The following is a 255,342-nucleotide window of genomic DNA, read 5'->3' as shown; positions in this document are numbered from 1 at the left end:
GAAAATCAACATCACTAGTGTGAGAGAAACTCAGTATAAATAAAAAGTAACAGTTATGGTTTTCAATAAAAAAAAAACTACAAGATCTAGATTTCATAAATTAACGCCGAACATTTCTTATCAAGTTTGATAATAAATAAATTGTGCAAATATACGAATACTTTTGTTATGCACAAATTATTTATATTTATATTATTCGAAAGCTTAATATTATCTACAACTTTTAATTAATTATATTAACAAGTAACATGTTTTCTTGAAAACCTCTTGAATAAATAATACTATTATATATTTTTAATGAACAAATGGGGCTCATGCCGAAATAAATAGAACTAGTATAGTAGCATATATTAATGAATTAGCATGCATATAGTCTACTATAAGAGGGACAAAAATAAATTTAAAAAAGTGGGAAAAGAAAAAGAAAAAAAGAAAAAAGAAAAAGGACAAAACTTTGTTTTTATATTTAATTTAATTTTATTTTATTTTAATAAATTTGGTCGTTTACAAGAAAATCGGTAGTGAATAAATTGCTTTGCTTGTTGTCTGTGTTTGCTATCTGATCTGATCGTGAGGAAAGAAAGTGCAGCAATGGGAAGAAGAAGAAGCACGTTGGCTTTGGTTCTCGCGATTCTGATCTCTCTTCACGGAACCCACGTCAGATCCGATGCCTCCGATCACCGTTACAAAGAAGGAGACCCCGTTCCGTTCTACGCCAACAAAGTTGGCCCCTTTCACAACCCCAGGTTCGCACCCCACCCGATCCCGATTCCCAACCACCCCCATCATTCTCTAACGCCTTCTTTTAACCGTTTTAGATTCTGGGTTCTCGTCAAAATCTGATCTTGTTTTCATTTTCATCAATTATTATGTCGGATTGCAGCGTTAGTGTTGTACGAGGTGGTTGTTGTTGTTGTTATTGTTGTCCTTTGGATTTCTCGTTTATTTAATTAATTATTTGTTTGTTTGTTTGTGTGATTGTTGGTTCCAGTGAAACGTACCGGTTCTTTGACCTCCCATTCTGTGTAACAGGTAACTATCTCAATTTATTTATGTTTCAGCTTTTGTTATGTATGACTTCCTTATTTAAAACTTTGTTATTTGTTTTTGTCTAAATTGTTTGTCTCTCTTTTATTATTGATACAAAGTGTGATGACTCATGGGGGTATAGCATAGGAAAGAGATATTTGAGTTCAGTTTTAGTCTATTGTGTTTTTGTTTTAATGGAATCTCTAGTTGTTGAATTGAACCATCTGGGCTAACAAAATGTCAATTTGTAGCTTTGTTTAGTACATTTTCCAATTTGCTATGCTTTTATGGGTTCTTAATGTGTGTCATTGTAAAATGAGTACATCTAAATGCCAGGTCATGAGAGAGAAAAGACTGAAGCCCTTGGTGAGGTGTTGAATGGCGATCGCCTTGTTAGTGCTCCTTATGAGCTTAATTTCAGGACGGAGAAAGACTCTAATCTTGTATGTAAGAGGAAGCTCACAAAGGAGCAAGTTGCTCAGTTCCGAGAAGCTGTTAAGAAGGACTATTATTTCCAAATGTATTATGATGACTTGCCAATCTGGGGATTTATTGGGACTGTTGACAAGGAGGGCAAAACTGACCCTAGTGAGTACAAGTATTTTCTTTACAAGCACATTCAGTTCGATATTCTGTACAACAAAGATCGAGTGATTGAAATCAGTGCGCGGATGGATCCTCATTCTGTGGTGGACCTGACTGAGGATAAAGATGTTGATGTTGAGTTTTTGTACACTGCAAAATGGAAGGAAACAGATACTCCTTTTGAGAAGAGAATGGAGAAGTACTCTCAGTCTTCTTCTTTGCCACATCATTTGGAGATTCACTGGTTCTCAATCATAAACTCCTGTGTAACAGTTCTTCTTTTGACTGGTTTCCTGGCAACCATTCTCATGCGTGTATTGAAGAATGACTTTATGAAGTATGACTTGCTTGCTCATCTATCATCAGATTGTCATATTATTGTCTATAATATTGTTTTGTTAATCTTTTATCTCCCCTTGTTTCTTGTTTTTATATGCTGTAATGTTCTCCAGATATGCTCAAGATGAGGAAGCTGCTGATGATCAAGAGGAGACAGGATGGAAGTACATTCATGGTGATGTTTTCCGGTTTCCAAAATACAAGTCTTTGTTTGCAGCATCCCTTGGTTCTGGTACTCAGTTATTCACTCTGTAAGAATCTTCTGATGGCTCTTTTCATCATCCGTGTTGATTTTATTTTTTCATTTTCCATATTATATACTTCAATAAATGACATTCTCAATTCCCATATGCTTTTGCAGTACAATCTTCATTTTTATGCTTGCGCTGGTTGGTGTATTTTATCCATACAACCGAGGAGCTTTATTTACTGCACTGGTGGTCATATATGCTCTCACATCTGGCATCGCTGGCTACACTGCTACTTCCTTCTATATTCAACTTGAAGGGTCTAATTGGGTACACACGGATTCCTTGCGTTGGTTGTTGTTCATGGTTTGACTATTAATTTATATAATTCTTGTGAAATGAAATTAAATGATTTATACATTTATTTTCTTGTTGACAGGTTAGAAACTTACTACTGACAGGATGCCTCTTTTGTGGTCCTCTTTTCCTTATGTTTTGCTTCCTTAACACAGTTGCAATTGTTTATAGTGCAACTGCTGCTCTGCCATTTGGCACAATTTTGGTGATACTCCTAATATGGACATTGGTAACTTCACCATTGCTTGTGTTGGGCGGTATTGCAGGTAAAAATAGCAAAGCTGAGTTCCAAGCACCTGTCCGCACTACAAAATATCCACGAGAGATTCCACCTCTACCCTGGTACAGGAGTACCATTCCCCAGATGGCAATGGCAGGATTTCTCCCATTTAGTGCCATCTACATAGAGCTGTACTACATTTTTGCTAGTGTATGGGGTCACAGAATTTATACTATCTACAGCATACTCTTCATTGTCTTTATTATTCTGTTGATTGTCACTGCTTTCATCACTGTGGCTTTGACATACTTTCAACTTGCTGCGGAGGATCATGAATGGTGGTGGAGGTATGTAACTTATCTTATTACCACCTATAATTGTTCGACCTTTGATATCAAAGCAAGATACATTCCCACTTTTCTCTCCCTTAATGCTACAATGAAGTGGTGGTAGACCATGGCAGCAGATGAGTGATTGTCGAGATTGTGGGAGTGGTTAGTAGAAAACTCACGAAGTGAGAAAGGGTGATTGGTATTTATTCACATTGGTGAGAAGAAAAAGAATAATGGAGATGATGAAATTGTTGCAATGAAGTTCTAGATTTTAGAAACTCGACAGGAGAGTAGTGACAAGATAGGTCATGGTGGATGGTACCATGGTAGTAAGTATCGGATGTATCGCTATTCGTATCGTACGATACGATACGATTCCGAGCTTCCGCGATACGAATCGCAAGTTGTCTCGTTTTTGATTAAGAATCGCATGTGAATCGTGCGTATCGTTGCGTGAATCGGAAAAATCGCGATTCTGGACGAAATCGCACGATTTCGAAACAGCGGGTCACGCCTCGAAACTGGATCGAGTCACGCGCGACCTGATTCTGGAAACCCTAAAAAAAATGCAGAAAAGAGAGGGAAAGTGCCGATCCTCCACCGATCTGTCTTCTTCTCCGACGAATCTCCGTCGATCTATCTTCTCTGACAGCGACTGTGTCTCCTCCGGCGGTGACTCTGTCATCTCCGGCATATGCAACCTGTCTTCTTCAAAGAAAAGTTGGGCCAAATGGGCCCAAATTTTATTTTATCTTTTGATTTGGCCTTCACTATTTTTTTTTTAAGAAGGTAACTTCTCTTTATTATTAATTATTATTATAATTCAGATAATATTTTAAGTAATAAAAAATTTAATATAAAACCTTAAATATTTTGTTTTCTTAATTTTTTTATTATTTTGTTTAACTACTATAAATTTTAATTATTGAAATTATTTAATGTATAAATTAAGTTATGTTTCTATTTTTATATGTATATCATTAATTATATGTATTATAAATTATTTAATATTTATATATATATGTAAAAATAAATAAATTAGAATATATTTATATATTATTAACTATATATTAATGTATGATTTTATTTTTTTATATTTGTTTATATATATATATATATATATATATATATATATATGTTTTTATTGATCATGAATCTTACGATTCACGATACGATTCGATTCACGATTCAAAATATAAGCTTTCCGATACACTATTTGTATCCCGATTCAACTACCATGGATGGTACCTATCTAATATGTTGAAATTACTGGGTTTTAGCCTTTTCGGCATTGATATAGGAAAAAGAGTTAATAGAGACTGAATACTCTGAAATTGACATAGACTTGATATGATATGTTACGAAATATAAAGCAACAATTCCCCCTTTCCATTATCCATTCTGAATCAGTAGGTAAGTTAAGGAACTTGCTACAATTTACTGTGTTTGAGATTTTCACAATAGATAGTTATGTAAAATTATGAATTGTGTATACTAACTTGGTTAACTAAAACCCTGGCTTTTGTTGGATTGCACCAAAAGCTGCAATTTTTCTTTCATTACCTTTGGTGCACTTTACACATCTAGAGGAGCTGGAGTTGGATTGATTTAGGGTTTGCTTGTTTGATTGAATAGGAAGAGAAGTACTAGTGTATCTAGAGTTTATTATACTCAAACAAGCTGACCCTTTGTATAGGCAATCATAGTAATCTTAGTTTTTTACAATTAGTCAAGGACTAGTGGATGCCGTTGTTGAGATTTCTGTTGATGGTGTAGGGTAAGGGAATGTTCCTTAGAATATTTAGTTTTACTAGCACTAATTCATAAAGAAGAATGTTTTTCTGTAGTTGCCGGAATATCAGTCTCACCATATTCAGATGCAACTATAAAAATTATTTTTCTTTTGGATGACATTCTTGATTCTTGAGTATCTGTTGCATTCATTAGCCAATAGTAATTATTACTTTCTAAACAAAGATGTCATGAATCTTTTGATGGTAGAGGCAATTTAAAGTTTATATACTCGGCATTTTGCTTTGCACTTGATGACTATGATGTTGGTCTGTGTTTCCCTAGGTCTTTTCTCTGTGGTGGATCAACTGGTTTGTTCATCTATGGCTACTGCTTGTATTACTACTACGCACGATCAGATATGTCTGGTTTCATGCAAACTTCGTTCTTCTTTGGTTACATGTTATGCATCTGCTATGGCTTCTTTCTCATGCTTGGTAGCGTAGGTTTCCGTGCCTCCCTGCTCTTTGTTCGTCACATATACAGGTCCATCAAGTGTGAGTAGAAGGTGGCTGAACGTGTTGGTAAAGTTTATATTATTTCTGTTAGGTGAAGAGAAAAGGGTCTACTATTTTTTTTTTCTTCTTTTTCTGTCATAAGGTAGGTTATATAGTGTACCTGGGAACTAGAGAAGCTTAGACTCCTTTCATGAATTGGTGTCATGCTATCTCTTTAACTGCACAGGCTTGCACTTGAGGGAGTTTTTTGGAACCATGGGATTTAATCTTTGATTACTGTAGTCACTGAAATTTATTTGATGTAGCTTGTATTAAATTTAATTTGTCTGCTCTGAAAATGACCATTTAATATGATTATACTGACCTCGCCAATGGTTTATAATGGTGTGGGAATTTATTCTAATCGCCAAATACATGTCTAGCTATGCCAGATGAAAGATGGTTTGAACAAGAACATGGTTTTCAACACTTTACAAATATAAAATTAAAAGTGGCATAAACTACATAAATGTTTTTTTTTTTTTTAATTTGAATTCAATTCTATTTTAAGTTGTGATATCACAAACACGAGTGTCACAAGACATCGACGCCACATGGTTCCCTCAATTAGGTCGAGAGCCAAATAAAATAGAGAAATAACATCAAATATAAACAATTCACTTTGGGAAAGATTTTTGCGTTTATAAAAATTTGTGGTACAAAAGTTATTTCTGCATTTCTTTTATTACACTTTTTTCTTTTAAAAAAGAAAACTCTACTCATCTTTCTGTTTCTATTTTCTGAAGTAAAGAAAACAGGTAACCATTTATGGGCCTCAGCAGAACATTTTTATTTTTTAGTTTATGGACATGGTTCATACAATATGTTACACAGTTAACAATTAAAGATTGATATGCATATGTGACTTTTACTAATTAAATATTATTTTAACATTGAGAATTGATTTTAGTAGCATCATTTTGACTCTTTATGTTTCAAGACTGATTTTACAGCGTCAATACTTGCATTCTAAAACCACACCAAAAAAATTAACGACGAAAAAAACTTATCTTTTTAGTTTTAATGCTGCATAATAAATATAAGCTTTGAATGCCCTAACAGAATCCAAATTAGCAAATGGTTAATTTTGGGTTCAAATCATTACTTTTCTGAGAAACAAACCACATGCAACTTTTTACTCTTGTTTCTTTACAACGTGTCTCAAATTAGGGGTATAAATAAATATTACCAGAGTTTGAAATCCCCTTCACATTGCATAAGTTCCCTTCAATAGCAAAGAGAAAAAAACTGAACACAAATGTTTATGAATTTCTTTTGAATAAGTTCCTACTCTAGGAATTTGTAGCAGGAAGTCAATGTGTAATCAAGTTTGACTTAACGATCACAATCATCATTATCATTATTTTTTTAATTATGATATTAATATAAAATATTAACGATCACAAATAATAATTAATCTCCACATATTTAGAATCAAAATAATAACTAATCTTCACTAAAATTCGTCAGTGTATCTGGACTTTTCACAAGTATTTTATATATGTTCATGTTTCTGAACGGCATATCCACCAATTGCCTCTTTTATGATACCTGACTAAAGTATTATTTATTTAAAGCATGTTGAAGGAAAATATGATATGACAAAAGTATGAGCTTTAAGCTAGGTAAAGCAAATTAATGATTCTTCTTCGTCACTTAGTAACGGAGTGGGGTATCACATCACATATATGAAAAGCCCATCATATTGCCTTCTCAATGAACCAACTTTGATATTACAATTGTTGCAAGACAAAAAAAAAAAAGTTGTCTATTTTTATTTTATTTTATTCTTGGTTAAACTACACTTTTGACTTTTCTATTTTTATTAATTCATAATTATGATCCTCTATTTTAAAATAAAGACCTTTAGTTTTTTTAATTTTTAAAATATAAAATTTTGATCTTTTTGACAAATTGACATACATTAATTAGCAAATTATGCGGTATAGACTATAGAGCTCCTTAACTTTTATTATAAGATAGAATCCCGTTTGGGATTTGAAGTATTCTCTGGATTCCCCTGTGAACTAATTAGCAAAATGTTAATAAACTATTGTAATACTCTCTTTGGGTTTTGGCCAATAGTCACAAACTACATATACATCACTTACAATAGTTAATATGAGCTCTATCAGAGGAAAATAGGAGGATCTCTCTGAACGAAAGAAATTAATCTTTTATACAAATATAAAGTTAAATAGTTTTAATACGACCACAGTTTTGTGCTCAAATAATACATTTTTGACTGCGAACGTGAATCCAATTTTGTTGGCAGTTAGTAGATTTTCAGTTATTAGACAAGATGCTTTAAAATGATCAATGTGATTAAATATTTAGAAAAGTGATCAATCTTGTCTATTTAAATAGAGTTCTTTACATGTTACAATTTTATTTTAGGTAGAAAGTTAGAATTATATTTGTGAGGCACTAAATAATAATTGGACTCAACTTTAATAATTCGGACTATTCACCGTCTCTTCACATGTTTAGACTGACAAAAGGATATATTTATTTCACCTTAGTAATATACCAAGAAAAAAAAAAAGAAAAAAAGAAAAGGGATAGCTATTACCTTTCTCTTTTGTCGTCAAGATCTTTGTGACCTTTTCGTAACAAGAGAAGGTTACCAATTGAAAAGCATGAGACTTTAGGTCTAGTATATTCCTAATAATAATGATATGTAGAACATTGATAACATAGCCTGGAAGTTATAACACATGCTCACAAACCCACAATTCATAAATATTAAAGAATATAAATCCAAAATTCAAGCTTATGGTCGTAGGATTTCCTTTGCAAGTTTTTTTAAAACTATTTGTCAATTCTGTAATTGACAATTTTACACTAGTTTACATTTTAGTTTGGAATGAGTTGTTTTGTACCTCAGTTTATTTTGATTTTTTTAGCCTTTTAGCTTGATCAGTTATAATTATTTTTATTAATTAATTCGGTTTTCAATGATTCTAATTACACGACTGTTTTGGAATTCGTTGTTGTGACGAGTTAAGTGTAAAAATGGTGCTAAAAACTTCTGATAAAAGAGATTACTGTGTGGTTTGAACTTATTATGTATATATATATGAACCATCTTTTATACCGTCCATTAGGATAATTCTAGTAGTAGGGTAATATGAACAAACTCCTGATTGAAATTATTAATTCAACTAAATTAATAATTTACAAAAATATTTTATAAAATACAGCTACGTATTATGTAAATATTGGTTGAAATTATTATAATGAGGTGGTTCCAAATCATACAATAATTTCTTAGGATAAAAGGTATGTTTGCCAAAATAGTTAGTTGTAAACATTGTTAATTTATATCAATATATTTTCTTTAGTGAATAATTGAAGAAGATAATTAAAACAACGTAAAAGCAAGTATACGTGAAGGGATATTTATAATTAATGTCCAAAGTGAAAGATATTATAGCATGAATGAGTATGACACACATATAATGTGATAAGTATGGAAAAGCCATAAAGAGTGGAAACACTATCCAACAAGGGACTACTAAGTCTTACACGCCAAGGGAATTATCTTTTTATGATTTGAAAAGGCCATCCAATGTTACATTTTGTTTGCAAAGATTCAGAAATGACATTAATTGAGAGAAAATATTGGGATTGGAGAGGCAAAGGAGGATATGGTTTATGGGTCCCAATCAATGATTTGGTTTGTTTGAGAAAAAATCCCATTAGTGGGAAGTGATATGAATATGTGAGTCGGTCCCCGGCGTGCCATGAACGACAACTTGGTCTTACTCTTACTCTTAACATCAAAAGCCCCACCCCTTTGGGACCCTCTCAAGTACCACTACCCTCTCAATCACAAACTATAAATACACATTTCAATTATATCATATATATGCATTCAATTGAACTTCTTCATTTTTATTTTTTTTCTGAGAGAGCGTTGAATTGAACTTCATTACCATATATACTTGTCACCGTGTGTATATATATGTACAGTTCCAAAAGGTTAATCAAGCTTGTAAACCTTTGTGGCACACTCGCACCAACTTATAGCGTGTTTGAGTTGGAGTTTGGACGTGAAAAATCACGTTTCATCAGAAGTAAATAATTTCAGCTTCTCGGTAAATGAATATATGGACGTGGAGAGAGAGAATAAAATTACGTTTGAAAATGAAAATCAAACACGTACTTAATCATCAAGCTTCTCCAATTTCCATGACAAATTTACTGTGTGAGTTCTGAAATAAGTATATATTGACTTTTTTTTTTCTTTTTTTTCTTTTTTTTTTCCTTTCTCATACAGTTCTCTTATTTGTTTATTCATGAAATCCTTCACTTTTCATCGCCCTATATTCCTACAATTTGTTTCTTTTAAGGTATTGTCTTTTAGGCTAATCATCCATGTACGGTTGACCATACATCTCATGAACAATTGAAGAGTTAATTTGGTTATCTTCAATGTTTTGGTGAAAACATGTATATGAACTATGTTATTTTATTTATTACTTATGTCTTAGTTTATAAATATATATAAAACATGAGAATAATTAATAATAATTCTTAAATTAAAATAAATAATTTAAATCGAAAAATGGTATTACATATATCATCACTATTATATATTATTATTATTATTATTATCTTCATTCTTATTATTGCAACCATCACATTAATTGTATTATTGTTATATTATTATTGTTGTTGTCACCACGATCACTATAGTCATTGTTATTATTACTTTCATCGTCACTACCATGATTACTATCACTATTATCTTTATGGCTTCGATAATCATTATTGTCACCATCACTATTATTATTGTCATTATTGTCATTATTACTGTTATTATTATTACCCATTTATTGATGATATAATAAAACTTTTAATGCTACTATTTTTCAATTTAAAATAATTTCATAAATTTTATTATATGATCATTATAATTTAATTACCATGTTAATTACCTATGTTTCATCATTTCATTGATGTGTTTTAATGATTTTTATTGTGCAGCTTGATGTGTATATATATACCAAATTAAAAAAAAATATCCATCTTCTCTCTTCTCTTTGCTCTTGAATTCTTAGGCTAAGTGTGGACAATTTTGTTTCCACATTCTTATTGTATCTTAAGAGATTTATATAGGTACTGTGATAAGCTCTTTAAGGGTTTTTTTTTTCTTCTAGTTGTTATATATGTTCCAAGTAAGATGAAATGGAGTTAAAAGTTCCATAATGTCTCCTAGGTGCTCTTATAAGAGGGTAGTGTCACTTGCAAAGATTTCAAATATTCAATTCTAACACTACAAGAAAATTGTCATATAGTGACACACCTATAGTAACACTATACATGTCACTAAAAAATTACTTTTACTCACATAATAATTACAATATATGTTGGTAAATTATTAAAAAGTGTGAATATAGGCTATAGTGACACACAAAATATGTTGTTAAATCTCATTCAAAATCAACACTAAAATTGTGTGTAACTATATGTCAAATATACATATACCTACATATATTATACTTATAGTGATACTTTTTGTATGTCACTATATGTAACATTTTTTGTACTGTAAGGTTACGAATGAATGATTCAATAATAAAGTAATAATTAGTGGGGGAATAAAACGTACTTAGAGGAGAGGCTTGGGGTCGTATATATAGACGTTGAGAGGCAGTGTATTAATTTGATGATCAAATAACATTACCTTGGTGTATGTTGCTTAGGCATGGCAACAAGGCGGGACGGAGGTGGGTTTTACGTTCCCCGCCCTCGCCCCCGCAAATTTAAATTGTCCCCGCCCCCACCCCCGATATTCGTTGGAGATAAAATTTGGGTCCCCATCCCCGCCCCCGGCGAGGTTCGGGTTTCCCCGCCCCCGTTCCTATTTTTTTTCTTTTTTTTCTTTTAAATAAATATGAATAATTTTAAAAAAAATAAAATAAAAGTAAAATAATATAAATTTTTACATATAAATATTTCTAATTTTAGTTTATATATATATAAAAATAATTTTTTAATTATATTATTAAGCAGGACGGGGCGGGGGCGGGGTGGGTATTAACATCTTCGCCCCCGCCCCGCCCCCGATTTTATCAATCGGGGAAAACTCGAACCCGAACCCGATAAACACGAGTTTTCCCCATCCAAATTGGGACGGGTTCGGGCAGGTACCCACGAGAGCGAGTTAGATTGTCATGCCTAATGTTACTAAAGGAATGAATAGGAAAACTCAGGTTAGCCAAATAGTTTGGTGCATCAAGCCAATGCGCAGTCATGCCCAATAAGTTATAGCTAAACACAAGCTGTATCTTTTTAAAAAAAAAATAAATTTTATTCATCTAATTACTGAATCTAAAATTCTTGTATAAAAGAAATTATGTGAATATGTTTTAGTTATAACACTTCATTAACATTTCCTTTTATGAAAATAATTAGAGAGGTGTATTGGATTGAGATGTCATTAAAAAAAAAAAAAAAAAACCTTAGTACAAAAAAATATCGCAAATTTTATAAGATTTTTTAAGAATTTAATGATTTTAAAGATTTTTTTTATAAGATTTTTTAAGAATGTAATATTTTAAAGATTTTTTCTAAAAGAGTTTTTTAATCAAGATTTTATAATATAAATTTTGATAGATTTGTATCTTAAGAATTTATAAAATTTAAGAGAATTTTATTAAATTTCAAAGGACAATGAAATTTTAAAAAAAATAATATAATTTCTCTACAAACAAAAAGGACAAGGTTTAATTGAGTAAAGAAAATAAAATCAATATTTTTTTAATATGTTAATAAAAAATATTATCTTTTTTGTGTCCTTTTAAGTAATATTTATCTACATAACCCTTAAAATGTTTATATTTTATCATTTATACTATTGAATTTGAACAATATATTCAAATTCATAATATTCATTAACCAATAAAATTGTTAAAATATATTTTTAATATAGGTTTAAAATTTTGATATTTTAATATTATATTTTATTGGAAATAAATATTTGTTAAATTTTAATAATTTAAAATTTTAATTATATAATATTTAATAAATAAAAAATAATTTGAAATATTTAATAATTAAAAAATAAATATTAATAAAGTTTACATCAATATTGATAATAAAATGTAACAAAAAATATTGATAGATAAAAAAGATAGGAGAAAAAATAGAAAAGGTAAAGAAAAAGAAATAAATAAAAGAGATAAACAAAAAAAATGAGATAGAGAAGATATGAGAAGAGAGAGAGGGAGAGGAGCGGGGAGAAAAGATGAGATATACAGGAGGGGGAGAGAGAGAAAAGAAGATGAGAGAGAGAGAAAGAGAAAGTGAGAGAAGAAAAAGATGAGGGACAAAAAAATGTGTGAGAAAAAAAAAGAGAGAAATATACGAGAAAAAAAATCATGTAAAATTTTAATAATTTTTGTAAAATTATTAAAAAAGTTAATTTTATGTAAATTCTACTAAAAAAGTCATAAAATAATCTTTATGTTTTTAATATCCAACTTTTTTTAAGTGAAAAATATCTTAGTTAAATATCATCATATTTTGACATATTTTTTTTTAAAAAAAAATATTAATTATCTTAATTGAATATTATCTTATTTTAATATACTCTAAAAAAATTTAATTATCTTAATTAAATATCACATAACTATTTTATATTAAAATAAAGTCTTAATTAAATATTACAAGATTTTTTATAATAAAAAAATTAAAAAATTTTGAGATCTTAATTCAATACATTGCTAATAGTTAACTTTTATATTTTGTTTTTGTTCTCATAAAATAGGAAAGAAATAACCATACTTCAATCATACGTAGGTTTTAAAAAAATATTTTAAGGTTTACTACAAGAAACTAATGTATTAGTGATAGAAATCATATTTTAGTATTTTGGTGAAAGCCGAAAGGTTTTTAAACAAAAATAAGTGATATATATTATAATATTATTAAAGTACTGAAAGTAGTGTACATTTTATAAATGTTACTCAGGTAGGTAGGGTGAGTTGCATTTTTTTTGGTATAAATTTGGTTTTGTGGAATAAATTTTTGTAGCAATTTTTAATTATCGGCATAAAAAAATGTAAACTAACTTGCACCATGAGAGTTTAAAAAAACTACACTACTCTGATAATTTATTGTAAAAAAAAAAAAAAACTTGCCAAAAGATTTAAATTTTAAAGATGACAGATGTGGCTTTTTTTTTTAATCAGTAAACAAATGTGGTTATTATTATTATTATTGACAGATGTGTGGTTAATAATAATGAATTATAGTTTTTTTGCTTTCATTTTTTTCTTTTCTAAATTGCTATAGCATTCTTTAATGTGGTAGCTACCTTCATTCTTAGGGCCTCAGTAAGTATATACATTTAATGTTTTTCTTTAACTCAGTATAAATATTTAATCTTATACAATAAGATGAATAAAGAATAAGTTACACGCACATATTGAATGTACGTGTCATTAATTATTACTCAAAGGTGAGCAATGAGGAATTTTGTACGTGGATCTGTTGAAGGACCTGCGAATTGAAGTGTCAAAGAATTGAGTTAACCACCTATATACTACTAGTGTAAAAATTTTATACATTAATAATTAATTATATTTTTTAATTATATCATATCATTATAAATATATTTACTTTTAATAATAATATAATACAATTAAAAGATATAATTAATTGTCAGTATAAAATTTGAGGCTATACATTTGCAAGTTTATGGAAGTGCCCCGAATAATTCACTTCTACGTACCAAATAGTCCTTCGAAATGATTAAGAATGGGTCACCATATTGAAAACTAATAATAGTAAGTATAATTATCACACAGTTTTCCCGTAACATCAAATTCTCTTGGTCAAAATGCAATCCTATCTTCAACATCGATATCACGCAATATGAAAGTGACCTCTCTCTATTCCTTTGTCGTAGTAATGACCAGATATTTATGTTACATTGTTGAACGATATTTATGTTACACTATATTGTTACTTTACAATATTTATTTTTGCTGTGCAAAACTGTTTAAAAGAGGGGAAAAGAAAAAAGTGAAAGACAACCCTTATTGAAGGTACACTTGTGATCATCTAGAACACTGTTTTTCTCCTCTCGCGTGGCGGTGCGTTTCCTCTAATAATAACGCCAGACAAAAGTGATATCATTAGTTTTTCATATAATTGATTATGCAAATACTGCTGTATAAACTTTTATCAAATATTCTAATTCTAAGAGGATATGCTTCTCTTGTGCCAAAATCATTAATTATTTTTAGACTTGGAAAGATAATTAATTAGGGTAGAGATCTCGAGTTAGGGTTTGTATTATATAAGAAGAGTGTAGGCAAAATGTTCCATACTTTACTCTTGTATTTACAACGGTTATTTATATACCCTAGAGGGAGAATAGTTTCTCTTGTAGATGCTGAAAATTATAATTATTAACGACGAATCAAATTAATATGCAATATCAAATCTTAATTGCATATAAAGTAAACTATTATAGCTAGTAAATAGACCCTATCTTTTGCTCAATTACGAGTGATTACTTTATTTATAAGACTTATATATAAATGACTCAAAGATTAATTAAAAGATCACGTGAATTTGATACCTATTATAATTTGGTCATAGTCCCAAGCCAGATTCTAGAATTATATATATATAATATATATAACTAGTTTGAATAGAATTAAACTTGAATTCTTCAAGTAAAATTTTAGATTTTAATCTTATTGATAAATAATTAAAAATAATACTTTATTAATTATGGACAAAGAGCAGATAAATATTTTGTATAAATTACATTGAGGGCAGAAGAAAATGAAATCACAAGAGGCTGATATAAACTTTAGACAAACACAAATATTCATTGAGAGAGAAGACTGATCACAGGACCTGAACCCTTAGCCAAAAAATATGAAGATCTAAAGTACAATTAGTTTTCAAACTAACAAATCAGAGGATGAACATGAACTGGACCTGCAGACACTTGTCACTTCCCACCAACATCATGCCAATGATGAAAGCCTGTGTGTAATCTGCATCACTACTGTCACGACTCAGAGTCAACAATTAATGTTTCCTGATCAGTGTCTCTCAGTATAAAACAAACCTGAATCAAAAGTCCTATATATATCAACGAGAGCATGTAAATGAGTTTATAAATAAACTATAATTTTATTGAGAAGAGTCTTTTTAGTAATCATCAAAATAAAATTATAAAAGTTTATATTATATCAATTGAAAAGATGTCTATGAATACTCTCGATATAAACAATGTTATTTGTTTTTCAAATATAAAGACTCACTCAAGCATGCTCATCAGATACTATACTCAACTACTGTAAATGCGATTAGCCAACCGTATGGCTCTTCAATGTGTGACCAAAACCACAGCGAATTCGAAATACGCTATACAGTAGTGATAAAGTTAGATATATTGGCTATCATAATATAAATGAGCAAACATTTATCCTTATGAAGAAGGCTAGTAATTAACTGATCATAAGTATGTATGTTCGTGAATTGGTTTACGAGTTTGGAAACTAATTAAACCGGTTTCACCACACACTTATGTATAGTAAAAGTCTAAAATGCATAATTCTAGCTCAAATTCATGCAGATTTGACTTACTCTCACACCAATCTTCATTTGAGGAGTGTTTATTCTTTGTTCTGTCTCGATATAAGCATAATTAACTGATAAGTTTTTAGTAGTTCAGATCTCTATGTACAAAAAGAATTTGTTGGAAGAAGTTAACTTCTTTATTTATTTATTTTAAAAGTTAGCTCTTTAAATATATTTCAATTCTTTGATAGATTAATCCTGAAGTTACATGTATAGGAAATGATATATTGATTCACAAAAAAAATGTTTATATGATATTTATATTTTAGATTTCACTATTACTTAATAGCTGCAAAACATAATATATTTTATTTTTTAAAATTATTTTTATTTTATTTTTAATAATTTCTCATTTTATTTGATTTTTTTAAGCTTTCTCTTTGTAAGATTTTAATATTTTCATATTTAAATTTGTAAACTTATAATATGTTAACCTACTAGGCCACTACAATGCAAATGCAAACCTTCAATAATATAAATTAATTCATTTAGGATGTGTTATATATACACTAAAATATAATATAAAAATAATAAAATAAATACTAATAATACACTTTTAGTTACAATCTTTTAAATACACTTTTTTATTAATTAAAATTTATTAAAAAAACACAATTTGGTAGATTGTATATCTTATTTAATATTTTTTTCTTATGGTAATTTAAGATAAATAATTTATATTATAACACAATTATTTTTATCTATTGATAATTTATTTTAAAAATATTAAAATTTAATTAAAAAACAAAGATGAAATTAAATTAGATAAAAGGTTAAGAAAAATGATAAAATTGTTTCTCAAAAAACAATTTTTAAAAACATTCTTATGTAAAATAGTAATTCAGATTTAATAAATAGAAGTTAATTAAAATGGAAAATTAATATATGAAAAAGAAAACGTTAGATTTAGATGTTAAGTTGTTATCACTCACTCCTTTTTCCTTATGAAGATCCTCGAATGTCGGTTACCAAATTTTGTGATAATCCAAACGAGCACTACTTTATAATTTGTCTTTCTTTCATACTTTTGACTGTAAATTTATTTCATATGACAATGATATTGAGTTGAATACGGCTACAAGATTTGCGGAAATGCGCGTGCACCATCTGAATATTTGAAAGGAGAAAATAAAATATAAATAATAATGTAGTATTTGAATATATTGTATTTTATTTTTTTTCATTTATTTTTTTTCTTCAATTATAGAGAATATCTCTTTATTTTTTTAATTTAAAAATAGAACATAGTCAAAAACGTCAACACAACATACTAGAATTGGCTATCTTAATTTTTTTTTCAATGAATGAATTTGTTTTAGAGAATTCAAATATACATTTCTTGTGAATATTTCTTTAATTTTCTGTCATTGTGTCATTACATTTCATCATATTAGTCTATTCTTACATGCATGTTTAAACATAATATGTTAGTATTGTAAATAGAGGTGTCAAAATTGACTTAACCCATTGAATTGATGGGATAGTCTACTGAGTTGCACTAACTAAAGCTCTTTAATTTTAGACCCAAAAAAAGATCAAAATAAATTAACTCAGTTTGATGGGTCAAACATACTTCGAGTAAAAAAAAAATAAGTTTAACAAATATTAGATTTATTTATTTGTTTCCCTGTAATTGATTTTAAAATAGTTTTTTGCATTAGTGGGGTATCATTTTTATTATATATGTGAGAGAAACAAGAAAGGAAATCATCTTATTGTAAAAGTAATTACTAGGCATTTACCCTATTGTATTATTTTTAATAAAATGTGAAAAAAAAAATTGTTTATTAAATATAGTTGTTATTATCTCAATGTTCATGTATATTATTATTTTTTAAAAATAAATTAAATATGCTTAATTGTACTTTTAATTTTCTATAATATTAAATTTATAATTTTGATCCTCTATTTTTAATTATGTAATTTTAGTGTCTTAATTTTATAAAATCTACAATTTTGATATGTCAATTAAGTGTTCATTTATTCATCGTTAAAGTTGTAACATTAGTCATGACCTATTATTAAGTAAAGTAGGTGACACGATAATTAATATTTAATAATATTTTGGTTAATTTTCACTTTAGTACTCATTTTTGTTACAATTTCATATTATTTTGCCATATTTATGAGATAAAATGAGAATCATTAGTGAAATTTAATCTAATATTATTAAATATTAATTGCTATTTTATTTATTTAATAATAGATCACAACTAATGTAATAATTTTAATGATAAACTAATAAATATTCAATGAGTTAGATGACCAAAATTATTTATTTTATAAAATTGGGAGATTAAAATTACGAAATTAAAAATAAAATAACCAAAACTTAATATTATAAAAAGTTCAAAAATACAAAATATTCATAAGTATATAAATTTATGGTTAACTTATATATATATTTTTAAAAGTATATTATATATCAAAGAAATTAAAATGACAATGTATAATATAGTTTTTAATTATATAAAAACTTACGTCTTTAATAAAATATATTAATATATACTAATAAGTCATTGGTTTGAGTGATACATAATAAGTTTTCTTAAATAACATCTCGGGTTCAGTTTTTGTATATGAAAAAAAACTTAGTTAAGTAGAGAGATTTCACTAAAAATGATCACTCAGGTTCAAATGTTGTAAATGAAAAAAATATATATAATTGAAATGGAAGACTTTACTATAGATGACTAATCAAATTTTTCAACAAAAATTAATAATCGACAATAATTAAAAAAATACTAATATAAATTATATTTCCTTATATACCATTAATAATTTTATAGAGTGTAATTTTTATTGATCTAACTTATTAAATTATAGTTGTATACTATTTTCTCATTTTTTTAATGTAAAAATTAATAATATTTTCAATTGATATGCCTCATCTCTATTATGTTGGTGATGATGAGAAATAAGAACAATGATTATTGTTCATTAAAGAATAAAGGCACACGGTATTTTAAAATAAACATGTGACTTCTAATTGCCTTTTAATCTTTCTCTAAAAGAAAGATTTTTAATCATAGTTATACATTCATATTATGCGGTTTATGGTTAAAATTATTCTTCTCCATATTTTTACGACTAAAAATTATATATATGTATAGACATATATAATTGAATAATTAAAATTTAATTTTCTCATCTGTTAAAAAACAAAAAAAAAATCATATACATATAGTAAGAGGTTCACTTTTAATGTAATGAGAGAAATACATTTAGCTCATACGACTATATATACAGATATACACACATTTTTAAAAATTCACATGATTATGTATCTTACTTAATGAGAATTTATATATTATCGTGAAAATAAAAATTATAAATATAAATTATTAGACCTTTTTTAAATAGTTAAAATTAAAAATCAACACATAATTTTTTTAAGCACTCATTGATATGCGCACACACACACATATATATATATATATATATATATATATATATATATATATATATATATATATATATATATATATATATATATATCAAACGAGAACTTTCGGTTATTTTAAAAATAAAATAAAATATTAAATTACAATACCATTAAATTAAAATTTGTCTGTTCAAAGACATGAACTTTCTTCTGTTTTAACCGTGAATTAATTGATAATTCGAGCTTAAAAAATTTGACTCATTTTTCTTACATACACGACTTAATTCTAGTCATAAACTCAATTCATCAAGACTTGGTTAACCATTATTTTACAAACAGTGACAGATCTAGAACCAATTTTATAAATTAAATAATAATAATAATAATATAAGCATGGTATATAAAATAAAATAAAATATTAATGTTAAAAAAGTCATTGATAGATTTAATATATAAATTTAGAGAATATAAAATACAGAATTGTTAGTCATATACTAATAACTTAATTAAATTAAGAGATGCATTGGTTGAGCCTCAAACTAACGGGTCACTGATGACAAACCACAGAATATATGGAAAGGGTGGATTTAGTTCCATCTTGTACATTGAAAATGTATTTTGGGAAATCCATTTCATATGAGAATATCTACTTAAAATTGGTTAAATCTTTTAAAAAAGTTGCCGTAAAAGTACTTCATAATTAAACGTCTTTTCTTACACATACTAGTTTGCGCCCCTCACAGAATAAACATTAAATAAAGTGATTATTCAATTATATTCTCTCCTATGAAAAAGAAAAATCACCACTTGCAGACACAATCTCAATTTGGTGTGTGCAGAACAACTCAACAGGGATTCACTAAGCAGAATCTGCTAATTAGGGTGTGTAGCAAAGTAGGAGATGGTCCCAAACCCAGCTAAAAAGTTAAAACTTTAAAGATTAGGGTTGATTGAACCAAGTCACTGTTGAAGAGTGAATAGTGATATATATGTGCAAAGGCCTGTGCTTGCAAAGCAAGAATGAGAAAGGCACAAAAGGGGACATCATCACCTCCCATGCCATTAACACACATCTAATTGATGTTGCTTCATGGTGGGGGCCTCCAATTCTTTACTCTACCTACAAATTTTTTTTATCTCCCAGGAAACATTCAACCATAACACACTATCATCATTTTTCCTTCACATTTCAACACGTGGGGCCCCCACTAAAACATTTTCAAACCTGTATTCTAAATTAAACAATAAAGCCAATGAAAAGCTCATCTGTGTAGGTTTCGATTACAAATACAGTCCAGCAGATAGTTTAAGTGCAACTGGAAACAGGTAAAGATGAATACAGTACCAACATCAACAACAATCAAAATTATAATAATGGAAGTTTGTTTATGTTTAGCTTTTGTTTGCTTATTTTGCTAATCTTGCTTGCTATGTCTGTCAAAGATTAAAGATAGTTTAACTGTATCTTTTATCCTTATATTATTTAAATTTTGTATACTTTTAGTCTTTTAAGGATTTCTTTTATAGAAAAAAGATTTTGTATTAATGGTATAAAATAGTTTTACATCGTTATTCAATCACAAATTATTATATGTATGATAATTTGTTAACTTTTATTATAAGTATTTTAAGAGTCATTAATAGTAACTTTTAATTAATTGATTATGTAAAATCATCTTACATCGGTATTGAATAACAATTAAATATTTTTTTTAATCACACATAAATCTCTTTATTTTTTAAATCAGACAGATTTAGTCTTTCCATAATTTTTTTTCATTCTATTTAATCTCCAAATCTTATTTTCTATCCAAATATGTGGGGGACATTATAATGGATCTGGAATATAAAATAAATTTGAATTTTGGAGGATGTGAGATTAGAGTTTAAAAAATGCAAAATTTGAAGGGGTCTCTATTTTTTTTGGTTAAATTTGATGTTTTAGTTAATAGGTTTTAAGTGAAAAAATGGTTAAAGTAGTTTGTTATAATTTGAGTTAAAATAAAGGAGAATTTAATAGTTTTACATAAAAGAAAATAAATAATTAACTAAATTTTTAGGGTTTATTTTGATAAATTCCTCTAGAAATGTTTTTAATTAAATTCACGTATAAGTTAATTTTAACTTATAAAGAAATTTATTTAATTTTTTAAGTATTTATGAATAAATATATCTAAAAGGCTCTTACTTGATTTTAAAAATAACATAATATAATTTGTTAGAAAAAGCTTGAAAAGTAAAAGCAAACATATATAATCTAATTCAACCTCAACATGTTATAGTATTATTTAGCAAAACCTTAAGCAGCTTTATACGTGATTTGAGTGTCTCGAAGACAATGGTGCACATAAGAGGGAGAAACAAGGAATGCCTCAAATCAGAAAACAACCAGATACGTTGCACATGGTGGCGATACAGGTTTCACTAGTACTACGTGTTTGCCATATTCATATGGGGAAACATTCTCACGCTCACTGACAGACAGTGACTCTTGGATCAAGCACAGGCCAAGCTCTCAGGTTTTTCTTTTTCTTTCTATAGCGCCGATCTTTGTCTGTGGGTCCCAAATCCATTGACCAAAAGTCAAATCAATCCATAAACTAAATTCTCCACTCTACACTGTTTATTATACCAACAACTTACGACTACATAGTACATACCCACCACCCACAACACAACCTTATTCTCTCTCACGTTCCCTCCTTTCAATTTTATAAAACACATAAAGCAACTCCTTTTTCCCAAAGGTTTGCCACAACAAATTCCCATCATACTCACCACTCTCACTGTGTCTTTCCTCTCTCCTCTTCACACATTAATCTATATCTCCCTGCAGCATCTTTGCAGGCCTCTCTCTCTTCCCAGTTCTGGCTTTGAACAAGGCTTGTTTTCTCAATGGAGAATAACCCGGTTCAGCTTTTGCCTCATCTCACTGTGACACTTCTTCTTGTGATCACAGTTTTGTTTCCTGTGGCTGAAGCTGCAGCAGTTTCCTCCATCAAGACAGATGCACAGGCTCTTCTCATGTTTAAAAGGATGATTCAGAAGGATCCAAATAATGGAGTTTTGTCAGGGTGGAAGCTGAGCAAGAATCCATGCACCTGGGATGGAGTCACTTGCACCCTTGGAAGAGTTACTCAGCTTGATATTAGTGGGAATAATAACCTTGCTGAGACTATTTCTCTTGACCCTTTGTCTTCTTTAGATATGTTGTCTGTTTTGAAATTGTCTTTGAATTCATTTTCTGTAAATTCTACTTCTTTGCTTCAGCTGCCATATAGTTTGACACAGCTTGATCTATCCTTTGGTAGAGTCATAGGTCCTGTCCCTGAGAACCTTTTCTCCAAGTGTCCAAATCTTGTTGATGTAAATCTTTCTTACAACAACTTGACAGGCCCTATTCCTGAAAATTTCTTCCAAAATTCTGATAAACTGCAGGCCCTTGACATCTCTTTCAACAACCTGTCAGGGTCTATTTTTGGCCTGAAAATGGAATGCATTTCCTTGTTGCAACTTGATCTATCTGGAAATCATTTGTCAGACTCAATTCCACTCTCTTTGTCAAACTGCACCAGCCTTAAAAGTTTGAATTTAGCTTACAATATGATTTCTGGGGGAATCCCCAAAGCTTTGGGTCAGCTAAACAAACTACAGACTTTGGATCTTTCCCACAACCAACTCACTGGTTGGATCCCTTCTGAATTGGGAAATGCATGTGCTTCCCTTTTGGAACTTAAGCTTTCTTTCAACAACATCTCAGGCTCAATCCCATCTGGTTTCTCTTCTTGCACTTGGCTGCAGCTTCTTGACATATCTAACAACAATATGTCAGGGCAGTTACCAGATTCAATCTTTCAGAACCTTGGATCATTACAGGAACTGATGCTGGGAAATAATGCTATCACTGGTCAATTTCCTTCTTCAATATCTTCCTGCAAAAAGTTGAAGATTGTGGATTTCAGCTCAAATAAAATTTATGGATCTATCCCAAGAGATTTATGTCCAGGTGCAGCCTCACTTGAGGAGCTGAGAATGCCAGATAATCTCATTACAGGAGAAATCCCGGCTGAACTGTCAAAGTGCTCACAGCTGAAGACACTTGATTTTAGTCTTAACTATCTCAACGGCACAATCCCTGATGAGCTTGGAGAACTAGAAAATCTTGAGCAGCTAATAGCATGGTTCAATGGCTTGGAAGGAAGAATTCCACCAAAGTTGGGCCAGTGCAAGAATCTTAAGGATCTCATACTGAATAATAATCACCTCACAGGTGGAATTCCCATTGAGTTGTTCAATTGCAGCAATCTTGAATGGATATCACTGACAAGCAATGAACTCAGTGGCGAAATACCGCGCGAGTTTGGCCTCTTGACAAGGTTAGCAGTTCTGCAGCTTGGAAACAATAGCTTGACTGGGGAGATACCAGCAGAGCTAGCAAATTGCAGCAGTTTGGTGTGGTTGGACTTGAACAGCAACAAGCTCACTGGAGAGATCCCTCCAAGACTTGGCAGGCAGCTAGGAGCAAAATCCTTGTATGGCATCCTTTCGGAGAACACTCTGGTGTTTGTAAGAAATGTTGGAAACTCATGCAAAGGAGTTGGAGGTTTGCTAGAATTCTTTGGTATTCGACCTGAAAGGCTCTTACAGGTCCCAACATTGAGGACTTGTGATTTCACAAGACTCTATTCGGGTCCTGTCCTCAGCATGTTCACCAAGTACCAGACTCTGGAGTATCTTGATCTTTCCTATAACCAGCTTCGTGGAAAAATCCCTGATGAATTTGGAGATATGGTGGCCTTACAGGTTCTTGAATTATCTCACAATCAGCTATCTGGAGAAATCCCTTCATCACTTGGCCAGCTAAAAAACTTGGGTGTGTTTGACGCATCACACAATAGGCTGCAGGGTCATATCCCAGACTCATTCTCAAACCTGTCATTCTTAGTGCAAATTGATCTATCTAACAATGAGTTAACAGGGCAAATTCCATCTAGGGGACAACTAAGTACACTTCCAGCTTCCCAGTATGCAAATAATCCAGGTCTTTGTGGTGTACCATTGCCTGATTGCAAGAATGACAACAGCCAAACCACAACAAATCCAAGTGATGATGTTAGCAAAGGGGGCCATAAAACAGCAACTGCAACATGGGCAAACAGCATTGTCATGGGAATCCTCATCTCTGTTGCTTCTGTATGTATTTTAATTGTGTGGGCAATTGCAATGCGAGCAAGGAGGAAGGAGGCTGAGGAAGTCAAGATGCTTAATAGCTTGCAAGCATGCCATGCTGCTACAACATGGAAAATTGACAAAGAGAAAGAGCCTCTAAGCATTAATGTGGCAACATTTCAGAGGCAGCTGAGGAAGCTAAAGTTTTCTCAGCTGATTGAAGCAACTAATGGCTTCTCAGCAGCAAGCCTTATTGGGTGTGGTGGTTTTGGGGAAGTGTTCAAGGCCACACTCAAAGACGGCTCAAGTGTTGCCATAAAGAAGCTCATTCGACTAAGCTGCCAGGGTGATCGAGAATTCATGGCAGAGATGGAAACCTTAGGGAAGATCAAGCACAGAAACCTTGTCCCTTTGTTGGGGTACTGCAAAGTGGGGGAAGAGAGGCTCCTCGTTTATGAGTACATGGAGTATGGAAGCCTAGAAGAGATGCTTCATGGGAGAATCAAGACGCGTGATCGACGCATTTTAACGTGGGAAGAAAGGAAAAAGATCGCAAGAGGAGCTGCTAAAGGGCTTTGCTTCCTGCACCACAATTGCATCCCACACATCATACACAGAGACATGAAATCAAGCAATGTGCTACTTGACCATGAAATGGAGTCCAGGGTCTCAGATTTTGGAATGGCAAGACTAATAAGTGCCCTTGACACACATCTTAGTGTGAGCACACTAGCAGGAACACCAGGATATGTTCCCCCAGAGTACTACCAAAGTTTCAGGTGCACTGCCAAGGGAGATGTTTACTCATTTGGAGTTGTGATGTTGGAACTGCTTAGTGGGAAACGCCCTACTGATAAGGAAGACTTTGGTGACACCAACTTGGTAGGGTGGTCCAAGATGAAGGTCCGTGAAGGGAAGCAAATGGAAGTAATTGACTCTGACTTGCTTTTGGCCACTCAAGGAACAGATGAAGCAGAAGCCAAAGAAGTGAAGGAGATGATAAGATATTTAGAGATTACTTTGCAGTGTGTTGATGACTTGCCTTCAAGAAGGCCAAACATGTTGCAGGTAGTGGCCATGCTGAGAGAGCTTATGCCTGGATCAACTGATGGAAGCAGCAACAGTGCTTGAACCATGTTATTGTCCATAATTATGACAGGAGTATGAAAAGAGGCCTGTAAGATTTTCTCTACAGCTGCTACAGAGTTTATTGTGCCTAGTTTCTCAATTTCTTTCTTCTTTTGTTGTGTTTATTTAGTATCTATTGTCAGTGATACTGTGTAACTCCAACCAATATTAACATTGCAGTAATTGCAAATGAAATCAGAACCAAGAGACGCGTTAAACTAAGCTGATCTAATACAATCAATTGAGGCAATTCGTCAAACACAAAGGTGACATGCAAAAGAATTATGAATTTCTAACTCACCATGCTTTGGGAAACTCAGTTTAAGAACAATTAAATTAAACGACTAAAATGTGTTTTAGTTCCTTAAAAGTTTTTATCAAAATTGATTTTATTTATGTTTTAAAAAAGATGATCTTGATCTTTATATTTTCTGAGATGCGGTGGATTTGATCCCCTGTCAGGTTAAAATGAAGTATAAGATTAAAAATAAAATTCACCACATTTCATAAACACGAGAACCAAAACTTCCATTTTAAAATATAAGAAATAAAACTAATTTTGATAAAATGTTAAGAGACAAAAAACACATTTTATCCTTAATATTAAACTCTGAATCCTCCATATGTAAAGATAGAGTAACAAATTTAAGAGATAAATCGACTCATTCTTATGAAACTGTGGCTGAACCCTTACCTTTGGAACGCGGGCTAGCGAGCCAAATATTAATGCAATAGGACATATCAAGATATTATATGTCTTTTATATTTATTTAAAAATTATTAATATTTGTTGAATTAATAAATATTATGTCTAATTTTCAAATTTCAAGATTATAAATTTGAATTTTAAGTTTATAAAAATAGTTAATTTTTAATATTATTTTTTATTATTTAAAAATTTAAAAGTAAAACAATCCAAAAATAACTAAATGTATGTTTAACTTGAGCCTTTAGGAATGGTAAATTGTTTTAATGCAGCATTGGACCGGGTGGGATGAAGAATGGATCTTAAGATATAGGTTTGGCAGATGATAAACACACCTCCACTCTCGTATAGACACACCTCTTTTTTAAAAAAATATATATATAATGTCTAAATTATCCTTAAAAAAAATTAAACTCCTAAATTTATACCTCCTTCTCCGCACCCCCCTTCTTCCTTCTTCTTAAAGCCTTTTTCCGTTCAATGTCATTAAATAACTTTAAAGATAGTAAGGGGTTCTCCGGCGCCGCCTCGTCCCGGGATGCCCGCTCCGCCACTGCCTCGCCCCGGCATGCCACCACCACCTGGAGGTGGTGTTCCGGTGTATGGTCCTCCTCGACCTGGGATGCCTCGTCCAAGCCCAGCCCAGCCTTGCCAGCCCCGTCTGCGGCGTCGGTGGCCCCGCTCCCGGCATGGTGCAGCCTTAGATCTCGCGCCCATAGAGCCACTTTAGTGAAATCTTTTCTTGTTACTTTAGCAATATTGTTTCTCATTCTGTCCCTCTTCATACTTGCAGCTTCAACATCGTTCTCCAATGAGGCCAAAGCAAAGAGTAATAATATTAGCTGCCAATTCAAAGAAGCCCCCGAATTCTACAACTCCCCGAAGTGCGCCTGGATGAGCGAGAGTTTGATATGTTCGGAGGAGGCAGTACAGGTCAATGACTCTGGACACGACATACATCCGAGGATCGATGGCGGCGATCCTTTCGGTCCTCCAACACTCGTCATGCCCGCAAAACATATTCTTCCACTTCGTGTGAGCAGAAAGAGGCTTTAGCAAGAAGGAAGAAGGAAGAAGGGGGGTGTGGGGGTGCGGGGAAAGGAGGGTGCGAGAAAGGGGATATGGAGAAGGAGGTGTAAATTTAGGAGTTTCATTTTTTTAAGGATAATTTAGATATTTTATATATTTTTTTTAAAAAAGGAGGTGTGTCTATACCAAAGTGGAGGTGTGTTTATCATCTGCCTATAGGTTTTCCTGGATCACCTGAGCTGAAAACGGAAAAAGGCTAAATGGGCCGAAGACGTGATCCAAACATTATTCCCACATTCCAGTCGACGAACAAACAAAACACGCGTTGATGTCTCCATTTCGAAGCAGCAGACAATAGGGAATTATATTCTTAATTCTCTCTCTCAATCTCAAAATAATAAGATATACTGCTCCAACAAGATTACCTCAAACTAGAAAACCAACTTTATCTCTAGATACATAGCTTTCTGCAATCTACATGTTTAACTTCAGCGTCAGACTTAGGTTTATTTAAATTTTTTTTTAAAAAGCAGAGAAAAAAATATGGAAGAAAATTAAAATAAGTTTTTCCATAAACTAAAATTAATTTATACATGAATTAAAAATAAGATTTTGAAAAAAATTTTAAGAAATAATTTTTATAAAATAACATAAAAAAATTATTTTAACTTATAAAAAAATTTATTTCATTTCTTTTCCTATTTTACTCTCCAAGAAGTGTTTTTAAACCCGTAATACAATTTTTCCAATTCCAAATCAAGTCAAAAATCTCATGTAATGATAAAAAAAACACATATTCGAAAATATCTGTGAATAAAATTTACTTCAAATAATAAATGAGTGGTCTAAATAGATATATATAAATAATGGATACAAATATATTTTTTCTGTTTATAAATGAAATTGGTGATATAATAGTATTCATATCCATAATACTTACTAAATAAAATTATTTAAAATATAATTTAAGTAATTTTAAATAAGAGCATTACGGTTATAAGATTATAAGATTATAAGCCAAACATTAATATTAAAATCGAAAACTTGGATTAATAAGCCAAAATATATATGACTAGAAAACCCAACTCCATCCCTATATACAAGGATTTGTAGATGTTTTCAAGACTTGATCTAAATATTCCAATCTCAAATCAAGCCAATCAACATCTCAAGAGTGATCAAACAAAAAAAAAATACATTAAGATTATAAGCTAAACATTAAGATAAAAACATAAACTTATTAATAGATACATAAAGTTCATTTTAGTTGCATTTAACTCCTCCTTTTCCCTCCCCTCTCTCAAAATTTTTTTTGGAGTTTAGCTACTCATTCACACACACATATATATATATATATATATATATATATATATATATATATATATATATATATATATATATATATATATATATATATATATATATATAATGAGCTAAAGCAAGAAAGAAAAAGATAGGTTGAGACTCCATGGAAGGTTCTCAACCAGCACCCCAAAGGTCTTGTCACACGGGAAGGAAAAGAATAAAATGATTGATACAAATTCCTATGTCTAAAATTTCTCTTTTTCGAAGTATCATTCATTAAACTCGTGTTAATTAAGTGTGAAACTAGCGAAAATAAAGTTGCTCTCAAGTATGGTTAAGCTAAGCATGAGATGCGAGGCGCTAAGTGCGAACCATATAGAAACGTGTTCTTCCACAGTTTTTATCTTTAGGACATGCCACGCTGAACACTAAAATCTTCTTGCTAAGAGCTAACACACGTTACCTCCATTTAGGCTAAAAATTACATTTGCTTCTATTCCTCAAATCCTGCAAAAACAAGATAATTGTATTAAAAATATAGAAGACTAGAGAAAGCATAACTACATCTGTATAAATGTAATAATAATAATAATAAATAAATAAATAAATAAAGACTAAAAAATAACATCTTAAACTTGAGAAACTAAAATAAGTTTCTCAAAATTTAACTAATTAATGACCAGATAAAATTGACATTTATTATTTTTCATAATGCTGAGATATCCTTTAAGTTTGAAATGAGATAACTCTTTGGATTTTTAGGACAATGTATCCTTGATGGACTAGGATTGTTTAAGGTGAGGTGTTCATAATTGTAATGATCCAAATTGTTATAAGACTTTGACAATTACAATGATAGAAAATATCAAATTATGCTTGAAGACTAGATGCAAGTCATGAATTGTTAATTATCAAAACAAGATAAAATCTCAATGGACTCCTCCTCTTAAATTCCCTCATTTTGATTGGTACACACATACATACACATACATTGTCATATTTGTTAAAATCAACAAATAGGCCAAATAATGGTTATTTTTATTATTGAGTAAATTATTTAACCGGTTCAATAATTATATTTATTAGAAATAAGAATGTTAAAAACAATAGTGTTGTGATAAAGTCACTACTCTAATAGTAAACTCTTGTGAATCTTTGGTGTAACCCAATATCTTATTTGTTCTCCAAGATTTATACAATGACATGTTTAAACTCATGCACTTGAGGTCAAAATATGTTCAATCCTCATGAGCAACACCCAAAAGAAAACATAATAGAAGAATTTTATAAAAAAAAAAATATATACACATGTAACACATATCCTTAAGACTTACTTTATCACTTCTTATATAGTGTACATACAATCATTCTACTATTGCCAAAGGTTTAAGAAAAAGTTTTAAAAATAACTATAGCAACACAATTAAGTCAACACAAGAAAATAATTAGCAATTGTATGACATTATTTCTATAATCTCCCATATAAGTGACAAAAAAAAAGCAATGAAGGAATTTTGTACTTAAGTGTTAATGTTTAGATGATAGAATTAACACATAGTGAAATGAGACAACACCTTATGTCTAAAAAGTGAAATACTCTTGAACTATATAGATTTAAGATAAATTTTGCACAACACACTTTTACCTTTAAAATTGTGATAACTTTGCTATTAAAATTTTATTTAATAATTTAGGCTTGTGTATATAAGCACCTTGGGTTGCTCATAAGTGCCATAGAAAGATAGCCTAGTCTTTTGTAGAAGGTGACATGCCTTTACACTCACATAGGTAGATATATCAAATGTGTTTCTCTAACACCACTCATATCAAAGACTATGTATTTATTAAGAGTTTGTGACTCAACCTCACATGAAGCAAAACTCATCTTTTGTATTCATATAGTTTCATATCATGGGCTATGTATTCATATGACTTTGTTTGACCACTAATTACATGTCCACCAAACTTTCCTCCACAATTTTCTTGCTTAATCCTTTTTTTAAAGGAATTTTGCAATTTTGTTCATTTTTTACATTATTTTAAAATCATCAATTTTAATTAGAGTTTGCAATTTTTAATTTTGTTACACAAGTTTCAACATATTGCACATGTTTGACAACAAAGAGATAAAAAAAATTGGCATATGATTAAAGGCATGTCAACCTAATCATTTACTGTGTTTTTCAAATTTGGTTGTGGTTTACACTAACTCATTGCTTCCCACAAAAGGAATTATTGGTGCATGTTCAAAACCTAGTCAACTACGAGTTGATCAAAAAAGATGAACAACCTTTGTAACTATTCCCTACAATTAATTAGCTCTATCGAAAGGTTTAAGTTTCAATACATTTGACAAGACAATTTTATTAAGTAACAAATCCATTAGAGCAACACATATTGAGCATCAAAGTCGTTTGATTAACACAATCAAAAGACAATTTTGCTTTTAGATTGTTAAAAATATTATTGAAAAAATATATATTATGTCATTACAATAGTCATTATCTGTCATCATGAGTTGACATAAATGATTTAAGATTTGACTTAAGTTTGTGTTCCCCATGACATGGGTTTGAGATTCCATGCGACCATTAAAATCTTATTTCAATGGGCATACATATTCAATGAAATCTTTAGGCACCAGAGATGAAATTCCCTTGATGACTCTCTACTGGCTTTCAATTCGACAAGTAAAGTTGCAAGTCAAAATGGAAATCACTAATCTTTAACTAATCATCAAGTGAACAATAATGTTTAGTCTAAAGATTCCCAACATGTCATTAATTTCTTATCCGATAATCTTGGGAATGTTATCTCTTATCTACTATATTAAGTATAAAAAAAAAATAGTCATTACTTTAAAAACAAATTCAAGTGGACCTCCAATACAACTAATGTTTTATTTGCTTCCTAAAATTTACACTTTACACCATGGTAAATTTAGATATGTGCACTCAAGTCCAAAACATATTAGGGTATCTTATTAACAATTCCTATAAATAAATAAAAACTTAGTACAATAGAAGAAAAAAAAATACAAAAATAAAGACATAGAAGAATCACTTTATCACTCCTTATATAATATATATGCAATTTCAGTGACATAAGTTTAAGAATTTTTTTTTAATACTAACGAAAATATTCTATTGGTAACAAAACAATTAATATAAATACGGTAACAAAGAAATAAATATTATATGTTATTAATTTCCAAGATATTATCTACATGCTTAATAAAAATCTTGTGAAAAATAAAAATAAAATAAAAACCTCTTTATGTAACATAATTTCCTCTCTCTCTTTATTTGTCCTAAAAGGAAGCCAATTGAAGAGATTAGCATTAGATAAACGATGGGAGCAAGACGACAAAACCGACATTGGCCTAATTAAATTCAATAATGTAGGCCATCACTAAAGACGTTTGCTATAATTTGAACAACAACACCTCGTGGTTCTAAAATCTAAAAGGTTCAAAACAAAAATCATAGGAAACTCTCCAAATTAGTAGATATAGTTGATTGGCCTTGCACGTACGTCAATTAGGGTAGATAGTGAATCGAGGAGACATGGATCGGGTCACGGTGATATTGAAAGAAATGTTCAATTTGAAAAGGACAACCTAACACATTACACATTATTCAGAGACCAAAAGAATTTCAAGCTTTGGTAATTTGAGATGGAGAATAAAGTTAGTTGCTCAAGGAATATTTAACTGACGTGGAGGTGTCAAAGATGGTGAAGAGGGAAGGTTGGTAAAGGAAGAAATTATTCAAACTCAGAGACAAAAACAAGAAAATTAAATATTTGAAGGACTAATATAATTATAAATATATGAATGAATGTTATTTAAAAAAAATGATATTTTGAAGAATTATCTAGATATTATTTATCTTTTTTTATTTTAATTTTTTTTAAAATTTGAATATATGAAAAAAAAATTAAATTCGTATATTAAAAATTCATAAAATTTTGTAAAGTCGGCAAAGTCTCACAAAATTCATTAAAATTCTAATTTAAAATTTTTATAGAATCTATTAAAATCTCAATTTAAAATTTTATAAAATTATACAAAATCTTAAAAATCGTAAAAATGTTACAAAATGTTTTAAAATTGGCAAAACTTTTTTCAACTAAAAATATCTTTTAAAATTTATATAACAGTAAATTCATTAAAATCATACAAATCTTAAAAGTCTTTCTGCATGATGTCTTACAATACACCATGCTTATATCTAATAGTCATACGCTTCAACTAGGGATGGTAACGGGACCAGGTGAGTATGGGTTTCATGATACCCGTTCCCGTCCTCGCGAATTAAACTCATCTTCGTCCCCGTCCCCATACCCGTCGGGTATAGATTTTTATCCTTATCCCCGTCTCCGTTGAGTATCGGGTATACTCGTACTCGTCAACTTTTTTTATTTTTTATTTTTTATAAAAAAATAATATTTTTAAATTATTTTTTTTATTATATTATAATTATAATTAAGTTATTTCTTTATCTTATATTATAATAAATAATCATACATAAAAAAATATTAAATTTTTGTAATATAATTAAATTGAAAGTGATTAATATATTAAAAATAAGAACGGGACGGATGCGGGTACGGAGCGGGTAAGTACATACCCGTACCCGTACCCGTTTTAATATATCGGGTTTTACTCATACCCGTATCCATACCTGATCAAACCAGGTATTCCCATCAAAGTCGAGACGGGTTCAAATATTAACCGCATCCTTAGCTTCAACCCTGCTAACAAAACATCAACATAGCTAATAGTACGTAGTAGAGTAATTGAAACAATTAATATGTAACAGCAGCAAAATAGGACTGAAAGAACAACTTGGAGAAGAGGAAAGACACAGAAATTTATGAACACAATAAGAAAATGATCTTGCATTATATTTCTCGTTGACTAATACCATCATCATACAATTTCCCAAAAACATAAAAACCAAAGAATCATTTATGCCATCTTTTTTATTTATATAAGAAAGATTATAAAAATATTATGAATATCAAATTTAAATATTTTCCTTTTTTCTCTAACTACTTGACTAACAGTAGTGATCCAATTATACCACTTTAAAATGTAAAAGTGTTTTTAGCTAAATTATATGATGTAATAACTACTTCATATATAATAAGTTTACTTTTACCATTTTTATAAGAATTTACCAAAAATAATTAAAAATTAACTTCATATTATAATATAAATTATTTATCATAAATTTAAAATATAATTTATATGTTCAAAATATTTATTTATCATCTATTTTAATTAATATAATTTATATATTTAATAATATTTATCTATTATAAATTTTATTTATTTAAAAATAAATATTTAATTATCATGTACGTTAAACTATTAATAAAAATCATTTAATTCGGAAGTCTTTTAATGGGTTATAATTAACTTGGAGAGTTAACTTTATAGTTAGTATAATTTATTATATTATAAGTTCATTTTTTTGTTTTTATTTGTATGTAAATTAAGAAAAAATATTGTATATAAATAATAATATTAAACAAGTATTGTAATCAAATAAAGAAGAAAAATTATATTTATTTTTTAATTAAAAAATGTGCTAATATGTGCTCTGAATTCTAAATTTTCAATATGTACACCCTTGTTATGCATATAGTTGGCCCTCTACCATGAGGATACTTTCTAAAATCAAATTTTATATGAACCAAGTAATATATGAGGAAGGTTCAAATGATATTAGTGTAACTTTTACTAAGTATTACACCGCTCAATAATTTTATATTAAATGTGAATTTTGTAAATTTAACCGTTAGATTGAAAGTTTATATCACTTTATATGTTTATATCAAATTTTGTTAAAATTAAACAACAACTTGAAGGTGATCACAATGTTCATATTTTAGTGTATTTTGAAATGAATATATTACGTCAATTTTGTTTTATAAAAATAAAGTATCAAATCATCTTGAATTAATATAAAATTTTGTAGATATAGTTGATTGGCCTTGCACATACGTCAATTAGGGTAGATAGTGAATTGAGGAGGCATGGATGAGGAGGTTAAAATAACACTGATGTAACTTTTACTAAGTATTACACCGCTCAATAATTTTATATTAAATGCGAATTTTGTAAATTCAATCGTTAAATTGAAAGTTCATATCTCATAGATCATATATACAAAATTTTATATTAATCAAAGATGATTTGATACTTCATTTTTATAAAACAAAATTGACGTAATATATTCATTTCAAAATACACTAAAATATGAACACTGTGATCACCTTCAAGTTGTTGTTTAATTTTAACAAAATTTGATATACACGGATAAAGTGATATGAACTTTCAATCTAACAGTTGAATTTACAAAATCCCCATTTAATATAAAGTTATTGAACGGTGTAACACTTGATAAAAGTTACACCGATGTAATTATAACCTATATATATATAAGTTGTAATAAGTAATAAGTTGAGTTCAGTAAAAAAAAAAAAAGTAATTAGTTGTGATGATCCAAGAACTTGAAATTGAAAGCTGAATACATAGTATTAATTCTTTACGGGTATGTACAATCATTGAGTAGAGTTATGAAGTCCCAGTTATAATTGCTTCCTTTGTATAGAGAGAGGTTGGGATATGGAAAATAAATACTACTATTGGTACCAGTGTTTTGATGGCTGTCACGTGTTTGTGAATCAGAATTTTTTTTTCTATCATTGATGAAAATTTGATAATATATGCAGTAATTTTTTTCTTCTTACAAGTATCAAATTTAAATATAATGCATAATGAAAAATTGATTAGAAGAACTTGAAAGTAATTATAAAAGAAAGTGATACATATTTATAATTATTTTTATATTTATATTTAATTAATATTGGTTATAATATTTCAATAAAAAAAAAAGTTAAATAAGATATTTTTTCACAGTCCCACAATTTTATTATTTTTGTATTATTTTAGTCTATTTAATTTAAAAACATACAACTTTTGATGCTTAAATGATTTAGATAATACTTATAAATAGTTAAAAATTATTGTTTAAATTACTATGAAGAGAAAAAATAATGCCTTTTTTAATTAGACAATCAAAAATAAGAAAAATTTTAAATTAGACAACAATGGTGACAATGATAATGGTGATTGTAATAATTATGTTACTATTGTCAATATTGTCACTACCACGTAACAACTGTAGCAACCTCGGTCGCGACGGGACGGCGAAAAATAAATTGAAAAAGAGGAGTCGCCACCAATGTTATTTTTACAGAAAAACATTGGAAAAACCATAAAATAGAATATAGTCTACGAAAACCAAATTTTTGAGTTCGGGAGTCGATCACGTGTGAGGAAGGTATTAGCACCTCACAATGTTCGTCCTAAGACGATTACCTTTAATTAATTAAACTAATTATTTATAATTTATAAAATATTTATCTCACTAAAATGATTAAATATACTTTATTAAACTAATTTAACTAATGCATAAAAAAGGTTAAAATTATTATAGTTATATAAAAAGAAAAATAATATATTTTTTATTTTTTGGCTCGACAAGATTTAGTTCTTGCTCCTACGTATCTTCATGTGTAATGAAGAATCAGAGTCACGTAGTTCTTTGTAGAAAATGTTTGTGTTGATATTTTTTAATTAAATTTTATTTTTTTGTTAAATATAAGATTTTTGAACTGTCTCAGCTCATTCACCCTAAAAATATAAAATTGACTAAGGTGTACACCAAAGTCAATTCAATAAAATTTTAATTATAATTATTGCTAGAGATGTTATGATATTAAAAAATTTATTAATTGGACATTTTCGTTTTTGAAGAAAAAATTTAAAGATAAGCTGTCACAACTTGTACTTTAAATTCAAAGGTTAAAAAGATGTCACATCTAGTTAACCATTCCTCCAATAAAATTTTTAATACAATAATTTCAGATATTTAAATATTGTAACATTATATTTTGATATTTAATCACATTTTGGATTTAAATAAAGACTAACGACAGATATTATTAATATAAAAAATAATAATAAAAAAAAGAAGTGAGTTCGATGTACTCACTATTCTTCGCCCAAGAAGTGGTAACTCGCTGGTCCCTTCCTCCGGGTTCCCTCTGGTCCAAGGTGGAGATGTGTGTGTGTGGGTGTGTGTAGGTGTTTGTAGGTGTGTCTTTGGGAAGGCAAGGGCCACTATTTATAGACTTTCAGGAGGGACCGGAACGGCCCGTTCTGAATCCGGAACGGCCCGTTCCGGGGTTACAATTTTACTCACAACGACCAACTTCGGAACGGGCTGTTCCAATTTCGGAACGGCCCGTTCTGGGCTAGAATTTAGAGGTGTTTTTGGAGTTTGGAAACAGCCCGTTCCGGGCTAGAAATTATAATTCTTTTTAATAGGTTGGAACGGCCCGTTCCAGTTTAGGAACGGGCTGTTCCAATTTTTGGGGACAGCCCGTTCTGGGCTAGAATTTATAAGTCTTTTTGGAAGGTTGGAACGGCCCGTTCCAGTTTGGGAACGGCCCGTTCCAGTTTAGGAATGGCCCGTTCCAGGCTAAAATTTTTAGGTCTTTTTGGAAGGTTGGAACGGCCCGTTCCGGTTTTGGAACGGCCCGTTCCGGACTAGAAATTATAGTTATTTTTGGAAGGTTGGAACGACCCGTTCTAATTTTGGAACAGCCCGTTCCGGACTAGAAATTATAGTTGTTTTTGGAAGGTTGGAACGACCCGTTCCAATTTTGGAACAGCTCGTTCCGGACTACTAAAATCATATAAGATTACTAAATTACCCTCCATAAAAATATAAAAAATGAGGTGTTACATTTGGCTTCCATATTTTGTCTTTTTTATTCTTTCTTGTATATACCTTTTTTGCTTTTTTTTAAACAAAAATTGACATTTCTCGGACGAAATTGGGTTACTACAGTTGCCCCTCTTTACTTAATTTTACTAGATAATATAAACAACTCTTGTTTCCATATTATCGTAGTAAAATATAAGTAAAGAAAATACCAATTTCGTCTAAGACAAAAGTTGCATGTATTCACCACTTAGAGAAAAGATAAACACGAGATTTTAGCATAAATTAGAGAATATAAGATCTAAAAGCAATAAGAATAGTAGACACAGGGTTCCAAACTGTTGAGAGTTGAGAGCACGAGGCTCAAAATGTGAAAATAGTGAACTCGGAGATCCAAAGAGTTAAAGAGTTATGAGCACGAGGACTCAAAATATGAAAATAGTGGACTCGGGAATCCAAAATATTGAGGGATATGAGCGCAGAGACTCAAAATATGAAAATGGTGGACTCGATGATCCAAAATATTGGGAGCTATGAGCGCAGGGACTCAAAATATGAAAATGGTTGAGTCGATGATCCAAAATATTGGGAGTTATGAGCGCGGGGACTCAAAATATGAAAATAGTGGACTGAGAGATCCAAAATATTGAGAGTTATGAGCGCGAGGGCTCAAAATGTAGAAAAAGAGAATGAGTGTGGGGGTTTGGAACATTAACAGAATTAGCAAAGAGGCTAGAAACAGTAAAAGAGTGAGTGCGGAGGTGACTAATGGAGTGAGCACAGAAGCTCAAAACATTAAAACATAAGCGTGGGACTTATTATGACATGAGCACGGGGGCTTAATCATTAAGACATGAGCACGGGGCTCGAAACATTAAGATATGAGCGCGGGAGCTTGAAACATTAAGACATGAGCGTTGGGGCTCAAAACATTAAGATATGAGCGCGGGGGCTTGATCATTAAGAGAGTGAGCACAAGGGCTCGAAACATTAAAAGAGTGAGCATAGAGGCTCAAGATATAACATGAAATAGGCATAGAGACCTAAAATGTAAGAAGAGTGAGCACGGGGACTCAAGATATAAGATGTTTTAGGCGTGGGGGCACGATTGTAAGATGGGTGAGCTTCGAGACTCAAGATATAAGATGTTTAAGGCGTGGGGGTCCAAGATGTAAGACGGGTGAGCTTAGAGACTCAAGATATAAGATGTTTTAGACGTGGGGGCACGAGTTGTAAGATGTTAGAAGAGTGAGCGCGAGAACTCAAGATATAAGATGTTTTAGGTGTAGGGGCCCAAGTTTTAAGATGGGTGAGCTCGGAGACTCACGATATGAGATGTTTAAGACGTGGGGGCACGAGTTGTAAGATGTTAGAAGAGTGAGCGCGAGAACTCAAGATATAAGATGTTTTAGGTGTAGGGGCCCAAGTTGTAAGATGGGTGAGCTCGGAGACTCACGATATGATATGTTTAAGGCGCGGGGGCCCAAGATGTAAGATGGGTGAGCTCGGAGACTCAAGATATGAGATGTTTAAGGCGCGGCAGCCCAAGATGTAAGATGGGTGAGCTCGGAGACTCAAGATATAAGATGTAATGGGCATAGGGGCCCAATATGTAAAAAGGGTGAGCACAAGGACTCAAGATATAACATGCAATGGATCTAGAGATTTGAGATGTGAGAAGAGTGAGCGCAGGACTTGGAATATAAGATGTAGTGGGTGCAGGGACCCAATATGTAAAAAGGGTGAGCACAAGGACTCGAGATATAACATTTAATGGGTCCAAAATTTTGAGATGTGAGAAGAGTGAGCATAGGGACTCAAGATATAACATGTAATGGGCGTAGAGACCTGAGATATAAGAAGAGTGAGCACGGGAACTCAAGATATAAGATGTTTTAGGCGCGGGGCCCAAGATGTAAGAAAAGTAAGCACGGGAACTCAAGATATAAGATGTTTTAGGCGCAGGGGCCCAAGATGTAAGAAGAATGAGTGCAAGGACTCAAGATTTTAGAAAACAGTGGGCATGAGGACCTGATATGAAAAATAAGTAAGTACAAGTGAGGAGTGTGAAAATGTATGAGAAAAAAGTCTTGAAAGAAAAAGAGCACAAGGCTTGTAAACAAATAGACATTAAACTTGAAAAGTGTGGGCAGGATGCCTTGAAAGGAGATAAAGATGGAACTCAAAATCTAACAAGCATGGAGCCTAAAAAGTTGTGGTCATAAGGCCTTAAAGAAGAACAAGTATGGACCTCAAAATCGAGAAGCTTAGAGCTTGAAAAAACATCGATAAGGAGCCCTAAAACATTAAGTACAAGAGTAAAAAGACGAATATGAAGATATATACACTCAAAAATGGTGCCTACATGTAGACATTGGGTAAATTTTGCATTTGACTGTAAGTATCAAAAAATGTCAGGCAAGTATTGAATTTGAATGCGACTACAGGATAAGAACTGAACTATGATACAAATCATGTGGATGCCAATCAAGTATGGGATTTAAATGAACACAAAGTGAGAATTTTGATGAAAACAATGTTGATGCCAAGTAGATATTAATCTCCAATGAATGTGTTAAACAAGTACATTACTTGATTACATGTGCATGGTAGGTATTGAACTTTGGTACAAATGTTGTGGATGCTAAGCATGTATTGAACTTGAATGCATGAGTCAGAGATGGACCAAACTTTTGATGATGCAAATCACAAGTGTGCATTGGGCTTGAATGAATGTGTTGAACAGAGTATTCGACATTAATGTGAATAACGTGAGTGTTGGGCAAGTATTGGATTTGAATGGATGTACCAAACTATGATGTGATGAATGTCAAACATGTGCCAAATTCAAACATAGATGATATAGATGTCAGACAAGTGCGAGACTTTATATGCAAGTGATGAATTTGAATGCATGTATTAGGAAAGTACCAAACCTTGATGCAAATAAAGTGGATGCCAAGTGAGCATTGAACATGAACGAACACTTCAGACATTTTAATACAAATGATTCAGTGTTGGGATTCTCATGAAGTATTATTAACAAGTTTCATTTTGTTTCTTTTTCTTTTCAAATAAAATCATAAAATGATTATTTTCTTTAGAGAAAACAAATTCATGCAAAGCCCTTTTTGTGCCTCAATTATTCACTTTTTTATCCTTCTTCAAATCCATGAAATCCTGTTCTTTTCTTCTTTGTCAATCGTTGAAAAATGATTTCACAATTTATCCTTTCAAACTTATCCCACCTAGAATCAAGTGAGACTCATTTGGCCTAACTTATCAATTGAACGATTACCATCTTGTCATTACTTTTGAAACATCATTTAACCAACATGCATAACAATGATACATGATTTTTTTTTGGAAGACTATTCAAAAAGGATATTTGAACGTGACTTTATTTTGATGTAGAGAAAATAGAGCAAACTACACCAAGATATGACAAGAATTGAGAACCTGATGGAAACAAGAGATTGAGCAATTGCCCCAGTTTGATGTCAAATTAATGGAGTGAAAAGTGGAAGAATTTAGACTAACTTGGACTTTGAACAAGTGAGACAAATGATTTACATCACTTTAGACTCGAGTGGATAGAATCAAACAGTGACACATATGGGAAGGATAACCCGTATTTAGAATGGTGGAATATGGATGATACAGGCATTGCCTTGATTAAACTTGAGACACATGGATTATATGATTGGAATGAGAATGTGATTATAGTTGAGAACTTGTCCCAGTATAAAAAGAGTACTTTGAGTTGCCCCAATTTATGAAGAAATAGGGAACAAAGTTGGATTAGACAATTATTCCAATCAAAGGCTAAGGTGATGAAATGACAATGAGATCCTTTGCCCCAGTGTGAAGTGGTTGTCCCAATTTAGTCTTGAAAGGCAGGGGTAGAGTAGGAGACAATGATGAATATGATTGCCTTGTTTTCTAATTCAAGGAAATAACATTGATGTATGAATTGATGGAGGAATGAGACATAAAACGAATGCCTCATTTAATTGGGTAAGGGGGAATCAAAGGAAGGCATGACTTGTGATTTGTTCCCAATCTATCCTTTTGAATGATTCTCATAATTATCAATGAACATTGATGAATGAAAGATTTTGCATTGGATGTTTGTTTCTCTCCATGATGTAATGGATGTGCAAGTCTTACGAGCATTTATATTTTTTTTGGAGCAATCGTGTTAACAATGATAGAGGAGTTCAATTGTTTTGTCTTAAGGTTAAACTTTAAAAAAAGCAACCAATTTTTGATTTGTATGGACTTTATCGGGTTGTAACACTGGTCAGTGAGATGGATATGAAAGAAAGGATACAAAGGCTCAAATATGTGTTTCAAGGTTATTTGAAACCAGGATCTTTAGGCTTCAATGCTTTATTCGCTTTCTTTTCTTCGCCCCTTTTTTTTTCACCCCAGCTTTTGCCTAGGTTTTTCTTTTGGAGTTTGCAGCCTACCAAGTTGCTCTAACTTTTGCCTAGGCCACCTTTTTGAGGTTTTCATCCTAGCGAGCTCTTGTTTCTTTTATTTGTTTTCATTTTTTTTAGACCTTAACTTTTGCCTAAACTGCTCTTTTCGAGTTTTTAGCCTAGCAGGTCACTCTAAATTTTGCCTAAGCTGCCTTTTCAGGTTTTTAGCCTAGCGAGCTTTTTATATTTGTTATTATTTTGCATAGAATTTCTTGACTGCATCAGAATTTATTGGGTTCAATAGATCTTCCCATCCACTTCCCTCTATAATCTTTTTGAGGTGGTAAGATCTTCTTCAATACCACATCTCTTTCTAGAAACTCTTGCGGGCAAACCTTTTTGGCAAAAGCTCTCTTGATCCTTTTTTGATATCATTGACCATGATACAAGACATTCAATCTCTTCTCTTCAATTAGGTTCAACTGATCATAACGAGCCTGAACCCATTATGCTTCCTCGAGTTTGCTTTCGGCCAATACTAGAAGGTATCTCGACCTCAATAGAAAGGACTGCTTCCATACCATAAACCAGAGAATACGGAGTTGCCCCAGTAGAGGTGCGAACAAAAATGTGATATCCATGCAGAGCAAAAAAGAGCATTTCATGCTAAATCCTGTAAGCAACCACCATCTTCTGAATAATCTTCTTTATATTCTTATTTGCCACTTCTACTGCTCCATTCATCTTAGGACAATATGGTGAAGGATTGTGATGTTGAATTTTGAACTCTTCACCCAACTCTTTCATCATCTTGTTACTCAGATTGGTCTTATTATCGATAACGATATGAATTGATAGACCATCATAATAACAAATTAAATCTCTTTTGATGAACTTAACTACCACATTACTTGTCACACTAGCATAAGAAGCTACCTTAACCAATGACATCAAGGATAAAACAATTCCTTCTTTATGCCTTTGGTTCATTTCTCTTCTTTTCATTTTCCATTGTTTAGATGGTATCATGAACAAATTGAATGAAATGGGAACATTATGTTGCCCCGATTTTCAGGGTGAGCCTTGTTTGAGGTAATTTTTTAGGAAAATTTTCACTTTTAAGCTCAAATTTGGGTGACAAGTGATGGTCATACATCATTTCAAATCTTGACTAATTATTTTTTAAAGGTTAATCCTAAGACAAAACTTAATGAACTCCATGTTACTCTTTTTTCTTTTTTCTTTTTTATTTTTTTGTTTGTCCAAACTTTTACTTAGACTGCCCTTTTGGATTTTCAGTCTAACGGACTTTACATTTTTCACTCTTTTTTTTGCTCATAAGACTTGTCTCCATTAAATGTGGTAGTTGGTGGGCCAAATACTCATAAAAATGATAAATTTGCCCCGATAAGAAATCTTCAAATTTTTGCCAAACTTGCTAATTGAGAATCATCCAATAGACTTGACTTTTTATGAGGACAAATTCTTTATTTTTGAAAGAATAATGAGGAAACTATGAGATGTAATGGGACAAAGACAATTTATGACAATGAAGATAACAATACAACTCGTTATGCAAGTTAATGAAATAAATACTTCAAAAGGTTAACAATGGTTTTAAAATATGTCAATTGACAAGTTAAATTGTCAAAGAGCTCATCTTCTCGGTTGAGAATTAAATGTAAGTGAGAACAATAATTTCATGTTATTCCTCATTTTTCTTTGTTTCTCTTTTTGAGACATTGCATAAATTTGTTGCTTGACATCCTCTTTAGAAGAAAATAATCAAATTAGATAGTTTTTTTTTTTAAAAAAAAAGACATGAGTGAACAATCACTTAGACCTAGGCATGGCAATCTAACCCACCCCCGTGGGTACCCGCCCGAACCCGCCCCGATTTGGATGGGGAAAACCCGTGTTTATCGGGTTCGGGTTTTCCCCGATTGATAAAATCGGGGGCGGGGGCGGGGGCGGGGATGTTAATACCCACCCCGCCCCCGTCCCCATACCCGCCCCCCGCCCCCGCCCCGCTTAATAATATAATTAAAAAATTATTTTTATATATATAAACCAAAATTATAAATATTTATATGTAAAAATTTATATTATTTTATTTTTCTTTTATTTTTTTTAAATTGTTCATATTTATTTAAAAGAAAAAAAGAAGAAAAAAAAATAAAAGCGGGGGCGGGGGGCGGGGCGGGGAAACCCGAACCCCGCCGGGGGTGGGGATGGGGACCTAGATTTTATCCCCGGCGGGTATCGGGGGCGGTTTAAATTTGCGGGGGCGGGAGCGGGGAACGTAAAATCCGCCCCCGCCCCGCCCCGTTGCCATGCCTAGTTAGACCTTTATTTTACTATGAAATGCATGTATAAAAGAAAAATGTTGGAATGAAGAATTTGAAATAATTTTTTTTATTTTTTTTTAGAGAAACAAATGCATTTGATTCGCGATGATAAAGTGAGAATGAATGCAACTATGGAGAATGACAAGAAAAGACGATGATATGCCTAATGAATATACCTGACATGATTACTTAATCTAAATAATGCTTATGCGTGAATGTCATGAAAAATTATGAAAATATTGAATGTTATGAGATACATTTTAGACTAAATGCTCAAATGGAATAATGATCTTACTTTGAATTATGCAAGAGAGAACTTTATTCATTTTTTTTAAGAAACAAGTGTCAATGATGATAACAATTGCAATCTTTTAAAGTTGTATGAATGATTTTATAGAATATTATTTTTATGCAAAGATGTAAAATGCATATCATGAATGAATTATGAAATGTAGATGAATGCATGCATGCATGAATAGTTTTTTTTGTGATGAGTGGTATATTGAAGGAGCGTGAGATATGATAAAAGTTAAAAGATAAATGTATGATGTGTATTATGAAATGGAATAAAATTTTCTTCTTTTTTTTTTGCGTCATTCGAACGTAGAGTAGAATTTGCTCGTGTGATACTAAATAAGGGCATCCCTAAGTTAAAAACTCTATGGACTACTAATATGTGTTCCTCTCAAAAGGGCGAGACTATAGTTCTAAAACAGGTTCCTAGAGCCAATAACCCTTTTTAGGATATTAGTCACAATAATAGGTAAACTATTAGAGGTGATAATATCCTTGAAAGGATCAAACTCTAGGTGAGGCCTTCATAATAACCAAACAAGATGTTCATCAAGAAGGTTACTACTACTCAACCTCTTACTTATCATAAGTTGCACTCAAGTCCGGGCATAGGACCCCACTCATAAACGTGTGTGAAATTGTGCAAGTGAAGTGTGTGAAGGGAGCAATCCTACACTATCCAATCTACAAAACACAGCACATATGATATAGAAAATAAAATTCTTCTACCCTAAAGTTCAAATTACACAACCCATATTTATATAATGCATGCATATAAGACAAACAACAAATAAGGAACATAAACAAAAAATAAAATAGAATAAAAGTGAGATAAACATTTTAAAAAATTATTAATGATTAGTTTAACTAATTATTATAGGTTTGACTCTCAAAAAAAATTTCCCAGTGGAGTCGCCACCAATGTTATTTTTACAGAAAAACATTGGAAAAACCATAAAATAGAAAATAGTCTACGAAAACCAAATTTTTGAGTTCGGGAGTCGATTACGTGTGAGGAAGGTATTAGCACCTCACAACGTTCGTCCTAAGACAATTACCTTTAATTAATTAAACTAATTATTTATAATTTATAAAATATTTATCTCACTAAAATGATTAAATATACTTTATTAAACTAATTTAACTAATGCATAAAAAAGGTTAAAATTATTATAGTTATATAAAAAGAAAAATAATATATTTTTTATTTTTTGGCTCGACAAGATTTAGTTCTTGCTCCTACGTATCTTCATGTGTAATGAAGAATCAGAGTCACGTAGTTCTTTGTAGAAAATGTTTGTGTGTTGATATTTTTTAATTAAATTTTATTTTTTGTTAAATATAAGATTCTTGAACTGTCTCAGCTCATTAACCCTAAAAATATAAAATTGACTAAGGTGTACACAAAAGTCAATTCAATAAAATTTTAATTATAATTATTGCTAGAGATGTTATGATATTAAAAAAATTATTAATTGGACATTTTCGTTTTTGGAGAAAAAATTTAAAGATAAGCTGTCACAACTTGTACTTTAAATTCAAAGGTTAAAAAGATGTCACATCTAGTTAACCATTCCTCCAATAAAATTTTTAATACAATAATTTCAAATATTTAAATATTGTAACATTATATTTTGATATTTAATCACATTTTGGATTTAAATAAAGACTAACGACAGATATTATTAATATACAAAATAATAATAATAAAAAGAAGTGAGTTCGATGTACTCACTATTCTTCGCCCAAGAAGTGGTAACTCGCTGGTCTCTTCCCCAACTTCGGAACGGGCTGTTCCAATTTCGGAACGGCCCATTATGGGCTAGAATTTAGAGGTGTTTTTGGAGTTTGGAAACGGCCCGTTCCGGGCTAGAAATTATAATTCTTTTTAATAGGTTGGAACGGCCCGTTCCAGTTTGGGAACGGACTGTTCCAATTTTTGGGGACAGCCCGTTCTGAGCTAGAATTTATAAGTCTTTTTGGAAGGTTGGAACGTCCCGTTCCAGTTTGGGAACGGCCCGTTCCGGTTTTGGAACGGCCCGTTCCGGACTAGAAATTATAGTTGTTTTTGGAAGGTTGAAACGGCCCGTTCCAATTTTGGAACAGCCCGTTCCGGTCTACTAAAATCATATAAAATTACTAAATTACCCTCCATAAAAATATAAAAAATGAGGTGTTACATTTGGCTTCCATATTTTGTCTTTTTTATTCTTTCTTATATATACCTTTTTTGCTTTTTTTTAAACAAAAATTAACATTTCTCGAACGAAATTGGGTTACTACAACAACCATGATAATAGTGACAACAACCGTGATATTGGTGACAACAATAATTATAACAGTGACAATGATAGTGGTAATGGCAACTGTGGGTGATGATGATATTAATTGTTGTACAAGGGATAATAATAATAATCTTGTAAAGAAATATCTATAATTGAGTTTTAATATTAACCATTAATTATTTTTATCTATAATTTAAAGACTATGATTTACTCTTTTCATCTATCATAAAAAGACATGCTCCCATTAGATACACTCCATGTGTTTATATTTGTGTGTGAACGTGCGCGCGTGCATATGTGTGTCCAAGAATTACTATTTAGACTAAATAGTTTTAAAAAATTTTAAAATTTTGCAAACTTAATCTATACATTAAAAAAATTTAATTTACCGATTGAATCTTTAAAATTTTATGTACAGCATCAATTAAGTAAATAAACCCCTTTTAGGTGAAGCAATAAAATTGTTGGTCAACCTAGGTGGTCAAAAAAAAATTAGAACTTAACCGGAACAATGTCTAAATAAATTAAGTTGTTATCCAATAAGAAAAAGGGAAATTTTAAAAGATATAGAATTATGACAAGTTAAATAAAAAATCAAATAACACTAAACATGATAAACATTTTCAACAGAAACAATTTAATGAAATAAGTAAAAATTAAGATAATACGAACATGTATTTCGTTAGCAAAATTCAAATCGTTAGACTTTGATACCATTTATGCAAAGCGAAAAGTGGATGTAATATAAAGCGAAATTGCAAAATAAAAGATATTAAATATAAAGTATGCATAAAAATATAAGATATTAAATATAAAGCGAAAAGTGGATGTAATAAAAAAAAATTTATTTATTTACAAAATATTTTCAAAGTGTAAGATGACAATTATAGAAGGAAATTGCAAAATGGTATTTTAGAATGTTTGAGGAAAGGGTAGAGAAAGTCTTTGATCAAAGGTAACGTGCTTGATCCATGCCTTCTTCTAATAAGAGAGTGTATTTATAAGTACAAGGATTGTGGACTTTAGCCACAAAATTTCAGCTAATTCATAAACGATAACTATATTTTTAAAAGATAAGATATTCCTTTTGAGGATAAGCTTTTGCTGTTAGTTATAACTAACCAACAAATACTATAAGAAATGTTACATATAGTGACATATAAAAAATATTACTATAAGTACAATATATGTAAGTATACATTTATTTAACATATAGTTACTGTACTATCTGTACCACCATGCCGAGCTTTAGCTCGGCATCACAGCGCAAGTCAACCTCGGACACGCGCTGGCAACGTCGATCAAGACAAGGACCGCTATCCAAACAAGTCACAACTAACCTCGAGCCCAAGGCCCAATGAAACCCTAATTCACACAAAGGTACGTGCATTACTTATACGAGACTCATACACCTACAAACACTAACTTTAGCATCGAAGTCTCTTTTGCAGGTACCATCCCTGCCTTGGAACAGCAAGCGTACCCAGTGAAGGAGGCTCACCGATCTTACCCAGCAGATCGTCCCCTACGACCGATCTCTGGTAAGAACATTTGGCGCCCACCGTGGGGTCGATCAAGACAGCTCTTATCGGCCACGCTTGTAACACCACAGTTTTTATTTCATTTTTTTTATTTTATTTATTTATTTTAATTGAGGGTATTTTGGTAATTTTATAAAGCTGATAGGGGTGATTTAGTAGCTTGGAACGGGATGTTCCAGAACTGGAACGGGCCGTTCCAAACTACCAAAAGGTATGTGATTTAGTAGCTTGGAACGGGCTATTCCGGAATTGGAACCGGCCGTTCCAAACTACCAAATTGTATGTGAGTTAACAGCCCAGAATGGGCCATTCTCAAGATGGAACGAGCCGTTCCGGACTATTAAATATGCCATTAACCCTAAATGGGAACGGGCTTGGAACGAGGCGTTCCCAAAATTATGGTCGTTGGGTGTAATTAACGCACACCAGAACGGGCCGTTCTGGTTTTGAAACGGGTCGTTCTGGATGTGATTTTTAGCCATGGTTTAAGGGTCCGGAACGGGCCATTCCCGATTTGGAACGGGCCATTCCGGCGCAGAATGCCTATATATAGAGTTGTTTGCCACTCCCAAAAAGCACACCTCTCATTTCTGATTTCTTTTCTTTTGCTCTCTCTCTTCTTTCCTCTACTTTCTGCTTCAGACCGAGGGGAACCCAGCGAGGGAGATCAACCAGATCTAGTGTAGATTCAGCTTCTACATATCTAGATTCAACTTCTTCATATCCAGGTACGGGGGAAAAGGGGACTATTTATATGTAGAGTTACACGAGAAAATTGGGTAGAGGAAGAACCCTAATTTTATAATTATTTCTGTTTAGAGAATTCTTTGTTTTGTGTGATTCTGTATGAATTTAGGATTATGAATATATATTTTATTTGTAAAAATCATGCTCTGGGAGAGAGAACGAAATTATAGAAAAGTGCCTGTAAGTTAAGTTTTGGGAAAATTTGGACTATTTCTGTTTGAGAAATTGAGGATCCCATTAGATTTTGTATGTGTTGAGGACTAGAAATATATATTTAATTTGTAAGAATGATGATCTGAGAGGGAGAACGAAACTGTAGAAAAGTGCCTGTGGGCTAGATTTTGGAACAATTGGGGGTTTTACCGTTATGTTGAAATTATATTAAATTGGTAATTTTGTTGAGTATTATATTAATTTATGAATGTTATTGTTATATTATTTAATAAGAATTGATAATCTAGATGTGAATTGCTTGAGGAATGTGTAAACCCTTATTTTGTTAGACGTATCTGTTGAGTATGTGATATGGAATTGTGTATGTGATACGAAATCGTGATATTGGATGAGATATGGACATGATTATGAATGTGATTGCGATGTGTTTCCTCACACTAATGCTCAGGGACGAGCGTACTCCTAGATGATCAGGGATGATACGAACCCTGGGTAGGTGATGCTTCAAGGACGAGCGTACTCCTGGATGATCACGGATGATACGAACCTTGGGTAGGTGATGCTTCAGGGACGAGCGTACTCCTAGATGATTTGGGATGATACGAACCCTGGGTAGGTGATATATCAAAGACGAGTGTACCCTTGGCATAGGGTGGGATGTGTGAGACAATTAATACTTATGTCAGGGGTGGCACGACCTTGGGCAAGAGATGTTATAGGCGTGACCTTGGCATAGGGTTGATTGCAAGATTTGTGATGATTATTGTGATTGCGAATTGTGACGTGATACTGGATTGATAAATTATGATACATTGAAATGGTTATGAATATTTTGTTAAGTATCGAGTTATAATGAGATGATATGTTGTGTGTTTGTATGTACTTTACATATAGATGTTTTCTTTTCTCACCGTACAATTTTGTGGATGTTTTAGGTGAGGAAGATCCGGCTGTGAGTGGCATCTAGAATGCCAACAGTTAAATTAGGGGTATGCTCTGATATTGTGACATCGGGGCAGAGGACTTTTAGGACAGAATTTTTATATGGATTTGAAATTGTAAATATCATTTTGAAAATAATTTGTAATCTTTAATATTGTGATTATTGGAGAACGATTTTTAAAGTTTAATTCTCATGTGAACCCTTTTACCAACTTTGAAAATGTATTCTTCTTAATTTAATTACATTATTATAATGTATGTGTTGGGGTAGTAAGGGTGTCACAACGCTTATGGTTTTCACCCGAAGCCATAGTAGACGAGCAACAGACGACGTAGATCGCACGACAGGCATGGACAACGAAGCAGCATTGAGAAGGCTGATCGAGCAGGTCAAACAAATGCGGCAGCAACACACCACCGATCTGCAAAACATTCGTGTCAAGAATGAAACTGACCTAGCGACGCTGCGTACCGCGAATGAGGCTAAACTAGCGACGCTGCAGGCCGAGAATGAGCGTATTCGCGCCCAGCTTCCTCGGCGCCTCTCTGATCAGCCCCCTCCACCGAGTAGTCAACATGAAGAAGAGGGGCACTTGGTCTCTCAACCCTCAACTGCACCTAGGGCACCGACTCCCCGGCCTGTCACACATCGGTCGCATGCACCAACGAATAGGTCGGCCCATGAAGTCAACAATGCTCATGCCTAGGCCCCTGGAAATCGGGCGAGCATTCGTCGTCATCCCTTTGTGGACGGCATCATGGAGACGCTACCTTTTGGCTGGAAGCCTGTTAGGTGTTTCTTCCTTAGTTGATGGCTAAGGGAACCCCTGAGAGTGGATAGTAGAAAGGAAGGAGATATTTGATTTTAAGCCTACCTTTTCATTCATTCGAAAGGCCATATATAGCCATTACAAAACATGCAAAACAAAATTGGTTACAATCAGAGGGTCCTCCTGATTTGTAGGCAAGGAATCTTACGAAACGAAAACAAGAAAACATGGTGACTATGCACTTCTAGAAACATGAAACGAAAATAACAGGCAAATATGGTGACTAGGCAATTCTAGAAACATGCTGACATAGTGAGCTTTATGGGATGTAATCCTTCAGATGGGCTGGTGTGGTAGTAGTCCGTTTGGGCCTTGCATTAGCCAAATGGGCTGTGGTCTGATTGCTAACAAAGCCCCTCCACCTCGACCGCTACGACGGCACGAAGGATCCAGACGAGCACATCGACCTATACGTCACGTAGATAAACCTTTACACTAATGAAGATGTTGTTCTGTGTAGGGTTTTTCCCACCTCCCTCAAGGGTGCAGCGCTCGCCTGGTATACCCAACTGCTGGCGGGATCAATTGACAGCTTTGACACCCTGGTCAGACAGTTTGCGGCATAGTATGCAACGACCCGACCTCATCACATTACGTTAGCCGCTCTGGCCAGTCTCAGACAAAGCGATGACGAACCACTGAGGACATTCATGGAGCGCTTTACCAGCATCTCGGTTAAGATTCGAAATTTGAATCCCGAGGTCTCCTGTTAAGTCTCAATTATACTTCTTTTTGGACAAGACTTAATGAGCAATTCCACTCATTCTTTGAACCACTACAATATAATTGTTCTCTTTTTGATCCATTTTGTGTGTAGATATAGCTAACCCATAATTTATCTAACAATACCCTAATACACCTCATTTTTTGTGCAGGTATTGAGCTAGAGAATTGAGGATTGAAGACCTTAGAATTGGAAACCTAAGGAGCTAAGGAGCAGAGAAGAGTGACTGCGCCAGGCGCAAGATGACCCGCGCCGGGCTTGAGCAGAACAGAGTGCCTTATCTCTACAAGTCATATATGCGCCGGGCGCAAGACTACCCGCGCCGGGCATGATCGCGACAGAGAGTAACTCAAACTATCTGGAAGACATTGCACCGGGCGTAAAAGGAAATTGCGCCGGGCGTGTCCTGAGGCAGATAGTGCTCAACTTCTCTGGAAGGCCCTACGCCGGGCGCGAAGACTTATGCGCTGGGCACGTAACCCTAATTTGACTCCCCAAGCTCGTATTTGAAGACATTTTCGAGGGCTTCTTCCTCATTCACACATTGGGTGCGTTTTAGGAGCTGTGGAAGGGATTCCCGGAGCTTGGAGCCGTTCGTGTGTGGGTCTTTCCTTTGGTTTTTCATTCTCCCTTTCATCTCTATTTTTGTTTACCCTCATTGTTTTGAGTGGTTCTACCCATTGTTTGTGGGGTTAGATGTAACCAACGTACACTATTGTAATCCTTACGTTTTAATGATATATATACATGTTGTTTTATTCATTGTTGTGTATGTTTCTATTCTTAATGCTTGCTTTGGATTGATTCTCATTGCATGATATAGGTTCCATTGGGTATTGGAAAATAACCTTTGAAACTAGCTCTGAAACAAATGCCTAGTGGGAAATGTATCTAGGAATGGAGCTTGGCCCATTAGTAGTCTTAAACCCTAGCCCGTAATGCAGGTGTAGGTATTGGGTACTTAAGGAATTGATATTCATTATCCGCACCTAGGCTCTTGCTCTAAGGGATTAGGTTTGAGTAAATTATTGGGTTGACTAAGCAATGGATTTAACAAGAGATTAAGGATTCATTAGTGTGACGTTCGGTGAAATCTGATCCCACAATCTCACAAAAACCATAATACCATTTCTACCATTTTCCACTCACAAACAAATATTTTTATAGTTTTAATTCCAATAGTCATAACTTTTGATTCAACTTGCATGACAAACTATGAATTTGGAATTATTCTTTAGTCACGAATAGTCAATAAATGCTTATGTTACCTTCTAATCCCTGTGGATACGATAATTTTACTACTTGAACGGCCGGTATACTTTCCGTGTTTGAGACCATTGACAGAACAAAAGTGATTTTAAGTAATAAAAAAAGTAGTTTTAATGGGAATCTCAACATCGCCCTACACGCCATGCTCATGGCACTCAAGCCAGGACCGTTTATCAACAGCCTGTGTCGGCGGCGGACATGGACGAACTCCGTGCCCGAGTTGCAGGCTACATCTAGATGGAAGAGCACTCTACTTTTCGTGACCAAGTTCGTGGAAAGTCGCAGGCGAAGTCAGACCAAGGCCACAAGGATAAAGTGAAGGTTACCAACGACAGTCAGTTCAAGAAGGCTGCTCGAGCAGGCAAGGGGGGAGGTACAACTTCTACACTCCCCTAAATGCACCCTGAGTACGCATACTGGAAAAGGCCAGCAACAGTAACCTGCTCACCTTGCCACCGCCGGGACACAACCCCAACAGCGCGGACAAATCCAAACATTGTGGGTACCATAGAAATCACGGTCACACAACCGAGGAATACCGTACACTCCGAGATCATATAGAGGAGCTCGTCCAGGCAGGACACCTCGGACAATAAGTCCAGCGGTAGCAAGGTCACCGAGGGGGCTATAAAGGACGAGGGCAGGGGCGAGGTCACGGTTCAGGCACTCGCACATACCAACCCTCCGGATCGCAACAAAATGCGGGTGGCGCGGTGCAGGCCAAGGTAAGCCAAGAAACAGGGTCAGCCCCCTTGCGGGGAGTTAACAACACAATTGCAGGTGGCTTCGCAGGGGGAGGCTCTAGCAGCTCGGCGCAAAAATGACACTTGCGCAGTATCAACAATGTTCACTCTGCTACCTCGGCCTCGCACCAAAGCACACCACCGATAACCTTCACCGACGACGACTATACTGGCGTCTGCCCCAACCAGGATGATCCAATGGTCATCATCGTGGAGGTCGCCAATTGGGAGGTCCACAAGACGTTGATCGACCAAGGGAGCTCGGCTGACGTCCTATACTGGCCGACGTTCCTTAGGTTAGACATCCCTCACTCCCTTATCCAACCTCACACAGAACCGCTAGTTGGTTTTGCAGGAGAACGAGTTCACACTCGAGGGTACGTCGATCTTTTGACAACCTTCGGAACTTCTCCCAATTCAAGGAGGATCATGGTCTGATACCTCCTCGTCGAGGCCAATACGTCGTATAACATCATCATCGGTAGGCCTACCCTCAATCAGCTAGGAGCAGTGGTGTCTACCTCGCACCTCATCATGAAATTCCCAGGGAATGGTGGCAAGATTATCTCCGTCCGACCAAACTAGAAGACAGCTCGGCAGTGCTACGCCGAAAGTCTAAAAGTCTCGCCATCTGAAGAGCGCCGCAAAAGTGACCCTCCCACAATGGTTTATATCACCCACGTGGACATCATTGACCTAGATCCGAGGTCGGACTCCCATGATGAACGGCCGAGTCCCATCGACAAGCTCGATGACCTCCAAATCAGAAAGCTTCATGGGCAATACACCAAAATAAGCAGACAGCTAAACCCGGAGTTGCAGCGGCAAATCGAGGCCAAAATTTCTAAGAACGCTGACCTCTTTTCTTGGTCCAGTGCCGACATGCCAGGTATCGACGCTAACTTTATCTGTCATAGGCTGGCAATCCACAAGGAGGCAAAACCAGTGGCCTAGAGAAAAAGGAAGGTCGGTGGCGAAAGACGAGAAGCTATCATCACTGCTGAACGCGGGCTTCATCCGCGAAGTCAGGTACACCATGTGGTTGAAAAACGTGGTACTGGTGAAAAACAGCTCGGGGAAGTGGCGTATGTGCGTCGACTACACCGACTTGAACAAAGCATGCCCCAAGGACTCGTACCCCTTACCGAGCATCGACAGGCTGGTCGATGGAGCATCCCGGAACGCCCTCCTCAGCTTCCTAGATGCCTACTCCGAGTACAACCAGATCATGATGTACCCACCAGACAAAGTGCACACGTCATTCATCACTAACCACGCCAATTTTTGCTACCGAGTAATGCCATTCGGTCTAAAAAACGCAGGGGCCACTTACCAACGACTGATGGACAAGGTTTTCCACCAACAGATTGGGCAGAATATGGAGGTCTTCATTGACGACATGGTGGTCAAAAACACCTCTTTGGAAGGTTATGCTGCCGACTTAGTCGAGGTGTTCAGTCTGATCAGGAAGCACAACATGCGTCTCAACCCTGAGAAGTGTGTCTTCGGTGTCCAGGGAGGTAAATTCCTTGGTTTCATGATCACCAGCAGGGGCATTGAGGCCAACCCGGAGAAATGCAAAGCCATCATCCAGATGCAGAATCCCCAGACCGTGAAAGATGTCCAACGCCTGGCAGGAAGGTTGGTCTCTCTTTCACGTTTCATCCCCAGGTTGGCGGAGAAAGTAGGGCCCATTTTCACCCTGCTGCGGAAGCCAAAGAATTTCGAGTGGACGGACCAGTGCGAAGAGGCTTTCAAGAGCTTCAAAGCCTTCCTCACGACTCCGCCAATCCTCTTGAGGCTAGATCACCACGCCGACCTCCTCCTCTACTTGGCCGTGGCAGAAGGCGCAATCAGCGCAATTATAGTACAAGAGCACTAGAAAGTGCAGACGCCGATCTACTTTATCAGCCGAGTTCTCCAAGACACGGAGAAACGATATCAGATGATTGAGAAACTCGCACTAACGCTGGTCACCGTAGCTCGGCGTCTCCGACCTTACTTTCAAAGCCACCAGGTGATCATCAAAATCGACTACCTAGTCAAACAAATCTTGAGAAAGCTAGAGCAGGCCGGACGGATGATATCATGGTCGGTAGAACTGTCTGAGTTCGGCATCAAGTATGAAAGCCGCGGCCCCCTAGAAGCACAATGCCTAGCAGACTTTGTGGCTAAATTAACTCCAACCTCGACTGACGAACAACAGGTATGGATTTTACATGTTGACAGATCCTCCAACTCTAAGGGTGGTGGTGTAGGTATTATTTTGGAAGGGCCAAATCAGGTCACCTTGGAGCAATCTCTCAAGTTCGGCTTCAAAGTGACAAACAACCAAGCAGAATACGAAGCACTTCTCGCAGGGCTAAGGTTAGCTCACGACCTCGGAGCACAGAGGGTGAGTTGCAACAGCGACTTGAAGCTCATGGTAGAGTAGCTCAGCGGGGCATACTAGACCATGGACACCTTGGTCTGGTATGCTCCGCTGAGTTGCTCCACCATGAGATTTGAGTCGCTGTTGCAACTTACTCTCCGCGCTCCGAGGTCGTGAGCCAACCTTAGCCCTGCTAGAAGCACTTCGTATTCTGCTTGGTTGTTGGTCACTTTGAAGCCAAACTTGAGAGATTGCTCCAAGGTGACCTTATTTGGTCCTTCTAGAATAATACATGCACCACCACCCTTAGAATTGGAGGACCCATCAACATGTAAAGTCCATACTTGTTGTTCGTCAGCCGAAGCGGGAGTTAGTTCAGCCACAAAATCTGCCAGGCAGTGGGCTTTCAGGGGACCGCGACTCTCATATTTGATGCTGAACTCGGATAACTCTACTGACCATGCTATCATTCGTCCAGCGAGCTCTGGCTTTCTCAGGATTTGCTTGATCGGGTAGTCAATTTTGACGACCACCTGATGGCTTTGAAAGTAAGGTCGGAGGCGCCGAGCTGCGGTGACGAGGGCTAGTGCAAGTTTCTCGATTGTCTGGTACCATTTTTCCGTGTCTTGAAGGACTCGACTGATAAAGTAGACCGGCGTTTGCACTTTTTGGTGCTCTTGTACTATGATTGCGCTGATCGCGCCTTCCGCCACGGCCAGGTAGAGGAGGAGGTCGGCATGATGATCCAGCCTCTAGAGAATTGGTGGAGTCGTGAGGAAGACTTTAAAGCTCTTGAAAGCCTCCTCGCATTAGTCGGTCCATTCGAAGTTCTTTGGCTTTCGTAGCAGGGTGAAGATGGGGCATGCTTTCTCCGCCAACCTGGGGATGAAGCGGGAAAGAGAAACCAATCTTCCTGTCAGGCGTTGGACGTCCTTCACAGTCTGAGGGCTCTACGTCTGGATAATGGCTTTGCATTTCTCCGGGTTAGCTTCGATGCCCCTGTTGGTGATCATGAAACCAAGAAATTTACCTCCCTGGACGCCAAAGACACATTTCTCTGGGTTGAGGCGCATGTTATGTTTTCTAATCTAGCTGAACACCTCGGCCAGGTCGGCAGCATGACCTTCGGCTGAAGTGGTTTTGACCACCATGTCATCGACATAGACCTCCATGTTTCAGCCGATCTGCTGGTGAAAGACTTTGTCCATTAGCCTTTGGTAAGTGGCTCCCGCGTTTTTGAGGCCGAACGATATCACGCGGTAGCAAAAGTTGGCGTGGTCAGTGATGAACGACGTGTGCACCTCGTCCGGTGGGTACATCATGATCTGGTTGTACCCGGAGTAAGCATCTAGGAAGTTGAGTAGGGCGTGCTCGGATGCTCTGTCAACCAGCCTGTCAATGCTTGGCAGGGGGTATGAGTCCTTGGGACATGCTTTGTTCAGGTCGGTGTAGTTGACGCACATACACCACTTCCCCAAGCTCTTCTTTACCAGTACCACGGTTGCCAGCCACGTGGTGTATCTGACTTCGCGGATGAAGCTCGCATTCAGTAGCTTTTGTGTCTCGGTGATGATGGCTTCTCGTCTCTCACCACCGACCTTCCGCTTCCTCTAGGCCATTGGTTTTGCCTCCTTGTAGATTGCCAACTTGTGACAGATAAAGTTAGCATTTATACTTGGCATGTCAGCGCTGGACCATGCAAAGAGGTCTGCGTTCTTGGAGATTTCGGCTTCAAGTTGTCGCCGTAATTCCAGGTTTAGCTGTCTGCTTATCTTTATACATTGTCTGGGGAGTTTACCGACTTGGAACTCGTCAAGCTCGTCAATGGGACTTGGTCGTTTGTCATGGGATTCTGACCTCGGATCCAGGTTAGTGATGTCAACCTGGATGATGTGAGCTACTGTAGGAGGGTCACTTTTGTGGCGCTCCTCGGTTGGTGAGACTTTCAAGCTCTCGGCGTAGCACTGCTGAGCTGTCTTCTAATTTGCCCTGACAGAGATGATCTTGCCACCATTCCCTGGGAATTTCATCGTGAGGTGCGGGGTAGACACCACTGCTCCGAGTTGGTTCAACGTCGGCCTTCGAATGATTATGTTGTAGGACGTGTTGGCCTCCACGAGGAGGTATCGGACCATGATCTTCCTTGAGTCAGGAGAGGTTCCGAAGGTTATCAGCAGGTCCACGTACCCTCAAGTGTGAACTCGCTCTCCTACAAAACCGACTAGGGGTTCTGTATGAGGTTAGATGAGGAAATGAGGGATGTCTAACCTGAGGAACGTCGGCCAGTATAGGACGTCAGCCGAGCTTCCTTGGTCGATGAGCGTCTTGTGGACCTCCCAATTGACTTCATCTTCTCTTTGTGACTGTGGTCTGGCTTTACCTGTGATTTTCTGCGAACTTGGTCACGAAAGGCAGAATGCTCTTCCATCTAGATGTACTCTGTAGCTCGGGCACAGAGTTCGTCCATGTCAATAGGGGATCGCCGTCACAGGCTGTCGACGAAGGGTCCTGGCTTGAGTGCCATGAGCATGGCATGTAGGGCAACCTCGGGTTCAAGTTTCAAATCTTGACTGAGACATTGGCAAAGTGCTCCATGAATGCCCTCAGCATTTTGTCGTCGCCCTGTCTGACATTGGCCAAGGCGGCCGATGTAACATGGTGAGGCCGACTCGTGGCATACTGCGCCGTGAATTGCCTTACCAGAGTGTCGAAATTGTCGACCGACTCCACCGGCAGTTGAGTGTACCAGTTGAGCACAGCTCCCTTGAGCGAGGTCGAAAAAACCCTACACAAGATAGCATCTTCATTAGTGTATAGGTTTACCTATGTTATGTACAGATTGATGTGCTCGTCTAGGTCTGTCGTGCCATCGTAATGATCGATGTTGAGAGACTTCCATCCAAAAGGGAGGGGCATCTCCATAATGCCGTCAACGAAGGGGTGGCAGCGGATGCTCGCCCTATGTCCTGGATCTTGGGCGGGCGCGTTGCTGACTTCATGGGCCGACCTGTTCGTTGGTGCGTGTGACCGATGTATGGCATGCCTGTGGATCGGTGCCCTAGGTGCAGTCGGTGGTTGAGAGACCGAATGCCCCTCTTCCTCGTGTGGATTACTCGGTTGAGGAGGTTGATCTGAAGGGCGACGAGGAAGCTGGGCGCGAATACCCTCATTCTTGGCGCGCAGCGCCACTAGGTCAATTTTATTCGCGGCACGCAGCGCTGCTATGTCGGTTTCGTGCTTGGCACGAATGCTTTGCAGGTCGACGGCGTGTTGTTGCCGCATTTGTTCGACCTATTTGATCAGTCTTCTCAGTGCTGCTTCACTGTCCATTCTTGTTGTGCGATTTAAGTCGTCTGTTGCTCGTCTACTATGGGTTCGGGTAAAAACCATAAGCGTGGCCGATAAGAGCTGTCTTGATCGGTCCCACGGTGGGCGCCAAATGTTCTTACCGGAGATCGGTCGTAGGGACGATCTGCTGGGCAAGATGGGTGAGCCTCCTTCACTGGGTACGGTTACTGTTCCAAGTGGGGGTGGTACCTACAAAAGAGACTCCGATGTTAAAATTAGTGTTTGTGGATGTATATGTCTGGTATAAATAATGTACGTACCTTTGTGTGAATTAGAGTTTCATTAGATCTTAGGCCCGAGATTAGTTATGACTTATTTGGATAGCAGGCCTTGTCTTGGCCGACGTCGCCTAACACATATCCGAAGTTGTTTTGCGCTATGAAGCCGAGCTAGAGCTCGACTTCTCGGTACGGATAGTGGTACGGATAGTACAGTTACAGTTGGGTTATTTATTCCGATATCCATAAAACATGGAATTTGCATCTGGTAAAAGTCGAATTGAATGATGAGTGCATGAGTCAGATTTGTATTGAGATTGACCCCACTTATATTGCAACAACTCATGATTCTATAATGCATCCAAATAGACATAAATCATATTCTTCGCTGAAGCTGCTCGTACATTTACTGATCTACCATTCAATTCATTAAAATGGATAGATATGAGAAAATATGCTATTTCCGAATACAGATTAAAACTGTATAATTCCCTTTCATAAACCGTCCGGATTTTACTGCAACATGCAGTTGGACTTGACCCAATACACTCGATGAGGTTTTGACCTTTTTTTTTATTTATTCAAACGTGGAGATTAAGTTTATAATAATCCGTGAGATCACGACATTTTATATTTTTATATTTTAATAATATGTTAAAAGGTTATCAATATTTATTATATTAATTAATATTGTATTCGATTCTTAAATCTTAAGATCTCAAGTATAAATCTTATAAAAATAAGAGTAATTAATTTTTAATATTATTTTTATTATTTAAAAATTTAAGAATAAAATTATCTAAAAAAATATGTACACCAAATCAAATTAATTGTCTTTATATATGTTATAGATTTATAAAAATAATTAATTTTTAATATTATATTATTTAAAGATTTAAAGATATAATTATTTAAAAAGAAATATATACACCAAATCAGACAATTATTTTTATATATGTTATAGATAATTATTAATTATAAAATTAATTATTGAAATTGTCATTATGTATAATTATATCACAATTCTTTATAATATTATAATTGATTTATACCTTACTTTTTATCATATATCTTTGATTGGACATTTATCCTTCACCTTTAAGAAGTGAAATTAATTTTTATGTTAATTTTTTTAAAATATAATTAAATTCTCACATTGTTAAAATAAAAGAATGAACATGAGTTTATAAAATATACAAAATATCTTTATTAGTAAGGGATTATTTGGATAATGACCAAAAAGTAAAATTATAAAGACATAGATATAAAATAGACAATATCATACTAATATAGAGATATTTGTGAAAAATCTCAATGCACAACAAGTGATATTAGAGTTGATGGTTCGACTAAGTGGACAACTTAGACAAGTACGATGAAATTGACAATGGATCCTATATTGTGAGATAAGTAGTGGTGCAAGTATTGTCGATGATTCAAGTACATATAATATAAGTAAGATTTATGGGTCACTATTAGAATTCTCATGGATTAAAAAGGATGACTTCCATTATAGGGGGAGATTAAATCATACATGGTATTGTTAGAATACAATCAAAGTCTCAAATAAGAAGATAAACATGAATTTATAATCACACAAATATTTCTATTGGTAAAGACCTTTTTGATAATGACCAAAAAATAAAATTATGATAACTTAGATCTAATGTGGACAATATCAAATTAATGTGAAGATATATGTATGTGAAATCTTTTGTACACAACACTTTATTTTACCAATGTTACACACTTACCTCTCGATCTGATTTTACTGGCATTCATTTATATATCTTAAGTGAAGTGTTTACCTTTATATCTCATATACCATGATATCCAATAAAATGCAAATATAAGATTAAATGAATAAAAATAATAATAAAATAGTAATAAAAGAAAAAGAAGAATGATAATGAGAGGTAGCAATTTTGAAAATAAAATAAAAGAAAGCATAGACAATATCAGAAAGATATGATTAACATGGTGGAATATAGTTGACAAATAATTATATTTTTAAACATGTGATCAAGGCCGATCCTCTAATATGCATGTACGGAAGGACGAGAAAAGTTTACCTCTAAAATAACTATTTTTAATGTTTAATTAAAAACTAATATACTTTTAAACTTCTATTGATGTTTCTTCTTATGACGTGTTTGACAAATCATTTTATAAGAAACAACGTGATTGAATGTCTATTAATGAGTCATTGTATTAATTAAGAGGCCGGAAGAGGATTTACACAGGGATCAAGAAACAAATTAAAGTTCCAATAGAATATGTAGCTATTGTGGAAGGTTTGTCCAGAGTTTTGAAACATGTTATAGGAAACATGGTTTTCCAGCACATTTCCGAAGAAGTTCAACACCGAATCGTAGGAAATGTAATTGTTGACAATTTAGAAAACGAGGAAGATATGACGATGAATCAAGTTATGTTTAGTATTCACGACAAAATGAAAAAGTTGAAAACAAACAACATGATATGTTTTGAATGTTGGAAGAACACTTTTGTTCCAATTTAAATTACCAAAATAGTTTTTGTCCTATGTTATCATGTCACTTTTACATCAATCTAGTCCAAGTTATTTGTAGAAGGATGAGTGTTATCTCCTTGATAAGTGTATTAATTTGTATAAATAATTTATTAACGGTGAATATAAATATTATTTTTTAAGGGGCTTATGCAATATTTGGTACAAATCATTAATTATACTAAATTAAATTATCAAGAATAAAAATTTTGATTGATTATGAAAATAATTAAAGTGTTTAAATAAAGATAAATGTGATAACAAACTTTTTTAGTATATTTTTATAAACACTCGAATGAAAAAACTAGTTTTAACACAACAATGAAATATGTTAGGATTTAACTTTACTAAATCATTTTCTCATGCTTACAAACAAGTTTTAATAAATTCAAAAATTAACATTCAACTCACAAAAATACTTAAACTTTAATTTCTTATAAGTAAGAGTTTAAGCTTTTTGACTAAGTTAACAATTCCTTGTATAACAACCAAAAAATAACTTTAAAAAAAAGTTTATGAATGATTAATAGTACTTGCTTTATTTCTAGAAGTAAATACTATTAGTTGCTCTACTTTGGTTCAAATGTTTACAAGCATTTTTTAATCACTTTAAACCCACAAAATCGAGATAATTAAAGGAGATCAAATCATAACAAGACATTAAGCAAAGAATAGAGCAATAATAATGGATAAAAACTAAAATTAATAACTTATAATTAATGTTAACATGAGAATAGGTATGATTACATCAAACGCCAACAAAAGTAAACATAACTACACATAGTCATGAAGCACAAGAAAAATGATGAATAAATTAAGAAATTTGATCTTGAAGTTATAAGAGTTCTTCCAACTATCACACACTCTAATAAAAATTCATCAGTGATGTATCTTTGAATCTCCTTAAATTCAGGTCATAAATATTTTTGTCATTTCTCATTAATAATATAGGTCAACATTTTGCGTTAAGTGTGAAATTTCATGCTTAAAGTGAGATAAGAAAAAACAAAATTTGACTTTTGGAGTTGTGATACTAAATGTGAAATAACATGGTTAGTGTGATAGCTTGAATCAACTTGTTAAACTCTTTGAAAGGTTAACGCTAAATTTGATGCAAAAATTTAGCCAAATTTATTCTTTTCTCTTGATGTTTCACCAAATTTTTGACTTATTACTTCTTTCAATATTTTTCATCTTTTCCCTTCTGATTTACAAAATAACATCAAAGTAAAATATTGTAAATTTCTTAAAAATTTGAGTTATAAACTAAAGTTAACTTTCTATTAATTAAGATAAATTTAAATTAAATAAAGAGATCAAATAAAAGGAAATTAAGATAAGTATTTTAAATTATATATATCACAAAATTAAAGAAATATGGCACGTATCAATAAGACCCCTTTTACTTAATTTGTTGCATGGTCACACACGTAACCTACATATGATTTGAAAGTGTTGGGTCTCTTTGTTATGCATCTACATTGCATGGGCACAGAACTAATTAGTTGGAACCAAGAGCAAGAAAATGTGTGTTTCTAGGTTATAAGTCTGTATGAAAGTTCAGTTTTATTTGATCTTAACAACAATGAAATTTTTACTTCAAGAGATGTAATACATCATGAACACTACTGCCTTACACAAAATCACCTTATCTTTCTGCGCAGATTAACATTCCTCTCCTCCATATATAGGAATCGATCGAATAATCTTCATCCATATTACCCCCCAAATAGTTCTAATCTCTCCCCCCAAGAAATTCCAGGCTCCATTAGTTGCGATGCGATAATAGAATTGGGAAAGTGTCGGTCCTATACATTATTAGGGTCTAGCCTTTTTCTTTTTGTAATAGCTTTTCTCTTTAGATACCTACTGTACCTCACAGAATGAGATAAGCAATAGTGAATTCATTATTCACTCAAATTCTTTCTCTGGTTTTTACTGATATATTCTTTTCGATTTATCATGTACATGCTCAGTTTCTTAAGACAATAGTTTAAAATCCATTAAAAATGTCTTGTAGAATACAGATAGGAAAAAAATTATTCTAATTAAATAACCTTGGTTTCCATTTTAAAGCATAAAAGATAAGTGGATTTTTTTAATTTCTTGGCTAGAATTTTTAAGTTGCCTTCTTACATATAATTATAAAACATATGTTCCTCGGATCATAAACCAACATATAACTATTCGACATTTTACTAATGTAAGTGCGTATGGATTCATGGTCGTTGCAGTTTGCAGCTAAATGAATAGGATAAATAGTTGTTCTCACTCTCTTTCAAAGTGGGCCATTAATATTTATGTTTGTATCATAACACGAAGCACCTAGGCATTTTGTTTTTTCTTTGGTTTATTTATGCGAAATTGTAATCGTCCAGTAATCCTCACAGATTAACAAATTATGGATATATATTTTGGTTTTTAGTCAATTAAAGTATGCACAAAATAAGGCCATTAAAAGGAATTAGCAGTAGGAAACTTCGATCATAATTAATAAAATTTTTCAATACAAATTTACTTTTATGTTTAGATACAAGTTTAATATAATTTATTTTTACAATTTCTTTACTAAAAATTAAAAAAAAAATATTAGAAAAACTCTAAAAAAAAACATTTCTAATTTGTATTCAAATAAAATATGTATTAATTTCTAATTTAGTTTTAGATCTTATTTTAACTAGCGTTTCAATTTACAAGCTATTAATTATTTTTTACTTTTCTATTTTTTTATGCTTAGTAATTTATTTGGATTTTTTTTATTTTTCTTTTAATTTTAGAAGCCTTTTGACTCTTAGTCTCTCATTAGATGACATATTCATCATTTTCTTTGTTATTGTAAAATTTGGAATACTATATTAGAATTAAATAATTTTAGTTAGAGTATAAACTTGTAATGTTGGTATCAGAATTCCCATAGTTATTGAAGGTGGCATGTATTAGAACCCCTGAAATACGGTGGTTGAAAGAAAAAGAATTGTTGTACCGTAGCTATCTAGAGAATATATATAGAGCCAAAGTAGCAATCTAGCATTGAGAGCCAAAAAGGGAATGGATGCATTAAAAGGTGGGGTAAAGAGCAAGAGGTCCCAGACACTATCATTAGGGCAACCCTCTTGCTCTTGGAAGCACCCTCCTCTCCCTTTGCTTTTGCTTTGCTTTGAATTGTCAAAGAACAATCACCAAACGCCACACCCACTTTTCATCCTTCTTTTTCTCATACATTTTTAACCTTTAATTCAGATATGTATGCATCAATGTACCAAAAGATAAACATAAATTATACTTTCTTAAAGTTCTTCTTTAAACAACGTGCTTTTAGATAAATTAATATGATATTATTATTATTATGATACTACGCCTATAGTCCTAGACTGTCACTGTGTTGGTTTGCATTTTTCTATTCATATGATATTTATAATTTAGAGTTTATAATACATTAATACATAACACTAATTGAGTTGTTTTTGATCAAATATTGCATATTTATTTAAATAAAGTGTTAAAATTTATTTTCAAAATATTAAATAACCTTTTCGATCTCATAAATATTTATTTCATATTAATTTTAATTTTTAAAGATTAGTTATATCAAATAAATTTATAAGAGTTCAAAATTATTTTCGTGTCCTTTTATAATTGAAAATTTTCCTTATTATTTTATGTAGATAATGATAATACTTTATACAGTACACTGAAGCTTTATTTTTCTAATTTTATATATTATTTATGATTTTCAAATATCTTATTAGTATATATATTATAATTATAATATTTTATAGTTACTATTATAAGGTTTTCCGTAATTATATTTTCGTATTTTATTATTTATTATTTATCGATATACATCAAATGGATGTTATTGGAAAAAAGCAAAAGGGTTATGCTTTTAAATTATACTACACTCACTTAAATTATATTAATCGCATAATTAATCAGAATAAAAAAAAACATTATATTTTTTATCTACTTCTTCGAAAATAATTGTAAATTAGAAGTGACACTAACACAGTTATTATTTGAAATGTAGTAACAGACATTATTTTGTAAATAAAATGTTATATTTTTATAAAACTATTTTGTTATTATTTCTAAATTTTATCGCAACATGTTTTCTAATTTTGAAATATGTTACTTATGTTTTCAATTTAATTATTTTTTTAGTAAAATGTTTGTATACATATATATTTTACGAAAGTAAGGAGATAATAGCTATTACTATATTGTAAGAGGAGGCATTATATGTAATAGGTTGTAAAATTATTCTAATATAATTTATGACTTAATAACACTTACAAATAAAAATAGTATAATAACAATATATTTTTAATAATGATTTTAGTCAATTTTTTCATCATTATTTCACGTAAATGAATAATAACAGTTAGTATTGTATTGTACTAATGTTGTAGCTAATATTATTTTACGATTGTATGCTATTTTATTATTATTTCAAATACAATAATAAAATATTTTTCATACAAAAATATGAATAAAAAGTTTATATATTTTTATATAATTCGGATACACTGTTAATCTAAGGTTTTTACACTATTATTAGTTACAAATCATCTTGAATAAGATTTTGAAAATAATTATTATAAAACTTTTATGTGTAAAATTATTTAAGAGTATATGTTATTTTTAATTTAATTTATTCACTTTATCGATCCTATCACATAAATATAAGTGCAAAATGGTATTATTTTTTATACCGTGATATTGATAGAATTATCCTCCTACTTTGCTGAAAATTAATATCTCTTTAAATCTTTACTGCATTAGAATTATTTATCCCAATATTATTTTTTATTATTAAACTCCAGACTCGAATATAATATATTAGAATAAATAAACTCATAATATAAAACTAAAAGTAAGACACAGTGAAATATAATGAGGAAAAACTTATTGGAAGTTTTCCAGTTATAAATTAGGTAAATTTTACTTTATACTGATTTATTTCTAATTAAATTTTTTTTATTAAATTACATTATAGTTGTTTATTACGACTATAAAGTATAAACAATATAACACCTAGTGAGAGAAAAATAAAATAATAAAAGAAGGATCAGAATGAATATAATTGATGGTATAATATGAGAAGAAGAAAAAAAATGATAATATGAATAAAGTGTTTGAAGTGCATGAATAGTCATGTATCTTTACTTCATAACTTTATTGTAAAAAATGATGTAAAAAACTTTATAGTTAAATATGCATTAGTCATAAAGTTAAGCAACCTCCGTGTATACCATTGTAAAAAAAAAGTATGATTTTGAAATTAAAAATTCAAGAAATTAATGATAAAGTCAAAATAAAGGGTCGATATAATTGACTCTAAAAAAAGCTTAACCTAGTTTTTCTCAACAACATGAAATTTCCCTTCGAAATTCCGAAAGAGAAACGTCCATTTTTAAAATGAGTAATTGTATTTGTAGTAAAAGTATCATAGAATGAATTTTACGATAAAAGAAAAACGTTAATTTATAAATAGTTAATAAGTAGTAATTGTTTAGAATTAAAAAGAATGAGAAGGATTCCATGGTATTTTGCACCTTAATTAATGATAAAGTGAGGGTACTAGCCCTATGCGCTGACACTGCACCTCTCCCCCTCTCCTGTTAAAAGCATGTGCATCTTTAGACCCTTGTGTGCGTTTGTTTATGATGAGAGTGACGAATGCCTGTCCACTACCATTTCAACTGTGGCACTGAAAAACATGCCATGTTTTTCCTTTTATATATTTATATTTATTCATAGAAAACGACACCTCCATCTTTCACCCTTTTCTCCCTCTATTCCTTTTTGTTTTCCCTCATCGAATTCGATCTCAAAAGGAACATATAGCCCCTCTTTCGCTCCTATGGGGAAAATGGTCCCAACCATTGCTATCATTCACCCAGATGATGTCACATGCATCATTCATTTAATATTTCCCTAAACACTCCATCTGTGCAAGCCTACCTGACATATCAATAACATCATAGCTTTACTCCTACAACATTAATGTCACCATTTTTTTCCCTTTTTCCCTCTCCACATCATGCATGCATTGCCTCTAATGTGTAATCCATATGTACCGGATATCTCCAACTATAATCATCAACCCTGCAACAGATATATATACATCCTCTCACTTTTTTCAAAATTTTCTTAATTACTCTAGTCCGGAATTAGAATCTACATCTAAAAATTTCTATTTTATAGTAGTCACAAGTAAGTGGAATCCAGCTAGTATTTTTAATTAATTAATATGGAATTCTTTTTGGAGAATAAAATATTATATATGGTACACCCTCTCTCCAGTTATATCATATAATGTAATTAGGTCAGAGATGAGAGTAATGCAAAGTTTGCATGATCTTGAATTTTAATTTTCTTATAACAAAGAACGGATGAATATGTCAAATGAAAAAAAACAAGTTACAACTCACCGTCAAACAAACCTTCAAATGTCAGGCTCTCAAACTCCTAAACACTGCATCTCGACGACAATATTAAAATAAAGAATGTGAACTTTCTTTAAAATAATACAAATTTTCACCTAGTGAAGAGAAAAGAAAACATTAAAAAAATAAAATAAAATAAGAAAGAGAACAATATAACTTCTTGAAAACTCCTCCTGCAATATCATCACATCATATCTTTCCCTTGGCAGAATAAAGATTGTCTTTTCTTTCTTTTCCTAGCACAATGGTTTTTGGTCAAAGCATATGTCATTCTGCTTCTCCTTCAGTGGTGGCTGAGGACATGTAACTCATCACAATGGAGGTTTCTTCTGATGGAACCCCAACAGCTGAAGCCTGGAACTGTTGCTTGCAACTATGACATGTTATTTCCATAACAGTGGAACTTATCTTCTTGATGGCTTGCTTTCTCAACTCTTCAGCCTTTGCAAGTTCAGCTTGCGCTTGTTTCCTTATCCTTTTGGCATTCTCAAACTCAAGTTCAGCTATCTCAATTTGGCATTTGGCCTCTCTCCTAGCTTCTTCTGCATAAGCCTTTTCTGCCATGGCCAACTTGAGTTCCTCACTTGCAAACTCCTTCAACCTCGCCACTTCCAATGTGGAATACTCACTCACATTCCTTTCTGCTCCACGTGGGCTCCTATGTGCTTCTGAACATGCTCTCTCTGATTCACTCCCTTTGTCATTACCACACGAGCCTATTGAAAGTTTCAAACGGGTTTCATGGTTCTCCTTTGAGTTTCGTTTCTCTTGGGAGTTTATTGAGGGTAAGAGCTGAAGTTCTAAGTTATGAGAGGTGGTGGACTTGTTATTGTGTATCTCTGAAGTTAATAAGACAGTAGTAGTAGTAGTAGGTGGTTGATCAGATGGTTTCGGCAGTGAAAGTCCTTGCAATGGTGGGGCTATGCTAAAATTTGCCTCACTAGAGGGACTTGCGCTTGAAGCTGTTCTAGAAGAACATGCAGGTTGTAGTGCTTGTAACTCTGGCCGGTGCTGCCGGACAGTGCATGCATCTTGGTGTTCTATGAAACTCTCTACCCTGAAAAGGACAAAAGATTAGGTAAATAAAAGAGATTATATTATATATATTAGATTGGATTATGATATATATATATATATATATATATATGGCTTCATCTTCTAGCATCTGAATATAATAATTGGCTAGGGGAAAACCTTGCTAATATGTGTGGTGTTTAGAAAACAAGCATGAAGCAATATGAAAATTAATTAATCAAGGTATGGTCCATGGATTCTGTAGGCAAGCTTCAAATTGAAAGTGTTATAATAAAATAAAATAAGGCAGAGCGATCAAATTTAATGGGATCTTGATCTTCCTAAATTAAAAAAAAAAATGAAAAAAATAAATAAACTGGTCCCTTCTATATATGGGTTTTATTTTGTTTAGTTATCAATACTAGCTAGAGTGGGGATAGAGATGGAGTATCCTTAAACTTAGTGCAAAGGCAGAATGAGGTGGATCGAGTGTGTATACATAATTGGAAGTTTTGAAAATTATGAAGTTGGAAAATAGAATCTAGAAATGAGATTGAGAAATTTTAAGTGATTGAGATGAAAAAGAATTGGGGGTGAAAGAAAGAGAGAGAGACCTGGAAAAGACACGGCCACAGTCACAGGAATGGCCCCGGGTGCCACAGGTTTTGATGTGGGCTTTGTAATCAGACTGAACAGCATAGCCTTTGGAGCACTTATCACACACCCACTGCTTGTGGTTGCTGTGCTTTCTTCGGAAGTGTTTCTTGATCCCCACAAGGTCCCCAAGGGCGTGGCAAGGGTCATGGTGCAAGCAACTAGGCTCTGGACACACGAACACCCTCTTCTTCTGCCCTTGCGTCTCCCTCTTGAGCAGCTTCCACGGCACCTTGTGCCTCCTCCTGTGCATTTGAAGATTCTGGTCCCTCTGGAACCCCTGGTTGCAGATCTCACAGACGTATCTGTCGGATTCCAACAACGTGGTCGGCGAGAGAGACACAACCTCAGCATCCGGATCTACAACATTAAAATGAAAACGAAATAAAGTTTGGAGACGAAATGAATTGCCATGTCTCAAAAGGTTGAAAGGTGAGAGAGTTGTAAAAGGGGAAACTTTATTACCGGGGGTGCCTGCGGGTCTTCTTTTCCTTTTGCTAGTAGCCACCCCGTTTTGGGATAATGCAAAGGCGGCATGAGAGGAAGATGGTGCAGCAGTAGCAGTGTTGTCTAACATGGGTGGTGTGGTTTGAGGAATGAGGAGTAGTACAGCAAGAGGTGAGGTTTCAGCTTTAGTTGCATAGAAAGAAGATGGGGAATGATAGTGGGGAGAGAGAAAAAGGTGTTGCTTTTATGCAATCACAATCAGCTTTCTTTAAGGCTTTTTTCTTCTTTGCCACGAGCTTTGCTTTGTTTTCATTGACCCCTCACCTCGAGCAGGTAAGGTTGAAGGCAAGTCTTGTTTATAAAGCTCCCTCCCTCACCCAATCCAATCAACGTTTGGTTGAAAGTTTGAGCCCCCACACGCGGAATTTTGGACACGAACAAAAAAAACATCCTCCTCCCATAACAAAACACAACACCATACTCATTATTTCATTCATGCCACTGTAATTTGCATGAATATATGTCGGCCAGGACCCTCCCCGTTACGCGTGGCATCACGTGACATGCATCATGCATCATCCATCATCCATCATCCATCATCCATCATCCATCATCCATCATCCATCATCCATCATCCATCATCCATCATGCACAGGATCAAAATCCATAGGATCAAAATATTCAGTTACCCGTATTGGCGCATGAATCGGGCGGCATACTCAACACTTCCACCATTCCTGGAGACTCGACACAAAACATCCAACTTCTACAGGATACAACTTAATTTATCAAATCAATCTACCCTAAAATAAATTAATTTCAAATTTAACTCCAACTAACAACTAAATTTTCCATTTATTCTTTTACGAGAGGTAATATATGACACCGACATTTGTTTCGAGGTATGCTATTGCTTTTACATTCCAAAGAATACAATTTTTCAAAAATATTATAGGTTGAAATGTTATTCTTAAGTATATCTATAAAAAAAAGAGTGTTTGGTTAGATTTTAATATTTTTGAAAATATTTTAAAATTTTAAAATAATTTAAAATATAAAATAAATAAAAATAAAAGTTACACGTATCATAGAAAGTAACTTTCTCTATTTCCATTAGAATGTCACATTCTTATCTCTCTACATGGAAATACAAATTTCTTAATCACGTGAGTATGACTTTTTTAAGAATAAACATATATACTAAAAGTTTTATTATATAACCTTCTAACAAAATATAAAAAATAATATTTCTATCATCATATTTTCGAGAATAAAGAAATATGACATGAAATAAACACCTTTTTAGTTCATAGTTAACATGCAAATTCAAAGAGCATTTAAAAAGTACTTACATTCATCTCACTCTAACAAAATGAATAGAAACTCGATTCTATGATCTCTTAGATATAAGGCTTTATCTTATTCTATTCAAGTCAATTTATTTAAATAAAAATTAAAAAATTAGAAAAATAACAACTTACTTTCTTTTAACTAAATTTTAGATATATTATTCATTCAAAATTGTTAGAAACAAGTAATTTAACACTTATATTTTTTAATTATGAACCAAAATTCAATCTCAGATATTCAATTGCAAATAAAAATATCATATTTTATTTTTATAAAACCTCATTCGTGTGGTTCGGTGGTAAGAGTTGATCCACGCTTAAGTAAGATCAGGGGTTCGAATCCTGCCTTATGTATGCAGCCGCGTTAAATCTTGGGGTCAGCTACCCCATCCTTTGAGGTGCCTCCAACGTAACGAGAAGATTAATCATTGCTATCAATCTTAGATACTCAAACAAAAAAAAAATTATTTTTATAATGAGTCAACTCAATAAGAAAAAATTATAGTTCCTAATTATATATATAAAATTATATATATATATATATATATATTAGTGTTATGAATTACGATAAGAACAATGAGGAAACCACATACAACATGATAGGGGTCCTAAAGCTTTTGAATCACCATATATATCTCCAATATTGAAAATCCATATTTGCCCCCAACCCCACCTCCCCCCACCAAAAAACTAAAAATAAGATTCCCCCCTCCCCCACCCTCCAAACTCGGCCCTTACATTTCCTACATAAATGCAACAAAAGAGCTATTTTAGTTTTATAAATCTTTACTTTACATATTTAAAAACTCTTTGAATTTTAAAAGCTCTATACAAATTACTTTACAAATTAAAATCTTAAAATCAACATTTTATCATTTAGTTGATAGGATAATTTGACTTGTATTAACTCTTCCTAGTTCAATTATTTTCACATAACATAGTTTCAACAATGAAACTTATGAAGACAAAATTTCTTAATAAAATGAGATATGAGTTTCTTATGAATACTCTATATTTTTATTGAGAAGAATACTATAAAGAGTTATTATTATAGAAGAAATCGTGGAATAATTTTATCAAATTAAGAATTGAAAAATTAATGTCATAATCTTGATTCTTGATATCTAGTAATTTTTTTTATGTATTTTCTTAACATTAAAAGTAGTTATATTAAATTTCATGGAATATGTAATATATATTTTTTTTAAAACTGACATTTTTATTAGCATTATTTATTGTTAATTTTTTTAAGCTTAAAATATATTTTAGTTACTCAAATAGGTAGTGAATTTATTTTTGGCCTTCAAATTTAAAATTAATCTTTTAGTTTTTGTAACTTCAAGAAAAAAAGTTATTGTTTTAGTTTTATTTAAATGTCATTAATTAATTTAACAAATATAGCACACGTATTACTCATTCTATCGCACAAAATTTATATAATAATATTTTTGTTTTTAAAAATATTATATAAAACCTAATTATTACTATATATTTATCTTAATTTGTCATAATCAGTTATACTATCGATTATGCTATAAAGAATTAAAACAATATTATTAAAATTATAAAAACTAAAAATATAAATTTTGAATTTAAGATATGAAAGATAAAATTATCTTAAATTTAAGAGATTAAAAAAAATATTTTAAATTTTTATTTATCATGGGGAATTGGGGATAAATTTTTGCTTCTCTTAATTTTTTTTCTTCTAGTTTCGTCCTTAGGTGAGAAGGTGACGTCGTTAATCTAAAGCAAGACAGTTTTGGATATAAAAAAGGCTTACAAATATATTTATATTTATTGGATTCCAAAAATGAGTTAGGACTTAAATATGTCACCTATCATATGTGAGACATTGTCTTGTTTCACTCAACTAACTCCTTAAATTTTCAAAACTTACAATTTAAGTATTGAAAATGAAATAAAAAAATTAATAACATATATATTGACTACAAAAGTATTACCTTCATTTTTAAATAATTTTATTATCATACTTTTTAATTGAAATTCTAAATGACATCTAAATATAATTATTTATTTATTTATTAGAATTATAATGCCGATATGAGATTCAAATTTAAGATTTTGTATATTTTATCTCAACCTCTTGTTATTAAGGAGTCTTTAATGGTCTACATCTAAATATAATTTAATATATATTGAGGATTAAGTCCTTAGTGATCTATATCTAAATATAATTTAATACATGTTGAGGACTAAGTCTTTAGTGGTTTATATCTAAATATAATTTAATACATGTTGAGGACTAAGTCCTTAGTGGTTTACATCTAACTTGAGTTTTTATAGTATTAAGAATCCCTAATAATATGAGTTATGAATCCAACTCAATCTTATTAAACTAATTTGTAAAATAATGGTTGTTCTCCACTTATATACTTTTTAACTATTTAATCTCCAGTCAACGTGAAATTTAAGTTTTTTTTCCTAATACACTCTTTCACATCCAACCCTATTGAATTTGGTATGCAAATAAATGGTAGGCGATGTTTTTTTTAAGAATTTAGGATATAGGCAGGACTTAAATTTTTTTCAATACACCCTTTCATACTCAACACTATTGGGCTTGATATGTGTAAGTGGGTGACCTTTTTAGAGTAAATCTATATAGTTTTGATACCATCTTAGAATATGAATTATGGACGTAATTCAATCTTATAAAATCGATTTATAAAGTATTTTTCTCATTTATATACTCTTTACCTATTTTATTTTTAGTCGATATGTAACTTGAATTTTTTTTAATAGAATCCCTTTCTTTAATAAGTTTAATTTTCAGTATTAACTCGTCTTATTTATTTCTTACTTACGGTTAGAGATAGTATTTGAATATTATTTTTTGCTTGTGTTAATAATAAAATGTTGTTACCTTTTTCATTAGTTCTCATTATTTTCTTAATTGGCAGGAATTTAAGTCTTTACAAATGATTTTTGACCCATATATAATTTCGTTTGGAAGAGAATACTACTTCAATGGCATTTTGAAAGTTGAAACTATTTCCATACATATCCGTGGTTGTATTTGGACACGCTGTAAATTGTTTTTGGGTCACATCATTTGGGCCGGAATGCAAGATATACCAAAGCACTTCCAATGCAAGTTAGCTCAAATGGATTCTTTGTTTGTAACCCAAATCACTTTCCTAAATTTTTTACCACTTTTTTTATTTTTATTTTGAGTGAATTTTTTTTTTTTTTGGTTCGTTCCTGGAGTATCCACCGCCGACTGACTAATATCCTCGCTACGTTGGAGGCACCTCAAAAGGTGGGATAGCTGGCCCCAAGATTTAGCGCGGCTGCATACACAAGGCAGGATTCGAACCCCTGACCTTGTTTAAGCGTGGATCAACCCCTATCGCTGAACCACACGCTTGGAGTTATTTTGAGTGAATTTGATAACTCCGGAAAAAATATTTAGTTAAGATATGCTAATTAAACTCAATAGTAGTTCGTATACAAGTCATAATGACGGGAGATTACTCATTTACTCGAGTAATAAAAAGTAATGTCTATCATTTGGACAAAATTTAGCATCTTTAATCGAAATGGTGTAATATACTATCAAAAATTAATTAAAGTGTGTGTAATTTTTTTATAACAAAACCTAAAACGGTGTAATTAAGTTGCGGTTGAGAATAAACTTATGATTCGAGGAGAAAAGAAAGAGAGGTAATTAAGAGAATTATTTTTAGACATATAAAAGTATTTGTCAATAGAGATAGTAAAATAATACTTCATATGTATATTATATTATACTCGTTTCTGCCTGTTTATAAATGAGTAGATGCTTTTATTTGATAGTTTTTTTTTTTTTTTCCTCAGGGAAACATTTGATGAGGTCCATGAGGATTGAGAGGACCCGCTCATGTTTTGTAAGCATAATGGGAGATGATTTTGCCGCTGATCACGTTATTTCAAAATTTAATTCTTTTTAGTTTTTATAATTTAATAAATTTTACTTTTATTCTTTAGAATTTAATATATTTCATTTTAGTTTCTGCGAGTATGATTTTTGTTTCTATTTAGTCTTTATAATTTTTAAACCTAATTTTGTTCTAGGTGTTAAATTAAAGTAACTTAAGTACTCCTGGAAAGTTGTTAACACGTATATCACACGAAACTAGATCTTGAAATATTGATCTTGTCACTCATTTGGTATCGAAATCATGTTGAAGTTTATCCCTTAACAATTTTTTTTTCTTCTAATCAATTCCTTTTTTAATTTTTGATTAAAAAATAGTCTTTTATTTAGTTTAATTATCGTTCAATTGTTAAAGAAAATAAAAGACGTATCACATGGTTTTTCAAATTGTATGATTTGTTTTCATTCAATTACCAAAAAAAAAAGTACGATTTAATTAATATGTTACGAGTTTGGTCATCTATCACATGGTCGATTAAATAATTGAATAAAAATAAACAAAACGCAATAAAGGGATCTCAAATTTTAATTCATGTTATAATAGGATATCATAGTACTTAAAAGTGAGAAAATAATAATAAACAAATATTTAACATTTTTAAAAGAATAAACACCCACTTTAATATTTGACAAAGATATTTTTATTAAGATTATAAGTAGATCGGATTTGGATAAATTTCACCTTATCAAAATTTAATAAGTTGAATTTGTTAATTGAATTTGGTTGAGTCAATATGATTAATTTTTTTTTTAAGAAAATTAAATATTTTAAAATAGATGTAATATATTTGAACTTTATTGTAAATATAATTATTATCCTATAAAGTAAACATAGATACAAATTAAATTCTAAAATAAATTTGTTAATTTGTTACATTATTATCAATTTAAATAACCAATATTAGTTAATATAAAATAAATTTTAAAATAAATATGATGTGTTGTTACAGTTCTATCAATCGAAAAACACAAAATTTGTCACTGAATAAGAGGGTTAGTGAGTATTGTCTTGAATAAGTGACCATTCAGACAATAATAATAATTATAATAATAATAATAATAATAATAATATTATTATTATTATTATTATTATTATTCTAATATATACTGGGTCGAGTTGGGTTATGGGTAAAAAACACAAAACTCGCTACACAACTTGTATAATGTCAGATTTTAATTGAGTTTGGCTTAGGTTTGACTTGAACACTAAAAAAATATGATTCAAACTCATTAGATTAGTTTTGATCAATTTTGGTTTATGAATTACCCATGTCCACTTACACTCCTAATTTTTATGTGAGAATTAAAATGCAAAATCTTAACCCTTAAATTGAAATAAACAACTTAAATTAAAATATTACAAATAAAGTTATCACGTAATATCACTATCGTAATTGTCTTTATCATTGTTATTATTACTATCATCATTAGAATTGTTGTTACCACTGTTGATGTCACTATCACAATTATTATTGTTGTCATTGTCGTCGCATCACCACTATCACCACCATGTTGTCACTGTTACCACCACCATGTCATTATTGTCATTAAAATGATAGGGACAACGGTAGTGGTAACAATAGTGGTAGTGATGGTAATTGTAACAATGATAGTGGTGACAATGATGTTGAAGGGTGAGTGAGTAAGAAAATTTTGAAAAATTAATCTAAATAGTAAGATATCACAATATATTTTATTTAATTTGATGATTGAAAGTGATAATTATTATTCTCACATAAAAATGTCATTTTATTCACGTCATATCTATCTATGTATCTCTCTCTCTATATATAGATAGATATGTAGATAAGGAATCAACTTATTCAAAGAATAAATCTACTTATGCTTATCTTATTTAATAACTCATATTTTATATACAATCGTCAAATTAAAAATTCTTAATGAATAAATTAAATTTGTCAAATTTTAAAAATTTAAAAATTATTTAATATTTTATATTATTAATTTAAATTAATAAATAATTATAAAAGTATAAATGTAGATGAATTCCAATTGTTCATCCACAACTAGAAGTCATATTTATGTCACTACATTTTTGTCTTTTGATCCACATTTATTGTAGTTGCATATATAGATCGCAGATGTACACAAAATACAACACATTGGCCAGATGTAAAACATGAAGAAACAACAAAATTTGATTTTTTTTTTTAATTTGGCCTCAGATGTTTGAACCCTACTCCTATGGGAAGTTAAAAACCTTTTAACCCACCGCACCATTGTGATTCAACTTATATATAAAAGATTTTCCGTAAAAATTTAATATTCATTTGTAATTCAACTAGTAATCTGTTAATTCTAATATGATATCCTGACCAAATTGATGATAGATCCAGTTATAATGGTATTGCTTATTTATTTATTTATTTATTTATTTATTTTACCTGGCACTACTGCAACCCATTTCAGTTGCCGCCACACATTATTTACAAACCATTCTATACTCCAATACTTAAAAAATGGACCAAGGGATTCCATTCTTTTTTTCATATAGTAATTAAGTTCATCCCTTATGTTTTTTTTACTTTTATATTTTTCATGTGCAAAGACTACAACAACACAAGTATCCTATATATATAATTAATGAAGAACATCACCATGCCAGGCTTGAATTAGCACAATCGTGCTAAACTTAAAGCCAACACGGCCTGTGTTGACTTATAGCGTGACGTTTCCGTCTTCGGAAAGTGGTCAATCTCAACACACACTTAGTAGGAGAGTATGATTGTGCTGAATTGCAGCAGATCGGTGCCATAATATTTTGAAGGCAACACGTCCCTCACTGCTGCTAAAGAAGCATGGTCGTGCTAACAACCAACATGACTGTGCTAATACTTTGGACCTTTTTTATGTATCCAAAAAGGTGTAAATTTTAGGGGTTTCATTCTTTTCTTACCTTTGTTTCTGAAAATACTATATTTTTCTAAAGAGCTTTGAGAGTGAAACTGTGGAATTATGGGAGGAAAGCCGAGACTTAAGGAGGGGTAACTACTTGAAACAGTTCTTCTCCTTTTACCAATTTTTGATGTCTTATGTTGTAACTTTATGCTCAATGTCTGTCATGTCTAGTTAAATTACTTTTTAGGGGGTAACATGCAGGTTGGATCGCTGATCTCCAATATTAATTTAAATTCAACCTTTTTGTTATTTGATTGGATTCTCTTACTATTTTAATTTGTGCAAGGAATCGATCACTTTGCAAATTATGTTACATGACCAATATTCGTTATAAGAAAACCGTAAGATAATCAAGTTTAAAAGCTTGCATGAACAAATTGACTTTCTAAACTTCATTTTAAGTTAATTATTTTAACGATCCTCTCATTTCTTCATGTTTTCTGCTGTATGAATCAGGCTAAATTTTAATCCTTTTATCTTCTTTTTTTAATTCATTTTCATTCTCCATCTTTTAAAATATTTATTTGGGTAATTTATTGATTAAAATTTTTAAAATAATGATTATTTTTATGTTTGAGACATGATTTTGAATTAATTTTTTTTACTGATTCAAAACCTAAAACTTGTTTAATTAAATTTACTTATATGAAAATTATTGAATGCAATTGAAGTTCACATAAAGATGTGTTATAAACATAACGGACATCGTATAAAAATAAGCCTAGAAGGAAATTGAAAATTTCAAAAAAATTAATTTGATATTATTTTCTACTTGCTCGTGAGATATATTTTCACATAATTTTCACATGTTTGGAGTCCTTTTGAATTTGAGTACATTAATTGAGTTCCAAAGTTTTCACATAGATGAATCTATACTAAAAGTTTCATATATTGAATTAGTCTAAAATTAATTCAAACTTGTAGTGCAAAATTGAAAATGATCATTGTTTTAAAAAGACAAAAATTATCCAAATATAAAAGATAAATAATAAAAACAAACATTTTAACATAAAAACAACCAAAATGTATTAAAAAAATAAAATAAATGATCAAAAGTATAGTTTAATCTATGAATTACTATATGACCAATTTACGAATTGATATTTGGTAAAAAAATTTAATTTTTATGATCAATAGTAATTAACAACTTGAGAGGTAAAACTGACAATCTAAATTAGGGTTTAAATACTAAATTAAGATTAAGAAATTAAAGTCATAAATATAATATTTTCTAAATCTTGAATCATGTAACAATTCAATAAGTTCTTATATTTAACAGTTGAACAACTATGCAGTAAAAAAAAATCTAATTACTTAAAATTAGCATGCAAACAGTTTTTGTATATCTGTGTGTGTGTGTGTATTTTAATAGTTGAACAACTATGCAGTAAAAATCATAAATCTAATTACTTAGAATTAGCATGCAAACAGTAAAAAATATAAATCTAATTACTTAGAATTAGCATGCAAACAGTTTCTGTATATCTATGCAACAATATATATATATATATATATATATATATATATATATATATATATATATATATATATATGTGTGTGTGTATGTGTGTGTTAACAGTTGAACAACTATGCAGTAAAAAACATAAATCTAATTAACACGCACACACGCACACACGCACACACACACACACGCACACACACGCTAATTGCTAATTCTAATAAACATCACATCTCCAACATCACCCTCAAAAGTCTTGCTTGCCCTCTAGCCTAATCTTGATATACTCTTATTAATATGTTTATCACAATCCAACAATAAGAAAAATGAAATGATAAGCTCGTAAACAAGAAATCAACATAAATAATATAGAATAAATTAAGCTAACTATAATACAATCAAACCCTAAACACAACTCAACTACGACCTAATGCCCAATTTAGTCATCCAAAATAACATTTCAATACAACTTCTCCACTTAACATACATATCATCATTCAACTTTCAACACATAACTTACTTGCATGTCCACTTAGCAACTATCCAACGCATCAACATGATATAAGAATAACACATCAACTTACAACTCAATATAAATTAGCAACATATCAACTGAAACAACACTGCAACATAACAACACAACAACACAATGTGCCATTATGTATTTTAACTAAGAGATCTCTTACAACATAGTGAACAATATTAGTGAATTAATATTACCGAACCAACTTAACGCTATAATCTTTTTGGTTTTGCTAGATCAACAAAAAATTTGGGTATCAATCTACAACACAACATGATTTATCAAGTTTTGCCACTTAAACTAGGAAAGTCCAGTATCCCTTATTAAGAGTAGAACAACTTAGGTGTGAGCTAACCACAATCTTAGCATGCATATCTAAGTCTATAGGGAATTATCCCATTAATTATCCTCCAAATACTACCCACCTTTCCAGTACTTAGTTAGAAATTTTGGCCCCCAACCTTGTACCTTTCTTGATTGGTCACTTTTAAATCAATATGACTCGACCTGACCCCATACAATATTAACTAAGAACCTATAAGAGATTCAACATTCTACTTTAAGAAAGAATTATACTCAAGAAGGTAGGAGGCCTTTGGCTCATTCATGCTCGGTGTTAATCCTCCCACTCTTGACTTCAATGAGACAAAGAATCTTAGTGTAAACCATGCTTTACACCCCTAAGCCTACGCCAAGTGTCATCTAGGCAGAGAGTCTTTTTGCCTAATCCACGTCTGATGCTACATTACCTGCGCTCAATGTTGTCAAGGTAGAGAGTCATTGACTTGATCGTGCTCAACATCACTCATCTAGTGTCCGACATCACTAAGTCAGAGAGCTCACAGGCAATCATGTTCGACATCCCTCAATGTAATCAAGTTAGAGAGCTCCTAACTGACTCACGCTTAATGCTACCTGTCCCACACCCGATGTCAATGAGATAGAGAACCAATGACATGCATAACACTCGACACCATGAAGTTATGCTTGATGTGAAGACGATTTCAACACTTGGTACAATCATGATTTGGCTCTAATCACCTGAAAACTCAGCCCCAAATTAACATGCAACTCACAAAAACACATGTATACTACACAAGCAACTCAATTTCACTTAGAAGAACAACATGCAACAACAAATGAGTACAATTCATCAGTTTTCTCCTCATCTCACCAAGAACAACAAAAAACCAAAACAAGAAGATTTTTAACTCACTCATTAGCAACACAACCACAAAAAGATTAATCCATGTGACATTCATTATATACAACACATCAAGATCAACTCTACAAGCTTCTCTTACCTTGGATCTTCCAAAAAAGAAGAAGAAAATAAAGAATGCATGCAGAACACGAATCCTCGACTTTTGTCATATAACGACTCCTAAATATGATTCTTAGCTTTGAGACTTTGCATCTCAGCTCAACTCTTACTAATGGTGCTCTAGGAAAAAATTGGAGTCAATTTGTGAAGTCATAAGGAGAAGGTTTCCTTTGGCTATAAAGCTTTTCTATTTAGTTTCTCTTTAAATTTTTTCAAGAAAATAAATTTATAAAGTTCAAATCTTAAGAAATTTTATGCTTTTTCCTAAACTTGGTTAATAATAATTTCAGCTTAAAATAATTGCTAAACAACTAAACTCATAAAAATTCATTAAATCCTTAAGATTTTACAACATTAAAATTATAAATCATTTAATCATTTAATTATAAATTAAACAATCCTAAGACTCACAATATTATAATTTAAACTCACTTGATTTTATGTTTAAAATTAAAGTTTTTACAATTACAATAATATTATTTTCTACTTAAAATTGGGTTTCAAATAAGAGAACCTATGATAGATCAATAATTATGATTTTAATCTTTTATGTTTGATATTTGAACTTTAACTAATTATTAGTATTGTAATAAGATATACTTTCTTTTTAGGATATTTTTAACACAACACGAGAAAATAGAGGAACATGTAAGCTTTCAATGTTACCAGACCAATTTTTAGTGGTTTAATAATCAACACAAATTATGGTGAACGTACACTATCAATTTTTATAGTTGTTCGTATGTGAACTAAAAAAAAAATGTAATTTCCACTATAAAGAACAAAACAAAAAAAATTATACAAATATAAAAATCAAACAAATAGTTAAACTATAATATTATTTGTAAATAATTACAAAAAAGGAAAAATAATCATCTTATTATTATTAAATAAGATATAACTAAACAAAAATGCATCAATAATTTATTTTAAAAAATGCTAACGAAATTCTCTTTTATATTTTTTTAACACAATCATTATTATTAATTAAAATCTGTTAAAAATTAAAAATTAGACAAGTCTGGCATCTTGTTTAATAACTTTTTTTTAATTAGTAATGAGACTAACTAAAAAAATCTGATTTTTAATACTTTTCTATCAATAATTAAAAAAAAGAAGTGATAGGGAAAGTATTAATAACATTCATTTGTCTTGTTTACAGATATTTACGAATATTATCCATAATGTGATTATTTAGTGAATAAGGAAAGATGGTTTGGTTATTTAGTAATTTTGCAATTGCAATGGAAAAATGGATTAAGTAATAAAATAATGAAAGCATAAAGGCATTGAGATTGACATTGAATGGATTGAGAGAATGTGGCATGAAGAAGGGAAGTTCTATAGAAAGCCCAACATATATTGGGAAGCCAAGGCCCTTTCTCTCTCTTAATATGTTTTTATAAAAAAGGGTTTCTATATGCGTGCTCACCGCACCTCCCAAAAGCAAGATATACTCTTTGGACTTTCCATTATTCTTTGGAAATATATTATATATGCCCATACATACCCTATTTTTTAGCACCCTTTCTCTCTCTCCTCTCTCTTCGCCTTTCTCTTTCTCTCTCTTTCAGATTTCTGTCTCTCTCATCTTTCTCTCTCCGGAAGGGCAAACCCTAAAGACCGTTTGCACCCACCAAGTAAGTTTTCTCTCTCCTATCTCACCTCTTTCTCTCTCTCTCTCTCTCCCCGCTCTCTCTTTCTCTCTCCCTCTCTTTCCTTAAAAATTTGAATACATGGGTCCTTCTTCTACCGTTCAGTCTCCATATAAATAATTTCTTCTACGAATTTGTTTTTTCTTCGCCATTACGACTCGGATCTATTCCCAATTTTTGGAACCCTAAAATGGGAATTGGGGATCTGCGAGCCGTGAGAGTCCTTTCTCTGTGTGTTGTTTTGTTCACGGGAAAATGTGGGAATCGTAATGGTGTTCAGATCCTGGGGTTTTTATTCTGTGGCGATTAGATCGCCAAAGTTTCGATTTTTTTACTTGGAAGCGGCGAATCTGGACCTGTATGAGCCTGATTTGAGAATTTGGCTGTGGTAATCTTAAACTTTTTTGGTTTTTGTTTAATGTGATTTTGTTTTTGTTTTTGTTTTTGTTTTTATGTATTTTCTCATTTTACAATTAGATTACATGGTGTTTTGTCAATGTTTGTTTTGGCTGTTTAAGTTATCGTTTGTGTTTTTTTTTTTTTTTCTAGTTCGTGCTATGTTGCTTGCTTTGTTTAAGATTTTAATTTTAATGATGGACATTGAGATGGGAAGAAGAAGAAGAAGAAGCGAAAGACATGGTTTGAAGCAATATGATTCTTTGTTTCCTGTTGTGTGTAGTTGTGATGGATGATGATGTGTTGAACATGCCCAATTGGGGTTACTATGAACCCTTCAGAGGGGGACATCTTGGTCTGCAGCTCATGCCTGGAATGAATGATCGAGACACAAAGCCATTTTTGCCTGGTCGTGATCCTCCTATGTTAATGGGTGCAAATGGAACTTTTCACCCACGGGATTGTGTTGTTTCCGAAGCATCAATTCCATTGAATTATGTCAGAGATAATTGGATAAGCCAGAGGGATAGGTTTTTCAATATGCAGCCCCCAAATCCTAATTATACTGTTCTTCCAGAGACATCAGGAGCTCCTTCCTTGCAAATTATACAGCCACCTGATACATCAAGGGATGAGAAGGTGGATAGAGTTGAAGAGTTAGTTGTCAAAAAGGAAGCTGGTCAGCCGAAGAAAAGGCAAACTAGGGGTGCTCTGACTACCCCAAAAGCTAAGAAACCTAGGAAGCCAAAGGATAATAGCAATGTTTCAGTTCAACGTGTGAAGCCACCAAAGAAGACTATGGAGCTTGTTATTAATGGAATTGATATGGACATTTCTGGTCTACCCATTCCAGTTTGTTCGTGCACTGGGGCTCCTCAGCAGTGTTATCGTTGGGGCTGCGGAGGTTGGCAGTCGGCTTGTTGCACCACAAATGTGTCGATATATCCCTTGCCTATGAGCATGAAAAGGCGTGGTGCAAGGATAGCTGGGCGGAAAATGAGTCAAGGTGCTTTTAAAAAGGTCTTAGAGAAACTTGCAGCTGAAGGTTATAATTTTGCTAACCCTATTGATCTGAAGACTCATTGGGCCAGACATGGCACCAACAAGTTTGTCACGATCAGGTAGATAGGTTCTGCTGAGACACATGACATTTGGTCTGTTTCACCTGTATATACACCTGTGTGGTCTTTCACACAGATGTTGAGTTATTTGTTATCCAAGAATTTTCTGTTGTGGTACTTCTTCTACCTAAAATTTGGATATTCCAGTTCTTTTGTTCTTTTTCCCTCTTCGGCTTATGTGATAAGGGACAACCATTTTATATGGCATCAGCATTTATGTAGATGAGTTATAACTAGATAGACTAGTTTTGGATGATTCTCATTCACATTTTAATTTAAAATTATCATCATTTTTCAATGCTTTGAATTTTTATGAATTATCGTATCATCATTCCTTTGGCTTATTGGTTTGTCAATTACACATTACCTTTGTTTCTTTGGTTTAGCCCTTCAGTTTTCAAGTTGTTTATGGTTCATAAACAATCCTACAAGTGTTTCTACTTGAAATGTGTTCCATTAGGTGTACATAATCTTTCAGTTGGAGTTTTACTAGACCCCAGTTTTATCTGACAATTCCTCTTAAAGAGTCCTTCAGGGTTTGAGGTTGATCAACGGGGGTAGTAGCCTATCCCTCTCCTATAGTCACACCCTATACGGTATCATTGTATTCTTTGTGGTTTACTATGTTAATTTTGGATGAATTTGTACTGTTTGTTGTCAAATTAATTCAGTGGTATTGTCCATAGAATTAGTCACATACTCTGTTTCTTCATGATTCTATACCATATTAGTGTCTCTTTATATTATCTATTTCTCAGTCTTGTTCTGAAAAGTCTAGAGACATAATGGGAAATAATAGAATGGAAAGGTTGTTCCCCTAAATCTGGTTGAACTATATTTTTGTACAGGGAAGTTGATTTTTTTTTTTGAGTTCCCCCCTAACACAATTGAAAGGCAATAATAGATGTCTAGTGACTATGCTATCTAGCAATTTTTCTGTGCCTCAAATTGTTAACTATAACAATGAATTGAATAAAGAGGCATAAGTAGATTACCAACGATCCTTTTTACTCTGAATAGAATGCCAATTGGGCTCTTATTTTAGTTGGTTTTTGTGAGACAGTAGTGGCATTAAGTAAGCTATTACCGATTCAAAATTAGGAAGTTGGTTTTCATAGGTTGTCATATTATTTGCTAAGCATAGGATATACTTTCTTAGAGATATAGTCAGAATCTGATGGCAATAGCTGGCAATGTTGACTTCAAATAAAAATATTCTCTAAATAGGAAAATCCACCGATACATTTAAACCCGTTTAGCACAAATCTAACTGTTAATAAAAGGTTTTTTTTTTTTTTTTTTTTGAGATTTAATGGTTTACCAGGAACAGGAAGAGAAGACATTTGACCCGAAAAAGAAAAAGAAAAAAAGAAGTGAAAAAGAGAAGTCAGAAGAAGATTATGATACCTAACAAAAACTAATGGTTCGAGAGGAAGGGGCTGGTTTAGTGAAATAGTTTTTTTTTTTGTCTAATGGTTAATATTTAATAAAGAGCAGTTCTTCAAAAGATGTCAACATATGTAATTGTAATTCCATAATAAGACATTTATTAGTTTTTAATTAAGCAGACAGTTCTTTCAAATTTAATAAATAAGAGAGAAGCAAGTTGTAAGGGGGATTGGGAAATCATTTACGAGTACATTATTTACATATCTACACATCTCATTAAATGTTTTGGAATTAGTCAAACATATTTTCCTCTTCATATTCATGTACTGTTTCTTTTTAAAAGTTAATTTTTTCTTTTTATATTATGAGTATTTTTTTTCTTCCATATTTCGATCAAATAATCTTTCAACATTGTTTGATTTCAATAATGTTTTATATTCCATCATAATTTAATGTCTTAAAATATTTTAATCAATTGATCATTTCAACCGATTGTATTCAGATTTTGTGCTTTGTCATTTCATTGTTGGACTCGCCTTTTATGCTTTTGAGCGCGTATACACGTGATTGTTGGTTCGGTGTTACCTCGATATTGCTCGTTTTCACGAGAAGAAATTTGTGATTCGACCCACGAATTGAAAACCATCAATCTTATATATATGGTTGTGTGTTTATTGATCAATTGATTTTGTATGCGGTGCCTTTAGCCATTTTTTGTCCTATGCATTTATATGCCATATCAATCATAAAAAGGATTCATAGAAAAAGAAACATGTATCATATAGGGTTACTTTTACTCCACATCCATTTTTCACGAAAAGTTACTTCCAAAATCGGATAAAAACCAATAAGGGTTGGGAATTATTATGCCAGTGGCTTTCTTCAGAAATAAAAGTTGCATGGCATTTGCCTCATTAGAAAAAAGAAAGGCAATTCTTCCTATTTAAACTATATAATATAATAATGATTAAAAAAAGAAAAAAGTATGTCTCTCTTGACGTTTTTTTCAAAACTACATCACAAATTTTAAAATTCGTATTTTGTTTTTAGGATAGGACACTGAATTTTTATTCGTTCACTGAAAAAAGGAATATTGAACTCGTAATTAATTATTAAGAATAGCTATTGTTTCTTTTAGTTATTCCATTCATCATGCTGATTTAAGTAGAAAGGGTTCAAAATCCTTTAAATATATAAAATTGGGTACGACTTTAAGATATATATTAAAATGTACTATTAGGTTATTAGGAAATGTTCTTAAGGACACATATGAGAGTAGAATTTGGAAGAAAAAGAGTACACGTATATATATATATATATATATATATATATATATATATATATTTCATGTAAGGAATGTATATTATGATAATAATATTTTAATGAGAGAACAAAAATGAGGGATCTTAATCTTTAAATTAAAATAAATTTAAATTAAAGAATTATAAATAAATAAAAATTATTATATAGTATTATCATTATAATTATTTCTATTATTATTGTCTTCATCATTACAATTAACATCATCGTCTCACCATCATTACTATTATTATTATCATCACTAACATTAATAACTCTAATGATAATAATAATAATAGTGATAGTAGCACTAAGGGTCAGTTCTCTTGTATCATTGAGAAAAGTTTAGTTATCTCAAGAAAAAATGTCATAAAATTTATATATATTATTATTAATTTACTTCCTATATGCGTTAAACACTCTAATACTTAATTGAGTAAAATTTTACTAATTTGATAAGGTATATCATATGCATGCCTAATATAATATAATGTCGTTGGTGATATATACAGGCCTGAACACTGAGCTAAATTCTCTAACATAGGACTTAAAGCTTCTCATAAATAGTTATATCCTATTTTGATGTAGTAACAAGGTAGCTTTATTATAGGCAATGAAAAATGGTAAACATCCAAAAGTATTAGCCGAATAAGGTGCCGAACCGCTTTAAAATGAGCACTTGTCAGTTCAATGAATTATAAAATATTAATAAATTAATTAGTTTTAATTTTTAAAATTTCCCCTTTTTCCAAATGTGCCCCTTCCCTTACATTTACAATAATCGATTATTCTAGAAAGTGCTCTCTGGAGTAATCGATTATCCTGCAAAATAATTGATTATTCTATTCTTGAGTGATTTTCAAAATTCTTGAAGAACAAAATAATCGATTATCCTTAAAAATAATCGATTATCTGGGTCTAAAAATTTTAAAAAAATGGTTCTCACATTTAGAAACTAACAGAGAGAAGAATCCAAGTGATATTGTGAAAAATTTGTGAAATACTTTTGATCTTTGTGATCCTCTTAGATAGTTTTCTTTGTGAAACCAAGAAGTAAAATACCTTGTGAAATGCTTTGAGAGGAATCATCATCATCACTACATTCTTGAAAAGAGGAATTAAGATTAGTCAAGAATTCACAGTCTGATTTGTTCAGTTTCCAGGTGAATTCGTTCCTTAAATCTCTTTGTGTATTGTGGTAAAAATCTTGAGTAAGTTTCTCAAGTGATAAGGAATTTTTGTAGTGAGTTTCTACAAGAAGTGCTTTCTTGGGTGCAAGAAAGGGTCTATCTTGTGTGTTGAAGTGTGTGCATGTGTGGTATGCTTGTAAAACTTCTTCATTGAGATAGTTGAACAAATCTTGATCAAGTTATGATTGAGGATTGAATGTAGGTCACATATGTGGAGTGGCTGAACCAAGATAAAACACTTTGCACTCTTCTCATCCTTATCTCTTACATTGAACAATCTTTAATTGAATGTTAAAATGACTAGTCTTGATTAATATGCTTGTATGATTACAATGGTTTAAACTGGAACACAAGCACTGCATATAAATTATTTTTTAAACTGATTCAATAAAGATTAATCAAGAAATTATATAGGAGTCATTCTATATACTAAGAGGTTCAATATATTTCATTGGAAATTGATTTTAGAAAAGTTTTAAAGAAATTAAGATCTTTAAACTCTGATAAATTTTTTAAGTGTCATTAAATCAAATTCACTTCCTTCTTGGATTGAACCATTCTTTTTTATCAGGATTAACAAACTTGATAAGGGGGCATTGAGAAAAAGTTGTTTAAAGGTTTGATGGTTGGCAAGGATTAGGTCGAAATTAACATTTTTCATTATGTGAACAATACAAATTTTATGGGAGAGACAACTTATAGCTATATAATTATTATCAAGTGTATTTTAAGATGCTTTGAGTTGGCATCCCGGTTGAAAATCAACTTCGGTAAGAGCAATGTAGGGGCAATCGAAGTAGATCAGAACTATCTGGAGAATTAGCGTAAATGTTCAATTACAAACTTCTTCAATTGCCATTTATCTATTTGGGTGTACCTATTTCTGCAAATCCAAAGGAAAATTGAAACTTGGAAGCCTATCATCAACAAGATTAAGAAGAAGCTTGCCTCCTAGAAACATAAAACATTATCGATGGCTGGGAGGGTTTGTTCGATCAATTTAGTTCTAGCTTCCTTGCCAATTTTCTACATGTCCTTCTTCAAAATGCCAAGACTGATAGAAAAAATTGTGGCAATTTAGAGGAGGTTCTTGTGGTGTTGTAAAATGGGAGTAGTAAAAGTTTCCTATGTGAGTTGGGACAAAATATCCCAACCAAACATGTATTGGGGCTTGGGAGTGAAGAATACTGTTGATTTCAACATCACTTTCTTGGCAAAATGGAGGTAGAATCTTTTTCATCAACTTGATACTCTATGGGGGAAAGTGTTAAGATCAAAGTATGGCGAATGGTATAATTTGTGTGCTGGTACTGTGAATGGTAAAGCATCAATATGGTGGTGTGATTTAAGTAAAGTATGTGGTGGAGATAACGAGGATAAGTAGTTAGAAGATTTAGTGAGCTAGCAATTAGGAGAAGGGAGACAAACCAGATTTTGGTTAGATAATTGGGCTTGTTTAGAATGCCTAGCATTGCATCACCCTAGGATGTTCCTAGATTCCAAACAAAAACATGACTCAATTGCTAGCATGGAAAAATGAATCAATGACAGATGGATCTAGGACCTAAAGTGGCTTAGGGACTGGTTTGAATGGGAGAATAGTCTAGAAAAATCATTTCAATTGTTAATTACTAATTCTTCTATTCGAAAAGATAAGGCTAACTCCCGGGTATGGCCGCTCGAACAAACTATGGTCATCATGGTAAAATTCGCATACAGGTATATTAATTTAGTTGCAAAGGTTTGAGACTCGGGTGGAAGATAATTTTTTTAAAAATATGGAAGCTTAAGGTCCCTCAAAAGGTTATGATTTTCATGTGGAGATTATTCCACAATGAAATATCAACGGTAGAGAACCTGTTGAGAAGAAATGTGGTTCTGGTTCAACAACAAAGGTTATGTTTTTTTTTTTTTTTTTCAAATAAAAAAAAGAAACTATTTCACATATTTTCTCTACATGCAACATGGTGGACAAAGTGTGGAAGGAGTGTCTTACAAGGTTAAACTATCTTGCAACCTTACCTCAATGTGTTGAACAACACTTTTTCTTTATACCATCTCCCTTTAATACAATTTTAGAGGTGGAAAACCGGTGTGTAATTTGGTGTGCTACGACTTGGACTATTTGAAGGCATAGAAACCTCTGTAGCTTTAAAGGAGGTCTATTAGTAAGAGATAAACTTATGAAAGATATTCTTTTCACCTCATGGTACTAGCTAGATATGTTGCAAAAACAATTCCCTTACTCCTTCTGCCAAAGGTGGTGTCTCAATCAAGGTCTTTACCTACTTAAACATGACTTGTAGATGTGATTTTGTTTGCGGTTATTAGCTAGAAGATAGAAACTATTGGTGGGGATTTGAATGGGGGGAGGAGGATGTACACTTTTTTTATGTCAAATCAAATTGATCATATTATGCAGCTAACAAATGACAAATAAAAACAAGATTTTGCAGTAACCTCTATTAAGTTGGTGAACCACTATTGCAACACATAATTGGAAGCAACTTCAAAAATATTGCACTAAATTTCCTTTCATTTTATTGCACAAGTTTTGGGCCCTTTGGATATGTTGATTGATTACAAATGGTTGGGGACATAAATTAACTCCCTGATTTCTAGTTTCCTATATTGATAGAAGAATTGCAAGAATAAGGGATATATATGTACTTGCATCTAATTATGTTTGTTTAGTAGGGGTTGGGAATGATTAGTTGGCTATCCTCTATTTACTCTACCAAAATATAAATACACTATAACCAATTGTGTCATTGGTTTTGTTGCTGTCTATTGCACTTTAGTGGTATAATGATATGTATATAAGTTTTGGTATCCCTTATACCAGTTTAATATATCTCTTATTTGTTGTCCAAAAAAAATATAACCTTATGAGCTACAAAGAGTTTAGGACATAACCCCTAACACTAATGATGAGATAATTAACATTATATGATATGCGAGAACAGAACACATAACGATATTTACATATATTAACATGTTGACAAAAATGAAAATAAAATGTTTAAGCATGTTACTAACCTTGAATTGCAATAACATGGGTGGGTGTGTCCATGAAGGGCATAAATTAGAGTTTTTTTTTTTTTTTACTGAATACCATAAATTAGAGATGCTAAGAAACACATAGAGGATGAAAAATCAATGCTAAAGTGCAAAGAAACATAAAAACATGCAAACAAAAGAATAATCAAAAAAGATAAAATACATTTAGAGCGTACAAAGAATAAGATATAATCCTGCTCAATCCTGGTAGATAACACAAGAACATGATTCCAATGGGTTTGAAACTCTCAAGCTTGCAGTGTAGGAAGTTCAATCAAACATACTACATGTTAATGGGGAGACTTATACGACAAAACAGCCTGGTCAAAAGTCCATCAAAGAAAAGTGCTCCTAGCAAGGCATGGAATGTGAATTTTGTTAAAAAGGTTGATCGTTATTGGTTTGTTGACATAATGATCAATGTGAAATTCCCTCAACCTGAATTAAGAAGAAACTTTCAATGAGAATAGAGCGCGATGGAAGACTCAAACATGAATAAGAAAACAATTCATGAGCCATAGACCAATTAGCATATAGTGCTCTAGCAAGGCATCAACATCATACGAATCATCTCTCTACAAGGGTTTATAAAACCAGCTCGTGATTTAGACACGATGGCAGCAAAGAATTAGTCACAGAAATTTAAAATAGACTGCCTTGAAGACTCAACTGCTTCAAATAAAATATATAGCAGAATCTGTAAGGTACTACTGCTATCTCTCCATTGTATCATACTAACATTCTAGATAGTGATTAGTGGTATATTGTGGCACATTAATTGAGATGTTCACTAGAATACTGGCTTCATGCATGATTGCTTACTTAAACGCTCATGTGCATGTCTTAACTCTTAAAAGCCATAACTAAGCTATAATGATCAGTTATGTACATGTTCTGTTGTTGATATAAGACTATTCCATATTTGTTCGAAAATATCTTCATCGGATCTTATGTTGCCTCCATGTGCCCATTATACTGCTACATCAAGAATATCTATCGCATTTTGTAGAAAATTCAAATATATTTAAATTGGTGTTAGGTCCATGATCTACATTTATCCAAACTCTAAAATGCTCTATTTCATAACAAGCTGTTTAACATCCAAAGGCGGACATTAAAAATAGAGTACAACACAAGTTCTGCAATTTCAATTTCTAATTATACTGTCAACAATAATAAGAACAGAATTTTATGTGATAGAAGTTTCCTAATGCTGGAGAATGGGGGACTCACAAGTTCTTCTACTAATGTGGAGAAGAGAATGTATGAAAAGAACTTCACCCCTTTGGATTCCACTTTCTCATATTTTCTTTCCCCAGAAGTATACATATAGAATAATGAATCTAGTGAAGTGAAAAAGGAACAATAAATAAACCTTGGTTCTATGTTTCTAAAAACTAATTAGATCAGGAAGAGGTTGAGTGTGAGCAGGAATATAAGGCACGATGCTATATGATTCCACAAAAGGGTTGGTTGCGATGCCAGTAGCCTTTGCACCATTAGAGACACAATGCATTCCTTTAGCACCGGCCATTATAACATCATCATCAAACACCTCCCATTGGTGAGTGATCACAGTCATCAAACCATTCTCTGACTCCTTCTGGGGCGAAAAGTTTGCAAGGGAAGAAGAACAATCTCTCAATACAATAGCCTTGTCCTCATCATTGGCCACACCATTACCCTTGTTGGTAGAGGTACCACTGATTATCCTCTCAAGATCTTGAATATCCTCCATGGAAATTCTTTCAACCTTAGGGCACTGAGAGGCATTGAGGACCCCAATATCCTTACAAAAGTCAAAGAACAAAGACAACTCCTCCCCTTGAATGGCTGCTTTCTGCAGAATCTTGAGGCCAATGCTCGCTTCCACCCTCCCACCTACTTCATATATCCTCATCAAAACCTTGGCTATCCTGTTGCAAAACTTACTATACACACCAAAAACCTCAACTATAACACAATCCATAGCTTCAAGAATAAGACCAATATTCAGGTTCTCATTCCGGGGCCTGATCTGAAGAAGCATGTCAATCAACCCTTGCAGCTTTTGCAATTTCTCAAGCTCTTCCATCAACGTCTCCACCACCTCCACCTCCTTGTCATTCTTCTTCTGTTTGGACTTAAACTCGGAGGACACAAACGCTGACCTTTGATCCAAATACGCAAAATAGCCACGAACGAATGTGTTGAAGCTCCAAGCCTTTGCGGGGCTCAAATGGCCATCGGAGAAGTTTGATAGGTCAAAGGGTAACCTCCCCATGCGTTGCACCGCAGGGATGTCACAGCAGAAAACGCCATGAATGAGCATCAAGCCTTTAAGCGCCACAACCCAGCTTCGAGTCTTTTGCATGCGCATGGAGAGAGCCCATATGAGAGGTTTCAGGTACAAGGGTGAGGTTCTTAGCCATTGGAACACTCTCTGCATGTTCTTCATGTCTATGTGGTGATTGTCATGGCTCGTGGCCTTGATTATCACCGTTTCCAAATCAGGGTTATGGAATGGACCTTTTCGCGAGAATTTTGCAACCCATATGCTGTTCCTGTCCTTGATGGCTCCACTGGCCTTCTCCCATACCCTCATTTTTATTGATTTAATTTTGATCTTTGTAAAACAAAGGTGATGGGTCGATGGTTGTGAAAAATGAAAAATTAACAAAGGTCAGGCTAGGTTAGGTTTAGGTTAGGTTAGGTTAGGGTGATGGTGGTGAATGGCTACGGTGTTTTTTGTTCACCACCTTCAACCTTCCCTTCTGTTTTCTCTCGTTGAAAACTTGTATTAGTTTTATTTTGTTTGCAGATTTGGTATGTCGTTGTGCTCTGTTGATTGCGTGTGGTTGGGACGTGTGGATAATGGTGGCAACAACGCAAACACAGAGGGTTTCAGGTTAATTAGTTTTGTCCAACGAAGATACGTGGCATGCATGATGATGACGTATTTTTTGGTGGAATCCGTCAAGGTTGTTATCTTAATCATGTGTCAGGTGAAAACTAGCTTTGTTTCCTAATCAGATGAGTTGTCATGCGTTCTTAAATTGTAGATCCTATTGTGCCAGAAGGAATTTGTTTGTCATTCATGCTTGTCCCGTTGCCAAGTCTTAACATTTGGCGTCGTTTAAGTGTTTTTAATGGAATATAATATATATATATATATATATATATATATATATATATATATATATATATATATATATATATATATGTATATTTATAGGAGATTCGAGACAGATGTATCAAGTGAGAGGTATTCTTTGTGAGAGTATGTAGCTCTGAGGACTAACGAGTTAATCTAGGGAAACTGAAGATAGGAATTCTAATGAGGGGGCTATTAGTGTTTTTACGTTTAAGATAAGTAGTATATGCACTCATCCAATGACAAACTTATAGTAAGTTTGTTCATTTTTAGTGTTTATCATAATCAATGTAAAAAATCATTTTAAAGACGGTTTTTTAATTAGCTGATGGTATAATATTTTGAATTCAATATACATAGAAATTAAACTTGTACTTTCAGGTCAAGAGCTAGAGTTATATAATGTTTAACAAAGTAAGTAAAAGATTATAATACTATATTTATCTATCACCTTTTTAAAAAAAATTACTAAATTAATGAATATATATTGAAACTAAAACTATTTTATTCTCGTTCTTAAATATTCTTTGAGGTTGGGCAGGATACCATCTCCTCATTTGTTTATTTTTTCAAATAAAAATTATATAAAGTGAGATATTCAGGGATTGATCATGTTATTAAATTATATCACGAATTATCAAAATTAAAATATAAAAATTATATAACTTAAGTAACTTGTAATTTTGAAATTAGTCCATACAGATAACTTAACTAAGATTTCCTCATACAGATAACTTAACTAAGATTTCCTCTCCCTATGCAAGTAAATATTTGGTCATAAAAAGCTTAGCACTGCATTAGTAATAGATCCAAAAATTTTAAATAGTATGTAGCGGAAATATTTATATATAAATTTGTAATAATAAATATATAATTTCTCATTTTTTAAAATAAAAATATGTTTTAATTATTGTTTATGAGATTTCATATTCTAAAAATATGGAATGATTTTCTCATTTTCAACATCTTCAAAATTATTTTTCTTTATATAAATAACAAAACAATCATTTAACCATTCATTTCTCACATTAAAACTTTGTCTTTTTCTTTTAAATATATAAAAAATATAATATGAATTTAGATAAATTATCATCTTTTGACTAAGTTTACTTAACTATAATTAACATAACACATATGCATACATATACACATATGAATTTGTTAATTTACAACTACTTATTTTTTTTAAAATGAGTAAATTAGCAAGTTACATCTATATGCATTTCAAAAAATATTACAATAATAATATGTTAATATGCTCCTTTAAAAAAAAAAAAGAGGATATATGTTAACAAACTCTATATATATCCAATAACTTACATCCATTTATTTTAAAAAAAAAAATTAAGTTAAAACATTTTTTAAAGATATATATATATATATATATATATATATATATATATATATATATATATATATATATATATATATATATATATATATATATATATATATAGGGGAATGCTAATGCACTCCCACCTATTTTTTAGTGGGAATATGTTAGCAACTTATACCAAAATTTTAGGACAAAAAAACCAGTGTTTTAAAACCCGGACCGACCCGGCCGGTCGGACTGGTTGGACCGGGAATCGGTGGTCCAGCCGGTTCGAATCTGAAGTTAGATCGGTTATGCAGTCGACCCGTTTCAAACCGGATTGAACCGGTCAATTTTTCGGTTCAACCGGTGAATCGGTGGGTCAAACCGGTTCAACCACTTTTTTTTTTAATTTTTTTAAGGGACCATAAATCACAAAAATAATAATGAAAATTGAATCTCTTAATGAAAAAGCAAGGAGTCTTATCAATGACTACTTGTTCTAATATATTTGTTTTCAATATATACAACTTAAATAACTTTTATAATATATTATTAATTTTAAATTATATATTTAATAATGCAATATCTATGTAAATATTACATATATTATTTTGTGATATTAATTGCAAGCATATTATATATGTACATATTATTTATATTTTTAATTTGTATTAATATACCGTTTAACATGTAATTTTTTTTATGTATTTTTTTACAAAATAAAAAAAAATTAAATAAGATAGAAAAAATGAAATTTAAAATAAGATATGAATTTATTAAAATTTATAAGTATAAAATATATTTAATATAAATATTTTTTAATAAAAATCGAGTCATGCGGTTCAACTAGTGACCCACCGTTTCAACCTTTGACCCGCTGACCCAGTACCTTAACCGGTTCGATGACCGGTCCGATTTTTAAAACTATGAAAAAAACCACTTATTTCTTTTGATTTGGTTAATTTGTATAAAAGATATTATAGTAATTTAATTTAATTTAAATGAAAATAAAATATTTTCTCTCTCTTATTAACTTCACATTTTAAGTCATTTATCTCTCCTATTAAATTCCTTCTCCTACTCATTTCTCTTTCCTATTAAATTCTTTCTCTAACATATTTATCTCTCTCCTATTAAATTCCTTCTTTAACTCATTTCTCTCTCATCTCTCATTATGTCTCTCCCTTTTTCTCTCTTTTTTTTTGGTAAAGTCTCCCTTTTTCTCTGAACAAATAAAAATTAATTAATTAGAAAAAATAAATGAATTAGAGAATGAAATTAATAAGAGAGAGAAAATATTTTATTTTTATTTAAAATTAAATTAAATTACTATAATATCCTTTGTACGAATTAACCAAATCAAAATAAATGAGTGGTTTTTTTGTCCTAAATTTTTGTGTAGGTTGTTAACATACTCCCACTAAAAAATAGGTGGGAGTACATTAGCATTCCTCATATATATATATACATATATCAAAAATGATATATTAATTTAACTGTTTTTTTTTATAACATAAAACATAAAAATAAAAAAATACTTAATTTTTAACATATAAGTAGTATATTTTAGTATAAAATATATAGAAAATAACATAAAAAATTTAGTGGGAGTATTTATCCTCACTTGCACTGCGCTATATATGCCAGGAAAATGCGGGGACCCACGAGGAGGGAGGAAAGGTATATGCATTCGCAAAATCACAGGATGAACATGATATTGATAACACATAGTTCAAAAGCTTAGTGGTTGATGAATCAAAAAAAGCTTAATTAGTGGTTGGAAAAATTTGGTTGCTTCTCTCTGTCAGGACATTCTATGCCAAATTATATGAAACCTATAGATTTTCCCAAAAACCGAATTTGGACATGTAATGTTAACGAAGTTTGCTGATCTTGTCCTGGCGGAAAAATATGGCTACACTTTGGTCTGTGAACTTAAGGTGCAAATTAATGTTGGTTCTAAATTTCTTATTGTTGGCTTCCTTGTGAGGGGCTTCTAGTGTTGAAAACTATGTAAGTTATGCTCATAAGGCCGAGACTAATTCTTTTTTTAGATGTAGTGACCATTAAAGTAGGTTTTACATCTTTTTATAAAGTTTAATATATATATATATATAGTTAATCACCTATATATTGTCAGTGTAAAGGTTTTTTACACCGACAACTAATTATATCTTTTAATTGTATCATGTTACTGTTAAAAGTAAATATGTTTACAGTGACACAATTAAAAGATACAATTGATTGCCGGTATAAAAAAACTTATACTAAAAAATTTTACACCGGTAGATGATTAATTTATATATATATATATATATATATATATATATATATATATATATATATATATATATATGTATATGTACATGATCAGGACTCGACTCTTTTGATAATGTATAAGAATTTAATTATAATTCTATACCATCTGTGTTGGGCTTTTAGTGATTTTCTTCATAAAAGCCAAACTTGATATGATCATGTGTGGGGTATAAGATGCTAGGATATTGAGTAGTAGAGGATATTCCATTGAGGTAGGAGACAAGTGGAGTGACTGAACAACTTAATTTTTTTCACTTCTTATTTGAAAGAAGTGATTCGAAACTGTGCGCTGACACTAGTGTGACATGTGTGTAGAGAGAAATTAATTATTAGGTGATTTTAAATTACTTAATCTTTAATTAATTTCTACATGATATATAATTAAATTTTATTATTTTTTAAAATTAAAAATTTTAAATATATGATATATAATAATTGGTTGAAGTGGCACTACCTAATCAAGTTTTTATCCTATCATTTTATATATTTTCATCCACTCATGTATGGTCATCAAGTCTCTGATATTTATAGTTCTTTTGTCACTATTTTCTTAGAAAACAATCCATACGAATTATAGCAATGCTTTCTTTTTTCTGGACAGATATAGCAATGTTTTTTAGGAAATTAAAGACCTTAACTATTAGGTGAGAAGATTAATAAGAATATTTGGCAGAGTGTATGACCTAAATTACATTAAGATTAGGTTAGGCTGAACTTATTTACTAAAAATAGTTTGACTAATACTTTTTTAAAACTCTATTTAGTTAAAAAAATTATTGTTTAAGATCATTTGAAAGAGCTTTTTGACCAAAGAAGATAGTCAATAATAATAATAATAATGAATTAAAATTTTATCGATCAATAGTTTATTTAAATGTTTAATTAAACTTGTTAACTTACACAAGTTTAAATTTATTAACCTATTTAGAGGTAGGATTTTTAACTTATTTAAAAGGTCTTACTACAAAGTAAATTTTTAGTACAAATCAAACTTTAAAAAATCAGATGGAGCCATAAAATAGAACCTATATTAAATAAATAGATAAATTTAAAATTTTATTAATTTGTAAAATCAAACACGAGGAAGTCCTAGCTACCTCTAATTGAATTAAGAGGATTGAGATGAGTGATATTCTTAATACACACAAGATTTAAATATAATTTTGTCATGTTAAAATAATGAACAAATATACCGATATTATAAAAGAATTTTATATTATCATTCAATTATAAATAAATATATATGTTATTTGTAATTTTTATAAAAATAATTTCAAATATTATATTAATATTAATTTTTAATTGATTGATAATGTAATTTTTCTATATTAATGGTGCAGAACAACTAAACTTTAAATTTTAATTTAAGAGAATTTAATATTTGGAAAAAATTCTCTCATTGTATTGAATACTCAGCCTTCCCTATTACAATAATGGCTTCAAATGTGAGATTTAAAAAATAAAATCATTTTTTTTTTTAAAAAAAAAAAGGAGAGGAAGAAAAGGAGAGAAAAACTAATCGTACATACTATTTTTATTTAATTTTAGAAGGGAAAACATTAGTACAAGATCGAAAAAGTTTTCGTATTCCCCCACAATTAAATTAAGTGGTGCATGGTTTGAATGTGGACTAGGAATCATGTGAAGGGTAGGGTGGTCCCTAGGACCACTCTAAAGTCCCAGAGTCCCCAAATAGCCTTTTCATTTCTTGTGGCGAAGCTCAATACAATTGGTCTTTCAAACGGCAGTGCAGGGTTTTGAGTTTAAGAAGTGTTATTAATTTTATTATTTTCCTAGGGCATAGTTTCTCGAGATACGAATATCTATCTATTCAAGAGGCCCGTCTCATCTAATAGATATTTTTCTATACATACTTAAAAAAAATATAATTATCTATCAATTAATGTACACTACATAGGTGGTGCTATCTAGGATTTATTTATTTAATGAAAATGGGCATAGGGCGTGTGGGCGTGGTGGTGACACACTCCACCTTGTCGAGCTTTGAGGTTGTTTTTTGATTTCTGGGTGTATCTATCTTTTTGGGGTCTTTAAAATGGCCTCAAAGTGGCAGAGCATATGGGCTTTGGAAGAGTCGTTGTAGGACTCAGTTTTGTTCCCTCCACTCCTGCCCTCTCCCCATCTTTTCACTCAGTCTCTTGTTTCCTATGTTTATTTTGTCCCTTTTATGTCACCTTTTGGGCCTAATGTGTCCAACACAAACAATATATATATATATATATCGTATTGAATAATTCCATCATTTACATTGTCCCTAGCTCATATATTGTCCATTATTCATTATATTCCCAGTAATTTCACTCTTGAAGATTCCTCCAGCTAGACAGCTTCAAGATTTTATTATGGTAGTCCTCCAATTTTTTATTTTTTATTTTTGGTTTATATGTCCTCTACACAAGATTATTTTGCTTGAGTGGGAAACATTCATGTTATGATGAAATTATTTATTGTAACTATATTCTTTTTAATATATGTAAAACTCAAATCAAGATCTGACTCGAGCATGAAGCTTCCTAGCCACCTATTTCTAAGTTAATATAATATTCACAATTTTATTAGTATTTAGGTTTAAGCGCACATATTTTGTCACCTAAATTTTATGATTTTGCAAATTTTATCACTAATCAACTTTCAAATTTGGATATTTAAATACATAACTTTTATTTTTTATTTTTATATTTTGTCACATTATTAATTAACTATTTGATAACATTAGTTAATTATTTGATAATGTTAGTTGATTATTAACATGATATAACATGACACATTATTATTTATAAGCCACATTATTAATTTACTTGATTAATCGACATATCATATCAATAATCAATAAAAAAATGCTAGATATTCAATTATTAAAGTGATAATATATTTATTTTGAAAGTTGAGTAATAAATATATAATTTCAAAATTGAGTGGCAAAACTATTAAAATCATGAAAATTAATGTGAAATTAAGTATAATATTTATTAAATAAATAATAAATAATATTTTTTATGCATTAATAATGTATCTATTCTTTAGTGACTTAGTACACTCATATATATAATAAGTTGGTAGAAAACCCTATAATCTACGATAAAAGTTTTGCCCCCAACAAGTTACGTGATAATCATTTGGCTTGAAGTTAAAAGAAATTGACTAGATTTTTGCTTGGTAAGGATGATGTTATCACCTTACTTTTGCTCAAAAAGCCCTAACCTGCGGCTTAACAAAGCTACGACAGACAACTTTTCTCGGTTTTGATGTTTCTCATTCCTAGCTCCATTATTTAACGTCAATCAAAACATAACATCAAGATTTTAAAAAACGTCAATAACAATGAAGAATCTGTAATCAAGAATTTGCCCCTTAATCATTGAATAATATAACAAAACATGACAAATAGGCGACGCGCTCTCACAAGCCCGTACAAGAGCCGAACAATATTTTAGCATTATAATCATTTTATTAAACCACATTTAAAATAAACAAAAGCGTCCATACATGTACTAGTTCGTCTTAACTAAGATCAAAGAAAAGTTATACTATTCATTATTCTCATTCAATTCAGTTAAATAAAATTGGACCTAAATCTAATAACATGAAGTAATCAAATTTTAAATATTAGGATGAAAAAAATATGCAAACAATCTCAAAATAGAAAATTTATTTCATGGTCCGGAATAAGATCCCGATCAATTTTTACATTACATACACGTAGTCAAGTTTGATAGACATACAGCACACTTAAACCAAATAATAATTTCTCCTCAAAATGGGATGGATAAAAAGAGTTAAAGAAAGTAATAAATGTACAAATCATGTAATGAGAAAAGACATATAGATAAAAGAAAATGAGGTGGAAAGAAATGGTAGAGAAAATGAGATGTTTGGATGTAGTTACTAATCACAATATATGGAAAACTAAGTTGGTATTAGGAGCTGCTGCATATCTTCCCCACCAGTTCCACCTTATCCTTGTAATAATTATATAATATAGTGGCATGGTACAATTAAAGTACATAACAAAATGATTTCAGCATCCTAAATTTATACATACACACAATGGAAAAGTATTATTATTACGCATGCATGTATATATATGTAAAATGTAGCTTTTCCATTGAAACTGTTACATGCTACGAGATGTTACATCGAAATAAACGAACGGCTACTTCAAAAGTGTGAAGACTAAAGTGATGGCAATGACGCGATATTTTTGCTTTCGGCTCTCGCTTTCTCTTTCTCCACACCTCATTTTCTAAGCTTTCATCTTTTCTATTTACAATGGGGTGTAACTTCGCAGCAAGCACAAAATCTGTTGGTTATTTCCTTCCAGCAAAATCCAAGTAAAGCAGAAAGTGTGTGTGGGGAGAGAGAGAGAGAAAGAGAGAGGATACCAACATTTTCAACCAAACTACACTGTTACCCTTCTTAAAAAGCAACAAAGAATTACAATTCATTAGGCCGAGTAAAATAAGATGGGTTCTCTATAAGTAAGATTTGAAATTATAATTTTTTAGATAAAAAAAATTGAATAAGAGACACCACTAAAAATATTTAACCAAATTCTTTTGACAAATATTAATTATTAGTACAATTAGTGAATATTTCATATTAATAATACCATTATAAAAAAAAAATAACAAAGCAGAATAAAAAGGCATGCCTCTGATTCGCCAAGAGACAAGGACCCATGTAAAATTAAAAAAAAATAAAGAAAGCAAAAGGTAATAATTTGAAAAGCAATAGCAAAATCCTAATGGGAATCTTTCTTCGTATTCAACTGTTCATGGTGATCCCACATTGCCACCTCTCTCTCTCTCTTTCTCTCTCATCCTGCTCCATTCCTCCTTTTTATGCTGTCTTTCTCTTTTGATATCTTTTCCTCTTTCTCTCTCTCGCTCTCACAGACACAAACACACACAACAGACAGACAAACCAACATTTTCTCAGCTTCTGGCATGACCTCATATGTTCATGGGATTTTCATGCGGGGATCATTTTGTAAGTGCTCTCAAACCTTCTTTCTCTCTCCAACACACTCACTCATAAAATGGTTAATTGGAGAGTGTGTCAATAGAGAAGAATCTTTGCTCTTTTTTATTTTCTCCTTCTATTCTTGTAAACGTAGCAGCATGTGGTGCTTACGAGAGATTTGTAAATTTTAGGACGAAAAAGAGAGCCAGTTTCCCTTGATAGATGAGACCAGTGCAACACAACAACAAAACAGCATCATCATGGAAGTGAATCATCTTCAAGGGGTTGATAAAAACACTGATTTCTGTCCAGTTGAACACCCTATGGAGCCACCAGATGAAGATCGTCCAGTGAAATGCCCAATGCCCGAGTCTTCTGTCATCAATGTAAGCATATATATGTTATCAGTGGTTTAGTTATCTACTTATCTTATTATGATGGCATGGCAAACAGGTTTTTTGCATGGTAAAGAAAAAAAATAATGCAGCTTCGTTTTTTATCTTTGCTTTATGCCCATGTTCATGATATGTGTTGTTTCCTTATTTCTGCATTTGTCTTCTTCTTGTATTCACATGAGGGTCTCTTGCTAGCAAAGGGACCGACATGTAAAGTTTCAGGAGATGTACTTTTTTATAGACCGTATATATAATAGCAAGAATTTGATATACTACACATATTACTAACATGTTTTAGCCTGCAATTCTTATATTGTCCTACTGGACTAGGGGTACAGCCTTCAGAGCTTCTCTTTCTTGTTCTAAATTATACATCATTCAGATGTGGATGATGACTTTTTAGGGTGTAGTACAGCGTAGAAAATCACTCAGCACAAAAAACTTTTGAAAGAAAAAAAGTATATATACGACTTGAATCTCAGTGCCATGCATTTGAAAGAACTAGTATACAATCATATTGTATTTCTCATCTAGGTATTCGTCAAGGTATTTGGATTTTATTAAATAATTCTACATCCTAAAAAACATATTATCATTTCCCTTAACATCTTAAACCATTAGGATTCACATCTTGATGAGGAATTTGAGTAATATACACGATATGATGCTAGATTTTAACTTTACTGTTTTTATTGTACGCAAAAAAAAATAAAAAAATCTCTTAATATCCTACAAGGTAAGTAATAAATAAAAATAAAATATACTTAATATCTTAAAAAATAAGAAAAAAAACATAAAATATCTTTTTTTCATTTAGTAAATAGATTTCATAGGAAGATATTGTATAAAGATTTAAAATTATTCAAACAATTAATATTTGAAGCTAATTAAATTAATATAATAAGAACCAACGAATATTGACAACTAATTACTGGTCTGTATGGAAAATAGAAGGGAAAAAGGAAGAACCAGAGTTTTTCCCTCTTCATCTTTGGTTCCAGTGATTGATCCAAAGGCCTTCAGAAAACCCAGTGTAGAAAGAGTACTTCAATGCATTCTGATGCTCAACCTGGAGTTGAGGGAAGAAACTGACATCCACATGACTTTTGCAGGACGACAGGATGCATGAAAAAAGGTTTGCAGAAAGCTTAAGGAAGAGAGGAGAGACAGCCGGGGTCATGGCAAACGGTGAAAGAACCACCATCATGGACGCAGAGCCTCCAGCTCGAGGAGTTCGAAAGCGGCATCACACCCTCACACACGAAGGAGGAGACCTTGTGATGACTCCATTAATGAGAATGCCACCTCTCCCTCCCCTACCATCCCAGAATATCACCATCTTTCAGGTGCTTCAGCAGTTGGATAAGTTTGAGTCTTAACAAAGAAATAAATTCCATCACAACATTTCATGTAACCAGGGATGCATTTTGATTATAAGCTGAGTGAGCTGAATAGGACAAGACAAAAAGCTTTGGAGCATCAAGACCCCAAGTCGTCAAAAAAGTGTATCTCACGTTTTCTACTAAATCAAGATATTTTTATACTTTCTGCAAATGTGCATATTACACAATTTGTCGTGCAGAGACATGTTGGATAAAATACTTGAGGTAAAAAATTGATGTCCCCAACTAGGCACGTCAATAATTGCATGTCAAGTGCTCTACTTAAAATTTCAAAACCTACTTAACTACGACCCATCAAAATGAGTGGAGTGAATTTCATATAGATCAAACGCACTTGTCCAAATGTAGGCATGCAGGCCCATGTCCATTGAAAGAGAATAAAAATAAAAAAGGAAACAAAAACAAAAAGACAACGGAAGAAAAAAGGTACAATATCAATCAGTCACAATCAATGTCTTCATCTTACGTGCATCAGAAAAAGGAAAGCATTTTGACTGCAATACAGCTCAAAAGAGAGAAAAATGTTGCAAAATACATAGTTTGACAAAGACAAACGGCTTGTGCTAGGTTAGTCTTAAAGACGGTAAAAAGAAAACTAAAAAATACATGTACTGTACAAAGTTCGCACTCTGTTAGAGTGAAAGGAATCGTTTGGTGTTAAAGCCTGACCATATTCTGTTTGATCTATCATTTTCGATCCCTCAGTTACCCTTCCCTACAAGCTTCTCTGGGTTCACCATTTAGCATAAAGCAAATATAAAGAAAACATTTGTTGACTGGTTGCATATATTTTGTGAAACAATAGGCACATCAGGAATCACGATAACCAAGTCCGAAAGAGAGCACATTGCATTCATTCTACAAGGGAAATACCAAGGGCAACAGCCATGCCCATTGTCAGTGATATTATTTGGACAAATGTACTTCTTAATGTTGTATTCCCACTGTTATTCATTTCTGCAAGTACTCCTGCAATTGCAATGTATATAAATCCACCTGCTGTAAATCCCTGTCAAAAGGAAGACATGCCATTTCTAAAATCAATCATTTTGAACTCAACCAACAAATTCGTAATGAAACATTACGTACCTCAATCAGAGATGACTGTCCAGGGTCTTTCCCCAACAGAAGAGCCTACACCAAAAACAGTGATTTTCTATTTCATTCCATGTTCATTCTCGTGCATAATAATAATGAAGGGAAGTCGGAACAATGAAATGTACGTAGATGTACTCACAATTATCCAAGTCCTAACCCAACCAGTAAATCTATATCCTCAGAGTAACACAATTTTAAAAGATTTATACGAGTCCCATAAAAGTTTAGAAGTCATGACTTTGTTACCGTATAGAAAAGGTATAATGAATCTCTCTTTTTTATTTCAGAAATATGTATGCTGATGATTACCCTTTTATTTCTCCTGTGCTCATTTACTTAACTGGGCTTTCCAGCCACCAATTCAGTACACAATACTTAATCTGTAATGTGTCTTAACTACAACAAAATTTGTGAACATACTACTGTCAATATTCACATTTTTATTCTTGTTTCAATGTTAATCATGTGTGAAAACTGTTTGTGGATCCACTAAAAAAGCTCGGTCAGTTGAAATGCTGAATGAAGACAACACTCACCAATGCAGTGCCTGCAAGTGCCACAAGTGCTGACAGAAAGTTGAAGAATAAAGCCTTTGGTATGCTGAAACCAGATCTTATCAGAATGCCAAAATCACCAATCTGTATGTGAAAGAAACAAATAGTATAAAACTTTCGCTGGGACAAAGTAAGATCAGAAACCCATAATACCAATGAAATGTACACGACAACAATAAATAAAATCAAGACAGAATAAAGGAACAAAATACTAAGCTGAAAGCATTATTAAATGACAATAACAAAACATGACAGCCAAATTTGCAGAAATATGATCACTTGCTGCAGTTTTGCTTTCCCCAGAATGTTGAACTTATTCCCCAGAATGTCAATAAGGAAGGATACTAAAGGTTTAGCAACTCTCACTTTCACCAAGGATATTCCCCAACCAATTGGAGACTAATTCCTTTCAAGGCATAAAATCACCAAAAAAGAAACTTGTTGGCTTAATTGTTAGGGCATTAAGCCAACAATTATATTTTATACATGTAAAAATTGATCCTTTATACAGGACGTAGTTGTCCATCAAAGCATGAAAAAAATTCTACCATTCACAGGATAAAAAAGTAATTATATTTTCCATTTATTTTAATAAAACTCAGAAATTAAAGTGTAGATATATTTTATAAAACACCCCTTTTTTAGTTTTTAATTTCTGAAGAGAACCCTAGAAGCTAAAAAAAGGATGTCACCTGAATGATGCATGTATTGAGTGTCACCATACATATCTACTTATGCATTAAAATTCATAAAACAATAAATATACAATTGCAATTATGCAAATCCAAGTTAAGGACATATTTCTTGGACATGGATAAAACTATAAAATAATATAAATCATTGTCATCATAAATTACTTTCTATTATTTACAAATAGAAATAATACTATCAATTTCATTGTTTTCAAAATATCCATAAAGAGGGTAATTTCTATTTTTGGTTACAATGCTTATATGTTTCTATAATATACTTGCTTATGTCTCTTGTATGTATTGGATTTTCATAATTCTTTTTAAAGGCTTGATACTTCACTAATACATATTTGTATTGGTGAAGTATCCAACAATATCTATCAAACACAGATATGCAAATCAAATTGAAGTATTGGTGCCTCATAGAGTGTAACAAACTGGGGGAATCAAAATTGGGATGCTATTTGCAAGTTCACATGACAAATAATGCATCACAAGTACTGTTTCCTCCATGAGTCAATGGTCAGAAGTTAAGTACACATGAGCATCATTAACACGTGCCATTGATATGCCCAGCAAGTGCAATATTAGTGCACCTCCTTGACATGAAAAAGCCAGCTTTATATTTTCTCTTAATTTTGTTTAAAGCAGACAGCAAGTGATAAATGTTCAAGTAGCACTAATGTAAATCAGGCTAACATATTTAGATTTAAATTTTACAAAGAATCTTCTTTAGCCCTCCACAAAATGCATCCTAGGTCTAAAATAAACAGACAAAACAGGAAGCCTGTTAGGCAACTGGCATTAAAAGAGAGAATAGAAGGATAGAAGAGAGAAATAAACAATACTAAGAGTATTTGTTTTTGGTGTGTCTTAAACCTTACAAGGTGCCTCTATATATATAGCATAAGGAAGAGGCAAGCATTACAAACTAAGTGATGTGGGACTTAATAAGTAAGTTAAACTAAACAATGTGGGACTACTTCAATTTTAGAACTTAGACTACACACTTAACAATTCTCCCACTTGGAGTCTGAGTTCTAGTTAGCTTCCTTGTAAGCATCGAGTTCATATGCTCCTTCGCCTAGTGCAGCTTTCTTTATCTTCAATTATCCCTGAAGACCAGCTGAGGTAATGCAGAGCCTCAGTTTGTCAGTTGTAACAGTCTTAGTTAGCATATCTGCTGGATTTTCTGATCCTGAAATCTTCAGCAGAGATAATTCTTCATCATTTATCAATTCTCTAATGAAATGATATCTTAATTGAATGTGCTTGCATCTAGAATGGAAGACAGGATTCTTCGCAAGACATATAGCACTCTGACTGTCACTGAACAATGGAGCGTTCTTTTGTTCTTTCCCTAATTCACTGAGAAAGTTCTTTAGCCAGATCATCTCCTTGGCTGCTTCTGAGATAGCTATGTACTCAGCTTCGGTAGTTGAGAGAGCAACTCTATTCTGAAGCTTAGACTTCCAACTCACTGCAGTTCTCCCCAAGGTGAAAATGTAACCAGTGGTGCTTTTTCTAGTGTCCAAATCTCCTCCCAAATCTGCATCAGAGAACCCTTGTAAAGTGAAATTACCTCTTTTGAAGAGCAAATTTATTCCTGAAGTACCCTTCAGATATCTTAATATCCACTTTACACCTTCCCAATGCTTCTTCCCGGGATTCGATAGGAATCGACTGACAACTCCAACAGCATGTGCTATGTCAGGTCTGGTGCACACCATGGCATACATTAAGCTCCCAACTGCTGATGCATATGGTACTCTTGACATGTGGTCCTTTTCTTCAACTGTCTCTGGAGATTGCTTCTTTGAGAGCTTCATGTGAGTTCCCAAAGGGGTGTTCCTGATTTTGGCATCTCCAACATTAAATCTGTCAAGAAGCTTTTCTATGTATTTCTCTTGAGACAACTTCAAGACTCCTTCTAGTCTGTTTCTAGAAATCCTCATGCCAAGAATTTGTTTAGCTGGACCAAGATCCTTCATCTCGAAGTGGTCTGTCAATTGTTGCTTTAGCCTGTTAATTTCTATCATATTTGGCCCTGCAATTAGCATGTCATCAACATATAGAGCAAGGATAATATAACTGTTAACATATTTCTTAACATAACAGCAATGATCCATGTCACATCTGCTAAATCCTGAGTTTTGCATAAACTCATTAAATTTTTTGTACCACTGCCTTGGTGCTTGTTTCAAGCCATACAAGCTTTTATGAAGCTTGCATACAAGATTTTCCTTGCCTGAAACTTTAAAACCTTCTGGCTGAGTCATATAAATATCTTCATCTAAATCTCCATGCAAGAATGCAGTTTTAACATCTAACTGCTCCAAATGAAGATTCTCTGCAGCAACAATGCTCAGTATGACTCTGATGGTAGTCATTTTTACAACTGGAGAGAAAATTTCTGTGAAGTCAATTCCTGGTTTCTGCTGAAATCCTTTGACCACAAGTCTCGCCTTGTATCTTTTTCTGCCATCAAATTCTTCCTTCAGCCTGTAAACCCACTTGTTTTGTAGAGCCATCTTTCCTTCTGGCAATTCAGTTAACGACCAAGTACCATTCTTTTGAAGAGATGTCATCTCATCCTTCATTGCTAACTCCCACTTGACAGAATCATTCCCCTGTATAGCCTCATCGAAGTATTCTGGCTCACCAGCATCAGTCAACAATAAATAGTGCAATGAAGGAGAATACCTTTCTGGTGCAACTGAAACTCTGCAGGATCTTCTCAAAGGAGGAGATGCTGGTTCTGATTCAACCTCTATATTTGTACTCTGGCTTCTGTTGGTTATGTCGCTTTCTGAAATTTCTTCAAGTTCTACTTTCTCAGAAGGCTCTGGCAACTTGTCTGTATCAATAGATTCTGCAGAAAATCTATCCTTATAAAATAGATTCTCATTAAAAGTGACATTCCTGCTTCTGATGATTTTCTTGTTTTGGTCATCCCAAAATCTATAGCCATACATGTCAGAACCATAACCAATAAAATAACACTTTTTGGCCTTGGGATCCAATTTGTCTCTACTATCAGAGTCTATCAAAACATATGACACGCAGCCAAATACTCTTAAATGTGAAAGATTTACCTCCTTCCCAGACCATACCTCTTCAGGCAATTGATAACCCAAAGGAACTGATGGTCCTCTATTTATGAGATATGCTGCTGTGTTGATTGCATCTGCCCAAAACACCTTAGGCAAGCCCGATTGGATCCGCATGCACCTAGCCCTCTCGTTCAATGTTCTATTCATTCTTTCTGCAACACCGTTTTGTTCTGGTGTTCCTGGTATTGTCTTGATCATTCTGATCCCATGTTCTGAACAGAAGTTCTTGAATTCGTGGCTATTATACTCTCCACCATTGTCAGATTTCAGACTTTTCAACTTTAAACCTGTCTGATTTTCAACTTCTGTTTTCCATCTTTTAAACACAGAAAACACGTCAGATTTATTTTTGAGAAAATAAACCCATACCTTTCTCGTAGCATCATCGATAAAGGTGACATAATAGCATGAGCCTCCAAGAGATTTCACTGGAGCTGGCCCCCAAACATCTGTATGCACCAATTCAAGCCTTTCTGTTTTCAGTGTCTTTCCTTGCCTTGAGAAACTAATTTTTCTCTGTTTTCCCAAGATACAGTGTTCACAAGTGCCGACATCTACGTGCTTTAGTTTTGATAACTTACCCTTTGTCGCCATTAGCTTCATTCCTTTCTCACTCATGTGCCCAAGTCTTTGGTGCCACAAGAATGAATTATTGGCAGCCTCAGTAACTGCTATCATGTTCTCATCTGCAACCATGTAAAGTGACCCTCGCTTCTTTCCACGAGCGACAATGAGATTGCCTTTCTTGACTTTCCATGCTCCATCTCCAAAAGTGGTTTCGTGCCCTTCATCATCCAGCTGCCCTACAGATATTAAATTTCTTTTTAAGGCAGGGATATGTCTGACATTTTTCAGTGTCCAATGGCTCCCACTTGAGGTCCTGATGGCAATATCTCCTTTTCCAACAATATTCAGAGGTTTGTCATCTGCAAGGTAAACCTTTCCAAACCTTCCAGAAACATAGTTAGTCAACAATTCATTAGAAGGAGTGGTGTGGAATGACGCACCTGAGTCCATAATCCATGACTCAATAGGACTATCTAGGCTGCAGATTAATGCATCGTCTATCTCGTCAGTTGCTGCATTTGCTGATTCATCATCGTCACGTTTCTTGTGATTCTTGTTTTTCTTCGGAGCTTTGCATTGATTGGTAAAGTGACCTCTCTTGTCACAATTCCAACAAACAATGTCATTCCGGAATTTTGGTTGACCTTTAGCTCTTGACTTTGATCTTCCTCGGCTGTTGTAACCTTTTTGAGTGATTCTTCCTCTACTTTCAGTATTTAATGCTGAACTGGAAGTAGAACTGGAAGGTTCCTCGGAATCTCTCCTGCGAACATCTTCGCTCAAGATCAGGTCGCGAATGTCGTTGAGCTTCAACTTGTTATCCCTTGCAGAACTGCTGACTGCAGTAACAGTTGCAGCCCAACTTTCCGGTAATGATGACAATAGTATCAATGCCTTCACCTCATCTTCAAATTTGATTTGTACTGACTCTAACATAGCAAGAATAGTGTTAAAATCATTAATATGATTAATCACAAGGTTACCTTCTCCCATCTTAAGGTTGAACAACCGACGCATTATGTGTACTTTGTTGGCTGCAGATGGTTTCTCATACATGTCTGATAGTGTCTTCATCAGACTTGCAGTTGTCTTTTCATTGACGATGTTGAACGCGACATTCTTGGCCAATGTCAGCCTGATCACGCCAAGAGCCTGTCGATCTAGCAAGTTCCACTCTTCCTGTTTCATATCGTCTGGCTTCTCCCCTATTAAGGGTTGATATAACTTCTTTTGATACAGATAATCCTCTATCTGCATCTTCCAGAAGCCGAAGTCTTTACCATCAAACTTCTCTATCTTCACCTTCCCTTCTTCTAATGCCATTGCTCTGCTGCTGAGAAAAGCTCTTGCTCTCTAAACTGAGACTCTCTCCTCTTAAACTGAGGAATTCTGAGAAAAGCTCTCACTCTCTAAACTGAAGATTATTCTTTTCTGTTGTGGAAGATCAGATAAAACTGCAACCACAGAGCATACTAAGAATACTCTCCTCTCACTCTCTAAACTGAAGATTATTCTTTTCTGTTGTAGAAGATCAGATAAAACTGCAACCACAGAGCATACTAAGAATACTCTCCCGAACCTAGAGCTCTGATACCAGTTGTTAGGCAACTGGCATTAAAAGAGAGAATAGAAGGATAGAAGAGAGAAATAAACAATACTAAGAGTATTTGTTTTTGGTGTGTCTTAAACCTTACAAGGTGCCTCTATATATATAGCATAAGGAAGAGGCAAGCATTACAAACTAAGTGATGTGGGACTTAATAAGTAAGTTAAACTAAACAATGTGGGACTACTTCAATTTTAGAACTTAGACTACACACTTAACAAAGCCAATGTGAACAGAGTTAAATAAGATTGAGTTAACATAAGATCAAGAGTGAAGAGCTAATAAGGAGGGGAGTCAGTTCAAGTTATGTAACTGCTCTAAACTAAAGAGATAAAATAGAAAAGGAAGAGGATAATGATTATTTGTTTTGTCTATGACAAGAATGTGGAATGTATGCATAAATGCCACCAGATGAAGTCTGTATAGCATAACAATATTCATTTAGTTTTACAGTACCTTATGCTAGTAAAAAGTACATAATGATGAAGATTAAAATGAGCATTTAATTCAGTGGTGATCAGATAAATCATGTGTTTTGGCTATTCTGACACCATAATTTTGCAAGTTTTAATAAATTGGTCCTAAATTTCTCATGTTAAAATCAAGTAATCAAAAGATCTGAGCACTTAATGAAATATATGAGGCAATAAGAAAAATAAACGTCTCAAATTAACAAAGATACATATTTGCTGCACATTGTCAAATTAAACAAACTTTTCAGGCCTTAGAGAAATTGTCCATTACAATTACATTATGCCTGAAAGATGAAAATGGGATGAAAATGTTCTGCAAATTGGCATAATGTTGAACATGTGATACATAATAAAGATGAATTTGAACCTCTTGAGGCAGCTCATGTGCCAGCAAAAACAGAGTTCTAGACCAGCCACCAACAGATCCATAAAGCAAGAATGCACTTCCTAATGCCATTCCATCAGTGAAGTTATGCTGCAATATTAATATATTTTGCATGAATACATTGAAAGCTTTCCCTCATTACAACCAATAAAAAGTCAAAATATAACTTACCACTCCATCAGAGAAAAGATTGAGATAACCAAACACAAGACTTGTTGGCGATCTAACTGGTTCCTTAACATTTGAAGATTTGATATTATTTGTGGAGCTATCTACAATACTAGTGTCGAGATTATCACCTTTGGTCACATTGCTTCCAATTCTCTATGATACAATACAAATATATCATGTCAGATAAATGTTTCCCATTACCTCCAATATTCCATTCAAACTAGATGTCTGATACAAACATTTGAAACCAATCTATTCCATTTGTTCAGGTATTGCATATATTATTATCCTATTTGTCTTAGTAATTGCCAGCATATAACTGGTCAAAGTCATTGCATACATGTGATATCAACAATGGTTCAAACCAAACCAATGGTGCATTCCAACCTGTCACCTGTAGTGACACACCAGTGCTCATCTTACCTTTCTGAGTGAGGTTTCAGATTGAGATGGATTATCTCCCTTCAAAGAGTCATGTGACACCTGATCATCTTTTCTCTCATCTAGCAATCTCTCCTCTTTGGCATCAGAAGACTGTGACTGCAAGTTGACAGTAGAACAATTATCATCTTTCACTTTTTTCTTGTTATGGTGGTTATGGTGGTGGTGTCCATGCGTCCAAGAATTTGCTCCTCCAGAGTTTTCTTCAACATACCTCACAATCTTCTCCACAAGAAGAAATAGTACAATTCCAGCTGCAAGAACCATAAAACTTGTAAGAAATAGCAGTCCTAAAAAGATTAAAGAACCAATCTGCATAATACTAATTTTTGAAGAGTAAAATGATTAGACAAATACAGAGATGAAAGAAAATTGAGGGAATAATATAAAGACCAATATAAAGACCAATATAAAGAGATTAATCACAGCTACAAGCATGTCATTAAGCAGAAAAATACAATGTTGAATTCCCATCCCCGAAACAATATTCTATCCTACCATTAGTAACAAAAGACTACGTAATAAACTTCCTTTCACCAGGCTAAAATTCTTAATTATCTGAATAAAAATAAGACAAAATATAAACTTATCCCTTGCAATTAACCAGTGGAAGTAAAGGAAGCCAATAATTTAAAATATCCTTACAGGTGAATGAACAATCTACATGATTAGTAAGAACATCAAGCATATCACTACTAACCAAGGATGGATATTCCTGTAGAAAGATCAGCTAAAGAATGTGAATGACCATGTCCAGAACTGGCATCATGGTCATGATGATCTTCATGGTTACCGTGAGAATGGGAGTGCTCTCCACCTACAGTAAAAGATAATCATATTATGTCACACAATAACAATTTCTTCAGAAAAAGAAATTTTATGAGAAAGAAAAAAGGGCAGCAGAATTAGGGAAAGGACAAAGTATTCTCCATAATAAAATAGTCAAAAAAAACAAGGAAATAGAGGGAATCAACTCAACCAAGAAGAGAGCAAGCTTAAATTTCTCAAATTGTAATGGACACTTAATATTCATCAAACAATTTTTACCACTGATAAATTAAATAAGTAAATAAATAAACACACCAAAAACATCCTTTCCAAAGGAAAGCAACTGCCTAACATTGTAAAACACTCTTTCTGAACTTCATCTAGCCAAAACACAATTATTTCAGTATAACGAGAAGTACAGGACTTACAAATCTGCATGTCATCATAACCTATAATGTATAGCTCTCCAGACAAAAGAGTTGACATTTGTGTAAGACCCCAAAACCAAAAATAAATAAAGTGTATGCAAGGAAGAGGAAGAGAAAGAGTTGCAATGTACACGATCAGACCCAGGGAAGACAATGTGAGCGAGACTCCACTAGGTAATTAACTGTTAAGCTGGCAGTAGGGAGGGGATTGGGGGCATGTGGATTGGTTGCTAGGGTATAAGCATAGGTAGTGTGAATTGGGAAGGTTTAGGCAGGAATTAGTTTAGGCTTTGGTTGAGAATAGGCACTGTTGAATTGCCTAGGATATTTTTGTTCTTTTTCACTTGTCCTTGGCTTCTCATACTCCAAAACCTTTGAATACAGGCTTGATACTTGATAGTATAATTCATTACAGTTTCCTCTCTATTTCTCCTAGCTCTTTCTGGTACACAACAGTACATTTCCAAATTGGTTGGTCTAGAAGAAACTTCTCTCAATTAAGAAAGTGAGTAGCAAAGGGACAATAACAATTACAGTAAAACAGAACAGAAGAATCAATGTCCCAAATTCTCCAATCTTTGAATTGAAAAAATAAAAAGAAAAGAATCGAGTAAAACAAGGAGGGACTCTAGTTCAAAACTCTCCCAAATTATTCATCTTACTTCAAAAGTTAAAATTTTGAAGAAGATTATGGAATTATAGAAAAGTAATATATATATATATAAACAGCACTACACTATTAGTCTTTATGTCTCACAATCACTTCACACATGCTTCCTTCAAAAGTTGATAAAAAAATTTCAGATTTTTTACATTTTCAAAGCATTGGTGATCAAACTGACACAACCATTAATACTCTAAGGTTGACAATGACACCAGTAAAAGAAAAGGAAGACTGATACACACATAAAATTTAAGAAAGAGGAAAGGAGATCTGGAGAGAGAGTGTGATAAACAGAGACACATAATTTCCTCCAATGGTATCAAATAATGGAAAACTATCAATTATAAGAATTTAACTGCACATGATTAAAGTAAACAACAAAGGAATCAACTGTACTGAAAACAAGTTCTGATGCATTTCATACCAAAAGCATGTGGTAATTGGTGAAGAAATGCATCCCCCAACATAGCTCCTGCCTGCAAAAGGCATGGTCAATGAAAATGAAATGAAGCAAAAAATGTAAACCAGAAATGATAGAAGTTATTTAACCAAGTTAATGACAGAAGGTAATTTAATAACTTTTCCAAGTTAGCATTGTGCCAGCACCTCACGAGTTAGCAGACCATAAAGCATAAAATGTTATGACAAGGAAATAAGGAAAAATACCCCAAGATGAGCAGAAAGAAGAAAGGCCATATACAGCTTTTTTACTAAATTTTCTATTCAAGAATTTAAACAACACAAAAAAACTTAAGTGCCACAGCAGTAAATGAGATATTCTAATTTCAAATATACATGAATCTACATTAGAACAATCACATATCATGCATCCCGAAAGAATGGTATTTTAGAAGAAATGTCATCATCAACACTGAATGTAAGATGTGCAGTAAATGACATGGTGAATACTTCAGGATGATCAAATCTGTAATAGAACAGACTTGGTTTGGAGGCACTTAATGAGGTTGTAACTATCATAATGTTGCATTTGCATTGGGGAAGAGGTAATAATTGCCATCATTGTGATAGACAAGAAAAAAACTCAAATGATTCCAAAGGCCAATCACAGCCCTTCTGTCCTTGTTTCATGAGGTGAAATGGTTAACTGGGTTTTAAAGTTTAAGTTTCGTTGCAAATCAATCACAATATATAACAATGTAATGAATTGTGTCAATGTGGAAGGCAGAAAAATAGTTCCCATTAAGCACAGATTACCAGAGGTTTCTAGAATTATGACATAACTCCTAGGGAATACCTTTTTTTTAATTAGATAGAATCAGAAATAAGGAATATTTTTTTAAAAAAGGTAAATTAGAAAAAGAACATAAAATTTTTATCAACATTTCAAATTTCAATTATATGTATTACGTTAGGACCTTATTTTATTTTTACCCACAAATCAATCCCACGACTTGAGGAAAAGGCGAATTAAAATAAAAAAGAAAGAAAAAAACTTGATGGTGGAAGAGCTATCATTAAAAACAGCATCAGTCTAAGCACTAAAAAAATAAGATCAAACTCAGTTTAATAGGAAAATCCAATATGTTTGAAGCACCTTGGCCTTGATCTCCCAAAAAAGAGGAGATAATATTGATTAAGCATCAAAGAAATAATGCCATTGATCTCCCCTAAACAGGGGTTTCATAGTGCTGCTTATAGATTACTAAGTATCATATTTACCACAAAGTAATGCAAACAAAATTCTATCAGCACACCATCTATGTAACAGCCACACCACAGGAAGAAAGGAAGAGGATTAGAATCTCACATGAGTAATGCAACTGATAGGAAAGGGAATAGCCACCTGCGCATTTGGCAGGCAGCATGAGATGCACAAGGGGAGAATTCTGTTATTAGGACGTGAGACAAAAAAAGGGGGGTGGGGGAAAGAAGGAAGGAGAGAGAGAGTGAAGTCAAGAAAGAACTGTGCACGGTTATTGGAGAGATCAAGGCCTCTTGAATACCTAGCAGCTATCCATATTCCATTCCATAGTTGGTGTCATGATTTTTTTTGTTAATCACTTAGTCTGTATTACCGATACTCAGATCCTGCTGATATCAATCGCAGAAGAGACAATATACATCATATATACCTTTTCTTTATTAGATCTGATCCAGTTTCTATAAAATTCACAAACTAGACAACTCTATGGCAAGTGACTATTGAATTGCTGCACATTTTTCAAACTAAATTCACAAATAAAAAATAAACATAAAACTTGATGAAAATAAAGCAGATGGGATAATGCTAGTAATTTTGATGATAAACATAGTGGAAGAAAAGCAATCAAAAGAGAATTCAAGATAGTGAAACCAAAGAAAGTTTGTAGATGAAGCCTAACCCCAAATAAAGCCAATGAGTCAACAACAGCCTTTGATGGTTTCCCTTGTACTGAAATATAGGTGAATAACCCAGAGTATTCAGTAGACAGGCCTTTCATATTTAGAAATAAATAATTTGTATTAAACAAAATGACAAAAAAATTACTTACCAAAAATTACAGGCAGGAGTATCAGGCAAATAAGAGAAGCCATGCTCACCAGAAATGAACAGCCCAATGCATTCAACCAAAGACCTAAAATAAAAATAAATGAACTATATAAACATAAAATCTGAAACAAATCGTAGATTCAAGCTTCCAGCAAGCTAGAATAGCATTAACAGCACAAATCTTATGTCATTATTCTCCATTGTTTTATCCAAAAATATAAGATTGTTATCAGGGAACTTGCATTATATTAGAAATGTCTGAAGAAGATAAAGAACACATTTAAAATATATAAAAAAGAAATTGTTTCCAAATGTCATCATGAATGGGACTTTTACTCCTGTTACTTAAATGAAAAGTCTACTTAAAGGAGGCTCCTTATAATGGACAGAATCTGTACAAGGTTAGAGGGGGAAAAGAGAATTCAACTTGAATAAGTGTTGAAGAAGTGGTACATGTCTCAAGTTGAAATACTCCAATAACCGTGAGCATGATCTTCTAAACAGAACTTAGTCAAACAAACAGATATTTCCACATCCTAATAGGAATTAGGAAGCAAGCTAGCAGTCCCTCATCCCAACAAGCGATATCTCGCACTCAGCCCTTTAATCCTCAATAACGGAATCATCTCCATAATTTTCTACTTGATTAGCAACTCAGCCCATACAATACGACATAAATTAATAGAGAAAAAAAAATTAATTTCAAAGGTTCATTGGGTCAGGGAAATTAACTAGGTGAATTTTATACATCTACCTAGTACATTTGTGGAAAGCCCAATCACCCCATTTTAAGTAGAAATCACGTTATAAATTGCTCTAAACAGTAAACACAGGACTTCACAATTTCAAGTCTACAATGATTACAATCTAGTTTGCTTTCGGCATCAGTCTAAATCCGGCGACACTTTCCACAAAAACCCTACTTCAGCAAGGACGACATCACCCCTCGAAGCTCCAATTCCCTTAAAATTACACTAATCAAGGCATTTGTCTGACCTATTTCAGACGAGCTCCACTTGAACATATTATCGTGCGAAAAACACAAAACAATCATTACCTAAACCCGAAAGTTCCGTAGTCTGAATGCGATGATCGTGGTGATGCGGGATACCAAACCCATATAATTTCATATCCTCCTCCTCCGCTAACTCTTCGGGAAGCTTCAACCTAGCATCAATCTTGTCATGCGCATGGGCATGGTGATGGTCATGATGATGGTCATGATGATGGTCATGATGGTGGTGATCTCCGCAGTGACGATGTGCATCGGATGCGCAGAAAGCGGAATGGGAGTGAGGCTGATGCGCTATTCCCAGATCCAAACAGGAGGCGAGAACCAAACAGTGGATAAGCAATGCGAATTGGAGGCAGTTTGTAGTTGAAGGCAATGCCAATGCCATGGAGAGTGTTAGGAGCGTGACTTGCAAGTGCCTTCGATTGTGATGAAGCAAACAATTACTAAGAAGAGGAGGATAATGCCGACTATGATTCCGAACGTTACGACATCCATATTTAGTGTACTACTACTACCACATCAGCGTTTTTTTTTTTTTTTTTAATAAATAAATTGTAGGCACGACTATTTTCGGTTTTCTTTCGCTTTTAGCGAGGAAAGCAAGCACCACTGGAATTTAGCATCAGCGCGGCGCAGCGCAGGGTACCTGCTACTAGTACTACTTTCGCATAATCTTTTTTCTTTTTTCTTTTTATTTTTTTACTAATTTTGTTATTCTAATATTTTATGCGATGCATAGTTCTTCAAACCTATTAATTTCGGCTTATGCCAAATTTGTTAGAAAAAAGTCAAAAAGTTGACTTGAAAAAAACTCAGAATATCTCATTCAAGCTGCGTAAATGGGTACTTTAATTATAATACTTTAATTATAATAGAATAACTCTACAAAAAAAAAAAGATTTTATTAATAAACTAATTCTTTTTTACAAAATTAATAAACTAAATTAACGTAATGACAATAACACTTTAAATATTTGATTGTTACAAAATAATAATGTTTACAATAACAACTATTTATTTTTAATTATTAGTTCTAACATCTTCCATTAATAAAAAAAAATCTTGGAATAATTCTTGCACTCGCACACAGTTTTGCTCTCAATCTTTTAAAACCTTTAAACTTGAGTTGAGCGAGGTTTAGTAAAAATATATCTAACTTGGTCTCGTATTTTAATATAAGTTTTACATTTTTAAATTAGAGAAATTAAAATAGTTTTAAAAAATTCAAGAGACTAAAATGATAAATTAAATATTTAAATATATTTTTAATTATTGTAAAATGAATATTTTTATTTTAATCTTTACAAATTTTTTACTTTTTATTTTTAAAAATTTAAAATTGTTTAATTTATGAACAAAGCTCTTCACATTTTAGAGAATTAATTTTATTCATCTTTTTCATCTCCAATCCAAATAAACCTCGAGTATTAATTTTATTCAAATGTCCAGTACACAAATTTGTAGAAAATAAAAACATTATATTTTTTAATTCATAAAAAGTATGACTACAACAATAAAGTTCAAATTTATAACATTGTGTCATTTTGACTTTTTATTAATTAATTATATTTTATATATGATTAATTGTTAAAAGGTGGCAATTGCTAATGTTTTAGGACTTAAAGGTCAAGAGATCCTTGGAAGTTAAGTTGATATTGAAGTAATTTAGTTTGAGTCAAGTTAGTCTAACTTAGGAAAGGATACATAAAATTTTCTTAAGATGTGAAACTCATAAATTTATATCTTAAAAAAATATAGAAAGAAGTTAATAAGATAAATTTTGGAGAATAGAGAGGATCTTACTTCTAATTCTTTTGAAACCTTGTACGATCCTTTCTTTAACTAAGCAACAACAATAATTTACCATATTCAAAGCTTAAAGGCTAAGAATCTGAAGTGGCGAATCATGCAAAAAAGTCAAGTTCTTCCTTCTTTCTCCCCTCTTCTCATTGTTTGGAACGATTCAAGGTAAAGGAAGTTTGTTGATTGAATAATATTGATGTATAATTGTTAGTTGTTGCCTGAAACTATCTATTGTAATTGAAATTGTGTGAAATCATGAAATGATGAGTTTTTGGTTCTTGAAGGTGTTTTGTGAGAATGTGATGATTCTTGGAAATCTATGGTTGCATGTTGTATTTGGCGTTGGTTTTGAGTTTTTTAAGGTGTATATGTGTTTAAGTTCTATGTTATATGTTGGTTTGGATGATTAGTTTGCAAGTTTGAGCCAAATTGAAGATTCTATGAAATGCGAGAATTGTAACGACCCGTCATGGTCTCTACACTTAGTGGAATCGCACTACTACTAGTGAACTACGAGAAATATTAAGCTGGATAACTTATACATACAAGTATATATAAAAATAACTAAGTTTCTTAAAATAAAACACCATATATGTACAGTTATCCCAAAAATAATATGACATTAGTGCTGGTCAAGCACAGACAAAACCGTTACCAAAATGGTAACTCTAACACGAGGATCAAACTCCCCATCTCGCAGCGATCACCTCAACTCCAAGCTAGCCCTAACCTGCTCCCATACAAGGTATGATCATCGCAGTCCATCCACATGGAAACAGAAGGGTAAGCTAGAGTTCAAAAATCAATCATACAAGTATAGAACAATAATCTATACTACACAATCATCCAACTATCAATCATATTCATAGAGTCACCATACACTCTATCCAATACTACTCATGCATAAAATACATTCCACCAATCATGAAGTCAAACACCACACACTTCATCATATTAACAATCATGCAATAAATGCATCTCATGATAGATATCAATGCATATCAATCATCTAATGCGTCATCACGCATACACCTAAGAGATCTCCCTAACAATAGAGCTGTATAAGTGACATTCCATCCTACCGAAACCACCTCAACTATTTTCATGCTCAATGCGCCCGCTAGATCGCAGCTAAACAGGATATAATCCTCACTCGGGTTTACTCGGATGATGTCACTTACACAATTGGAAGTCTAGATCCACCGTCAGGTATAGCACAGCTGGGTACGGGCTTACCACGACCTTGGCATGCATAACCAAGTCAATTGTGGAGTTCGCCCACCGACTATCCGCAAGGATCCACGCACCTTCCCGAGTATTTGGTTAAAGGAATAACTCTCGACCTCATACCCCGCTCCAACACTAGCTAAGGACTTAGAGGAGACTCACCCAACCCAATGGCCTACCTGAGCACCACTCTCATATATCAGTGGCCTATCCAAGCACCACTCTCAAGAGACTCTATGTGAGCTCTTCCAGTTCGAAAACATTTTTCCTCTCCTCAAGTCCTAGACTAGATTCATGCCATAAGACATCACATGCAATTATGCATCATACATCATACATGGTCTACCCACCATCATGATCAATAATCATACACATATGAACATATACTCATGCCATATCAGATTCAAACATTCATACGTATCATCACAAAGTATACATATGAATCACACCGCACCATACATCATATATCATACATACATGATCTAAAACTTCAACTTTAAACATGCATAAGCATCAATTTAAATTAATTATTTATAAACATATTCACGCTCAGCGCAGTCAGCTCGAGCCTAGCCTAACACTAACCCGAGAGCTCTAAGCTCTTCCACGCCCGTGCGCTCAACCTGCGCTCGACCTAAATCCCAGTCAGAGAGTCAAAAACTCTCATCCAAACTAACAAATTCAGCCACATGCAAACACAAAACACAATGCATAGGCTCCATATGACTCAAAATAAACTTAAATCTCACATGCATCCAACCTATGCATCAAAATCATCAAAATCCTCCTTTTTCTCAAAACCCCAAAAATGAGATTTTCTTCAATCCATCTATGGATTCTCAACATTCATGCATCAATTGAGTTTCTAAACTCACATGAAACCTAAACAACAAACATTCTAGCTTCCCTCACCTGAAGATTGACTCAAAATAGTCAATAATTGAGAAGAAGTAGAATTCTCTTCCGAAGCTCAACCCGGAACTTCAATCCTCCCAAAGCAAGTTTCCTAATCTGAATTTTAAGAAAAGACAGAAGGCATTAGTGATCTAGAGGAGAAAAGGAATCGTACAGAGAAATTTGGGAGAGAAAGGAGCTCACAGACCTAGAGTCCTTCTCTCTAAAACTTCACTTTCCCCTAAACCACACAACTCTTATTTATAGAAGTTCAGGAGTGGCCAGAACGACTTGTTCCGAATCCAGAATGGCCCGTTCTACACCCCTTCATCACGTACAAAAATCACATGCAGAACGGCCCGTTCTAAAACCAGAACGGCTCGTTCTGGGATTCATCCAGAATGGCCCGTTCTCCATCCAGAACGGCCCGTACTCACTCCAGAACGCCCCGTACTCCCTCTAGAACGGCCCGTACTCCATCCAGAACGGCTCGTTCTAGGGTTTGGAACGCCCCGTTCTCAACTACAATTTACAAGTAAATTTAGTAGTTTGGAACGGCCCGTTCTAGGCTACTAAATCACTCATATTGGGCTTCTGGGCCTTCTGAAATAAACTACTACGTTACAGGAATCTTCATCACGTTATGAATGGGCAAGCCAAAGTCTCTCTACCTCAATGACGTCGAGAGTGAGAAGGATGATATATATTGATGTTCTAAGTTGATAGTTGGATGAAAGTTGTTTAGGTTGTGAGTTGTTAATTGATTTAAAAGTTGTTAAGTTGTATAGGCATGCAGTGATGAAATGCATGTCTTAGTTGAGATATATAAAAACTAGAAGAGAGTAAAGTTATTTTTGAAATTAAAATATCTCATTATGTTGATATAAGATATGGTACTCCGAGAGCCCAAAGTTGATAACTCTTCAATAAGTAAGTTGGCTTTTGAATGAGTAGTTGTTTTTAAGTTGTCTCCTTTAGGTTTTATATGAAAAATAGTATAGGGGTCAAGTTGAATCATATATAATGATTATAAAGCGACCAAATGTTGTTTCATATGAGAGAAAGGTTGAGCTATACGTGTATAAAGTGACAAAATTATGTAAAGTATGGAGTGCAAGAGGTAAAACCCTTAACTGATTACAATAAATGTACGTAGTGTTTGGAAGGTAGTCGGGGGAGCTAATTCTATATGATACTTAGATGTTTATGTTAAGGTCGTGATAAACTTACACTAAAGTTATTATACCCTGATAGTTGTATTATAATTTCATAGTTTAAGTAGTGAAAGCTGAGAAATCAATTTAAATTGTTTACCAGATACTTTGAGAGACCTAATGTTGAATCTACCTAATTTGGTTACAATAAGTCAAATGTGGTGATTCGATGGGGTCAAACCACTTAGACTCCTCACCTCTATTGTAGGAGATTTCCATAATTTGATATGTGTGATGATACATTAGTTGTTTAAAGTTGTTTACGTTATGATTAAAGTTATTTATGTTAAAAATGTTGTTTGTGTTGTAAGTTACTACATTTTTCTTTTATTGTTGTTGATAAGTTGAAAAGTTGTTAAGTTGATATTGTGCATGGATTAGGTTGATGTTGCCTAAGTTGGGTGTGTTGTATAAGTTGTAAATTTATGTTGATGTTGTTATGTGATTCTTTCACAAGTTTACCCTTTATTTTCCTTATAATTGGATTGTAATGATCATAGTTGGACTATAATGATTATATTTGATATAAGAGTATGATAAGATTAGGATGGATGACTTAGTAGAGGGTCATGATGGAGATGATTTGACTTTGGTGATACTACTCTGATGTAAAAAATTCTTGTATAGACACTTGACCGACAATAAAGTTATGTTCTAAGTATCTTGTATATTTAGATATTATATATATATATATAGATATTGTATATATGTAACCTCTTAAAAAGACTTTATGTTTTCAATTATATTGATACACGCACACGCATACGCGCACGCGTACACACACGCTCAAAGACAGTATGAATATTTAGGTGATAATTAAATGAGAAACCAAAAATGATAATTGATTTTATATTTATACTATATTAAATATAGTAATCTAGCATTTCGTTACAAAATCTAAGTTTATAATTAGGAAAATACTAATAGTTTAGAAAAATCATCTTTAGAGATATTAAATAAATAAAGTTTATTTCGGTGTTTAAATAAAGTGTTATTTGTATAAGTTGATTACTTAGTGATGTTAAATTGATTTGTATGAGTTTTTATATTCTTGTAGTAATTTAATATATATCATTATCTTTGCTGTAAAAAAAAAAAAAAAAAAAAAACTTAAAATGTCAACTCTTTCCTTTTTACAACTTAGAATAATTTCCATTAATAATCTTTGGTAAATTGAAGTTGCAGGATTTTGATCATTAGTAGGTATTATGCACATGGTATATCATTATTAAACACTCAAGGATAAAGCAAATGCATATTCCTTATTAAATTACTTTCTGACCAGGGGTTTCGTAATGTGGCCATCATAGTCAAGCATTTGACCAAAAAGTACGTAAATACGGTAGAACTACAAAGGGCAAGTCAATACACGACAGGGCAAGTCAATACACGACAGAGTTCCATTTAATAAATTTAACGTATTTTGATTTAAATAACTTATTTTATATTTTATCAATTTAAAACATATTGATTTAAATAAGTTTTTATATATATATATATATATTATTTATCAATTTAAAATGTCTAACATATTTAAGTAATATTTTAAAATGTCATTTATATAATATTATTTTATTATTTTAGAAATAAATCAACTTCTATATATTAAACATAAACATCTATCTTTTGTGAGAATATTTTTAAGAATTTTTCTTCAAAGTGAGAGTTTGTACAAATTTTTTTAGTTTATTATCTAATTTAATTTTTATTTATTATAATTATTTATGAACTAAATGATAATATTTTAAAATAAATTATAAAAAAATACAGATAAAATTTTGTTATAATATAAATTATTTATCATAAATCTAAAATATAATTTATATATTCTAATATAATATTTATTTATATACATAATTAATTATAAATTTTAATATTATATATATATAATAAACATGTAATTTGTACATTTCACATACTAAAATATTAGTTATTATAAACATGTCTTTTTATTTGGTGTGTTATTATAAATGAGTCTTTTAGTGTGTATACTCTCAAATATTTATTAGTGACTATATCTTTGATTTCGTACTTTATTTGATTGGTCACTTTGTAATTACTATAATTTGAGCTTTTCCTTATACTGTGATTATTTTATACACATAATCCAGAGGAAGCAACTAAAAACAACTTACCCATTTAAAAATTAAGATAATATATATATATATATATATATATATATATATATACACATATATATATATATATATATATAATGAGATATTAAATTTCAAAAACATCTTTTATTCTCCTCTATTTCTTATGTATCTGAACATAAAAATGTATCACAATTACATACATGTCTAACATCTAAATAGCTTAACAATTTATCATCGTTCATCATATCAACTTATTTCTTTACAACTTAATTAATCATCTTTCAATATTTATACAAATTATCAGCTTAATAACAATAATAAACACAATATTTTATATACAACTTTACAACTTTAAACTTTAGTAACTATAGCCGTCCATTTTACAACTTTTAACTTTTCAATATTTTTATTTTATTATTTTGATCTAACACTCGAATTAAATAACCCGAAATATAAATTTGGACTGCAATTTCTTCGGGTTGCAATTGCATCAACTATTCTTGCCCAACCCTAACCTTAGTTGAGGGTATAACTTCCCTTGTTTAATTTTTTATATATATATTTAAATGATTTCTTATATATAAAATTAAAAGGAAAAAGAAAAAGAAATTGTGATTCTGAAATGCAACTTTAGTTTTTTATTTTTAAAAGTAGGATCTCTCGTTAACACAATTTAGTCTTTTTCAGGAATTTTAAAAAAAATTATTCCATTTTGAAAATTTTTGAAAAAATCATTCCTATATGGTAAAAAAAGCCGCCGCTTATTTAGATAGGATGTGTTTGAATAACTATTCTCACACGTTTCTATGCATCTAAATGAAAAAGCTTGTCTCAATAAATTAAATTTATCGGGCGTTTGATGTGTTGGAATGAGAATCCAAACACTGACATAGTTTAGCTGGAAGAACACTCGATTTAATTTTCTTAAAAAGATAATAAGTTTTTTAGCTTATAAAATGAAAGTAATTTGATTTTAGTTCTTTGAAGAAAAAACTTTTTATCCTTTAAAATTTAAAATTATTGTTTTTAATTTTTAAAAAATGACAAATTTTGATTTTTAGAATATATATATATATATATATATATATATATATATATAACTTTTAACTCTCTAAAATCTAAAAGTAATACTCATTTTAAGATAAATAAATATTATTTATTTTAAAAATTTATACATTTTTTTAAAATATATTTCATATTGATATAATATCAAATTAGAGGAATTGAGACATTTCATACCTCTAATAATTATATATAAATAAGATATTAAAAGATTATATGTAATTATTTAAAAAAATATTTTTTTTTACATCTAAAGAATATAATGATCTATTAAAAAGTGAAAATAAAAAACAATAAAAAATATAGATACAATAGTGATGAGTGTTATTAAAATTAATCACCTGACCATATAATAAACTTAAAAGTAATTAACAAAAATTACAAAATATTAGAAATTAAAAACAATAATTTTAATTTTAGAGGATGAAAAGTAAAAAAAATAAAAATAAAAATAAAAATAAAAATAAAACTCTACAAAGACTGAAAAAAAGACTCATTGTTTTTAGAGCGAGCAGAAAATGGAAGCGCATAAGAAATTTGAAAACCGGCACATGTATAAGACAAAAGTCAGGTTTGAGTTACGAAGAATCAGAACACGTGATGAACTTATTTTTATCAATTGTTTACGACATAATTAAAAGAAAAAAAGAAAAAAAAGACGAAGGTTTTGTGGCACTGAAATTGATAGGGTTGTATAATCATTCTGTTTCGACGAATGGTAAAGTTCTAAGAGCTTTTGTGATCTTTGTTTTGTATCCTGATGGTATCAAGGTATGATCTCCCACGGAGTTCTCTTGAGAGGTATCCCCTGTAGTATTCGGCTACACTCACTGTTTTGAACACTGCTGGTGTTTTTTCAGTAACAAGGCTCGCTGCTGGACGCACAATTACTTCACTTCCAGGCCCGTAAAATGTAGCCACTGAAACTCTTTCCTTTCCAATGTTAACTGTTGCTCGGTGTTCTATGCTTCGATAAATTCCATTCGTCATTATCTACCCAATTCGTTGTTAAGGTAAGGATCAACCATGATTGCAAATGTTTAATTAAAAATGTTAGTCACAATCAATTCAAATTTTCCTAAGGTTATTAATTATCCATATGTGTTTTCTAGCTACTTTAAACATTTGATAAGTCAAAAGAATCCATAATTATCAATTAGTCAAAATCATAATTAATTACCTCTAACATGTCTCCAAGGTTGATGATGAAAGCATTGGGGAGGGGTTTAATAGGAATCCATGATCCATCTTTTTTAATTTGTAGACCTTCTACTTCATTGACTTGGAGAAGGATAGTGAGGCCTCCACCATCAGAGTGGGGATTGAGTCCCATCACAAGCTCTGGTTGGGGACATGGTGGATAATAATTCATCCTCATTGATTGAATCCCTTCACCAAATAATTCTCTAATTTCCTCGGTGTCCACAGTAAGCGCATTTGCCATAAGGTCAATGATTTGGATCGCAAGGTTTTTTAATTCGGCAGAATAGGTCTCTAAGTCATCTCTGCAACCAAATGAAGATTTCATGCCATCCACAAAAAACAATTTATATGATTTGGGTAGTAAAATATATAAAACGGCAATATACAATTAGTACTACAAAATTATGTTTACAAAATTATGTTTCTAGTCAAATTCTGTTTTTGTCTCTAGTTTTTGTTTGGGGGATATCACTTTGGCTTTATGTAGTGTTGACTTTGTAAAATTAAAAAAATTATTATATATAATGATATATAAAAAATAGGCTAAAAACTTATTTTGGTCCTTATAATAATTGTTTGTTTTAATTTAGTCCTACTTTTATTTTTTGTCTTAATTTGGTCCCTAATAAATTAATTGGTTGCAATGTAGGACTTGTGTCTAAATTATTTAAACGGAGTTAACTGTTGGCCACGTGGCATGCACGTGGATGCCACGTAGATGTATAGGTGGATGCCACGTGGATGCCAATTTTTTTTGAAAACACCTTGAACCAGAACGGCCCGTTCTAGGTTCACTCTTAGTGTGTTAATTTTGCATCCGGAATGGCCCGTTTCAGGTAAAAAATTAATACACTAAAAGTGCAACCAGAACGGGTCATTCTGGTTTCAGAACGGGCCATTTTGGTTCCAAACTGTTAAACACAAACTGTCAATGATTATAGTTCACGGTTGTGAATCATGAAAGGAAAAAGACCCAAAATACAAAGCATTTCAAACACTGAATTTGGTAATATTGTCAATAGAAATTGATAACTTTAATTGCTAAATAGTTGGGCTATACAGTATATCGTTAAGGACAATGCAGTGTATCACTAAAGACAATGGTAACAAATTTTATTTCATTGTTAGTCAAATTGGAGTGAACCACTTACTACCAAATTAACACTATACAGTAAAGGATGAAATGACATGATATTTTTTTTTTAAGTCATTAACGATGTACCCCAACAACAACCTATTCTTGAAGAGATAGAACCTGAAGCAAACGAAGAGGATACACAAGACTAACATTTCACCACACAACCACATGCAGGGATGGATCTAAATTAATCATAATGGGGGCACTTGCCCCCACTAAAAATTTTTTCATTCTTTTTTTTTTTTTATATAAAATATATATTATTAATTATATTTTAATTATCTTGTTATATCTAATATAATAAATACATTAATATTTTTTTATATTTTATTTTATTTTTTAATTGTTTTTTACTTTTTGGTAAAATTATTTTCATTTTTAATGAAGAAAAAATTTACTTACTTCAAGATTAAGTCTTAATAGATTTATTTTACTTAATAATTAATGTTCTATATCAAATTTTTAAAAATTTAATTGTTAAATTAAAAAGCTTTTCATATATTGATCAAATTTATAAAATTTTTTAAAAAATTAAAAATCATATGATACTTCGTTAAATTAATTCAAAATAACATATAAAATATTTTTGTTTTAAATGAGTGTAAAAATTTAGAGGACACTAAAAGAAAACAAATTAATAATTTTATTATGTTTATCCTATTAATTTTTATAATTTTATTATGTTTATCCTATTAATTTTTATAATTTTATTCCTCTATTTTAAATAAGTTGCAAAAAATTATTAAGTGACACTTAAATATTTCTTCAGACAGAAAGAGAAAAAGGAAAAGTTATCACTCTATTTATAAGACAATTATATTTTATAAAAATAAGTAATTTAAAAAAATTTATCATAAAAAAATATTTTTCAAAATTATTATAGTTCTGGAACGGGCTGTTCTGCATCCAGAACGGCCTGTTCTGAAACCAGAACGGGCCGTTCTGGTTTTAGAACGTGCGGTTTTGGTTTCAGAACAGGCCGTTCTTTTGTACTCGTGGTGTGTTAATTTTGCATCTAGAATGGCCCGTTTTAGATGCAAAATTAACACATCAACTATGCACCCAGAACGGCCCGTTCTGGTTTCAGAACGGGACGTTTTGATTTCAGAACGGGACGTTCTGGTTTCAGAACGGGACGTTCTGGTTCCAGGTGTTTTTAAGAAATTTGGCATCCACGTGACATCCACGTGGCATCCACCTGTGCATCTACGTGGCATCCACGTGGCCAACAGTTAATTCCGTTTAAATAATTTAGACGGAAGTCTCACATTGCAACCAATTAATTTATTAGAGATCAAATTGAGACAAAAAATAAAACTAGGACTAAATTGAAACAAACAATTATTATAAAGGACCAAAATAGGTTTTTAACCTAAAAAAATATTATTATAAATATAATAATGTAAGTATAAATTTATTTTACTTATATTTACATATAATTTTAACATTAATTTTTGATAAAATTTTATAACATATATTGTATGTTAGTATAATTACTTTTTAAAAGTATAATGATATATATTGTATCTAGGTAAAAGTAATTTTTTTAATAAGTATTATATTATTATATAGTGTATTATTCTAGGACAATTTTTATTTTTTGGTGTTTGTTCTCTATCGGGTATCACTTTATCAATGTATTACTTTTACTATATATATTCTATTAAATAAATAAATAGGTTCACGAAACTAGATAAATTTAATAATTTGTACACATCAAGTGTGATCATGACATATCCAATAAATTTATCATTAAAAGAAGTTATGAAATAACATGAGTAATGTGATAGAGAAATATAAAAATTAATATTGTGAAAAATGTTATAAAAAAAACTATTATGTAAAATGTTTATTCAATTACTCAATTAATAATGTCATTTTAATATGTTTCTAATATACAAGAATACAATAAAATATATAACTCAAATGTTATTTTTTTTATAAGTCATACACAATATATATATATATATATATATATATATATATATATATATATATATATATATATATATAGATCAAGTAAGGTTACTACAATCGGCAAAATTCTTATTCCAAATATTTAATATAGTTGTATATTTAAATCTTGGATTTGAGATCAATATTTAAGTTAAAACAATTTTGTACTAATTGATTCATATATTTGTTGATAACTCTAATGTTACAAATCCAAATTATATTTTTAACACCAAGATATTTTTTTTTTATAGATCACTATTTTTTGTGATATATAAATTTACTATTATTTAATACTGTTTTATGCTTTTAAAAATTTAAAATTATTAATTATTTTTAGTGATGCCTTTAACATTAGGATTTATTTTTCTCTCAAATCTTACGTTTAACTCATCAATTATATTTTTAATTGAAAAGAACATAACACTCTTAATGTTTAAATTATGAAATACTATATCTTTGGTTAAGACTTATGTCTAAAAATGTAAGTGATTTGAGTTCAATGCTTTTTTACTCCAATTTGAGTTGAATACTTGAAATTTAAACTTCACTTATATGATAAAAAGAAATTCTAAAATTTGACTCGTTCATGTTAACAAAGAGCAAATGCTTAAGTTTAACTAGCTAGGTTAAACTTCTTGAAACTTGAATTTTACTCTATCTTATTAATTATGACTTGATTATTTTTTTCTTTATCAAAATTTTCTTTAAATAAAGTTTTGTTTATTAATCAAGTATTTAACAAATATCTTCAAACTAAAAAATAAACTAAAATTGTAATAAAATATGATTTTGTATTCATAAAGTTGACTATTTGAAACACACATAATATACGAGATGCAAACACGCATACAATACAGAAGACGCGCATATATACAAGCTATTTGCGAATTATTAATGTCAAGTACTACGAGTTGTTATTTATACATATTTAAGTAATCAAACTTAATTATAAGCTTGTACTTATTTATTTAGCTAAACAGATGAGATTGAACAAACTATTAATAAATCAAGCTTAAATAATTCAATTATTTTACTCCTCTAGCTAGTTATATCTATGGGGTCACTACTAGATTTTAATCTTTTAGCAACATTTTCTTGTTTATATTTATTAAAATGTTATTATATATTATATAAATGTTATTTTGTAACACTTTTTTGAAAAATGTCATTATAGATAGAGTAACATTTTTTATTTCAATATTATTCTTTCCAATTGTTTTTAAAATCAAAGTCACATATCGAGTAAAAAAATTTTACATAAGTTATTTTGCAACATTTTTTTTGAAAAATGTTACTATAATTGCTTTTAAAATCAAAGTCCCACATCGAGTAAAAAAAATTTATTTCTCTTATATCTAATTGTAACCCATAATTAAAGTCTCACATCGAATAGATTAATAACTCATAAAGAGTATATATACTCATATAATTATATTTAAGATAAATGAAATTTGATATTCTATATATAATTAGTGGTGACTAACTAAAAATTTCTTTCCCTAAAAACTTAAGGAATTCCTAGAAATTTAGGAGACATATCAATATAATAATTGATATTAATATTTAAATTAAAATTAATTATTATTTTATAAGATTAACAAAATATTGGCAACATCATTAAAATGTTACAAAAAATCATTAAAATGTTACAAAAAATTATTAAAATGTTACAAAAATACTACTTTGATAACATTTAAAAAATGTTACCTAATTATGCAAAAATGTTACTAAAAGTCTTTAGCAACATTGACTACATACAACATTTGATAATATGTTGTTAAAACAAATTAGCAACATTTATACATAATTAAGTAATATTTTTCAAATGTTGCTAAATAACATTTGTGTTGTAGTGGGTTGGTGAACCATATTTATTTCACATCACATATCCAAGAGTAAAAATTAGAACATGCGCCAGGAATGAATGAATTAATTTTCGGATTTCAAACTGAGATTCATTTCCTTTTTGATTGGATGTAATATCTTTAATCAAGAAATATCACAACCATTAATTTAAACATGATTGGATAGATGTAATATCACTAATTACTAGTTTTGTTGAAAGATTAATGAAGAAAAACAATTAATAGAAGACAAAGAAACAGAATCGAACCTGAATGGTAAGGGAATTTTGGGGAATAAGCAGGGTTTCCTTAAGTGTGGTGGCAAAGTGAACATGAAAAACATATCTGCCCACTCTAATTTCTGCTCCTCGGAGACTACGAATGCTTGACCATATCCCTCCACACCTTCTCCTTCTCTTTGCCCAAACTTTTTCTTCTCTTCAATTGGAAGATTAAAGAAATCTTCAGCACCTTTCTTCACTTTCTCCACCAATGAACCGTTGACTCCATGATTAATCAGCTGTACCAAGTATATTTATTGGCTAATCATTCACTTCATAATTAAAATTCACATTATATGTTTAATCAATAAAAGTGTATGTGTATATGCTACATATTAATCGATACTCCAATCAAATTGAAATATGATGATGTAGATGTACAATTAATCAAATTTTCTCTTATCTGGATATAGTTATTTCATTCTATCAATTATATGTTATATATACGAGGTCGATGACAAACCTGAAAAAATCCCCATTCTTTGCAGGCATAGTGTAGATTTTCCAGCTCAGGTCCCTTGAAGTCTTGTGACAACAATTTGCTTAGGTCAATGACAGGAACTTGGGGTAAAGGTGTGGTGGTGGATATTATTGGACGCTCATGAAGTGGACGAACATAACGCTCAGGAACTCTTGCCAAGGCTTCCTTTGCTATTTCTTGGACAAAGGGCACATTAAGAGAAGATGGCTCCATAACAGAGAAAACAGTGATACTGATTGCTTTTCTTTTTCTCCTTTAGTTTACTTGCTGGCAGTGGCTGGGATTAATATGATACTGATGATACTAGAGTTGGTGAAGATTACAATGTTATATATATATTTTGAGAAGGGGGATAGGTCAATCTATATAATAAAAACTTTTACTACAAAAATATTGTTATATAATGACACACTTTATAATAATATAATATGTTAATAAAAATTACAATTATAAATATAATATATATTAATATATTGTTAAAAAAATATAATTATAAATTATTAAACTTAATACTAAAATTATGTGTTAATTATGTCAAATAAATTTATATTTGTATATATTATATTTATAATGACATTTTTTAGATGTTAGTGGAGATTAATTTCTTACCATGTTTTAATTTAGTGGGATCATTAAATATTTTAAAATAAAATATTTGAGTTTGTTTTAGTGGTTCTCGAGCAATTTTTTGAGCTTTGTGTGACGTATGTTTGTTGGGTTCTCTTTTTATGTGCAAATAGGATCTTGACTCTTTCTGGAGGGTTTTGGGGAGGATAAAGTTGTTAATTTGTTGTACAATTCAGGCAAAGCTACGAAATGTCCTGAAGAGAAGACCTAGTCGATGTCTCGGTCCTATTTTTTTTTCGTATTCGATACAACAATTTTAAGATGTTTCTTTTTCTGCCATGCATATCTAGCACGACACTTTCTGTTGGTATCAAGAAACCATTCGCATTTGAAGGCGCACATTTTAAGAGATGGAAATAAAAAAAAAATGTTGTCCTTTTTTATTTTAAATTGTTTATATAATAATCTAATGATCTTTATGATTACAAAAGTACATAATAATACCACAACCATGGAAGTTTGGGAGGCATTGTAGAAAAAATATGATACCAAAAAAGCTAGATCAAAGAAATATGTTAGTCACTACCTCAATATCAAATGACAAATGAAAAATCTGTTGAAGCTCGATCGGTCTCATGAACTCCAAAATATTGTTGATCATGAAATCATCTTTGAAGGTATAGTTAGTTTTAGATGAACAATTCCCAATTAATGGTTTTAATAATTGATAAGTTACCTCCAAGTTGGAAAGATTTTAAGAATACTTTAAAGCATAAAACAAAAGAATTCTCTTTGGAGAGTTTGATTACTCGACTGCATATAGAGGAGGAAGCCTAGAAACAAGATCAAAAAGAGGAAGTTCTTATTGTTCTCAAATCCAATTCTTCTTTCCAATTCTCATTTAAGCTACCACTACTTGATTCTTGATTCTTGGATTCATGATTTTTTTTTTTTGTTTGTCTCCTAAAACAAATATTAAGAATCAATATCCTATATTGCGTAATAAGACATCTTTCTTTTGAAGTCGCCTTTCAATCCTTAAAAATTCTTTTTATCAACAAAAAAGAATTCTTTGTTCAACTAAAAATTTCTTTTTGTCAACACTTTTTACAAAAAAAAAAAACAGAATTCAAGGATAGAGAAATCAATAAGTTCTTCCTACTTCTTGAAACAAATATTCATAATCATGAAATCATAAGCTATAGAGAAATCAATAAAAGATTATCCTTTCTCATTGAATTCTCCAAAAGCAAAATCATCATAAGTTCATGTTAGTTGCCTTGTCTCCCTACCAACATGTCCATTTAGATCACCATCTAAGAGAATATTTCCTCTCGTGGACCTCCTAGAACCAATCCCTCCGAATCTTCCCAAACTTCTCTTTCATAAATGATTTTGATCTTACTTATGGTGCATAAAGTTGAAGACCGATGTTATTGATGTGCAACCATTAATTTTAAGGCTAAACATATGGCTAACCCATTTTACATCTACCATACTTTATTTTTGAATATTCCTTGTCCATAATAATACTCACTCCTTAAATTTCTCTTTGTATCAAAATTTAAATCTTGTAGTGCCTAAATCCTTAGATTTTTCTCTAACCCATTTGGTCTATTGCACTTGTATTGTTACATATTGGTTACATCAATTAGAAAATTAACTAGTTATTTCGTTGGCGAAATAAACCTTGTTATTCTTCTTGTAAATCAAGTTTTACTTATTCTTTTCCAATTCATGCTTTTTAATGTCATTTAACCAATGTTTTAAAAAATAAACCAATGAAAAAAAGACAACACCAAAATTAGTTAACTGAAATGATGAACACTTGTATATTTTTTAACCAAAAACTATATTTCGATCTCTTTGTTTTATAATCAAAAATATTATTTTACCTTTAAAATATGCCAGATTAAGCGGAATAGAATTATAATCATCATATGAAAAAAATAATAATCTAACATCAAACCACATTTTATTTTTAGGATTATATTGAATAAACTTTACCCTAAAACCGTTAAACTGAGTTATTGTTGTTTTTAAGGAATAAAAGCAGTAGCAAAAGGAGAGAAAAATAAAATACTGGAAAAGGAAGAATATATAAATTGGAATGAAATAGATCGTAGAAATTCACTTTATTCGACTGCCAATTACAATACATTTATAATACTTGCAGTAACAAAAAAACTAACTATGATAAAACTGAAATACTTTGGCCTAAAGTTTAGAAACAGCGACTTTGACCAGAAGGAAGAGATAAAAACAAATAAAGATGACACGTGCAGTCCAAAAACAAATATCTAACAATTACGAATACCTCTTGGTATCATGTATGCATGACTTGATGCTTAGTATTTATTATTACACATATAAAAGTCAATTAATCCTCATGCCGTCGAGGAATGATTTCCCGCGAAGTTCTCGTGACAAGAAGCCTCTGTAGTATTCTGCGTAACTAGTTCTTCTGAACAATGCTGGTTTTTCTGGAGTAACAAGGCTCGGTGCTGGACCAAAAATTGATTCCATACTTGGAAGGTTAAACGTGGCTATAGAAAGCCTCTCTTTCTCGGTATTAACTCTTACTCGATGTTCAATGCTTCGATAAATTCCGTTCGTTGTAATCTGCCAAAATTATAGATTTTGTATGAATTATAAATGGCCAAAAGTAAGAAAAATATTGCAATTTAAGATTTTTTTTTATATGGGCATTGGGCACACTCTATTTTATGATGATGATGTAGCTAAACTATAAACAATAGTTATTATGCTAATCTAAACGACAAAATAACAAATTAAATGCTTACTTCCAGGATGTCTCCAATGTTAACGATGAAGGCATTAGAGAGGGGTTTGACAGGAATCCATTGACCATCTTTTTTTATTTGAAGACCTTCCACTTCATTTGCTTGGAGAAGGATGGTGAGAACTCCAGCATCAGAATGAGGATTGAGTCCCAACACTAGGTCTGGTTTGGGACAAGGAGGATAATAATTTATCCTCATTGATTGAGCCCCTGGTTCAAATCCCTCTGTCATTTCCGCGGTGTCCACTTCTAAGGCATTTGCCATTAGGTTAAGGATTTGGATACAAAGTTTATTCATTTCACCAATATAGGTCTCTAAATCATCTCTACAACCAAATGAACATATCAGGCCAAATTAACGAACACAACAAATATGTTTTAATTAGCAGCAAAATCCAGTTACGTTATCCAAACTTCTATACCCAGTGATACGTCAGAGTAAATGCATGGAAGCTTAAATCTCATATTTATTGTTAACGTTGTATCTTTTTTTATTGATTAACAAAAGAACACACACATGCTTGCCTTCAAGTACTCTCCAACCTTAATGATGAACATATATATATATATATATTATTTGGTTTTAAAGAAAATATATTTACTGGATGCGAATTGCCAAACTTTTACGAAGTCAAATTAGAATAATATAGAAAGGATCTAATAAGGAAGAAGAAATCTAAGGTTTATAGCCATATACAAGAAGACTCAAGTAGTGATAATCATAGTTATGATGGAGAAAACAAAAACAGAGAGGAAAAGTGAGAGAGAATGGGAAGTAGTTCAGAAGTACCTAAATGACGAGGGGAATTTTGGGAGTAAGTGAGGTTTCCTCTTCTCTGGTGGCAAAGTGAACATGTAAAACATATCTGCCCAATCAAGTTTTTGATCCTCATTAACGACAAAGAGTTGACCATATCCCTCCACATCTCCTTCTCTCTGTGCAAACTTCTTCTTTTCTTCGATTGGAAGATTAAAGAGTTCTTGAGCACCAATCTTCACATTTTCCACCAATGAAATGCTCACTCCATGATTAATCAACTGTCGAAGCTTTCATATTAGTCATTGATAATTTGGCCAAAATGATTGTTTTATATGTGATGTTATAGCTTTCATATGCTCATTGAATTTTAATTAGTCGAGTAATACATCTATCGAAAAGCTTTCTAACCATACTCACTTATACCCTATAATAAGATGTAGTCTTTGAAGTATATTTAGGAATCACACATAACACATTTCGGTTAAAGAAAACAGTTGTATGTTACAAAAAAAAAATATAATACATTTCTAAAAATAAGATATTATAAAAACAATTCATTTTAAGAAAATAAAATGCAAAAATTATTTTATTTATAGAAAAAAAACATAATTAACTTTTTTCATAGGAATTAAAAACATATAAATTTTTTTTGTATAGATTATTTTTTTAATAACTTTGTAACTTTGTGTGCCATTGGTGCATACTAATAAAGTCACTTATCAAAGTAGGATCATTAATTGCCATGCGTACACATAAAAATTATATGCTATGTTGAAGGAATATCCATAATTCTTTCTAAAATATGTCAATCGGATGAAGATTTAGTTAATTATGAAAAGAGGGCTGAAGCAGAGAAAGCTAAATTAAAGAAGAAGAAAGTAAGTAGATAATGATGAAAAACCTGAAAGAAACCCCACTCTTTGCAGGCACAGTGGAGCATCTCCAGTTCGGGTCCCTTGAGATCTTGAGACAACAATTTGCTTAGGTCAATGACAGGAATTTGTGGTAAAGGAGTAGTGGTGGATAATATTGGTCGCTCATGATATGGACGAACATAACGCTCTGGAACACTCGTGAGTGCCTCCTTTGCAATTTCTTGGACAAAGGGCACAGTAAGAGAAGCTGGTTCCATGGTTTCAAGTTGTTTCGTAGTAAAGCAAAGATTGCAGCAGAAAATATTGAGACAGAAGGCAACACATAGAATGTCTTTTATATAATATAGAGAAATTCTCTGGTACCACTTATTTGAGAGGGTACCGGTACATTCTTTTATATTTTATATTTTTAGTAATTTATTTAAATAATATTTATGATATTTTATTCTTTCAATTTTATAATTATTTATTCATTTTATTTTTATTTTATATATTTTAATTTATTTGTAATAATATTATTATATATTTAAATAGTTTAATTTTAATAATTTTTAACTATATTTTTATCTTTTCACTTAAAATTTTTGAATTTCTATATTTTAATTTTAATAATTTTTTAAGTATATTTTTTGTATTTTTGTCTTAAATTTTTGAATTTTTATATTGTAATTTTAATAATTTTTTATTTCTACTATTTATTAATTTTTTTACTTTTTTTTAATATTTTATAATATTATTGAAATTTTATAATTTTAATTTCTATAATTTTATCTTACTTTTTATTTTATAAATATAATTTGGATTATTCATTTTATAATTAAATTAATTTTTAAAAATTTTTTATGAGTTTACATAGAAAAATGTATTGAAACCTCTCGATCTTTAAGGATACCGTAACAACTCCCTATAATTATTGGTGGTGCACAGCCTGTACCTCCGATTTCAAACATTATTGCTGCACGTCTCTTGTCGTATGGCTTCCACGTGTTTATGATTTTATACATTATTAAATAAATATATTCAATTAAAAAAATTGATAAAGATAAAAAAAAAATTACTCAAGGTTGATAAAAACTTGGAAATATAAAAACGTTGTTCTTACAAATTTTTTTACAAGATTTTATCTGTAGGTAATACTTTTGTGGATAATATATTTTTGCGAATTTTAAAATTTGCAGGAAATTTTCTTGCAAAACTTCTTGCGAAAAAAATTCGTAGGAAAGTTTCCTGCAAAAAGAAATTTACAGGAAAGTTTCCTACAAAAAAAAAATTTACAGGAAAATTCGTAAAAAAATTTCCTACGAATTTTTTGGCAAGAAATTTTGCAGGAATATGTTTTACAAAAAAATTAAAGAAATTACTATAAATTTTATCAATAATTCTTCAACTTTCAAATGCTCACAATGAATTCATCCGAAGTATTTGTTTCCATGCCTCTAACATGTGATACATAATCTTTTAAATTCTAAGATTGTAGATTATAAGCCTAACACTCAACCATACAAATCAACTTGTAAGGTAAGTGTTACCCCAACTTATATACTCTTTAATTGTTTTATTTTTAATCTATGTGGGACTTGAAGTTTTTTTAAAATATTAAACTTATAAATTTAAATATTTTTTATTTTTCTTGCGGGTTAAAATTTGCAGGAAAAGTTACCTGTAAAATTTTTCTACCATTTAGTAAACACATTACTTGCGAATTTATTTTTGCAAGAAAATATGCAAGAAACAAAATAAAATTCTTACAATATTTTTTGTAAATTTTTACCATAGAAAAAAATTTCTATAATTATTAAAATTGTAGCATAATTTGTAAGAAATATTTATAAATTATTTTTCACAAATAAATCCGCAAAATATTTCTGCAAATATCTGTTTTAAAAAAATTTGTAAAAAATTTCTGTAAATATTTTTTTTCAAGAAAATGATACTTTTCTAGTAGTGAAGTATTCAGAAAATCACCAACATTCTGTTGTATAACATCTCGTGTATCACACTACTAACTGTAGCACATTTCTAAATTTAATACCATTCATTTAATGTTCGTTTCTGTTACAAGTTCTTATTTATTTTTCATCTTACGTGATTTTTTTTAATCACAATTCCACGTATATGAGTAATTGCTTATTAATATATTAAAATGGGATACTAAAATCTTAGTTTTAGGTTTCAATTTTTTTTATAGGCTTTTATTTAATGTTTTGCTTTATTCTCATCCACACTTCTATATGTATATATGTAGTGAAGCTTTCTTCTTTAGGTTATGACTTTTTTTTAAGTTTTAATTTTAGTAATATTAGTGTTTCGTAGAAAATGAAAAATGTTATATAGGTTTATGTCATAGTTTTATATGTCAAAAACTTTGTATTGTTTTTTTATATTAAAATACAAAATAAAAATATTGTGGTTATATATGATTTTGAAAAGTTGCATGATAAAAAAGATTTTTTTATATACATGATAATTTATAATTTATGTAGTTGAGTAGTCGATACTACTTCTAATATTATTTGATTCACAAAGTTTATGAATAATCATTTGTTATAATGAACTTTGCACATAAATTAAAATAAAATTTTCTTTTAGTAAATGGAAGTTTTTTTAAAAATTATTTCAATATGGAATAATCAATTAATGTTAGCTAAGTAACAATTTTATCTATTTGGGGCATGTCTATGGGGAGTCAACCACCATCGGAGCCGCCGAATGGGGGAGTCGGGAGTCTTAAGATGAGTCAGAAAATGACCTTTAAGGAGAAGGTACTGGGTGCTCCGGCTACGCGGCCGGCTGTTCGAGATCTCATTAAAGAGGGGGCGATAACGTTGGAGTTTGAGGGTGGTGATCGGTTGCTACCCAAATTTAGCATTACGGCGCCCACCCTTAAACAATTGTGTGAGCCATGAGAACAGTGTCTAATGATCAAGCTGCTAGGGAGAAAGGTGGGGTTCCTAACCCTGCGGGACCGACTGCCTGCTTTGTGGAAGGTTCAAGGAGGTTTTGAACTGTTGGACGTCTCAAATGGGTATTTCATGGTGAAGTTTGATCTGGAAGCAGATAGGGATCGGGTCATGCACGGGGCCCGTGGATGCTCTTCGATCACTATCTGATTGTGAGACCATGGTCCCCGGAGTTCGTTGCGTCTGCAACAAAGGTCGACAGTACTCTCGTCTGGATCCGGTTTTCAGGTTTAGGAGTTATGTTCTATGATGAGAGTGTTCTCTTAACAATTGCCTCAGCCATAGGAAAACCAGTTAAGGTGGACCTTAATACCCTGAACATGACTCGGGGCAGGTTTGCACGGGTCTGTGTCGAGATTAATTTGGAGGAACCAGTCGTAGGAAGATTTTTCCTCAATGGTGTGTGGTATAAGGTGGAATATGAGGGACTACACTAGTTGTGCTCCTCGTGCGGCTGCTATGGGCATGTTCTACGGAATTGCCCGCATGCCGTTAGGTCTGAGTCAACGGTAACTGGCATGGGTGAGAAGGAAAATACGGAGCAGAAGCCAAGGGATCCACTGCATGGTGAGGGTTCTGCTGTTCCAACAGGTGAGCAATCTGCTCCGCGTGTCAGAGGGGCAATCGCGCCTGAACCGCATGGAGATTGGTTAATTGTGAAACGGAGGAATCGAAAATCGAATCTCGGGAAACCGTTGAGCAAGGGCAGATCTTCCGCTCACAATGGGATTGAGGTAATCACGGAGCAACATTATAATGTGCCAAGTTACTCGAAGAGGGGAGCCCACAATTTGGCAGAAACACGTGCAGGTGTTAAAAGCACACATGTGGCGAGAGAGTCCCCACGTGAACAGGGCCATGCATTGGCCTCATTAGTTACTGATGGGGGCCACGGGGTGATTACGAATGATAACTGTATGGGTCCCATGTTAGATAGAAAGAAACGCAGCAGAGGGGGGGATTCAAGTGCTCAACCACGGATCATTCCAGGTAGTGCGTCCGCGTCAGCAGCCTCGAGTGCTCTTCAGGACCGACACACGCACAATAGGCCTCATCTAGGTGACGCACACATTGTGCAGGAGGGAATGCAGTGTACAGAGTCCAGTGGGCTTCAAACGGGGTGCACAATCACCGTACACAATGACTCCGAGGACACCGTACGTGAGATTCTGGGGACGAATGATTTCATGCAGTATGACCAGCCTTTGGAGACCATGATGGTTTGAGTGTTGTCGTATCTTGTTGTTATTAATGACTACAAATTTTAACATTTTGAGTTGGAACATTAGAGGGGCGGTTAATGCCAAAGGTAAGAGGAGGGTCTCGGAGTTGGTAAGGCTCCACCACCCGTCTTTTTTTATTGTTTTGGAAACTCACTGCCAATTTTCCTCGGTGGAATCCTTTTGGAGGAAGTTGGACTATACGTTGTGTTATAGCGTGGAGGCTATAGGGCATTCCGGAGGTATTTGGGTTCTGATGGCGGGATCGTGCTCTGCTAACATATCTGACTTTGCCTCTCACCCTCAGGCTATCTCGTTTAAGGTGGTTGAAGGAAGGAAGAGTTGGGTGTGTACGGCAGTTTATGCGAATCCTCGGGTGGTCCTCAAACAACAGGTTTGGGCTCATCTTCGGGAGTTGGGAGGTCGGGTTACGTCGCCATGGCTAGTGCTTGGGGACTTTAATGAAATTATGTTGTCAACGGAGTGTAGGGGCGGGCACTTCTCGGTATCAAGGGCTTCTCAGTTTCTGGAGGTTTTGAATGATTGTAATATGCTTGACATGGGGGCCAAGGGTCTCCGTTTTACGTGGTATCGTAATCAACGTGGGGTTGTGCTGGCGAAGCGGTTGGATCGTGCAGTGTGTAATGTTGCATGGCAAGAAATGTTTCCAGAAGCATATGTTGAGAATCTGTGTAGGGTCTACTCTGATCATTGCCCTCTCCTACTGCGGCGGGAAGGCTCACGGGCAAATTCTCATGATCGACCCTTTCGGTTCCAAGCTGCTTGGGCCACCCATAAGGATTTTGAGCGAGTTGTTAGGGAGGCGTGGTGCCGGAGTACTCCGACCCTTGCTAGTGGTTTACAAGCTGTTCGTGTGGATGCCACCAAGTTTAATCACGAGGTGTTCGGGAATATCATTACTAGAAAAAAGGCTCTGCAAAGACGTCTCAAAGGGGTTCAACTACAATTGGAGTTAGGGGAGTCGGAGAGTCTGTCGCATTTAGAAAAGGCCATTCAAGTGGAGTTAGATGAAACTTGTCTTCAGGAGGAGTTTTTATGGTTTCAGAAATCTAGAGAGAAGTGGGTGAGGTTTGGAGACCGGAATACGTCCTTCTTCCACGCTCAAACCCTTGCGAGGAGAAGGAGGAATAAAATATAGGGGTTGTTTCTACCTGATGGGTCTTGGCACACGGATCCTGCGGTTTTGAAAACTGAGGCAGTCCGATTCTATAAAGATCTTTTCTCGATAATCAGCGATCAAGAATCTCTAGACATGCATACTGGGGTTCCACTTGGCCTGGGGGTTGAGGCCCAATCTGCTTTAACTGCCCCAGTCACGAAGGAGGAGGTTCGCCGGGCGGTGATGAGCATGAAGTCGTACATGGCACCGGGGCCAGACGGGTTTCAACCGTTCTTTTTCAAGCAGTATTGGCCTATTGTGGGTGATGAGCTATGGCGTACAGTGAAAGATGCTTTTCAGCTCGGGTTCTCGGAAGTATCACTACTGGAGACTCAAATGGTGTTAATTCCGAAGGTGGACCATCCGGTTAGGCTGAAGGAATTTCGCCCTATAAGCCTATGTAATGTGGCCTGGAAGGTTATTTCTAAAGTTCTGGTGACTCGTCTTAGACCCTTCCTGCAGGATGTCATTGGTCCTTTCCAGGGCAGTTTTATCCCTGGGAGGGGGACTCGGGACCATAGTATTATTGCTCAAGAAGCCTTCCATTACGTAAGGAAAGAAGGCTCCAGTGTGGGTTCATTGGCGTTAAAGATTGACCTTGAAAAGGCATACGACAGGGTCAGGTGAGATTTTTTGGAGTCTACGTTGGAGCAGTTTGGGTTTCCCCCAGTCACTATCCAACTCATCATGTGGGGGTTGAAGAATTCGACAATTTCACTCCTTTGGAATGGAAGCACATTACCGCCTTTTGCTCCGTCTTGTGGCCTTCGGCAGGGTGACCCACTATCTCCGTACCTGTTTGTTTTCTGCATGGAGCGGCTAGCCCTTCGAATTTCCGAGATGCTCCAGGAGGGTGAGTGGAAACCGATTCAGCTTTCCCCTGGGGGGTTACGACTCTCACACCTTCTCTTTGCTGATGATATTTTACTGTTCTGTCAAGCTTCCGAGGATCAGGCTCAGTTGGTGGCGTCAATCTTGGGAGAGTTCTCGCGTTCATCAGGTTTGAAAGTCAACTTGAATAAGTCTCAGTTCGTGTGCTCTATAAGGGTTTCTCAGAGGAGGATTGATACGTTGGAGGGGTTGCTAGGGATTGGCCACACAACTCAGATCGGGAAGTACTTGGGGGTTCCCATGACTCATGGTCAGCCGAGGTGCGCAGATTTTTATGATGTGATGGATAAGATCCAGGGTAGACTTGCGGCTTGGAAGTCCAAGCTTCTTAATAAGGCTGGTAAGTTGTGTCTAGTAAAGTCCACTATCTCATCTATTCTAGTTTATAGCATGCAATCTTTGTGGCTTCCTCAAGCAGTGTGCAATAGAATTGATCAGGCTTATCGCCGTATGCTCTGGGCTAAGTCCGACAGTACACGGTTTTGGTCCCTAGTGAGTTGGGAAGTTGTTACACAACCTATGACGTTGGGCGGCCTAGGGGTTAGGGAGGCGCGAAGGGTGAATGTGTCGCTCCTTGGGAAGTTAATTTGGGATCTGCTTACGGCTCCACAGAAGCCTTGGGTTCATATCCTCAGTAGTATATACCTACATGGTGACTCTATCCTGTGTGCGCAAAATAGATGGGGTGCGTCTCCAACCTGGTTAAGTCTTATTAAGGCCCTTCCTTCCCTTCGGGAGGGATTCGAGCCTCATCTAAGATCGGGTGCCTCATCCTTGTGGTACACGGACTGGTCAGGGACTGGATTGTGGTGCAGGAGAGTTCCTTTTGTTCATATTGCTGATACTAACAAAACGGTCGCAGACTGCTAGGTTAGTAATCAATGGGACTTCAATTCCTTGTATACTGTTATCCCGGTAGAACTGATTCACTCGATCCAACGGCTGACAGTCTCCAACGCCTCCTTGGGGCTGGATCATTTTGCTTGGAGGGGTGATAGCTCGGGGTGTTATACAGCGGCGTCTGGATATCGTTTCCTGAATACGGGTCTGTCCATAGGAGAGGATGAAGTTTGGAAGAAGCTCTGGAAGTTAAGGCTCCCTGAGAAGGTAAAGTTCTTCCTGTGGCAATGTTTTCACTCAGCCCTTCCAACGAATCAGGTTCGGGCTGATAGGAGGTTGGCAGAGTCTGGTGCGTGTCCGCGTTGCTCTTGCCCTCAAGAGACTATTTTACATGCACTTCGGGATTGCCCGTACTCGAGGGAGGTGCTGATGTCTGGTGGGGTCAGTGTGGGCTGGTCTTTCTTTGTAATGGACTGTTCCCAGTGGCTGAAAGGGATTATTCTGCATCCGGATGCTATTAAGCTCTCCATTACCTTGTGGTGGGTCTGGCGGTTCAGGAATAACATGGTGTTTAACGACGAGCTTTGGTCGGTCTCGGCGGTCCGTCGGAAGGTGATAATGTCTACGGTGGAGAATAGTGTGTACAACGCTCAGAGGCATTTATGGGTGGAGCAATCTCTTTGGAGGCCTCCGGAGCATCCATGGGTCAAACTAAACATGGACGGGAGTTGGTTGAGTGAGAATTCTGCTATGGGGATGGGTGGAGTAATTCGAGATTCGGCCGGTATGTGGAGGGGAGGATTCTCGCGGGGAGTTCGTCATGGGGATGCGTTACGAGCGGAGCTGTTGGCCTTGGAGGAGGGTTTATCATTTTGTTGGGAAGGTGGGTTTCGGAAGGTGAGTTGCGAATGTGATTGCCTGGGAGTAGTTACGCTATTTCAAGACCGGTCAATGGAGAGGGATCATCTGCATAAGCACTATGATGTTATTCGTCGTATTAAGTGCATGTTAGCTAGGGACTGGGGAGTTTATGTAAGTCATATCCTTAGAGACGTGAATTCAGTAGCTCATACGCTGGCTAGTTGGGGTGTAAGGAACGTAGGTTCCAATGTATTTTGGAGGAGTCCTCCTGATTTTATTCTGTTACCGTTAGGTCGAGACTCTATGTCTTGAGTTGTTTGCTGTTTAATTTCATTCTTTACAAAAAAAAAAAAAGTAACAATTTTATCTTTAACATTGGTTTCTAAGAATTTAATGACTAGTCATTTACTAGTTTAAATTCTTTTTTTTAGAAGACTAGCTTAAGTTCTTGTGCAAGTCTAATTTTTTTATAAAATATATAAAAATTGAAAGTTGTCATCTTTTGATAAAATATTAAAAAAATAAATATATACTGCAATCAATAACATTAGTTGAGTATCACTTTTATCTTTATCGTTATTGTGGGGGTTTAATGATTAACAATTTACTAGCTTAAATCCTTACACAAGTTTTTTTAAAATAAAAATACAAAATCATTAAAAAATAATAAAAAAATAATTTGATAAAAAAATATTTCTTAAAGATAAAATAAATATTTGTAAAGTTATATAATTTTGCACAATTAATTAAAGGTATTATTGCTTAATAGGTTTTATAAGGTATTAATACCTTTCCTACTTATAATTGACTTCTAAGTCTAACTTTAGTTTCAAAAACCATTTTTTCTTAAAAGGATATTCCAATATTTTTTATCTTTCAAAATAAAATATTAGTGACAGTTTTATTAAAAATATTTTTGCGTCATCCCTATCATGATTCCGATTGGGACAACTAGTAACCAAAACTTAAGTTTTAAGTATATATAAAAATATTATTTGATATTAAGTTATCATAAAATAAAAAGGTTACATATATTAAAAAATAACTCATATATTGAAGAAAAAAAAGATTTAATACATTTTTATTTTAAATTTTTTTATTGAAATTTATGCATTATTTATAATTGTGTTGAGTCCATAAATTACATCGCAGGTAAATTGTATTGTTCAATTTTTAACGGTATAAAAATTTGAACCATTGAATTTATGATCAAAATTTATGCAGTTGAAAATTTAATTGCAAAGAAACCTAATCCGAGAAGTAACATTCAACACTACAACTCTTATAAAGATCACAAAGCCTAATTATGATTTTATCAAGCTTGACGAGGCAATTTTGGCGCTTGGCACAGAGAAGTTGGAACTGAGAACCATCTTTGTAGGGTTTGTGCTGGTGTGGTTAAGGCCACGTCTAGCAAGACTCTTACATAGAAATAACGTCAACCAATGCCTAGTGAGGCCTATTTGGTGCTTGGTGCAAAGGAAACAAAGATCACTACAAATTATCATGTCCAATGCCATAAATATGCACTCAACATGACACTAGTTTGCGAAAATCTTTTAGAATGTGCAAAAAACACACAAGTCCAATACTTATAACTTCTCACTCACTTCAATTGGTGAAAACATCAATGAAAACCTAAAACTACTCCATTATACCACCAATTTCACATAATCACATAATTAACATCAATCTTCACTCTATTTTATAGATCAAGTGTTTCCTATAGAAACTATAAACACTCACATATTCACAATTAATTTGATTGAAATGCAATTCATGTTGTATATAACACAAAGATCAACCACAAAGCACATGTCAAATCATATGAAACACTGATTCTAATTTTACATATTAAATCATGATTTCTTCCACAAAGTACAAAAAGACAAATAATTGGATTAAGACAAATCTCACCACCAAACATATAATTCATACTTCAAAGAAAGATTAATTACTTCCTCGGATGAATACTAGAAGGCAAATGCACAACTTTAGGGTGATCTCTACCCTCTAGTGGCTTCTGGCTCTCCAAGCAAACTTCAATTTGAAGAAAAGGAACATAAGTGCAAAGTTTGAGAACTAACTCTCTCCCTTTCAAAACTTCGCTTTTAAAATCAACTCTCTTTTTCTTTTTAGTAAATAAAACATAATTAATTATAAATTGTTTTACCGGAGATCTGCTGTAGAGATGATCCGCCAAGTAAGATCGGTGAGCCTCTTTCACTGGTACGTTTGGTGCTCCAAGATGGGGGTGGTACCTGCAAAAGAGACTCCGATGCCAAAGTTAGGGTTTGTATGAGTATGAGTCTCGTATAAGTAATGCACGTACCTTGGTGTGAATTAGGGTTTCATTGGGCCTTGGGCCTGAGATCAGTTATGATCTGATTAAGTGACGAGCTGACGTCACACAGCGCATATCCGAGGTCGTCTTGCGCTGTGATGCCGAGCTGGGAGCTCGGCTTCGCAGTACGGATAGTACATAAATAATCTGAAAACGCATCAAAATAGATATAAAAACATATATATCAAAATAATTATTATACAAAAACAACTTTGCAAACCTTCCTTAATTAATTAAATAAAACACTTATAATTATTAAAATCCTATAATTTATTTATTTAATCTATTTTATTAATTAAAACATTCTTTTAATAATTTTAAAAAACTTAAATGTTACATATACCAAGTCCAAGTCAGACAATTTTTTTTTAAAAAAATAAATTAGGCAAATAGGACATATTAAGTTAAAAAGAATATAGTTCTAGATTCATTCAAAAGGATTTTTAGGTCGAACAAGCTAACTTATTTAAATACACATAAATATTTATTGTTAGTATTATTATAATATTAAATTTATTATAATGTAGTAAAAAAATTTATTTATCTTTTTAAATGTTAAGCATGTTAACCTACATAAAAAATTAAACTTTATAAATTTATTAAAGATACATTAATGGTCTATTTTGATGTCTTATTTAAAAACATTAAAGATACATCAATGGTCTATTTTGATGTCTTATTGAAAAATGTTTTTAAATAAGTTATCATAAATGTCACATTAGACTTTAGCAATATTTTTATATTATATACATAAGTTAAACTTGATTCTTATAAAATTTGACATTTATACCTATTTTTACATCTATTTTAGTATTAAATTATCATAAAATAGACTATTGAGCAAATTTATAAGTCAAATCAAATTTTTATGTAATTCAAGTCAAATCTACAAAAGGATTTATATCAAATAAATAAGCTAAACTCATATTATATATTTTTCAAAGTTAGACTCAATAAAAATAACCTAATTCCACTTCTACCTGCCAGAGGCAGAGGAGTGCATGTAATTAGGGAAAGAAGGGACAGATTGCAGGGAGATGAAGGTGAAGGTAGTTTGGATACTTCAAAAAAAAAGTCCAAAAGTAAATATAGAGGTAGAAGAGTAAAAAAAAGGAGGAGGTGCAAATAATAATCCGATTCATAAGACCGCGTGAATACAAATGGTTCAGAATTCATGACCCAAAATTTACTAGCCCAACATTTGTTCTAACTCTCACAAATAACTATCATATAACAGAGTAACACGTATAAAAAGGAGATGGTTGATAATATATACACCTCTATTTTTTTATACATACACCCTCTTTTTAAAAAAAATATTAAATTCTTAAATTATCCTTAATATTATTTGAAATAAAAAAAAATATTCTGGAAATTTTTTTTCGAGATGTATTTGTATATAATTATGGAAAGTTCTTTCCGGAATACTAAAATTACTATTCCGGAAATAACTTTCCGTCGGAATAATTCTGGAAAGTACTTTCCGTAACATAAAAATTATTATTGCAGAAAGTTCTTTCCGGAATTATGGTAAAAAATACACACACTGTTAATATTATGGAAAGAATTTTTCGCAATAGTAATTCTAGTGTTACGGAAAGTATTTTTCATAATTATTTTGACGGAAATTTATTTCCAGAATAGTAATTTTAGTATTATGGAAAGTACTTTCCGTAATTATTCTGACGGAAAGTTTTTTTTCGGAAGACTCATGATATATACACCTTTTGTTTTTTTTATAAGTACACCTTCTTTATTTTTTTAAAAAAATTTATAAAATATTATATATATATTTTTTAATTTTATACCTTTAACTTTCAATTTTCTACTTTTTTCTTTTTTTTCACACACTTTTTTTTTCTCTTTCAATTTTTACATGCTAATGGAGGCACCGTAGTTAATGTGAAGCTTGAAGCTAATGTTAAGGTGAAGCATGGCATCATGGCATGACCATCTTGACACAATAATGTTAAGCTCAAAGATGCATGGCACCATTGTGAAGGACTTAATGAAGCTGAAATAGAATATGAATTCATCTTTCACAAGTCATCATTCCAAATAAAGGCATTATAGTGAGGAATGGGCAATTGCAATCCAAATGGTCCATTTAATTGTGTGGTGGTGCAGCATTCCACAAGTCATCGCTCATTGTTGACCATGTATTCTATTTTCCCATTATTTCCACCATAGTGCGCTCTAAATTCGTAACATGTGTTGGAAAATCACTTTGAGATGCCTCTATTATCACGTGATTTCCCTGCTCATAACTCAATTCCAACTTCCATGCATACTTCCACCTTTCCGTATATAACCACGTTTAACTTCTGTTTCCTTTTATTCATTTTTTAATCAATATATCTTCTTACTAGAAATTACTTTTTGAATACTCTATACTTTATCCATACCAAAATTCTTAACCATAATTTATTCATATGCACTTTTGACTTTTGTCATCCGTATAAAAACACTACTAAATTTTTTTTTATTATATATAATATTTTTTGCGAGTTTTTTAAAAAAATTTGTAAGAAACGTTGTTCCTGCAATTTTTTTTTGCAAAATTTTATCTATAAATAATACCTTCGTGGATAATATGTTTATGTGAATTTTAAAATTCACAAGAAATTTTCCTGCGAAAAAAATTCACAGGAAAGTTTTCTGTGAAAAAAATTCACAGAAATTATTATTCGGAAGGAGTTTTTGTACAATTTATATTAATAATTCTTCACTTTTCTAATGTTTACAATGAATTCATTTGAAGCATATAAATTATAGGTCTAACACACAACCACACAAAGTCAAATTGTAAGGTAAATGTTGCCCCCAACTTATATACTCTTTAATTGTTTTATTTCTAATCGATGTGGGACTTGAGGTAAATATTTTAATTCTTAAACTTATAAATTTTTATATACATTTTTTTTTATTTTTCTAGAGAATTAAAAATGCTAGAAAAATTTGCAAGAGAAGTTACCTGCGAAATCTTTTTACCATTTAGTAAACATTACTTGCGAATGTATTTTTATAAGAAAATCCACAAGAAAAAAGATAAATTCTTATAACATTTTTTGCAAATTTTTATTATGAAAAAAAATTCTATGATCATTAAAATTATTGCAAAATTTGCAAAATAAATTTGTGGATTATTTTCCATAAAAAGTTTATAAGAAATTTCTGTAAATTATTTTTTCTAAATAAACTTGTAAATTTTTTTATATAAAATTATTATTGTAAAAAAATTTACGAAATTTTTTTTAAGAAAATTAACAAAAAAAAATAACACTTTTCTAGTAATGAAACATAATTCATTAATACATACAAAAATCTTCTAAGTGAGTAACTGAATAACTATCTTGTTTGAATATGTTAAAATATAATAATAATATTTGCAAAATAAAATAAAATGTCCACTCATATTTAAGGGATGTTGAGATTTTTTCACTATTGCTTTACATTTGGTCAAAAATGTTTTAAACTTTAATGCATGTGATGTCCTGTAACCTTTTTATTCCTCTCTGTATATATCATTTCGATCTGTCAAAATAATTAAAGATGAATATAAAATTATACAATATCGAATCAATGTAGTCAAAAACTAAAAAAAAAATATCAATACACAAGTTATTTTCACGAAAAGTAACGCTACGTTATATATATGAAAATAGTAAGTTTTCTTTATGGAATATTCAGTTATAAAAATAAAAAATTATCAAATAAAAAAATACATCAGAATTAGAAGCTGATATATTATACAAATCAACTAATTTATATTAATTAGTTTTATATTATTAATAAATATTTATTTATTTTTTATATAAAAAACTACCGACTAAACAATGTAAGTGCTCGGTGCCGAAAAAGAAACAAAGCAGTTAATAAACAAGAGGATAAATATAATTTTACTTTCTTTATTTTTTAGTTTTTGTATTTTTAAATAATTTTTTATTTTATACACTTATATTTTTAATTTTAAATATTTTTAATTTTTATACTTACAATTTTTTTAATAATTTTAGTTTTTATTGTTAATTTTTTGTTTGTAATATTATTTTTTTATTAATGTGATAGAGGTATTTAATTATTGTTATTAAATAATTGTCATTAATAATAAACTTTGTTATAGTACATGTTAATAAAAAAAGACAATATTAAAAAAGCTAATTAATTAACGATGAAAAGTAAAATAATTAAAAAAAAAGTAAATATAAGAACTAAAAATGTATATAATAAACTTTAAAGTTTTAAAAAGAGATTAATAAAAATAAATATGAAAATTAAAAATGTTTATTTTAAACTATAAAAATTAAAATATAAAACAAGTGAAATTATAAGATTAAAAATTTATTTTGACCTTAAAAATTTAATTTTCAATGAAAAAGTAAAATGAGTAATGACGTGAAAAATTACATATAGAACTTAACATGTGTCTAAATTTAAACAAGTCATTATATTATAATTTTTATAAAATTAAATCGGTTGATATATAATTATTAATCAATTCAATCATAAATTTCGTCATTTAATATTTCTAGTCAAAGTTATTCATAATATTGCGTTACAAAAGACTTTTTTTTTACGTATCATAATTACAATGGTAACAAAAGGATTTGAACATAAGATTTTGTGTAATCTACCCTAATCTTCATTACTAAGCCAACTGATTTTGTTACAAAAGGGTTTGCAACATATATAAAATAGGGTTAGGGTTAAACATGTGATTTTGGACGAGTTGGAGTAAAAATATACCATTCGACGCAAACCAACCATAATAATATTTACACCGATTTTGACCACATATGACCTCTCGATTTTGGTGGGTCTCAAATTTAATAAATCACGGATTATACGGTTGGGGTAATGGATTAGTGACACTTTGATATGGATATATTATGCCTGAATGATATGTGTGATATGGTCAATTTTTCTTTATCACCATCAAATGATGACTAAGCACCATCAAATATATATGGATGAGTATGAAATTGGATTTTCTACAATCAGATAGAGAATACAAGAATCTCTCTACCTTTAGTTCATTTTTTCCACACAATAAAAAAGTAATAATATTTTTTTTGACAGCAAAATTTACAAGATATAAGCTTAGAAAAATTGGAGCATTGGATTATGAATACCGGTTCTTGCATTGCAATCATATAGTCAATTGTAAGCGATCCAAAGTCTTATATTCACATGTAATGTGGAGTCAGGGATAGCAACAAAAGAAGGAAAGAAAAAAAAACTCGTATATGAAATATTTGTGAATTAAATTTGTCATAGATAATAAATAAATAAATATTTTTTAAAAATATTTACAGATAACAAATACAAGTAATTTTCTATTTGTTTATAAATAGGGTAAGAGTGAGTATAATAATATCTATTCTCACAGATATTCCTACATAAAATTATTTAAATGTTTATATTATAAGATCAAAAATTAATTTCAATTATTTATATATTTTTAATATTTCAGCATAATTAACATCAAATACAAATTTAAAGTTATTTCTAATATTTTTTTTTAATTTTTTAAAAAAATTCACAAATATCTATGAACAATAGTGAAACTAGGAAAAATGCTAGGAGTGCAAAAAATTATTGTATGATAAATAAAATTAACAACAAATAACTTCTACTATTAATAATTATTTAAAATAGTACAAATTAAATATTTGATACTTCTATAAAAAAATATTTGATACTAAAACTAAGCTAGCGAAACACATACAATTACATCTTATACACACATTGACTTGAGTTTAATTAATTTATTTAACACCTAGATGTCTTTTACTAATTTATGCAGTTCAATTTAATTAAAAATGACAATAGTTCGTTTGTCTAAACCTTTTAAACTTTTTTTAATAAAATAATTAACTTATATTTTTTGGACGTGTTTGTTTAAATTGCTTATATATAAAAATATTTTTCTACTTTATTTTTTAATATGTAACTCCTATTTATTTATTTAAAAATTAATTTAAATTAATTTAACAAACTAGCTTAATATACGGACAAAGTACTAAAATATTTAACTTGGTTCACCATATTTATCGGTTTACTTTGTATCATTTTGAGTCTTGTCAAAAAAATTTCTTTTAAATAAAAATTAGTTCTTTATAAATTATACAAGAAAAATTAATAAAAATTAGTTCTTTATCAAATTCAATTTTTAGTCCTTCTTTTTATTTCTATAATTTTAGTCTCTTAACTTTATAAAATGCATAAATTAAATTTTCTCGCTGAATATTCATTTGATGATCATTCAAATTGTAATATTAGTCATGAATTGAGATTAAATAAATGACATAATAATTAATATTTAATAATATTTAAGTTAAATTTTACTTCTAGGTCTCATTTTTATCTCATAAAAGTGATAAAATGAGATTTAAAAGTATATTTAGTCTAAATATTATTAAATATTAAGTTCATTGTCATCTATCTAATATTAAATTACAAGAACATTACAATTTTAATTATTAACAAATAAACATATTAGCAAAATGATTAAAATTGAGGATTTTATAAAATTATAAAATTAGAATTATAAAATTAAAGTCCAAAATTCTGGATTTGATATTATAGGAGACCAAAAGTTCAATTTAGTAAAAAAAAATATTCTATAGAAATAATAATCTAAAATATACCAAAAAAAAAATATTTTTTAAATAATGACAAATATCAATGCATTTTTAATTGGATGCAAAAAAACTTGTGCAAATAAACATTTTCACATGAATTTCAATTCCAAGGGAATGAGCTTATTCTCTTAAGCCTAATATGAGTCGCAGGGGAAATTATTCTTTAAAATGCAGATTCTAAGCCAATGGGGACAATTTTTTCTTTTAAACGTACATGGTAAACAAAATTTTTTAATTCAAAGGGGGCAAGTGCCCCTCTAAGGATACATGTAGTCCCGTCCCTGTCCATGAAATTCCTAAATATATGCAAGTACTTATAAAGTTTATTATAGGTATCCATTTAGAGATATTTGTGTAGATACAAGACAAATTTGTTATTGGACATGACGAGAACGAGTATCCTACTATCTTTCTTTGGAGCTTAGTTTGTATTGTTGGATTGTGATTTGAAACTTTAGAGATGAGAATCAGGAGTAGAGTTGTCACGTGGAGAAAGCTTGGAAGATCGTGATTTTCACTGTTCTTCCTCATCTTCCTCTTTTCTTGGAGAATTGAGGTAAAGGAAGCTTGTATATTGAATTTTGTTGAGTTGTATATGCTAATTTTTGATTATTTTTACCCAATTAGATGGCTCAAAGCATGATATCAATCGCTTAAGCAAGCCGAGCATTCTTCTTAAGAGGGCTCTTTATTTGATCTCGGTCAAAGTGAGCTTTAGGGACTCTTAGAGTGCTATTCTCACATGTTGAAGCACTCGTTTCCCTAAAGACCTATAACCTTTTGAGTTTTAAACTTGATGAGTTAGTTGTTTACATGATTCATGTTGATGATTTAATTTAGTTCATAGTATGTTGATCTATGATGATGTATGATGAAGACTTAAGTTGTTTTAAAGTTGATAGTAGCTTGTTGTTTAAAGTGGTAAGACATTAAGTTGTGAAGTATGTTGTTGTGTAAACTTGTGTTAGAATATGCACGAGGCATGTTGTTGAATAAAGTTGTGTTATGAATGAATGATACATGTTGTTGAACCGTGTTATGAACTTAAGACTAGGGGAGAAATATTAATATATCCAATTGTATGAATACATGTTGTAGTACTATGAAAGACCCATTGTTGAAAAATCATTCTTAAGTATTGTTGTCTCTTGGAGTGAAGTGTTGAGTTTTCTTTAGATCCTTAGTTGTTATAATTGAGTAAGGTACAAAGTCAACGATAAAATCCTTAACTGATTACTAAAAATGTACGTGGTATCGTGAGGGTAATTAGCGAGTTATACCCATAGGTAACTTGGTTAGTGCATATTAATATCATGCTAGCCCCATAGTCAAGCTATATTATTCTTGACGATGGGTATTGGCTTTCCTAGTTTGGCAAAATTTGAGAAATTACACTATCTTGTAGATTGATATCTAATTTATTGTTGACCTATCAAGCCAAAAAGGTTGGTCTATTAAATTTGGTTTAGTAGGATAAAATCACTTAAATTATTTACCTGTATTGTAAGAGATTTCTTAGTTAGAATGCATGATGACATATTGTGTTGTTGTGTTTCCTTATTATTGTATTATTTTGTCGTTATGTTATTAAGTGGTTGTTATTAAGTGGTTGATTAGTTATGTGATCTACGTATCTATGTGGATAAGATGATGAGTTGTATACCGAGATGCATGTTGAAAAAGTTGCTAAATTGTAAAGCTATACTATATGTTATGTGTGATTAAATTGAGCATTGGGTTGTAGTTGTATTGAAATGATGAAATTGTTGATATAATTGCATCTTACATTTTATATTGTGTTTCTTTGTTGTATATAAACTTACCCTTATTTTCTTTGTTATTGTACTGCAATGATCACATTATTATAGGAACAACGCAATATTAAGTTGGAGGGCGAACTAAATATTTTAGTGGTGTCATGGTAGAAATGACAGTGTTGATTGTGTTGTTCTAATACAACCTGTAAATATGTTGTTTGATTGACAAATTATGTATACATTTATGTTTTTAATTATTATTCTTATACAAATATATTATTGCACAAATAATCAATAACTATTTTGCATGTTAATCCTAATTAATTAGATTATTGTCTATTTTTGTTGTTGAAATATTGATTTTTAAAGGATAATTACCTATGGACTCGTTACAACTTTAATTACTATTTTAAAATATTATTTAACGCAATTTCTAAATTATTAACCGTTTTTAATTTTAAAGTTGTACTCTCTTTAGTATATGTTTTTGAACCGTCATGCCTCATGCTGAAGCTTAAAATATTCAGTACTCATGAATCACGAGTATATCTAATTACACACGAAAATTATATGGGCAAAAAGAATTATATAATGTTATGCTGCTTTGCTTTCTAGAACCATAATTCTGGTTAGCTGATGTTCCACTCCCAACGAAAAAATAATATATTAAATCGTAAATGCTTTTTTAGGTCAAAAAGACCATATGAATGTTTACATTTTGAACACAACAAGCAAAATTAACCTTAAGAAAAATACTATATTAAACACACACATAATATATATATATATATATATATATATATATATATAAAAAGAGGGTTCGAACGACACTGGTGTAACCTTTACTAAATGTTACACTGTCCTATAACTTTATATTAAATGTGAATTTTGAAAATTCAACCGTTAGATTGAAAGTTTATATCTCTTAGATCATATATATCAAATTTTATATTAATCTAAGATGATTTGATACTTCATTCTCATAAAACAAAATTGACATAATATATACATTTCAAAATATACTAAAATATGAACATTTTGATTACCTTAAGTTGTTGTTCAATTTTAACAAAATTTGACATATATGATTTAAGAATATCAACTTTCAATCTAACGGTTAGATTTTCAAAATTCACATTTAATATAAAGTTATTAAGTGGTGTAACACTTAATAAAAGTTATATCGGTGTAGTTTGAATCTTCCTTTTATATATATATATATATTAGTTAAATATACATATAAATATGATCAATTTTAGTTTATAAGCGGTTAAGAATAAATAATATAATTATATACAATTATCGATGTAATTAATAACTACCTTTTCAGTAAAATAATAATATCAACTACTTTTATGACAAATAATTACTACTGAGATAAAGTCGATAACTATTAGATATTTTAATTAATACTATCATGACAGTACTATAAACTTTCCTTGAGTTAAACATTATTAAATATTTTAATAACTTCATAATATTATTAATCATATACTAATAATTATATGTAATTATATTTTTTATTATTAAAAAATACAAGACAAATTAAACTCTAACAAAAATTATATTCATATACCATCGGTTAAAGTAATAAAACTTAATTTTGGAAAACAAACCTCCCATATTATAAAAGGATTTGAACAAGAGGAATATTATTTAGCGGGTCAGTTTAGGTATTGGTTTCTCTCTCATAAAGTGTGATAAAAGAAATTGTCAAGTTTATTCAATAATAAATTTGATTATATATGTGTCAAAGAGGATAATCTTGTTGAATTAAATTATATATTATTAAAGAATCAGTCTTACGGATGATCATTCAAATATCAATATTTTAAATTATGTGTGTGTTTAGAATTTAAAGTTTAAGATTTACACGAATATTATTTGATCCCTCTCCAATGCAACTTGAATATTGAATTGATTTCTCTCCTATGCAACCCAAATATTGAAAATGAAACATGGTTGAGACATCTAATTGGACAATCTCACACACGCGTACATACACATTTATTTGAAGATGACCGGATGCATGAGTATTGAAATGCAACATTGACCCTGCTATTTTCACGAAGACTCAACGCATGATTATTGAAATGCAACATCGATCCTGCTATTTTTCAAACACACGTTTAGAGAAGACCCAACACATGAGTATTGAAATGCAACATCAACCCTGTTATTTTTGCAAATTTGGAGAAGGCCTAGTACATGAGTATTGAAATGCAACATCGACCCTGCTATTTTCGCAAACCAAAGAGACTTCAAACCATTGTGTATTTATATTTCATAATGAAAAGAGTGAACTCATGAAAGCAACAACATCATGGTACCCCGAAATCCCACCTGCACATGAAGCCGAAGCTCTGGGCATGTTGGAAGCCATTCATTGGTTAGAAGAATAAGGTTTCCAAAAGTAGCTATTGAATTAGACTACAAGCCAGTGGTTGATCACACTCTTAGAAACACCACTAGCCAAACTGAATTCGGTATTATCATTTCTAAATTTGTAAAAACAAACTTAGCAAATTACAGAACTACTCGGTTAATTATATTAAGAGACAAGTCAATTTGGTCATTCACTCTCAAACAAGTGTTAAGATTTTTTTTTTTTTTGTACTCTATGTATTCCTTACTCATTTGTATTATTACAACTATTTTAAATGAATGCAATAAGTCTTCTTAAAAAAAAGTTAACTTTAATTGTTCATTACATAAATTATACATGTCAGTATTAATTTATATATTTTATTTTATTTTATGTTAGACTGGAATATGAGATATTATTCGGTTTATATTATTTAGAATATTGCATGTATTGCTTAGGTTTGTTTTATTGCTATCGAAGTATTTTATTATTCTTTTTATAATTTTAATTATTAATTTTGTTAATATTAGTTTTGCTTTGATGTTGAATGATGGCGGTTTCCTCCAAATAACAAAGTCAGTTTTTAAGAGCATCTATAATGATATCAACTCACTTTATTGTTTCTGATGGGACATCACTTATTTTTAATGCTTCCAAATGCAAATACATTTAAGCACACAAAATCTCTACAATAGTAATAAATCTTCCGGCTTGTTTCCAAGAGTCCACCAAAAATCTTAAATCAGAATGCAATAATAAAAAAATGTGATATTGTATTAAAATAATATTTTTTTTTAGGTTTAAGCACTGGTACTTCTTAAAGCAACGGATACTCTAGATGAATAAAATTCATCAATAACTCTTCAAAAGCAACAATTGCTTTACTGACATAGTTGCTTGTAAAGCAACCGATAATGTTGCTACTAATTAATGATGATTTTACAGTGTCATCTTAATACAAATTATTATTATCATGTATGATAAATTTATTAATTTTTATAATAAATAATTTAAAAATCACACTATGATTTTTATTGGTTGATAAATAAAAGTGTTTTATAAGGTTGGTACATGATTAAGGATTACTAATTTTAAATATTTATTAAAAGAATTTTAATTTAGATATAACATATGCATCTTTTCACTGGTCCTGTTCAAACTAAGATAATAAAATTATCTCTTCGAGAATATTTAATATATATAGTTACGTATTTAGAATTCTGAAGTTAAAATTATTGTTTAATCTAAAATAATCTCATATGAACGTCTACGTAGAATTGATGAAAAACATGAGCTTGATGGAGGAGTATTTGCACATTTTTCCTTGGAATATGCAGACTTCTGGCCTTAATGCTCTGGAAGGCATTTTATGTGGTCTATTCATGTATATTTTGCCTTTTGTATTGGTAATTTAGTTGGAGGAGGTATTATGTTATATATATATATATATATATATATATATATATATATATATCTTCAGGTACACTTCGAGAGTTTTCTGCTTTTGTTAATTGAGTTTGAATGTAAGCAGTGTTTAGACGCAAGCAATTTATTTATCTAGTCAAGGAAATACTAGAAGGATTTTTTATAGAAACTTCAAAAGAAATATATATAAAAGTAGAAGATAACTATATATGACAAATCTACATATATAAAAGAAGCCGAGTTGTTCAAAAGTAAATAACGTCGTTTATGTATATATGATTTTGTTATATATATACATACATGCGTCGATTGAATTCTAATAGGACTTTCCCTGAAACGTAAAGTTTATAAGTGCAACTCCGAGAGTTTAATTTACTTGACCGCTACCAAGCACGTGTTGTGATTTAACAACTTGTAATGGAATCATTGAAAGGCATTGAACTAAATTTGATCGAAACACATTACCTATATGCATTAATTAAATTGGTTGAAATGGTAGCGCATAAGCACGTTTGAGAGAAGTTGTTCTACTGCGGCAAATTATAAAAGCCATCGTGGCCTGAGCCTGACACATTATTTAGTCTTGGTCAAATACCCACATTTTTAATAACATTTTAACCTCCAAGAACGGGTCCAATCTGAATACGGCATCTTCATGCTGCATTAAATACCAATCACATCGTTGGGTGGCATGCACGTTTCGCTTAGAGCATTAGTCTTGCAAATGGCATCATCTCAGGTTAGTGCTTTTGGGAGCTCTCATTCTGTTCTTGGCGTGATGGACATGGCCAAGAAACCAGAAATGGAAATACCAGAAATGTATATTCGCCCTCAAGAACCTACCATTTTATCAGATGAAACCACTCCCTCGCTAACCATTCCCGTTTTTGACCTGAACACCTTGCTACATGAAAATGCTAGAGATGCTGAACTTGACAAGTTGTACACAGCATGCAAAGATTGGGGTTTCTTTCAGGTTTGTACCCCAACATATATCCTCAATTAACTTATTATTAATGATTACTTTTCCATGTTACAGCAATATAATTGACTAGGTATGGCTGTTAGTGTTAGTTAACTACTGAATAATTTTTGTTTTAGCTGGTCTTATATATATATGAGAGAACATTGTCTATTTATTGTGCAGGTTGTGAACCATGGAGTTAGCTCTCAACTGCTGGAGAAGCTGAAACTTGAGATTGAGAACTTTTTCAAGCTTCCCATTGAAGAGAAAAAGAAATACCAAATCAGGCCAGGAGATGTTCAAGGTTATGGAACTGTGATCAGATGTAAAGAGCAAAAGCTTGACTGGGGTGACAGATTCTACATGGTGGTCAACCCTGTTGAAAGAAGAAAGCCATATCTTCTCCCTCAGCTCCCTTCATCCTTGAGGTCCTTCAATCAACCTCCTTCTCAAATAAGAAAAATAACTTAGATGTAGTTTCTTACATATTTTATACCCTCCTCCAATCACAAATTATTATATAGTAAATTTCTGATTGATCGACAGTTTAAAACTAGTACATACTAAAAGTTCTAATAAATAACCGTTAAATCCGTTGAGCAGAAGTAAACTAAACGAGTTTGTATATTTGTGAAGGGATAGCTTGGAGTCATACTTGAGAGAATTGAGGAAGCTTGGTATGAGACTTCTTACATTATTAGGAAAAGCCATAAGCATGGAGATGAAAGAAGTGGAGGAGTTGTTTGATGATGGGATGCAGTCGGTAAGGATGACGTACTATCCACCATGCCCACAACCAGAGCTTGTTGTAGGGCTCACTCCACACTCTGATGCAACAGGCATAACCATCCTTCACCAAGTCAATGGAGTGGAGGGTCTGGAGATAAAGAAAGGTGGGGTTTGGATTCCTGTGACCTTTCTACCAGATGCTTTTGTAGTTAATGTTGGGGACATTATGGAGGTGTGTCATGCTTTTCTCTCCTTTTTCATTCTTTTTTCTCCATTTTTTAATCATATTATGCACGTGGCCTATTCAAATTAGTCCTAGGATATAGTAATATAGTATCATAAATAACTCTTGTTTTCTGCACCAAACTTACATTATTCCCAATAATTCCGGTCACTATACATATGTACGTACCTTTATTGCTTAAATGGATAAATCCAAATTCAAGTAATATCGATAATTAAAACTAATAAAGATCTACTTATTATCGCATTTTAACACAATTGTATTCTCAAAAGTCAATTTAGAAACCCCAAAACCATTTGTTAGTTAACAAAAAAGGAATTGATATAAAAAAATAAAGAGACTTGCTCTTTTAAAAGGAGACTTATTTAACTCTCTTGATATAAAAAAAAATGTACAACCATTTAAATTAAAATGTTTTAAAAATTTAACATAGGTTAAAATAAATATATCTTTGTTAGACTGTATATCACAGAGAAGTCAAATATATCTATCTAAATGATAGTACCTCCTTATCCATAAGGACCATAACTGAAGCTTTCGGTGATCTTGCAGATTCTCAGCAATGGGGCCTACACCAGCATAGAGCACAGGGCTGCAGTGAACAAAGAGAAGGAGAGAATTTCGATTGCTATGTTCTTCAATCCCAAATTTGAGGCAGAGATTGGGCCTGTGAAAAGTTTATTAAATTCTGAAAACCCACCTTTGTTCAAAAGCATGCTCATGGAAGATTACTTCAAAGACTTCTTTTCCAGCAATCTTAATGGGAGGTCACACTTGGAGAAAATGAGAGTCAAAACTTTTGACTTGGTAAAAGATTAAAGTTAACTAGATATATATATCATCAATATCCTTTTGTCTGCATGCATATTGTATATAGTTAATTTATTACTCAAACCCTAATAGTGCACCTTTTCTACAGTTAAAGTTGATATAGGGATGAACTTAATTGTGTACGTAACTCATATATTTTACTCTTGTATATTAAAAGGATGTCTTATATATTCTATATTATGAATTTATAAGTTTGAGTCAATTGAGAAATCCTGTGAAATAAAATTACTTATAAATTCATTCGGACCGATAAAACAAATACAATTGGAAAAGTTACTATAGAAGGAAAATTCTGGCCGCAGCCTCGTCTCAATCTATTCATAAACTTGATTACAAATCCATATTATGACGATCTTTTTCTTTTATATATACTATCGCGTACGAGACGAAAGGAGGTTTAACATAAAAATATTTTTTTTTTCAAAGAAATGTATTAGATAAGGGGGAATGTACATGATACCAAATGTATGTCAACCTTTTACAAGACATAATATTTATCAACCTGTGTATTCTTCAAACATGCCAAATGATTCCTTTACCACTTAAAAAAATGAATAAATGAAAATTTCTTTAGTGTTTAACTATATGACTAATATCTAAATTATCGAATCAAACATATGCATATTCAATGTTATCTATCTCATTATTAAAAATCTATACAAAAGCAAACCAAACAAACTGCCAAGCCTTATTTAGTTTCTTTTCCAACCTTTATACAAGATACCATACGTATGTCAACCATTTTACAAGGCATAATATTATCAACCCTGCGTACTCATCAAGCATGCGAAAGGGTTCATTGACCACTCAAAAAAAATCAAATAAAAATCTTTTGGTGGTTAACCATAACTAATATCTAAATTTTATCAAATCAAACACATATTCAATGTTATCATTCTCCATGTGGATGTTAGTTTTCTTCAAATTGATTTTCATTGTATTCAATCAAATATCGTTCTCCATGAAAATGCTAAGACATTAGATGGTACAAGTATGCCCCAAAAATAGCAACAAAAAAAAGTTTTAATAGGTTCCTTTGTTCTTAAAATAGTGCATGATCGAGTTAATTTTATTAAGTACTCCCCTATAGCTATAAGTCTATCATCAATATAATGTCTAAATTGTCTTATCTTTATTTATATATTTTTAATTATTTTATTTCTATTCAACATGAAATTTGATTTTTTTTTTCAATAATTTTTATGAAATATTCTTATCCAGCCAGTTTTCTTGATTTCCTCCTCCACAAATATTTCTTAAGTCTCTCCATCGCACTATAAGACAGAGACAACCACCGAATTAATGTTACGTGTTTTTTATTTTCATATGGACAATTTTTTGCTAAACTTTTATACAATTTATTTCGAAGTCATTCCTCCTTAGAGTTCACCCCTACTAGAATACCCAAGTCCAAAAATAGAATTGACATTGATCTACAATTCAAAAGTGAGGGTTAACTTTTTGTTATAATCCTCTCACCTCTATGCTATTCAACTTATTCTTAAAGAAGTTAACCTTAATTAAATCTATAAATTATTTCAAGGCATCTATAATAACCACGTTCTAGAATGACATTACAATATTTGTCATCATAACCAAACTTTTTCAATAATGCAATAGAATTTTTTTTTCCAACTCATTATCATTAGCATGAGAAGACACATGTTATGAAAGAAAAACTCTTGTATATACATAATTATAGCTAGGGGATTTTTCGATATTAAAATAAGAGAATTCAAAGTTCTTTTTAATCAGAATAAATCTTTTCCGTTATCTTTAAAGTATATAGATTTGGAATTCGATTCTTAATTTAATGAAAGAAATTTATTATAGAAAAAAGGTGAATTTTAAAAAATATTAAATTATTATAGATGTACAAGTGTAATATTAACCGTTATTTTCACTAATATATAATTACGTTTTAAAATAATAACAAATACTCTTCTTTATTATTCTTCAAATAAAAAAAATTACTAGTACTTTAAAAGAACTAAATCAATATATATGTATGCGTCAACAAATTATGTTTTGAGATTTGGCCCTATGATTCTTTTCCATTTTTTCGACACGATAGCATGATTCTTCCTTTAATTAACTTTTGATATCAGATTGCAATATCGCAGCCCGCAAACCTTAGTGGCCAACTCACGTCATTCTATTAATTAATAAGTGAACGTACACATGTCCACTACGTAGTTTCATAAAAGATTATATTATTCTTCCCTTTACAATATTTAAATTGTATTTTTTAAAATATTAATATGTACTACAATTTTATCTATTTTATGATAAACTAGTCTTTGATTTCTTTGTACAATTTTGCATATTTGCTTTTGGGTTTATGACTTTAAAATATAAATAAATTTTTTAAGGGAAAACCCAAGTCAAATTTTGCATATAGATTTATGACGAAGAGATTGAAATTTATCTTTAATACAACGAGAGGTAGCTAGTATGGATTTTTTTTATTTCATTATTGCGAAAAAAAATATTTTATACTACATATAATAAAGTTAAAAGTCATATAAATGTTGAAACATATACATATTAATTTCATTAACCAAACACAAATGACAAATGTATTATATTTTTTCAAGAAATATTGGATCTGAAAAACCATAAGTATAAAAGACATACCCATACCTCAAGACACACCCACAGGTGCGTCAATACGTAGTGGGCGGATCAAACGTCTTTTCAATCCAGAGGTGCAGAATTTGGGTAATACATTAAATTCAAATTTTATTACTGTCGTTGACACTAAAAAAATAAATAGAAAAAAAATTCTAGAGCTGTTTAATTTTGTTTAGGATTTAATTTTTTTAAATAGTATTTAAATAAATGTATTCTCTTTTTAATTTAAGTTCTTTTCTTTTCTTTTCCTCCTCATTTTCTTTTCTAAATTAATAGGGTAAATTAAATCTACAGTTTTTTTAAAATTTTTAAAAATATTTCAATATTTTATTTATTTATTGATTCAAATTAATGTAAATTCATAAAAACATATTCTACATCATAGGTTAGTGGATACAATACCACCAAGTGTGATGATAAGGTAGTATGAGATTGTTTCACTAAAACCAATAATTTCAAGCTTGAATTCTAGTATATAAAATCATGTTAAATACTTAAAAAGAAAGTTTTACAATACATAATGATCTTATTCAACTTAAGGATAACTGACATCAATAATAAGAAGACTTTTTCTATCATGTACAATTTTGCATAAGTTAAAAAACATTAAATTCTCACTTTCAAAGCATTTTTCTACCTAATTATTGAGACTCTAAAAATACAAATTTCTCACTTATTTATTTAACTTCTCTTAAAAAAAATGTATTCTATTGTTACTCAAAGTAAAGCCCTTCATGCATTCTTATTCTTTCTTCCGAAAAAAAAAAGCATGTTAATTTAATCAATTATTATTCGTAAAGTTTAGAAAAGGGAGTAAAAAAATTATTTTGTTAAATAAATAAATTAGAAGGCTCTATATTATTACCTCATACTATTGCATAAATAAAAGTCATGTTACCACATGTATCTGTTTCAAAAAAAGATTAAATAAAAACAAAAGAAAAGTAGTTACAGAAAACCGTCACAAGAGATACGAGAAACTAGGGGTGTTCATGGATCGGTTTTTTTCAAAAAACCGATCCAAACCGAACCAAACCGTTTTATAAAAGTGGATCGGTTAACCGATCCATTTTTTATAAAGTGGATCAGTTTGGTTTTTTTAAAATATGGATCGGTTTTTTTTGAAATTGGATCGGTTTGGTGCGGTACAGTTATCCACTTTTTTACTCATATATGGATCGGTTTTTTTAGAAAACCAAACCGAACCAAACCGATCCACTTTGTAAAAATGGATCGGATAACTGAACCGGTTTTATAAAGTGGTTCGGTTCGAATTTTTTTTCAAAATGGATCGAATTTTTCAATATGGATCAGATCGGTTATGGATCGGTTCAGATCAATTTGGATTTTTTGCACACCCCTACGAGAAACCTACATAAGAGAACAAAGGGAATAAAAGCAATCCATCGCTAACAAAAGAAGTTAAATAAATATGAGTGAAAATTTTATATTGTTTCAAAGTTTCATAATTAATTAGATAAGGAGAATGATTTGAAAGTGAATTTTAATGATCCTTATCGAGGAGAAAATGAAGAACAACTCTTATAAATCATTTCACTTTGTCTCACACTTTAAATTTTCCAAACAATGAAATAACACCTATAATTCATTTCATTCCTATCCATTCCACCTTATTATGTTTTGATTCATTTAATTTAGAAGTAAGTATATGAGTCAAAATCTATGACAAGCCCATTAAGCTTGCAACCCATGAATTACAATCCCATTTTTTTTTTAAATTTGTTTGTCCATATCAAATTTTTAGTGACATGTGAAATCTATAAGTTTCGGAGGCTTAATTTGTGATGTTCACATGCTAACTCGTTTGACAATAATAAATTTCTTTGTACACCATGTTTTAATTTATTTTTTTTGAAACACTATGACTTTGATATTTAGACTTTTAAATTTTTAAGACATTAAGATTTTGATATTTAAGTAGTGTATTTAAATATTTAAATTTTAAGACATTAAAATTTTGATATATTAAAACTTTGATATTTTATTTAAAATGTTTGATTTTATTACAAATGTGTTTATAACGACATCGATGTAACTTTAACTAAGTGTTACACCGCTCAATAACTTTATATTAAATGTGAATTTTATAAATTCAACCGTTAGATTGAAAGTTCATATTTCTAAGATGATTTGATACTTCATTCTCATAAAACAAAATTGACGTAATATATACATTTCAAAATATACTAAAATATGAACACTTTGATTACCTTCAAGTTGTTCAATTTTAACAAAATTTGACATATATGATCTAAGAGATATGAACTTTCCATCTAACGGTTGGATTTACAAAATTCACATTTAATATAAAGTTATTGAGCGGTGTAACACTTAGTAAAAGTTACACCGGTGTCGTTTGAACCCTCCTTATATATATATATATATAAGCATTCCCTCCCAATCTTGATCCAACAGTTGAGGCACTTGGTTCACAAAAGGAGCATGAGGATGGAAGGACTGAACTCCTTGATTGATTAACTCCAAAGTTGTCTTAGCGTGTGTTTGTTTATACGTTGAAAACGTGGAAAACCACGTTCAACGTAGAAGCTATACGTTTTCAACGTATAAGCAAACACACGCTTAGAATCAGACTCGCAAGCCACAAATCTATAACCAGAATGCAACGCTAGTTACAGCCTCTTATAGATTGCAAGTAACTCGCTGTCAAATTAGTAGTAGTGCCATAAAAACCAGAGAAGCCAAGGAGCCTTTGATCACACGGTTCCTGATCAACATTATACAACAGGGGACTTTGATCAAAATGGAAAGCCCTTCCAAATTTTGATGGCTGAGTAGCAGTCACGAAGGCTATGTAGAAGCGATCCCTGAGCTACACCACAGATAGGACAGGAAGAATCAACAACAACAAGACACAACACTCTGATAAGATTAATAGGAAGAGACTCGAAGAACCTGCCAAAGGAAAAAAATTTATATTTTCTGGAAGTTTGATTTCCAAATGTCATTCCAATGCCTCGCACACAATTCACATTTTAATTGAAACAACAAAATCGCAAGTAAGACTAATTAAATTATTAAATAAGATGTAAGACTCACGTAATCTTGTAATTTTCAATATATTTCAATCAATAATAAAGTGTGTTGTTAGCATATCTCTCAAAATAATAATGTGCTAACAAATGAATCCGATTAACTTGAACTCTAACTGCATGTACTTTGGACCCGGTGGTGTTTTGGGTGGAGTCAACCATGGAGAACATTATATTTGTTCAATTCTGCCAAACCATGTTCCTTACTAGCTCACCAAAAAATGGTTCGTTATTTACATTCTTGTAATGACTTGAGTGTCGAATGTTAAAAATCTCACTTGTGTGCCACTAACAATTTGGCTGTACAAATAGGTCCCTTAAGCCTAAATGAGGGTGAACATTGATCAATGCATGCAAAACCATGGCCATTCATCCCAAAAAATTTCAATATATTTTGAAAACACTTCTTTAGGAACACCCAAAGAAAAAGTAGTGTACTCTGACAAAATGACAGTTCATTAATTTACCAATGATTACTGAGATTGAAACATCAATTTTCATCACATAATTTAGCATTCTAGAGAGCAATTCATGAATTTAAGTGGCTTCAGAGTCATCGAAAGAGAAAAATATAAAGAAAAATATATCATTTTTCCTTGCTTTTTTAAACAGATAATTAAATGAGGCTTTTTTTTTCTTTTTTTCTTTTTTTAATTATTTTTAGCCTACCTTTTGGCCCCTCACATCCTCTTTTTTCATCAACATTGTTTCCCTAATTGGCATTTGAACTTTTCACTTTGAATATATTGAGACAGAAGCCATAGAAAATTTTGCATTTGTAATTTTGTATCAGAGTTTTCCGTAGGCAAGACTCCGAACTCTGCATAGCCTATTTAATATATTGTTCAATCGAGAAATAGCACAAGCTCAAAATTTAAACAGCATGTCTCATACAAGAAATCATTCCGGTACGTACAAGAGACACAAAGTGTACTCACCTCACCTTAACAGTTTCAGAACGTTATTCAAGCATCATATGTCAAGAGGTTAAGTGGAGTTGCACCCAAAGCCTCGTTAACTGCATCTCATGTAAAAACCATAGGAAAACAAGAAATTAACAGTGGGAATAATAAAATTTCCACAAATCTTGTTTGTAAGAGAAATTTGTTTACTTAAATTTTCAAAGTGATAATTCAACTATCAGACAGACTTCACTAGAAAGGTTGTGATGCAATATCTTAAACTCGATCTAACTCAAAATTCAAAATGCAAACAAAAACATGAAAGTAAGAACAAGATTTACCATTATGAGAAATATCAGTTTTCTTTCTCAGCATCATTTGTCATTAGAAACAAGCCTCCAATATGTTTATTGTCAATAGTATATGCTACCATATGTCTCTACAAGTACAGTTACCATTCAGAAATCTGTGGTATCTGTTGACATCCCTCACAATAATTTCCCTTTCTAAAACTCTTGTCATATACTTAAAAGCCTCATGGCAATCTTTACAAATCCTCAAATTCTTCACAATCCTTAATGGCTTCCCTGATGGTACAGATCCACACAACACCCCAAAAGCAACAGCCAACTTCTCACTATGATACCAAAGAGCCTCCTTTCTCTTTTCTTCCCCAACATTATGCAACACGTCGTCCCAAACCGGAACATACCCCAATTTTTCAATATCCCCCATAAGCTCTGCCAACTTCTGATAAATTTCCTTGGATCTCTCATGCTTCCAATCCCCCGCCACAAAAACATGAACTTCTCCCTGCACTTCAATCCAACTCCTCCCACCTTTTTTCTTCAGCCTCCTCTCCCTCATTATCTTCCTCAATTCCGCAACATCATCCCACCTCCCTGCACTCGACAACAAATTAGCAACAATAACATAAGCATAATCATCATGCGGCTCTAGCTCCAACACCCTCTTCGCCACAGACCAAGCTCTATCGGCCTCACCACGATATGCACAAGCCGACAACAAAGCTCGCCAAACTGCAGCATCCGGCTCAAACGGCATTTTCAAGACAACCCTCTCGGCACGCTCAAATTCTCCAGCACGCGCCATTGCACTCACCAAACACGTATAATGCTCCAAACTCGGTTCCAAACCATAATCCACCGTCATCTTCGTCAACCACTGCTCAGTCTGCACAAACATCCCAGCATTATACAGCGCAGTCAGAATGGCAAGGAAACTATACTCATCAGGCAAAAACCCACGAACTTGCAAAGACTCAAAAAGCTCAAAAGCAGATTGGTAATCCCCCAGCTGAGCATAACCAGCCATCATTGCATTCCAACCCACAATATTCATATGAGAGAAATTATCCTCAAAAACCCTTTTTGCGTGGTTAACAACACCCGCTTTACCATAGCCATCAACGAGAGCACTAGCTACCACCACATTGGTGTCAAGGCCGGAGACAACCGCGTGCGCATGAATGATTCTACACTGCTCGAAGGCAGCGAGCTGAGCGGCGGCACGCAAGCCCCCGGAAACGCTGTGGACGGTGGAGGCGAAGCCTTGGCGTCTCATGTGGGAAAAGGCGGATAAAGCTTGTGGGGAGTGGGAGTTGTGAGCGAGGGCGACGACTAAGGCGGAGAAGCAAACGTTGTCTGGGTGGGGAATTTCGTCGAAGAGTTTGTGTGCGTGGAGGGGCATGCGGAGCTTGGCGTAGAAGGAGAGGAGGGCGGAGGCGGGGAAGGGGTGGCGGGAGAGGGCGAGTTTGAGGGCGAGGGAGTGGAGGGAGAGGGCGAAGGGGAGGGCGGGGAGGGAGAGGGTGGCGCAGGTGGCGAAGAGGGAGGCGAGGGTGCGGGGGTTGGGGAGGGTGGGGTGGCGGAGCATGGCGAGGAAGTGGCGGAGGGAGAGGAGGGTGTTGGAGTGGGCGGAGATGAGGGCGGTCCATGAGACGACGTTGGGGGGAGAAGGGAGGTGGTGGAAGAGTGAGAGGCCGTAGGAGGAGAGGTTTGATTCGAAGTAGTGGGTGATGAGGTTGTTCCACTCTGCGCGCTCTTTGTTGCCTGATACTACGCCTCGTGCGTGCCTCGCGCGGGGATCCCCCCAACCCATTGCTTCTACAACTCACTTCCCTCACTCTCTGCTCTCTGCTCTCTGCTTCCACACAGCTCGTCTAACTTCTAAGAGAAAGGAGATTATACAAACTAAAGACCTTCAGAAGGACCCCAAATGCAGACTTTTTTTTTAATATACCATTTTTTTTTATTTAAATATCCTAAACTCAAATATATTGTAATGTGTATACCGGATCTATGTAAGATTTATAAGCGTGGTGAACATGTTTACATGCAGCAACAACATGGGAGCATGACATGTGTAGCTTTTGGAATTTTCCATAGTCACACCAGTTGTCATGTAGTCTAACCGTGAAAGTTCCAGTAGGTCGTGTTTCCCTTGAGTTAATGGTCTCTTGCACCAGAAAACTTGTACTGTGACGATCAAATTCGAGGACATGACGACTATTAACCTTTGATTCTGCATCTCTCATGGCCCTATTCATTATTTCCGTATAAACTTGGCCAGTCCTAAGTTTAGCATCGGCTTCCTTCCCCCTTTGGATGAATAAGGCATTACATCTCTTATAAGTCAACATGATGATCGCAGAAATTGGCAAATTTCTTATTTTTTTAAGAATGGAGTTAATTGCCTCAGCCAAGTTGGTAGTCATGTGTCTCCATCGTCGGCCACCGTCCCATGCAAGAGTCCATTGTTCTTTTGGTATGGTGTTCATGAGCCATTCAATTACACCTTCGATTTCTAGTTCGCTCCTTAGCGTGTTGTAGTAGTAATTGAATCTTGGCTCAGTCATCCCATAAGCTGTGAAATCAGATTAGGAAAAAATGAACAATTTAGTAATGTTGAAATATGGTGAATTATGTTACGAGTTGTTAGGCTTCGTACCTCCGAAAGGGGAAGCTCTAGTTGGCTCAAGCATAAAACTAAAATGGTTAAGAGACCATACAATTGCACTACCTGATGAACCCATTGAACAACAATTGCTCCAACATTGTAGAGCATATATCTTAGGGTTGATCGGTGGTGTCATTATGCCAGACAAGTCAGGTAACATAATTCACTTAATGTATTTACCATTATTGGATGACTTGGAATATGCAGGATGATATAGTTGGGGTTCTTCTTGTTTGACACATTTGTATAGAGAAATGTGTAGGGCAATCTATCCATCCTCAAAGAAAATAGGTGGATGTTCTTTGCTTCTACAGTTTTGGACTTGGTATCGCATGTCCTCAATCCAACCAATAGTCCAACGGGATATTACATTTCCACTAGTATCGAGGTATGAATTAATTTTTATACCACTTTAATACATCAAACAAGTAAAATATTTAACCTAAAATTTTATAAATGTACAAATGTTTTAGGTGGTCAGAAAGAGGGCTAATATTTTCAGGCACGCCCCATGGAGACTTACTTGGCTATAGATTAAGATATGACAACATGAACCATAACGAAGTAATACAATGTAAACTTCTCTCTAACATACTCTCTTATACTCAATTCATTCATACCTTAAACCTTTTTCTTTTTCAGTTTCTATGGATGCCATATAGGGAATTTCAGTCCTCACTGCCAACACGTGCTTATAAGGATTCTAGAATATGGACTGCTTGTACTGCTTTAACTTCATTTGCAGTTGTAGTCTGGTATCAAACTGATAGAGTCAAATTGCAATTTGGCTTATGGCAACCAATCCCCAATGAAGCTCATAATCTTGATAAAATGCACAAAATAGACATGAGAGGACATAACGACACCAACTGGGCTGAACAACATGCAGACTGGATTTCCATTTGAAAAGACAGACGCAAACATGTTATTTTTGGGGAACCACTTTAGGGGCCTCTCCAACACACTCCGGAGTATTTACAATGGTTTCGTGCTAATTCTAAATTATTTCTTTGTAGCCAGTATTCTTCATCTCATGCATCCACTTCTAGTACGCAACTCCCAACAATAACTGCAACAACATTCCCAATGGCTGGAGATAATCACCCACCTTATAGTGTGGAATAACATTCCCAGTCTTATCCATCATTTCATACGCACCATGAACAATTCATGTACACACCACCATCAACAACAACTCCAACAGGAAACTTCATGAGCAATCTTTTCGGCGTCGACGTACACACGCCACAAAGTGCATATAATTACATGTAAAGCATGAATTTCCCTTCATTTTTGTCTTATCACTCTGAGGTCAGTGGAAGTAGTTCGTCAAATCCAGTCACCGATATTGTTAATATAGGACATGACGAGGACCAGGTTAAACCACAATAACCATGCATTGGTCGTCGAAACCCAACAAGGAACTGACAACCTCCGAGGTGTGGAATGGGTGGGCATAGACATCATTAAAGTTGGATTGTAATTTACTGGATTGTAATTCTGTTGTTGTTCTTTTTTATTCGATCTCCTATTTTATTGTTGTATTTTATTTTTATTTCAAGTTGTTCATCTCAATTAATATTGTTTTTATCTAAAGCTGTCATTTATCATAATATATTTTCATTTTTAAATATTCTATTTAAAATTAATTTTATTCAATTTTATTCTTTAAATGTTATTTTAAATACATTTTTATAATATAAAATAAAAAGAATAAATAAATTAATTTTTTAGAATTTCATTATAATTTTTTTAAAAATCTAAATATTTTAAACTGAAAAACTAAAAAAAATTACAAATTTGGAAAAAAAATATTTCAAAAATAAAAAATAAAAAAAAAACAAAAAACAAAAAACAAAAAACAAAAAACAAAAAACAAAAAACAAAAAACAAAAAACAAAAAACAAAAAACAAAAAACAAAAAACAAAAAACAAAAAACAAAAAACAAAAAACAAAAAACAAAAAACAAAAAACAAAAAACAAAAAACAAAAAACGAAAAAAAAATGACCCATTGAGAAATCGATTATTGGGTAACCGATTTCTCAAAGGGATTTTTCAAAAATTTGCAAAAATCCCTTTGAGAAATCGGTTACCCAGTAACCAATTTCTCACCTAAAAATCTAAGTGGTATATTTAGGTAAATATATTTGAGTTTAGGTTATTTAAATAAATAAAAAAAATGGTATATTAAAAAAAAAAAGTCCCCAAATGCATGCCTCACAATGTGGTCATATATATATCACATCATTTATCATAAATTTGGGTATGTTGATTAACTTTGAATAATTTTGTATAATTTCCTCACTACCCATAGTGTTGATGTTTCTTAGTGTAAAATTCTCCAACCTAACAAACTCTTCACCAACATAAATTTGGACTTTGATTTATAAAATACCCTATTTACATATATAAATTATAGCTAAACAATTATTTATCGAATATACCATTTGGCCACTTGAAATCGATAGTGTTCATTTGACAGCCTCATACATCGAAACAACATTATGAGTCTAGTGATGTTTTTTCGGCAAGCTCGAACACCAAGAAACCCTCACAAGTCCATGAATACTTGTTTGATAACCTCAAATACCGAGGCACTCTTGTGAGAGTAGGTACATTCATTCAATAGCCTTAAATATTGAGGCACTCTTCCAAGTTTAGACATGTTCCTTTAACAACTTTAGACCTTCATGAGTCTAGGAACACTCGTTCAACAATGTGCTGAACAAGATAGATAATTCATCATTTTGTGTAAAGGTAATTTAAGTGATTAAGGTCTAAGCACAATATAAAGCATACTACCAATTTAATTATCTAATTGATAATCTTAGACTGGGACTCATTGAAATCTGAGTCCAACGCGATTAGTATAAATAATATTGTGTTTCAAGATACATACATTATTCACAATATATTTGCTTTTATTACATTGAATGAATTACTTATTTAAATGTTGAAATGCTTTTAACAACTACGTTCCCCTCGACTTAACAAGGTATCTTGATTCAGATCCAAGTCACAAATAATTTAATAGTTTTAAAGTGAAATATTAATAGTAATAATTCATAGCCATAATTAAGTATGTATAACACATCACTTTATTTGTTTTCTTTTCTTTTCTTTTTAAATAAACTATATCTATTTTTCTTTTGTATTTATTTCTTTTATATCAAGAATTTATATATCTTTTTAAGGTATATATATTAAAACATAAGATATGATTTACAACAAAATAACACTTTAAGCCCCTTAAAAAGAAAAAAATAGGACCAAATTGACACAAGTCTTAACAATTAGAAATTTTTTATTTTACATTTTATTTTTCATATCACTTTACATTTATCTCTGTATTACTTTATTTTTATCTCACAATTCTTCATGTTTATTATTTTCTCTCTTTGTGAAGAGGGCGTGTATATACCTTCAAGGATGTCAAATTTTTTTCCTTAGTTTTATGGATAGACCCATCTCACTATATGAGTTATATATCTTACATTCTTACTACTTTAGGTCTATACATATCACCTTCAAAATTATAAAAACTAGCCTTAGCCTCCCAATTGAGGTAGTAATTAAGGTACATAGGCTGCTACCTCAGAAAAAAAAATGTATCACTATAAAACTAAAATTAGTCACAAGTATAGGAAAGCAAGGCCATGAATCTCGGGCAATATAATTGGTCATATATAGTTGAAAAAAAGTTGAAGGCATGAAATCAACGTTTGGTCACACAAGTTCCTACCAATGAAATTAATGTCCAGCATTTTGGCTAGCATGTGGTAGAATTCCAAAGGTGGTCCGTTAATATAGCAACAAGACCGAGTCTCTAGAGGCACCCTTTGTTTTTTGACTTGTTAAAAATCTCACTCATTCATCCCAATACCCTTTTAATGCACATGATAGTCAATTTGTCTGGTGATCGTGAAGAAAAAAATCATGGGTGATAGTGCCGAGTGTGAGCGCGTTTTCAAGCGCTTTGACGTGAATGGCGATGGCAAGATCTCGTTAACCGAGTTTGCGGAAGCTCTCAAAGTGCTTGGCTTAACTTCACAAGAGGAAGTTGAACGTCGAATGGCAGAGATTGATACAGATGGTGATGGCTCTATTACACTGCAAGAGTTGATTGAATTTCAAAGTGCCAATCCTTGCTTGATGAATGAAGTTTTGCAGAAACTCTAATCTTTCATTAGTTGGTTAAAATTTCATCAAATGTTTTTTCTTCATTGTATCATCTTTTGTTATTTAACAACTGTTTTGGTTTATCATGTGGGGGCATCGAGGCTTCCTTTGGTTGTTAATTATGGGGAGGTAGTTAGTTAGCCTCAATTCAATCAACATCATGCACCATTAATATTCCAAATTCTAAAGCCAATAAATTTTCATGGTATTTAAAGTCCAAAACTTTCATTTACTCTCCTAATTAGCCCTAACTGGAGTTATTTTCTAATACAATGTCAACAAAATGACAATGGATTGCATATTACTAACGTGACACTTGTATGATCATGCATAGGGGCAATCTTTGCCCCACCTACCACGGGCTAGGCACAGATATAGCTAGGACATTTTCGCAAGAGTATAGAAAAGTTTAAAAATTAAAAGTTGTAGTACTCCCACAATCAGAAAACGTATAAGAATCATGATCTAAAACAACCCATCCATCTCAATATTATAACATTTTGCTAACCTCCGTCGCAGATAACTAGTAGTTCTATTTGGCGTTTTTTACCCTGTTGATATATTATTTTTTTTATACTTTTATTTACTAATTTTATTTTTTCTGTGTTGTTTATGATTTTTGTAATAATCAAACGTTTAATTTTTCGTTCTTCCTGTTAGTCTTCGTTTACAACATTGGTTCCATTTAGCATTAACATATGTAAACATTTTTGTAGTATTATGCTGCCACACATAATGCTAGATAGTGAGACAAGAAAAAAGTTTATGTAAAAAAAAAAAAAAGACAAAAAAGGAAGGTTTGAATATAAAAATTTAGATATTACAAAAATCACAAAAACAAAAAAAAAAAGATAGGAAGAAGAAGAACAATTAGGTCAATAATACTAGTATAATAATAATGCTTTTTGAAAAGAAAAATAAAAGAGATTTTAATTTCTGTGTAATATTATTATAGAAAACTTTATATTATTAATCAATTATAAAATATTTTAAATATAAATTTGAAAATAATTATTATAAAAATTAACAAAAGTATTATGCACAATAATATTTAATTAAATTGAAGTGTTAAAATTACTTAATTATACTTGCAAATCATTTTAATTAAGTTCTAAAAAATTATATAAATAATAATTGATAAAATAATGTCATTGTCTATGGGATGTTTTTCAATTGGATAGTGTCGTGTCGTGCCTGTCTTTTTATTATATAAAGATAAAATAATGTTTGCCACGAATTTTTCTTGAAAATGCTTTTCCATGTGTGGGGGGGGTTCCAAATAATTTCCATGCACGTATAATTTATATTGCTTGATAAAGGTGTTCTTGTCCCTCTACCAACTTTTTGCTTTAATAAAGATTAAGGATGAACACCCTTTAAAAAAAAAAGAACTGCATATAGTATCTCAACACTTGGTTCAATTTTAATGTTTGATAATTTTATATGATATATACAATCTACAATATTGATTTTTAAAGTAAAGTTAAGGTTAAAATCAAATTAAAAAACCATGAGCACATTAGTTAACGAGTAAAATATTATTTTAACTTAACTGATAGTTTCAAGGTGGCTAATTTAAAAAATAAAAAAAAAAATAAACATACCATAGGATAAGAAAGAATAAAAAATCTATTTGAATAAATTTTTCCATAAATATTTATAGAAAAAAGAAATTATTTAAAAATTAAAATTATTCTATCATAAGCTAATTTGTAAAAATACTTTCACATTAACTTATTTAAAAAATTAATTGTTAACTTTCGAAAAAAAAATCGTTTTGAATTATGGTTAAATTTATTCATATATATGTTTAAAGAATTGTTGATTCTTTTTTCGTGTTGCTTCTATTTTAACCGTGTTGCGAAACTTCGATTCAAAGGTTTACGATGAAACATTTAATTGAAGGGATAGATAAAAATATAAAGAAAATGTTAGAAATGAGTAAAAAATCACAACTCAATGAGAAACTAGATGTAAAAAAGGTGTTTGGTATATATATTACATGACTGCAGATTCCACGAGACACACTGGTACAAAAAGCAGCTTCAATTGGTTTGGCAAGTGGCAAAACACAACACAAAGCATGATGACCAAGACCAAGAAAATAGAAAGAATCAAAGGAAAAGCTAGAGAGGGAAAGAAATAATCAGAAAACAGCTTGTCAAAAGGAATTTTGATATTTCACATTTCCCTTGGTTCAAATTTGTCTTACATTTTTTTTATTTTCAAAATAAAATAATTTATTTGGATAGTCATTATAAAAAATTGACATGATATTTTAAAATTTAATTGATCTAAAAGATACTTTTGAAAACTTAATTTATAATTAATAAGATTGTTCCTATTAAAAAATATCATAAAATTTATTTTTAAATGAGATCTTGGGAGATATTAATGAAACACTCATGACTATTAAATAGGTGCATAGTAATAATGCAACATAATAATAACAATAAGGATCGAGAGAGTGTCCTATTGTTAATTATCAGTACACTTTAATCACTAATATATTTTTTAATCTATTTGTAAATATACAAATATCTTTTTTCAAATTCTATAAGAGTATGCATCATGAGTAAGGGTGACAAATAAATAAATCAAATAATATTTAGACTGATCATAATAAATTGAATAAAAATAATAATTAATTCATTCAAATTGTTAAAATTCACATAAAAATTCAATTTATCTAGTCTATTTAAAGTAATAAATTAAATAAACATCTTATATTATGATTTTATACATTTTAAAAAAAGTAATAAATGGATTATTAATGATAAAATTATTTGAATAGATTAAATTGAATTTATTATTTATTTATATTATAATAGATGGGAAGAAAGATGGGCAAATAGACAGATTTGCCACCTTAATGAGAGTTTGCTTTTGTTGTGTTGTCTGCATACATTAACAAGGTGTACGATTGTCATTGTTCTTGTTTTAACCTTATGTAATGACTCCTGGTTTGTTGCAAGAAGCATCCATGACTATGGGCAACCTCAAAACCAACAGCATGACCTCTTTCCTTATCCTACTATCCCTCCAACACATCACCTCCTACACTCCACCAGATAATTTCGCCATCAACTGCGGTTCCACCATCTCACAAACTTCCCCAGATAATCGCAACTGGACCGCAGACACCACACCACTCTCAATAACCCTTCAACGCTTCAACCACCCTTCACTCAACAACACACTCATCCCTTTCACCACCTCGCTCTTCTCACGCTCCCAATTCTCCTACACCTTCCCCCTCACCCAAGGCCCAAAGCTTCTCCGCCTTTACTTTTACCCTACTTCATACCCCGCCTTCCCTCGCCATTACTCTCTCTTCTCCGTCAAAGCCAACCACCACACCCTCCTCAACCATTTCAACGCTTCACTCCATGCAGACAATCATGCTTACCCCTCACCAACATTCACAACACAACATTACATCAACGTGGAACCCAACCACCGTTTAAACATAACCTTCATTCCTAGCTCCACCGCTCATCCCAAAGCCTACGCCTTCATCAACGCCATCGAGGTTTTATCCATCCCAAACCATCTTTATCAAACACTCACCAGTGCTACTTTCAAGACAGTGCACAGAATCAACCTAGGAGTCAACAAAAACCACCTGGGAAGTACTTCCAAGCCCTCACAACCTCCTACACCACCCAAAACAGCAAAGAAAAACAATATTCAAATTCCAATAATAGCCTCTGTCGTGGCTGCGTCGTTACTCGTGTTATCATTCATCGGATTCATAATCTTCCGATGTGTAAGAAGAAGAGTTGGTATCGCGAGAGATGGGAACCCGGGTTCTTCAAGCACGCGCTGCCGCGAGTTCTCTTTGGCGGAGATAAGAGCCGCGACGAGCAACTTCGACGAGGGTTTGATCGTGGGAAAAGGAGGGTTCGGGAACGTGTACAAAGGAAACCTAAACACGTGCGAGAAGCCCGTGGCGATAAAGCGTCTGAAACCGGGTTCGGAGCAGGGCGCGCACGAGTTCGAAACCGAGATCAAGATGCTGTCGCGGTTTCGCCACGCCAACTTGGTGTCCCTCATCGGTTTCTGCAACGACGGCGGCGAAATGATCCTGGTGTACGACTTCATGACGCGTGGGACCCTCCGCGATCACCTCTACGGCTCCTCCGGCGGGCTGTCGTGGGAGCGGCGGCTGAAGATCTGCGTGGAGGCGGCGCGTGGGCTGCAGTTCCTCCACGGCGGCGTGGACAAGCAGAGCGTGATCCACCGCGACGTGAAGAGCACGAACATTTTACTTGACGAGGATTGGGTGGCGAAGGTGTCGGATTTCGGGTTATCGAAGGTGGGGCCGAACGCGTCGCACGTGACGACGGACGTGAAGGGTAGCTTCGGGTATTTGGATCCCGAGTACTACATGAGTCTCTGGCTGACTCAGAAGTCTGACGTGTACTCCTTCGGCGTGGTTTTGCTTGAGGTGTTGTGTGCGAGGGCCCCCATCGAGAGTACCGTGGACAAGCACCAGGGGTTCTTGGTGGCGTGGGTTAGAAGGTGCTATCATGATGGGAATGTTCATCAGACGGTGGATCCCGCTCTCAAGGGGGCCATTAGTCCCAAGTGTTTGAAGAAGTTTGTGGGGATTGGGTTGAGTTGTTTGAACGATCATGGCAAGGAACGGCCCTTGATGAAGGACGTGGTCAAGGGGTTGGAGCATGCGTTGACTTTGCAACGCTGTTATTCTCATGGTCGAGGTGGGGCCCTTAAGGAGAAGAGTGAGGAAGTAGCAATTGACTTGACCAAAATTCATTATGGTAAAATGGACGAGAGATTTGGTGAAGTCATGCACGCGTCTAGCAGCGGCAAGCCTACCACGAATTGCAGTGAGGAGGAGCAAGCTTTGGTGCATGAGGTGTTCCAAACAGCACGGTAATTAATGTAATTCTCCATGTTGTCACAATAATTGAATTTTAGACATTAATGTTCTCGTACTAGGTTATGAAATAGAGTACTGTACTAGGTTATGGTGTGAATTTTGGAGGAGGATTCATCCAAAGACTGTCGATCATGGTGCTTAATTTATTGTAAAGTATTTTAAAGGTGAAAGTGGGGCAATGATGATACCTTGATTTCTACGTATTAAAAATGCTACCGATCAAAAGAAATACTAGCGATTAAAAAAACTTCAGCTGACATAAAAGTGTGTCAATGTCACCAAAAAGAAGTAACAAAAATCAATTACGTGCCTCGTCTTTCCTTGGTTATGGCTTTAGGAGGGGAAAAAGGTGGATGCCAGGACTAATTGCGTTTAATTAAATGGTAAAATATTCTAAAGGTTGAAAATGGGACCATGGTACGTACGTTGATCTTTAGGTAAAGATTAGAGTTTTTCCTATCCTAATCTCTATTGCTTTCTTTTATACCGTGGAGCTTAACAACAACATTTTTTTTTTGATAAAGGAGCTTAACATCTTTTTATTTAACTTCAATTTGATAAAGACATATGTAATTGAAAAACGAGAGCTACGTAGCTGATGTGGGGTTATGCGAGAAGGGGAAAGATCAAAATAGTTATATACACTATATAAAGGATATTTTGTCCCTATAAAGAAAGGAATTAAATTAATGATGGAAACATTGTTTAGGAATTTGTTTGGCCTTGTATTTTGCACTACATAGTAAAAAAAAAAATTGGCCTTGTATTGTACAAAACATATATAGAACATATAATAGGAAGTGATACTCTCAAATGAAAATCCACTTTGGTATACAACATAATTAACATTTAAACACATGAATAATTTGGTATACTTTTATCCAATCATAAATTATGATAAATTTGTTAGATTTTAAAAATAATTATCTTAAAAGTTAAAATAATAGTTATTTGGCTAAATTATTCATTTAACCCCTTTAATTTTTTTTTTCCAATTTAGTTCTAGTTTTATTTAATTATTATCAATGTTTGTTTTTTTCGTTAGTTCCATGTAAAAAATCATTTTTTTTAGGTTAAAAATTTTCATTCTCATAATTAATGATTTGGACGAGTTTTTCAAGTGAAGAGAATATTGGTGAACACAAGATGATGACTTTCAATTGGTCGGAGAAAATGATCGCATTAAGTAAAGTATGTCATACTTGTTTGTTTTTGGTGAATGTAAAAAGAGAATTGCATTTTCGTTTGACTATTGTTATTGAAGGAGTTGACATCACGTTTAATTACATTTGACAAGTGTTAGGGCTAGAATTTTTTATTACAATTTTATTTGAATTTTTACTCTACATGTGTCATACTATCATGTATACAATTAGTCTTTTTGAAGTATTGAAATTAGGGAGTTGCTACGGTACCCTCAAAGATTGAGGGGTTTCAATACATTTTCCTATATAAAAACTCATAAAAATTTAAAAAAGATTAATTTAATTATAAAATGAAGAATCTAAATTATACTTATAAAATAAAAAATAAGATAAAATTATAGAGATTAAAATTATAAGATTTCAATAATATTATAAAATATTAAAAAAAAGAAAAAATTAATAAATAGTAGAAATAAAAAATTATTAAAATTACAATATAGAAATTCAAAAATTTAAGACAAAAAGACAAAAAATATACTTAAAAAATTATTAAAATTAAAATATAAAAATTAAAAAATTTTAAATGAAAAGATAAAAATATACTTAAAAAATTATTAAAATTAAACTATTTAAATATATAATAATATTATTACAAATAAATTAGAATATATAAAATAAAAATAAAATGACTAAATAATTTAAAAATTAAAAAAATAAAATATCATAAATATTATTTAAATAAATTATTAAAAATATAAAATATAAAAAACTGTACCGGTACCCTCTCAAATAAGATGGGTACCGTAGAATTTCTCTTGAAATTATTAAAATGGATTTTCTCTTTCCAAATAACCCTCTCAACGAAATTGAACCTTCATCAACATACTTAAAATTTCTAATTATCCATCAATCTTTTGTTGTCTGGTACTTACTTTTGTTTTTAAGACTGATCATGTTGTCATTGATCTCATAATTTTTAGAGTAACATTTAACAACTTGTCAGATTTTTTGTTTATGCATTTATAAATGAACATTAAGGATCAAAACTCCATATTGTGCAGTAAAGCTTTCTCTTGAAATCACCTTGCAATCTTTACAAAACCATTTTATGCTCACTTTCTTTCTATAAAGAATTGTCTGTCTATATATCATTCCTCGTTTATATCTCCAAAATTACCAAAATCACCATAATTAAGCTAGCACCCCTGTAAATTGTCCTTTGAGACTACCAACAAATATTTGTGAATTCTAATTAGGTCACCACCTTACATATTTTCCTCACGTGGAAAATCTTGAATATCTAAAAATAAGGAAAACAACTTGTAAATTCTAATATACTCACAAATTATATAATTTATCCAGATGATTTTTTTTTCAATAAATAAAGAACAATCCAAAAAATGATATATATTGGTGCAGAGTCAAATGTGTAAGTACGTAATTCATTGGGAAAAAAGAGAGAACTAATTGGCAATCTTCGTAATTATACTTGTATAATTCCCTTATTGATCCATATTTTTTTTTAAATTATGAAAGATTATAAAGATGGTCGCAGTGAACATTAAACTTAGGTCCTCATGCTTCTACTACCACAACTTCTCCCCGCCTAACCACTAGGCTAACTCTAATGGATTTATTGATCCACGTTTAGTGATGTTTCTTTTTCATCATATTTTTTTCATCTAAAAAATTTATATTTGAAACATTACTTAAAAAATTAGTTTCAGTCAGACTAACGTAAGGCTGGTAATGTTTTATATAAGAGAAAAAATTATATATAAGTGATTATATTTAAATATAATCACTTATATATAATTTTTTTTAAAAGAAAACTAAAAGAATACGTGATTATTTCTTAATTAATATTTTCTATCATTTGATACAGTAATATCCGACTTTTTTCCCCCCAAATATTTGATGAAGCACATTATAGAAACCAGAAACCGCTCTATATGTTCTTTTATTGTAACAAAACAATTTTTCCAAGAAACTTATGTAAGAGGCCCAGGCCTAGCCCAATTCTTGAACACACCCCAGCATCGATCCATGGACTCTTCTTAGAACCTTTGTAAACAATTACTAATGCATGTTAGAATTTAACAATTTTAAATAGATCATGAAAGGTTGGATCACCTGAAAATCAAATTTTATACATTAAATATGAATTTTTATACTGCATAAAAAAAATTTAGAGATTTTTTTTCAACGAGAAAGTTTTGAAGATTTTTTTTATAATTTTTAATCTAAATTTTATTTATCATAATTATTTATAAATTAAACTTTAATATTTTAAAAATATCTATTTTTTTAAATTTTAAATATGATTTATTATTTAAATATAATATTTATTTGTATATATAATTTCTTATAAGTTTTAGATATATATAATACGTATTTAGGCTAAAATAATAGTTAATAATTAAAAAAAATGAAAGGAAACAAGGGGGCGTTTATACTCTATAGCACGAATATATCTTAATCTCTAGGAATTCTAAAACTTTTATAGGGTTATTAATTTATATTTAAATTTAACTTAATTAAAATCCAATAATTTGAGATGGGAGTAAATTAACCTAATTTAAAAATATATAAAATATCAATCTTAACAAACATTATATATAATTAAGTTATAGAATTAAAAAAAATTAAAATTAAAGTGTATCTTATAGGACATATTTTAAATTAAATAATTTGTTATGAATATAATATAATATTATAGTATATAAAATATTAATTATGAAGTGATGTATCATTATCAATACATAATTATTAAAAAATATAATTTTATTAAAATAATAATATAAAACAACTAACAAAATTGTGAGATTTCAATTCGTCAAAATTTAATTCAAGCGAAATGGTAGTTAAATAGTGTAACACTCAGGTTTAGTAGAAGAGTGAGAGCTAGTGTGAAGAATTTCTTTCATTTTTCTCCTCATTTTGTCCTTGACTAAGACCTTTTTCTCCTTCTTCTTTCCTTTCTTCTCTATGTAGTTGATTATTGTTAGAGGTGGGTCTTTGGTGCTAGTGAAGCCATAAGACTAAAGCGAAATCGTACGAAAGTGTGCAGAGCTTTTTCTCCCCCTTCTCTCTCTCGCGAGTTTTGGTTCTCCAAAGAGGGAAGCTTACATTGTGGTTTTGTCGTGTGCATATTGATTGGTACGCTTTTATGCCTCTAATTTCTTATTGAGTTGTTGATTCTTGGTGGTTAAGTTGTGGGTATGGGAGTTCTTGAAGTAGGCCTCTTTACTCATGATGAACCTTTGATACTTGGTTGCATGTTGCTTTTGATGGATAAATCTTGAGGTTCCTATACTGTATAGTTGTTGTATGTTGCAAAATGCTAGTTGTTGGGTTGTTGTGTGCAAGATTTTGGGTAGAAAGCAATTCTACATAAGTGAGAAACTGATATCGTGTCAGGCTTGCCTTCACTATGTCAGGCGTAGCTCAACCTGAGGTTTCCTCCCTTTCTCCATGTCGAGTGCAAAATTGATGGCGTTGGACGTGAGGAGAGAGATTCATCTCTGCTTAGGTTCACGTCGAGCATTGAAAGGTGTGGCGCGAGTGTGAATAAGGTAAAAGTCCTCTACCTGATTGGGGTCGAGCGTGGGTCGTAGCACATCATGTGCGAGAGACTACAACACTTTCTGTCTCAATCGCGCCAGGTGTGAGTGGTGCAAAGAGACTAGAGCACTCTCTGTCTTGATGGCGTCGGACGTCATTTGAGTAGTGTCGAAAATAACCTACATTTTGTGTACATGCTATTTTATGATGATTTATTGATGAATATTGATGGCCATGATGTATGTATAATAATATAAAATGATGAATATTAATTCATGTTGTAAGTTGATAGATGAATCAATGATGTTAAGATGTAAGTTGTATGTTGTGTAGTTGTTAAGTTGTAAAGTTATGGACATGTGGTTGAGATACATGTCTTGATTAAGATACATAAATGCTAAAGAAGAATTATGATGTTTATAAATTGATCTTCTCTCTAAGGTCTATGTGGTTTGATATGGAGGTAGTCAAACCATATCATAATTGAATAACTAACTGAGTAAAATACGAAGTTGGAGACTTGGTCTCTAACTTAATATTGAAGGGTTGTGATATTTGGAGAGTAGTTGATGGATTAATCTCATAGATGACTTAGTGTTGCAAGCTAATGTTGTGATATGTCTATACTCAAATTGTTTTACCTTGTTGACATAGTATCTTTTTTCCTAGTTTAAGTGACAAAACCTAAAAAAATCAAACTAAGTTGTTTATACTTGACTCTCTTCGAGGTCTAACACTGTACTATACCTGACCTGATTAAGATAGATTTAATGTTGTAGTTTGATAAGGTCAAACCACTTAAATTATTCACCTTTGTTGTAGGAGTTTTCCTTAGTTGATATGCGTAACGATACATTGGTTATTAATATTTCTATGATGAGATATTGGTTATAACAAATTTGATAAATGTTGAACAAACTATTAAGTTGTGAGATGTACTATAATTGACATATGCTTTTGTTGCCTTTATTGTATTTTTGCATGTTATTTTTTTCATAAGTTTACCTTTCTTTTTCTTGTGATTGAAACTACAATAATCATATTTAGTATGCAGGTAAGACAAAGTTAGATGATTGGCTAAAGTGATGGTGTCAAGTCACACTAGAGGTGGCTTGTGTTGTATGACTCTTCTAATGGAATTGTGTTTTTGGAGTTCTCGACTGACTATCCAAAAAACATTTTGTAGTAGTTTAAACTACGACATATATAATATATATGATGGATTTTATATAATGTGTATATTTCCATACATTTTACTTTATACATGTGTAATCAATTGCTTTTATTGGCTAATCTATCTAATGGTTCATGTATGTTTTCTTTTAACTTCTACTTTATCGTCAATTCCCATGATAAGTACGATGGTTTGTCAAATAGTTACAAATAGAACAATCAAATAAATCCTGATTTTAGTTTTAGTTTTGAACTTGTAAGACATTATCATAATAGTCCTTTATTTTAGCTCCATTGTTATAGGAACTATAATGATAATAAAATATAAAATTTAGAAACTATAATGATAATTGATTATACATACATTTCGCATATTAAATTGACAATAATTTCAATTTCAGAAACCTTCTTTGATATATATATTTTTCCTAATTTAGGATTATTACAGTAACACCTCACCAATTCAAAGAACAGAATGAATGTTTAATGTGATTACTGTAAATTTGAAGTGCCTTGAAAAGGTGGCTCTGTATATCCTTTAGACGAGCATCTCAAGCACTAGTGAGGATACGAATCATGCAAGATCCCTTTCAGATTGAGATAGATTAAACAACTCAAATTCAAAGCTCTTTTATTTCTGCCCTCAACGAGTGCACGCCTCAAATAATATACCATTGGTCAGAAAAACACCGCTTAGCTCATTTCTCCCTAGTTGCATTTATAAAAGCATATCTTCTACGCGTATCAATAAAAAAATTATCTAACTATGCTCTTTTCATGCACACAGGATAAGAGGGTTATGTTCCCACTTAATTCCAATCAAACATAACAATTTGAGGGCCTTAACTAGCTCAATAATTGGCTTATAATTTATCTTTTCATTTTGGATGCCTAGTTGTTTCATAAATTTAATATCATAATACATTAAGTTTGTATTGTATCCTTTAATTTATTTCATCCTCAGATTGCAATCTACAAAAAAAAAATGATTTATTAATCTGGAGTGGACACTGCATGTGGGTTTAAGCGTCAAATGATAGGAAAGTATTTTTGGGATTATAGTTTTTTCCAATCGACTTTGACATAGTTCCATATTCTGTCACATAACATAAAATACTGGATAATTGAACAACAACCAACTTCACTGTATATTCATCAGCAACAAAACTTATAATATGTCATCTCCTAGAAGTTTCCTCAATTTCTAGCTCTTTTTTTTTTTTTCGAATGTAAAATTAAACATTTATGTACATATATATCACACCAAAGTTTTTTTTTTCTTTGGAAAAAGTCAAAAAACCATGCAACCACATGTACACGTCTTTTTAGTCTCTGATTGTAATTACGGTTGCATTAGCCACATTTACATGCATTTTCTTTTACCAGGATTGTGATGAAATTACAATATTGATCTTTAACCATACTAATGATTCACAACCGGAAGCTCGATCGTTTTCTACTTACAAAATCATCAGTGGTGGAAACTTCAAAGGGAGTTTTAATTTGTTCGAATCTTTCTGATAGGAACAAGTTTTGCAAGTTTTCTGATAGGAACACCCTGACTTCTGCTGTAAACATTGCCTTAACGGGCCTGTGATCTGATAGTTTTGATTCAATTCTACTGTACTCAAGTTGCTTTAGACCCTCACCGTACCATACTATTCGATCACACCTAAATTAATAACAAACAATAATTTAATACTAATAATTATTCAATAGTAAATGTTTTGAACGTGGCCATATATAGTTATGGATTTTATATAGTATTCTCTTACCATGCTGGTGCTCTTCTCTTTTCTGCCTTTTTCCCGTGATAGCAACATCCATAGTAAATGTCTGAATTTGGACAATATTTGTAGGTAGGAGCAAAATTAATTTCCCCTTCGTGCCATCCTCTTAACATGTTTCCGGTGTTTAGCTCCATTATTAGCTTCATTTTTATTGGATAAATTAAGTCTTAGAGATAAATATATATAATGCAACCAAATTGAAAGAATATATTTTCTTAAAGGAATTCAAAGAGATGTTTAAATCTCCGATTATATAAATATACCTGATCATTTTCTAATAATGAATCCCAGTCTTGTTTTTCAACAAGCAAGCGTGTTGTTTCTTCTGGTAGAGAAATTCTGTAATTTAGATCTCCAAGCAATATTACATGACTGCATAAGACAAGGTGTGATTAGGTGTCTAAAATAATACAAGATGTATATTGAAGTGAAACTAATTAAGTGCAAGTTGGGAGATGACTGGTATATTTCATTAATTTGATGCTTCAGTGGTCCATATGAGGTTAACTGTTACTGTCATTTGAATATACTCCTTGTTTTTCTTTCAACTCAAGACAATAATATTCTTTTTTATTCATAACTCAAGAAATGTAATTAATATTTTTATTGTTATTAAAGTTATTCTAACTTTCTTATACAAACCTCTATTGTTATTTCTCTCAGAGTAAGTGTGAACAGTATTTAAAAATTAAATATAGATAAAGATACAATTGAAAAGCTAGTAATTAGTATTATGTTAAATTTTTGAATGAATAGGTGAGTAGAAGAAAAAAATTCTTTCTTAAATAAACAGATGAAGAGAAATGAAGGGAGTATTTCTTTACAGTGTAGTGTTCTGTTCTGTTTGGCTTCTTTTGGAAAGTTTTTACTGTAATACATATAGCAGACAATTTCTTCACGAATTCTCGAAGTTAATTAACTCTAATTGAAGTTTAGTTTAAAACGCTAAAACCAGCGAAGAATAATATATTAATGTTTTGGCGGCATGATTCCTATTGGACAAATTCAAAGCCGGAGATTATCATTAATGATACTTCTTGATTGAACAAAATATTTTTTTTCAAGAACCAATCAACGAACCAAATGAAACATTAACGTATTTAATATTTGCACCTTGTTTACATGATTTTTTTTGGGAAAGGACCATAAATATTAAATAAAAAGCAAGGGGGGCAAAAATTATTAAGAATCGGTTTGGACGGTTTGAAACATAACATCACTTACTCATGATCAAGAATGGTTCTTGGCAAATCAAGCAAAGGGCCTCTAGGAAAGATTGTACGGGAAAATATTTCAGCAACATTAGAGTTCCTGTTCTTCTCATCCCCTTCTCTGCCCCCTGAAGCTAGATGGCTGCACACAAAGCAGAAGCTTGTTTCATGTAATTGAAATCTCACTGATACAGAACCCTGCAAATTCATTGGAGTTGTGAAACACAAAACCAACATTAACCCAAATAGGATTTTTATATAACCAATTCTGATGCGAGCTTTAGACTATTGACTACTAACCACTAATTAAGGCATGTAGAGGAGTTTATACATAATTTATTTTGACTTATAATAGTAGTTTATCACTTTTTTATAATGATTTTTCAGCTCATTTCAATGAGTTTGATAAGAAATCTCATCAAAATAACTTTTAAATTTGATTTAATAAGTTTCATAATGAATAAACTCTTATGTGATAAACTTTTACCAAACAGCTGTTTAATTAAACTATTTACCAAGTGTGCCTGTGGTGCTTATAAAAAGTGATGTTGACAGTGATGATTTGTATAGTACAAAACAAATACGTATGTTCATGTGCAAATAATTCGAAAAAGAGACTAATTAAATAAAATGCAACAAGATTCTCAAAATCTGTGATTTTTAATAAATTTTAATTATCAATAAAAAGAGTGTTAAAGAAATTGCTAGTATTAAATTTCAATCAATAATAAAAAAGTATTAGAAAAAAAAGATATTAAGAAAAATGTATAACATTCCTCAGGATAAAAAACAAATACTGATGCTGAGGTGCAAAAGTAACATGAATTGAGTGGGATTGTTAGGTCACCTTGTTTCCTAAGCAGCCCATTATACCACAGCCTACACATGACACGCTTGGATGCCGAATGAATGGACAAAGATCTCTCCTAGTCCACACAGATATGAATATTCCAACCATTTGCTTGCTAATGATACATTGGAAATCATGTAGGGCATCACAGTACTTAGCTGGATTTTCTTCCTTTTTGGGACAAAAATGTTTTTTAGCATCACGTTGATCTAATTTTCTGCCCCTCTCATGTGTTTTCTTGTTCAGAGCCTTCCTGATCATGGAATTCCATTTCATAGAAATCTCATTATTTTCGGACCCCAATACATTTGATGCTTTTAGAGGCACTATCTCTTGAAACCTGGATTGGGAAACAGTGAAAATAAACATAGAACAAAGCTTCAGTTTCTTTATTCATTTCAAAACGTGTTTTTTTTCTTTGCTAGAAAAAATGAAGCAGTTCTGACAATACCCAAGTATATAGATGTCACAGGAGTTGTTGCATGTCTCCAACAAGTCATCTATATTCAAATCTTCATCCGGTGCAATCCCACCCACGTTCCATGTACTAACAAATACCCTTAACATAAAGTAAAAAACACAATATTATCAGAAAATTTGAAAGAAAAAAGTTGTAGAAGAAGCAGAACCAAGCCAGAATAGAATTGAACTTAATCAGCTTTTCTACATATGATGTATAAGATATATAGAAAAGATGATATATATTTTGGATCTTACTTGTACTTTTGTGTGTCCTTGTGATCATGAAGAATGGCTTTTGAGTTGTGATGAATGTCTACAATACCCAGCAAGGGTTCTTCATAACTTGGGTAATCTGCTATAAAATCGGTGCTACCTAGTCGCTTCTTGAATATCTTATTAGCCACTAATTTAGGCCACATGTCCTAGAGAAATGGCACACACAAGTCGAGGTCTATAAAAGTTGTGAAATGAATAATTGAGAGAAGTTGAGACTATAGGTGCACACTAGTCACTGCTGCAGCTTGCTTTCCTGGCATAGTAATGTGGTACTCTTGGCGACAAAGAAAGCATTATATAGAAAGTCCAAAAGGAGTAATAAGAACGAGAAATGGAAGAGGAAGGCTTGTGTGCAGGTTGAGGAGTAAGAAGGGCTTTCATATGACGTAGAATATGATGCACCTTTTGGCTGCATTGCTCGTCATATAATATAGGAATAGAGAAAGCTAGTACAAAACATGGGTCTACCCTTGGTTCAGATTTGAATTCTTCTGTTTGTTGAGTAGAATTTAAAGGATATCTTAATGTTTACAAAATTAAAATTGTTGAAAATGGGTGCAAGTGGGAGAGTGGTCCATAACAAAATAGGCAAGTAGGAAATTATGTGATGAGTAGCTAATTATTATTGCCCCATCTACAGGTAGTCAAGTATTTTGCTGACATGTGAATAAAATACGAGGCTTTTTTTTTTTTTCCTTTCTTTTTTTGGGAGATTGGAACTTGGACGTATAATATTGGAACTAAATATGTCCTGATTTTCAGCATGTTAGGATTAATTAAAGAGGTTTTTTATGGTATTGGCAACTTAAGTTATTGTTTTAGTGTTTCTTACAAGTATATATTTTTTCGGGGCAAAACTTTTGGTGACAAATCACTTTATAGTAAAGTTTTATATTACGAATTTTTTTAGTAAAATTATGTATAAACGTTCTTGTGGTATGCACATTGTTTTCATTAAAAATAAATCACTTTTGAGGGATCGTGCCCAAATAAACCAGATATTCTGCAGATTCCAATTGTTATTAGCACGTTAATTAAGAATTATATTAAGAAATGGTTTTGCCCAAAAAAACAAGAAGAAATGGTCAAAACAACTATAAGTACTTAGACGCTATTATCTCAGTCTCAATTGTCTCGGTGGTTGAGACAATCGAATAGATGGTGATAAGTTTACTCTTATATATTGATCAAAACAGCTATACTTTGAAGTATTTGTAATTATATCTAGTTAATAAAGAAGATAAACAAGATTAAGAGATCAATTTGTCATCAATAATCCTATTAAATCCAATAGATTTAAACCTATTATAGTCGGAATAAATAATTACACAAATTAATGTTAATTTATTACTATCTTAGATATTTGAATTCGTATTAACTTAAATGTTTAGGGTTTAAAGGTAATTTTATCCTTCGAAGTTATTGGTTAGTAGGAGAATTTAGAGCCTAGCATTAGAGATTTATTGTTGTACTTTCAGATAAGTATAATCTGTATTTCTTAGTTGGATGGAAATATGTCTATGAGATTTAAGTGTTATTAAGTTTCAAGATATTTTCTTAATTAGGATAAATAATCAAAACTATAAAAAAACCTTAATTGCAGTAAAAAAAAATGAACTCACTCTCAAGTCTCAACAATATATTAATATCATTTGTATATATATAATAAATTTATTTAATAATAGTAACATGTTTTTTCTCCTTGTCATTTTTTATCGCATCACTTATTTTATATAACATTTATATCTTTCTTATATAAAAATTATTGGTACATCCTCTTTATTTTATCTAGCATTATGGTGAAGGATTTTCACACTTGGCAAGTGGGTCAAACCTCATGTAGTAATTTATGATATCGTTCTTAGGGATTTGGGGATATTATGTAATTTCCCTCCTAATTCAATTTGTATAAACAACCATACACAATTATATTGAGCAGGTCATGTAAATAAGATAAGTTACAAATGAGATATTTAATAAAAGATTGATTCAAGAAGTGATTCCTATGCAAAAGAGAGATTGTGGTCAAATGTACTTTCACAACCCTTATACTTTTCAATGAATCTTCTATATGAATTCAAGTTTTCATTTTCTCACATCCATATAGTCACTCAAACTAATTCCTCAAGTTTGAATCTCTATGGGTTAAACCTTGGCACATGATTCCTCAATGATCAAGATTAAATCCTTGTATTAAATATAAGGATGTAAATGACTAACAAATCCAAGTCTATTCCTAGCATAAATCATTGTTATATGAAATGATCCAAACTAAATTTAGAAAATGTTTTTCGACAAGATTCAAAACTATAAATCAAAAGACAAGTGATCAAATTAGCTTAAGCATTAAGAGCAGAATTTCAACATAAATATGATAAATTATATATACGTATATATATATATATATATATATATATATATATATATATATATATATGAGGAGGGTTCAAACGACACGGGTGTAACTTTTACTAAGTGTTACACCACTCAATAACTTTATATTAATTTTGAATTTTGAAAATCCAACCGTTATATTGAAAGTTCATATCTCTTAGATCATATATATCAAATTTTGTTAAATTTGAACAACAACTTGAAGGTAATCAAAGTGTTTTAGTAAAAGTTACACCGGTGTCGTTTGAACCCTCCTCTCTCTCTCTCTCTCTATATATATATATATATATATATATATATATATATACACACACACACATGTGTGTGTGTGTGCGTGTGTACACAAGTGTTGGTAGTTACATTTAAACTCAATTCAAGAGAAATTAGTCACTTATGATGAGGGCTCTAGTTGATACAAAGATGAAGAATACAATAAGAAGAAAGAAGAAGAAAATGGAGAGGGCAAAGACCCTTGTTCCTACAAGGATATCAATCTTCCAAAACCTTCTTCAAAGCTCTATTCTTTTTCCTAAATTTTCTCTCTATCTCATATTTTTCGTCCCTTTGATTTTTTTTCCTTTAATTGCTATTTATATGATCTTTAATTAAAAGCAAGGAAAAACTAGAAATTTTAACTCCACCGTTGCATCCATGGACCGCCATTGCAATAGTGAAGAGTCCTTCAAAGTGAAGAAAGCTCCTATAGCTTGGGTGCTGGATGAGCGTTGCAGCACTAAGATCCCCTGTTCTTGGCCTCTTCCAAATTTTCACTACTTTGGTCGCAGACCAACGTTTTAACGCTAATTTTTTGACTTGTTCATTCTTTATCCATTCTTCACAGTTGCAACCATGAATTAGCTCTATGATCTTAGATCCCTGACTTTGTTGCATTTCCTATGCAAAGGAGAGAAAATTTAATTATAAATTCACCACATATTATTTAACATTTTCCTTTAAATTACTAATAAAATTAAAAAAAAATTATAGTTAAATGTACACAATAACTTCATAAAGAGTACTAAATATAAAATAGTATCACATATTTCATGCACTTTCTCTTGCATAAAAATTATTATAAAACAATGTTATATAAATAATAATACTATAATAGTACTTGTGCTACAAGTACACATCAATTCCTTTCCACTTGCACCATTTCTAATTTAGATTTATCTATTTTCTCACTAATGTTTATAATAAAATTATTGGCATAGTATTAAGAGTGAAAAAAATATATCCATCCACATACTCAACTCAATCTTTTATTAATTTGGATAAGCCTGAATTTTAAAATTAGATCCAATATGATTTGTAAGACCGATTCAAGTTATACTTCAGATCATATTCCAACTTGTACTTTATTATTTTAAAATAAGTATTAATAATAACAGATTTTTTATAGATAATATTTTGTATAAAATTATACTATATTTATATAGACATGATTTATTTTAAAATATATAATAAAATATACCTTAATTTAAGTTTTATATTTCTTTTGTTTTATAATTTAATTATACATGTGTGAATATTGATATATTGAGTTAAAATATCATGTTAACTCGATTTCGTCCCATATACATTGGATCAAGTTTGAGTTAAAATAAATTAGTTAGATCAATATTTTGGATCAAATAAAAATAAAGTTAAACCGGTTTGAATTCATTCTTTATTCATCCTTAGCTAGAATCATTAGGAGAACAGTCGAGCAAGTATTGAAGTAGAGGCCCAATCAACACGGACAACCACAATGTGGTCATGTCTTCGTTAGTAGTCGTTGGGATATTCCTTGCATTCACAACTCACAAGGAAAAGCTTGCATCAAACTGAGATTTGATCCCACAAAGTCACATATAAGAGAGAATGATCTATTGTGTTGGAATCCTTAGTGGCCTAGAATTAATCATGGTACAACAAAGGCTTTAGTTCAATGCTTCCCATTCATAGCCTTGTCTTCAATGGTCGATTTGAGGATGGAATGAAGACAAGTCATGAGAACCACGAGAAAAAATATTAGGGTACGGTGTCTCTTCTAACATTGTGAAATTGGATCTGTCATTTTGCTTAAACTATTTAGTGATGTTATTTGTCTGGATTTTTTTACCTAACTTAACAAAGGCAAAATGAAATTTTGAAGTGACTTATATCAATGACTTAACCTAACTTCGTGCATATAAACTTTCTAATGAGTTGGGCAAGATTTAAATATAGATGGAATATATTTGAGAAGCTTAAACTTAACTATGTTTAAACATTTTAAATCAAATTTTTACTCATTCAAATTATTAACTATTTGTTCTCATTTTTCATTTATATCTCTCATACACACATTCACTCTAACTTATTAACTAATTAAATACATGCTTATTAACTAAAGTTAAAATTTCTAAAATATGAGGATATACGAGGGCTCTAATCTCTATTGAAACTCAATTATTATTTCATAAATTTCAACAAATTTTAATCAATAAATACATCAAACATGTTTTACTATAGAATTTCAATGCAAGTATATATTCCATTTCCCTTTCCACTTCTTTATATTTAATATTCCAAAGAAGGAACAATTAAATTATAGCTTTGACAATGATGCCTACTTTTTTATCCTATCCTCGCTATCTCCGTTTGGTTCATTAATAAAAAATAAAAAAAAAACACCAATTACTCATATGCATCATGTTGGAGATATAAAATCTGTCATATACTAATTTAAGTCTTTTGAAAGGATTGATTCTTAGGAGACATACAAAATCATTATAACAATTTAATCTTTAATTTTAAATTTAAATTCATAATATTTTAGATCCTTCTGCGTCCTAAATGATAAAGATGGGTAATATATGGGTTTAACATGATTTAGAACAGTATGATCAACTCATGGATTTGAGTTTAATCAGTTTTGAAAGAAAAAAAAGTAACCCCATAATTTAAACCTATCGCTTAATAATTAACTCAAGTAATATATATTATTTATTGAATTTAATAGGCGTACAAATTTGCCAGTAAAAAAATATAAATATACCAATAACTAATAAAAAAATATTAGTAATATTATTGTACTGCTCAACTCGGTCATGTCAAATTGACCATGTCCAGCTCAGACAAATCAAGCTGAAAGTACCAACTTATTCATACTAGACCTAGAAGATAAAACTTTATGGCAATGACTACAATTATCTCCACACCACATCTCTCATAATATAGAGATTATATTATCGAGAACAATATCTTCACACAACTATCACAATATGTCTTTGAAAATCATGCAATCATATCTCTAAACATATTGATAAGATCAGTCGCACCTATATAAAGAACATTAGGTATCATTTTAATCCTAATTATATTCATAATTTAGATTATCACTACTGTGCACGAGATATTTTATGTTAGTTATTTTTTATATTTTATGTCAATTTGGGATGTGACATAGACTCCAACAACATAGAATGTTACACTTTTTATATTGGGTGATTAATGTCCATCATAGTATGGGTACTGTTCTTACCGGAGATCGGTCGTAGGGACGATTTGCTGGACAAGATTGATGAGCCTCCTTCGTTGGGTACGTTTTCTGTTCCAAGTAGGGGTGATACCTGCAAAAGAGACTCTGATGTTAAAGTTGGTGTTTGTGGGTGTATGTGTCTCGTATAAGTAATGCACGTACATTTGTGTGAATTAGGATTTCATTGGGCCTTGGGCCTGAGGTCGGTTATGACCTATTTAGATAGCGGGCCTTGCCTTGCACTACAAGAAAAAGTTAAATTTCCCACGGACAAAAATCCGTCAGAAATTCCCCACGAATTTAGATCCGTGGGAAATTTTCGACGGAATTTTCGACGGATTTAAATCCGTCTAAAATTTCCAACGAAATTTCCCACGGATTTAAATTCGTCTGAAATTTCTGAGAGAATTTCCCATGGATTTAAATCCGTCTGAAATTTCTGAACAGAATTTCCCACGGATTTAAATCCGTCTGAAATTCCTGAACAGAGTTTCCCACGGATTTAAATCCGTCTGAAATTTCTGAACAGAGTTTCCCACCGATTTAAATCCGTCTGAAACTTCTGAACAGAGTTTCCCACGGATTTAAATCCGTCTGAAATTTCTGAACAGAATTTCCCATGGATTTAAATCCGTCTGAAATTTCTGAACAGAATTTCCCACGAATTTAAATCCGTCTGAAATTATTAAATAAAATTTAAGCCAATTATTTTTCAAATGCAACCAATCATAATCGCATCGATACACACAACAATGTACTATATAATATTTTCATTATTATATGAGTGTTTTCAAAATATAAATAAGATAAATATAAATCAAAGTGTGTGAGGTATGACTTATATTATATTACCTATATATATAATTATATGTTTAGGTTATTATAAATTATAAACTAATTAGCATAAATTAATGTGTTTTTTTTACTTATCTTGAAAAATAACACATGACGTCCAAATTTAAGAATACCATATCTTTTCTTTAATTATTAAAAATCACTCATCTCTTTGAAAATAACGTTATTAATTAAATAAGGGGAAAAAAGTTAAATTATGTTCTGCAAATATCATATATATGTATCTATCATTTATTTCTAAATTACATCCAATACTATGCATGTCATTTTCATGAAAACTTTCATTGATCTTCAATTTTGAAAATAAGATTTTTTTCAATTCATTTTCAAAATTATTACTTAAATTTAATATATTTTTTAAATCATAGTGTGCATGATATTTAAAATAAATTTCAAAAAAGTTGAAATAATGAAATAAGAGATCAAATCTCATTTAATTAATGATATTTGTATTAATAAATTATTTTCTCTTATTAGTATATAAATAGTATTATCTTTATGTGCCACTTAAATAAATAAATAAGAAAATTAATACTCACTTAAAAATTTGAGAAGAGATATACGTATGACGTTATTGAGAAAAACTTCAAGTAGGGGTTAATGAAATTTTTTCTAGATTAAATCTTCTTTATTTAAAACTTAAAACATTAAAGTTAAAATAATTACACTAAATAATTATTTTTGTTCCTAATAACTGATTGATTTAAAAATCTCTCTTTAAGTTGTAGTAATTTCTTAAATTTACATTTTATTGATTTTTGAATTTTATATTTAAGTAAATCAGTAAAATACAAAGTAACGAGTATAAATATGAATATTTAAAACTTCAATGAATCTATATATAGAAAGTAGAGATAAAGACAGAGAAAATGAATAGAAGAAAAATAGTTAAATATATAGTTGTTTGATTATCTATAGTAATAGATAAAGGGAAATATACGTCATCTTGTAACTGATTTTGTCTAAAAAATAATAGATAATCATACCCTTAACTGATTTTTATTTTATATATTCTAATTTTATTTGTAATAATATGATTATATATTTCAATAGTTTAATTTTAATAATTTTTTAAGTATATTTTTGTCTTTTTGTCTTAAATTTTTGAATTTCTATATTTTAATTTTAATAATTTTTTATTTCTATTATTTATTAATTCTTTTCTTTTTTAATGTTTTATAACATTATTAAAATTTTATAATTTAATTTATAATTTTATCTTACTTTTTATTTTATAAATATAATTTGGATTATTCATTTTATAATTAAATTAACTTTTTTAAATTTTTATGAGTTTACATTCTAAGAATGTATTAAAATCCCTCAATCTTTGATTATTAGATAGCAGCAACATGAATATTCTGATTATTAGACATTATGTTATAATTCTAGTGATCGTACTATATGTTATTTTTAAATTTGAACTCCTAAACTTTATTTGTTATGAATGACATTTTATTTTGTATGAATGAACTTGTTTTACCGACAGATTAGTGTCCGTCGGTAACCCGTTGGAAATGCACTATTACCCACGGATTTTTGGCATTTCCCACAGATTTTGGCTGTCTGTAATAGCGAATTTTCTTGTAGTGTTGGCTGACGTCGTCTAGCGCGTGTCCGAGGTCGTTCTGCGCTGTGATGTCGAGCTAGAGCTCGGCTTCATGGTACGGATAGTACACTAGGCCCTCGAGCTCCGAAGACCGTCGGTCGAGGAGTTAATGCCGAGCTCGCCAAGGGGTCGTGACTCTTCGCATACGCTTCTCTGTCGTGATGCCATGTGTCGTAACCGTCACTTCATGTTCCGAAACACGTGGGCGGCGTGTTAATTGGAGGTGACGATTATGTAATGATGGGCACACTTCGTCATAATGGGGCCCCATTAATGTTTTGTCAGTTTTGTCCCCTATCTCTCCACGTGTCGCGGCTATTTTGAATTTTGTGAACCCCCTTTTTCCTCTCTCTCGCGCCCTTTCCCCTTCACTTTACTCTTTCATTCCTTTTCTTTCTTGGCTTCTTGAGCACGCCGAACTTTGCATTCCTCCCTTCATCGTCTCCGTTTGCTTCTGTTGTCACCGTTTCCGGCAACCCAGTTGTCGTTAAGGTCATTTTCTGAGGGAGAGTATCAGGTACTTCCTTTCTATTGTCTGCTTTCTCGTTCTTCTTCTCTGTCGGTCTCCCTCTCGTTTCTTCTTCTTCCTTCCCGTTCTTCGAGTCTTTTGATTTGTTGATGGCTGGAGAGAGCGGTGCCGCATCTTCTGCGCCGGCTAAAGGTAAAGGCAAGGCGCACGGCAAGGCGGTGGCCGCCGCTGAAAAGAAAAAGGGTGGGAATCACCTTAGGGAACCTTTCCCCGTCATCACTGTCTACGAATGGGTCAAGGGTGACGTTGGCGAGTTCCAGAGCGTCTTCAAGTCATTTATGAAGATCAATGCAATGTGGAGATCACACAGGATCTGCCAATTGTCCATTTTTAAGCTCATCCAACTTGAACCTTGTCAGCCCGGCGAGTGTGTGTATATGGGGGGGTATCTCCAATCTCCCATTTTTTTATATGTACCAATGTTTTTTTAGGAATTTGGGTGTATGCCTTCCCTTTACGCAGTTCGAATGCGATTTTTTGAACTTCGTCAATGTGGTTCCTTGCCAACTTCACCCCAACAACTGGGGTTTTTTGAGGGCTTTTCAGGTCTTGTGCTCGACCCTAGGGATAGGGTTATTTCTGCCTGTTTTTCTTCATTTTTACCAACTTAAGTTGGGCTAGCGTCCCTTTGGTTGGGTGTCCCTGAATGGGAGTAAGGCTGGGATAGGCTTTACCTGTGTAATATAGAGATCGACGTGCTCGTCTAGGTCAGTAGTGCCATCGTAAAGGTCGATGCTGAGAGGCTTCCATCCGAAAGGGAGGGGCGTCTCCATAATGCCGTCAACAAAGGGGTGGCGGCGAATGCTCGCCCTATGTCCTGGATCTTGGGCGGGCGCGTTGCTGATTTCATGGGCCGACCTGTTGGTTGGTGCGTGTGACCGATGTGTGGCAGGCCTGTGGGTCAGTCCCCTGGGTGCAGTCGGTGGTTGGGAAACCGAGTGCCTCTCTTCCTCGTGTTGATTACTCGGTTGAGGGGCTTGATCAGAAGGATGCCGAGGAAGCTGGGCGCGAATGCGCTCATTCTCGGCTTGCAGCGCCGTTAGGTCAGTTTCGTTCTCGGCACGCAGCGCCGCTAGGTCAGTTTCGTGCTTGGCACAAATGTTTTGCAGGTCGACGGCGTGTTGTTGCTGCATTTGTTCGACCTGTTCGATCAGTCTTCTCAGTGCTGCTTCACTGTCCATTCTTGTTGTGCAATCTGAGTCGTCCGTTGCTCGTCTACTATGGCTTCAGGTGAAAACCATAAGCGTGGCCGATAAGAGCGGTCTTGATCGGTCTCACGGTGGGCGCCAAATATTCTTACAGGAGATCGGTCGTAGGGACGATCTGCTAGGCAAGTTTGGTGAGCCTCCTTCACTGGGTACGCTTGCTGTTCCAAGTGGGGGTGGTACCTACAAAAGAGACTCCGATGCTAAAGTTAGTGTTTGTGGGTGTATGGGTCTTGTATAAGTAATGCACGTACCTATCTGTGAATTAGGGTTTCATTAGGCCTTGGGCCTGAGGTCGATTATGACCTATTTAGATAGCGGGCCTTGCCTTGGCCGACGTCATCTAGCGCGTGTCCGAGGTCGTTTTGCGCTGTGATGCCGAGCTAGAGCTCGGCTTCATGGTACGGATAGTACAGGTACTAAATGTGGTGATTTAATCACTTTGCACCCACATTCTATGATGTGTGTGACTACACTTTCCATAGAAAGTGCATATTCTATGGTAAGTGTAATCATACTCGTCATAAAATGTTACACATTTTATAGCGGGTGTGATGTTACCTGTCATAGAAAGTGTATATTTTATGACAAGTATGGTCACACTATATTCTTTTTTTAATGACTTGTTTGTTTTTTGAATTTTCTTAAACTTGTACAACAGAAATACATTTCATGCAATTCAAAACAGTATATTGTTGTCCAACTCAATACAAACCTATATAAAATATAATATATCATTTAAATTAAAACAATGTACAAAGTAAACTACATAGTAATTAAAGAGAAACAACAATAATGTTAAAGTTAATAATAATTGTCATTATATAAGTCAAACAATGTACAAAAATAAAACTAAAATAATGTACAAAAATATAAGTCAACCCTCAAGTGGACTCAAGAGAAGTAGATGTCCATCTTTTGCGAATATCTATTAATTTTTCATAAGAAAATAGAGTTAGATTTTTGAATACCTGCAAATAATTCAAAATATAGATAAGTTAAACATTATACGATCATTAAATAATTAAATAATCATTTAATGTAATTAATTTGATTTAAAAATATATTACCTCTTACCATGAGTTTCTAATGTTGTTTGTAATAATGGTGAGCATGTGCTTATCACATAATAGTTGCAATCATGATTACTTAATTGATGTAAGCATTATAACTTAGTGAATATAAAAACATAAATAAATGATAGTTAGAATATATATTTTAATTCAACTGTAAGTATTGTTACTTTTGATAGTTGATTTACTCTCGGGGAAATATATTGAAGCTTCTTCTAAGTTGCCGGAGAAAATTCTCACAAGATGAAGCTTGCATCCAAAGACCTATGAAGATGAATGATAAATAAAAAATAGTTAAAGAATGAAATTATTATTTGTTTCATGAAAATATATATAAAACAAAAACACAAAGATTGAAAGTAAATATTTACAAGTCAATAAGGTGTCTAATACACAACTTAGTAGTTTTCTTGTGTAATGAACACAAAAAAAATACAAGAAATTGTCTCAAAATTATAACGAAGAGTTGCCAATGTGTGCTACATTTTGTAATAATGTTAGAAACTGTTAAGTTGCTATACACTTTAAATAAAATACAACTACTTACTCATTCAAATAAGGTGTTAAGTACACCTTCTTACCTCCTAGCCTAAACCGGTCTATCAAATATTGTTTCACGTTAGTGTCTTTTATTTCCAACACTTTAGATGGTAATCCGGTTGATGAAACCATAATAAAATGCATTTCACATCTTTATAGATATGAAATAAAGAGACCTATAATTGTGAAAACAAAAATAATGTGATATATTTGTAATTAAATAAATCAAAATAAGAATAATTAGAAACAATAGTCACTTAATCCATAACAACATCATAGATATGGAAAAGAGGTCATCACCAGAAATAATGTTCATGGCATCACATTGACATATAAAGAAAAAGATAGGCATGTTCCTGCTAATGGCCTAAGGAGGTATGGTAATCTCTATGTCACGCTCCTAAACTGTCTAAACAAACAACTCAAAATTCAATACAATGATTATATATTAATTGTGTAACCATTGTATTCAATTTCAATCATGAAATTAAGGTTCACTCACAATCAATCAATATCTCTAACAATCATAATAGAACACTTTGAGACAATTAAGCATATAATTATGCTTATTTAAAACTCATATATAAAATTAACAATATAATATACACATGTAATTAACTATGTCAACTCAACAAAAATTAAACTAGCAATAATTAAAGTATTCATTTAACTATTACTAACTTATAGTGTAATAAAAATATATTTTAATTAAAAATTTTAATTTTTAATCTATATCTACTAAATTGACTAATATCACTAATCTAATATATTTTTAATTTAATTTTTTATTGTCTAACTGTAGATACCAAATTTTGTCTGGATTGTCAAGGCTTAAGGACAAGAAGATCACTAGGATGACATGAGTAACCCTCAAGGGCCCAACAAAGCACCTAAACAGATCAAAACAACACTAGAAGGTCCAAGAATCTCAAAACCCTAGTTTCATGCTCAAAATGGTCGTTCCAAAACCCGGAAAGACCATTCCCAACTAAAAAAATGGCATGTAACCCTAGTTGGGAATAGGTGGTTCCAAAGGCCCATTTCATGTGTAAATCCATAAGTCAGAACAGTCGTTCCAAACTTGGGAACGGTCGTTCCACGTCTTTGACACCCTATATAAACGAGTACGAGGCACGTGCTTTGATAGACACGGTTCAGTTGACTATTCCTAACAAAAACTATTTCCTCTCTCTCTTTAGACTCTTCTTTAGTGTTTTGTGAGGTCTCTGTAAAGTGAAAGGCTGCCAAAACCCGCCTTTGTACCAAGATCGAAGATTTAATTCTATAAAACTTGCTTTAGAGGTATTTTTATCAATTCCCTTTCTCTTTCTCTTTATTTATCCAATTGCTTTATTCATAATATCGTGATCACAAAACAAACCCACAATCATGTAGATATCAAGTGTGTGAATGTCTAATAAAAAGGGGTAAATATTTAAATATTGTTATTATTATGCTAAAATTGTCTTAAGATATTGAATTAGGGCGTTGTAGGGTGTCTAATACCTTTCCTATGCATAATCGACCTTGAAACCATTTCTAACTATTTTTTGAAAACTTTTTCCTTTTTCTGATGTTTTGAATTAAATGTCAGTGGCGACTCTTAAGAACCTTTTTTCAAAAACCATTGCTGGAGGATCAGTCTAGTTTTCAAGCATTCCTAAATCAATGAGATTTTTAAACGGAAGTCAACACCATTTGTGGACAATATCAAAATTTTTTCGGATTTTGACACTAACATTGCGTAATTAACAATTCGTATTCAATTATGCTAACAAATTTATTAATTATAATAAAGGTATAAAATTATGGACACCTAAAGGATATTTAAATTAATTAATGTCTAATATTGTATAGGCACCTATTATATTTTTTAATTTTAATTTATATCTCAATTAATTTAAAAGTATATTATATATAATGCCTAATGTAGTACTTACTAAATTTTTACTTACAACTAACTTAAGATTGTCTATAATTTTGCCAACTGTTTAAATTGACTAATAATGTTGTCAACTATATGATTGTGCATGCTCCAAAAGAACCACACACACTTATATTTAACTAATGTTCAAATTAGTACTTTACCTGCATACAAAAGTCATATATTTTGAATAATATGCTTATTACCCACCCACCACAAACCTTAAAAACAACGGAAGAAGGAGAAGTAAAGTTTCAAACTTGGGAGTATGCGTAAAAGAGAACTAAAGAAGAAGCTCGGATTGAAGGAGAACTAGCTGAGCAAACATTTATGTCGTAGTGGTCACTAGAATAAGTGAGTAGCATGCATAAAGGAGTCATTGGAAATCACCTATGACTGTGGAGAAGAAGATGAAATTAATAGTGAAGCACAAACTAGGTTCGCACTTTTGTAACACCCCGAATTTTTCTACTAATACTACGAATAATTATTATTTATTTTTGTATTTATGAAGATTATTTCCTTATAATTATTTTGATTAATTAAATGGGTTTGATTGAATCTTTAAAGGTTTTTAATAATAATCATTTATGAAAATTATTTTGTATAATATTATTAATTATAATATTTTGTTATAATTATTATTTGAAGAAAATCATATTTAAATTGTTTTGATATTTAATTTTCATTTGATATATATATATATATATATATATATATATATATATAATTTATTTATTTATTTATTAATTACTAATTATGGATTTTCATAGCCCCGGAACGGGCCGTTCCAACGCGAGCATTGATGGGTAAAATTTTAACCCAGAACCGGCCGTTCCACTTTGGGAACGGGCCGTTCCGGATGTCGTTTTTAAGAATATGGTATTGACTCAGAACGGGCCGTTCTACCTTGAAACGGGCCGTTCCGGAAATCCCAGAACGGGCCGTTCTGGTTTTGGAACGGGCCGTTCTGCGAGAGGTTTTTGTACCTGTTTTGTGTGCCTAGAACGGGACGTTCTGATTTCGGAACAGGCCGTTCTGGCCGCGGCCTGATGCCTATAAATAAAGCGTTTTGCACTCTCTAAAACTCATTTTTTCATTTTCTAATATTTTTCCTCCTTCCTCTCTGAAGACGAAGGTGAACCTAGAGAGGGCGACCAACAAGATTCGGCTCCTGCTTATCGAGGTAAGGGGGGAGTGAGAAACCTTGCTCTGGGTGTGGGATTGTATGCTGGGTAGTGGGATTGGCCCCAAATCCCGTGTTTACTTTACTTTTTATATGCTTATGTATGAGAGGTTTTTCCCAATTGTATGAATTGAGATTTCTATGGGTTCCTATGGGAAACCCTAAGGGAATGTATTGATAATTGTAAGAGGCAAATTTTAAATGATTTCTGTTTTACCTTCTGAGTTTTCTGTTGTGTTTCTTGATATTTGCTGAGTGTAAATATGTGTCTAATCTTGAAAATAAACAGGTTTTGATATGAATTAGAGTGCTCTGTGGGTTCCTGTGGGAACCCTATGAGAAACAGACAAAATATTAATGTTTTCTGTTTTGCTTTCTGATTGTTCTGATGTATTCCTTGTTGAATGAGATGTATAAATATGTGTTTATTTTTGAAAATAGACCACTTTTGATATGATTTTGAATGCTCTGTAGAGACTATGTGAATACGATGAGATGATGTGAAAAGTGATGACTATGTGAATATGATGAGATGATGTGAAAAGTGATGATTATGTGAATATGATGAGATGATGTGAAAAGTGATAATGAGACATGATAATGTGATATGGGAATGAGACTTGAAAATGTGATATGAGAAAAGCATGGAGTCTTGATTGACATGCATCATATGCATAAATATTTTTAAGGGTACGATATGGAATACACCGCCAGAGAAGACCCCCTAGTGTAAAAGCTTTGGGGATTAGTCCTTGGGGATAGCTCGATTTGGAAGTCCCAGTTTCGCCCATTGTGTGCATGGGATGTATCTTGCGCGGTTTAGCTATCCCGACGAGACTCTAGTAGTATATCCTTCTAGTGAGAGTGCGCAGAGGGTGTGACCCGGCATGTACTCCTAGACTACTCTTCGTGTATTGCTAGCGGCAATATGCCATGTGATATTTTACTGGCGCCACATGCATGATAATATGTAGTCCGTGTCCATACTTTTGCATTTTTAATGTTATGTGATAAAGTGATGGTTTATGTCTTGGATGAGTGTGATGTTATTATTAATTTATCTATGTTATACCTGTTTTGTTTGTGTTTGGCTATTCGGCGTACATTTCTACACTGTGAGCCAGAGTGAGATGTTTCTCACTCCCTTTTCTCGTGTTGTTTTGCTGTGACTATTATACAGGTGATCATCAGTGTGAGGCTGAGGATGTTGGTGATGAAGCTTAGGCTTCTATGTTAGGTTTTGCTCTGATAAGACATGTGACATCGGGACATAGATAAGATTAGTTTAAGATGTTCTTATTAAATTATTTTGGAAAATTCAGTTTTATTTCTTTGTAATTTTACCGGCATGTTATTTGGATTAAGTTTATGAATGTGAACTCTTTACCCTTACGTGGTTGGAAATTTGATTTTTATTGATGTAAAATTATATATATTTTTTATAATTACTGTATATATATGTTGGGATAGAGGGTGTCACAACTTTTGTCGTGAGTAATAAGAAGACATATGGCAAGTTACCATTTACTCTTTATAAAATATTTTTTTTATGACGGGTAAGTCAGTATTCATCATAAAAAGGTTGGAGTCCACGACTAACCAACACAATCCATGACGGGTGTCGACTTACCCGTCATAGAAAAAATATTTTATGATGGGTAAGTCAACATTCGTAATAGAATATTTTCACATATTTATAAGTATGTCATTCTGGATTAGAGTGCATATGTCTCTCCCTCTTGTAAGTGCCTATATAGTACAAAGAGCATCATCTCTTCCATCAAAGAACCTGCAAATTTCAATAGTAACATTTGGAGTAAGAAGAAGAGTTTATGCCATTTTTGCTTCTTAACCTCAATTATGTTTGTTCTAATATTCCTAAAAGTTTGATATCGTTTAAAAATCACAATTAAGAATAATTTATATAGAATATAACTCCTTAATCCATTAAATCATCTTTTTATGATTAAAATCATGACGACTCAATAAGTAATAAAATGAATAATACCTTAAATACGATAATCCTAACAATATTAATAGATTTATGATCTAAAAAAATATAACTTTAAAATAATTATTAAAAATTATTTTCTAAAACACCAATAGCGTGCGTGTAGAATGAATGCTTACATACTATTTCAAGGTCACATACATTATTTTTAATAATATCTATTTTGCGACATCAATACGCACATCTCTAATCCATTGTTACTTTTTAAGTATTTTATAAGAATAGCAATATACTAACAAGTTTTATGTTGGGTTCTCTGGACCCCACCGTTTTTCTCCCACTATTAGCCACCATATTTGTTGTTATTACAATTTATCATACATAATTTAAACAAAGGAATCAATGATGATATGTTTTTTTCACTTCGTCTTCGTATGTTTTTTATTTTTCCCTCAGTGGACCTGCGCTTTTTTCGTAAGAGCAATGAACTGTGCTGGAAACCCCTAAAGAATTTCAGGATTGACTTTTTCCCGTCATAATTTAATGTTCAGTCCCAAAAGATGGGACAATAAGAATAAATTATTGGGTAACGTTATCGTACAATAAGTTTTATAATTTAAGAGATAATGAATGACAAAAGTGTTGGTTAAAATGAATAATGTAATAAAAAAGCAAATTATAAAAAAAATTGTTGTATATGTACTGTTACATTATTAGTGCTTGAAATGTGAAGCAACCCGAAAATGGACTACAGAGAGGCGAGGGTGTCATTTTGTGGATTATAATAAACTATAAGTGTTCTGGCAGTATTTGATACAATTTTTTTATTTGTTTCCTAAATTTAAGAATTTGTCGTATCACACTATCACTTTACAAGAAAAAATGAACATCAATTTTAAAAATTAGTAAGTTTTTTTTTATTTTAAAATTAATTAAGAATCAATATTTCTATCCTTTATTAAAAAAAATTCTTAAATTTCTCTTTATCTAGGTTTTTTTTTTCTTTTCAAAATTCAACAATTTCCGGTCTTGATTTCCTCTCCATCAACAAAGAAAAAAGCTGCTTGGGTTGAACAAAGTCAACAAATGGGAATCTCAAGGCATGATTAAAAAAGTAAGGATGTAAGAGAAACTCGTATCTATATATGTTTGCGAGTAAAATTTATTTTACTTAGATTTAGATTTTTATTTTTTAATTATTTTATTGATGTAAAATATTACCAACTTTGTTGATAATTAATTTCTAACAAGAAATTATCAGTGAAATTTCTCCTTCTAATAATATTTTTTCTAACCACAAAACTTGAATTTGAAATCCTATTTAAAGTATGTTTGGATGAAAAATTTTTAATAGAATAATTTAATTTTTTAAAGAATTTTAAAATGTTTTGTAATTAAATATTTTGTTTAAATGAAAAATTTACAAAGAATTTAAAATCTCAATATTTATTAAATTTTTTAAAATTGTTGAATTTAAAATTTTCCAAAATAAAAAGAATTTGAAATTTTCCTTTTTTTTCCTACCTCTCGCTCTCCTTTTTCAATATTGACATAAAAAATAACAGTACTTTTTTTAATTATTCAATATTCAAAAGTATTTGTAAATTATAAAATATTATCTAATATTAATTTTTTGAAAATATTAATATTTAAAATTAGCTAATATCTATTTTTATAAAATATATCTAATCTTAAAATTTTAAAAACAAAATAAATACACACACATACATTGAAAATTAATTTTGCTCATGATGAAAATCAAATTTTTCTATCCAAATTAAAAATATAAAATTTAACAAATGTGAATTAACTTGTTAAAAAAATATTTAAAAAATAATCAAACTATTTTAAATTTCAAGAATTTTAAATTCTTTGAATTTCTAAATTTTTTTGGTCAAACACATCATTAAAAAAAATTGAGTTCGTGTTTCACTTAAACTAACAAATGAGTATTTACATGTAAAGTAGATAGATTTTTTTTCTTCTTCTTCTATTCAGTTGTTAATTGAGACAATAATGTGCGGTAGATAGTATTCATATTTGCATGTATTTCCATTTAGAAATTACTTAAATACGCCTATTCTGTAATGATATTTATAATTTGACTCAAATTTGTTTAAAATCGAAGGTAAATCATATTTAAACGATTTTGAATATTATTCTTAAATATTTATTTAAAACATTTCAAATTATATTTGACTCCAATTTTAATAGTGACGATTTAATTAAGTCAAAAAAAATTGGCAACTGATGAACTTTTAACCTAAGCACACAAAATCATTATTGAAAGATGAAATATTTGAAAGGCATGTTGAATTAATTTTGAAATTCAATTAAATAAAATGAGAGCAAACAAACTAAAAAAATATTTTTTTTATTAACATTGTCATAAAGAGTTATGCATGAAAAAAAAAAATTGATTGTAATGTACACTGTTTCAAATATTTTGCCAGAAGGGAAAATCATACTCCACGGGTGAAGCATTTAATAAGAAATGAGAGCCAACATGTATATCATGGGTGATTCTTCTCCCAATGGTTGTAAAGGTTTGTTTTCCTGCAATATCACACAAAGCCATTTATCTGGAATTACCAAAATCAAAATTCGTTATTTTATGGAGATTTAAAAATATATTTAAATCATTATTATTATAAAATTTAAAAAAAAAAAAAAACCTTCCATGATTGTAACACTGTACTAGTTATTGGTGTATATGTATTGTGGTGTTTAAAGGGTCCTGTAACCAGAAGTCTAGTTAATCCTAAAAAGAAATGTATTTAAGATTTCTTTTAAAATTCGAGACTCATAACATTATTCTCAAAGAACTTTAGAGAGGTTCTAGAAAGAGGAGTTATGGAACCTAACTTCTTCTTTTGTCTTCTAGATCTTCCTTGAGATAGAGTAGATCTTGTGGTAGTTGAGTGTTGATCGGAGGCTTTTCTTTGCTAAAGATCATCCTTGGATTGACAATGGTTTAGAGTTGAGTACGACTTGAAAGCTTAGAGTTTTCTTCTTCTCCTCCTCCTCCCTTCTCAGTTTGGCTCGAAGTCAAGGTAAAGGAAGTTTGAACTCGATCTAAATAGATTTTTGTATTACATGTACCTTGATTCTTGTTAAATGTATGATGACATGTTTAATTAAGAATGACTATTACATTTCATTGAACTTAATGGTCTTGGTGAGATTGAGAGAAATTGATGACATTGAAAGTGCGTTGGTGTTGCATGTTTCAATGGTTTAGAGTTGAGTACGACTTGAAAGCTTAGAGTTTTCTTCTTCTCCTCCTCCTCCCTTCTCAGTTTGGCTCGGAGTCAAGGTATAGGAAGTTTGAACTCGATCTAAATATATTTTTGTGTTACATGTACCTTGATTCTTGTTAAATGTATGATGACATGTTTAATTAAGAATGGCTATTACATTTCATTGAACTTAATGGTCTTGGTGAGATTGAGAGAAATTGATGACATTGAAAGTGCGTTGGTGTTGCATGTTTCAATTTCTTTGATTTCTGAGTTGATATTCATTCATAAATTCTTGATTTCTAGTTGCATTTATAATTGATTGTGTGGGATAGATGGATTCTTGAAAGGATTGAAGTGTTGTTGAGATGCAAGGTTTGTTCTCAAATTCATGTATATTTTATGGACTTGCTCATTTAGAGCGTCCATGGGAGTCACTCAAAGTGAGCAACTGCGACCATTTTAGGGGAAGTCTTTGACTTGAGCCGCTCAGAGCGAGTTATGATTGCTCAAAGCAAATTTTGGTGGCTTATGGTGAGTAGATACGAAAGTTTAGGGGTGGTCCCTAACTTTGCTTACTTAGAGGAAGTGAGGAATTTATGAGCACTTAGAGCGAATTTTGTCGTTTAGAGTGAGCACGCCATCACTTGAAGCTTGATTGAGACTTCTAGGGGTGCTCTTTATATGGGCTCACTCAAATAAAATTTCTCAACACTCAAGAGCGATTTACCGTCGCGTAGAGCGAGGTCCTAGACGCTTGAAGCGTCGATTCCCTTTTTTGTTTTATAAATCGGATGCATGCATGATACATGAAGAAGGTTAATTAAATACCTTGTATGTTGATTATACATTGATCTGAGATAATGTATGATGATGATTTAATTGTTGATAATTAAATGTTATATGGTCAACATGAAGAGAATGCTTTAGTCTATTGCATGTTGTATAATGAAGCATTGTTATACTATACTTTTATGGTTGAACCCTTGATAAACCTTAGCATGCTACACTTTGTATGGTTGAACTATTGTTGGTCATTGATATGCTATAATTACATGGTTAGAGTGTTGAATAAATATTGGTATGCTCTCTCTCTCTCTCTCTCTCTCTCTCTCTATATATATATATATATATATATATATATATATATATATATATATACACACACACACACACACATATATATATGATTGATGTGGTTCGATCTCTATATGCATTGATTTAAGAGTAATGTATATAGATGATGTATGTTGAGGTGTTGATGCTAAGAATGATGTGGGCATTAAAACATGTTGATTGACTAAAGATTGGATGCGAGGGTGTTGATTTGAAAGTTGAAAATCCCATATAAGGAATCTTATTTTGGCGCTCTTAGGTGTGTCAGGAGATCTATAGCTGAATGTATGACGATGAATTAGTTGTAGTGTTTATATATGATGTGGTGTGAGTTGATATTGTTCAAATGCATGGTGTGAATACCTTGTTGCATGGTATGACTTTGGTGAATGTTTGAGTTGCTCAAATGTTTAGCTTTCAAACATTTTGATGTGTTGTATATTGTAAACCATGTAGCGTGCAAGGTTGGTTTACATGTTGGATACTAGTATAGACGTTTTCTTTCAACACTTGTATGTTTTTAAAATCTAACTTATCTTAATTTACATGTTTTTCTTATGATTTGTAATTGTGATAATTATGATTTTCATGAAAACATGATAGGGTTAGTTGGAGCGAACTTTTGAGATTGCTACGAGACCATATAATTGGTAATATAGTTGATGACTAATTTTGTTTATTTATATAGATGTTGCTTAATTGATAACTTAAAATTTATATTAATCCTTTGTAGATTATTATATATATATATATATTGTTTTTTTACCTATATAGTTACTTTTATAGTTATGCTCATTTATATATATATATATATATATATATATATATATATATATATATATTTTTTTTTTTGATATCATAAATATAATCTTTGATGATTAGTCATTTCCTACCACTAGAAAAAGATGAGTTGGGTAATTCCATTAGTATTATGATTAAGACATGATTATGATAACTTGTGATGAAATAAAAAAGATAAAATTAGATTATAAATAACTTTTTTTCTCATATGTTTTTCAGAAAAAATACTTGGTTAACTTGCAAAATACATCTTAAGTGGACGAATTTATTCCTTGAATTAGTGGGTCGGTGCCCCCACGATAAACTTGCAATGTATGAAACCACATTGTCTTACATTCGAACAAGAAGACAAAAGGGAATCGTTCGTAAAATGTTGTTTCTGAGGTTGAATAACATGCACTTAAATAATGCTGTAAAAAATAAATAAATAAAAAGCATGCACTTAAATAAATCATGATGCAATTACACCGATGCAACATTATACATGCACTTCATAAATTATGTTGGTGTTCAAGTGTTCAACCGATGAAATCATGACACGTACGAAAAGGGTGATGCATTTGAACGGTTTGATAGAACGACCAGGTGTTCATTTGTAGAATCCTACGCTGTGGTCCAATCAGTCCCTTTTCAACTGTTCCATTATTTATTAGACTGTCTGCTACTGTATTGGCAATAAAAATAGAAACTATATATTATTCTTTATTTTGATCGGTGACAAAGAAAAACCCCAATGAATATCAAGATTCATGAACCCGATGCAAGCTCAGCAATCAATGACTTATTATTAAAAATAATATAAAGACTCATATTATATAATCACTTTTTTATTATATCACTACTTTATTTATTTATTAATATTTATTATTATTTTTTAAAAAAAGTAGACAACTCTTATCAAATATCAGTTTTATAATACCACTTTTTATTGAAGGTGTTATCTATAATTATTTTAAAAAAAAATAGACATCACTTATTTTTAAAAGTAATATCAAAGACTTATTCTACAACACCATTTTTTATTGAAGATGTTGTCTATTATCATTTTAAAAAAAATGGACAATACTTATTTTAAAAATTGTTATCAAAGACTCATTCTATAATATCACATTTTATTGAAGGTGTTGTTTATTATTATTTTAAAAAAGCAGACAACACTTATTTTTAAAAGTGTTATCAAAAACTTATTCTATAACATCACTTCTTTATTGAAATGTTAAATATAATCCAAATTATAATAATAGCATTTATATCTTAATAGTGCTATCTAATGTATATTGTTATATGTCTATTTTGTAGTAGTGAAGTTTAATATTCTTGTCAACATATAACAGTTTGAGTATGAGTCTATCATAACATTAGCTTGCAACACTAAACCCCTTATGGGATTATCCTACTAACTACTCTTTAAATATTATGCCCTTCTAGTACTCAATTAGGGACTAAGCCACTAACTTTGTACTTTACTCAGTCAGTCACTTTATATACGTATATCTTGACCTTGCCCACACACGAATCAACATTGGTCACTTAAAGGCAATATGCCTTGACTTGATCCACATACTACATCAACTAAGGTTCTAAAGAAAATTTAACTATCTACTTCAAGAGTTAAAACCTCAAGAAGGATTTTCAATAATTAGACTCGTATAACACCACACTAATATCCTCACAATGAGATATCAAACTTTTAAAAAATACTCTCTCCTCTAATCTTAAGTCAATCAACATATCATGCATAAAGGCCTAAAGAATTCTTAGCATCACACCACAACAATTTAATAATTTATCATATATATATCATCCTAGATCAATTTACATAAAACAACAACACCTATCATCATACAACTTGCAATAGATTCACCTAACCTATTCATGTTCACTATTTTATCACATGATGTGGCAAAATTCATATTGGCCGCAATTCAAACATAGATAATTTTCTTTATTCTATTCAACTCATGCCCAACGTGACTAAGTCAGAGGCTATTCTTTTCTCCTCATGTCCAATACCAATCATGTGCTCAACACGACGGTGATTTCTACACTTGGCAGAATCACAAAATTGCTCTCTTTACCTGAAAATAGAAAACACCAAGCAAGCAATGCAATATGTCCTTCATATACATCATCAACTACTTGTTCCACACCAAAATAGCAACATGCAACAACATGTAAACTATAATCATCCAAATCACCTTCACATGCTCAAAGCACCCATAACCCAACCCTTTCACCATACCATATGAAAATCAAATTAATCAATCAACACAATCACATTTTGATGGAATTCAAACAACATGCAAATCGAATAGTTTAACATAAACAAGGTTCTAACTTCCCATACCTTAAGATCACTCCAAAAAGATGAAGAGGAAGAAGAAACAATGTTGAGCTTTGAGCTAACTCTGGGGAGCTCCTCATTGCACCACAACTTGATTTTAAGCTCAAATAGTTCTAAATCACTACTTCGTTGATCAACAATTATCTCTTACACACTCAGGAAGCCTAGAAAGAAGAAGGATGGTATTAGAATCTTAAAGCTTCCCTCTCTAATATCTCTTTAAAGTTTTTTGAAAAATAAGTTTATTAGGATCAAGTCTAAAAAAAAACCTTATATATTTTTCTCTTGGGATCAAACTAAACGTCTAAAACCTCCTTAAGAATTCCTTAACTCCAGAATCTCTCAACAATACTCCTCACACATCACAATACATAATTATTGAAAGAAAATAATAATAATTAATTATGCTGTCCATGTTATAATAGACATATTCATACAATGTATCAAAACTTACAACTAATTAAAAATTAATCTACATTTATAGAGTGTGATTTATTTATTAAAAAATGTCATAAATATAGATATTATTTTTAAAAAAAATTATTAGTTTCATACTTCAATTAATTTTAGTTACTCATAATTAAATTTAACTAAAGAAATTAGGCAAATGCTTCAATTACTGAACAATCAAATTTTGTTGTTTGGAAACGAGCTTCTTCCATCCAAATTATTTTTTATTTCCATAATAAATGTTATTTTATATTATTTTAAAGAAAATATTAATTTTACCGAATTAATTTTTTTTAATATAAACCATGCAACATAACTTTTTTCAAAAAAATATTATTAGAAGAATGTATTTTTTTTTTTAATTAATGTTACATCAAAATATTAAAACAATACTTATTCTATGATTTTTTTTTTCTTCTTATAAAATACTTAATATGAGATAGAAGGAGGGAAAGGTAATTAGGAACAAAAATTATAAATGAAATGCTGTGTATACAGTTAATGACAAACTCATCTTGTTATGTGGTTTAATCCGCCTTACAGTGTAGAAGAACCCATTTGCATGGAAGCCAGAATTACCTCTGTTCAACTAAATTATTGCTCCATATTATATGAGGAGTGAGTGGGTGTGTATATATATATTATAAAATTGAAAATTTATAATTAAAAGAATTTAAATACATAATTCAACAAAAAAAAAATAAAAAAAGAAAAGTGTTACTTTATAATTAAAAATAATAACAATATATTATTTTATTTCATTAAAAAAAGTGTTAATAAATATCATTAAATTATAAAAATAAAATAAGTTTTAATAATAATTTTAAAATTGACAAAATTAAAAATAATGAAATAAAAAAAATAGACATATAGAAGGAAGAGAGAGAGAGAGTGAGAACAAAGAGAGATGGAAAGGGAGAGATTGAGAGTGAGAGACAAGGGAGTGAGAGTAAGAGAGAAGCAATAGAGAGAGAGGGAGAAAAACAAATAGATCAAGGAGAGAGAGTGAGAGTGAGAGAGATATTTTAAATAGATGAAATTTAATTATACATTTTTTTATTTTAAAAAAGGATATTGTAATCTTTTAAATAATTAAAATTTTCTTTTCTAAAAAAAATTAGATCTTCAACTCCTTTCATAAAAATATCTTTGTGAAAAAATGAGATTAAAATATTCTTAAAAAAATAATATTACTTAATTTTTTAAAAAAATAAATATCAAACATAAAAAATTAATATTTTTTATTTAAGATTTTTCAGAAAGTAAAATTTTTCCTATTTTCAAACAAATGTAATTTCAGTAGAATTAAGATCGAGATTGTTCCATCACTAACCCTTGGAAGTCAAATATTATTGGTCCTTAGGTTCTAGAATTGAACTCAAATGTTGGAACAAGTGTTGCGCTCTCATTTGTTATCGTGTTCTTTAATATCACGAACTACATGCAAAAAAAAAAAATCCTGATTAATAAAATAAATTAGTTATCCTTCTAACGAAAAGTACCAAAAAGTTTTGTTTTCTTTTCAAGCGGATAATGAACCTTAATAAAATACGAAAAGAAAAGTCAGAAAGTCATAAAGAACAAGAATGCATATAAAACAAAAACAGTTCTATCAAAAGAAAAAAAGAATTAATGTATAAAATAGTCTTCTCAATACATGCACGTAATTGGTTCAAGTATATATGTGGTTCAAATATTAATTATAAAGTATATTTTCTTGATATTGTCCATTTGTTTTGTTTAAAGAAGGAAATTGCAGGTTACCAACCAAACATGAATCCCAGATGTTTAAGTGGCGCATTTGTTACACATGTTAAATTTTTGGATATCGCCTAGTCTTTATCCGTCTTTATCTTTGGACCGACTTTGAATACCAGTAGACAAAAGATAAAGATGAAATAATAGAAAGAAAAAAGAGAGTAAAGAATTTAATTAACATTCAATTAATCATTGCTACAATACACCCTTAATTAATTAACAACTCCTTTTAAGAAAAAAAAAGTAATGAATCCTGAAAGTTAATGAGATAAAATCCTTCTTTCTCCGATAAAAATATAATAGAGAAGATAAATAAAACCAAATTTCAAATAATTAATTAAACCATCAAAATTAGGGTAAATTTAATTATTATTCATGGAAGGAGGTTTATTTGCTATTTGTAATCTCACATGAGTAAGGTGTTAATTGGTGGATACTTTCTTATCCTTGTGGTTTCAATATTTTTAACCCCAATATTCTTCCGCAAATCAATATTAGAATTCACGGCGTGGATGCTTATTTTTTTTGCTTTGCACTTGAGACTTTGTCATGGGTAATCACTGCAATGGATCCATGGCCCCATGATGGGAATTTAATTATCATGATTAATAAAAAGAAAATAATTTGTATCGTGAATAATCTGTTGGTGTTGGTTTTTAGACTCATTACCCTTCTCCTGCTTTTTATTTTGCTTGGTATGAAATCACCTCTTCACCACCAACTAATTAATCACCATGTAACGAATCAATCTCATGATTGGTCTTGTCCTCTGCATTAATAACACCATTATTGGGTATAATATTTAAATTGGTAACAGTATAACCCAAGCGTGTGGTTCAACGGTAGGGGTTGATCCACCTTTAAGCAAGGTCAGGGGTTCGAATCCTGCCTTGTGTATGCAGCCGCGTTAAATTTTGGAGCCAGCTATCTCACCTTTTGAGGTGCCTCAACCTAATAAGGAGATTAGTCGCGCGGTGATACTTCACTTCAGGGACGAAAAAAAAAAATGATAATAGTATGAAATGTGGACCCCACACCGCCACAAAATTAATTATTATCGATAATTATTTAATGATAATAAATTAATTATTTTTATTTTATTATTTAATAAAAATATTAATAATTAATATATAATAATTATTAAAAATATATTTATATCACACCAAAATTTATTATTAACAATAATTATTTATTTAGAAAAACTTTAATTTCATATCAACCAGAAATAAGATAATTAAAGAATATATAAATAGATGATAACTTTTACCTTACAAGTTTGTTTTGTAGGATTAAGTTCGACATATAACTTACTATTCTAAATTGGTATCAGATTATTCACTATTATTAAATTCAATAGTCTCTAAACTTGAGGGGGCGTATTGAGAAAAATTCAAATCTCACATCGACTTGATAAAATAATTAATTAGGAGATAAGACAATTAAAAATATATAAATAAAAGACAATCATTATCTTACAAGATCTACATCGAGTAAAAAGTAAAAATATCACAAAAAGTTACACTTTTTTTTACTATTATAAGGATTTTTACCAGCATTTAAAATAATTGCTACAAAATATTTTAACAATACTGCATACCATGACTATCATGAAAATGTCGCTAAAAGATTTTGTAACAGTTTTTATTATCACTAAAAATTATATTAAATGTCACTAAAAATTTATTTTATTGTAGTGATGTGACATATTATCCCCAATACGAACAAATTTGATGTAAATTAAGATTCGTACTACACTCTATACCAGTGACACTTCAACGAAAACTTACCCACAACAGGTTTATTCAAATCAATTTGCACATAGACTCTTGGAAATTTTCCACGTCTTACATCCAAAGTAGTTGAGTCCACCTTAATAGCTTTGCCTATGGCTGCTACCATAGCAAGCAAGAAACTCTCATCATAATAATAAACAAGGTTCAAACCTGGAAGTCTGACCCAAACTAGGGTTTTATCAGTTTCTGTTGTTGCAGCAGTGACTTCTGGAGACCATGTTTGGACAATAAGGTAGTGATAAAAAGTCATCCAAGGACCTCCTTCCACAACCTTATCTCTGTCTACCTCCATATCAAATTTAACCATATAAAAACTGTTTCCAATGGCCAACATATCAAAACTCGTTGATAGCCTCCATATAGTCCATACTTTGGATTACCAATCCTTCATGATCGGATAAGCAATGTTTTTGCCAAGAACAAGAAGTTTCACCACCAAAGCTTCTTGCAAAGGAGCACACAACCCATCAAAGACTGAATCTGCAATATGCACCATTGGCTGCAACAGATTATTATCTTTAAACACTATCTTTGCCAAATTCTGTTGAATCAAATCAACTTTCTGTCGTGGTGGTATGGCCACTTTGTTCTCCAACATGATATCTCTAAAAGAAACTCGTTTATTTCCTCCTCCGCCATCCGAAGGCTCTTTGTAGGAATCGCCATTGCCAAACCCTTGCGCAGAGAAAACAACATCCGGAGTCTCACTCATTTTTGTGCTCCTTTATTTTTCTTGTCCCACATCTATTATAAGTCTAAATAAATTTTAACATGACTTTTTAAACTGTTAATAAAAATTATTTATTAATAATATAATTTATTATAAACTTTAATTAAATATAATAATTATTTAGCATATGGATACTAATTTTAATTTTTAATTTTTATAATAATATATGCGAGTACAACGAAACGAAAATTAGAGCTATTTAGTTTTATAAGATTTTAGTTTTCAAAACAACTTCTAATTTCTATGTTAAAAAAACTTGAGTAACTTGTTCTTCAGTTATGAAATTTAAAATAGGGAAGGAAAGTTCCTTTTTATTTTTTCTGTTTTAGAAAAAAAAAAAACTCTTATTTATTTTATATATTTTATAAAACTGTGTTTGATACAATATTTTTTCTTTTAGAAAAGAATATAATATCTGATAAGATTAGAATTTTTATTAAAAATAGTTATTTCAAAACTTTAATATTATGTATTCAATAGTTACTACTATTTTTAACTTTTAAAACTACTATTATAAACTATAATATAAATATTTGCTGGGAACTTAAAAGTCGGTGTTTTTCTTAGTTTTGGATTCGGTTGGGAACCTGGGCCGGTCTGTTGGCCCATGTTTAAATCTAATAAACATATTGGTTAGTCTTTTATTTATATATATATATATATATATATATATATATATATATATATATATATATATATATATATATATAATTAATACCTTTCCCCTAATAATGAAGTCAAATTTTTTTACATTTAACTTCCAAATAATATTTCTCTCAAAAAAAGAACTTACAAATAATATTAGGTATAAAAATATTCTACTAATAAAAAAAATCAACTTAGAATTTTTTATGATTAGACAAACATTCCTCCTCATAAAACGTACAATTTATGTATGTGTATCAAATTCATACTGTTTTAGAAAATAAAAGGTTTTTATTATTTTAAGAAGAAATTTTTTTTTAAAAAAAATTATTTTCTTTTTAAAAAAAAAATAGAAAACATGGAGCTTAACTTACTCTTACATTCTTTGTGAAAGCTCCTATAATTAAATTATGTTTTCTGTTACTTGATGAATTAATATTTTATCCTCTTATATCAACTTGCAGTTATTTAATAATTCGTATGCATTTTCTAAGCAATAATTGAATGACATATGCACACGTTGGGTTACATGTTTTCTAGACCTGGTTAATTTATAAATTAATATTTGAATATTTTAACATGTTTTAGTGTATTTATATTAATTAAATAATACTTATATGTTATGCATTTAGTATAGTTTACGTTTCAGAGATTTGTACGATATTTATTGATTAACAATGTTGATACATCATTGTAGTCTATTTAGGATAATTATAATAATGGGGAGCTAACTCTTTTTTAATTTATTTTACTTGATTATTTATATTTTTATTAAATTTTAATAATTTAATTATTAAATTAAAAAAATTAATACATAAATCAAGTCTAATAAAAAAAATTTTAAAAAATTTAAAACTATTTGATATTTTATTTCATTAGATAAAATCAATATATAAAATAATTTTATGATTATCTGTAAATTTAAATTAAAGAAATAGAATATCAAATAATTTTAAATTTTTTTAAAAATTATCAAACTTAATATATTCATTAAGAACTTTTTATTTAATGGTTGAATTATTAAATATAATAAATCTAAGAAAATTATCTCTTAAAATAAGTTAATCTCTCCACTTATATAATTATTGATTATATGATATTTATAGTTGCTATAGTCACCCTTTGCTATTGTAATTTTTTTTTTTTGAATTATTTAGAGGAAAAATCATAAAATGGATAAATCATTAAAAAAATCATTTTTTTTATGTTGTTTATGCCCATAATCGATATAGAAAAAGTCAATCTTTGTGTTTTAGTTGTACAACTGATAATTAATTCTCATATATGTTTGTTTTTTTAGAGAAATAAATTATCAATATGTTATCATATATTTCCTCTTATTTAGAACTATGTTTAACTCAATTGGACATACACCTAAAATATTGTTTAACTCAATTTGGTTCAATTTGTAATGAGTTACAAATAAGCTAACCTAACCAATTTTTTTTTTTGGAACAACATATAATTTAATTAATTAATTGTATAGGAATCAGAGTGAGGAAGTATTAGAGCCTCTTTTTGTTGTCAAAATAGCCATATATCTGAAAGGTAGGAGTAATTCAATGAAGAAACCCCATCGCTTAGCGAGAGGTTCTGATTTACCAAGTGAAATTCAGGCAGATAGCAACTTTTAGATTTGCCTAGTGAATCCATTCCTCGCCATGTCAATTCTTTCCTCATGATTTTGCCATTTTTTTTTATATTTTCTTTGGTGTTGTTAATGCGGTTGTTCCACAACTATTATGATTTTTTTTTATTATTATCTTGTCACTATAGTATAACTTTTATTATATATTTTGAAATATTTTAAAAGATTATTTTATTCATAAAATTATTTTAAATTAAAAATTAAAATGATTATTTTATTAATTATAGATTTTAAAACTTAATTAATATTAATTTTAATAAGATATAATAATTTAATTGCTATACTTTTAATTAATTTTAATTATTAAATATTTTAAAATTAATTACTTGTAATTCTCATCATTTATATATATATATATATATATATATATATATATATATAATATTGCTCTCTTTTTTCTTTTTTAATATTTTCTCTTTTCTGGATTAAGAACTTATTAATTTTATATCATCAATTTAACATTAAGAAGATCATGTTGTATTCTATGAAACTTGAGTGAGATCATACAAATTAGTATAATATATTATACATCTGAAGAATTCATATCATTTCATGTTTTCAGATCCACTAACAACAATCTAAAATCGAAAAAGCTTAATATTGTCTATAAAATTAAGTTCTTAATGAATATGAAAGCTGAACATAGTACTACAAAGTAAAATGCAATGTGTGCGTTGCTGTGGCTGTCACAAGTAGAAGAGCACAAGCATTTTTTTTTATTGGAGGAACAAGGGCAATGTTACTTTATAGAATACATATATACTAATAAAAGAAATATGATCACCACGATATATAGCACAATATGAGGGTTGCAAGCATAACCTCACTGTTGAAGTTATTATTTATTTATTTAGTTTAGTTTAGATGCATTTTTATTTGCAACAATTAATTTTGTTTTTGTTTATATTTTGGAATCGATCAACTTTTAGAGATGAGTTACGACTTTAACCTTATCAAACACTGATAGGTTACTGGTTGGAGAGGTGAAAAAATTAATATCAAATTAATGCATCATATGTTACGAGTCATTGAGATGTACATGCCCAATGCAATGCAAGCATGCTTTCCTTCCAAAAAAAAATTTAATTTGAGTATATATATTGCTGGAAGTGGATAAGAAGTTTATATTTTCATTAAATTAAAATTATTTGAAGAGAATTAAATATTTATATGCATGCGTAGAAACTAAAGTTAACATATAAAAAATATGAGGAATGATGAAGGGGTGAAAAGAATAATTACGAGGTATCATATGAAGAACGATGAAGACAATTAATTTTTTAGATTCTCTCCATAATAAAAAAAATTAATTATTAATATTAGTTCTTATGAATGAGATGAGACTCACTCTAAACTTAATATAGATAAAAAAAACTTTGTGGTATGAGTAATGTGAGCCTTTTAAGTTTAACTCCTAAAAATTATTGTCTTTTATGACATCTATGTGAATTGTTAACGATTTTGAGTAATTTTATTTGGCTATAGTGTCAAATGTGGTGTTTTCCATATGAAAAATTTATATATCATGATATGCTAGAGAAATACTATAAATGTTGTATCATTATATTTTGTTGTAGTAAAATTAATTTGAGATTAACAAAATATAATTGTTGAATTACAGTTTGTTACTCTAAAGATAATTGATCATGAGGCTTAATGTTTGAGAACCTTTTAGCTAATATTTCATTTCGAATATAGTTTGATAATTTGTGTGGTAAAACAATTGTTTAAAGTATAAAAAATTTATTGATTAAGTGCAATCAATGATGAATTTGGTCGATCATTTTTGACTTTAAACTCTCGAGAAAATGTTGTTTATGAAACATTGAGAGTTATTATTTATAAACATCAAGGAAAATGAGATTTTATTAAAGACGCTTGAAACAAATAATGATGGTAACCTAACGTGATTGGAAATCCCATAAAGAAGGTTTAATGGAAAAACAAGTCACTTGTGGGTTCTGTTAGCAATAAAATTGATTTTAATCAATTTGAATTTTTTAATCACTTCCTTATAGTGTGATTAAGTGCTAAAGTTGCATTAGATGAGAGAGTAATCATTATGATTGAGTTTTATGTGATTATGAGAAATTTTGATCTCTTATAAAGTTTTAATGAATTTCATCTCTTATGAATGGTATATGAATTGTAACATTCACTTAATGAAACTACTCATATGAGTGTTAAGTGAGATCACTTGTATGAAATCTTGGAGAGATCTCTATAACACTCGTGAATACCAAAAACATACATGGTCTGAAAACGCAACACAACAATAATGACAAGGATTGTGAGAGTGTATTATGATAGATTAACCTCTGATACATGTCAAGCGTTTTGAGTTTAATAACTTGCTATATTATACAACACTATGTGTTAAGTTTTATGAATTCAGGTCTGGTTTAGTAATTTGATACACTAGGCCCAATGCATTATATCTTATATGAGAACTTAAAATATTTTTTTTAAAATTTTTTGAAATACATGGAAGATTGTTGTATGTTTTGAGATATTTCAAAGTGTTAATTTATTCACAAAATTATTTTAAATTTAAACTTAAATTCAAGATAATTATTTTGTTGATTATAGATTTTAAACCCTAATTAATATTGATTTTAATGAGATATAATAATATAACCGTTATAGTTACAATTAATTTTAATTATCAAGCATTTTAAAATTATACTCACAATGCTTAATATCTCCTTTTATAAATATTGAAAACCAATTGGTGGTTTAATACGAACAAAACATTTTTCTTTCTTTCTTAATGAGCTAAAAACTTATCAATTTTATTTCATCGGTCTAACACTGAGAAAATCATATTATATTTAAGAAGGTCATATCGTATCTTGGTAAACTTGCATAAGAGTTTATAGATAAGATTTTTAAAATAATACATAAAAATTTATATTATTTCATGCTTTCAATATCCACTAACAACAACTTTTACAATTATTATACCATGTAATAACTTTTAATAAAATATTTTCTAAAAATTCACCATCACATTATTTATATATATATATATATATATATATATAACTAAATATTAACATTTTTTTAACTTCAGACTTTATTTCTACTATAATATTTTACTTTCATTATATCTTTATCTTTATGATCTTCTTAATTTTCTATTTCCTTTAATCTCTCAACTTATATTTCTATCTCTAAGCTGAAATTTAATATTTAAAAATTTTCATTTTAAATATAAAATACAATTATATATAATAAATATTTTTCCTGTAATACACAAATTAAAATAGCTATATATATATATTGTTATTTTTTTTTCTAAAACAAAAACTCATTTAATATTTAGCTTAATTCTTTTGTTAATTACTTTGACCCATCACATCACATTAAAATGAAATAGACTGCTGATTTATTAGGAGCCACAAATAAAGTAGGTGCAGGGGTGGCAATTTTAAAACTTTGACAAGAGAGAGGGGCTTCAATTCAAATAAATTATTAAATTAGGTTGCTATCTTATTATCATAAGCAGCACAGGCTATTAATTCAGAAAACAAAGTTATGAAGTAAGGTATTACGTAATCTAGGCCTATTATAAGAAATATTTCAAAAACTTATCAATAAATTTAATAATTTATAGGAATCTTTATTTGGTATATGTTAAGGGTGTTTTTTATTCACTGAGAGTCGAAAAAAATTCTTCTTAAGATGGTGAGATTATCTAAATAAAAATATCTCCTCCCACCAAAGTTTTGTATTTTTTATGCATATATATTTATAATTGAATTTTATTAATATATTTAAGAGACTTAATTACTTAATTTTATATATATATATATATCCAATTTTATTGCTACAATTAAAGGAAATTTAGATCACAGAAACGTGCAAATAACCAATGACCTTCGTTGATAATTAACAACTCCAACAAAGCTTGAAAACGTATAGGTTTCTTCAATCATTAACCTAACTGCATATGTTCATATATTTTGTTTTTCCTTTTATAGTATCTCATTTTCATGTGTCTATAAACAATTATCTCGATATGTTTTTATTAAATATATATAGTATGCTTCTAGAAAGTAGTAATGGAAGGATATAATACTCCACCTCGTTTGCGGTTATGATTAATTCTCTTTCTTATCAAAACTTTTTTCATTAGAGAAACATGATAAGAAGCTCGTTCAAACTATTATACAAAGCAAAGCACTATAATTATTGCCGGCAAAGGTCAAATCCTTATTTTAAATTCACTTTAAAAATATTATGAGTAGGCTTTGAGTCCTTATCTAATCGATACCTCACGAAAAGACTCCAACAAAATGGGGTTGAGTGATCTTGGACTTACACTTGCGTGCCTAATGACCAAAGAATTTATGAAAGACATGCATTTCCATTCTTTTACCATAATTTTACACATTCAATTGACGTCAAAAATATTAAAAAAGACCATTCTTCAGCACCAATACATGGAAGTAGAATATTTGAATGAATTCTTTGCAGATTTTCATGAGACAAATATTTTCACAAGTCAGTACTTGCAGAATGAGAGTAGAATGTAAAAAAGTAGAGAGATAATCTTAGTTTGTTTTTTTAAACCTATATATATATGTATCATTCTCTGCTTAGTTCTTCTATTGGGAAAAAACCCTCACACAAACAATAAGAATCAAAGGATATGAGCCATACATAAAAACAACATCATAATCACAACAATTCATACGAAATCTTTATACAACGTATAATTTATTTTATTTGTGGATAAAATTTAGGTACAGTTTATTAAATATAATTGATATTATTTTTCAATTAGAATTGAAATATTATGCCAATAATATACATATATAATAAATATATATTATTAGAATTTGCATCAATATATGTATCTCTTTTTATCATATATCATTTATCTTTTTTTTTTTCTCTCAATTTGTTGTACAAATTAAACTTATTGTGCTATTTTTCTTTTATACATATGTCAGAGTAGAAGAACAAAAATTTAATGTGGTTCCACAATTTACGTCAATATAAACATTTTCATTAGTTCTACAGTAAAATTAGTTTTTTGTGACAATTAATTTATTCTTTAGCGGCCATATAAATAACTATTATTTTTTTTACCAACATTTAAATAATAGCTTGTGTATCCAGGGTCGTTAATGCTATTACCGACATTTATATAAAATTATGGTAAAGACCTACTAAATTGTCAGAAAAACTTATTTTTTTGGTGATAATTCTAGTAGCCATTTTAAAGGCTATTAAAAGTTATTTTTCAATTGTCTCATTTCCATCCATTTAGTAACTTTTATCTTTTGCTAGTAAAACTTTAAATAATTTATTCCTATAATTTTCTTTTCTAAATTCATAACTTATATATTTTTTTATATTTAGTCGATGTGAGATTTGTGTAAAATGAGGATTGTCTTCTATTTATATATATTTTAATTGTCTTGTCTCTTAAGAGATGTGAGATTTATTGGTGAAAGTTGCTCTCTAATTATTTTATAGTACTATTGAACTTGGTAATAGTACTATTGAACTTGCTCCGAGGTCAGCTCGTGTTGTGGTACCGAGCTCGGAGCTCGGCTTCGGAGTACGGATAGTACACTAGCCCCCCGAGCTCCGAAGACCGTAGGTCGAGGAGTTAAGACCGAGCTCGTCAAGATCTATTTAAGTGCCAAGCTGACGCCACATGGCGCGTTAATGGAAGTGACGATTATGTAATGATGGTTTGTGTTTGTCATGATGGTTTTCCATTAATGTGTCGTCAGACGTGCCCCTTGACTGATTTCTATGTTCTGACCTAGGGTCGTCTTTCGCAGGCAGGAGATGTTGCCGAGGTGGTGACCCAGGTTGCTGGGCAGGCCGCCCAGGCTGCCGAGGTGGTGGCTCCAGCCACCGAGCAGGTTGCCCATGCTGCTGAGGTAAGTAGTGTTCCCTGATTTTCGTGATTTTTTGTATGTTGTCGTTTTTCTTTTTTGACATGGCGCTGGTTTTCGCAGGCGAGGTCGGAGGTTCCTATCGTGGACTTTCTAGTTGCCGAGCAGGGGACACCGGCTTCCGCCTCTGTCGAGGCTCGTGGCGAAGGGCCAAGTCTTGAGGTCCCTGTGTCCACCCCTGCAGCTTCGGCGCTGCCGTCTGGTTCGTCGCAGGAGGCTTCCCGGAGCCGATACATAGCCCACCGCTTCGAGAAGGGCCTTTCAAAGGTGCGATTGGACCATGTGAGTGCCTCGGCTGACATGGACTCGTTGTGGAGTGCGGGGGTGACTGCCGAGAAGTTCTTTCCTCAAGGCTCGTTAAACTCCGAAGACTAGGGGCTGATAGACGAGGTCGGTCCCGTGGATAGTTTCGACGCTACTCAGGTCCTTCTGCAGAGGGCTACGACCATTATGGGCCACTAGAAGCCTCGGTGGTCCAAGCAGCAGGAGGACTTGGTCAGACTGAGGGGCCGAGTTCAACCCCTGAGGGATGAGAACAAGGTCCTGAAGGGGGAGAATAAGGTCCTTAAGGAGGAGAATACGGTCCTAAATACCGAGTTGCAAGCCGCGAGGGGGGATCTTGCGAGGGTGCAGAAGTCCCTGGAGATTGCTCTGCGCTCGAACGAGAACTATGCTTCTCAGGTGGGCGAGCTGCAAGGTTTGGCCTCCTCGTCCCGAAGTCGGGTGCGCTTCCTTGAAGATGAGATGACGTCTTCCCATGATCGGGTTCGCTCTTTGGAGGATGAAGTCACCTCTTTGAAGAGTGAATTGGTGACGGCGGCCGAGAGGCACCTTTGCGACGAGGTCGTGATTGGCGGCAAAGAGGAGGAGGTCGCCGCCTTGAAAACGGAGCTGGCGAGGCAGGAGGCAGAGAGAGCGGTGCTGGAGAAGAAGTTGGAGGAAACCGAAGGAGCCATCGTGGTTGAACATAGGTGGGGTTTCCTCAAGGCGAATCGCCAGGCAAGGTTTCTTGCCTCGGGGTTCGACTTCTCTTCCATGCACGTGGAGAAGGTAGTCCGCTTTGGGAAGCTGGTTAGGGAGGACGACCTTGAGGGTAGCTCTAGTGAGAACGCCTCTACGTAGGCCACTTTTTTTCGTAGCTGAGTTAATGTTTTTCTGTTTTACTTTTTGTTTGGAATTCAAGTATAGAACTTTGGGATATTGCTTGAGTATGTATATATATTCTTCTTTGCCTTTTTGCGTTCTCGCTTTCTTTTGCCTTTTGCGCTTTTTGGACTTAGTTTTTGTCGTTTGCGCTGTGGGACATGTGTTTGACGTCTTGATCACGGGTTTTTGAGTATGTCTCATATGGGTTCGAGCTCGACTTCAGATTTTTATTATTTAACTCTTGTAAAGGTTCGTACTCGACCTCCGATAAGCGTGCGATCATGTCGAGATTCGAACTCGACCTCGAATTTTCCTTATTTAACTCTTGTAAAGGTTCGTATTTGACCTCGAGTTGATCATGTTGAGGTTCGAACTCGACCTCGGATTTTCCTTATTTAACTCTTGTAAAGGTTCGTACTCGACCTCGAGTTGATCATGTCGAGGTTCGAACTCGACCTCGGATTTTCCTTATTTAACTCTTGTAAAGGTTCGTACTTGACCTTGAGTTGATCATGTCGAGGTTCGAACTCAACCACGGATTTTCCTTATTTAACTCTTGTAAAGGTTCGTACTCGACCTCGAGTTGATCATGTCGAGGTTTGAACTCGACCTCGAATTTTCCTTATTTGACTCTTATAAAGGTTCGTATTCGGCTTCAAATTGGAGTAAAATGATTTTATTAAGGTTTGAACTCGACCTTGGATAAGAGTGTTGAGGTTCGTATTCGACCTCAAACTTTAACGAGGTTCGGACTCGACCTCTGATAAGCGTGCTTAAGGTTCGTGCTCGACCTTAAATTGGAGTAAAATGACTTTATTAAGGTTCGAACTCGACCTTGGATAAGAGTGTTGAGGTTCGTATTCGACCTCAAACTTTAACGAGGTTCGGACTCGACCTCCGATAAGCGTACTTAAGGTTCGTGCTCGACCTTAAATTGGAGTAGAATGACTTTATTAAGGTTCGAACTCGACCTTGGATAAGAGTGTTGAGGTTCGTATTCGACCTCAAACTTTAACGAGGTTCGGACTCGACCTCCGATAAGCGTACTTAAGGTTCGTGCTCGACCTTAAATTGGAGTAGAATGACTTTATTAAGGTTCGAACTCGACCTTGGATAAGAGTGTTGAGGTTCGTATTCGACCTCAAACTTTAACGAGATTCGGACTCCACCTCCGATAAGCATGCTTAAGGTTTGTGCTCGACCTTAAATTGGAGTAAAATGACTTTATTAAGGTTCGAATTCGACCTTGGATAAGAGTGTTGAGGTTCGTATTAGACCTCAAACTTTAACGAGGTTCGGACTCGACCTCCGATAAGCGTACTTAAGGTTCGTGCTCGACCTTAAATTGGAGTATAATGACTTTATTAAGGTTCGAACTCGACCTTGGATAAGAGTGTTGAGGTTCGTATTCGACCTCAAACTTTAATGAGGTTCGGACTCGACCTCCGATAAGCGTACTTAAGGTTCGTGCTCGACCTTAAATTGGAGTAGAATGACTTTATTAAGGTTCGAACTCGACCTTGGATAAGAGTGTTGAGGTTCGTATTTGACCTCAAACTTTAACGAGGTTCGGACTCGACTTCCGATAAGCGTACTTAAGGTTCGTGCTCGACCTTAAATTGGAGTAGAATGACTTTATTAAGGTTCGAACTTGACCTTGGATAAGAGTGTTGAGGTTCGTATTCGACCTCAAACTTTAACGAGGTTCGGACTCGACCTCCGATAAGCGTACTTAAGGTTCGTGCTCGACCTTAAATTGGAGTAGAATGACTTTATTAAGGTTCGAACTCGACCTTGGATAAGAGTGTTGAGGTTCGTATTAGACCTCAAACTTTAACGAGGTTCGGACTCGACCTCCGATAAGCGTACTTAAGGTTCGTGCTCGACCTTAAATTGGAGTATAATGACTTTATTAAGGTTCGAACTCGACCTTGGATAAGAGTGTTGAGGTTCGTATTCGACCTCAAACTTTAATGAGGTTCGGACTCGACCTCCGATAAGCGTACTTAAGGTTCGTGCTCGACCTTAAATTGGAGTAGAATGACTTTATTAAGGTTCGAACTCGACCTTGGATAAGAGTGTTGAGGTTCGTATTTGACCTAAAACTTTAACGAGGTTCGGACTCGACTTCCGATAAGCGTACTTAAGGTTCGTGCTCGACCTTAAATTGGAGTAGAATGACTTTATTAAGGTTCGAACTCGACCTTGGATAAGAGTGTTGAGGTTCGTATTCGACCTCAAACTTTAACGAGGTTCGGACTCGACCTCCGATAAGCGTACTTAAGGTTCGTGCTCGACCTTAAATTGGAGTAGAATGACTTTATTAAGGTTCGAACTCGACCTTGGATAAGAGTGTTGAGGTTCGTATTGGACCTCAAACTTTAACGAGGTTCGGACTCGACCTCCGATAAGCGTACTTAAGGTTCGTGCTCGACCTTAAATTGGAGTAGAATGACTTTATTAAGGTTCGAACTCGACCTTGGATAAGAGTGTCGAGGTTCGTATTCGACCTCAAACTTTAACGAGGTTCGGACTCGACCTCCGATAAGCATGCTTAAGGTTCGTGCTCGACCTTAAATTAGAGTAAAATGACTTTATTAAGGTTCGAACTCGACCTTGGATAAGAGTGTTGAGGTTCGTATTCGACCTCAAACATTAACAAGGTTCGGACTCGACCTCCGATAAGCGTGCTTAAGGTTCGTGCTCAACCTTAAATTGGAGTAAAATGACTTTATTAAGGTTTGAACTCGACCTTGGATAAGAGTGTTGAGGTTCGTATTCGACCTCAAACTTTAACGAGGTTCGGACTCGACCTCCGATAAGCGTACTTAAGGTTCGTGCTCGACCTTAAATTGGAGTAGAATGACTTTATTAAGGTTCGAACTCGACCTTGGATAAGAGTGTTGAGGTTCGTATTCGACCTCAAACTTTAACGAGGTTCGGACTCGACCTCCGATAAGCGTACTTAAGGTTCGTGCTCGACCTTAAATTGGAGTAGAATGACTTTATTAAGGTTCGAACTCGACCTTGGATAAGAGTGTTGAGGTTCGTATTCGACCTCAAACTTTAACGAGATTCGGACTCCACCTCCGATAAGCATGCTTAAGGTTTGTGCTCGACCTTAAATTGGAGTAAAATGACTTTATTAAGGTTCGAATTCGACCTTGGATAAGAGTGTTGAGGTTCGTATTAGACCTCAAACTTTAACGAGGTTCGGACTCGACCTCCGATAAGCGTACTTAAGGTTCGTGCTCGACCTTAAATTGGAGTATAATGACTTTATTAAGGTTCGAACTCGACCTTGGATAAGAGTGTTGAGGTTCGTATTCGACCTCAAACTTTAATGAGGTTCGGACTCGACCTCCGATAAGCGTACTTAAGGTTCGTGCTCGACCTTAAATTGGAGTAGAATGACTTTATTAAGGTTCGAACTCGACCTTGGATAAGAGTGTTGAGGTTCGTATTTGACCTCAAACTTTAACGAGGTTCGGACTCGACTTCCGATAAGCGTACTTAAGGTTCGTGCTCGACCTTAAATTGGAGTAGAATGACTTTATTAAGGTTCAAACTCGACCTTGGATAAGAGTGTTGAGGTTCGTATTCGACCTCAAACTTTAATGAGGTTCGGACTCGACCCGACCTCCGATAAGCGTACTTAAGGTTCGTGCTCGACCTTAAATTGGAGTAGAATGACTTTATTAAGGTTCAAACTCGACCTTGGATAAGAGTGTTGAGGTTCGTATTTGACCTCAAACTTTAACGAGGTTCGGACTCGACCTCCGATAAGCGTACTTAAGGTTCGTGCTCGACCTTAAATTGGAGTAGAATGACTTTATTAAGGTTCGAACTCGACCTTGGATAAGAGTGTTGAGGTTCGTATTCGACCTCAAACTTTAACGAGGTTCGGAGTCGACCTCCGATAAACGTGCTTAAGGTTCGTGCTCGACCTTAAATTGGAGTAAAATGACTTTATTAAGGTTCGAACTCGACCTTGGTGAGAGTGAAAGAGGTTGGTTCGATCTCGTCTTCTATAAAAACATAAAATAAGAATATAGATTGAGCAAAATGAGTCATTTTATTGATTATGTCTGTGTGCTTCGTTAAAAACCCTCTCAGTCAAAGACTGAGGCTGGAAAAGAGTGCACAACTCGTTCATACAAAATTAGTTGAAATGGAACTTAAGGAAGATTACAGGGATCGGTCATCGGGCCAAGATCAGTGGCCTCCTTGCGGGTGATGTGAGCTACGGTGGGGGGATCCCCCTTGCTTTGCTTGCTGGACGAGGAGATCTTCAGACTCTCGGCGTAACACTGCCGAGCTGTCTTCTAATTTGCTTTGATGGAGATGATTTTCCCGTCATTCCCTGGGAACTTCATGGTGAGGTGTGGAGTGGATACCACCGCTCTGAGCTGATTCAGGATTGGTCTCCCGATGATGATGTTATAGGAGGTGTTGGCCTCCACGAGGAGGTATCAAACCATGATTCTCCTTGTATCCGGAGGTACTCCGAAAGTTGTCAGTAGGTCTACGTACCCGCGAGTGTGAACTCGCTCTCCTGCGAAACCGACTAGGGGCTCCGTGTGAGGTTGGATGAGAGAATGGGGACGTCTAGCCTGAGAAACGTCGGCCAGTACAAGACGTCGGCCGAACTCCCTTGGTCAATGAGTGTCTTTTGTACCTCCTAGTTGGCGACTTCCACGACGATGACCATGAGATCATCTTGGTTAGGGCTGACACCCGCGTAGTCCTCGTCAGAGAAAGAGATCGGCGGTGAACTTTGGTGCGAGGCCGAGGTGGTAGAGTGGATGCAATTGATATTCCGTAGGTGCCTTTTTCAGGCCGAGCTGCTGGCGCCTCCCCCGGTGAAACCACCTGCGATTGTGTTAATCACTCCCCGTAAGGGGGCTGTCCCTGTCTCCTGGATTATCTCGGCTTGCACTGCGCCGCCGGCATTTTGTTGGGAGCCAGAGGGTTGATCCGTGCGAGCTCCCGAACCTCAACCTTTGCCCCGCCCCCGACCACCATAGCCCCCTCGGTGACCCTACTGTCGCTGGATGTACTGGCCGAGGTGACCTGCCTGGATGAGCTCTTCGATACGATCTCGGAGCGTGCGACACTCCTCCGTGGTGTGACTGTGGTTCCTGTGGTACCGACAGTGCTTGGATTTGTCGGCGCTGTTGGGAGTGTAGCCTGGTGGTGGAAGGGCGAGTAGGTTGTTGTTGCTGGTTTCTTCCAGGATGTGGACTCTGGGTGCGTTCAGGGGAGTGTAGGAGTCATATCTTCCCCCTCTGTTTGCCCTGGCCGACTTCTTGAACTGGCTGTCATTGTTGACTTTGATTTTATCGTTGTGCCCCTGTTCTGGTTTTGCGGGTCCTTTTCCGCGAACCTGGTCACAGAAGGTGGAGTGTTCCTCCATCTGGATGTTGCCTGTAGCGCGGGCGCGGAGCTCGTCCATGTCGCGGGGAGACTCATGGCACAGGCTGTCGACAAATGGCCCGGGCTTGAGTGCCATGAGCATGGCATGTAGGGCGACCTCGGGGTTCAGGTTCCTGATCTTAATCGAGGTGGCGGCGAACCGTTCCATGAATGCCCGGAGTGGTTCGTCGTCGTTTTGCCTGAGATTGGCCAGGGCGGCTGAAGTGACATGGTGAGGTCGGCTCGTCGCATATTGCACGGTGAACCTCCTGACTAGGGTGCCGAAGCTATCAATGGACTCAGCAGGCAGTTGGGTGTACCAGTTAAGCGCGCCCCCTTGAGCGAGGTTGGAAAAACCCTACAGAAGATAGCGTCATTGTTAGTGTAGAGGTTTATCTGCGTCGTATACAGGTCGATGTGCTCATCTGGGTCCGTCGTGCCATCATAGCGATCAAAGTGGAGAGGCTTCCACCCATGAGGGAGTGGTGTCTCCATGATGCCATCCACAAAAGGGTGGCGGCGGAAGGTTGTCTGATCCCCTGGGATATGAGTAGGGGCCTTGCCGACTTCATGGGCCGACTTGTGTGTCGGTGCATGGGACCGATGTGTGGTAGGTCGTTGAGTCGGTGCCTTAGTTGCGGTCCGGGGTTGAGAGACTGAGTGCTCCTCCTCCTCATTGTGGTTGCTCGAATGAGGAGGATGATCGGAGTGGTGTCGAGGGATTTGAGCGCGGATTCGCTCGTTCTCGGCACGTAGCGCCGTCAGGTCGGCTTCATTAGCGGTACGCATTGCCGCTAGGTCAGTGTCGTGCTTGGCACGCATGTTTTGTAGGTCGGCGGCGTGTTGTTGCCGCATCTGTTCGACCTGGTCGATTAGTCTCCTCAACGCTGCTTCGTTATCCATGGTAGTTGAGTGATTTGTGTCGTCTGTTGTGCGTCTACTATGGCTTCTGGTGAAAACCATAAGCGTGGCCGATAAGATCTGTCTTGATCGGCCCCACAGTGGGCGCCAAATGTTCTTACCAGAAATCTGCTGTAGAGCTGATCCGCCAGGTAAGATCGGTGAGCCTCCTTCACTGGTACGCTTGATGCTCCAATATGGGGGTGGTACCTGCAAAAGAGACTCCGATGCTAAAGTTAGGGTTTGTATGAGTATGAATCTCGTATATATAATGCACGTACCTTGATGTGTATTAAGGTTTTGTTGGGCCTTGGGCTTGAGATTAGTTGTGATTTGATTAGGTAGAGAATCTCGCCTAGACCGAGATTCCCCGAGATCGGTTACGATCTATTTAAGTGTCGAGCTGACGTCGCGTGGCGCGTGTTCGAGGTCAGCTCGTACTGTGGTACCGAGCTCGGAGCTCAGCTTCGGAGTACGGATAGTACAACTTCAACGATATTACTCTTGAATATTATAATATTATTTTTTATCGTAAAAATTATTGTCATTTCTCCTAACATATTCTAATATATGATATTTTATCTATTTTTTGAAAAAAATTTAGTTAAAGTTTCATTAACTTTTGTTATATAAAAAAAAAAGTTATCACTAAAACACCTTTTACACTAATATCTCCTCAAAAATATAAATATTACACCATTCTTGTTTCTTATATTAAAATAAACATTTTCCCCCTTAAAAAATTTAAATATATTACACTTTAATAATTTATCTTTTAATTTACATATTTAATAATTATTTTAAAAATTATTATAATTTTTTTCTAAAATTAAGTATATATATATCTTAAGAAAATATTTTCATTATTATCTTTACAATGCATTTTTTAATTTATCAAAATAAAAAATAATGTATATATAAGTATAATAAAATCAAATACAAATATTAATATATTATTTAATCAATATATTTAATGTAATATTTTTATAAAAATTTATATAAAATAGTATTCTTATTATATAATATTAAATACATGTATTAAGTGTAATATATAAGTATTAAGATATTATTTTATTGATGTTACTAATATAATATTTTAATAATGTTTAAATAAACTAGTGTTTTATGAAAAAGTATTATTTATTATATCTAATTAATGTAATTCTAAAAAATATATATTAGATATAAATTTTTAAATAAATATATTATTAAATAAAATATAATTATTACAAAACTTAATATATATATATATATATATATATCGACTTATATATAAAAGCATGTATATATATAATTTATTTTATAGTTTCTATTTTATTTCTTATTTTACTAAATTAATTTAAATTCAATTATATATTTTGTAATTTTTTAATTCAATGAATGAATGACAATGAATTGAAAATATTTTTAAATATATTTTAATGAAAAGTATACTTTTTTATAAATAATTTAATTAAAAAATTGTTTTTATAAAGAATTAAACTAAAAATATTTTTTTTAAATCTTATAATGATCATTTTTTAATGATGTTAAGTTTACATATAATAAAAGTGATAATACAATACTTGTAACTCTAAGGCATAAAAGTGAAATTTATTTGATATTTTAATATATAAAATATGGATAGTGCAATACTTACATTTATTAAGTGAAGAGATTGTAATTTACATTTTTTTTTTGGAAAAGCAAAGAACAATTTATTAATATGAGACTACTAATGAGAACATCACAAGATATGATTCCTAGTAGCAGAAGAAACAAAACAAAATATTTAGATCCATAAAAATCTCTTCCTAAAACACAAAAATGCAACATCAAAACTAGATACACCGAAAAAGTTAGAACTATTGTAATTCTTCTAAGTACAACGTAGGTTGCTCAATCCACTTAGGAGAAATTGGCTCATGTAGCTTTTGCTATTATCCAACATCAAGGTCTTTACTTCACATTCTTCAACACCTTCTCAATATACAAGGACTTGTATTTTTAAAAGATACGTTGATTTCTATATAATCATAGTAACCACAAGATAGATCACCAAATCAATAATGATTTTTTTGCAACTTGCTACCTCTTATGATTCCCAAATGTTGTAGAAAGTGTGTCATACTATTTAAAGGTGGAGTAGAATACAAATCCCACCAACGATAACATTTTTTCCATACATGATATGAAAATGGGTATCCAAATAATAGATGCTTAATTGTCTCAAGCTCCAAATCACAAAATGGACAAGCAAGATCAACAACATCTATTAAAATCCTACAATGAAATAATAGATCATAGGTTTGTATACGATTAAGGAAAACACACCAAACAAAGATTAACACTTTTAAGGGAGCTCTAATCTTCAATAGCAACTTAAATGCTTAAATATCATATTCACCATGAACATTTTGCAATAAAGAATAACCATGTTTTGCTAATTATCAACCCACGTCGTCACCTTGCCACACCAACCCATTAATTCTTGGTTTATTTTGAGCAATATCAGCAATCAACAAATCAACCAATTTACCTTCCCTATCTAACAAATTACTTCTCCATAGTATGCTCCAAGTTCAATTAAAACCTTCCCATTTTTTCATGTCTACAACTAAAGCCTTTTCCTCTAAACATAAGGAAAACAATCTGGGATGTATTAATTTCATAATACTAGCAGAAGACCACTTATTCTCTTAGAATTTAAACATCCTCCCATTGTCTAAAGAACAAGAGAATGGCTTACTAAAACAATCATCTTCAAAAATTTCATCAGTTGAGTTAATCACATTAGACCATTATTAGGATAGCTTAGTCATTCCACATAAGTTAAATGGTAAGTGTATGGAACCATATTTTGGTTTAAGAATTTTAACCCATATGACATTACCTTCATTGAAAGATCTCAACCTCCACTTTACAATGAGTGCAATGTTTAATTTAGATATATTTTAAATTTCAAGTACACCAAATTCCTTGCTTCCACAGACTTGATCCCATTTGATCCAAATTATAGATTTATTAGCAATTGTAGAATCTCATAGAAAGTCTCATTGAATTTTGACAATTTTTTCCTGCCACTCCTTTGGATAACTTATAAAATGATAAGTATAAAATGATAAGAAAAAGAGAGAAATTGGAGATAGGGCTAAATTTATTAGAGTCACTCTACCTCCAATAGATAAACTATTTTGCTTTCAAAGCAAAAGTTTCTTTTGTAGCTGCACCAAAACAGGATTCCAAACCTCTTCTCTAATGCCATTCACTCCAACAAGCACCCCAAGATAAAGAATTGTTGCACTTCAACTGTATAGCACACCGAAATTATCACGACACCACGCTTTAATGTCCAATTTAAGCTTCTTTAATTTTTCTTTTAAAACGTACGCAACCCATCCAACTTCATCAAAACTTTTGTATCTTTATAAAACAAATGCCGCAAATTTTTTATCCATCAACCAGGCATGTATAAACTTGAAGGTTTTCTTGCCCCATTCAACACAATTTTCCTTGAACAGCACTGGACAGTGATATGACTGTCTAATACCAATTGGAAACAGTTTGGATATAAATCAAGCCATTCATGTGAGATTAAAATTCTATCTAACCTGCTGCATGCACTACCTCCGCTTCAGTATCAAGTATATCGACGACCAACTAGGCAAGTAAAAACATGTCATCAATGAACTTTGAAAATTCCTCCATCTCTCTTGTCCTTCCTACAACCTCACCATGAACTCCTTTTCTGTGAGCAGCAAATTGCGTTAAAATCTCCAACAAGACACCACAAACGATCTTGAGAATTAGCACGAATGTCTTTTAAGTACAAACCACAGAACCCTTTTTCCTGATTGTGAACAAGGAGAATACATGCAAACAATGACCCTAGGGCACTGTTCTTGACGCCAATTACCCCTTACACCCACAAAACCATCCCCTTCAATTTCCTCTATAACACAAAATTCCTCCTTACTCCAAATACATAGCAAACCACCAGAAAAATTTATTGCAGGCCTACTTATCCAGCCAATATTACAGTCACCCCAGATCGCAGAATAAATCCCAATATTTACCGCTTCAATCTTTGTTTCCTGAAGGCAGAGATAATCGACTTGTTCTCTATATATATACTTCTCAAACCTCTCTACTTCCCTTTTCACTTAAATAAAGTAAATTATATGTTTTGATATAAAAAAAAAATAATGCAATACTCTTATCATTCAAGAGAAAATAACATAATTTACTATATTATTTAAGTATTATTTATCTTTTTCTTTATTTTGAAATAAAATATTTTATTCTCCTTTTATTATTTAATTTCATTGTAAAATAATGACATATCTTTTATCTTTCTATATCAATATTTTATTTATTTATTATAGTCTTAATTATGAAGATAATTATATTATTTTATTTAATATCATGAAATGATAAACTATTATGATCAGTCTAATCATGACAAGGTTGGAATAGTATATACATTCAAATCTTAGTATTATTATTATTATTTTATTTAATAAAAAATTCAATGAAATAACTTAATTAGTTCTTTCATTTATTATGATAAAATAAATAAATTCATGAAAAAATTAAATATTGTGATCTAAATCAATTATTGTGATCTAATTCAATTGATTGAATAAGATGCGTAAATATTGTTGTAAATTTCTAAGTGCAAAGTTTGATTCTTATAAATAAAAATAAATAAATGGTTTTATTTGTATTTCATTAGGATTTAGTAGACTTTTAGAGCAAAATTAATATGACATTTTACTAAAAGATCATGGTGATTATTTATAAATTCAGGAGGTTTCATCATGTGAATTTGATATTTAATAAATTTTTTTATATAAGCAAATGTTATTGTATTGATAAAATTAGCACAACTTAGCACAAGATGTGTCGATGGTTTTGCATCAAAGGGATGCATATGCAATAAATAAACAATCTTGATAAGTCCTAAAATTATAATTTTTATTTAGTCCAACAATGAATATCCTCAAACCCAATAGACTAGAGACTAATTTTATTCAGATACTTAATTAGTCCTTGTGTAAGATTAATATCTAGCTAGCCTAGTGAATTGAAAAATACTTGTCGTGGGAAAAAAAACAAACTATATTTACCGGAATACACAAGTAAAAAATAGCTTTTCACATCGACGAGCCAAACTTGATTGGGACTAAAATGTCTTACAACAATCTTGACTTCATTCTTTTTTATCCATGTGTTTTTATCGAGTCTTCTTTTGTTTTGTTTTTCCCCCTAGTTGGCTTCTAATTGGATTGCACTATTAGGCTAGCTCAATTGACTTTTGGTTTTATATATGTTCATCAGAACGTATGAATGACATGCTTTAGAGATGTCCCACATTAAGTACTAGACTATGTAAAGCCAACAAGGAAATGTTATTATTAATTTGCATCATATCACTATGGGTAAGTAATATAATAGGTTGAAATTAATGTATAATATTATAAGACTTTGACTAATTTATATCCAATTTTGTAGGTAACATTAATAAATTAAAAAATAGAAATTACCTTGATTTTTTAATTACTAATCATAATTTTTTAATTTTTAATTTTAGAGTTTAAAGTGAGTGTATGTTCGAATTGAGTTAAATGTAGAGAATTTTTAACAATTAATTATTAGGCAAATTCCCTGCATTCTCTAAATTAAACTGTTGGTTTCGTCTTTGAGTAGATTAATACATTATAAGCAAATACACATGTAATCCTTGGTTTATGAATAACATGAAACTAATTATATGACTTATTATTTAATATTTTGTTATTTTAATAGTTAAATAATATATAAAAAAATTACTTTTGTACCCATATTCTATTTATATTTGCAAAAATTTCATGTTTAATATTAAATTTTAAAATATTTTCTTTTCAATCATAAAATTAGAATATCATCAAATTTTACTTTAAACTCATACAATGTGATTATAAAATAATAATGTTATAATAAATTAAAATAATATAAGTTTATTTATAATAGTTAGATTTATATTTTAATTTAACAATTTTTTAGGAATAACATAAAAAAGTAACATGTTAACATTAGTTAAAACAATTGTGTTTGTGTTTCTTGACTTTCTTCTTCTTTGTTGAATTAATAGGGATTGTTAATTAGCATTGTGCTTTCAAACCATATTAGATTTTTATCACCGGCCCAATGTGAAGAATGTAAAGTTATTAATAGATTGTATGTAAGTGCGAGAGTGGTTAATCCAAAAAAAGTTTAGTCTTTCTTAGACACAATAACTGAACACTGTAATCTTTTTTTTTCTTCCATCCTAACTGACGTGACATCATTATCACAAATAAACATTAACAATTTAAACTAGGCTCGAGTAAAACATTATAGAAAGTTAATACTATGCAAGATATTTTAGTCAATTGCATAGTGTAAAAGATGAAGTCAAACCAATGAACAATGATTCGACACAATTGTTTTTCTAGCTAGTTTATACACCTCTTTATTTTTTGTCCCCCGATACTTTTTTTTTTTTTTTGGACTGCATTTGAACTTGTTCACAAAGTTGAATGAAACTGTTTGGATGTGTTCCATTTGTGTAGAACATGGCCAAAGACATCATAGAATACTACCTCAATTTCAGTTTGAGTGACCTGCACATACATGAATCCTTGGCCATCGTAATACAACTTCATCTCTTCTGGCTTCCACCAGTTTAATTACAACACCCCTCCACGCCTTCGACCCACTACCGCTAGTCAAAAATTGAATTCCACTGAAATGAAATTCATGTGCACATTTAATTGTTAAAGTCTGTTTACTAAATTTCTTTTATATGTTTTCTTCTCCAGTAAATATTTTTGAAAAAAAGTATCCAATTAAATTAAACTTTATATATGCATGATTGAATATTAACAAACCTGTCAAGACTGGTTATGTGTTGTAGGCAGTGATCGTGTCCATTTATGAAAAGGTCAATGTTGTTTGCCTGAAATCAAATTTCAATAGACACTTAACATTAAGTTCGTGGAAGCTAATAATATAATTATACAACCTTAACAGTTCGTGGAAACTAATATAACCTGATCATATTTTAGAGTTACCTCGAGAATTGGAAGAAGGTGCTTTACAAGCTCCTCCGTGTCACCGTGCACGCCGGCACTTCTAATTGTATGGTGACCTACCACAATCTTCCACTTCGCATTTGATTCTTGTAAAGCCAAACCCACCTCCTATTTAAATTTAAGTCTACACGAATTAACCGTTGAGCATCGAAATTAAATGGTTGTTCAAATCATTCGTACGAAATTATAAAAATAAAAAAATAAAAAATCTATCGTCTGATTCCTTTTCTTTTTTTTAAATTTAATTTTCGTTATATTCTGAGATATGATCAGTGCTAAAACCTTGAGGAGGTTGGAAATGTAGCGTTTGCGAGGCCATACGTCTCTCCAATCATAAACATGGTCCCCAGGATCTGTGAAATATTTGTCCACAAACGGAGTAGTATCTACAAAAGAAAAACTCCGCAACTTCTGAAACATAGAATGTAACAAATTAACCACATCAATTCATGTTACTTTACTTGAATTTATTAATATATATAATCTTTCTACAAATTGAAATTAAGAAGCAAAAAAGAGAGGTTTCTTAATTTTGAGCTGCATTGACGATAAAAGATCTCATGCAAAGCCATCTCTTGTCAAGATTTGTGAGGACAGGACTTAGCTGTGCCTCAACATTACCCCTATAGTCGTGGTTGCCCAAAACTGCACAGAACCCAAAATGTTACATTAAAAAAATTAAAGACATTATTATCGTTGGTCTCGAATATCTGATCTTTCATTATTACTTGATAAAATAAGAAGCGTTCATTTCACGTGTAGAATTGAAATTCATATTTTATGAATTTGAAGGCTTACCACTGTACCATTGTTTCTGCAAACTAGAAGCAGTGTAGATTTTGGTGAATGATTCTTCAAAAGCTGGATCATCTATGCCTGTCAAGCCACTGTCGTAAAAATTGTCGCCGGTGGAAATCACAAAATCGATGTCCAATTGCTGTCCAATAACTCCCACCTAAGAAAAACTAAATTCAGTTTAGCTACCAGAATAAATTGTTTTTGTTAGAACTCAGGCAAAAGGACACATGACAAATTAACCATCATTTGCAGATATAGAATCAGATTGGATTGGTTGGTCCAAACAATTCTTAAAATTGTTAAAATTAATCAAAAACCTATCAAAATTTAATAATAATTGGGGACAAAAGAATGATTTCTATATATTAATAATTTGAAAATTAAAACGTTTTTAAATAATTAAAATTCAAGTACAAATTAAGTGGGTAAACGAGTTTTTATTATATAATAATTTATTGTAAAAACATTATTTAATAAGATATGTAATATAATTTTATGTTAAATTATTTAAGAATTTTAGTTCACTTAAAATTTATAATTTTAAAAATAGATTTAATTATAATTAATTCACTTTATATTAAAGATTTTAAACATTTTCAAATGAATTAAGCATAGAGAAGCGTTTACTACCGTTTTTAAAAATCATATTTATTTCGAACGTTAAATGCACCATTTTCTTTTTTGTTGCCCGGTATGTTCTTAAAAGTGTATGTGTTTAAGAAACATAATTATATGTGAACCATAATTGTTGATATAATTATCATCTCACGTTAAAAGAAAAATACTACTAATTTGAAGGGCAAAATGTTAAAGTAGAAGTTATTCATACTCTTCTTTGAATATTAATGATTATGCATAAAAATAACTTGAAATTTGAGTTAAATTTGTGTATTTACCTGTTCCTCAAATATGATATTCGTTTCCCTATTAAACAAAAGTTAGGTTGCTCATTGGAAGTTTGTGACCAGACTTGGGTCTAATTTCAAAATTAATTAATCTTTCAAACTCAATAAACTCATTTGTTTAAGTAAATTTCGAATAATATAACCGTTAAGCCTATTACCACCCGTTATACACAGCTTGTTTTTTCAACACACCAATAATATAATCATGAGATAATATACAGTCCTAGATGCTTCTGTCCAAATAAGAACTAAACTACTTGCGCCTGCATAGGCTGCATGATTTGCCTAATATTATTTTTTTTTTCGTTGCCTCTTTGTTATTATCATAATACTTAATAAATAGAAAAAGAGTGTGAAAGGAATCTGCATACAGTAACAACACTTTGTATAGCAACGAAAAACACGACATTCTTTGGCTCTTCCTGTACTAATAATACATATATTATTAAAGTGAAATATCAATTTTATTTAAAATACAACACCAACAATAGAGGCACGTAACTAAAGTTTTATCTCATGATATTATTAAGAAAATAAACAGAAAATAAGAAGAAGAAAAAAAATGAAGTGAAATAAGTATAAGTAATTTGAGGGGAAATGAATATGATAGTTGCTGAGCAAAGATACCTGAAATGCAAGTTGAGATTGGTTATAAGCTCCTTTTCTTCCCCAATCTCCGATGACCAAGAAGCTAAGTGAAGCATCGGGTTTAGGTTGTTGTTGAAACCGCTGAAGTGCAACCGAGAAAACAACCAAAGACAAGGTTATGGCACCAATCAAATTGAAAACAAGCAGTTGGGTCATGGTGATCGAGGTCAGAGAATTATGGGCATGCACTGCAATATATATACTATGCCTCGCCATGCAAAATGACAAGCTAGCTAGCTCAGCTGTCAGGGTATTTTCAAGAGTGGTAATGCAAATCATCATGTGACATGTGTATATATATCATTGCTCTATTTTTTAATTCATTTTAATAACACTTCTGTTCTTAATTACCACGTGAAACAACACCTAAAACACAATGTTTCACCTAAAACACAATGATTTCATGATTACAACTTGGATTTTATCTTGGCCCATCATCTTATTGGTGTTATGGGCTGAACAGATTGTTGAGATTTCCGTTGAAATACTTTTGTTATAATTGTAAATCAGTTTAATTCTATCAACGGTCTCAAACACGACAAGTATACCGGCTGTTCAAGTAGTAAAATTATCGTATCCACAAGGATTAGAAGGTAACATAAGCATTTATTGACTATTCGTGACTAAAGAATAATTCCAATTCCATAGTTTGTCATGTGAATTCAAGGTTATGACTATTGGAATGAAAGATATATAAAAATATTGGTTTGTGTGTGGAAAAGGATAGAAATGGTATAATGATTTTGTGAGGTTGTGAGGGTCAGACTTCACCAAACGTTACACTAATGAATCCTTAATCTCTTGTTACATACATTGCTCAGTCAACCCATAAGTTTACTCAAACTTAATTCTTTAGAGCAAGAGCCTAGGTGCGGATATTGAATATTAATCTCTTGAGTACCCAATATCTACACCCGCATTACGGGCTAGGGTTTAAGACTACTAATGAGTCAAGCTCTATCCCTAGATACAATCCCTACTAGGCATATGTTTCAGAACTAGTTTCAATGGTATTTCCCAATACTCAATGGAACCTTAAATCATGCAAAGGGTGATCAATCTAAAGCAAGCATTAAACATCGAAACGTACACAACAAAGAATGAAACAACATGTATATATATCATTAAAAACGTAAGGATTACAATATAGTACGTTGGTTACATCTAACCCCACAAAAATGGATAGAACCACTCAACAATGATGGTAAATACAAAATAGAGATGAAGGGAGAAATGAAGAACCGAAGGAAAGATCCACACACGAACGTTCCCAAGCTCTGAGAATCCCTTCTACAGCTCCAAGGAGACGCTCCTGCGTGAATGAGGGAGAAACCATCCAAAATGGCTTCAAATACGAGCTTGGGAAGATCAGATTAGGGTTTCGCGCTCGGCACGTAAGTCTTCACGCCTGACGCGGGGTCTTCCAAATACTCTCTGCCTTAGGACACGCCCGGCGCAATTAATTTTACGCCCGGCGCAGATGTGGCTTTGCAGAGGTGAGACTGTTTTGATCACGCCCGGCGCGGGTCATGTGGCGCCCGGCGCATTCACTCTTCTCTACTCCTTAGCTTTTTAGATTTCCAATCCAAAGGATCTTCAACTTTCCACTCTTCACTCAATACCTGCACAAAAAATAAGGTGGATTAAGGTATTGTTAGATGAATTTGGGTTAGTTATATCTGCACACAAAATAAACAAAAAAGAGAACAATTATATTGCAATGGTTCAGAGGATGAATGGAATTGTTCAATAAGTCTCATCCAAAAAGAAGTAAAATTGAGACTTAACACAGATCATGTCGCTACCATCGATTAATTGCAGACAAGTCTGGCTGTTTCTTATTAAATTTGTCCAACTTTGCTTTTTCCCTTTTCAGTTTAAATAAAATTAAAACTAATTAAAAGTAAACAGAAAAGAGGTAATTAATTGCTTATTAAAAAATGATAAATCAATTATCATAATCATCTTTGTTAATTTCAAATTTTTAAATAATATAAAAAAAAATCAATATTCATTTTATTACAACCGATTCATCATTTATCATTTAATTAGTAAGTAAAATGTGTATACGCACGAGAATTTTCTTTTTCTAACTACTTATTAAAAATGTGTCGTTAAACATCTTTATATTAAATGAAAAATAAGATGAAAATGTGTATAAAGAAAACAATATAATGAAAATTTTATATTAGACACAAATAAATTTTATATTTTAAAATTCTTGTAATGTCACAAAAAATTGTCATTTTATCTCCGGTCAAAAATATTTAATTGAAGAATATATGATATTATATAAAATGTAAACATCACACTCTATATGATTAGATAAATGAGTTATAAAAATTTATTCATAAAAATAATTAAAATCATATTAACATGGATAAATATTGTATTATTTAATTAACTATTTTGGAGATTAAATTATAAAAATATATTTAAAAAATAAGAAAAATGAAGCAGTTAAATATAATAGTTGAACTTTCACTTTTTTTTTTTAGAGATATACACTATTGTAACATATTTAAAGTGTGATTATACATCTAATAAATATAATAGATAATTCAAGAACTTAGAAAAAAAAAATACTTTAGAGAACTTAAAAAATAATTTATTGCCAAAATTTCAATAACAAGCAAAGTTTGAGAAGAATATATTGAGATTGGAAATATGAAGTACAATTGAAAGTCAAATAGAGAAGATGAAAATTTAAATATAAAAAAATGCAAATTATTTTAATATTATCTTTCTTCTATTGTTTAAACGTTTAAACCAACATTTCACATACTATATGCAACTAATTACAAAATTTATCTTTGATACCACTTTTCTTTTATCTTTATTTCTATATTTAATCTTTTTAACTATTTAATTCTTTCAATATTTTGAATATTCTTGATAATATTGAAAATTATTTTTATTATAAATTTAGCCTTAAGTATGTTAATTTGAAAGTTATTTAGATTTTTTATAATAATTTTTATTATTTGAAAATTTAAAATTAATAATTTTTGCCCCTATAATTTTAAAAATATATGTTTCACTAATATGGATAATAATAGTTAAATTTTGTGTACTATTTTCATTCATAGGTGAATTTTGGTGTCATATTCCAAATAACATTGTTAGGTGATTTTAGTAAGTGTACCAATTGTACAAGTAGTTAATAATGAGTAAATATTGTCTTCCAAAAAATTTGTATAATACATGAAAATAAATGTATTTAATAACTAATCTAGACTAAAAAATATTCTATTAAATGATATTGGTTGATAAAAGAAACAAAAATCATTTAAAAGAAAGGTAAAAAAAATTGTATTTTTGCAAACACCTAGAAGGCTTAGATAAGAAATGAAATGGTATGTAAACCTTAAATCCTAAATTGTATGGATTACACTTTATTGAAACTTAGTCTCATGCATTTAAAACACTCAAATCTTCTTCCACATTTAATATTAATATTAATTCACTAATTTACTCATCCTAATTTCTTAAAAGAAAGAACCTTAGTTGCCTTATTAAATATCAATTTATTGAATACCTAATAAAGGAACTTGCATTAATAAAAATGATTTAAGACAACTAATGGATCAAGTTTTATTCCTAAATACTAACTTCACTGGATATTTTGTTTCAGTTCAATATTACAAAAGATATTTCTAATAATTAATGAATCAAAAATCAAGCTATGGTTGTTCACTCCAGTACAAACATTAAAATTAGAAACAAAATACTAATATTGAAAAGGAAAGACACATACACACACATGTGTGTGAGTGTGTATAATAATAATCTTCAAGGATGTCTTCTTTGGATCTTACTTCTTCACTTTCATGTGTCCTTTCTTACTTGGTTTGCTCCAAATGCACTTCCTAATCAAATGTTAGCCAAAAAATTTGGATTAGTGGTATAATTAAGTAATGGTAACCATTTTAATTAATTGTAAAAAAAATCATTAAAAGGAAGACTAAGCTAGTTAAAAGCTAAAAAAAATTGATATTGTTAATGTAAAATGACCAATAATTATAAATATAAGAAACCAAAAGTAAAATTTAAATTTAAATAATTTAAATTTAAGAAACCAAAAGTAAAATTATCTCATATTTAATGGACTAAAAATATATTTAATTATAAATTTCAATTATAGAAAATAAAACATTTACCAAGTACACTAATTTTTCATTAATTCAATTAGACTCAAATCCCTTAAACAAAATCTTCTGATCCAAATTCTTGACTAAAATTAGTCATCGATGGTAGATATTTTGCATCAATAGTATGATGATAGAAAAAAAAAAAAAAAAAAACCTTTATCCTATACACTAACATGTTTGTTTATGTGGGTTTGGACTTGGATTCTCTAATGCTTTGTTTGGAGAGGGAAAAGAATTGAAAGGAATAAGAGATAATTTAGTGAGAATTGATTTGATAAAAATGGATAGGAAATAATTAAAGTAGAATTTGTAGTTATTTGATAGAGTAAAATTATGTGAAAAATAAAGAAAATTTAAATTTTAAAATTGTATTTTATATAATTATCTTTTTATGTAAAAATAATAACGTATAATATTACCATTTATCTTTCTCTTACATTGAAGCGGGACACACACACATATATAATATAATAGCATAATTGGTTATATTAGTTTGCATAACTAATTATGTCACCTCTCAACCTTCTAGACATATATATACACATCAAGTAACCAAAAATCAAGCATAATCCAATATCACTTCAACATAATTGAATATCCTTTCACCATAATCGAATATCACTTATTTTTATCCGATTTTAATGAGAAGTAATGCAATATGACTTGTAACATAATCCAATATCAATGAGGTCATATATGTTATTGTCAATGACCCTTGTCTAGTTTTACGAGAATCTCTTCATGTGAAAGGGTGATTCTAATACATGAACCCACCATTTATTCATCTCAAATCCTTTTTAATTTATCTCTACCAAGCATGAATAGTTTTATTAATTTCTCTCTAATTCATCTTTTTGCCCTCAAATTCCTCTTAAATCATACCCCCAAAACACAATGTAAGAAAAGTTTCATGTTTGAGTTTTATATATAATGGAAAAAGTTTGATTGAAATTCTATAGTAGATGTTTGACTCATGATACATACACTTCATTTTTTATAAGTACACCTCTTTTCATTTTTTTTAAAAAATAAATTTCTAATCCTTAATTTTTTTTCTTTCTAATTTTTTAATTTTACACTTCTAATGTTCAATTTAACACTTTATCCTTTTTTTTCACACACCTCTTTCCTTCCTATTTTTAGTTTTCACATGCATTTCCTTGTCATCACCCTATTTTTTACCTATTTTAGTAAGTAATTTTAATTTTTTTGATTTTTACATTACTATCTTCTCTTCTTTCCTTTTTGTTTTTACACTAGTACTCTCTTCCTCCCCTTTTTATTGTTTTCTCATGCACTCAGGACTTATAATTAGTGTTCAACAACATTATAGGTTTGAGTGGCTTTCTCGACAATGTTGAAGGTGTTAAATCAAATTTGTATTTTTTCTTCGAGGACTTCCCCCATTTACACATATAGAAAGCACACCATTAAATTTAGTGTTTTAAATAATTTTAGTGTCCTAGAAAGTACTTTTCAAAATAGTGAAATTAATGTTCTATAAAGTATTTTTCATAATTGTATTTTTTACATACATTTGGAAAATACTTTTCAAAACAATAAATTTAGTATTTCAAAAAGTACTTTCTAGAAGTATGTTAAAAACACAATTCCAAAAAATATTTTTCGGAACACTAATTTCATTATTTCGGAAAGTACTTTTCAAAATATTGAAATTAATGTTCATGAAAGAATTTTTCAAAATACTAAATTTAATATTGAAGTGTTCAAATAAAATCATGTGTATTTGGTTTGACACTTTCAAAATTGTCAAAAAAACCGCATCTGCCTAAAATACTATTGTGAACTAATTCTATGGTCTGAGTGCATTTGAAAACTAAAAGAGGGAAGGGGAGAAAAAAGTAATGTGAAATTGAAAAAATTAAAATTACCTACTAAAATAGGTGGGGAATGAGAGGAAAAGACAAGGGGTTGCTTGTAAAAACTAAAAGGGAGAGAGAAGGATGTGTGTGAAAAAGAATAAAAAAGTGTTAAATT

At 31.9% G+C, this 255,342-nt stretch overlaps 19 protein-coding genes across 24 annotated transcripts; 10 read left to right on the top strand and 9 right to left on the bottom strand.

Moving 5' to 3' along the window:
* The first annotated feature begins 511 nt into the window (after positions 1–511).
* Positions 512–5,620, top strand: LOC109804871 (Endomembrane protein 70 protein family). Its single transcript, XM_020366769.3, has 7 exons — positions 512–746; positions 992–1,032; positions 1,366–1,951; positions 2,067–2,204; positions 2,315–2,471; positions 2,581–3,065; positions 5,127–5,620. Exons 1-7 carry the CDS (start codon positions 592–594, stop codon positions 5,344–5,346), a joined length of 1,782 nt encoding a protein of 593 aa, XP_020222358.1. The 5' UTR covers positions 512–591; the 3' UTR covers positions 5,347–5,620.
* Positions 5,621–21,982: 16,362 nt separating this feature from the next.
* Positions 21,983–25,856, top strand: BRL2 (BRI1-like 2). The gene has a single exon (XM_020367392.3). It carries the CDS (start codon positions 22,233–22,235, stop codon positions 25,635–25,637), a length of 3,405 nt encoding a protein of 1,134 aa, XP_020222981.2. The 5' UTR covers positions 21,983–22,232; the 3' UTR covers positions 25,638–25,856.
* A 29,888-nt stretch (positions 25,857–55,744) lies between these two features.
* Positions 55,745–56,233, top strand: LOC145955166 (uncharacterized). Its single transcript, XM_083069875.1, has one exon. It carries the CDS (start codon positions 55,745–55,747, stop codon positions 56,231–56,233), a length of 489 nt encoding a protein of 162 aa, XP_082926001.1.
* Positions 56,234–68,624: 12,391 nt separating this feature from the next.
* On the bottom strand, positions 68,625–71,265 carry SGR5 (C2H2-like zinc finger protein). 2 transcript variants are annotated; one of them, XM_083068874.1, is made up of 3 exons: positions 70,849–71,264; positions 70,344–70,743; positions 68,625–69,772 (listed from the first exon to the last, which is right to left on the bottom strand). In XM_083068874.1, the coding sequence occupies exons 1-3, from the start codon at positions 70,958–70,960 to the stop codon at positions 68,983–68,985; spliced, it is 1,302 nt and encodes a 433-aa protein (XP_082925000.1). In that variant the 5' UTR covers positions 70,961–71,264; the 3' UTR covers positions 68,625–68,982. The 2 variants fall into 2 exon arrangements, with proteins under 2 accessions (XP_082925000.1, XP_082924999.1); XM_083068873.1 differs by having other exon boundaries at positions 70,344–71,265.
* A 12,517-nt stretch (positions 71,266–83,782) lies between these two features.
* LOC109805238 (protein BASIC PENTACYSTEINE2) lies at positions 83,783–85,680 on the top strand. Of its 3 annotated transcripts, none has more exons than XM_083068872.1 (2): positions 83,783–83,984; positions 84,549–85,680. In XM_083068872.1, the coding sequence occupies exon 2, from the start codon at positions 84,651–84,653 to the stop codon at positions 85,518–85,520; it is 870 nt and encodes a 289-aa protein (XP_082924998.1). In that variant the 5' UTR covers positions 83,783–83,984; positions 84,549–84,650; the 3' UTR covers positions 85,521–85,680. The 3 variants fall into 3 exon arrangements, with proteins under 3 accessions (XP_082924998.1, XP_020222843.1, XP_020222844.1); XM_020367254.2 differs by having other exon boundaries at positions 83,785–83,984; positions 84,679–85,680; XM_020367255.2 differs by lacking the exon at positions 83,783–83,984 and adding an exon at positions 83,994–84,387 and having other exon boundaries at positions 84,679–85,680.
* A 6,916-nt stretch (positions 85,681–92,596) lies between these two features.
* On the bottom strand, positions 92,597–95,324 carry LOC109804755 (putative clathrin assembly protein At1g25240). 2 transcript variants are annotated; one of them, XR_014431749.1, is made up of 2 exons: positions 93,688–95,323; positions 92,597–92,892 (listed from the first exon to the last, which is right to left on the bottom strand). XR_014431749.1 is itself a non-coding variant. In XM_083068871.1 (2 exons), the coding sequence occupies exon 1, from the start codon at positions 95,036–95,038 to the stop codon at positions 93,845–93,847; it is 1,194 nt and encodes a 397-aa protein (XP_082924997.1). In that variant the 5' UTR covers positions 95,039–95,324; the 3' UTR covers positions 92,597–92,892; positions 93,830–93,844. The 2 variants fall into 2 exon arrangements, 1 of the variants encoding a protein (XP_082924997.1); XM_083068871.1 differs by having other exon boundaries at positions 93,830–95,324.
* An 8,581-nt stretch (positions 95,325–103,905) lies between these two features.
* LOC109804966 (uncharacterized) lies at positions 103,906–106,156 on the top strand. Its single transcript, XM_020366895.3, has 3 exons — positions 103,906–104,234; positions 104,399–104,593; positions 105,715–106,156. The coding sequence occupies exons 1-3, from the start codon at positions 104,202–104,204 to the stop codon at positions 105,979–105,981; spliced, it is 495 nt and encodes a 164-aa protein (XP_020222484.1). The 5' UTR covers positions 103,906–104,201; the 3' UTR covers positions 105,982–106,156.
* Positions 106,157–106,443: 287 nt separating this feature from the next.
* IAR1 (ZIP metal ion transporter family) lies at positions 106,444–121,129 on the bottom strand. The gene is made up of 11 exons (XM_020366894.3): positions 120,514–121,129; positions 119,458–119,541; positions 119,308–119,357; positions 117,390–117,441; positions 115,806–115,922; positions 115,088–115,359; positions 114,665–114,817; positions 114,476–114,583; positions 107,640–107,741; positions 107,095–107,139; positions 106,444–107,014 (listed from the first exon to the last, which is right to left on the bottom strand). The coding sequence occupies exons 1-11, from the start codon at positions 120,854–120,856 to the stop codon at positions 106,859–106,861; spliced, it is 1,482 nt and encodes a 493-aa protein (XP_020222483.1). The 5' UTR covers positions 120,857–121,129; the 3' UTR covers positions 106,444–106,858.
* An 8,177-nt stretch (positions 121,130–129,306) lies between these two features.
* On the bottom strand, positions 129,307–135,983 carry LOC109805228 (oxoglutarate-dependent flavonoid 7-O-demethylase 1). The gene is made up of 4 exons (XM_020367243.2): positions 135,656–135,983; positions 135,181–135,431; positions 129,951–130,275; positions 129,307–129,763 (listed from the first exon to the last, which is right to left on the bottom strand). The coding sequence occupies exons 1-4, from the start codon at positions 135,884–135,886 to the stop codon at positions 129,497–129,499; spliced, it is 1,074 nt and encodes a 357-aa protein (XP_020222832.1). The 5' UTR covers positions 135,887–135,983; the 3' UTR covers positions 129,307–129,496.
* Positions 135,984–138,356: 2,373 nt separating this feature from the next.
* LOC109805229 (oxoglutarate-dependent flavonoid 7-O-demethylase 1) lies at positions 138,357–141,000 on the bottom strand. The gene is made up of 4 exons (XM_020367244.3): positions 140,705–141,000; positions 139,834–140,081; positions 139,045–139,369; positions 138,357–138,862 (listed from the first exon to the last, which is right to left on the bottom strand). Exons 1-4 carry the CDS (start codon positions 140,933–140,935, stop codon positions 138,617–138,619), a joined length of 1,050 nt encoding a protein of 349 aa, XP_020222833.1. The 5' UTR covers positions 140,936–141,000; the 3' UTR covers positions 138,357–138,616.
* Positions 141,001–144,889: 3,889 nt separating this feature from the next.
* On the top strand, positions 144,890–146,665 carry LOC145955165 (uncharacterized). The gene is made up of 2 exons (XM_083069874.1): positions 144,890–145,947; positions 146,113–146,665. Exons 1-2 carry the CDS (start codon positions 144,890–144,892, stop codon positions 146,663–146,665), a joined length of 1,611 nt encoding a protein of 536 aa, XP_082926000.1.
* A 17,090-nt stretch (positions 146,666–163,755) lies between these two features.
* LOC109805292 (oxoglutarate-dependent flavonoid 7-O-demethylase 1) lies at positions 163,756–167,068 on the top strand. 2 transcript variants are annotated; one of them, XM_020367323.3, is made up of 4 exons: positions 163,756–164,141; positions 164,313–164,557; positions 164,772–165,090; positions 165,655–167,068. In XM_020367323.3, the coding sequence occupies exons 1-4, from the start codon at positions 163,857–163,859 to the stop codon at positions 165,919–165,921; spliced, it is 1,116 nt and encodes a 371-aa protein (XP_020222912.1). In that variant the 5' UTR covers positions 163,756–163,856; the 3' UTR covers positions 165,922–167,068. The 2 variants fall into 2 exon arrangements, with proteins under 2 accessions (XP_020222912.1, XP_020222911.1); XM_020367322.3 differs by having other exon boundaries at positions 163,761–164,141; positions 164,766–165,090.
* A 5,815-nt stretch (positions 167,069–172,883) lies between these two features.
* Positions 172,884–174,761, bottom strand: LOC109805028 (pentatricopeptide repeat-containing protein At4g33170). The gene has a single exon (XM_029272742.2). The coding sequence runs from the start codon at positions 174,656–174,658 to the stop codon at positions 172,967–172,969; it is 1,692 nt and encodes a 563-aa protein (XP_029128575.2). The 5' UTR covers positions 174,659–174,761; the 3' UTR covers positions 172,884–172,966.
* Positions 174,762–175,770: 1,009 nt separating this feature from the next.
* LOC145955164 (serine/threonine-protein phosphatase 7 long form homolog) lies at positions 175,771–176,422 on the top strand. Its single transcript, XM_083069872.1, has 3 exons — positions 175,771–175,904; positions 175,990–176,080; positions 176,159–176,422. Exons 1-3 carry the CDS (start codon positions 175,771–175,773, stop codon positions 176,420–176,422), a joined length of 489 nt encoding a protein of 162 aa, XP_082925998.1.
* Positions 176,423–179,358: 2,936 nt separating this feature from the next.
* On the top strand, positions 179,359–179,780 carry LOC109804764 (polcalcin Cyn d 7). The gene has a single exon (XM_020366606.3). It carries the CDS (start codon positions 179,455–179,457, stop codon positions 179,695–179,697), a length of 243 nt encoding a protein of 80 aa, XP_020222195.1. The 5' UTR covers positions 179,359–179,454; the 3' UTR covers positions 179,698–179,780.
* A 2,780-nt stretch (positions 179,781–182,560) lies between these two features.
* Positions 182,561–184,813, top strand: LOC109805163 (putative serine/threonine-protein kinase PBL23). Its single transcript, XM_020367160.3, has one exon. The coding sequence runs from the start codon at positions 182,651–182,653 to the stop codon at positions 184,598–184,600; it is 1,950 nt and encodes a 649-aa protein (XP_020222749.3). The 5' UTR covers positions 182,561–182,650; the 3' UTR covers positions 184,601–184,813.
* Positions 184,814–191,743: 6,930 nt separating this feature from the next.
* Positions 191,744–195,519, bottom strand: LOC109804645 (DNAse I-like superfamily protein). Its single transcript, XM_029272749.2, has 7 exons — positions 195,054–195,519; positions 194,788–194,895; positions 194,334–194,676; positions 193,500–193,684; positions 192,539–192,647; positions 192,261–192,415; positions 191,744–192,157 (listed from the first exon to the last, which is right to left on the bottom strand). The coding sequence occupies exons 1-7, from the start codon at positions 195,215–195,217 to the stop codon at positions 191,917–191,919; spliced, it is 1,305 nt and encodes a 434-aa protein (XP_029128582.1). The 5' UTR covers positions 195,218–195,519; the 3' UTR covers positions 191,744–191,916.
* Positions 195,520–219,017: 23,498 nt separating this feature from the next.
* Positions 219,018–224,058, bottom strand: LOC145955163 (uncharacterized). Its single transcript, XM_083069871.1, has 3 exons — positions 223,727–224,058; positions 223,341–223,660; positions 219,018–219,079 (listed from the first exon to the last, which is right to left on the bottom strand). The coding sequence occupies exons 1-3, from the start codon at positions 224,056–224,058 to the stop codon at positions 219,018–219,020; spliced, it is 714 nt and encodes a 237-aa protein (XP_082925997.1).
* Positions 224,059–246,006: 21,948 nt separating this feature from the next.
* On the bottom strand, positions 246,007–250,144 carry LOC109805278 (purple acid phosphatase 8-like). The gene is given in 8 exon segments (XM_020367304.3): positions 246,007–246,437; positions 246,439–246,493; positions 246,639–246,706; positions 246,822–246,950; positions 247,125–247,253; positions 247,381–247,487; positions 247,641–247,797; positions 249,173–250,144. Coding segments are annotated over 8 exon segments (1,110 nt in total). The 5' UTR covers positions 249,476–250,144; the 3' UTR covers positions 246,007–246,275.
* Positions 250,145–255,342: the final 5,198 nt, after the last annotated feature.

Source organism: Cajanus cajan, chromosome 2 (assembly GCF_000230855.2).
Source record: "Cajanus cajan strain Asha chromosome 2, NIPB_CcT2T_4, whole genome shotgun sequence".
In the NCBI taxonomy this organism is placed as follows: domain Eukaryota; kingdom Viridiplantae; phylum Streptophyta; class Magnoliopsida; order Fabales; family Fabaceae; genus Cajanus; species Cajanus cajan.
This window is presented reverse-complemented; position numbering and strand designations above follow the sequence as displayed.

Bases quoted from the DNA above. Each gene is read 5' to 3' on its own strand.
- LOC109805292 (XM_020367322.3), top strand. From the start codon at position 163,857: ATGCACGTTTCGCTTAGAGCATTAGTCTTGCAAATGGCATCATCTCAG. The intron at 164,558-164,765 runs GTCCTTCAATCA...ATATTTGTGAAG, and splicing joins CAGCTCCCTTCATCCTTGAG to GGATAGCTTGGAGTCATACT. The intron at 165,091-165,654 runs GTGTGTCATGCT...GTGATCTTGCAG, and splicing joins ATGTTGGGGACATTATGGAG to ATTCTCAGCAATGGGGCCTA.
- LOC109805238 (XM_083068872.1), top strand. From the start codon at position 84,651: ATGATTCTTTGTTTCCTGTTGTGTGTAGTTGTGATGGATGATGATGTG.
- LOC145955163 (XM_083069871.1), bottom strand. From the start codon at position 224,058: ATGAGTGAGACTCCGGATGTTGTTTTCTCTGCGCAAGGGTTTGGCAAT. The intron at 223,661-223,726 runs GTAATCCAAAGT...CATTGGAAACAG, and splicing joins TATCCGATCATGAAGGATTG to TTTTTATATGGTTAAATTTG. The intron at 219,080-223,340 runs GTAAGTTTTCGT...TTCTATTTTCAG, and splicing joins TTTGAATAAACCTGTTGTGG to GTAAAGAGAGCAATTTTGTG.
- LOC109805163 (XM_020367160.3), top strand. From the start codon at position 182,651: ATGACTCCTGGTTTGTTGCAAGAAGCATCCATGACTATGGGCAACCTC.
- LOC109804755 (XM_083068871.1), bottom strand. From the start codon at position 95,038: ATGAGGGTATGGGAGAAGGCCAGTGGAGCCATCAAGGACAGGAACAGC.
- LOC109804645 (XM_029272749.2), bottom strand. From the start codon at position 195,217: ATGTGGCCTAAATTAGTGGCTAATAAGATATTCAAGAAGCGACTAGGT. The intron at 192,416-192,538 runs GTATATTTATAT...ATAAAAATGAAG, and splicing joins CATTATTAGAAAATGATCAG to CTAATAATGGAGCTAAACAC. The intron at 192,158-192,260 runs GTAAGAGAATAC...TTATTAATTTAG, and splicing joins AAGAGAAGAGCACCAGCATG to GTGTGATCGAATAGTATGGT.
- LOC145955165 (XM_083069874.1), top strand. From the start codon at position 144,890: ATGACTACAAATTTTAACATTTTGAGTTGGAACATTAGAGGGGCGGTT. The intron at 145,948-146,112 runs GTTTGGAGACCG...CTCGATAATCAG, and splicing joins TCTAGAGAGAAGTGGGTGAG to CGATCAAGAATCTCTAGACA.
- BRL2 (XM_020367392.3), top strand. From the start codon at position 22,233: ATGGAGAATAACCCGGTTCAGCTTTTGCCTCATCTCACTGTGACACTT.
- IAR1 (XM_020366894.3), bottom strand. From the start codon at position 120,856: ATGGCATTGGCATTGCCTTCAACTACAAACTGCCTCCAATTCGCATTG. The intron at 117,442-119,307 runs GTTAGGCTTCAT...TGCCTTTTGCAG, and splicing joins ACTCATTGGCTTTATTTGGG to GCAGGAGCTATGTTGGGGGA. The intron at 107,140-107,639 runs GTGAGTGTTGTC...TTTTTGGTGTAG, and splicing joins CACTTGCAGGCACTGCATTG to GCTCTTCTGTTGGGGAAAGA.
- LOC109805229 (XM_020367244.3), bottom strand. From the start codon at position 140,935: ATGGAACCAGCTTCTCTTACTGTGCCCTTTGTCCAAGAAATTGCAAAG. The intron at 140,082-140,704 runs GTTTTTCATCAT...AAGCTTCGACAG, and splicing joins AAGAGTGGGGTTTCTTTCAG to TTGATTAATCATGGAGTGAG. The intron at 139,370-139,833 runs GTACTTCTGAAC...ATTTGGTTGTAG, and splicing joins AAATTCCCCTCGTCATTTAG to AGATGATTTAGAGACCTATA.
- LOC109804871 (XM_020366769.3), top strand. From the start codon at position 592: ATGGGAAGAAGAAGAAGCACGTTGGCTTTGGTTCTCGCGATTCTGATC. The intron at 747-991 runs GTTCGCACCCCA...TGTTGGTTCCAG, and splicing joins GGCCCCTTTCACAACCCCAG to TGAAACGTACCGGTTCTTTG. The intron at 3,066-5,126 runs GTATGTAACTTA...GTGTTTCCCTAG, and splicing joins GATCATGAATGGTGGTGGAG to GTCTTTTCTCTGTGGTGGAT.
- LOC109804764 (XM_020366606.3), top strand. From the start codon at position 179,455: ATGGGTGATAGTGCCGAGTGTGAGCGCGTTTTCAAGCGCTTTGACGTG.
- LOC109805228 (XM_020367243.2), bottom strand. From the start codon at position 135,886: ATGGAGCCATCTTCTCTTAATGTGCCCTTTGTCCAAGAAATAGCAAAG. The intron at 135,432-135,655 runs GTTTGTCATCGA...TACTTGGTACAG, and splicing joins AAGAATGGGGATTTTTTCAG to CTGATTAATCATGGAGTCAA. The intron at 130,276-135,180 runs GTTCGATTCTGT...ATTTGGTTGCAG, and splicing joins AAAATTCCCTTACCATTCAG to AGATGACTTAGAGACCTATT.
- SGR5 (XM_083068873.1), bottom strand. From the start codon at position 70,960: ATGTTAGACAACACTGCTACTGCTGCACCATCTTCCTCTCATGCCGCC. The intron at 69,773-70,343 runs GTCTCTCTCTCT...TGTCCTTTTCAG, and splicing joins TGTGGCCGTGTCTTTTCCAG to GGTAGAGAGTTTCATAGAAC.
- LOC109804966 (XM_020366895.3), top strand. From the start codon at position 104,202: ATGTTCATGGGATTTTCATGCGGGGATCATTTT. The intron at 104,235-104,398 runs GTAAGTGCTCTC...TGTAAATTTTAG, and splicing joins TTTCATGCGGGGATCATTTT to GACGAAAAAGAGAGCCAGTT. The intron at 104,594-105,714 runs GTAAGCATATAT...TGACTTTTGCAG, and splicing joins CCGAGTCTTCTGTCATCAAT to GACGACAGGATGCATGAAAA.
- LOC109805028 (XM_029272742.2), bottom strand. From the start codon at position 174,658: ATGGGTTGGGGGGATCCCCGCGCGAGGCACGCACGAGGCGTAGTATCA.
- LOC145955164 (XM_083069872.1), top strand. From the start codon at position 175,771: ATGTGTAGGGCAATCTATCCATCCTCAAAGAAAATAGGTGGATGTTCT. The intron at 175,905-175,989 runs GTATGAATTAAT...CAAATGTTTTAG, and splicing joins ACATTTCCACTAGTATCGAG to GTGGTCAGAAAGAGGGCTAA. The intron at 176,081-176,158 runs GTAATACAATGT...TTTCTTTTTCAG, and splicing joins ACAACATGAACCATAACGAA to TTTCTATGGATGCCATATAG.
- LOC145955166 (XM_083069875.1), top strand. From the start codon at position 55,745: ATGATTGAGAAACTCGCACTAACGCTGGTCACCGTAGCTCGGCGTCTC.